General features: G+C 47.9%; 3 protein-coding genes and 4 long non-coding RNA genes across 11 annotated transcripts; 3 read left to right on the forward strand and 4 right to left on the reverse strand.

Annotated features, from left to right (window-relative positions):
- The first annotated feature begins 31,564 nt into the window (after positions 1 to 31,564).
- Positions 31,565 to 57,777, forward strand: LOC122238004. The gene is made up of 5 exons (XR_006216919.1): positions 31,565 to 31,635; positions 45,593 to 45,667; positions 46,899 to 47,052; positions 57,090 to 57,168; positions 57,656 to 57,777. It is a non-coding gene; the product is annotated as an uncharacterized LOC122238004 (long non-coding RNA).
- Positions 57,778 to 69,853: 12,076 nt separating this feature from the next.
- Positions 69,854 to 149,144, reverse strand: LOC102960233 (core histone macro-H2A.1). 4 transcript variants are annotated; one of them, XM_042984339.1, is made up of 9 exons: positions 149,008 to 149,144; positions 138,638 to 138,842; positions 117,489 to 117,595; positions 116,864 to 117,061; positions 95,533 to 95,643; positions 85,657 to 85,747; positions 80,729 to 80,818; positions 78,081 to 78,255; positions 69,854 to 70,610 (listed from the first exon to the last, which is right to left on the reverse strand). In XM_042984339.1, exons 2-9 carry the CDS (start codon positions 138,807 to 138,809, stop codon positions 70,445 to 70,447), a joined length of 1,110 nt encoding a protein of 369 aa, XP_042840273.1. In that variant the 5' UTR covers positions 138,810 to 138,842; positions 149,008 to 149,144; the 3' UTR covers positions 69,854 to 70,444. The 4 variants fall into 4 exon arrangements, with proteins under 4 accessions (XP_042840273.1, XP_042840279.1, XP_042840258.1 ...); XM_042984345.1 differs by having other exon boundaries at positions 95,533 to 95,640; positions 149,008 to 149,142; XM_042984324.1 differs by lacking the exon at positions 85,657 to 85,747 and adding an exon at positions 87,511 to 87,610 and having other exon boundaries at positions 149,008 to 149,142.
- On the forward strand, positions 70,604 to 78,081 carry LOC122238011. The gene is made up of 3 exons (XR_006216934.1): positions 70,604 to 71,590; positions 72,235 to 73,152; positions 77,973 to 78,081. It is a non-coding gene; the product is annotated as an uncharacterized LOC122238011 (long non-coding RNA).
- Positions 149,145 to 166,160: 17,016 nt separating the features above from the next.
- On the reverse strand, positions 166,161 to 174,839 carry LOC122231292. Of its 2 annotated transcripts, none has more exons than XR_006208480.1 (4): positions 174,698 to 174,839; positions 174,287 to 174,440; positions 172,091 to 172,259; positions 166,161 to 166,362 (listed from the first exon to the last, which is right to left on the reverse strand). It is a non-coding gene; the product is annotated as an uncharacterized LOC122231292 (long non-coding RNA). The 2 variants fall into 2 exon arrangements; XR_006208479.1 differs by lacking the exon at positions 166,161 to 166,362 and adding an exon at positions 171,672 to 171,762.
- Positions 174,840 to 191,273: 16,434 nt separating this feature from the next.
- On the reverse strand, positions 191,274 to 195,123 carry TIFAB (TIFA inhibitor). Its single transcript, XM_007077833.3, has 2 exons — positions 195,055 to 195,123; positions 191,274 to 192,432 (listed from the first exon to the last, which is right to left on the reverse strand). Exons 1-2 carry the CDS (start codon positions 195,093 to 195,095, stop codon positions 191,829 to 191,831), a joined length of 645 nt encoding a protein of 214 aa, XP_007077895.1. The 5' UTR covers positions 195,096 to 195,123; the 3' UTR covers positions 191,274 to 191,828.
- Positions 195,124 to 198,126: 3,003 nt separating this feature from the next.
- Positions 198,127 to 259,878, forward strand: LOC122238013. Its single transcript, XR_006216938.1, has 3 exons — positions 198,127 to 198,268; positions 243,715 to 243,864; positions 259,357 to 259,878. It is a non-coding gene; the product is annotated as an uncharacterized LOC122238013 (long non-coding RNA).
- A 7,063-nt stretch (positions 259,879 to 266,941) lies between these two features.
- Positions 266,942 to 267,676, reverse strand: NEUROG1 (neurogenin 1). The gene has a single exon (XM_042958970.1). It carries the CDS (start codon positions 267,674 to 267,676, stop codon positions 266,942 to 266,944), a length of 735 nt encoding a protein of 244 aa, XP_042814904.1.
- Positions 267,677 to 286,862: the final 19,186 nt, after the last annotated feature.

Below are 286,862 nucleotides of genomic sequence, written 5' to 3' on the forward strand. Positions count from 1 at the left end.
GAATTTATCTGTGGACGCAAATGGAAGGAAAGGTGGTTTCCCCCCTGGTTTCTCTGCTCCCTAACGTGAATTGTGGGAAGTTGAAAATCTGGGTTGTTGCTTCCTCTGGTAACATTTCCCATCTCCCTAAATCATGCCACAGATGTGAAGTTTCAGTTTGATTTGGATTCTGGTATTATGCTTACAGAGGTACATGAAGACCCTGGCTTCGTAAATCTTTTTTGTTTTTCCACTTTTATTTTTAAATGTAGTTAGGCCCAAAGTTTATGTCCATTTAGCTGACCTTTTCAATAGTAAGAGCTGTTTTATAAGGCAGCAGAAGTGAAAGTTATCAGCAAGGCTGCTTAATGTAAAGTATTTATGAATGAACGTGCAAAAACCAATCTGGGGGTGTAAAACGTGGGGCTGTAGTCAGGCAGAACTGCTTGCGACTTGAGCCTTCTTTGCAGTCAAGCATAATTCATGCTGCTGTTAGCCCTTAAAACAGGAAATAATATACCCATTTAACTTAATCACAATTTATATTACATGTGCATATTTCTAAACAAATGTTGTAGATGGAGAGTTTGGTAGCAATAATATTTATGAATTACACTTTTAGTTAGCAAAGGAAATGTGTGACCTCTTACATTTGGTTTGACATTTGAATTTGGTGTTCAGTATATTTGACAGGGGTGATGGATTCTCATTAGCTCCACGTATAAACAGGAAATGCTTCCTTGGTGAACAGTTATTAATGTGGGACATCCCTGAATTTGAATGTTTAGTTGCTTTTTCTGCTGGAGACTGTGAAACTTGCTTCAGGTCTCTCTTTAAAAAAACAAAAAACAGAACCCAACAAGTAAAAAGCCAGGTTTTAATTTTGTGTCTTGCAAACCTGCCCAGCATACAAATTTATCCAACATCCAAGCTCTGAGAAATGGGAAATGGTTGACAAACTGGTGGCAAGTGAGGTCACGGAGGTCTGAGAGACAAGGAGCAGCCCCGGCTGCAGACACCCCGCCCCCGCCTTGTGGATTTTGCTCGCCTTAATTTCTAAATAAGATAACCTATAGGAATTAGAACGCGACGTGGGGGCACATTTGAGTAAGCTCGTACTTAACCTTTACTCATACCAGGATTAAAGCAGTTCGTGCAAAACGGGAATCAGAACACGTTTGTGATGTGGCTTAAGGCAGCAATCTCATTGTGAATTTTTAGCACTCACTTGGTATTCTGCCATGATACCAGGAAATGGAAGCTGGAGGAAGGGTGTGGGGAGCTAGGAGAGACCTCTCATCTCGGACGGGAATGAGGGGAAACCAGGCCAGTGGGTTGGTGTCTGCCGTGGGCTGGGGGGGAGAGGGGGGCCCTGCGCTCAGCCCCCTCTGAGGAATGCTTAGAATCTAATTAGAAGTTAGTGAGAAACCCGGAAAGTGAAGCTGGCAGGCCCTTAATCTGAATTTCAGGTCTTCAGAAGGAGAAAGTAGCGTTTTTATTGTTGGAGGTCAGAGTTTAAATTTAGTTTATATCAGATTACCAAAATACGCTTTTGGTAAGGTTAGATTCTCATGCTCGGAGAGTCGGAGTGTAATGAAAGCAAACAGGGCCAGAGATAATCCCATTACAGATGAACTCTTCACTCAGCCATTTGGGAACCATAATAACACCATCTCAGCAAGAAGATAAAGGCCAAGAGCGGGCAGGGCTGCGAAGGAACCTCGCTGACCATCCTGTTTAACATATCCCTTTCCCCTCCTGGCACGCTCTGCCCTTGAGTTGGTTAGTTTTTCTTCTGCTTCCCCTACTAAAATTTAAGACCCCCGAGGGTAGAGATTTTTGTCTATTTTATTCACTGCTCTGTACTCACCATGTAGACCACAGCCTGCCTCATACGAAGCACTCACCAAATATTTGATGCATGAATGCGTGAAGAAACCTCGTTTCCTTTGAGCAGAAAGCGAAGGTTTTTAAAATCGAAGATTTTTAAACTAAGGTAGGGGGCCAGCCTATCTTTGGATTTTAGGAGTAGCAGTGACTGCCCCGGAAGGAGGAAGGTGTCATCATTCCTATGGGTTCTGGAAGGGAAGCTCCAAGTCGTAGACTGGGGGCCGGGTGGGGGGGTTGCTGCCCGCTCTGAGGCCATGAGGTCAGGAGTCATACCTGCCCTGGTGCCTAATGCCTTGCACCTAGCTATGGATGCTCCGTAGCTATGCTCCATGGCTGAGTGTCGAGCTGGATACAATTAATGAGGAGTTCTGTTGGAAGAGCACTCAGTTGCCTGTCTGGAAGGTACTGTCTCCCCCCTCAGGACCATGAATCAGTATAGGCCGAGCCGGACCAAGTGAACGCCTCCAGGGGCCGACTGGAAATGGGCGGGGGGCATGATTCTCCTGCGCATTCCCAGGATGTGCACCTAGCAGGTCCATGTCGTCCAGGTTGGGGTGAACCATCTGAGAGAAGGGGCTGGCTGGCAGGAAGGGACACATCTCTCCTCAGAGCCGGCTTTGCTGTTCCTGAGCAGTGTTCCTGAGGCAGAAGCCTCACCCAGACATTCCAGGATTTGAAATAAAAAGTGTCACTGTTTTTGACTAAGGATGTGCCTGTGGGAAACCTCCCCTCCTTATCTTGATTCCTCCTTTACCAATCATGGGAAGTAGACCAAACTGCTTATGCCTCTAATGAAAATAATTCGCAGACGAGCCTTTTTCCTCCTTCCCCCACGGAAAATAATCCACAAACTGTCCTCTTGTATTCAAATACTCCCTTAAGAATATTGTTAGGAGCCACTGTTTTCTTTTGGTCTCTCAAAACTAAACATTGTCGATTTGTGTTCCAAGCCCCAGATCCCAACTCTTAGCTCCCAGCCCCTTGGTGGTATTATAGCTCTGCCAGACACTACGGCAGGAAGGCAGAGGCTTCTGCAGCAAAGACCAATTCCTTGAACTGACTCTGATCCTTCACTCACGGCCTGAGCTCCTCTCTCGCGTGGCACCTTGCAGGGAAGCATGAACCTGTCCGGTCTGGTTGTTGCCCTCAGCAGCTTAGATACCAGCCGGCAAGATGGCAGCTGTCTGGGAGCTTCTGAGTGGGGCGGGTCGGCCTGAGGGGAGGGGGGGGGGGGGCTGTGGGAGCAAGCTGGACTGGGCTGGGGGTGGACACAGCTCTGTGACCCCCGAGGTGATCCTCACAGGCCTGCGGTCCCTGGGGGAGGCGCCCATCCTTTGGAGGGCCTGCCTTTGGCTCAGCACTGGGGCTGAGAGCTGTCTGGCTGTGAATCATTCCCCAGAGAACCGATGCAGTGAAGGGAAACCGAAACCACTTCTTTGTGGCGGCTGGGTGCGGACCCACGCGCAGACTCTGGTTTACCTGTGCCACCGAGGCCGGCGGAGCTCAGGAAGCGTTGTTGGGCACCGCAGTGTGCCAGGCCCTCTCCTGGACCCCGGCCTGCCATTATCCGGCTCGTTCACAGCCAGGGCCCTTTTGTTCGGGCTGCTCCAAGCTTGTATTCCCCTAATCCTCCGTTCATCCAAGTCCTTGCGTTCTCAAAGCCAGGGGAGCCTCCGCCATGAAGCCCCCCCAGAATACCCAGATCCTGCCTCTGAATCCGTGTGGATTTTCAATGGTTTCCTAAGGGCTTTGTGTTTCCAAGAGCTCTGTGAGCTCCTTGAGTGCGGGGGCAGTGTCGCTGCGATTAAGTAGTGTCCTCCCCATGTGAAGGCTTAGCTATCTCCTCTCCCTTCCCGCTGGACTTTGTTTTTTGGAATGAGTAAAACATTCCTGCCTAAAAATATTATAAAACTAACGTGTTGATGCTAAAAAGCCGAACAATGTAGAGTATATACAGAAAAAGTTAATAGCTCGTGGGTCTTTCCTTCCAGTCTCATTGCCTGGGGGATACCTGTGTTCACGATACAGCATGTTCACTACGTGTACATCTCTTTCCATACACAGACAAACTTCAGTTAAAATGCATCCACGTATATTGGGATTTTACTTCTTCCTCCTTATTTATGAAGTGGAATGTGGCTCATACTAAACATCTTCACATTGCTTTTCAATGAAGCACCCCATCATGGTATGGCATTAGTCAATTTGCTTTTTTAAAAAAGGCTCTTTTATCAATAAGTGGCATAGGCAAAGTCATCCTTCTGACATGCATGAATAGCTTTTAAAAATAATAAGAAATTGGGGCGCCTGGGTGGCTCAGTTGCTTAAGCGTCTGACTTCGGCTCAGATCATGATCTCACGGTTTGTGGTTCAAGCCCATGCGTCGGGCTCTGTGCTGACAGCTCAGAGCCTGGAGCCTGCTTCAAATTCTGTGTCTCCCTCTCTCTCTGCCCCTCCCCACTCATGCTCTGTCTCTCTCAAAAATGAAATAAACATTTAAAAAAATATTAAGAAAATAAAAGGAAAATAAAAAGTAGTAGACTCAGTAATAAAAATGAACGATGTTAAAGGATGATGCATTATTATACGTGGGTAATTAATAATGAAAAAAAAACCATCCTGACTTCTTTCTGGTAAGTTGTCATTTATTCTATTTCCCCTACTACCTACATCATTTATCTTGAGTGGTATCACACATAACACAATTTACTTCACCTGAGGGATTGATTTTAGTTTTTTGCCCTAACAAACAATGCCACAATAAACATTCTTGTAGGTATGGCCTATTGGACATAACTCCTAAAAGTGAGGATTTGGGCATTTTAAATTTTCGTAGATGCTTCTAGACACTCTGGCAGTGAATGAGTGCTCCTGCTTCTCTACACCCTCCCCAGCTCTAGCCTAGTTTGCTTTCATTTTGTCAATCTGATGGGTTACATTTGTTATTTAAAAAAATTTTTTAATGTTTATTAGTTTTGAGGGGGAGGGAGAGAGAGGGAGAGACAGACAGTGCGAGCAGGGGAAGGGCAGAGAGAGTGGGAGACACAGAATCCGAAGCAGGCTCCAGGCTCTGAGAGGTCAGCACAGAGCCCAATGTGGGACTCAAATCCATGAACCGTGAGATCATGACCTGAAGCGAAGTCGGACGCTTAACCGACTGAATCACCCGTGTGCCCCTATACTTTTTTTTTTTTTTTAATTTAGAACATTAATTTGCTGGGAAGCCATCTATGTATAGACATGCAGAGGCATCTAGTTTTATGTAATAGTTGCTATTGGACTGAGTATCCACAGGGGGAAAAAACTGAAACAAAATATCCTTTCCCACTGACTACACCTGTGTCATATATGGAGTTCCTCTACCCTTGTGATATATTAGGTTCCCAGGCCTTACTTTGAAAACCTTACCTTTGGGGTAGAAGACAGCACCCATTGTCCACGTAACATACAAGGCATCCACATGAGCACCAGGTAAATCTCTCTTGGCTTGACATTTAGCTGTCAGCAGAGAAAGGGGTGGGTTTGGATCACTTACTCTCAAACTCAGTCCTATGCAAAGCTCTCAAAGCAGCAAACATCACTTCTTTTGGCTTGGAAAAAAAAAAAAAAAAACACCAAATTTTGAATTATGGCAACCCCAAGCGGTGCCCTAAATCACCAGGCTTCTTACGTGCTGGTGACAACAGAGCCCGGGTGTAAGAGGTCCTGGTCAGAGGCACCCTTGTCCTCGGGAGGTTTGGGGGCGGTGTCTGTCTGGCTTTCTTTTCAGTATCTACTCCAGGGCTGAGATTTTCTTTAGGCCAAGTTTCAGCCTGGAGCAAATTTTTTATGGCTGTGAGCTAATCCCCTAGCAAACCCTGGTTTATATAGAAACGCTGACACAGTGCTAGTTCTGGTGATTCAACTGGGGCGGCTGGGCTATTTATGGTTCCCTGATGCCAATCAGGGATAATTCTCATTAAATAGAATCAGTTTCTGTTGGGACAGGGATCCCACTTTTTCTCCCCATTGGGGTGGTGGAACTTCTTGCCCCGAGACCTGAGCAAGTGGGCGGCTGCCTGTTGGGAGGCCTGCCTGAAAGGCGGCTCGAGCTGCAGTAAGTTACAACCAAGGTGGGCTTTTCATCCTGGGATTGCAAGAGCCTTAGAAACAAATAAATATTTTCATCTCCTATTTTGTCTCTGGGCACTGGGCCTAAAACGCGTCTTGATTCTTCTCCGTGAAACTAGGGGGAGAAGCTGAGGATGACTTAATTCCCTTTTCCTCTTCCCCTTTCGGCACTTCTGTCTTTGTTCTGAGGATTTGGAGCAGGGGTCCTGAGCAGCCACTGTTTGCGGGCATGAGCCAATGGAGCTGGATCCGGGGGGGTGACGCAGTGTGCATCCTGGACGCCTCCGGCCTGTGCCCAGTGTGGGCAGCCTCCGGGTGGGGCTGATGGGGACACGATGTGGATTTGGGACTAACAGGAGGGGCTGGTCCTTGGGGTGGGCTTCTTTTCCATCATCAGCAGATAAGAATCTTCAGTTTTAGTTTGAGCCTTTGGAAGAGCTAGGAAGCACATTGTTTCCATTCTTTGATTGTCTCTTTTTACCTAAGGGCCAAACTTAAAAAAAAAAAAATTGTGGTAAACTAGTCATAACATACAGTTTAAACATTTGGAGGTATACAGTTCAGTGGCATTAGGTAAATTTACACTTTTGTTCAACCTTGACCACCATCCATCTCCAGAGTTCTGCCTCTGCCCCAACTGATGCTCGGTCCCCGTTAAACACTAACTCCCCACTGCCTGGGGGACAGGTTTTTGTCACTACAGGATGAGGGCATTGGAGCCCTGAGCTCTGATGGGTCTGAGGTATGTAGAGGGGGGAATTGACCTTGTGGATGCCATGTGGCCTGGGTCCTTTTTATACTCCTTTTTCCCCAGGGCTAACTGCCAAGTTCAGTTGTCACTGCTACCCAGGGTCCTATTAGGATGGCTCTCAGGGGCCCCAAGAAGCAGCCATCTCCCTATGGAAGGGGACCCTCTTCACCTTGTCAAACCTGTCCCAGGAACATTCATGGGATTAGACAGGCCTGCAAATGTCATTATCCCCTTTTGTCAGGGGAGATGCTGAGAACAACAAGGCAAGCGATGTGCCCAGTTACCAAGTGGCCAAGCTGGGGCTTGAACTGGGGCCACTTCCCTCCAGAGTCTGTGCCCTAACCAATTCTGGGTATTTATCGACAGATGCTGGGCTCTCAGAATGGTCCCCAGGCCAACAGGGTCATCCCAGGAACACCCAGCTTTTCCTTTAGCTCATTGAGGCCTCTAGAGTGGCCCCAGCTCATTCATGGCCTTTGAAGTGAGCCATGTCAGAAGTGGGGCAGCCTTGTATTTCACCAGCTTTTATGGGGCCTGTCAGGGGATGGAAGCACTTAGAGACGGCAGGCAGATAAAGGATGGGCCGGGCCTGCCTTGATAAGGTGGCCCAAGATGGGGGAAAGTAAGAGGGAGGGGAGTTGGACACTGAAGCCGCCAGGGCTGTGGTTTCTGCATGGGAGTGTGATTTCTGCCAGAGCCGGAGAAGCTGTGAAGACAGGCTGGCGGCCACAGGATTTAGTGGTTTAGCTTTGTTGAAATCCTCAACTTCAAGGACTTCCTCTGGTGACTGAGTTTTGTTAGGCTAATTAAGAGCAAGCCCCGAAGAGTGACTGGCCAGCTGAGGAGGAGGGACAAAAAGGGTGGGTGAGGGATGCCCGGTTGGCTGGGGAGGAAGGAGCTGGTATCCCTCCTGATGGGCAAGGGCCCGTTCATGACCCCCAAGACAGATGGTGAGGAAGATCCTGGGGTGAGGACCTGTTCCACCTTTTACGGCTGCTCTTCCTTCCAAGGACTCTTCTTCTCAAAGCCCTGCCAGGCCTGGGAACCCATCTGGGGCTGGGACCAGTGGGGGCCTGGACCCTGGTGGTGCTTGTGCATCCTTGAATTCAGGGTCATCATCTTGCTCCCACAGATGAGCCTGGCTGGAGACTACAACTTGGGACATGTCTTGTGAGGGGTCATGGGCTTGGGATGAGGAGAGGAGGCTGAGCATGGGGCGGGGGAGGGGGGCAGGCAGGGGCAGAGGGCACTCTTGGATGAAGGGCTCCTCAGGGCTTTTCCGGGTTCAGAAAATAGGAAGGGTCTTGTTAACTAGTCTAATCCTCCCCTGAACCCCTGTGATGTGAGATGGGTATTATTATCATCCCTATTTTACAACTCGGAGAGTTTGAATAATTCATCGAGTGGCACAGAGAGTGTATTTGAACCCACGTCTGATTCCAGAGCCTCTTAAGTGCAGGTTATACCACTGGCAGAAATGCTTGTTTTGGCCGTCTGCCCTCAGACAGATGGGAAGAGTCAGGCGTGGGATAGGGTCTAGCTCACCTATGGCCTGACTTCAGTTCCCTCAGCTTAAGAGGCTTCCTGGGTGCAGTCTGTCAGAAGCCAAGCTTGTGACAGGTAAGGGTGAACTTGGAAGTGCCCACTGGGCCCTCTGGGGGATAGCTGTCCCCTAGCCTGGAGGGCTGTGCCTACTACACAGTGCTGGGAACAGGACGGAGGAAGCCTTGGAAGGCAGGGCCATGTGGGAAGTCCCTGCTCACACCCCAAGAAGCCGAATAACAAGCCAGGCACTTCCTGCCATGGAGAATGGAGGAGGAGGCAAGGCAGAGGAGCCAGCTGAGGCACAAGAGGTAAGGGAGGAGGTCTGGGAGCTGGGAGCTCTTGCCTAGGGTGGAGAGCAGGAAGCTGGGTCTGGTAGGATGAGCAGGAGTTGGAGGGTAGCCCCAAGTCAGGGAGAGCATTGCTCCTAGGCAGAAGAGCCTAGTGGTCTTTGGGAGTTAAAATCCTGGCTCTGCTCTTTGTGGCCTTGAACAGCATGACCTCTCTGTGCCTTCCCTTATCCCTGGGGATAATGATAGTACATGTGGTGTGTGGTTGTTTTGAAGATCAGAAAAATTAACGCAGATAGAAAGCTAGGTCTGTACCCAGTAAGCTGTGGGGTGACTGGGCTGTGGGCTGCTATTACTTTCCCAGCTGAGAAACATGAGTAGCCACAACGTTGGGGCGAAGGTAGAGGAAGGGGGCCGGCTTCTTGGCCTGGGAGTGGGTAGGCCACCCTTGTCTTCCTGGCCTGGCTTCCTGGCCACCTTCTCTCTTACATGGGTCTTCCCAGTACGTCATGTCCATGCTGCCGGAGAACATTTCCTGGGACTGGTAGTGTTGCTCCAACCTGATTAAGAATTGAAGCTTGTAGAGAACACAGTCCCAGACAGTGGAGAGCCTTGCACACTTTTTGTTTTAAGAGAAAGAGCATGTAAGTGGGGGAGAGCCGCAGAAGGAAAGAGAGAGAGAGAGAGAATGTCAAGCAGGCCCCATGCTCATCACAGAGCCTTAATCCCACGACCCTAGGATCATGACCTGAGCCGAAATGAAGAGTTGGACGCTCAACCAACTGAGCCACCCAGGCACCCCTGCATCATTTGTTGATTGGTCTTCATCTTCCCCATGAAAGGCCCTGGGAGGACGAACCAGCCCTTGGTTTTGACCTCAAAGAGCTCATAGTCAAGACAGCAGACATTCATTCATTCCTGAATTCACTCAGCTACCACTTCCTTAGCACCTACTTTGTGCCAGGGACCTTTCTAGACACTGAGAACCCTGTAGGAAACAGGACAGTCAGCTCCTGCCTACATGCCAGACTGGTGGCTTGCATTTCCAGAGTGGCCTCAAGATGCATGGGATCTGCAGTGGCCAACCTGATTCTTAGTCCCTACTCTGGGGCAGGCACTGGGAGTCAAATAGTAGATGATATGGCTGAGTGGTTAGCACCTGGGTCTCCGGGGTCAGAGAGCCTGGGTTTATATCTGAGCTCTGCCATTTCCTGCTTTGAGACACTACACAATGGACTTGACCTCTTTGTACCTATTCTTTGTCTGTAAAATGAGGATACTAACGAAACCTTCCTCAAAAGGTTATGAAAAATGAGATGGTGTATGAGAAGTGCTCAGCCTTCAGCACCCTAGCAGTACTTACAGAATGCCCACCTGTCAGGACCACTGTCGTTCTTGCCCTCTCCTTGCCTGTAGGTGCTCAGAGCAGACCCTGGAAGGACTCTCCTCTCCTTCTAGTTTATTACAGGATTTGACATCAAGTAGTATTCAAAAAATAAGGTGCATAATTCTGGTTCCAAGTTAACTGAGTTGGTCAGAAAAAAACGCAGATAACTGAATGGAAAGATAGTTGAAGACTTGAGCAAGCAGCCCATGGAAAAGAAAATAGGTACAGCTTTGAAGCAAATGGGTAGAAGCCCAGCCTTAGCTATATTTTTTAAAATGTCTATTAACACAGCCAGATGCATTTTTCACTTTGCAGACTGGTGAAGGCTTGCACATTTTCTGGTATCTTTTGTTGCACAGGGTGTGGCCAAGAGGCATAGTCCCACATGGTGGAGAGTAGGAGCTAGTGTTAAGACCTGTGGAGGAAAGTTTGGCAATGGTGTTAAAAATGTACCATCCTCAGGGCGCCTGGGTGGCTCAGTCGGTTAAGCGTCTGACTCTTGGTTTCAGCTCAGGTCATGATCTCACAGTTCATGGGTTTAAGTCCATGCTCAGCACAGGGCCTGCTTGGAATTCTTTCTCTCCTCCCCCCCCCCCCCGCTCTGCCCCTCCGCTGCTTTCTTTTTTTCTCTCTCTCTCTCTCAAAATAAATAAGTATTTAAAGAATGCACCATTTCTCTGATTTAGCAATCCCACATGCAAGATTTTGTCTTATGGGTATGTCCATAAGTAAATGCAGTGGTATGCATTTGAGGACATTTGTTACATCCCTGTTTATCCCAGAGAAAAAACAGAGCTAGAAACATCCCCCGATAAAAGACTGGTTAAAGTACATCTGTGTAATGGAATACCCACAGCTGTTTAGAGGGCCTATTCTGTATTTTGGAGATCATCATACATCGCCAAGAGGCACATTAAGTAAGTTAACAGAACAAGGAAAGTTCCTAGCAATATGCACAGAGTGCTCTCATTTGGGTAAAATAAATAGAAGGTATGTGGCAATAAGTATGTTTATGTGTATAGAAGCATACCCTAAGAAATGCCTAACAAACTTCTCACAGTGACTTGATTTTCTTTAGATATAGGTCCCTAGGAGTTTGAGAAGAGAGGGAGACTGTTTATCCTACCTTTTCTTTTATTATGTTTATTTATTTATTTTAAGAGAGAGAGAGAGAGAGAGCGCGTGTGCGAGCGCATGTGCAAGAGAGGGAGAGATTCTCAACCAGGCTCCATCCCCAGCAGAGAGACCTACATGGGGCTCTATCCTGTGAAACTCAACGTCATGACCTGAGCCAAAATCAAGAGCCAGACACTTAAGTCACGGAGCCACCCAGGCACCCTCACGTACCTTTTCATACTGTCAGAATTTTTAAATTATTTGCATGAGTTACTTTTATAATTTTAAAGAGAAAAAAACCATTGAAGCTTCTCATTTGTAGTTAAAAGATGAAACCTTGTTTCAAGTTGTGTGTGTGTGTGTGTGTGTGTGTGTGTGTGTGTGTGTGTGTGTTGGGACTGATAAAATGTTTTCCTTTGAAATCCTCCTAACTGTCCAAGAAGTTGCTTTCCAGCATAGTCACCCTTGTAAATGGTTCAAGCATAAACCAGGGTCCTGCTTTGCTTTGATTAAAGTGAACTGAAAGCTTGGAGATTAGATCAAATTTAGGTGGGCTGGGAGACCTTTCCTGCCCAAGCGCTTTAAGAATTGGTAATCCAGTCCCGTGTCCTTGTCTCCTCTGTAGAAACAGAATACAGAAGCCCACAGGGCAAGTCCTGGGATTCTCAGGGCTCCCTTGGAGCCAACCTTACCGTGTGCTGATTTGCAGATGTTCTTCAGGAGAGTACACAGGCAGGTGGTCCTGGGTGGCTATGACTCAAGTGATCCTCTATTGAGTTAGCAAGCCTGTGCATTTCCTGCGAAGGCCATCAGGGCAGCTTTTATGTGTGTGGAATTTGGGGCATAATCTCTGCTCTCTCTGTCCCTGGATCCTTGGTAGCTCCTATCATGAAGGAGTCAGACAGGTGGGGGCCTTTGGAAGAAGCGGCAGGCACAGCCCACAGGTGGTCTCTATAATAACCCTTCAGGAGTCACAACACCCCTATCTTTTTCTTCCTCTTCCTCCTCCTTTTTTTCCATTTAGAACCTTTTATTAGTTTTTGTTTTAAGTTTAATTTTATTTTAAAGAAATATTCATTTATTTTGAGAGAGAGAATGCACATGCATGAGGGTGCCAGTGGGGGAGGGGCAGAGAGAGAGTGAGAGAGAGAATCCCAAGCAGGCCCCATGCTGTCAGTGCAGAGCCCAACACAGGGCTCAGTCGCACAAACTCTGAGATCCTGACCTGAGCTGAAATCAAGTGTCGGATCTTCAAGCAGCTGAGCCACCCAGGTGCCCCTTAAATTTAATTTTAAAATAAATGTTGCATTTGCCCGTAGTTTAGGGAGTCAAGTAGTTCTAGAAAGAAGGCTTGTTGCAAGCGTATGCACACACACACCCATCTTGAACTTTTCCTTCTCCTGCCTTTTCTACTTCCCAGAGGCAACTACCTCTCATAATTTAGCTGATTCTTTTGATATTTACCTCTATATTTGTAAATAATATGTTTATATTTATGCTCCTGGGATTTTTCAGTTTTGGGATTGTCTATTGACTTCTCATTATGGAAGATGAGGATTCTATTCTTTTTCATCACTACCCACGTCTTATCTCCTATCATTACAAAATAGCTGTAGCATAATTTTATTAGATCAGTATTCAGTGATTAAAATATTTTGACCCTGAAAACAGAATTCATGGCTGAACTGTGCTGCCTCGTACTTTCTTGATGAACATTTCCTCTCTGGAGTTGATTATCTTTTTTTCTTCTCTGTCCAGTGTTTTATTATCTGTCACTAATTCAACAGCATACTGTCCTCCAGTTGAATAAAATTAGTCTCAAAGTTGTTTTCACAATGCCTGTTCTATTAATTTCCTTTTCTTGAGGAAAGATCTCCCAGAACCTTCTGAGCTGGGTTGGGAGCTTTCTAGATCTCTCTGCAGCTCTTGTTTGGGGTTTCTTCACTCTGATCTTGGTGATCCCGCTAGTGTTCTTTTCTGTTGGATCTTCTGTTTCCTGGATCCTGGATCCTCCTCTTTGCTCATTTTGGTGGAGCACATTTTTTCTCCATTTACTACAAAGAAGTGAAGAGTCATTTTGGTGTGACCTTAAACGTCTGAAAATGCCTTTATTCTCTCCTCATACTTAATTGATGGTTTGGCTAAGTATAGAATTCTAGGTTAGAAATAATTTTCTCTAAGAACTTTGATCGTCTTAATGCCACTATCTACAAATGTCCATTGTTGCTAAGAAGACCATTATATGAAATCAATCTTTCTCTCCCTCCCTTCTCCAGGCACTTTCTTTTGTTCTTCTTGTTTAGAAATTTCACTATGCAGCTCCTTGGTGTGGATATATTTTTACTCATTGTGTAGATTGCTTAGTGAATTTTCTTTGTTTTGAAATTCATATCTTTCAATTCTGGTTATTATTTGTAATCCCCCCCCCCTTTTTATGTTCTATCTCACCAACCCCTCCTCAGAACAAGTATTGTTTAGATATTGGACCCCCTGAACTCTTTCCCCAATATTCTTATTTTTCCTCCTTTTTTCTGTCTTTTTGTCTTCTTTGTCGTTTCTTGAACTTTGTCTTTAAAGGGTTTTTTTTTGCATTTTTTTTCTGCCGTCATTTTTAAAAAAATTGCCAAAGGTTCTTTTTCATTGTTTTCTAAACACTCCATTTTAAGAAAACATCTTGTTCTTGATTCACAGATGTAATATCTTCTCTGAGAATATTATAGTTACTGAAAGTTTTCTCCTTGTTCCATATGTGGTTTGGCCTCTGTATTTCATATTATCATTTCTATACATTTCCTGGTGATTCTTGATTGCTTATATTTACAAGTAGAGGTAACTAAAAAGCTGATTTGAAAGTTCTAGATGCTTAAGTAGGGCTATTTAAACTATGAATTTAGTGTAGCAGAAATCTACCTGTGCTGTTTTCATAAGAAATTGTCACTGTTGGCATCTTTTGGACTTTTCTCTTGCATTAATCTGATTACTTAAAGAAATTGTCCTCAGTCTCCTGACTGGAGGATATATTTCTAGCTACCAGCATTCTGTGAGCTTAGGGGGAGAAGCAAGCTGTTTCTCGTTCACTATATGTATCACTAGTCTGCTCAGGCTATCATAAGAAAACACCACAGACTGGGTGGCTTACACAGCAGAAATTACTTTTCTTACAGTTGTGGAAGCTGAAGATCCAAGGTCAAGGTACCAGGAGGGCTGGTTTATGGTGAGTCCTCTCTCTTAGTCTTTCAGAAGACCACCTTCTTCTTCTCCTTACCCAGTCTTCCTTGTGTATATGGAGAAAGTGGATACTCCGGTGTTTCCTCTTCCTCTCTTGGGAACACCAGACCTGTTGGATTAAGGACCCACCTTATGACCTCATTTATTCTTAATTACCTGCCTATGGCCCTGTCTCTAAATACAGTCACCTTAGGGGTCGGGGCTTCAACATGTAAATTTGAGGGGGACACAATTCACTTCATAACGTTTTGCAGAATCTCAATATTTCTGTTTTCATTCTGATACTGTCGCCTTCAGCTATGCTTTGTGATCTTGAGACTGTTTCACCCTTTTTTGAAGGATTCTTTTTCTTTAAATGATCTGCTGGAGTGGTGATGAGGCTGTCACCTGGCTACCTAAAATGAAGATGGGCATCTGAAAGCTTGGAAGGTTCTTAAACAGATTATAAACCAGTCCCCCTTTTTAAAATTGTACATTCGTCCTCACTTCTAGAAATAATGTGATTTTTGGTTTTCATTACTGTTGACTTAGGACTATGTTTTTTGGATCTGCTGAATTGGTTAACCCCTTATCCAGATTTCAAAATATTCTCTCCTGTTTTCTTTGTCCTTGAGGATTATAACATAAAACATCTTTTTGTTGTCAATTAGTGGTGTTTCTGGAGACAGTAGAGGTAAGTGTATGTTTGCTTAATTCTCTGTCTTTAACTGCACACCATATGTCTCCTTTCCTCAGGTGGATGCCCATCTGATGAGTTAGACTCATTCCATCTCTCCCTCCAATCCAGCGTTTCCATAGAAAATCTCCATTGTGTCCACATACGTTTGATTTTGATGCATTAATTGATTCTTGAGGACTGATAGTCTGACATCACTTGACTGAAACATAGGGTCTGCCTTCTGGGCTTATCACAAATACACAAATCTTTTTAATAAACTTAGAAAATGATTTGTGCTTTGAATTGAACAAAACCTCCACATTTTCCTGAGCACCATTTCCTTACATTTTAAAACTTGATATATTTTCAGGGGAATCCAATCCATATGTGGTTGGGTTTTTTGTTTTGTGTTCTTTTTCTTTTAATATATCATAATATTTCTTCATAAAGCTCTGCTTAAGTCAACATTCTTTATTAGCTTTTTTCTTAAGCCTTTTTCATTAGCTTTTATTTAGAGCCATTTTTTTTTTTCAAAATTTCCCAACCACAACTGAACTCCCAAAGATCTGAGTCTCATTTGAAATGTTGACTTTTGTTGTGTTCTAATTAGGACAGACCAGTGTTTTCTAAAATCTTCTAGGCTTTGTCTGTGTTGCCCAGATGAGCAAATCTACATCCAGAACCCATTCCACAAAGCATCTTACTACACGTTACTGTAGCCCAGAAGAAAGCACCTACCTGCAGCATACCTCTTGCTGTGGTCATCTGCTCTGCCATTGCGTAGACGAGAGTAGAAGGAGATATGCCCCTGCCTTGGGGAGCTCACATCTAGTTGGAAAGACTAGGAAAGAAGGAGAGGCTGTATCATTTCTTCATACCCACTATGTGCCCAGTAATGGACTAGGCACTTTGCCATTATTGTCTTATCTAACCTAAGGATAGAGACATGTATTTCATCAAAGCCTTCATAGTAAGCCTTCAGGGTAGATATAATTGTTATCCCCATTTACAGAATAAAGGTACCAAGACTCAAAAGTTACTTAATTTGACCAAGATGGCACAACTAATAAGCGGTTGAGAGCCTGGTTTACAGTGTAGGCAGGATTCCACCATATGGACAGCAGGGAAAGGATTAGGTACGTGGCCTAGAGTGAGTATTCACTAATGATGTGGAATTGATGTAATGGAGCCAACGATACCTTGGCTGATACAGAGGGACAGCGTGTAAGATGGAGAGAAGATATGTGAAGGCTGCCACCATCAGGGAAGATGTGCTAGGGGGACTGTTATCCCGTATCTGTCTCCGTGTGCACTTCTGCCATGTCCATCCAAGTCACTGACGTCTGTTTCCCGGATACCATTAGGGCCTGCCAGCTGCTCTCTGCACTTTCCTTCTTGCTCTGTTACTGTCCGTTCTCCACACGGCAGCCAGAACGATCCTTTTTTAATTCAAGGTAAGATTTACCTACGGTGAAATGCACATAATTCAAGTGTGTAAACCGATGACATTTTGACAAATGTATACTCTTGCGTAACCAACACCACAGTCAAAACATAGAGTATTTTCATCACCCCAGAAAGTTCCCTTATGTCCCCTTGGGGTCATTCCGACCTCCGATAGGCAACTATTCTTATTACTACAACCATAGATTAGTGTTGCATGTTCTTGAGTTTCATATAAATGAAATCACACAGTGTATACTCATTTGTGTCTGGTTTCTTTCACTCAGCGTAATGTTTTATGATTTACCCAAGCTGCCGTGTGCATTAGTAGTTCACTTTTTAAATTGTTGAATAGCATTTCCATTGTATAAAAATAGCATGGTTTATTTATTAATTTTCTTGTTGAAGGAGCTGTTGGGTTGTTAGAGTTTGGGGCTAGTATAAATGAAACCATTACAAACATTCTTATACAAGAGATTTTGTGGACATACATTTTTATTCTTTTGGGTGAGCAAAAAGAGTGCCACTGGTCATAGATAAATATATTTTTAACATTTTAAGAAAATGTCAAAACTTTTCAAAGTTGTTTCACCATTTTACACTGCCACCAGCAACATATGTGGGTTCTGTCTGTGTCTTTCCCACTGGACGTTAGAACAGGTGAAGACGAGGAAGGCTGACAACATCTAACATTGGAGGGGCAAGGGAGCTGGGATAATTGGATATTGATATGGGGGAATACAAAGCTTGACCCTATTATCTATTTCAAATTAATATTTGGAAATAAGGTGTGAGGTAGGAGTCAAGATTCATTTTCCTACCTACTGTTATCGAGTTGTTCTAGCTTTATTTTTATTATTATTATTATTATTATTATTATTATTAATCATCATCTGGTACTATTTGAAGAAAGACTTTCCTTTTTCACTTGAACTGCCTTGACTCTTTTGTCAAAAGTCATCTATGTGAGAGTGTATTTCTGGGTTATCCATTCTGTTCCATTGGTATATTTGATGATCTTTATGCCACTGCTATGCTATCTTAATCTTTAAAAATTGTTATTGAAGTGTAATTGACATAATATTATATTAGTTTCAGGTATACAAACAGTGATCTGACATTTGTATGTATTGCAAAATGATCACAATAAGTCCGGTTATGTTAACTCATCACTGTACTTAGTTACCATTTCCTTTTCTCATGGTGGGACCTTTCAAGATCCACTCTCCCAGTTACTTAGAAATAGGCAGTACAGGATTAGGAGCTGTAGTCACCATGCTGTCCATTATATCCCCATGACTTACTCATTTTCTAACTAGAAATTTGTACCTTCTGGCCACCTTCACCCATTTCACCCTCCCGACTCCCTTAACCTCAGGCAACCACCAGTTTGTTCTATCAGGTTTTTCTTTGTTTTGTTTTTTTGTTTGTTTGCTTTGTGTTTTTGTTTTGGATTCTACATATAAGTGAGATCATATGGTAGTTGTCTTTCTTAGTCTGACTTATTTTTTATTTAAGACTTCTTTAATTTCTCTCCTATCTTGTAGTCTTCAGTGTAGAGGTCTTACTTATCTTTTATTAAATTTATTCCTAAGTATTTTGTGTTTTATGATGCAACCGTAAATGGTATTGTGTTTTATTTGTTTATTTATTTATTTATTTATTTATTTATTTATTATTTATTTATGGCACAAGTGAGAGAGGGGCAGAGAGGAGAGAGGAAGAGAGAGAGAGACAGAGAGAGAAGTAGGGCTCAAGCTCACCCAAAATGGGGCTTGAGCTCACCCGGAGTGGGACCCATGCTCATCAGGGAATGAGCTCACCCAATGGGGGGCTCGAGCTCTCCTGATGTGGCACTTGAACTCTCAAACCGTGAGATCAGGACCTGAGCAAGGTCAGATGCTTAACCGACTGAGCTGCCCAGGCACCCTAGTATTGTGTTGTAATTGTTTTGCATTTTGACTTTTATTCTGTGACTTTGCAAAATTCCCCTACTAGTTCTAGTAGTGTGGTTTTGGGGGTGAGGGGTATATATTTTTTTTATAATTTGCCACATAGACAATTCTATATCAGAAGAGAGACTGTTCTATTTTTTTTTCTGACGGATCTCTATGGCCTATTTGTTGGTTTAGTTATTTCTTTAGCTTCATGCCTTGAAAAGCTCTCCAGTACAGTGCTGAATGGAGCTAGTAAGAGTGTATATCCTTTGCTTGTTCTCTATCTTAGGGAAGAAAGCTTTCAATAGTTCACTATTAAATGTAATATTTTTTTTGCTGTCATTTTTCCATAGGTGCCTTTGTAGTTGACAGGCTCTAAGATGGCCTCCAAAGACTCCCACCTCCTTTTATTTACACCCTTGTGCAGTCTCCATTCCTCGAGTATGCACTGGGCTTATTGACTTGTTCTAATGAATAGACAGTGCAGAAGTGAGGAGATGTCACTTTAAAGTTTAGGTCTTAAAAAAAACTGCTTTTCTTCTTGGGGTTCATTCTCTCTTGCTAGTTTGCCCTGAGGGAAGCCACATGCCATGCTGTGAGCTGCCCAGTGGAGAGGCCCATATGGAAAAGGACCGAGGGCTCTCTCCAGCCAGCAGTTACTGAAGAAATGAGGTCTTGTTTCCAACAGCCCGTGAGGAATTGAATCCTCTCAGCAGCCATGTGAGTGCCCTTGAAAGTCTATTCTCTTCCAGCAGCATCTTATGGCATTTTCAGAGCAGACTGAAGCCCAACTGGCAGAGGGACAGAGGCTACTCTTCCGAGAGCTCTTGAGGTGCTCTATTAAGCCACACCCAGATTCCTGACCCCAGAAACTGTGAAATAATAAATGTTTTTTTTTCCCTCTCATTCCTGATTTACTAAGAATTTTCATTGTGGATTGGCACTGAATACTGTCAAATTCTTTTTTGCACCTGTTGAGGTTGTTATATAGTTTTTATCCTTTTTTTCTGGTAAGGTGGTGAATTACATTGCTTTTCAAAGAAGCCCCACGTGGTTGTAATGTATTATCCTTATTATATATTATTGGATTCAATTTGCTAATATTTTCTTTAGGATTTTTGTATCTATGTGGGATATACTGGTCTGTGGTTTTGTCTTTCTTTTTGAAATAAAATTCACAATTTTAAAGTTAATGTACAATTCGGCAGGTTTTAGTAATTTCACAGGATGTGTATACATCACTACTGTCTAATTTCGTAATGTTTTTATCACCCCAGAAAGAACCCCTGAACCCATTAGCACATACTCCCCCTTCAGCCCTTCTCCAAGCCCCTTGCAACCACGAATCAACTTCTGTCTCTGTGAGTCTGCCTATTCTGGACATTGCTTATAAATGAAATCATACCGTACGTGGCCCTTTGTGTCTGACTTCTTTTATTTAGCATGGCATCATTAAGATTCATACATGTTGCAGCCTGTGAGAGTACTTCATTCCTTTTTATGGCTGAATAACATTTTCCAGTTTGGGCTGTTAGGAATAATGCCGCTTTGAACATGTGTACACGTTTTGATGTGGACATATATTTTCAGTGCTCCTGGAGATACACCTGAGAGTAGAATTTCCGGGTCATCTGGTTAAGTCTGTGTTTAAGTTTTTGAAGAACTGCCAAGCCCTTTCCCACAGTTTCCCACCATTTTAAATTCCCACCAGAAATGTATTCCAGTTTTTCCACAGCCTCACCAACACTTCTTATTCTCGTCTTGTTGATTATAGCCATCTTCGTGTGCATATCGTGCCACCTCATTGTGGTTTTGATTTGCATTTCTCCAACGGATAATGATGTTGAACAACTTTTCATGTGCTTATTGCCATTTGATGATCTTCTCTGGAGAACTGTCCACTCAGCTCCTTTGTCCATTTTTTGAAAAATGGGGTTGTCTTTTTATTATTAGGGTGTAATGGTTCTTTACAGGTTGTAGATACAAGTCCCTTATCAGATACATTAGTTGTGAAAATTTCCTCACATTCTTGTGGGTTGTCTTTCTACTTTCTTGCTGGTGTCCTTTGGAGAATAGACCTTTTGTTTTGTTTATTTTTAAGACAGAGACAGAGCATGAGTGGGGATGGGGCAGAGAGAGAGGGAGACACAGAATCTGAAGCAGGCTCCAGGCTCTGAGCTGTGAGGGGCCCTAAACTCACAAACTGTGAGATCATGACCTGAGCCGAAGTCGGATGCTTAACCAACTGAGCCACCCAGATGCCCCTAGAGAATAGACCTTCTTAATTTTGATGCCTAATTTATTTTTTTCATGTGTTTCTGTTAAGTCATATCTGCAAAACCATTGCCTTATACAGGGTCATGAAGATTTATGTCTAAGTTTTCTTCTAAAGACTTTACAGTTTTTGCTCTTCCATTTAGGTCTTTGAACGATTTAAAGTTTGTTTGTTTATTTATTTATTTATTAAAGTTATGTTGAGAGAGAAATAGACAACAAGTGGGGGAGGGGCACGGAGAGAGGGCGACAGAATCCCAAGCAGCACTCTGTACTGTCAGTGCAGAGCCCCATGTGGGGCTCGATCCCACCAACCCTGTGAGATCATGACCTGAGCCAAAGTCAGGAGTCAGACTCTTAACTGACTGAGCCACCCAGGTGCCCCTCTTTGATCCATTTCAAGTTAATTTTTATATATAATCTAAAATAAGGATCGACAGTCATTCTTTTGCCTGTAGATCTCCTATTTTCCCAGCATCATTTGTTGAAAAGACTGCTCTTTCTTCCGTTGACTTGTCTTACCACCTCTTGTCAAAAATCAGTTGGCCATAGATGTTTGGGTTTTGTTTTTATGGAATCTCGGTTCCATTTCATTGGTATGTATGTTTATCCCCCAGGCCGGCACCACAGTTTCTTGATTACTGTAGCTTTGTAGTAAGTTTTAAAAATGGGAAGTGGGAGTCTTCCAACTTTGTTATTCTTGTTCCAGTTTGTTTTGGCTGTTTTTAGTTTCTTGAGTTTTTATATGAATTTTAAGATTAACTTATCAATTTCCACAAAAAGGCATCTGGAAGTTTTATAGGGATATGTTCAATCTGTAGATTAATTTAGGGAGTGTTGCCATTTTAACAGTCTTAAGTCTTCTGACTCATAAATATAAGACGACTTTCCATTTATTTAGCTCTTCTTTAATTTCTTTCAACAATGTTTTGTAGTTTGTAATTTTCCTGTATTGGCCTGTTTTTTGTATGAGGGTAATGCTGACTTCAGAGTGTTAGTTGGAAACCATTCCCTCCTTTTCTGATTTCTGAAAGACTAGTGTAGCGTTTCCTTATGTGTTTCTTTTAACTCACCTTTAGAGCCATCCAGTCCTGAAATCTTGAGAATATTTTAAATTACGAATTCATTGTTTTTAAAGGATAAAAGGAACTATGTACCAAAATAGTCAATTTTACTGTGTACTGTTAGAAAAGAAAAGAGAGCTTTCAGATTTTTTATTTCTTTTTGAGGCAGTCCTGGAAATTAGCATCTTTCAAGAAACTTCTCCGTTTCTTTTTAATTGACAAATGTATTTGCCCGTTTATTATAAAGTTCTCATTATCGTTTTAGTGTCTGTAGAATCTGTAGTGAGACTCTCTGCCCTTTAAATGTACTGTTTAGAATTAAATTTTTATTTTGTAATTAAATGTAATCATAGATACGATTGGATTTGGTTTAAGTGTACTGTCATGCAATATTTATTTTTCTGTTTGTTTCTGCTGTTTTAATACATTTTAAAAAAGCATTTTCCCCTGTTTTTCTAGAGTAACTGAGTTTCTTGATGATTGCATTTTAACTCCACTAATGGCTTATTAGGTTCACCTTCATTTTACTGTGTTTTTTTACTTTTATTTTTAGTGGTTGCTTTACGTTTTAACATCTTTAACTTGTCACAGTCTTTAAGTAATTTTATGCCACTTGATTTACAATGTGAGAACTTTACAATAGCATAGTTGTATTTACCCCGCCATATCCCTTGTGCTATTTTATTTATTTATAAATTTTTTTAAACGTTTATTTATTTTTGAGAGAGAGCAAGAGAGAGAGAGAGAGCGCGCGCACAGGCAAGTGAGAGTGCACAAGCAGGGGAGGGAGGCAGAAAGAGGGAGACAGAGGATCCAAAGAAGGCTCCACACTGACAGCACAGAGCCTGAGGTGGGTCTCAAACCCACGAACACAGAATCATGACCTGAGCTGAAGTCAGTCACTCATCCGACTGAGCCACCAGGCACCCCACCTTGTGCTGTTTTAAAATTAAATCTTGGATCCTGAGAAACTCAACAGAAACCCATGGAGGAGGGGAAGGAAAAAAAAAAAAAAGAGGTTAGAGTGGGAGAGAGCCAAAGCATAAGAGACTCTTAAAAACTGAGAACAAACTGAGGGTTGATGGGGGTGGGAGGGAGGGGAGGGTGGGTGATGGGTATTGAGGAGGGCACCTTTTGGGATGAGCACTGGGTGTTGTATGGAAACCAATTTGACAATAAATTTCATATATTGAAAAAAAATAAAATTAAATTAAATCTTACTTCTACATAAGCCATAATGCCATGTATGTATGTATATTCATTTGCATAACAAAATATCTCTTAAAGGAAATTTTGAAACTTTTTATTTTGTAATAACTTGAGACTTAAATAAAAGTTAAGAAATTCACAGAGTTCATATATACCCTTCACCTGGCTTACCCTAATGTTAACTAGCATCTTGTATAGCCCTGGTACAGTTACTAAAAGTAAGGAATTAGTACTGATACAAACTGTTAACTAGACTTCATTCAGATTTCACCAGTATTTCTACAAATGTCATTTTTCTGTTCCAGGAGCCAATCCAAATTCCTTCATTGTACCTAATTATCACCCTCTCCTTAATCTCTACCAATCTGTGGCAGTTTCTTATCTTTATTTATCTTTGATATTCTTGATACTTTTGAAGTTATTTCATGGAATGTCCCTCAATCTGGACCTCATGTTTTTTCATGATTAGGTTGAGGTTGTGCATTTTTGGCAATGATGTTATCAGGGGGCATATGATGTCGATACATCTGATTACTGGTAGGGTTAACATTGATCGCCTAGTTCAGGCAGTGTCTGCCAGGACTCGCTACTGACAGGTACTTTTTTTCTTAACAAATATCTTGGAAGAAATACTCTGAGACGAGGGGCGCCTGGGTGGCTCAGTCGGTTAAGAATCTGACTTCAGCTCAGGACATGATCTCACGGTTTGTGGGTTTAGGCCCCACCTCGGGCTCTGTGCTGGCAGCTCAGAGCCTGGAGCCTGCTTCAGATTCTGTCTCCCACTCTCTCGCTCTGTCCCTCGCCACTCACACTCTGTCTCTCTCTCAAAAATAAACATCAGAAAATTTTTTAGATATTAAAAAAAATACTCTGAGACTCTACTAATATCCCATCTCTTCTCAAACTTTCTCTCACTAATTTTAGCACCCATGAGTGGATCTTATCTGCAGCACAATTACTGTGATGTTCTAATGGTGATTTTCTATTTCCCTTATTCCTTCTGTCTGTATTAATTGGAATCCTTCTGTAAGGAAGAGCTATTCCTTCCACCTCCCTCTCCCTCTCCCGACCCTCATTATTTCTCTTTCTCTTTTTCTTTCTCTCAGTGTTGACCCACATATATTAATTTTATGCTATAGGTTACTCTCTCACATGGCGTCTTGGGACTCAAATTGCCCCAGCGTCGCCATTGGGAACTCTTAGAGGTTGATTCATGAACCCTTTTCACATGTCCTCATCCTTTTTTGAGCTCTTCACTTTCTGGCACCCACGGGGCTCCACGCCTCCTCTTGCGTTTCCTCTGCCCCAGCTTTGGCTTTAACCTGTGTACCCAAGGAGGCCCGGTGGTGGCGGTGGGGGTGGTTTTGTTTCGTTTTTGTTTTCTAATGGGAGAATAGGATTTAGAAGCTGAGATCTGGGCAGTAAATATAGTCGTTGCTACTGGGATGTCATTGTTTCTATTAGTTCTAGTACCCCAGCTTAGATGTGTGTATACTAATATTAATAATACTAATCCATGGATATACTCATTCACATTTACTTTTATCCCTGTCTCAATATATTTTAAAAACCATTACTTCAGGGGCGTCTGGGTGTCTCAGAAGGTTAAACATTGGACTCTTGATGTCGGCTCGGGTCATGATCCCATGGTTTGTGAGTTCAAGCCCCACCTCAGGCTCTGTGCTGACAGCCTGGAGCCTGCTTGGGATTCTGTCTCTCCCTTTCTCTGTCCTTCCCCCACTCCCTCTCACAAAATAAATAAATGAACCTAAAAAAAAACCCCACTATTAGTTCATATTGATATTTCTGGTATTGATCCTCGTATCTGCCCCAGAACCACTGTTCCTTCTGACCCTCCTCATTTACTTATTTGTAACTACCTTTTCAGATTGTTAGAAACCTGGTTTTTATTATTTGCAATATATCTATTTATTTATTCAACTCTAGCATACATGTAAAGTTGCTTGAAAATTCCTAACCCATATCTCTGTGAGAAGCAAGTTTACTAACTACACCATCATATTTGACTGCATTTTTTTTCTCTTTAACTGTAGAGTCTCTCTCAAAATAGAGTTTTTGACAGTTACTTAGGTTAGTTCTTTTCTTCCCTACCCTGAAGGGTGTGCTTATACTGTTCTTTGTAATACACTTAGGATACATTTGTGTTCCATCTGGGGTTCTTAACACATCCCTGTTGATTTTATTTTATATAAATTTACATGCAGTGAATTTGCTCTTGGTCATGTATAGTTCTAAGAATTCTGACAGATGCATAGTCATGACTGCATCACCAGAGTCCTGAAGCAAAATGGCTCTGTAACCCCCCAAATTCTCTTGTGCTTCCCTTTTCATCAGCCTTTCCCCACCTTCTGTTCTTGGCAACCACTGATTTATTGTTTCTTTGTCTTTCTCAAAATGTCGTAAAAATGGAATCAGAAAGGGGCGCCTGGGTGGCTCAGTTGGTCAAGCGTCCAACTTCGGCTCAGGTCATGATCTCACAGTCCGTGGGTTCGAGCCCCACGTCGGGCTCTGTGCTGACAGCCCAACGCCTGCTTCAGATTCTGTGTCTCCCTCTCTCTGGTCATCCTCTTCCCACTTTCTCATAAGTAAATAAAACGCTTTAAAAAAATGGAATCAGACAATATGTAGCTTTTTAGGTCTGACTTCTTTCATTTAGCCAAATGTAGTTAAGATTCAACCAAGTCGTATGAATCATTAGTTCCTTTTTATTACTGAAGAGTATTCCCTGGTATAGTTGTCCCACTGCAGTGGCATTTATCCATTCACTGGTTAAAAAGCATCTGGGTTGTTTCCAGATTTAGGTGATTAGGAGTAAAGATGTTATATAAATGTACAGGGTTTTTGTGTGAACGTAAGTTCTTATTTCTCCTGGGTAATTAAGTAGGACTGAGAATTTTTGGTCATACAGTAGTTCTGTGTTGAAATCTATAAAAACCTGACAGATTGTTTTTGGCGGGAGCTATATCACTTTGCATTTCCACCAGGAAGGTATATGAGTTCCAGTTGTTTTGCACCCTTGTCAGCAGTTGGTATTGTAATTTTAAAACATGTTGCACACTGGAGTAAGTATGTAATGATCTCATTGTGGTTTTAACTTGTATTTGCCTAATGACTAATAACATGGAACATCTTTTCGTATGCTTATTTGCCCTCTGTATATTTTTGATGAAGTGTCTGTTTGGATTTTTTGCCCATTTTTAATTAGATTGCTTGTTTTTTTTTTCTTGTTGAGTTTTGAGGGTACTTTGCATATTATGGAAACAAGCCCCTTATTAAATACATCTTTTCTTCTGTTGCATAGCTCATCTATTGCTTCTTGTATCAGTGTATTTCATGGAGCAAACATTTTTCACTTTGAAATTGAATTCATCGCTTTTCCTTTTATGGATTATACTTTTGGTGCAGCTAGACCATTTTGGGGAGAGTTAACATTTGAATAGTATTGAGTCTTCCAATCCATAAACACAGTGTATTTTTCCATTTACTTATCTTTGATTTCTTTCATCAGGGTTTATAGTTTCATCTACAGATCCTGTATATACTATGCTATATTTACACTTAATTATTTCAGTTTTTGGTGATACTTGAAATAATACAACTTTATTAATGTTGAATTCCAATTGTTCATTGCTAACATAGAGCAGTACAATTGATTTTTGTATATTGACCATGTACCTTATGACCTTGTTAAACTAGTCGTAGGAGCGATTTTAAAGGTGTTTTTTAAAACTTGTCTATGTGGACAGCAATGCCATCTGCTAATAGAAACAGTTTCATTTCTTACTTTTCAATATGCATGCCCTTTATCTCTTTTTCTTGATGTACTGCACCTGCTAGGACTTTGAGTACGATGTTGAATAGAAGGGGTGAGACAAGATATCCTTGGCTTATTCCCAGTGTTAAAGAGGAAAATGTTCCATCTTTCACTGTGAAGTGGTTTATTAGTGGTTTGTTCTGTAGATGGCTTTTATTAGGTTAAGGAAATTTGCTGCTGTTACTCGTTAGATGAGCTTTTATTATGAGTGGATTTTGCACTTCGCCACGTCTTGGTTTTTGTTCTTTCATCAGCTCACACAGTGTATTACATTGCTTGACTTTCAGATGTGGATCCAGCCTCGCATTCCAGGGATAACCCCACTGGGTTGTGATGTATTATTCTTTTTATGCATTGCTGGATTTGACTTGATGGTATTCTGTTGAGGATTTTTGCATTTGTGGTCATCAGGGATATTGTTCTGTAGTTTCTTTCCTTATGATACGTTTCTCTGGTTTGGGTATTAGGGTTATGCTAGCCTCATAAAATAAGCTAATATTTTATCCTTTTCTCTTGTCTGTCAGACAATAACTTAGTTCAATTAACTGAATTTAATTTTAGTTTAACTTTGTTTTGGTCAGAAAACAAATTTTGTTTGATTTCGGTTTTCAAAAACAAATGAAGGCTTATTCTGTGGCTCATTAATATGCTCCATCTTGGTGAAATATTATGTGTACTTGGAAAGAATTTTTATTGTAATATTTTTGAGAGGCATGTTCTCTGCATGCCAGTCTGGAGCTCTGTCATTAGGTGCAAAGACAGTTGGGATCACTATGTTTTCCTGACGAGCTGAGCCTTTTATCATTACATAGTCTTCCTCTTTATCCTTCGTACGTTTCCTTGTTCTAGAGTCTGCTTTGTGTGATATTAATATATCATTCCAGTTTTATTTGATTAGTGTTTATATATGTCTTTTTCATCCTTTTACTTTTAGCCTATGCATGTCTTTGCATTTAAAGTAGATTTCTTGAATGCAGCATACAGTGGGACTATTTTTTAAAGGTACAGTGTCACAATCTGTCTTTTTAAAACATTTTTTAATGTTTATTTATTTTTGAGACAGAGAGAGACAGACAGACTGAGTACGAGCAGGGGAGGGGCAGAGAGAGAAGAAGACCCAGAATCTGAAGCCGGCTCCAGGCTCTGAGCTGTCAGCACAGAGTTCATCAAGGTGGTTGAACCCATGAACTGTGAGATCATGACCTGAGTCAAAGTCAGACGCTTAGCTGACTGAGCCACCCAGGCACCCCTACAATCTGTCTTTTAATTGATGTTTTTGGACCATTTCATTCAATATAATTATTAATATTTACATTCAGGTAAACCATTTTATTGTTTTTCTATTTGTCTCCTCTCTCTTGGTTTTTGTTACCTTGTTTCATGCCTTTTTTGGATTAACTGATTATTTTTTTAGTATCCCATTTTCATTTATCTGTTGGCTTTTTGATGATATCTTTTTAGATGTGTTTTTTTGTGGTTGCTCTAGAGGTTATACACCACAAACCCAACTTTTCAGTCTACTTAGAGTTAATGTTTTACTATTTCAAGTAAAATGTGGAAGATGACTTACAGCCATGCAGATTCTCCACAACCCTTCTCTTTATGCTACAGCTGTTACGGGCATACATTCATTGGGCCTTTCTTTCAGGGTTCCGTCGATGGCCACATTTTCTTTCAACAACCACGTGTGTTTTTAAAAACCTAAAAGGAAAAAAATAGCCTATTTTACTTACCCATCCCGTTTCTCTTCTTTCACTCTTGAAGATCCAAGGGTCCTAACAGGATCATTGTCATTTAGGGTGGAACACTTTCTTGAGCATTTATTTTAGCACCATTCTGCTGGTGACAAATTCTCTTGGGTTCCTTCGTATGAGAATATCACTATTGTGCTTTCATTTCTGAAGGATATTTTCACTAGATAGAGAACTCTAGGTTGGTATTTCTTTTGTTTCAGCGTTTGTGTGGTGTTGTTTCACTCTCTTCTGACCCCCATGGTTGTGATACAATTTCAGTGATATTTCAACTAGTTGTTCCCTTGTATATAATGTGTTGTGTTCTCTAGCCGCTTTCAAGAGTTTTGCTTTATCTTTGGTGGTTTTGCAGTTTGATTTTATTGCGCCAGGTGTGTTCCTTGCTTTTCCTATGCTTAGGCCTCCTGGCACACCTTGTTTTATTGTATTTTGCTGCACTGCATGTCGCAGATACTGCATTTTTCACAAGTGGGAGGTTTGTGGCAAACCTGCACTGAGCAAGTCTATGGGTGCCATTTTTGCAACAGCATTTGCTCACGCTGGGTCTCTGTGTCACATTTTGGTAATTCTCACAGTGTTTTAGACTTTTTCAGTATGAAATTTTTAGGGTTATTTGTGATCACTGATCTTTGATATCACTATTTTAATTGTTTCGGGGCTTCCTGAACTGAGCTCATAATAGACAATGAGCTTAACTGGTAAGTGTGTGTGTTCTGACTGCTCCAGCAACTGGCCATTACTCTGTCTCTCTGTTCTTGGGAGCACAGGCTGTGTATGAGAGTGTTCATCATACTAGCTGGTTGACACCTGGGTAGTGTTATGCTGGGCATGTTGACTTGGCTGATTCATTGGTGTCATTCAGAAGCATGACATACTCACGTGGCTGTTCTGACACGGGGACGCTTTGACATGGTCTAAAGAAAAACATTTTAAAATGTATTAAAATTAGAGCTTATATTGTTTGTTTTATTGTCTAATGATGTGAGAAGTAGATATCCCTGACTTAACCCCCATCCCCAAAATACGACGGTCTAGAATGGAGGAGGCTCTGGGTTGTGGTTGGGGTGAGGAAGATGTGATAAATTTTTTTTAAACTTTTAATTTCTTCTCGATAGGCAGACATTAAGACTAGGATGATTTCTTTTTGGATGATGCATGAAAATACTCTACATCTTTCTGAGAGGCCATTCTTCACTGGGCATCCAAGGGGCAGGCCTGGGAGTCCAAGCACCAGTGGGAACCAAGGCCAGGGTGGTCCCTGACCCATCAGAATGGAGGCTCCACACTCTCAGAGCACTTGCTGTATCCCCGTTGCCCCAAAACACTTTGATTCCCATCTCCCTTGTGCCACCATGTCTGCAGCCTTTCCCCTTGTGGGCTTATCCAGAAGATCGCTTGGGTGTGGTGTATGAACTCAGACTCCGTGCTTTTTCTTGAAACTGCTTTTTTGATATCTCATGGTTTTGATTGCTCACTTTTGGCTTTCCTTGGAGCATATGCTGCCTTAGTAGAAACAGGAGCTCAAATCAGAAGGCTGTCTCAAATCCAAGCTTTACTAGTGGGAGAGGTTGTCTATGGAAAACATGAGCTTTCAGGTCACGTGGACAGGGGTTCAGCCTGGCTCTTACCACCTAATTGAGCAGGTCAACTTCTCTGAATCTCGGTGCTATGGACTAAATTGTGTCCCCTCAAACTCATATGTTTGAGCCCTAACCTCCATTGTGATTATATTTGAAGATGGGGCCTTAGAGAAGTAACTCGGTTTGGATGAGATGAGGGTGGGGCCCTCATGGTGGGATCAGTGCTCTTGTATGAAAAGACACCAGAGAGCTTGCTCACGTGCTTGGTCACCACCCCCTCCCCTCCGCCCTGCCGAGAACATGGTGGTAAGGTAGTTTGCAAACCAGAGACAGGGTGCCACCACCCTGATCTTGGACTTTTCACAGCCTCTAGAACTGTGAGAAATTCAGCTGGTTGCTTAATACCATCAGGCTTTGGCATTTTGCTATGGCATCCTGAGCGGACTAAAATGCTTGGTTTCCTGTCCTGTAAAACAGAGGTTATGATACTTTCTTTATAGACTTTAAAGAATTTGAACTAATTGTATATCCGTGAGTAGTAGCCTTCATATACCAGGCATTTCTTTCATTAATAGTACCACGGATATCAATATGCTAATTAGAAATAACAATAGTTTTCATTTTAGGGAATGGGATGTTCCTCTGGAATGAATGATGAGGATCAATACAAGTTTGCTTTCTTAGGCAACAAATTCTAAAACAAAATATGTTTCTGAACCAAATAACATCTATCACATACTTTCCTGCCTTCTTAAATGATATCCTAAAGATAATACCTCATTGGTAAGGATCTGGTTTTCTCAAATCTGTTGCATGTATTTGTGTTTGGAATATTGGGCATTTTTCATGTGCTTATTTTCCATCTCTATAGCTTCTGTGATGAGCTTTCCAGATCTTTTACACATTTTAAAAATTGGGTGGTTTTCTAAAAAAAAAAAAAAAAAAAAAAAAAATTGGGTGGTTTTCTTATTGTTGAGGTTTTTAAAAAAATTTTTTTTTAAGTTTGCTTATTTATTTTGAGAGAGAGGCATCATGAGATGGGGTTGGGGGGTGGTGGGGAGAGATAGAATCCCAAGCAGGCTCTTGCACTGTCAGCTCAGAGCCTGATGTGGGGTGTGAACACATGAAACTGTGAGATCATGACCCGAGCCAAAATTGAGAGTCGGATGCTTAACCGACTGAGCCATGCAGGTGCCCCTTTTATTGTTGAGTTTTAAGAGTTAACCCAGTATGTGGGCTTTCTTTTTATTCTCTTAACTGTGTTTTTGGCAGACCATAAGTTTTAAAGTTTATTAAATTTCACCCTATCACATTATCTTTACATGGACGTGCTTTTGGTGTTGCATCTAAAGACTCATTGCCAAATCCGAACAGCTCTATACCTATAAAAGTAATTGAGTTTGCTTTTTAAAAACCTATACACAAGGAAAACTCCAGGCCCAGGTGGTTCCACTGGTGAATTCTATCAAACATTTAGGGAATACCTAATAGGAATTTTATACTGACTCCTTCAGAAAATACAGGAAGAAGAAATACTGCCCAGTTTGTTGATCAGGACAGCATGACCCTCATAACAGAACCTGACAAAAGAGTAAGTAAACTCTGGATCAATATCTTTCTCGAACGTGAGAACACATGAGACACATTAAGGAGACAAAAATCCTTCATGTAACTGTATCAAAACAAATCCAGCAATATGAAAAAGGATAATACATCATGACCAAGCTGTGTTTATTCTAGGAATGCAAAGTTGATTTAATATTTGAAAATCAATCAATATAAGCCACATAAACAGAGTAAAGGAGGAAAGCAGTGATTATCTTAAAGGCATAGAAAGCGCATTTGAGAAAATTTATCAGCCATCATTAGAATAAAAATGCAGCCAATTAGAAAGAGAAGGGAATTCTTCAACCCATTAAAAGGCGTTTATAGAAAATCTACAATTTACTTCACGTCTGTTGCTGAAATAGGAAGCACTTTTCTCCCAAGATTAAAAATAAGATAGTGTTGTCCACTCTGGTCACTTCTATTCAGCGTTGACCTGGAGATCCTAGCTAATGCCAAACGTCAAGTAAAAGAAGTGAGGTATATGGATAGGGATGGAGGAATTAAAATTGTCCTCATTTGGGGGTAATATGATCAGATATGTAGAAAAATCCTAGGGAATCTATGAAAAAGTAACTAGAACTGAAAAGTGAATTTAGCAAATTCAGAGGCTACATGGTCACTTTTGTAAAGGGATTGTAATCTGTTTTGTCTATATACTCGGAGCAAACAATTAGAAAATAAACTTCAAGAGAGAATTCCACTTGTAGTAGTTATTAAAAAAACCCCATAAAATATGTAAGGGGAAATGTAATGGAACGTGTATAGAGCTCTACGCTGAAAACCACAAAACATTACTGAGGATATTTGAGGAGACTTAAATAAATTGAGAGAGGTGCCATGTTCATGGATTGGAACATTCAGTATAGTTAAGATGTCCATCCTCCCCAACTAATGCAATTCATATCTGTCACGGTGAATTTTTTTGTAGAAATTAATAACTTGATTCTAAAATACATATGGAAATGCAAAGGTCCTACAACATCCAAAGTAATCTTGAACAAGAAAAACAATTCGGAGGGGCACCGGGTGGCTCATTCAGTTAAGCGTCAGCAGAAATTCAGATTTCTGCTTAGGTCATGATCTCATGGTTCATGCGTTCGAGCCTGTGTTGGGCTTCTCTCTCTCTCTCTCTCTCTCTCTCTCTCTCTCTCTCTCTCTGCAGCTGTCTCTGTCTCTCTTTCTCAAAATAAATAAATAAACAAACAAACATTAAAAAATGGAAAAAAAAAATTTGGAGAATTTAAACTGCCTGATTTTATTTAATTATTATTAATTTTTTTAATGTTTATTTATTTTTGAGTGAGAGACAGTGTGAACCGGAGAGGGGTAGAGAGAGAGGGAGTCACAGAATCCAAAGCAGGCTCCAGCCTCTGAGCTGTCAGCACAGAGCCTGACTTGGGATTTGAACTCATGAACTTCAAGTTCATGACCTAAGCTGAAGTTGGGTGCTTAACCGACTGAACCACCCAAGTGCCTCTAAACTAACTGATTTTAAAGCCTGCTCTAAAATTACAGCAATCTCTAGTATGAAGATCAGAAGACAAAAGTAGCAAAATCAATGATATCTATAAAAATTAAGTGGTACACAAAATTAAAAATGTGAAATATGATATTTTCATAAAACGCAGAGGTGGAGTTAAAATGTAGTGCTTTCAGATGTATTTGAATGTAAGCAACCATTAACTTAATGTAGACTGCTATTTACATAGGATGTTATGTATGAACCTCATGGTAACTACAAACCTATAACAGACACACAAAAAATAGAAAGGAACCCACACATAACACTACAGAAATTCATCAAATCATGAGGGAAGAGACCAAGAAAAGAAGAAAGGAACAGGGAACAGGGAAGAACTACAGAAACAACAAGAAAACAGTGAACAAAATGGCAATGAGTAAATACTTATCAATAGTTACTTTAAATGTAAATGGACTAAATGCTCCAATCATAAGACAGGGTGACCTAAGGAATGAAAACAGAACAGACCCATTTTTTTTTTTTTTTTTTGCTATCTGTGAAAGACTCATTTCAGACCTAAAGACATAGACTGAGAATGAAGGGATGGAAAGAGATAATCCAAGCAAATGGAAACAAAAGAAAAGCTGGGTTAGCAGTCCTTGTGTCAGACAGACAGACTTTAAAACAAAGACTAACAAGAGACGAGGAGGGCATTACATAATGATAAAAGAAGGGATCAATCCAACAAGAGAATACAACAGTTGTAAATATCTGTGCACCCAACATAGAAGCACCTGAATACATAAAGCAAATATTAACAGATGTAAAGGGAGAAGTTGACAGTAATACAATAATGGGCACTTTAACACCCCACTTATATCAGTGGATAGACCATCCAGGCAGAAAACCAAGAAGGAAACAGTGTCTTTGATTGACACATTAAATCAGATGGACTTAACAAACATATACAAAACATTCCACCCAAATATAGCCAAATACATATTTTTTCCAAGCACACATGCAGCATGTCCAGGATAGATCACATGATAGGGCACAGAACAAGTCTCAGTAAATTTAAGAAGATTGAAATCATGAAGCATCTTTTCCAATCACAGCAGTATGAAACTAGAAATGAATTACAAGGAGAAAATGGGAAAAAACACAAACACATAGAGGCTAAAAAACATGCCACTAAATAACCAGGGGGTTATCAAAGAAATCAAAGAGGAAATAAAAAAATAGCTGGAGGCCAATGAAAACAGAAACATAATGGTTTAAAATCTTTGGTATACAGCAAAAACAATCCTAAGAGGGAAGTTTGTAACAACACAGGCCTACCTCAAGAAACAAGAAAAATCTCAAACAATCTAACCTTATACCCTTTAGATGTAGAAAAAAAGAACAAAGGTGAGAGCTAGTAGAAGGAAGGAAATAAATTAGAGACTTAAAAAATAATGGAAAAGATCAATGAAATTAGAGCTGATCCTACACTTACCATGGTGAGCACTGAGTAATGTAGAGAATTGTCAGATCACTATGTTGTACACCTGAAACCAATAAAACATTACATGTTAATTATGATTCAGTTTAAAAAAGAAGAAGATGCTATAGTTAAGAATTCTTCAAATATCACTTTCTTGTCCCTGAGGAATGCAGTGACATGTTCTTGTGTTCAAGTCAATGTGCAATATCTAGAAAAGATTATCATAGATTTTGCAGTCATTCTCAGACTAAAATATCCCAAGCATTGCATTAATATTTTGAGGAGACACAAGATGAACCATAACTGATTGACCATAAAACAAAGAAAAGAGCTCATTCTTCATAAATAGAAACAAAATTGAAAAACCTTTTGCCACCCTCATCAAGAAAAAGAGCATACATACATACATACATACATACATACATACATACATAAATAAAATCAGAAATGAAAGAGGATATGTTACAACCAATACTACAGAAATACAAAAGATTGTAAGTGACTATTCCGAAAAAGTAGACACCAAGAAATTGGACAACTTAGAAGAAACGGATAAATTCCTGGAAACATGCAATCTTTCAAAACTGAATCAGGAAGAAATAGAAGGTCTCAACAGACCAGTTGCTAGTGATGAAATTGAATCACTGATCAAAAATCTCCCAGCAAACAAAAGTCCAGGACAGGATGGCTTCAGGTGAATTCTACCAAATATTTAAAGAAAATCTAATCCTCGTCTTTCTCACACTGTTGCAAATAATGGAAGAGTAAGGAATCCAGATCAGTGACAGCTGAGTATTAAGGTTCAGGGCAGGGGATCCCACTGTACTGGGGCTCAGTGAGGGATAGAAATTTTGGGATAGACATGTTCTGTGTCTTTTTTTTTTATGTTTTTTTTTTTTTTTAATTTACATCCAAGTTAGTTAGCATATAGTGCAACAATGATTTCAGGGGTAGATTCCTTAATGCCCCTTACCCATTTAGCCCATCCCCCCTCCCACAACCCCTCCAGTAACCCTCTGTTTGTTCTCCATATTTAAGAGTTCCTTCTGTTTTGTGCCCCCCCCCTTGTTTTTATATTATTTTTGCTTCCCTTCCCTTGTGTTCATTTGTTCTGTTTGACTTCTGGAATTTTTTTTTAACTTTTTTTTTTTTTTTTTTTAGAATTTATATTCAGGTTAGTTAGCATATAGTGCAACAATGATTTCAGGAGTAGATTCCTTAATGTCCCTTACCCCTTTAGCCCATCCCCTGTCCCACAACCCCTCCAGTAACCCTCTGTTTGTTCTCCATATTTAAGAGTCTCTTATGTTTTTGTCCCCCTCCCTGTTTTTATATTATGTTTGCTTCCCTTCCCTTACGTTCATCTGTTTTGTATCTTAAAGTCCTCATATGAGTGAAGTCATATGATATTTGTCTTTCTCTGACTAATTTCACTTAGTGTAATACCCTCTAGTTCCATCCACGTAGTTGCAAATAGCAAGATGTCATTCTTTTTGATTGCCGAGTAATACTCCATTGTGTGTGTATGTGTATCTATATCTATATATCTATATCTGTATCTTGATTGTGGTTGTGATTACATGACTATATATAATTACCAGAGTGAATCAAACTGTATCCTTAACATAGGTGAGTGTTACTGACTGTACATTATACCTCGGTAAATCTGTAGATTAGGAAAATATTTTAAATATAAAAAAGCTGACACTTCCAAGTGCTAGTGAGGATATGGAGTAACTGTAACTGTCATATCCTGCTGAAGTGTTTAGCATTGTACAGTCTCTCTGGGAAATGGCTTGGCAGTTTCTTTTATTTAAATTTTTTTTTAATGTTTATTTTTGAGACAGAGGGAGACAGAGCGTGAGTGGGGGAGGGGCAGAGAGAGAGAGGGAGGCACAGAATCCGAAGCAGGCTCCAGGCTCCGAGCTGTCAGCACAGAGCCTGACCGGGGCTCGAACCCACCAACTGTGGGATCATGACCTGAGCCGAAGTCGGATGCTTAACTGACTGAGCCACCCAGGTGCCCCAATGTTTATTTTTGAGAGCACGAGCAGGGGAGGGGCAAAGAGAGAGGGAGACACAGAATCCAAAGCAGACTCCACTCTCTGAGCTGTCAGCACAGAGCCGTATGTGGGGCTCGAATCCACGAATCGTGAGATCATGACCTGAGCCGAAGTCAGATGCTCAGCTGACTGAGCCACCCAGGCACCCCGGCAGTTTCTTTTAAATTCACATTCCCACTTAACTGTCTTCCATTTCTAGGTATTTATGCAAGAGAAATGGGAAGATATGTCCACCTCAAGACTGGTAGTAGCAGTTTCATTCATAAGACAAGGAAGGCCTTACATAATGATAAAGGAGGGGATCAATCCAACAAGAGAATACAACAGTTATAAATATCTGTGCACCCAGCATAGGAGCACGTAAATACATAAAGCACATATTACTAGCCATAAAGGGAGAAACTGAAAGAAACTAGAAAGAACCCAAATACTCATCAGTAAGTGAATGGATAAACAAATTATGGTACATTCGTACAATGATACAGTGAAATACTGCTTCAAAAGAAGAAACAACAAGTTGCTCACATACACGATATCGGAGTCTCAAACCCATTCTGCTAGAGCGACACAGAAGTACATCATATGTGATTCCATTTGTGTGAAGTTTTAGAACAAGCAAAACGATAGTGATTGAAGTCCCATTCATCATTGGCTGGGGTGAGGGTAATAGAGTGCCGAAGGGTACGGGGGGGTTTGTACCGTGCTGGTTACGTGTGTATGTGTGTGTCTATGTGTCAACGAGCAGCCACATACACAAAAGGGATGCATTTATTTCATGTAAATTATGTTTTAACAAAGTTAGAAAAAAAGATATCTACCAAGACCCTCAGTTGACCAGAAGTTTTACCAGGTTCCTAAAATCATTGCCTAATTTGGATATTCTCATTAAGATCCTGCAGCCTGACTGGAGGCATTCTTAGTTTAAAAAAAAAAAAAAAAAAAAAAAAGGAGGAGGAGGAGGAGGAGGAGGAGAAGAAGGAGGAGGAGGAGGAGGAGGAGGAGGAGGAGGAGAAAAGGAAGGAAGGAAGGAAAGAAAGAAAGAAAGAAAGAAAGAAAGAAATGTAAAAGCTCCTTCTTTAAAAAGGTCTAGTTGGAAGGTAAGGTCACACTCGTGAGGATTTTTCCTTATCACCATTTGACATGAATTTTGTGCCTCTCCAGAGATGCTCTTTAACTTGTTTCTCAGCCCGGAGCAATTCTTGTAGGACAGGGAATTGCATTTTTAGTTCTAAGGACTCAGCATGCTTTCTGCAAAGACGAAGCTGTCCTTCTGATTTCTGGAAATATGACCAGGGGCTGGCTTTTCCAAGAGGGCCACTAAGTCCCTTGTTTATCTGTTCATATCTATTGCACACATAAGGAACTTGAGGCTATTTAGATAATTTCCATGGGAAAAAAACCCTTGTTATTTCAATTACCTAGTGATGGTCATTTAAAAACTGTATTTTATCTAGGTGATTGATCCACTGGCCCCCTCCGGGGGTGACATAGATCTGCTGTATTGGGAAGTGGACTCTGTTATTGGGGGCAGGGATACACTGGGCACAGGGTCAGTGCTTCACACACATCACCTTGTTTAATTTCACCCTCACGACAGGCTCAGGGACCTGCCATCATCTCCACCCTTCACCTGTGGCTCAGGGTCACCGTGGGTGAGCGGTGCTGCTTGTCAATTGGGGAACAGGATTCAAGCCTGGGACCTTACCCCCAAGACCCCGATCCTTCTGCAACACCTCACTACAGAAAATAATTTATGATCCAAAGATGGTCAGGGAAACAGTCCCACTTTTATTTTCTCTGAAATGCCTTTTTGCTTCACGCTGCCCGCTATGAGTCGCTGGCATGTTCCGCATGTCAGTGGCTGAGGACCATGGCAAGGGACAGTCCACTGCCACATCACCATCCCGCAGCCGCCAGCACGGACCTGTCTCTGAAGTCCCTGGGAGCCTGACCCAAGCTGGTTCCCCCCTATTTCTGCAGAATGTGTGCCTCCCCACCTCTCAGCCCACCTGGAAGATCCCACAATTTTCTTGTGAAAAGACCAACCAAAAGTTCTCAGGGTTTCGAGAGCTTGTGTTACCCCCTCCTCTACCAAGCGCATTTTACACTGGATTGAATTTCTCCTCTTTATGCAGGAATTCAGCCCTGTGCACACGAATATCACCAGAGTCATAAATATTAAGAACGGATTTTTTCTTTCATTTTTCTCCTTCTGCCCCAGCGGCGATACAGGCGGCAGAACCAGGCAGGTCTGTAATTCTGCATGGGCCGTATGGGTTCTGTGGGCTCCCTGGGGGGCGGGGTGCGCCGGGCCGGGTGGTGCTGGCGTTACCAAGACAGGAGCAATGCTTTTGTGCGTGTTTGGAGGCTGGGGGAAGGTTCATGGCCAGGTCACTGCGCCAGCATTCTTTCCTCGGCCACGGTGGGCCCCAACGGGAGAAGCCCAGGCAGGGGGGCACAGGTCTCGGGAAGCCGAGCTACAGCTGCTGTGTTTGGTTTCCCTTTGGTCCCAGGGATTTAGATAAAAGGCCTGCTTTTATTGATTGGGGAGAATGGGGGAGGGAGGAGGCTGTAGAAGCCAGCCTTTGGCTTTTTGTTTTTCTAAGCAAACATTTATTGAGCATTTACTGTGTGCCAGGCATCATGCTAAATGCTTTTCATGCGTTATCGGTTTGAATCCATGTGACACCCTGCCGCTGGAGTCTCCTTTTGACTGAGGCGGAGACTGTAGCTCAGAAAGGTTAAGTCATCTGCCCAAGGTCACACAGCTTATAAATGGGGCAGAATGTGGGCCCAGGAGCCTTCTGTCAACGCACTATTACTGTGGTCCCCTCGCTGCTCTCCCCACCCCCACCATTGCCACCAGAGCGGTCTTTCTGGGACTCAGCCCTGCTCTGCAGTCATACTGGCTTCCCTTTTCCCCTGTGCAAATTCACACTGTGATTTGAGCTCCCCTTCTTCCGCCCTGGAGTCCCACTGAGCCAGGGCCTCTCACCCTGTGCTTCTGTCCCTTACACCTTGCAGTCCTTCACAATACCTGAGCCCAGGCCTCCTGCCATGCTCTCAGAAGCCCCTCCTGTAGGGATCCACTCCCTCCCTGCCAATCACATCTCCTGTCTCAGTGCCTTTGGGCCCCTGGCGTGCATGGTCTTGGTAAGATGGGGTTCTAGAGGTTAGGAGGTATATGTTTCTTTCTGCCCGACTGCCTGCATGGGGACCGGCACATGGTGGGTATTCTGCTAATGCTTGTGATACTAACTTGCATGGGAAAACTTAATTTTTGCCTCTCTCTCCTTAGCACCCAAGGTGTTTGATGGTCTTAGGACTCTTTCAGGCTCCTGCCCCAAGTGGCATGGCCCCCATCCCTAAGGCCTCAGTGGCCATTCCCTGCATAGGAATAAATGTACAGGAAGAAATTGACCAGTTTTGGAGATGAAGGCACTGCCTCTGGGTGCACAGGTGGGTTGAGGCGGGTAGAGAAAGATGACGACCCAAGGGCCCAACATCTGGAAGGCAGATTGGGGACCAGTCCACGGCTGAGGGTCTGGCTGGCTCTGGACAGACATGGGAGATGCTGGGGTTAGACATGGGGCTGGCCAGGGGTAGACCTGAGACGCACACAGGGGCGCAGTGAGAGGGCAGGTGAGGGGACTCTGAAAGCGCAGGTGTTACCTGGCTAACAGGAAACCAGAGGGGCAGGGATTATCCAATTTAAGATCACAGAGACAGATGCCATTTGCTGAAATGAGTTAGGATCCTGGCTGGGTATTTGCGTTGAAAAAAAAAAAAAAAACAAAAAACCCTCACCAAGGTATTACTGGGGGATCAGTGTTACCCACTCTAGTTAATGAGCTGATAATGCTTCCATGGGAACCTTTTCACAGAGCCCTCAGGGGAAGTCTCCTGGACCTCAGTTTCCTCCTCGGTGGTATGAAGGCCTGGCACAGCAGCCCTCCTGTCATGCAGGTGGTGGTGCCCAGGAGAGACTGTCCCAGCCTGTGCTGCAGACAGTGATAAAGGGACTGCTCTAGGAGGTAGCACTCCTGAGCCCTCGCTCTGCAGGAAGGGATAGGACGTGACTATGCTGCTTCCGGCCTTTCTCGTGTAACAGTTCATTAAGTTTCCATCGATTCTGAGTCATCATGAGAGTTTCTAGGTTGGGGGGCAAGTCTCTTGCCATGCCTAGCCTAACATGTAGGGTATCGACCAGTTCGTTTTGATCCTGACACCCCTTAAAGCTGGGCGGGGGTGGGGGGTTGAAATTCTCATTTGTGAAATGGAGCTGATAAGGCTCCGACAGGGCAGGTCACTGTCCCAAGGTCACACAGGTGAGTGGTGGAGGTAGGGGTGAGTCAGGTTTGGCTTACTTGAGGACTCTTACCCGGGGTGAGTCTGTGGCCTTGATCTGGCCAACTCAGCCGTCTGTCCTCTCTCCCGGGCTCTCCCAAAGCACACGGATCACAGGGTGTTCCAACCACGTTTCTCTGCATCCTCCCCTTGGTGAGGCCCGGTAGATTGTGGCTGGCACAGCCCTTCTCTTCCTGAGCTGGTGGGCCTTGTGTGCCCGGTGGCCTTGCCCTCTGTTCGACACTTACTCTGGAAGGCTCTTGGTGGAGGCAGCTTGGGGCAGCATTGCTTTGTTTATAGTTAGTTCCCAAGCTTGGTGGTTCAGATGAAAACAAAAGAGAATGACAGTTTGGGTGACCACACTGGCTTGCAGGTGTCTGTTGCTGCTCACAGAGCACTTCCGCACCCATGGTTATGTTGGAGAGGCCCAGAGGCTGACTTCGTCGCCGAAGGACATTGGAAGGTTGTCCGGAACAATGACCAGGGCCTGTGGCTTGCTGACTGCTGCTATGTGAGTGCCGAGGGGCAGGGCCAGACTGTGGGTGAGGGCTCGTGGCCTCTGATTCTGCTGCTTTTCTGGTGTGTGAGCCGGAGGGTGTCGCTTAGTCTCCATGCCCCCACTCGTGAAACAGGGATGATCAGGAGGAGGAAGAGGAGATTGGTGATGACAATAGGTGCTCCCCATGTGGGGTGCGTGAGTCCTAGCAGGGACCTGATCATGGAAGGCAGCCCCTAAGCGGTAGAACTGGTGTGGGTTGCTGTGATGGCCCTGGGAGAGGTGAGTCCTCCCAGCCCCCTCCTCCTGCAGGCTGCAAGGAGGCCGACTGGCCTGTTGACCCCGCAGGACAGGTTCCTCTGCACTGTGGGCCCTGCGCCTGCCCAGAGCCCCTTCTGCACAGGAGACACATGGAGATCCTGTTAAAGCCCTGGCGTCCATTGTTCAATCAATCAGGCTAATCTGCCTGGCCCTCGATAAGGGCGGGGATCAGGTTTCAGGGAGATTTTCCCGGGATTACTTCTAGTAGCCGCTCAGTCTAGACGGGCCTCTCAGTTACAGGCGCACAGACAAAGGCGAGGACCGGGAGTGCCCGGCCGCGAGGCTGCCGGGAGCCCTGCCTTGAGCTTCTCCCTCCCTCCCAGCCCCTGCTATCTTCCTGGCAGGGCGCCGGGGCTGGGGAGAAACGGGCTCACACCCCAGGGCCCTGGTTGGTGGAAGTGAGGGTCCTGAGCCCCTGCAGTGTGCCCAGCAGGGCCCCACGGCGCCATTGCGATATGAGGATATGAGCGGCTGCTGTCTCTGATGTACTCCCTCTGTGCCCGGTGCCGTGAAGGACACAGCTCACCTTGATCCCCTTCAGTGACCTTATGGTGTTGTCACTCTTGTGCCCATTTTAAAGATGAGGCCAGTTGTGCACGAGAAGGTGTGGTCTCCACTAGACAGTGGTGGAACTAGGATATGAATGGAGGCCTGTCGCCGAGGTTACTCTGGGAACTCGGGGCAGGGATTAGTTATTGGGAGAAGGCTGTCCAGTGCTGCAGGGAGAGGCAGTGAGGTCTACCTGCATGCCCCCCTTCTGGGTTCTCAACCTGATTTTGCTGTGTGCTCTGGGACCTGGGCAAGTTACTTTTGGATACCCATTTGCTCATCTGTAAAATGGGCCTGATCTCTACTGTGCCAGACAAGGACATTGTGTGGGTCGGCCAAGAGAACGTGTATGAAATGGTTTTGGAAATTGTGGAGTGCTGCATTACTGCCAGTCACCGGCTCCTAGTTTGCTGTCTGGCCATGAATGAATGGATGGATGGATGAATGATTCTGAGTAACCTGCCTTGTAAGGTAGAATCAGTGAATCTTGTCTACTCCCTGTCTCTACTTCCACCACTCCCACTGATTCCTGGAAATGTAGGGAGCAGCCCTGGAGGCCAGGTGCTCCTAGTGGAAACGTGGGGAGAAGCTCAAGACCACAGGGGACAGGGAACTGCAGGTAGGACCTCTCTCTCCAGTTTTCCTGGAAGATGAGCGGGAGGCATGTTTGGCCTTCACCTTTCTGGGGTCACACCTGTGTCTCCCTCTCAGATACTGCTGTGTCCAGGCGGAATGTGCCTGATCTTCTTGGGCTTTTGGAATAGCCCAGAGGGGAAACTTAAGGAAATGTCCTTTGGGGGCTAGACTGTCAACTTTGGTCATGTATGTGTATGATCAAGGTGGAAGGAGACAGACAGACAGGAGGCATATATGGCTCTTCATCTGAGGACTCCTCTCCCTTGAGTTTGCAAGGTTCTATATTACTTTCTGGTTCACATCTTGCCCCCATGCCCTCCAACAAAGTTAAACACTTAAGAGAACAAAGCATCACTGGTGTAATGGATTAGCTTTTCCCAGAGCAGCAAAAACAAAAGTCAAAACAATAAAAAACAATTATAGCAAAGTTTACAAGTTCGATGAGACCCTCAGGCATTGTTCTTCTATGTAAATAACTTCTAACTCCAGCGTTTTTTGTTTTAAAGGCGTCACATCAGAAACTGACCTTGTATGTGAATGTTGGAGGGCAGAGGTTACACAGAGATAGCCTTGGATGAGCTGACATGCACACCCCTTCCCCAGGATTGTATAGCTATCCAACCTATACACTGTGTTCTTCAGATCGGAGTATATAATGATCAAGGGAGCTTAGTGAGGAGGGAAGAGGAGGTCTGTGTGCAAGGGATACTGGAAAGAAGCATCCCGAGCTCATGGAATTTTGAGTCTCAGTGACCTGAGTTCGAAGCCTGGATTCACCATGTTACCAGCTGTGTGACTCAGGAAAGTCACTTAACCTCTCTGAACCTCTGCTTTCTCATCTGCGAAATGAGGAGAATGATAGGACTTAGGTCAGGTTGTTGTTGTGAAGATGGGTCCAAGATGGACAGGCAGGACAGGGCTGTGTGAGGAGGAGAAGGCTTTGCCCTTGGGAGGATGAGTGTGGGGAACTGTTGGCACAGCCACGAATCAATAGACTGGGCCTTCGTTGTGGGTTCTGGGGGTGTTTAACTTGCCCTTTGTAATCGGCCTTGGGTGCCTCGACTCATTTCCATTTTCACAAATGCATCAAAAATGCCACTGGGCTCAGAACAAATGCCAATTTAACTCTGTAATGGAGTCTTAAATTTCCACCGAGCCATGCATGGCTGCTCCCAGCAAGATGAGCAGAATTACAATGAAATCAGCATGTGTTCATGGACGTTGACTGTGTTATTAGCATCTCTGGATGTGATGAACCTTGATCTTTTCCATGGTCCATGAGCAAATGATATCAGTGAAAAAGAGGTGGGAAAGGTACCCTTGGGTGCAAACCAGAGACATGCACTGCAGAAAAGGAAAAATGGCGGCATTTCTGCCACCTTCTCTCTGTAGAGTCTTGAATGAATCACTTGGCAGCTGTGGACCTCAGTTCCCTTAATCTGTCAGATGTGATCGTTCCTGTTTGGTCTACCCAGTGGGCTTTTTGGATGACCACGTGAAAAGACGTACCAAAAAGATGTTTAAAAACAGAATTTTGTACAGATGTGTAGAGTTGTTATGGGTGGATGAGCATGGTTCATGGATAACCACTGGCAACAGACGACTTGTCGGATTTTGTAGTTACGTTTTCACTTGCTGAGATCTATGAGCAACTTGGAAACTAGGCCAACCAGGCAAGGGTTTACATTTCTAGGAACCCACATTTTGTGTGTTTTTTGTAATTACATATACTTCCATTTCTAGAAACCCACACTTTGTGTTTTGTTTGTTTGTTTTTTGATTAATTACATATTCTTCCAATAGAGCAGCTTGGAGGCTGAGCGTTGCCTATGTGCCTTACCCATGTTATCTTATTAAGTCCTCCTCACAAACATAGGACACGTGTCCTATTATTTTTTCTGATTATTATTTATTGTGGTGATGATACTGAGGCTCAGACAAGTGAGACAACATGCCCCAAATCATACAGTTAATAAGAATTGGTGTTGGGCCAACTGGGTGGCTCAGTCAGTTGAGTGTCTGACTTTGGCTCATGTCATGATGTCACGGCTCTTGAGTTCGAGCCCCACGTCAGACTCTGTGTTGACAGCTCAGAGCCTGGAGTCTGCTTTGGATTCTGTGTCCCTCTCTCTCTCTGTCCTTCCCTCGCTCATGCTCTGTCTCTCTCTCTCTTTCAAGAATAAATAAAACACTTAAAAACTTTTTTTAAAAGAAGTGGGGTAGTGTGTGAGGCCCTGAAATCCACTGTCCTCTAGTCTTGCCAATAAGCCCATTACAAATATTTGATCTTTCCTCTGTTTCCCTTTTTCCTCCTTTCTCTCTTCTTCAGTAAGGCAGTCAAAAACTCATTGGGTGTTGGTATGGTGGAGTGAGAAAAGAAACTTGGCGAATCCTCTCCACCCCAAAACAGTGATAAAACTAGACAAAAGTGTCCAAAGCAACCATTTAAGAGTTCTAGAAACTCACCGAAATCATACATTTCTGATAAGAATGTAAAATGATACAGCCACCTTGAAAACCTATGTGGTAGTTTCTTAAAAAGTTAAACATAAACTTATCATCCAATCCAATATCCAATTTTAGGTATCTCCCTGTACGACCTTCTTTGACTTACGGCAAGTTTATATCCCGATAATCCCATCATAAGTTGGCGATAACGTAAGTGGCAAATGCATTTAATACACCTAACCTACTAACAACCTAGCTTAGCCAAGCAGACCATACATGTGCTCAGAACACTCACATTAGCTTATAGTTGAGCAAAATTGTGTAACACAAAGTGTTGAACATGTCATGTCATGTATTGAATATATAGTACTGAAAGTGAAAAACAGAAGGTTTGTATGGGGTCAGGGTGTCTGTAAGTTACTGGTGGCTTATCTTCAAGGTTGCGTGGCTGGCTGGGAGCTGTGGCTCCCTACCCCTGCCCAGCAGTGAGAGAGAGTATTGTAACTGCCTATCGCTAGCCCAGAAAAAGAGTAAAGTACAAAATTTGAAGTGTGGTTTCTAGTGACTGTGTATGGCTTTTGTTCCATCATGAAGTCAAAAAATGATAACTTGAACCATTTTCACTCGGGGACCCTCTGTCTTGGTTTTCTCTTATTGTCGTAACAAATAACCACAAGCTGGGTCACTGAAAATGACACAAATGTATTATCTTACTGCTTTGGAGGCTAGAGGTCCAACAGGGTCTCACGGGGCTAAAATCAGGGAGTCAGCAGGGCTACCTTCCTTCCTGGAGGCTCTCAAGGACAAACTTTGCAGCTTCTACAGGCTGCAGAGGATCCCTTGGTTCATGGCCTCCTTCCTCCATCTTTAAAGCTAGCAGCAGTGGGCAGAGTCCTTCTTACAGAGCATTACTCTGACTTCCTCTTCTCCTTTGAAAGGACCCTTGTGTGTACGCTGGGCCCACCTAGGGAGTCCATGGTAATCTTGCTTTCTTAACACCAGCTGATTAGCAACCTTAATTCCCCTTTGCTGTGTAACATAACATAGTTACAGGCTCTGGGGATTAGGTCATAGACTTCATATAAAAGAATCCAGGATAATCTTGGTTTCTCAAAGTTAGTTGATTAGTAAGTTGGGCATCTTTGGGAGCCATTATTCTGCCTTCCATACTACCCACAGTAAAAGAAAGTATGTGTCCACACAAAGACCTGTACATGAGTATTCATAGCAGCCCTGTATGTAGTAACCCCAAACTGGTAACAATTCCGTTGTCTGTCAACTGGTTAATGGATGAACAAAATATGACATGTCTATAAAGTGGAATACGATGTAACAATAAAAAGGAAGTGCTGATGCATGTTACATCATGCATGATGAACTTCAAAAACCTGATGCTAAGTGAAGTAAACCAGGTGTAAAAGATACATTTTTATCTTTACAGGGAAATTCCAGAAGAAGGAAATCCGTGGAGACATAAGGAGGTCATTGGGTGCCTGGAGCTGAGGAATGGGGTCAGTCTGAAATGGACACTGGCAAGTTTGTTGGAACGATGGAAGTGTTATAGAACCAAATGGTGGTGATGGTTATAGAGTTGTGTAAGTTGACTAGAAAATCTTTGAGTTGTATACTTAAGCTGGGTTAATTTTATGGTAATTTCTAATTCACTAAAGCTACTTGAAAAAGGAAAGCATTTGTGCCGGCCCAACAGGCAACGTGACCTAGCGGAGGTTGAAGGCCACAGGAGGAAGGTGGCTGAGTGTGGTGGCAGCTTAGTGGATTTGAGAAGTTGGTCACACACACAGGGATTGAGCAGATAAGTAAATACACTGAGGGTTAAGGAGGCTGGTTTTCCAGGTGTTAGAGGAGGGAGTCGCTGAAGAGGAAAGAGGGAAGTGAGAACGAACATAGTTATGTTAGACTGGTATTGGAGGTATCTGTGTAAACTCGTGGTTTTCAGTATAGATAAATGTAGAAGGTAGCATATAGGTAAATATTGCATATACATATGTATATGTATCTGCATTTGCAAATGTTGGTGAGCTCTTTCCACTAGAAGGCCTAGCAACCAGGACAAATGGCACACCTGATTGCTCAGGTAATGGTTTCTAATAGCATTTTCCACTAAAGGAGACTAGGAATCCTTGGAGAAATGGCCGATTCCAGGGCTGGGATAGGAAAAGTACACTGTGCTGGAAATCTTTTCTGCCAGAAAGCAAGGAGACGATTAACAAATGAAGTGGGCATGTTGAGAGGACACGGAAGCCATCTTGAAGGGGCTCCCATTGGCACAATCTGGGACATTTGAGCATCAAAATATATAATGATGGTAATGGTTTAACACCCACAAAACTGCATCCCATGAGCCCACACTGGTGTAAATGAGGAAGTGTGGAATAAGAGAAAGCTCCACTTCACTGTAGAACGCCAACCGATCCCTGTGGAAGGAGTCATGGGGTTAGATAAATGTGCATTCAGGGGCGCCTGGATGGCTCAGTCGGTCGAGCATCTGATGATTCTTGATTTCAGCTCACGTCATGATCCCAGGGTTGTAGGATTGAGCCCCGTCAGGCTCTGTGCTGAGAGTGGAGCCTGCTTGGGATTCTCTCTTTCCCTCACTCTCTCCCTCTGCCCCTCCCCCTTGCTCATGTGTTCTATCAAAAAAATTAATTTGGGAAAAAATAATTATTTAAACTTGTTTCACATTTTTAAAAAAGTTTTAAATTTTTAAAATTTTAATTCTTTTAATGTTTATTTTTGAGAGAGAGAGAGACAGCACAAGCAGGGGGGGAGCTGAGAGAGAGGGAGACACAGAATCCTAAATAGTCTGCAGGCTCTGAGCTGTCAGCACAGAGCCCATCACAGGAGCTCGAACTCATGAATCGCGAGATCGTGACCTGAGTCAAAGTTGGACGCTTGACCAACTGAGCCACCCAGGAGCCCCTACACAATTTTTAAAATACATTTGCATGTGATAATGTGCCAGGCCTCATTCTTCTCTATAATTTGGAACTTACTCAGGTGTGAAGCACTCTTTGCTCCTGAATGGTCACAGGCTACTGTCTCTTCAAGTTTCTTTTCATCTGGACAGTTCTGCGTTCTTTCTCTCTGTGTCCTTGCTGGCGGTTTGCAGCTGTCCCTGTCTGCTGTTGCCAGTGTGCCACCTACAGGTGCGCCTGCCTGTCATATGCTGTCTGCCCTGGCTGGAATGCCACAGGAACAAGCTCATTGGGGGCCGCGTCCCTGGCTCGGAGGGACTTGCTGTGTGAGGAAGGGGCCTGAGCTTTCTTGCGTGGATGTTGTGACCACTCTTGTCTGCCCAGATTCCTTGCAGTCTATTCTTTAGCTCCGAAAATGTTCTAAAGAGGGGAGATTGCCTGAGGATTGGGTATTGGTCGTGACCACCTTTGGTTTGGGGAGATGTCTGGTTTCTTTTCTTGTAGGAGGGTTGCTTGACAGACCACCGTGAGAATGAGGGGTCACCCTGCTGCTCAGAGGTTGCCAGATGTCAATAGATTAGCCAGTGCCACCTGCACAGTACGATAACCATCGACAGCCTCTTGTGAGGGTGACTTCTGGGGTGCCATCCAGGGAAATACCAGCTGATGATTCTGTATTATGAGCTGAGTAATGGCCTGCCACACCTCCACACTCAAATCATTTTGCCATTTCTTCCCTTGCCAGCCCGCATTTTCCGTGAGCCTCTGCATTTCTTTGTTGGCTGGACCCCTCAGCCCCAAAGCTGTGTCTGTCCTTCCTTCTTGGGGCCTGTGCGGGGAGTCGTTGTGAGGGCAGATCTCTAAGACGAACTGTCATCTTTGGAGACCACACTGCCAGTGGCACCTTTGAGCTTGGGGATCTGGGCAGGACGGATGGCCCTGGGCTCTGGGAAGCCGTCCCAGGAAGTTTGGTTTACCACACGCAAATAGATGGTCATCATCCTGGAGCTGGAAATTTGGTTTCTGGACTCATTTTTGTATGCTGTTTATGTTGGCCACTGTCCTTGGAACAACCTTGGCCAGCTGAGGGTTGAGGGAAATCATGCCTTGTCCACTTGGAGAGGGTCATTCAAAAAGGTATGGGTTGTCTGGCCAGGAACTTTTCTGATAGGGTCGGCATGCCCCTGCCTGGCACAGCTTGGTTTTGATTTGGCCTGAGTGCCCTCTTGGGAATGGTAATAGGGGGTATGCCATGCCAGGAGAGGCCCCAGCAGCCAGCTTGCATCATGTGGAAGGCACTTTTTTCCCAAGGCACAACCATCATGAGCCAAGGAGGGTCTGTGTATGTGGCCTATGCATGAGAGCCTTTAAAATGTAGTTGGTTGTATTGTATTTTTAATATTTTATTAAGTTCCTTTTTTTTTAAATTTTTTTTTTGACGTTTATTTATTTTTGAGACAGAGACAGAGCATGAACGGGGGAGGGGCAGAGAGAGAGGGAGACACAGAATCGGAAACAGGCTCCAGGCTCCGAGCCATCAGCCCAGAGCCTGACGCGGGGCTCGAACTCACAGACCGCGAGATCGTGACTTGAGCTGAAGTCGGACGCTCAACCGACTGAGCCACCCAGGTGCCCCTATTAAGTTCCTTTTAAAGTGTTTTGGAGCCCCAGCTGCTTATGCCAAAAGCCAGACCCACAATTCTTTTGAGGTCTACCCCTCCCTCCCTCTCCTTCTCTTCTTCCCCTGCCCTCTGTCTTTGTCTCTCTTTCTATCCCCTCAGTTATAGATGTTTTGATGTAATCAGGTTTCCATGAGAGGAAAGCCTGATTTTGCCCTTCACCTCCCAGGAATGACCTTCATCCATTTGGGTTTTAGCAAAGGGTGTGTCTGGCTTCATCTGTGATTTGATCTCTCTTCTGAGCATGTCTTAAAGGCCATGGCCTTCAATGGGTTTTTGACCAAATCTGCATCTTCGTGGCCACATCCTCAATTTGGTGAGGAGACCGCTCCGTGTCACAACTCTGGAAACCCAGGGACATCAGGACCCCTCACTTCTGCTTGTGAACTGGTTGGTCTTTGTCTGAGTTCACTTCTTTCTTGTAGTACCCTTTGAAGTACAGGCAGTCATATCAGTTCACACAAGGGATCATCTTTCCTGATGCTTCTCTGCCAGGAGCCACAAATAGATGAGGTGTCTATATTCAGTTTTCCACATCTCGTGGGCAGCATTTTTCTGCCATGTAACCCAGGTGCCATGTTTCTATCCCTTTTTATGTTCCCTTACCACTAGCTATCCAGTGCCAAAGCCACTGTGCCAAAGTTTGGGTTGGCATAGCACTCCACCTCTAGGTGCCGATTTCTGTTTTACTTTGTGCAGCACAAATACCTCCCAATAGGTCCAGTGGCTTATGACAAAAATATTTTTTATTACTCAGGGTTCTGTATGTCTGTTCTCAGGGTTCTGTTTTGCTCCACGCTGTGAGTCAGGTTCAGGTCGTTGTACTTTTTGGGCCCCAGGTTGAATGGTACCTGCTGTCTAAGGCACTCTCTCCTCATGGCATGTTCCAGGGGGTGAGCCCCAGCTTATAATTCTTTTTTTTTATTAAAAAAATTTTTTTTGGCTTAGTCAGTTAGGCGTCCGACTTCGGCTCAAATCATGATCTCACGGTCCGTGAGTTTGAGCCCTGCGTCGGGCTCTGTGCTGACAGCTCGGAGCCTGGAGTGTGCTTTAGATTCTGTGTCTCCCTCTTTCTCTGCCTCTCCCCACCCCTCCCCCCAAATAATTAAACGTTAAAAAAAAATTTAATGTTTATTTTTGAGAGACCAAAAGAGACAGATCACAAATGGGGGAGGAGCAGAGAGAGACACACACACACAGAATCCAAAGTAGGTTCTAGGCTCTGAGCTGTCAGCACAGAGCCCGATGTGGGGCTTGAACCCACAAACTGTGAGATCATGACCTGAGCTGAAGTTAGACCTTTAACCCACTAAGCCATCCAGGTACCCCTATAATTCTTAAAGTGTTTCTTTCATGTCCCCACCCCTGTCCCATTCTCTGCCACTTTCTGAGTTGTTTCTTTACATCTTTTCCAGTTAATTGTCGCATCAGCTATATTTATTCATTGGGCTTCTGGTTTCATTTTTCATTTCTAGGAGTTCTAGGTGATCCTTTCTTAATCAGATACACCGGATCAATTTTAAAATGTTCTTCTCCCATTGTGTTTAAGCTTATAGGCCTTATTTCATATCTGTACCCTGGCCCTTGGGGGTCAGTTTTGCTGCCCTTCCTGCTGACTCTTACTCATAGTGGTTTCTTTCCTTGGGTGTTTGGTAATTTTTCATGGTGAGCTCATATTTAACCGGTTATAATCTGCAAGATCCTGGAGAGCCTGGGTTGAGCTTGCGTTTTTTCGGAGAGATTTTGTGAATGGTTCTTCTTGGTGTCCAGTGATGTCACCTACCTGAAGACACTTGAATTCTACCTATCTACTTGGTGTTTCCTTGACTGAGGAAATGCAAATTCACCCAGGTGAGAGCAGGCTTGGGCCACGAACTCCATGGGACACTCCCTGAGTATTTCTCCCTCCGAGCCAAGGCTGGAGATGGCCAGGTCTCCTGGTTGTCTCCTTTTCCAGTGAGTGGATTGCTAGAGGTATAACTTTGAGAGTCCTAGGTCCAGGCAGAGGTCCTAGTTTAGGCCTCCTTCTTTTGTAGGTCAGAGGTTTTTTTTCTGCTTCTGGGATTGGCTGATGACCTTACGGCAGCCCTGGTTTCCGTACTTACATGGCTTGGGCATCTTAATTCAGCTAGAGCTCTTAGCATTGTAGATTTCCCACACCTGTTTGTTCCCTCCCTCCCTCCCTCCCTCCCTTCCTTCCTTCCTTCCTTCCTTCCTTCCTTCCTTCCTTCCTTCCTTCCCCTTCGCACTTACATTTATGCTTACTGTGTCTTACCCAGCATTTCTGGATGATTATGGTGGGTGGGTGACCCAGCACATTGGCAGGATCTGGAGGCCTCCCTCTATAGTACACTTATCTCAGTCCTCCCTGGGCACACAGAAGGTCCTGTTTCTTAAGAGGCCTCAGGGGCTCGGCGCAGGGGCACCCAGGGGAAGGAAAAGACCCAATTTCTCTGTATGGGCTTCTTGTCCGAGAGAGGATAGGGCATACAGACACAAGGAGGTTGAAGAGGAAGGGACCCCCATGCATTTATTGAGCACCTATCGGGCATGTGCAAGATCCTGTGTCTGTACCACGCCTGTCTACTCCTATCATCTTACTCTATCCTCACAACAACTTTTGAAAGACTCAGAAATGTCAAGCAATGTACCCAGGGTCTCACATCAAGCCGGTGGGCTGAGCTGAGAAGCCACGTCTACCCCTTCTCCCAGTCCAGTGCTTCTTCAGAAGACGAGGTGCAGGCAGGCCTGCCTGCCCAGAGCAGGTGCGTGGGAGGCTGCATGACCTTTCATGGACGACTCCGCTTGCCTGAGTCTCTGAGCTTGTGTGTGCAACGTGGCGGTGGGCACCAGTGAGTAGGGGCTTTGGGCAAATTTCCCCCCCTCCCCTTTTCATGATGGTTGTAGAAGTTCCAAAGGAACAGAGAAGTAAACGTCTTGAATGGGGTGCCGGGATACTGTACTGCATGTGAGGGCAGGGGGCTGTGGTATGGTTGGGGCTAGAGGGGCCACATCTGGAGCCACTGGTGAGCGGGGCATGGACGCTTTGGGAAGAGAGACAGGTGTGTGTGTGTGTATGGATGGGGGCTTGGCCAGGAGACCATGTTTCAGACTCTGTATGAGTCTAGCTGCTGTGCTTTTTGGGTCATTGCCAAACACTTAGCGGCCGTGACTCCCCGGGCCCCGGACCCTTGGGTATTTGTTTTTTTAATGACGATTCATTCCCAAGGATGGCAACAGCTTTAGCCCACAAGTCTGAACTTAGATCTTGTCTCCCAACCCAGTGGTGTTTGCTTACGCCTTTTCCGTTGAGAAAGTCCCATTCCGTGTCTTCTCCCTGGCACTGCCCCCACCCCCGGGCAGTCATGACATGTCAGGCTCCAGCATATGGTCGTGGCAGAACAGAAAGAGACTGCTCCTCAGGGTGCACGGGGCCCCTGGGCTGCATCCCCACCACTGTCCCAGTCAGCAGGGGCAGGAGGCTGTCACGTACAGGAGTGCTCGGGGACAGCTCAGCTGCCCCAAGCAACGCCTGGAGCTGGCCGTAGGTTCACAAAGGCTTCCTGGCCCAGCAACCTGCAAGCTGGGACCTCTGGGTGGGGTTCTGTGATGGGAAGGGAAACCCCAGGGCCGGGTGGGAAACAGAGTGGTTAAGAAAGCGGACGCTGGAGTCGGACAGAGCCGGATTTGGGTCCTGGCTCTGTCACTTGGTTTGTGACTTCAGGCAAGTTCTTTAACTTCTCAGAGCCTCAGTTTCCCTGCCTCTGAGAACAGGAGTAACAATTGTACGTGGCCCTGTGTGGCTGCTGAGGGCCTTCCACACAGGACCCGACATGTGGTAAGCAAGCAGTAAATGCCACCTGTTGTTGTCATCGCCGTCCATGTTGAAGGGACCCTGGAGCCCATGGTGCCCGATTGTGTTGGCTCTGGTCTGAGCAACAAGAGGAAAGCCCAGACGAAAAAGCCCAGTAACTTAGAACTTGGGTGTAGAAATTGAGTGGTCAGTGTTGGTGCAATTGTGGCCCTTTAGCTGTGGGAGGAGGCTGTCTAAAGGCCCAGAGGGGTGACCCGGTGGTCACAGGGGATGGCCACTCCCCACAGCATTCTGCAGAAGCCTGGCAAGTAAAACTGCTGCTCCCCCCTCCGATCGGCTGGCTAGAGGCCAAGGAGGCTGCAGTGATGCACCCGTGCCTCAACCTGACTTGGGCTTCCAAGGGCCTTTCTTTTTTTAGAAAAAAAAATTAATGTTTATTTATTTTTGAGAGGAAGGGTACAGGAGAGGGGCTGAGAGAGAGGGAGACACAGAATCGGAAGCAGGCTCCAGGTTCTGAGCGGTCAGCACAGAGCCCAATGCGGGGCTTGAACTCTCGAACCACGAGATCATGACCTGAGCTGAAGAGACGGTCACTCAACTGACTGAGCCACCCAGGGGCCCCTGCAAGGGCCTTTCTTAACCTGAAGTGGCCTGGGTTCCTGGGGATGGGAATCCAGAGAGAAAACAGACACGTGAGGACCCCAGAAAGAATTAGGAGAAAGCCACCAAGCCTGTTGTTTGGGAAAGGATAGCTGGTCATTCTCTAGCCTGCAGGGTGCTTGCGACTGTGGTTGTATCGGGCCCTGTAGGCTCAGTCATCTGCAAAAGTAGGCATTCATCCTGGGTATCTGGGCTCTGGAGCCCGCTCTGGAGCTGGATGTTCTCAGCTGTAGTGTACCTGTGTGCCTGGGGGCTGTCCAGAGCCTGCTCCCTGGGCCCTCTGTGGCCCTGCACTGCCCACTTTTCACAGTCTGCTAAGATTTTGCAGGATGGGGGCGCCTGGGTGGCTCACTTGGTTAAGTGTCCAACTTTCACTCAGGTCATGATCTCCTGGTCGTGATCTCTTGCAGTTCGTGAGTTCAAGCCCTGTGTCAGGCTCTGTGCTGACAGCTCAGAGCCTGGATCCTGCTTTGGATTCTGTGTCTCCCTCTCTCTCTGCCCCTCTCCTGCGTGTGCGTGTGCTCTCTCTCTCTCTCAAAAATACATAAACATTAAAAAAAAAGGTATTCGCAGCATAGAAAATGGACTCAAAAATCAAGTGGCAGGAGTCTTGCATTTGAAGCTTCTCGGGTGGTACTATGAAAGGTCTGTGTGGGATGCAGTCTGGTGGGGAATAGCTGAGGGCATCATGGACCCTGGGACCCACCCAGCCATGGGAAAGGGACTTTGTGTCTCCTGGACCAGAAGGTACTCTCACAGTCACATTCGTCAGGTGACACTAGGAGCTCAAGAGCTTTGTAGGGAAAGCTGTACATCACTGAATGGATTTCCTTCCCTTGGTGACAGATTCTGTTAATCCTTTCCTGATAATGACAGCTTACCTTTCTGTTTTTGTTGATACGAGAAGCAATTATGTCCTGAGGGTCTATGAAGACCCTCTAGTCGATAGAGTCCTGCCCCCCAAAGATATCCACATCCTAATCCTCAGACCCTGTGAACGTGTGTGTTCCCTTGCATGGCACAGGTGACCTTCCAAGTGTGATTAAGTTAAGGGTTTTGGGATGGGGGGCTTACCCTGGATTCTCCTGTTGGGCCCAGTGTTTTCACACGAGCCCTTGTCAGTGAGTGAGGGAGGCGGAGTGTCAGAGTCAGAAAAGGAGAAGAGATTATGGAAGCACAGGTCAAAGAGAGGCAGAGAGAAGTTAGAAGATGCTTCTGGAATGGCTTTATAGAGGGAGGAGAGGCACAAGCCCAAGGATGCAGGGAGCCTTGGGAAGCTGCAAAAAGGCAAGGAAAAAAATTCTCCCCTTGAGCCTCAAGAAGGAACACAGCTTGGTGACGCCTTGATTTTTTGTGTAGTGAGACACAGGTGGGACTTGTGACCCCTAGAACCATAAGATAACTTGTGTTGTTTCAAGTTACTAAGTTCACGGTAATTTGTTACAGCAGCAGTGGGAAACTAATACAGACACTAAGACCTGAGGTTCGGTGCAGGAGACGGTGAGTGCAGTGCGTGCCCTAGACCCACCCCAGAGATCTGTCTCCTGCTTCACCCTCGTGGGCTCCAGAGCAGGGCTCCAGACCGCCCCTCTTCAGCAGAGCTTCATGGGTGGGTGTGTCCTTAGCCCGTGTGTCCTCATGAGCATGTGTTTCCTTCAGGGTTAAGTCTAACAGCACATTAGGAGCAAAGAGAAGGGAGGGTAATCACGCGTGACATGGAACCACCGTTCCATGCACCTTCTTTCCTATGGAGTCAGGACTGTGGACTTTTTGACAACACTTTGTTTCCCTTTGGTTGCTTTCTTCCATAATTTTTGGCTCTGGGTCTGTGCTCCAGAGTACAGAAGGTCCCAGGAAGGTGAGCGCCAGCCAAGAGTTGGGTTTCAAGTGCAGTCAGGGAACCACAGGGAGCCCACTCCACGTTCATAGCTGTAGAGAAAGCCAACATGGCCATGGGATCTGTGAGCTTTTTTTCAGAAATACCTTTGGCTTTGGTGTATCCGAGAGCAAGCGCTAAACCACTCTCTTCACCATGGCTTAAAGAAGTGAGCCTACAACTGGCAGCGGGCTTTGTTGAGAGGAACTGTTGGGTTGCGGGGATGGACAAGCGGGGTTCGGGGCGGGGGAGGTGAGGATGGAGGCAAACAGCCTTGGGGTTTTGCTTTATTTAAGGCCTCAGGAATCTTCCCTGAACAGGCCAGCCTTTGCCCATGGAGGGCTTCCTCCCAGAACTGGATTGGTTTGCATATCCCTGGACCTTTTAACAACTTAGAAAAACACATCAGTTCTTTGGATAAAGAGGAATTTAGCACAGACAATTACCACGGGCTTTAGGCATTTCAAGGTTGTTATAAAGGAAGCTGGGGCAAAAACAAAAAGGCAGAAGGACCGAGACAGTGCTGCTTAATTTCCAGCACTGATAGAAGACTGGTCCCTGGATCTTGAGCAGACCCTCTGTACCTGGTTCTTAGTTTCCCTGTCTCCTACGTACACATTCCCCATGGGTCCATCCACTTCTGACTTGTACCCTTCATTGATTCCAGGCTTGAACGTTGCTGCAGGTTTGCAAGACTTCACACCGAGGAGTCCTTGATCCATTCAGAAACAAAGAGAAACTGTTTTGTGAGTTATTAAAAAAAAAATTCCCTTAGAAAGTAAGAATTCCACAAAGGTAGTTAGCAGACAATCCTCAGAATTTGCAGAGAGATACCAATTGTCCCAATAATTCCAGAGCAGGATGTGGCAGAGAGCTAGATGCCAGCCTGCCGTCCCTCCCTGCCCCACCCCTCCCTGAGGGCAACCAGAGGGGCTCCCATCAGCCTGGCCTCCGCTGGCTGGGATGCTGCAGGGACCGGCTTCTCAGGAGCCACAATTAGCAACTGCCTGTGGAGTGAGGGTTTGATCTCCGACAGCAGATAATAAATTGTTCCCATGCACTAAACCAATTCCCCTGAGCACTGGAAACATGATAATTCCACCCTCTCTCTGCCGTCACTAACTCACGCCAAGAAACCACACTAAACCATGATGCTGAAATTAAAATAATGCCTTTGTAGATTTGCTGATTACAAAATTCTAGGTGGGTTTCTTGACACTAAGTTTTTCTCAGTGATTCAGGGGCTTGCTGTCCTCCCATGCCTGGGGTACTTTGCATTACAGCCTTTATGGTTGTGGCCCTGGAGCCTTGAAGAGCTGGGATTGAATCCAGTCCTGTCCCCGTTTCCTATGTGACCTTAGGTAAGTTATTTAACCTTTTCTGTTCCCTTGTTCTCAGGGGAGAATGGGATATTCCTCACAGAGCTACCGTTTATTGAGTGCTTGCTGTGTGCTGGGGCACATGTACCCTGCCATTTAGCATTCGCAGTGACTTCATGGTGGGGGTGTCCAGGGGGGTAGTATTGTTCCTATTTTATAGATAAGTTGTAGACCCCAAGAAGCCAAGTGACTCACCCAAGTCCACAGCTGGTGAGCAGCACAGCTGGGACTCGAATCTGGAAGTGGACTCAAATGTCCTCCCTCTCTCTCTCTCTCTTTTTAAATGTTTATTTATTTATTTTTGAGAGTGAGCAGGGGAGCAGCAGAGAGAGAGAGAGGGAGACAGAGAATCTGAAGCAGGCTCCACACTGTCAGCACGGAGCCCCATATGGGGCTCAAACTCACAAGCTATGAGATCATGGCCTGAGCTGAAGTTGGACGTTTAACTGACTGAGCCACCCAGGGGCCCGCAGTCATATGTCCTCTTTCTCAACCACTGAGACAATGCTTGCCCTTGGAAGGGCTTGCGTGCAGTAGGTACGCAGTACAAATGAACGGACAAAGAGAAGAGAGCTGAGTGCGTTGTCTGCAAACCTGATCCCAAGGAGTGTGTCAGGTCTCATGCATGTAACCTGGATTCCCAGGATCTCAGCATGATGGCAGGCAGGCAGATGGCCTCCTTGGGGATTGTTCCAGGGCACGGCCGGGCAGCAGGAAGGCCCTCTGGAGTGCCTGAGCAGTCTTCTTCCCTCCCTCTGGGGCAAGCAGGGACGTCTAGAGTTCGAGCCCAGATCCTAGATCCTGGAGGCAGGCACAGCGTTGCTTAGATTTAAGGAGTAAGTTCAAAGCAGAAAGGAAGCTCTCTTAAAAATGAAGGGCAGTATGGGTGTCAGGGCCAAGGGAGGATGGTTGAGAATTCCCAGTAAAACTTTATAGCTTCCGCACTTCTGCTCCTCTCAATCTTCCCATGAAAACCACGCGTCTGGGGGAGTGTCTCGGCTGAGTGAGGCCAGGAGCCACCCATTAGCCCCGCCAGGCAAGGCTTTCCGGCTTCATTAGTGCCCGAGCACGGCCCTGGTGGACGGCAGCTGGCTAATTGGGGGCCAGACGGTAGGCCCGCAGGGAGGAGAAGTGACCACCAGTGCCCGTGGGGGCCGGGATGGCCCCGATGCTGCCCGCCCACCCTGCTGGCCTGCGTCTGGGCAGAGGACACTCTGCTCTTGTCCCTTTTATGCGTATTGACTTAGCGGAGTGCAAACATGTTAAAAGTTCACTTTCTCCTTTATAGGAGTCTATAAAAAGCCTCTTAAACTGGAGTCCTAGGGCTTGAGCGAGACAAATGTAGGATCAGGCCTTAGGGATGGTGTAGTCCGTCCCCCCGCCTTCACAGAGGTGTGAGCCCATTTCGGATGTTGCTTCAGCTTGAAGCCTGGAAACCCCAGCTTGGCTCATACAACCACAGCAGACCCATGCCAGCGGGCAGAGGGGTCCGGATGTGGGGGCTGCCTGTGCATTCTATCTCTGGTGTGTCCCTGGTGAAAGCTGGCTGGCCTGCCTGGCTCTCTGGGGTGTAACAGCAGGAGAGTCGGCCTTGCCCAGGGCCAGTGGGGGGTGCCTGAGATCCTGGGGTCTCTAAGCAACTACAGGAGAGGAAGTGTCCCACATGCCCAGCATCTGGCTAAGTGAGCTTCCTGATCATCGGCCCTGGTGACTTAAAGCCTAGGATGGCCTGCTGGGGTGCTGGAGAGGGTGGGGGTGCAGGATGGACTTGCACCTCTGGGGTCCTTGTGTGGCCACAAGAACCACAGAGCGCACGGCATGTCCTGTCCATGTAAAATGCTCCCTTTAAAGAGTGACTTGGTAATCAAGTGATGAGCCCTGTAGTCAAGACTTGTGGGTTGGGGGGAGGGGGCAGTTTGCAGGCTTTGGGAAATTGCTTTTGTTCCTCAGCCCTCAGTTTCTACGTTTGTCAAGCTGGGGGCCCTCCCTGCCCTGCCTGCCTGCCTCTCAGGGTTTTGCAAGGCTACAGTGGGAGAGAGGCATTTGGGAATGGTGGGTGGGACAAAGGTGCTTTATGGCCCAGGGGGACCTGATCTGCAGAAGGTGACCCTGGCACTCCTTTGTTCAGCAGACAGCTAATGGAGGGGTGAGCGAATGAATGTGCTGGGGCTCACTCCCAGGGCCTGGCCAGTCACTGTGTCCTCCTCGCTGTGTCTCAGTGTATTCTATTCTGTAGGTAGGGCTTTGGGCAGGAACACAGGATCTGGTCCCACTCACAGGCACACACCCTGGGGCGTCTCCCTGATACTGGCTGTCCCTTTTGGCTCTGCTGATCTGCCCCTCGCATTGGGCCATGCTGTCCAAAGAGGTGTGGCAGCGCAGCGGGGGCCTCCATCTGTGGTCTCCCCACATGGCGCCTGGGCCCAGTAAGCAGGTCCCTCTGGGCACCAGGGGTGGTTGATGGGGCCAGAGCAGCCCCAGTGGTCAGCAGCAGCCTTCACAGGCCTGTACAGCCCAAGGTATTCCTCCCGGCAACCAAGGGAGAGCATGAGCCTTGGCCTAGGCTCAAACAGGTATGAGCTTTCCTGAGAGCAGGAAGTATTCAAAGCTAAGAGAAAGGCAGGAAGGGGATAGAAACCTTTTGGAAAGAACACTTACCCTCCGAGTGTAAATCTGGTCAAAGCACAGAAGAAGGTTAGCGTGGGTTCTGTACCTGATGGGCAGGCTGGCTTTCAAGTCCAAATTGGCCTTGCCTCTCTACCTTGCTTGAATTTTTTACTCTCTCTGAGTCCATTTTGTCACAAGTAAGGTGGTGATAGGTCACAAACTGTAGAGTATTTGAGGAGAGGGGGAGTTTAATGCAATGAGTGTGAGGCACCCAGCGCAGTGCCTGGAACACAGAAATGTTCACTACATGGATATTATTATTTCTACCACCATGATTTTCACTATCGGTAGCATAGAACCATTGGCGGATGGAAATGCCCTGGCCATGGTTTTTGCTCCATACGCTAAGTTAAATGGTATGAAAAGCTTGGAGTGTCACCCTGAAGAGCTCCACCAACTCAGGTTCTAGAACAGTATTGCCCAATACAATAGCCACTAGCCACATGTGCCCACCCACTGAGGACTTAAAATGTGGTAAGTAAAAATGAGAAACTGAATTTGAAATTGTACTTAATTTTAATTTAAATAGTCTCATGTGGTTCATGTGTACCATATTGGTCCTGAAGGTTCTAGAAGGTTCCCTCCAAACTGGACATGGCCTAGGTCTTTTCTGAGCTGTGTTAGCACCGGATGGAGAAGGGTTTACTAATAACTCCAGCACTTCCAGCTACAAATAATAAGGTTGGGGTTACGCATGGTATTGGTAACCACCTGGCCAGATTCCTTTAAACTTGGCCCACATGAAGATGAACTGGCTACTGTCAAACACTGACCATAGCCAGAGTTTGGATTCTGGCCATGGCAGGTGCCTGGCTTCTAACCTTTATGGGAATCAGAGCAATAGTAAGAAATAGACGACATTTATGGAAGTATTTGGCCCCGACACTGTGTTGGCAACTCTATTTCACAGATGAGACCACACCCCCAAGAGGTGGGGTGACTTAACTCGCTCCTCCTCCCTTCTCAGACCACAAAAATAGAGGCCCAGCCGGTCTCGTACTATCGGAATGCCAAAGTATGGCTCAAGGTCATGGGCTGCAGAGCAGTGTTTCCCCAGCCAGAGCAGGGAGTAGCTTCCTATTTTATAGCTGTGAGAGTGAAGGCTCAGAGGGTCCAGAGGACCGCCCCAGAGGTCACAGGGAGTTGGTCATTCCACGAGGAGGCAGGACGGTACTCAGGGCCCGCTGGTCCCTGAAGATCACTTCTGTCACCCAAGTCCTCCCTGCCCTGCTTCGACTTCCTGTGGCCACTGTCAGGGTGGACAGGCCACACCGCAGGGCACGTCCACACGAACTGGAGCGAGAGCAGGGCCCCGAGTGGGGTGGTCCTGCCTCAGCGGGGCTGGGTGCACTGGTGGGGGACTGACAGCTGACGGCCTTAATGGGCACATTGTCCCCTTGCTGCCGAGAGCACCGCCCGGCCACTTCCTCACACGCCGCGCGCTGGATGAGCTCATGTCTGAGGCTGCGGGCGGCATGGGGCAGCCGAGCTTGGCTGCAAGGAGGCCCGGGGCCCGCGAAGCCCGAGCAGGCTGGGGCCGGCGGAGTTGTGAAGCAGAACGTTGTAATGAGCGACGCTGGCTGGATTTATGGGGCTGCGCACGTGCGCCTGGCCTTCCTGCGAGGGCCTCCGCACGGGAACAAAAACAATTCCTGGCCCGAGAACGGCGCGACTGGGTCTTAACAAGAGCCCACTAATTACTGGAAGGCCCCGGCCAGGTCCCCAGCCTGTGGAGGAGCAGAGCGTGGGGCTGGTTCCTGTGTCAGCTTAGGCTTTGCTGGAGTCTTCGGTCTCTACTCAGGAGGCCCAGAGGGAGGCACGAGACATGCCACTTGCTACCTGTGGCATTGCAGAAGCCGCTGACCTCCTCCTCACTTTTCCTCATCTGTAAAATGGCGCGATGTGCCTTCTGAGGCCAGGGGGTGACAGCATACCAGAGTGAACAAGGGTGGACCTCACAGATGGCCCGTTTCTGGTTCTGAGTCTTGGTTATATGCCTCGTTCTGCTGTGTGGCTTGCCGAGAAACTTCACCTCTCTGAGCCAGGCTCCCTCACCTAGAAAGTGGGGATAACGGTGTTCAGTTTGCAGGGTGATGAGGAGGATTTAACGAGAGAACGCACGTGGACTCCTTAGTGTACCAGGTACTCAAACCGCTGCCACCTCTGCACGCGGTCATGGCTGGCTGTGTTACTGTCATCTTCCTACACAAGCATGCGAGTGGCAGATGGGTTCTTGAAGGCCCTGTGTCAGTGTGATTCTGCAGCTGTGCTGTGGTATCTGGGCTTCAGAGGGTCAGACCTATACCCTGTCAGGGGCACGTCGGAGACTCATAGGGGCCGACACGTCCCTTGTCCTCTTTCCACTGGTAGAATCTGGGCCTTCGACTGAGAGCGGGGCTTGTCCTGGGGCTGGGTCTGTGAGCAGGAGATCCCTGACTCGGGCTTGTGTGTTGGGCCATCAGGAAGTGGTGCTAGTCTCCCCCCAAGGACACCTGCCCTGTGGCCAGTACCCTTGCCTGGAAAGTTTGTGCACCAGGCCCCCTGGCACGCAGGCAAGAAGCTCTTGGCTGCGATAACTCAGAGGTCTCTCCTGCAAACATATTCTACTGTTTTCCCTGTTTATGGATATCGTGGCTTTAGCATCTGGCCAGAAAGTTCGCATGACCACTCCCTTTTCAAATTGAGAGCCAAAGAAAGCAGAAGCACCAGATGCCACAAGATCTGGGCTGTGGTTAGCAGTGTGGTGAGAGGGTGCCGTGCCGGGGCCTGGGGCCAACATCACACTTCACTCTGAAGCCACCGTGTGCCCGCATGAAGCGAGAGATCCATCAGGGTGGTGCCCCTGGCTGACTTGCACAGGGATGGATTTTCGGGAACGACCATGTTCTCCCCAATCTTCTCACTGCCTTGTCTGACTCAGGCGGTCTGCCTGGTGACTAGCCTCTGAGGTCCTGGTGGAGTCTGCTCACGCAGTGATTCCCATCTGGGTCCTTGGGGTAAGACACCGAGGGTGCCCCACAGGGCAAAGGCCCCTCTCCCCAGCCTCACGGAGGGCAGGGTTTCTTTTGCTTGTCCACTGCTGCACGCCTAGGGCCTCACATACTGATGGGTCCAGAGGGCTCAGGGGATGTGTGTGAGTGAGTGATCCTCGCTATGTGATGGAGACAGCTGTGTGAACACATGACAGCCAGCCAGGAGGCACAGTGTTGTGGCTGCTGAGTGTGCCTGGTGCACCGAGACAGGGCACCTGGCCTAGACAGAGAGGGGATCGGGAAGGCTTCCTGAAGGAGGAGGAATGGAGGTCTGAGAGCAGAGACCTGAGGGTTGAGCAGGATGACGAAGAAAAGGTGGCCGTGGTGTGTTCCAGACTGAGGCACTGGCATACACGGTGGCCTGAAAGCGATGTAAGAGAGGCGTGCAACAGTCTGTACTGGTGGAAAGAGGGGCGGAGGCGGGGAGGTGAGGCGGGGGGAGGCTGGGCAGCCTTCCTCGGGACCCAGGCCCATGTCCCCTTCAGGAGGCAGCTTCTGAACTTCCATGGGTCCCTCTTCCCTTGACCGTTCTGCAAACGGAAATGCTGTGCCATCATCCCAGCCTGTTGTGAGGCCTGAGTCAGCCGTGTGCGTGCACGTGTCTTGTGTGCTGTAAAGGGCTGCGTGGCTGATGGCTCTGGGTGCTGCCCTGTAGAGGCCCTGGAGTGACTGGGGCCACTTGAGGTCCAGAGGTCCAGGAGGGTTCAGGTGAGGGCCCCCTGCCTAGCGAGGTTGTTTAGGGGAAGTTGTGAACGTCCCCTTGGTCATTTGGATTTGCCCAGAATTAAGGCCGTGAGTAAGCGAGAGTTCCTCACCGTTGGCCTATCCGTGAGGTGGCGTTTCCCTAACCGGGATGTGCCACAGGGCCAGGTGACCTCTCTCCGGGCCTTTAGGGGCTGCCTCCAGGTGGGACGCCACGGGCATGACCTCCGTGGGACGTAATGAGGAGCTGCCGGGGTTCAATTAGGCGCCGAATCTGGCACTGCACCGTGTGACTGACAGCTCATTACCCCACTGCCATTTTGGGCGGTGGAATTTAATCTCCCAGATGGCAAGCAAATCAATTTGTCCATCCACTGCAGCTGAGCCTGCTCGAAGCCTACTCTAATTTATTCTCTTAAGCTTCAGAAGCCTTGCCATTTCAACGTACAGCAATACCGGCTTCCCTAGCCAGCCTGGGCATGGGGTGTACAGGCGGGCATGTGGAGAAGGTTGAGTGGGCAGCCTGATCGGGCGGCTAGAGTGCTCAGCAGGGGCCATGCCATCAGCCAGGGTCCTAGTCCAGGAGGCTGGGCTCACAGGTGGGAAGGTTGTATGTGGGAATAGGAGTGGTAGGACATCTGAGTCCCTGAGACCAAAGTTGCCTGCCCCAGGGCTAAGGCCAGAAGGCACTTTGGCCAGCATGGCACAGGTGATCTGCTTCCATGCATTCTAGGGCTGGGTTTCCCCATGCTGTGGTCTTGGGGCTGCTAGAAGATTTGGAGGCTGTAATTCTGGGACTCTGAACTGTCTGCCCTCAGTAAAGTATGGTCACAAGCCCACAGCTGTGGCAGGGACCTTCACCTTGCGACGCTGGGACAGTGTTCAGGGAAATCCGAGGCCTCTTCCTCCACGATTATAGTGCCTGTGGCATGTGCTCCAGGGCGCATGATGCCCCTGCTCGACTTTGGGTGCAGGGCCCCAGCAGACTCTGGAAGGCAGTCTGGGTGACCCCTCTAAGCATACTCAAGGGGGCTGTTAGCAAAGGTCTGCATTTACGGGGCAAAAACAGCCTCTCCGAGGGGAAATTTCAGCTGCTTTGTGTCCTGGGTGATCCTGTTCAAGGTGGGTATTTTTCTGCGTATCCCTCAGTTCTGCACTCTGCTGACATGGGGCTCTGGAGTCTCCTTAGGCGTGTGAGCATGGGGGGCGTGGGAGGGGTGAGTGTCGCTTTGGTGGTAGAGGGATTTGAGGAAGACAGTACCTTCTGTGGAGAGAGCATTTGTGAAACACTTTCTGGAGTTTGACAAAGCAGCCCGGCTGAGTTGGTTTTTAGGGGTCAGGGAAAGGCCAATCTATTTACACACCTTTGCTAAGGAGCATGGCGGGGCAGTGATGGCGGCCGGGATTAATGAGCAGTTTTATTGCCTCGCCTGTCAGGAGGGTCATGGGATATTATTTTGATATCAGGGGGCCCCCAGAAGCAAACACATCGGGTTAAGTTATAAACAGAAGAAATGCCAAAGGAAAGGTGGCCTCACCCCTGGCCATTGAGCGTTTCCTTTTCTTCTCAGCCAGGGATGGGCCCAGGACCCTCCTCCCACCCCGGTGCTTTCAGGGGGATCCCTCTGAGGCCGCACCAAAGCCAGCTCCCAAGATAACATTGGCCGGTGGCGCCGGGCCAGGAAAATTAAACATCACGGTTGCTAACGAAAGGAAACGTCCGGGCCATCCCCCAGCCTCCGCTGCCTCTGACAGAGGGAGTGCTGGCCCACTCAGGGTGAATGATGACACAGCCCGAGTGACATGTTGAGGAAACTGCCTGAGGACTGCCTGCACCCGGCCCTGACCGGCCCAGTTGGGTCTTCCACCCCTCCGGCCTCGAGATGGGGACCAGGATTGGGACTGCGTGGCTGGACGAGAGACAGAAGTGACTGCTCATCTCTTGTTTTCTTCTCTTGTCTTCTTGCCTTCTTGCCTTTTCTCTGTCAGGGCAGACTGTAGCTGTGACCAGACACAGCCGCCTGACCCTGAACGGGCAGGAGGAATTCTGCCAGATAAACACAGGCACAGATGGACAGCTCCACATGCCGGGGCCAGAGCCAAGGAGCAGGGGCCATGGCGGATGTGGCTGGCCTGGCTGCACGTGGGGTGCAGGTCTGGGCTTCTTGGCCCCCGGCAGACCCGTAGCTCCCCTGGCTGGCACCACCAGGCCTGTGTGCTGTGTGGCCACTTACCATGTATCACCCTGACCTATGAAGTCCTGTCTATGTCTTCTGCTGCACAACCCCCACCCCCACCCCCTGCAACACTGAGCTAGTGCGCACAGCTCCCTCCCGAGTCCCTGCCCATTTAGCACGCATGTTTCTGGGTCTCCCACTTGGCTGGACAGAGGCAGGGTCTCACCTGCCTTTGCCCGTTTGAGGCTCTTTTCATAGTAAGTACCTAGTAAATCCCGTTGGCCCCTAGATGGCTTTAACATACATTTCTATTCATCTGTCCTCTAACACGTTCTGTTCATGCTGCCAGGGCTGGCCACACACGACCTGTCTGGAATAGGCAAGAAGGCCTGCCTAACTGCAGCAGAACTTGGGAGTACATACCAAAGGAGAGGCCACCTTGGAGGTTCAGAGAACATACAATGGGGAGCACTTTGTTTAGTTAGACAACTGGGCTCATGTCCCAGCTCTAGCACTGAGAGCTGTGTGACCTTGGGGAATATGCCTCACCTCTCTGTGTTGTAGTTTTCTCGTCTGTAAAATAGGGATAGTATTACCAACATCACAGGGTTGCCATCCAGCTGAAGTGGATGTAGAGGACTGGGATATGGGTGTGCATACACACACACACACACACACACACACACACACACACACACTAGTTTTTACTGTCATATTAGTCCCAGTGGGAGCTATGGTGCTGTGTTAGATCTCAGATGCAGGAGGCGGAGGAAATTGTCTGGATTATTGAGGGCAGAGCCCAGCTGCCGAGGGCAAGGGCTGCTCCTCAGGAACAGGGAGTGGGGGTGGCTGTTGTCTATCTAGTGCCACCACCAGATTGCAGGGCTGCACAGCCCCTAGCTTACAGAATAATTTCATTTTTGGTAAATTTCACTAACTGCAACGGCTCTTTTGAATGGAGGCATGTGTGCATTTCAAGTTTTCCTTGCAGTTACACCAAGTTTTCTTTCAAGTAATGAGCTGTTTTCTTTTTCCCCTGTAAACATGAGGCTGACATCAGAGAACAATTTTTGATCCTGGTTTTAAAAACTAACTGGGTGGTTTAGACATGATGGGAATCCCAGGCAGTTGGCTGGCTCTCTTTTCTGTTTCACTGAAAAGCATTTCTTCAATGAGCCCACATCTCAGGGGCGAGACGCACTTTGGATTAGTGAAAGTTTAGAAACATTTAGGTGATTATGGTAAATAATTCACGCAAATCCCGACAACTGCAACTTATTCTTTTGTGTGTGCTGTAGGAAGAGCCTAAGCTGGCTCCCTTTCCTGCATTTGCTTCCCAGTCCTCTTAGCGCCATCTAGTGGAGGCCCCTTGCTAAATAATAGGATTTGCTCCTGTGGTCCTTCTCCAAAGTTGAGGAAATGCAATTCACCTAGAGGCCTTTTAACCCTCGGTTCCTTTTGTGTTTCAGTCTCCAAGTTAGAAATACCACCACGGTGGGGGTACCTGGGTGCCTCAGTTGGTTAAACGTCTCTGCTGTCAGCACAGAGCCCACTTGGGAGCCTCCGTCTTCCTCCTCTCTCTCTGCCCTTCTCCAGCTTGCTCGCTTTCTCTCTCTCTCTCTCTCTCTCAAAAATAAGCATTAAAAAAAAATACCACCATGGTTAACTGGATTTCCTTTTGTTGCTGATAAGAGTGAGCCATTAGGGGCCCTGTACTGTAGTTGTCAGCATCTCTGTATCTGAGTCTGGTGGTGACTTACTAGTCGTGTGATCACTAGGAAGTTACTTAACTTCTCCCAGCCTCAAGGTTCTCAGCTGCAAAATGGCTCTGAAAACAGGAAGTGCCCATCGAATTATCCCTGAGGCACAATGAAATTATGCCCCTGAGGGGCTCAAGACAGTGACTGGCACACAGCGAATGATCACCATCCCCAGCTAATAATAGCAAGGTTTGTTGCTCGTTATCCTGCATGCTGAGGATTCTACCTATAGACACAATGCTTTTGGGTGAATGACTGCACCGTGTGGTTTGTCCGAGCAAACACTTTGAAGATACTACTTTTGACCTGATAACATTTTAAGATGCGTCTTGAAAAGACCACAATAAAGTTTTTCTTTCTTTCTTTTTTTTTTTTTTTTTTTTTTTATCAAATTCTAATCAAGAAGTAGGAAGTGTAGACTCAGAGATCTTGGGGAAGAAAAGTAAAAGTATTAACAACACCTTACCTTTATGAGAAACTTGGAAAAAACTGTCTTTCAGGTTTGAGTTAGAAGCAGTTGCCTTTTCATTGAAAAGCACGGTTGTGTGATGGCTTAGGACTTCTATTTTGATTTCATTAGGCACAGTTGGGAAAGGAAAACTGATCCTTTATGTTCATCTCTGATATGTGTGTGCTGCATATTTTCTCCTGGTTAAAGTCTGTTCTAGAAGCAGGCCTATTTCTTTTTAGAGAGAAACGGTCTTCTGTGCATTTTAGGCAAATGTACCTTCTGAAGCAAAGAGTGTCTTTGTTTTGCTGAATTTAGGTAACACAAGGTTTAGCCACTGTCGTCCAGCTGGGATCTCCGTAAATACAGCTGACCCTTGAACAAGATGTGTTTGAACTGCACAGGTCCACTTATGCGAGGATTTTTTTTTGATAAATGCAGTATAACATGGTGTATGTATTTTGTCTTCCTTACGTTTTTCTTAACAACATTTTCTTTTCTCCAGCTTTCTTTATTGTAGCAATACAGCCTATAATGCACGTAACATACAAAATAGGTTAATCGGCTGTTATTAGCAAGGCTTCCAGTCAGCAGTAGGCTATTGGTAGGTAAGTGTTGGGGGAGTCAAAATTAGACTTGGACTTTCAACTGTGCGTGAGTTGGTGCCCCGAACCCCCACCTCATTCAAGGGTCAGCTGTAATCTGCATCACTAAACACCCACAGCTGTGAGAAAGCATGTCAAAGCTGGAAGCACATCTCGGGGACCTTGGGAGTGGCACCTTGCCCTTGGAAAGTTTTTGGCCGCAGGGACCCTGTCCTACAGGAACAAGAGGCCCGACCCAGCTCCGGCAGAAGTCTCCAGGCTTCTCCAGCTCCGTGTGGCAAGCGGCCCAGAGACACTGGGCCCGTCCATGAACCAGAGAGACTGTCAGGAGGGGGCAGACGGGAGGAGAGAGCTGGGCTCAGATTCTGAAGATCTGGGCTCAAGTACCAGTCTGCCACTTACCACCCACATGGCTTTCAGTATACCTGCTTCGTCACCTGTGAAATGGGGAGAACGCCCTTGCCCAAGTGTCACAAGGATGAAGGAGAGACTTTAAATGAGCTCCCCCTACCAGTCATTAGGGCCTGAAGATGCTCCTGTGTCCAGGCAGCAGTGGCCCTGTGGTGGTTCTGGGGGCAGCCGCTCTCATCCCCCATCCTATGACAGGAGAAGTCCACCTAGGGCTCAAGGGCACAGTAACTTGAAACAAGCCAGTCACCACAGCAATTTAACATTTTACTAAATCAATTCACACAAATTCCAAATCGCAAATATAATTAAGGACAACAGATTCTGTTCTGCCTTTTAAATCTTTCATTTTCAAATCCATCATTAAGACAAAAAGTAAACAAAAATGAAGTCTGCTGCAAATTCATGATCTTTCTTCTTGAGGAAAAAAAAGGAACATTATAGTAAAAAGAACGCCACTGGGTGTACAATAAAGCACCACGACACACGGTTACAAAACAGGCTTCCTGGATTCGGCCACACGTAGAAGACACTGCTCTCCCCGCTGTTCTGCGTCAAGCAGGATTTCATTAAAATAAAACTATAAAATCTCCTAGGTTACACTAAAGTCAGACACGGTCTGGAACACAGTGCTTAACAACAGTAATGCCAACTATCAGTGCTAACGTAAAAACATTTTAGAAGGTCAAAAACAATTAAACTGGAAACCAAAACCTTATCTTCCCTAGATGAGCAAAACTGGAAATGAAAGGGTTCCGCCTCCCAACAGGCGTGAAGGGGATTTTTCTTTCTTTCTTTCAGATCGGAGGCAGGGGCGCGGCGCAGGCTGCTTCTGTACTTCAGCCTAGTTGGCGTCCAGCTTGGCCATTTCCTGTACGTAGATGCCTATACTCTCGCTGTCAAAAAGCACGAAATACACCGTTTTGATGGAAGAGGACATCGTTGACACGAAGTAACTGGAGATGGCCTTCAGAATCAGCTGAGCTGCCGTCTGCTTTGGAAAGCCATTCCTACAGGAGAGAAGGGGGCTCAGCAACCAGGGGCCACCGTGGCCATGGGCCTGCCGCCCTCCCTCCCGGAGGCCCCCAGGGCTGGGTGCTGTGCTTCGCCTCGAGGGGCCTCAGTGCCTGTGAGGGCTGCTCACACACAGAGGAAGGGCCAAGCAACAAGCACATACGCACGACTTGTGTCTCCTGCGTGGAGTCTCCCAAGGGTAGTGTGAGTTCCCACATTTCTGTTCCCAGTGTTACTGTGACTAGGACGGGGCTTGACGCCACCCCTCCCCCATGGGACAGCTGGAGGCTGGAGCTTCTACAGGAGGGGACTGTTGTTCACACACATAGGGGCGTTAAAGCCTTCATGTGGGCCTTAGACTTGACAGGTGCTGGGGCTGCTGGCCTGGAGTGCATCCCAGGACCCACCAGCTTGCTATCACCCATAGGCCAGGGCATGGGGGGCTGGGAATGCAGGGGACGACTCCTGGCCGAGGGGGCTCTTTATCTCAAGAAATGGCATTCAAATTTCCCCGCCAGATGGCTGTGAATTCACATATGTCCACTTAAGGTAAAAGTCAGGTGGGAATTTTGGAGGTAGGGCTCAGAACTCTGGCAGAATCTGAAATGAGGTCTAGAGAGACTGGAGTCTCTTGCTCTACATGTGCCTGGGGCTGTTCCTGGTCAACACCGCAGGTGCAGGACCCAGGGAACCCGGGACAGTGGCAGGAACATAGCGGCTTACCTAGGCTGGCAGAAAGGATATGGGTTTTGAGCCAGTGGTCTGGATTCAGATCCCTTACTGACCCCCTGGGTACACTTAAGGATCCTCAGGTGAGAGTCTGAGGCCAGGTTTCATGGGGAATTCTTTTTTCATTGGCAGATCTGCAGTCTTCCAGAGGCCCCCCCCCCTGCCTGTGGGCCATTGTATCCAAAGTGCTGGGCCAGCCTGCCGGCTTAGGCCACACCCCTCCTTCAGATGGGGTGCCTGCTGCCAGGTGAGAGGTTTTCAAATGCATAAGGTGGAGGCTTTCTTAGAACATTCTGAGCCTTGCTTGCTAAGTGCCTCTGAGTTTTGAACTACCTTAGCTTATTCCTCTGGAGAGCCACACTTACTCTCCAGTTGTCAGTACTAAGCACATCTCAGGGCCACAGGGCAAAACCATTCTAGTGACTTGGTTTTCATCAAACAGGGCTTCGCCCAGCTGGAAGATGGATCCCTAGTAGTTTGTAGATGCTTTGGAAGTGAAGCTCATTCTTAGCAGACAAGGGGTGTCACCCGGGGCATGTTCCCAGCCTGTGCCGAGGGGCCTCTGGGCAACAGTGGGGTGTGAGGCTCGTCCTCAGCCACACGGCGCCCACAAGGCAGCCAGCCAGCACAGGACTGCCCGGGAGGAGCGGGATTCAGAGGCCGAAGGAAGAGCTGCACAAGTGTAGCAGCTGCAGGAAGGGGGTGTCAGGCCCAGACTCCCCTGGAGCAGATCCTGGGCGCCCTGTCTACCAGCAGCGCAGGAAGGGTGCCCAGCAGGTGGGGCAGGACGGAGGGTGGTGGGGACCATGCTGAATAAAAGGTTTCGCTGGAAGGGGGGAGAATGTGGGACCCACAAAGCAAGCTATTCCCCTTCCCCCCATCCACTCTCAGATCTGCAAGCTCATTCTGGGAAGAAGCTGTTCTCATCACCCCTGACAGAGTTGCCCTGACCATTTTCACAGGATAGGTTGTCTGGGAAAAGGCACTTGTTGGCAAGTATTCGAAGACATGAACTCGACTTCCCATTTTAGGGCACGTTCCTAGGGGCACGTGTATACATGAGTGTTGTGGGGGTCCACCTCACACCGGCTCTGGGTGCCTGAGCATGTACAGGCTGCCCTTCACCCAGCCCCAGTCCTGAGGGTGAGACCAGGGCCAGCTTTGGGGGAGGGCTATGCCGTTACAGGGTCACGGGGGTCACTGGAATAAGGGACCCTTTAAAGTGTCTCACAAAGAGCCAATACTTATTTTCCCACTGTAAACTCAGATTACGGCCTGTAACTTAATCCCTGGCGAGAAAAGCCAGTGGCCAGATCTGCAGGAGTTCCAGAAGTGCCTGGAAGCCGAGGCAGGACGGGGAGCCTGGCCCACCCTCCCGAGCAGCCTGTGTCAAGATCAGGGAGGGCTTATTCAGATGCAGGTTGCTGGGCTCTGTCCAGGGAATCGGACTGGGCAGGTCGAGGGCACACCCTTTGAGAACCACTGTTCTGCATGGAGCCAGCAAGGAGGTTTTAGTCTGAGCTCACAGGGTGGGCCCCAAGGTTAAGAACCTAGAAGTGAGGGAGAAAAGGTGGGGATCGAAGGCTCTAGGCCCGTAGTATCAGTATCTGTCAGCCCTACTGTTAATGGAGCACGGGCTGGTCTCTTTCAAGGTTGGTGGGTGCAAGTGAATTTGATTTATTTCCAGGAGAACCTCTTATTAACAAACCCATCCCTCTGTCCTAGGCAACCACAGCCTAAAGAAAAAAATGCAGCCAAGGGACTGTAGCTGTTCTGCACCACGCAGGCCGCCAGGAAGGAGTGGGGAAGGTGATTCCTTTCTTTATGCTTTCAGGGCTCCAGAATGTTTTCTCGTGGCCATAGTGAGCGGCGCTTGTAGCAAAATGGAGCATAGCAGCAGCTGTTCTCATGGCAGTGCTTTACACACCACACCCGGAGCCCTCAAGTCAGGGGCAGCTGTGTTGCTGCAGAGGCCCAGATGGCCTCCCATCCTCAGGAGGGCCGAGCAGCAGGGCAGTTAGAGGTTCAGGCCGTGGAGCCACACAGGATTTGAGTCCAGGCCCTGCCTCTGTGTCTTGTCTGTCATCCGGGGAAATGGGGTAGGTAAGCAAGGCACCTGTTATCCCTGGGGGGTATGAGTATTGAACAAGACAACATGCAGAACATCCTCAATTGGTAGTGGCGTCTATAGAACAGGCAGTCTGGCAGCATCTTTCTAGAGGCTCACGTGGTACAAAACTGTCTTCCTCCCAGGCCCCATGATCGCTGTCACCACTGCGCTTTCCCTGGGCCGACAATGTCGGCCTCAGGCCCCCAGAAGGCCATCGGGGTCTGTGATGCCAAGTCAGCGATGACTACTGGCACGCATGGTATGGCAGGGTGACGCAGGGTCACTGGTGCTGTGTGGGCCTGCTTCAGAAGCATCACTGGTCTGTGGGGTCTCTCTCATCTGCCAGCTTCCTGGCTGGTTGGGGTCCCTGCTGGTTGCTTCCCTGCAGCCGTCCCCAGTGGCCATCCCTGCTTGGCCAAGTCTTTGGGCCCACCTCCCCGAGCAACAGTCACTCTGTCCACCTTCTGGAGAAGACCAGATGCCCCTCCCCCAACGCACAGTAGAGTAAGGGGAATGGGGCTTCCCTTGTAGTGTTAGATTTGGGTTTGAAGCCCAGCTGCCCTGGGGCAGGGGCCTTAACCTCTCCAAGCATTAGTCTCCTTGATGTGGATACACTGGATGCTGATGCCAAGAGGCAGGTGTCCCTCATATTCCCATTTAGGTCCCATGGGGCCTGCCAGGGGCCATGGTTAAGGCATGTGCCTTAAGGTACTCTGCAGGCAAGTTGTCCTAGATTCCAGCCTTTTGGTCTTGGGCCAACTAAGGAGCTTCCCCTGAAGTCATTTCAGTTGTCTTCAGCCTCAGTTTCTCTAGACTAGTGAAAGGGGACCACATGAGCTGTCGTACCCTTTGGGTCGGCCTGCTCAGTGATGGCTGGAGCTACATATTGGTTGTCTGTTCTTGCATTCCACCTGGACCGCAGGGGTTCTGGGTTCACAAGGGCCATGTCCCATAAGAGACTGTCATGCCTCCAGCCCTGCTGGGCCCCCACCTTCCATGGGGCATCACTAAGTGTCTCTGTTATCAGTGAGCTCACCTGCAGGGCTGGCCACAGCAGGCACACAGGACTCTAAGCCAAGAGCTGTGTTGCACAGCCTGATCAGGGACCCTGGAAGCTCCTGTGGGGAGAGGCTATGTCTCAGGGGTTGGAGGAGTCCAGGCAGATTCTTCTGGAGGAGACAGACTGGCAGCTTGCCTTTGAAGGCAGAGCAGGATTAAAGGTGGATTCTAGACGGACTCTGATTTTTGTATGGGACTGGTCCACCTAATTGTCTTGGTGGTTTGCAAGAGGGTAGGGCTGGATGTCACAAAAGGTTGAGTGACTTTAGGAAAGTGTGTCCCTGTGTGGTCATTTTTTCTGGTAGGATTAGGTTTCCCTTTCACGGTGCTCCTGCGCCTTTCCATTTTCCATGTTTTATGTAGCTTTGAGCAAGTGCCTTTGTCAAGTTGGGCTGCCTGAAGGCCACTCCCTCCAGAGGCAGAGACCAGGGCAGCAGCTGAGAGCAGTGGGCTCCACTTCCAAAGGGCATGGTGGGGGGGATGGGCTGGGGAGCACAGCCCCCATATGGCCTGTAGCCTTCTTTCCAGATGTTCTTGTCTTAGGCTAGTAGGTAAGTTTCTTCCTATCTCTTCTAAGGCCAATTCTCAAGGTGGAGGGAGGCTGATGGCTGGGCCCAGGGAAGTCAGGGACTTCCCCAGTGGGGTTTCTGAGCTTCCCTAAAACCTCCTCCTGTACAGCACCCTCAAGCAGTGGGGCGATCCTCTGGTGGAGAGCAACCGGGGTCTGGAAGGGGCTCCATGCCTCTCATCTTGGCCAAGGACTTGCCCTAAAATTCGGGCTATCCCCAGTCTAAGTCGTGTCACCTCAGGGGAGCGAGTTAACCCCTCTCAGCTTCCTTTTTATTTTTTCTTTTAGTGGAATTAATGACAGTGCTCACCCTGTAAGGGTGTTATGAGATAATGCAGATCAAGGGTTTAGCACAGTACGTGAGACTCAATGAATACCCATAAATGGTAACTTGAAAAAAAATGAACTGGCCTTGAAGCTCATAAATCTACAGAGAGTTTAATCAAAGTTCCAAACTACCCATTCCCTATATCCTACCCCTCCAGAGAGGGGGTCGCCCCCTAATGTCACACAGAGCTGAGAGAGTGGGGATATCCATGAATGTTGTGACCATAGTACCCAAGGACAGTCTCCCTGAGGTCAGGGTCTGGCCTCTGGGGGGCTACAGGGAGAGGGCATAAGGGTGGGATGGCCCTCCACATGCTGGGCCTTGGCTGAGAGAAAGTGACCCCTCTGCTCCTTGCCAACATGTTTGCATTTCTATTATTTTCATTCCAACCCGACTTTTAGGCCGGAGACACTGGATGCCACAAACAAGCTTTTTATTTCCCCTCCTAAAACCCACTGTGATTTACAGGCCGGCTCTGGTGTAATCCTAATCTTTACTCATGAAAGAGAGGGCAGCTGTTTACATGGCTCTGTGGGGCAAGGTCTGCCTGACAGATGTGGGGCCGCTGGCATTGCACATGTGCTTGCCTTTGGCATTCTGCCCTCTTAAAAGCTTTCAATGGATTGTTTTTAAAAACTTCTTACTCCATGAAAAATGTAGAGAATTACTTTTATGCTTCAATTAAAAGTTTCCCAATAGCTATATGAAAGAATATGAAATTATTACCTCCAATAAAGGCTCCTGTTGCTTCTTTCTTCGGAAGCACCTTTCATCAGAGTAGATCAAAGTGCATCCAAAGCACTAATTGAGCCTCAGGACCATCTGTGAGGGAGGGCCATCCCCAAAGCGGTGCTCACTGATAAGGGAGGCCATGGACAGAGAGGCTAACTCGTTTAGCAAAGGTCACACAGCAGCACTGTGCCAAAGAACAGACCGTCTACAGGATGTGGAAGAAGCAGGAAGCTGGCTACTTAAACTCTGATTCAGAAGCACTTTGTCAAAAAAAGGTTCGGAATCGACTCTGGGACCCATTACACATCTCCCTAGTTCTGGGGAAATTTCAAGCTATGGGTCGGGCGGGGGGTGGGGGGGGTTGGGGGGAGGGTGCTGACGACCTTAGAATGGTGGCTTTTGTCTTTGCCACCGGCTGTGACAACCAACTGACGGCAGCCTGACAGCAAATGGCTTCCAATGGTCCCTCTCCTTTAGCTTTTCTTTTAAGAGACCCTTAAATGGTGTTGCAAAGTGATGTTCAACATAGGCTCTTGGCAAAAGAGAACAGGATTTAAAAGCACAGACCGGAAGTGTGGACGGCACCCAAACCCACACGTGTCATCACATACCTCTGGATGTCCCTCACTTTGGCAGTAAAGTGGCACTCAGCGTACAGGGTAGGGAGACTGTGGGCATGCATGAGGGTGGGGCGCTGGCATGAGCTATCACTGTCCCCTGAGGGCCCCTCTTCCCCCCCACATACTGTGGGAACAGGGCAGCTTGGGCAGACCTCCCGGTGCCACGTGATAGGAAGCCTGCCCAGGGCTAGCTCTGTCACTTGAGGTGTGGAACCCCAGTGGCAGCAGTGTTCAGAGAGGCATCATTACAAAGCCTGCCCAAGATGGAGCTCGCAAACTCTACTCTTTGCTCCTCGTGGGTTTGGAGGGGAAGTGCCTTGAAAAGAAGCGCTTTCTCTAAACATGAGGAAGGGGGTTGAGGATGGTCACCCTGTGCGGCCTGCAGTGTCAAAGGAAGCCGGTATATGGCCGCCACACAGCCCTGCCTGGGCACCGGGAGGGTCCGATGGCAGAGACCCAAGTGGGCGTACAGTCTGGATCGGATGCCCCAGGTGCAGCCACGGCCAATACATAGCCCTGGGTTATGGCCCTCTTGGGCCCAGGATGTCCACAGCTGCAGCCTCTGGTGCCAAATCCAGAGTGTGAGGCATGAGGCACAGACCTGGACAGGGAGGACCCCATGATGTGATGGGAAGTGGGGCACCGCCCCTGCATCATGGCATGGAGTTCCCAAAGCACTCTCCCTTCTCAGAGCTCTAATTTCTTTTAGTGCACACCCAGAGTTACTGGGGGCTACTTCAGCGCTGGAAGCCAGGGCAGACCCAGCCCTATGTCACTGTCAGAGAAGTGTCCATTCATGTCCGCCTTGCAAGAGCCAGACAGCAGGACACATGGAGACAGAGCTGGCAGGTTGGGGTGGGGGGGGAGGGGCGAGTGAAGGATGCCAGAGATACAAAGGTAAGGGGCAGAGGCATGCTGTGGCTGGGAGGGTGCTCCTGGAACGAAGGTCCTGGCTTTCACACCTCCCCTGTCCTCTCCACTTCCCTCATATCTGAGTCTTCGTGTCCTGGCAGGTTCACTCTCTAAACCGCCATCTCTGATGGTCCCACTACACCCTGAAGTCACTTTCTATGCTGACATCTGCTGTCACAAAGGAAATTTGATACGTTCCTCAGTCTTCCTGTCTCACTCCGTCTCTTCAATTGCTGTTCACCATTGCTTTTGTTTGTATTCTTTCCCCTCCTGTGCTTTGGGTCTTCTCAACAAAAGCAGATGGCTCAAAAACAGCCTTAGCTGACCGTGCACAAGTCAGAGCTCCACGATTATGGGCTAAGTATGCAGCTAAGTATAATGACCTCACAAGCCACGATGTGCCCTTACCTGCCGCTGCCAATGGACGGGAACGCGATGGACTTGAGCTTCTTATCGTCTGCCAGGGCCAGACAGTTCTTCACCGTCTTTTCCAGAAGTTCCTCACACTTGTCTGCACCCCAGACCGGACTGTTACAGTGGATCACAAACTTGGCAGGCAGGCCGTGACCTGCGCTGACAGCAGCTGGAGGAGACAAGACAGGAACAGTGAGTTCTGTCCCTCACACGCCCAACACAGCGCCCTCCAGCTGCAGCGTGCCCCCAGGCTCCCCTGTGACCTGCATCCAGGGAGGGCTGCAGCTGCCTGCCATCTTGTGCTTCTGATGTCCCCCTAGAAACTGCTCACCAGCGAGTCTTCTCGGGAAACACCAGGCCAAGAGCCACCCTTGGAAAGCTGGCATTGAGATGCACCGCCACTAAGAATTTTAGCCAAGGTTACAGCCAGCCCTCTCTGTACATCCTCCCAGAGGCGGACCCTGAACCACCTAACTTGACTGACTCTGTCAGAATGTTTGCTGCCTCAAATTTGCCTCTGGGGATCTCTAAGCCCCCTTCCTCCTGTGAACTCCTGTACACATAATTATGATGTGTCTATAAATCTCCCCGGCAGAGTTCAGGATAAACCTATTAGGAAAGCAACTCCATTTAATGAGCCACTAAGCAACATGACTGGCAGCTCTGGTGCCCTCTTCTCCTCCTGAACTGATCTTCGTTTTTGACAGAATTAAATTGTTCTTTCACGCTGGAACTGGTTTCTGTTCCGGGGAGAGCTGCCTTTTCCCCACTACACATCTCTACACCCCACCCAGCTCCCTCCCTCAGGCTTTGCCTTCTCATCAGAACTAAAGGCACTGGCTTCGGGCGTGCTATCCCTTAGGAAGTGTTCCAAGTCAGCGCCGGGTCTCCCAGAGCATGTTCTGGGACTCCTGTTCCCAAAGGTGCAATGCACAGGTGGTGGTTCTAGATACTGGGTTTGCTGAGTGCCTCCTGCGCCATTTCTGTACAGGAACACACGGAGGCCTCACATCGCTGCTATGGTCTGATTGTTGCCTGAGCCCACTTGGGGTGACCGTCCTCATGGGTAGGACTGTCAGGTCTGCTGTGGCACTAGTAGGTACTGGGGAAGAGTGATCGGTGGGTAGTGCCTCATGGTGCAGAGAAACAGCTCTGAACTAAGAGGTCTCAGTTTGACTCTTGACTCTGGGCTCAAGTGCTGACCTATGGCAACATGAGATTTGGGGGGGTTACGCACTGGTCTGTCCTCCGGAGAAGTCACTGCTGAAGGATGCGTGGGAAAAGACTGGAAAGAAACATTGGTAACTGTGATCATCATCCGTTAGTGGAGCCAGGGCTAAGGTTTTACACCACCTTTATATGTTCTAAAACTTTTTCTAAAATTGATCTTAATATCAAGGACAAAATGAGTTATTAAAACAGGCAACCATATCCTCAGCCATGCTAAATGTAATGGGTTTGCATCAGCGGTGGCCCAGGTGTCACCTGCTGAGTTTGTGGTATGGAAGCACCAGGCTGACCTCTCATCACACCTCCATCTGAGGGCCACCCATGGGAAGCACCTCCAGGCTGGCACAGAGAGGTTCTGGGAAGGGATTGAAGAAAGGTCAGGAGCCCCTGGCTGGGTAGTTAATACTACATCAGTTCTCCCTTGTTCAATATGGGACTTTGGTGGAAATACCTATAAGGACTTGGAAATGTACCCTACCTGATACCACACTCATTGCCAGCAAAAGAAAATGGGCAAGGCAGAGGTCCAAGGCAGAGCGAAGGCTACCCTCTTATCCACACCAGGCTCCGTGCCTAGCCCAGGATGACTGGTCAAAGAGGGTCACTGGTGTACCCTCTGAAAGAGGGCTTGTGTAGAAGTCACACAGTAACTGTTGACACCTGTATTCAATTAAGAGTCATTTTTAAAGCAGCAGGAGGATTTGCAAGACAGCTTGGACGCTGGGGACCATCCAGTATGAAGAGGAACCAGAGCCCAAAGGAAGGGAATGGCTTGTCCTCACATCACTGGTGGAGTGAACCGGGCCTCACCCCACTGTTTGGACCCCTAGGTCCTCAGGAGGCCCTCTGTCCTTCACCTCCTACTGGCCACCTCCAATTCCAAAATCCAGGCCAGTAGCAGGAAGAAGGCTCTAGCACTAGCTCCTAGCAATCATTCTCCACACATCCGGTTCCAAGTTATTTTCTTACCCTTGGTATCAGGAAAGGTGTGACTGGCAAATGAAAAATGTCTATTTCTATTTTGCCCATTAAACACACAGATGGCTGAATGAAAATGATTAATTTGCACTTCTCGCCAGCACTTTTGCAGATGGCTCGGTATCACTGCCTACAATTCTCAGCTCTCAGCTTTGCCAAACTCGAATGCTGTAATTCCTTAAAATCAGAGTCTAGACACCAAACATTTAAAAGCTATTTTGAGCAATAAAGAAAAAAACTGGAAAGGTAGTTTTCACAACCCTTACACTCCCCCCGACAATTTGCATGTGTCTTAAGTCCAAATTGTAAGGCTAACCGGCTCGGAGACAGGTTTGCGTGGCCACGCACTCCTGAATTCCAAGATGCCTCATAATCAGGCTTTCCTAATGCTGCACGGGCCACGCCCAAATAAGCAAGGCACTGCCCCAGCTCACCTCCAGCTACTTCCAAGGGCCCGTTCTTTTTTCGGAGTTCCAGAACAGCTTCCACAAACTCCTTGCCGCCTTTCTTCTCCAGCGTGTTTCCTAGACAAGGACAGGGTGAGGTCAGACTGTCATTCTTGCATCTCAGGGCACACACAGACACTTAGCATGTCAGGTGATTACATACTTCAAATGATCTGACCAGCTAAATTTCCATACAGCTGCAAAACAGGAAACTAAGACTTGGTTAAGTCATGAAAGTGAAATTTAGAAAAGATTCACCAATCGGCCAATTACCACTGAGCTGGCTTTGCTATCCGACATTTGGGGGTGACTCAGGGTAATCCTGGATATGCCAGAGATACGAGAAACATGGGACACGCCTGTTCCCTGCAAGCGTGCCTGTCCTGCATTTCTCACCATGAGAAATCAGATGGTGTTGGCTTCTGAGGCTCATGCCCCCCCCCCTAGATTTTCTTCTCTCTGAGGAGAACCCCCAAATATGAAGGCTTTAGGGGAAGCATACCAAGTTCCCATCAGGGAGCCAGCTCTCCCCTTGGCAGTGTGCCCAGAAGAAAGCATTCAGATTTGGTCACCTCTGGACCACCATTATGACCATACTTCTTTCCTATTTTGCAGCTCTGGTGTCAAAGGTGAATACAAAAAAAAAAAAAAAAAAAAAAGGAAAGGAAAAAGATAAAAAAAAAAAAAGAAAAGAAAAAAATGGCCTCAGTATTTCCTTCATCACACTAATGACTCAGAATCACTTTAGGTAAAGGAAGGCAACATCAGAAGCAGAGCTTAAAGGGAAGCTTGTACCACATGAAAGTTTGTAAAAGAAGATGACTGTTCACCAGATTTTGAAGGTTAAACCCAGTGGAGGTAGGCAGCACCTTTTCTGGAATTCGGGTTCTTGCTAAGTACCCAATTCCTGCCAGGAAAACCGGGTTCCCACACAAGGTTACCAACACCTGTGAGGCCTGTTGGTCAAATGCCTCGTGTGGCACAACAGGCGGCATTGAAAACGTGTGACAACATCGTCCTTTAAAGTTTGGCCAGAATGGGGTCTCTCTTCCTTAAGCTCTGATTCATCAGTTTTGCACATTTTAAAGTACTTTTCCTCACAAGAGGATAAAATACTCCCCTTAAGATTCACCATTTATCTTGGAAAATTCGGAGTTGCACTCGGCACACTGTAGTAGGTGTCAGTCAGGGCGCATCAGAGTGCACCAGCCCAAATTCTCTTTGGATTCACCCTGTCGGGACTAGGTCTTTCTCTCTTAGAAAAACCTGCCTCACTGGCGTGCTTGCTCTGCAGGAGTGAACTAACCCCAAGAAGTATCTGGAGGGAAGAGCACATCGTCTGGGCACTGTCACAAAAGAGACGGCACCGGGGCTGATGGCAGGCACTGGCCCGCACGCCGGCCCACTGCAGGAAGTCTGGGGTTGTGTGCATGAACGTGACCGGCAGGCCGGCACCCCCAGGGAGCTCTAGGATGGCGAAGAGCAGGCCCTGCTTTTAAAGAGCAATTAGCACGGGATGCTTAGGGTAGGATCCAGCATCCCTTATTAGCCCAGACTGTCCTCACGCCTCCGCCTGTCTTGGAAAGCAGTCACACACACTTAAAATAGCAGAGGTGTCAGGAGGGAAAACACATCCACTCCAGAGACTTCTAACTGCTGTGACAGCCGCTGTCTATTTCTGACAAAGACCAGCGTCACAAACGGTGGCCGGATAGGCATGAGGGAGCAGGGTCAGACCTCACAGCCACCTCCACCTGGCAGGAAGGGGAGACTCTGAGGATACAACCCAGAGGAGTGAGGCCCAATTATGGGTTCACTCAAAATATCATGCAGCCGAGAAAAACGCCTCTGAATTCTGAATCTGCTGGGTCCCAAACACTGCTGCCCGCAACACCTGGTCGGGCCTTCCCTCCTGACCCATTCTCAAGTTTGCAGGAGGGAAACAAATACGCTCTACGTGCAACTATTTTAGGTGTGCATCCTCTACCCCTATATGCTCTTTGGGGAGAACTGAGAAATTTGGGAGGCAAAATAAGATCAGCACTGGAGGAATACCACCAGCTCCTCTCTAAAGCAAAAACGATTAAGAAAATGGGCTTATTTGTAATTAAAGGTGTTTGATCTTAGGAAGAGTGTTTACTTTAAAATTTTTTTACTTATAATTAAATCTCGCTTTAATTAGAAGTGAAATTTGCAAGTTAAAATACACTCAATGCATTTCCCAAACTTAAAAATTGAACCCTAGGTTGCAGGCAATCACCCGGTCAGGACTGGACTCCTACACACACATATGTACGCACATGTTCATGTAGACACACGTGTACTTTGTAACAAGAAACAGGCCCATTTCGACTGTATTGTCAACACTAGTAATGTAAGACTCTTGTTTTTTAGGCTTCACTTCAGGGTTAATCATAAAGCAATTGGCTTCTTTGCCCCCAAGCATAAACACGTGTTACTCCCATGAGAACAAGAACATTATTTCATGCTTAGAAAGCAGGCATAAGTATTGGTGTTCAAAACAGCCTAAGCGAAAATTTAGGCTTGGGCATATGTCAGGCTAAGCCTGTGGTCTATTTCACTGTTAGAAAGAACTGTGATGGGTAAGAGTTAATCACGGGGCTAAGCATTCCTGCACTGGCATTCCTTCTTCCAGCAGTCTTGGGTCTCAGGAATTCACACCCAATGGGAGAAATAGAGTGATCGTGTCCTAGCTTCCTCTTTTCCCCTCTCACACATCAAAGTGGGAGCTGGAACCAATTGAGGCCATGCATGAATCTGGTTTTTCATTGTTTTGGCATTGTAAAAGATAGGTGGGTTCAGTACTAGTCTGGACTGGTTCACTGAGAAAAGGCACTGAGGTGGGCTTTGGAAGACCTGGGTTCTGGCACAGTCATTTAGGGTTCCTGCCGGCCAGTGAAGCCATCCGGACCTGTGGAGGTTCTTTTCCAGCTGTGACAGTGTCCGTGAGTGATGGGCCGCGTGACCTCGGGCAAGCTCATGGACCCAGGGTACTTAGAAGTCACTGAGGCTCAGCATGCCTCCCCTGTGCACCTCAGTGGGGGGAGGGCAAGCACATCACAGGGGAAAGGATTAGCACCAGTTCTGATCACGGTTTAGGAAGGACTAGGTTCTTTCCCTGCTATCACCTGGCTGGTTCCTAACTCCATCTCAAAGCCTCCAGCTCTATGTCCCAGCACAACTAATCCTGCTGAACGCACCCCTTCCACAGCCACAGCAAAGAAAGTCAGCTTTCTCTTCTCCTTGGGCCTGGGGGAGACCCCTTTGCGCCGGAAGGGTGCTAATTTCCATTTTACCCAAAGTCCTGGATGGCAGGATGAACCCAGGCCTCAGTCACTCCTGGTGGAAAGATAAGCCCTTAGCTGTTCTGTTTATTTCCCTCCCATCAAGTTTTCATTTGGTCAAGAAATAAAGAGAAAGAATATCTTTCTCTTAAGCTGTCTGACTTAGGAGCTCTTAAACTCCTCCAAAATCTTGTGAAAGTGGAGTTTATTTTAATTGCCTACAGCCTGATTTCATTTTGGCCTGGACGACTTGGCGAATCCCAACTTCCCGTCCAGTGTGTCTTTTCCATCCACGTCCGAGATCCAAAATGCCCAGGAGAGCAATCAGCCCAAATCCCAGTGGCTAGGGTGGGCTGTGAACAGCGGGCTTTGCTCATGACACTAAACAGAGCTGGACAGCCTCGGATTGCTAAGCTGTTGGACTTCCACTGTCTGGGACGCTCATGAAAATCCCCATAGCCTCAGCCTTCAACATGACTTCACTTCTGCCCGTAGCAAGGGCACCACTTTAGAAAGTGGTGTTCAAATCTACACCTAGGGCACCACTCTCAGGACTAGCACATCGATGGTAAAAATCATTAGATACACGTGAGAGTAAGGCTATACGGTAAGCACCAATCAGGAGGCAGACACAAAACAAGGTGCTTTGCTTAAGTTATCCTCTCACTATTATCACTCTTGCGATAGGACAGAGAAACCGAGGCACTGGGGAGTTAAGTAACTGGCCCAGCTCTAATGACCTACAGATAGCAAGGTTGGGATTTGCGCTCCTTCTACCTAGCTCCAAAGCGGTGCCTTTTTGCCATCCATCCGGATGCCCCCTCATCACGTAAGCAGCACAGCATACTCTTAGAGCAGGGCACTACCTGACTTTCATGCAGCAGGCCAGCGGCCCCAGGGCTCGGCACCCAGCCTTCCCTCTCTCTCCCTCACCCCACCCTCAGATGTTGAGTGCCAGAAGCCAAATGACTATGGGTGTCAGCTGCCAGGGAACAGGAAGGAGCTTTCTGGGTCTAGCAGAGTTTCTCAAGTGGTCTAGGCACCCCACACCAGAATGAGGTAACTTTCATGCAATAAAGGTCTGAGAACCTCAGTGTGGGAGAGTGTTCTCAAAATGCCCGAGTGCACCTGAGGCCTTGAGGCCATCTTCAGGAAAGCGTGCTTCCAATGCCAAAGTGGGGGGAGCGGTGCTGACACCTGTGCCTAGGTATTGCTATGTGTCTGGTCCACAGCGGTCACATCAGTGGTCTTGGAGGCCACTCAGCCGACCTGGCTGCATCCCCTTCGCAGCTGAAATCACGGGTGAACCCAGTCTCCGACAAAGCTGTGCCTCGTGAAGCAAATGCAGAAATGATGCTGCCGAACCAGTTTCCAAACCAGAAGCGCGCCCATCTGTGAGCTGCATGATGCACCCTGGCTGCCAACTAGCTGTACCTCTCGTGTCTGCAGCCCGGGGACTGGAGACCTTAGCAAGGTCGACCTTGGGGAGGCCGGGGACAGCTGGAAGTGTGAAATGAATGCAGCCCTGCATAGCTGTCAAAGGATCAAGCTGTCTGCGGCGGCCGACTGACCATGCACACACACACTCGGCAGCACCCGGCTAGGCATTACCTACTTCACCACCGGTGTAGAAGTCAGTGTTTGTCGGGTGAACGACAGCATCACTGTCGATCGAGGCAATGTCAGCCTGTACAACTTGCAACTATAACAGGTAAACAAATGTATATCAACTGTGTTGGACCGAGACCCACGCACAGGCACATTTACTAATGCCCCAATGGCGGGGCTGGCCTACCTGGTCGATTCCAACATGTGAGCCCAAGGGGCAATCAGTCCACGAAGTGTGCGCACATGTGGATGGGGGTGAGGAGGAGGAGGAGGAAAAGGAGGAGGAGGAGGAGGAGGAGGAATATCAAATGTGACATGTTTAAATTAAACATTTGAATGACATGTCCAAAAAAAGAGAAACACACACATGAGATCATTTCCAAAGATTAAAAGAAATAACAAAACAACGAATGCCCCGTTTCACTTCGCAAAAGCCTATAAAACTGGCACCCCACTGAGAAGGCTACTAAAACATGGCATCTGTTTTAAAAAAAATGTGGACTATCAGGCCAACCACAACAACGAGTTTCTCCATTTTGTTGGCAGCCGTCAACGTTCAGAGCTGGAGTTTTGGTCTTACGACATTCAACGTTTGGTCTGCCTTCAAGGGACAGCTCTTGAAAACCAAGAAAACAGTATGTGTGCATAGAGAACTGCCTTTATTTTTTCCCGCTCAATGTGTACAAATGTTTTTCCAGGTCTACCATTTACTCTAGTCACTCTTTATTTTCATGTATTTTACACATAAAACACACTTTGGATAGATAGGATCCCTGCTTTTTCTAGCCTGTGGCTTTTTTTTTTTTTTTTTTTTTTTAAGAAAATATCCATATGAGGAGAGTATGTGGTTGGAAAACAAGGCCGGGCAGGGCATTCTTGAGTCCCAGTTCCTATGTTTCCGGCCCACTGTTACACCCAATTGGTGTGGGGTCGGGCCTGGGCTCTGGAATGAGCATCTGTGCCAGTAAACGAATCTGCCACCTTACAAAGGTAGCCAAAGGTCGGGGGTAAAGGTTTATAAAACAAACCTGGGTCAGCATCAGGCCTGAAGCTACCTTGGTGGGCCTCTGCTAGTCTGCTGCCCCTGTCAAGGCTCAAGGCTGAGAGGTCAGGAGCCTTCATTGAGCCCCTGCGCTGACAGTTCTCTGGGCAAAGATCAAGCCACAGAATGGGATACTGAGGGATCCCTCTCAGCTTGCCCCCAACCAGGGAGACACCGTGGCTCTGAGGCAGAGTTGTCCTCTGTAGGAGCTCACCCAGAAAGAGATGTTGCCCTTCTGTTTAATACCATCCCCTAATCAAATAATTCATGAAGCTGGCATGCAGTCATATACTGTTTTCAGTTGTAGAAAAAATTGAGGAAGTGACAGTAAGTGGTAAATTTAGGGGAAACCAATTTACTGGTGAATTAAAGACAACTTAATGATATACTGATGCAGTTTAATTTTCTCCCTTTTCAAGTGCTTTTAAGCTTTGTCGTTTCTAATTAGGGCTTAAATGGAGAAACTATCATTTTGTAGTAACCTGAGATTTTTCAGTTCTAAAAAAAAACAAACACATTTTTAAAAAATCCCTCCCAAGTAACCAGCAGTCAGTATGATCATTATGGAAGAGAATTTAGATAGCAATACATTTACAATCAAGGGGAAAATAGCCAATTGCACTCAATGAAACATTATCGGATCATTTCCATTTGAAATGGCTTGGAGTAAACATTGAGGATTTCCTTCAAATGTTCAACTGGGATTTGGAAATTTGGCTTGACCATCTGAAGTTTGAGACGATGAAGAGCCTAAATTCTGGGTTCCATAACTTTTCATCTGACAGCTGGCGGTGCCAAACCCCATCCCCAATTACCTAGGTCATCTTTAAGGTCAATGTCAGCATTGGTAGGATTGATTATGGCCTCCACCTCAAAGCCGGCTAAATTACTGATTTCACTGTGAATAAGGTTCAGCTGAAAAGAAAAGCATGAGGTGGGAAATAACAGGACAGCCGGGAAGTCACAGAGAAGTGAGCCTTGGGATACAGATGAAGGGCAGTGCACACTCCAGGGGCACTGGGCGCACGGGGTGGGGTGGGGAGGCGGGACAGGGAGTCGCTGGCTAAAATGAATCCAGTTCAAACAAGGCTCCAGGGCTGCTCGGGATGCTGAAAGGAAGCAAGCTAGGCTGAGGCTCCAGAACCTGCTGGGTGATGCTTGGGGCCAAAGGGAGGCATAAGCCATGTGGACTGATGGATCCACTTCCCTTTGAAGGAAAAAAGTACAGCAGCTATCAGGACCCAGCATCGGGGTACTCATTGCCGAGGTGGGAACGGTGTATGTGACCTCTTCTTTGAGCCCTGGGATGGTACAGAAGTCCCAGCTGGTGTGGGAAAGCCCTAGTAGCTCTGCCATTCTCCTCTAACTGGCCATGGGTCTTTAAAGTTGTCCCCATCACCCTGACTACTGGCTGGCTGGCTCCCCTGCCCTGCTCGGAGGTAGCAAGGAGCAAGATGGTCTGTTGCTTAGAAACCTCTAATCCTGAAGTTCTGGTGAAAGGCAGGAAGAGAACCAGCAGTTCTCTGGCAAGACCGTGTGTCTCTTAAAATGTTTCACCTTGTGGAGGCCCACTGGGTTGAGGATTTTCCTCGAGTTTCATGAGCATGGAAACAAACTGGCTCTCTTTGAAGAGCCAATGAATGTCCTCCCTTCCCACAGGTATTCCATTGCTATAGCAAGCATCAGGATGAGAGAAGCCCTGAGTTCTAGATATGCCTGTCAGAAGGACAAGTGGAATTAGCTGGCCCAGGACTACTGTCCTGGGTCCTACCCTTTCCCCTCCTGTTCTTAGGTCCAAGTGCCTGCAGCAAAGTGCTAGCTCACTAAGACGCTTATCCTTCAGTGACATGAATTCCTAACAGCTGCAGCCAAGAGCAATGCCTAAGCAGCCCTCAGAGGAGCTGGTGCCTGGGACCCACTGTGATCCATGCTGGAAGAGCTGCCCGCAGCCGCAGGGCCCAGCAGGACAGGAGCCTTTGTCCAGGCACGCACTTGGAGGACAGGGCCGTGTGCAGCCACTTGGCAGGGAGGCTCTTGGCAACTAAGCTCCAATGCACTGAATTTCTGAGGCCAAGTGTTTTGTTGAAAACAAAACCAAACAAAAAACCTGACACCCTATAAGCACCAGAAATATAAACCCGCATTTCTGATTCCCAGAAGTAGACAGGAGATTCTCAAAAAAGACCCGCTGAAACTAAGTCATTCTTTGTGAGAAAGCACTTCTGGAAAGAAATCTGGTCCTAGGACTGGGGAAAGGCTCAGCAGGGTCCCACTTCTAGTTAGGGCTGGAAGGTGGAAGAGGAACAAGTTTTCTGCACCAGGACTTCCTGGGATATGGTTTCCAGCACTGCAGGTGGTTCAGGGGCCACCAACATCCCCGAACCTGGAAGAAGCCCACAGGGGGGTGGGGGGTGGGGGGTGGGGGGGTGACCTCACACAGCAGAGCACTCAGCACTGCAGAACAGAGGCATACAAGAGACCAGTACCGGGGCGAGGGTGCTAAATGCTGTGCTGAGGGAGAAGGGGTGTGCATGGGCAAGACTAGGGGGGCTCGAGGAAGGCAAGTGAGGAGTCGGGATTCAGGACAAGGTGAAGGGTTTGATTATCATATAAGTATTGCATCTCACTTCAAGCAAACAGTGTTTATAGCAACTCAAATTAAGTGAATCTTCCCTGCTCTTCCTCCTAAAACAAACACCCCAAGACCCTATGCTGTAAAGTAGTAGCAGGTTATTGAGGGAAGAAGGGAAAGGAGAAAACCGGGAAAGCAACACTACTTGGTGTGGTATAGATAAGTACACTTTTAGGATACCTAGGAGTTTCCTTTCTTGTTGTTTTAAAAAAAGACATGTTCAGATCCCTAAAATTCACGCTATTTTTTTTCCAATGGTGTAGATGCTTCTGAACTTATACTTGGAGATGCCTCATTGGAAAATCAGCTGTTTTCCATGGGCTTTGATTTGGCTAGCAGAGAAGACCCCAGAACATGGTCTCTGACTCTGCCTGGGGAGAAGCCCCCTTTTGCCTGTGGGATGGGCTCTCTGGACAAACTGTGTGTGGGGGGTGGGTTCCGGGGGCTTCATGGCAGTGCTGAAGCGAGGGAATGGTCGCAGACAGTGCAAATTCCTTGGAGAACTCCCTATTCACTCTCTGCACCTTCCTTTCTGACAGAGGAAGCCTGCTTTCTGAAGCACCGCACCGAGCCGCGGCCCCTGCAACAGAGAATTCCCAGCCAACCAAGTACTCTCACTCTCCCTTACATGTGAGCCTTGCTTTTCCGACTATATTCTGCGGTGTACCAGGCTTAGTACAAATCTTCAGGGTGAGGGGCTGAGCCGCAGAACCATTCTGCTATTAAATATATAGAGGTACTTTAAAAAACCACCTCTGGACTATATAGCATGTGTTTGGGGTGGGGGGAGCCTTGTGTGTGTCTGGGAGAGACATGGGTGCGAGGGGAGAGGCCACATGGCTAGAGGCACTTTGGAAAGACACCTGGGTAACCAGATTGGCTTGGGCAGGCAGGCCAGTAGACAGAAGCCAACAGTGAAATGATCAAGAACAAAGGCCAAAGCTCCCCTGAACAGGAGGAGAAAGCCCATGAGCATGGGATACAAACAGGCCACGTGTGCAAATGTCTTGCAAGGATCCTGTTGTCCAGTGTGTACATACAAATAGGCCTGGTGGGGCCGGGAAAGATGGCCAGTCCTGCCAAGTCCCAACCCCCTTCCCCCAGGAGCCACATGGCTCTATGAAATACAGGGCAGAGCAGGGGGACCTGTGGGCTGGGAAATAAGATTTCTGGGTAACTGCGAAAATTCTCATATTTAGTTTGATTCTCTGGGAGGCGGGACTAAGGATTTCGAAATTTGAATAAGGTCTCTACTTCTTTGTCTTATCATTGGGAATGATGGGAAAATAAGTTTTGGGGGCACCTGGGTGGCTCTGTCAGAGCCTCAGACTTTGGCTCAGGTCATGATCTTGCAGTTCATGAGTTTGAGCCCCATGTTGAGCTCTGTGCTGACACCACAGAGTCTATAGCCTGCTTCAGATTCTGTGTCTCCTTCTTTCTCTGCCCCTTCCCTGCTCATGCTTTCTCTCTCTCTCAAAAATAAACATTAAAAAAATACATAAATAAAAGTCTTAAAAAAACAAGAAAAAAGGAAAAATAAGTTCTGAATGACAGCACGGGGAGTTTAAAACATCTGAAGATTGCTGGCCACCGTAGAGAGTGACGAAAGGGCACTGCCAGTTAGAGAGCAGAAGGGGGTCCTACTTGGCTGTGGAGGTGGAAGAAGGGGACCTAGCTAAGTGTCCCGTGAGACCCTTCCATCTCTGGGCCCTGACTACCCTAATCTTAGCTGGGTTTACCACATCCGGTCTCTCGGTCTGTAGTACCCCCATATTCCCTCCAGTGGTTATGTCCACATTAGTCCTTGTTCTCTACTCACAAGTGAACTCATTAGGAGAAGCTCCCAGAAGGCAGAGACTGGGTTGTCTCTTAACCCTGAGTGCTACAAGAGGCCCAAGACAGTGCTCAGGCTGCTACAGGCACACAAACAGAGCTGGAATTGAATGTCAAACATCCTGACAACTCTGAGGTGAAATGCACATCTCTCTTCTCTTAAAGCAGGGCTAATGGAAATGCCAGAGCTCAGAAACCAGGCCCTTGGTCTGCAATGGACCTCAAGTGGCTCAGGGCCAACCTGGCCTTTCTGGAAGGCAGGCTGTGGCCCCCACCACTTAGGGCAGGTCAGAAGGAGGCCTGCCAATGATAGGGAAGGAGCCAGTGGCTTGGAACTACTAGACAGATATGTGGACTGTGCCTTGACATGACCTATTTGGCTAGAGGAATCCTATTTTTTTTTTTTTTTTTTTTTTTTTTTTTTTTTACTTATCAAAAATTCCATTTTAGGAAACAAAAGTAATTGATAAACAGTATCTGAAGGACATGTTTAATCTAGCCTGGAATTATTAAATTTTGACATCTCTTTGACAATGCCTTCACAATGGACAAGGAAGGGAAAAGACTGACCAGTCTTATTTCCTTGTGCTGGCCATATACAATGCAACTCTCTTCCTGTCACCAAAGTCCACTTCAACCAAGGCCAGGGGAGAGGGCACTGTTTCTAAGCCCCTCATGGAGAACTGTGTCTTCTCTGTGGCCCCATCCTGCCCTGCCTCTGGGATCAAGGGGTTTTCTTTAACGGTGCTCTGATGCCCTGCCTGCACACATCCCCAGATCTCCAGCTTTAATTCTCCTTAAGATCTCAGGTCTGGTGGTATCATCTGGCAGGTTTCAGGCTAGACCTGCCACACAAAGGACACATGTGAGCACCACTGGAGGCCTAGAAGCCCGGAGCCAGCACCCTTCATGGCCTGTGAGAGAGGCCCATTGTCAGCTGTAGGGGTAGAAAGACAGCATCAGCCCTTTTCTCCTCACTGCTGTCTCAACTGCCCCCTCTCCTTATAGTATTCCAGCCTCTGGGAACCGGGTGTCTCTGTGAGGCAGAAAACCCAAAGTACCCTGCCCCATGCCTTTAGTGGCCTACGGGGCTGCGGCTCCGATCCTGACAGTTGGGAGGCTTGGAGACTCACTCACACTCTCCTTACGCTGCCTTCCCTACTGCTGACCAAGGAAGCCCCAATCAGTTACTACCACTGACACAGATTTATAGAAATACACATTGGAAGAATTTTTTGGAAATAAAAAAAACCCATCAGGTTTTTCAATCTCTGGAAAGAAGCTGTGAATCTCTGTTGAAGCACAAAGCAAAAACATTCGGTAGATTCAGATTCACAGCACTGTCTTCTTTTTGAAAACAATTCAACAGTGAACGCTGGATAAAAGCAGAGTAATGAGGACGATCACTCCTGAGACTTGAGAACCTGAAATACACCATCGTCAATGATAATTAGACCCCAGGCTCCTGAGCCCTGGGCCAGCTTCTGTGAGTAGCTTAGCAACCAGGCCTTGCAGGGCTGTGCAGGGCGCAGTATTACCTTTCTCTACCTTCTCCTGCTTGCAGCATTCAAGCATGGCTTTCATGGTCAAAGATGGGAAAACAGGACTCGTGGGACAAAGGGTACGATACGGTCTTCATCTTCAGGTACCCTTCTTAGGACACTGCCTAAAATCCAACTCACAACTAACGTCCGTAGACTCTTGAATACAGAGAACTGAGGGCTGTTGGAAGGGAAGGGGTGGGTGGGGGAATGGGCTAAATGGGTGATGGGCATGAAGGAGGGGACATTTCAGGATGAGCACTGGGTGTCGTATGGAAGAGATGAATCACTGGGTTCTACTCCAGGAGCCAGGACTATACTCTATGTTAATTAGCTTGAATAAAAAAACAAAAACGAACTAAGGTCGGTAGTAACATTTTAAAATGCGCTTTGTGTGAAAATTCTCATCAGTTTTAGGACTCTTGCCCCTCTTGCATTATTAAGCCATGACTTTCACCCCACAGTAATAGCCAATAAAGGACCAGAAAGTACTGCTTGCAAAATAACGCTCCCGACCATAAATACGTGCTCTACCTCACACCTCAGGGCCCAGCGTTCCAGAAAGGGTTGCTGGCACACTAGTTTCCGATGCTGGCACCCAGGCTGACTTGAGGTGTTCCCTTATTCTGTGATGCCACAGTTGGGGAGATCGAGTTTACCCTGCTAAAGGGCATGTGTGGTGCTGGATTTGGGGGTACCTCGCCCTGGATGTGTGAGTTTTGGGTCATTAACCTGGAAGCACATTTGACGCGGAGGGCAGCCTCGCGGTAGCTCGGTGTTTGTTCTCCCCACTGACACTTAACTGTGGGATGTGGGAAAGAAGGTGGGTGGTCTGTCTGGGTCTGCATGCAGCCGCCTCTCTGACAGCTGACCGCTTTACACGGGGTTCAGCTCAACCAAACAGAAGTCAAGACCTCAGACAGGCATATTAGTTTCTTTGCCAAGTCTACTTCTCCCATTTTCCTCTGTTTCTTAAACAACATTAGATGACACATCTGTAGGTTATTATGGAGTGTCAGTACTTCCCTATAGCTTTTTGGTCTCCCCTCTTCCCAATCCTGAATGGGGTACAGTGTTTGCCGATTTGTACTCTCTTGTACTGTTAGGCCTGTGGCACCTGGTCCTGAGACTCCACATGGTGGGGAAGAAGGCACTGCGTGGCTGCAGAGGAACTAGCAAGGTGTCTGCGGCCTTTGCCAGCTCCCTTCCAGGGCTCACATGCAGCAGAACCCAGACAAGACCCTGACCCCGAGATCTAGAAGGGCATCCATTTGTACATGGACACCTGTGTGGCTGAGTGCGGCTATTCTGAGGGTACTGGAGTTCGTCCAGTAAGGGGGTGTGAGGCTGGCTGTGGGGTAGTCAGCAGGAGACAGCAAGACCACCACAGGGAAGGGAGAGGCCAGGGGCAGGGCACCCAAGGGTGGGATGGGAGAAAGCGTGAGAGACGGTGGGGGACAGCAGGAGGGCCTGAACTGTTCTACCTGCGGAATCGGCTTCCAGGCCTGGCTGACGGTCTGCAACAGGGACCTAAAGACACTGGAGCTACCCCTCAAGAGCAGGGTGTTCACACTCGAGTTCAAACCAAAGCAAGTGGGAAGGCGCTTCACGTTAACGTTCCACGTATTACCCAGAGGACATGTTAAAGGGTGTGAAAGTAGACCCAGGTGGTTGCCTTCACTGCTGAGTTGAAACTTTTAAACAAATAAAAACAAAAATCTTTTAAACGAAAACTCTGAAAGCCCCAGACCTTAAGATGACAAGCGCTGCTTATTTTTCCCTTTGAAAAATGCGTACAAAATACAGATAATGGTTATAAAATGTCAGCTGCAATGGTTATTTGCTGGAACACAAGGTCCACCACAGGAATTGCATCATGAGAGCCTGAGTGCAATTAGTGACAGGAAGGGGGGAAGAGGGGAAGGAGCGCTTGCAATGCAGGAGCAGGAGGGCTGTGTCACTGAGATGCAAAAGAAAATTGACAGTGAGGTTGTAAAAATGATGCAGCTTCAGAACCAAGTTGTTAGCCACAACGCAGTTTACATGAAGGTCAAATTCTTTCATGCCTTTAATTGTTTCTCACGTAGGACTGAAACATTAAGAGAAGCGTAATTCCCTCTCTCTCCACCCCCCGTTTGTTTTTTTTGTTTTGTTTTTTGTTTTGTTTTGTTTGTTTTTGGTGTTAATAGAGCATTATTAATTAACTCTCACTCTCAGGTCTTAAAAGCCTTTGCATCATTTTTATTTTCAACAAAAGTGAATCATCTTTTACAAAACCATGGCGTCCTGGCAAAGCTGCATCACTGGGATGGCTGAAAATACATTGCCCACGATTAAAACAAACAAAAGATTGGCTTGAGGAGTCCAGAGGTGGCTCAGTGCACCCATTACCCAAGGATGTCTAAAAACGATCCCGCCCCCGGAGCAGAGGCTCTGACTTCAGTGCCCACCCAAGCCTGTGCGCTGCCTACTAGACCTTTCCTTTTCTAAGACCCAGCTTTGACTTGGGGCAGTTTTGCTGGCCGGGGGCTACATGATGACCAGTGTATCCCACATTAGTAGCTTCTTCTGCAGACTAACCCCGGGGTTGTCCCGAGCCCCCCACCACCACGGGAGCGGCTTTCCCGCTTCTTTACCACTACCTCTTCTTCCCACCTGCCACTCTCCCCCACTGCTCCTGCCGCAGCCCCCCGTGAGGCTACCCACTCCTCCTTCCACACCCACACGGCCAGGAGTGGCCTCCGGGAATCCCCAGGCCTTCCTGCAACAGAGGTGGCCTCCACCCGTCTGTCCCAGGGCCGCGAGCAGACCGAGGCCGCACATCTGCCTACCTTCTGGCCGAGGAAGAGGCTCTTGGTGGAGAGTACTGTGAAGCCATCGGCCGGCGTTCCCTCGGTGGTGCTGTCGGCGCTGGCTGCCTTGCTGACTTCGCCCTGCTTCTTCTTGCACAAATACAAGAGTCATTATGAGGCCCATACAGGCAGAGACCAAAGGAATCTGGGCTTTTCTAATGGGGAGGAAGCTCACAGGCCCTCCCCTTAATACTGCAGAAAACAGGAAACTAAAACACAACCAGTTTGGGGCCTGTCTCAGCTTGGGAGCTGCAGGCTCACTGTGAAGTCTGGGAGTTCTATAAGGACAGTTAGCTGTATTTGCATCACTTTGTCATGTAAACACACAGCTACTTAAAGGCAAAACTCTACTGTAGAATGATAATCGAGAACAACTATTTTTATAAGTGTCGGCCAATTAAGTATCTCTTACTTAAGGGTCTTTGCTTTCTCGATGTCTGCACACTATTCAAGTTGGAAGGGAAAAAGCAATCTGTTCCTGGTCACTAGTTCTCAAAGAGCAAAAATCAGACCAAGAACCATAATCCTGCAACCTCTTCCAGCCCGGTAGGTAAGACACTCCCAACTGTCCTTCATGAAAACCAGCCTTGGAGAAGGATCCCTATGGTGGCTGTTGCTGAGTCCCGCTGCCCCTGGGGACTCCCCATCCTCATAGAGGGCATGGATATCAGCATCTCATGGGCCTCCTTCCAGACCCAACCCGACTCAGATATGTATACCCTGGGGTTCCTAAGGGCCTTGCAAGGTCTGTTGTCCAGAGAGGTTTAATTCATTTCCAGATCCTCAACTTTCTCATGTACTTTTTCCTGAAAGTGATCTACCCTAAGTGATCTGCACAAGTGATAGAGGTCTCATGTCAGAACTCCCTGCACCACCACCCTTGTCCTGCTTCCCACAGTGACTAGTAGCCTGGCACACCCCCAGGGAGGGAAAAGGGATACAGGACTTTACCAGTCTTTCATGCATTTCTGTTAAGCATGAGGATTATAAGAGAAATGGGTATTCTGGCTCATTTGGGGATGTTCTGCATTCACATGTATCATACACTGAGGATAGCGGGAACAATGTCAATTTGTGTTTAGATACTTCACCTTTTCCCTTCCCAAGTACGATCAAAAAGGACATCACTCTTGAGAGATGCTCCAGTGTGAGGAAACCAAGAAAACAGGGGATGAAAGGTATCCCAGATGACCATGCATTTATGAAGGAAGGCTCTGGACCACAGACCCTGTCCACATGCCAACTCAGGGATTCAAATTCATTAACATATTAACATTTTTGCTTGCATTGAAAAAATAAGGGCTAGTTTTACTCAACACTTTAACAAGAAGGAATGCTTTGACATTTAAGTTCTATGGCCAACCTCGAACATTTTCCATAAACGAAATGACCTAAATCCGAAGCTCCAAGGTTTTGATATAAATAAGAGAAGAATTATTTTATCAAGAAACAGGGTATTAGCAAAGATATGATAAAATGATCACTATTATGGCTTTCCTAATTCTTCCAGTACGCCAGACTGGACAAATGATAGACCAACAGTGAAAAAGGTATAACCCACAGTTACGTGGTAAGTCTTAGTAAGCCTATTTTTAATACACTTTCCAGGAAACAAGAAAGGGAAAGGCTGGGTGACAAATCCTTTCACTACTCAGATGTTTCTAATTCTGTGCTTTCAACAAAACGGGAGAAATACCAAAATGACTTAACAGATGAGAGATCATTAAAGAACAGACTGATGGAGTTAACAGTGCCAGTTTCTTAGTTGGGACAAATGTACCGGGGTTATGGAAGATGTTACAATGGGGAAACTGGTGAGGGGCATTCAGGAACACTCTGGACTTTCTCTGTAACTTTTCTGTCCATCTAAAACAATTGTGAAGTAAAACATACTAAAAGAAATTGATGACAGATTACTATGTGACTGCTGCCACATAACTCAAGAGTTTGGAGGATCAAGTGATATTGCTGTACCCCGAAATGCTTTCCATTCCCATTCAACTACTTTCTGTGCGTAAGACATTCCAAGTACTTACACCTATAAATATCCAAATATAGGATGCTGAACCCTGTTTCATTTTATAAGTAACTGTCCTAGGAACCTGAGTGAATTATAAAAATGATCTCCATCTATCCCATTATAAGACACGGTTACGGGGAAAAAAAAAAAGATACAGTTGAGGGAATATTTTCCTTAATATTTATTAAATTTGCACAGTATTGGTGTGATCAACTGTGTGTTAATAAATGTGACAATGATCCAATCCTGTAGAATCCACAGCATTTAGTGGATTTATGATCACAAGAAGTTTTTTCCAAGTAAATTTAAATGTATACACATTATTTTTGTTCTGAACATCAAGAAAATACCAGCAGCATAAAATGTTTGACATTAGGATAAAATATTGTGGGACAAGTGAAAGGGAAATACGGGTTCAAGGAGAAAATTAATGTAAATTTGCTGCCTGTTAAAAAAGAGCTTGTCTGTATGTTTTTAAATGATGGTACTCCAAATCAACGTTGTATTTCAATTTCTTTGGATACATGTAAATGAGTGATGAAACAGTGTTTTGCATACCAAAAATTATACACTTCACAGATATTTAAATTTATTATGAAAAGTTTAGCTGTCAAAATTTAAATGTGTGAGATACAAAGATCTTCAAAATTGTTTTAGAATGTAGACAAGCAAAAACCTTTGAGAACCACTGCTCTACCCAGAGAGCGCAGTGTACGCAGGGGGTCCTCAGTAAACACTTGGGAATGGGGTACAGTTGATAAGTAGATAAGGATTTAGTGCTTATGCCCCCAAATACTTGGACTTTTAGAGGTGAGAAAGCCTTAACTTTCAGAATTTCAGGTATCCAAGAAAGGGAGCTGGTTTTACTAGAAGGGGCTGTGACGGCTTCTCTGGGACCCGGGTATAAGTCAGCAGCTGCCTATGAAGCCAAATTGTGAGGCTTAGCCTGTGATAATTAATCCTGGTGGCTTTCAGCAATGATTCATTTGCTCAGGGCCTCCACCATGAAGGCTGTTGCCCATGCTGTACACTGGGACAACCACTAGGGGAAAACGATAGGAAGCTTCCTCAAAAAATTACAAGTAGAACTACCATATGATCCAGCAATTCCACTTCTGGGAATAAAACCAAAGGAAACAAAAATCCTGTGTCAAAGAGAGAACCATACCCCCTGATCACAGCAGCATCATTTATAACGGGCAACACACAGACACAATCTAAGTGTCCACAGAGAGACAAATGGGTAAAGAACTGTGGTATATATATACTGAAATATTCAGCCATAAAAAAAGAAGAAAATCCTGACAGGAAGCCCACAGAGCTCCAAAAACTATGAACCCAAAGAGACCCACACCAAGACACATTATAATTAAAATGTCACAAGTTAAAGATTTTTGACAAGGAGAGAATCTTCTAAGTGGCAAGAGAAAAACAACTTGTTGTTTTCATACAAGGGAACCCCCATCCGACTATCAGATTTTCAGCAGAAATTTGTAGGCCAGAAGGGAGAAGCACAATATATTCCAAGTACTGAAAATTAAAACAACTTCCAACCAAGAATACTCTACCTGGCCAAGGTGTCCTTTGAAATAGAGAAATAAGTCTCCAGACAAGCAAAAGCTAAAGGAGTTCATCACCACTAAACTAGCCTTATAAGAAATGTTTTTAAAAGGACTTCTTTAAGCTGAAAAGAAAGGAGTGCTATTAGTAATAGGAAAATAAATGAGAGCAGAACTCTCACTAGTAAAGGTAAATCTATACTAAAGGTAGAGAATTAACTGCTTAGAAAGCTAATATGAATGTTAAGACACAAGAGTAGTAAAAATAACTGCGATAATTAGTTAAGGGATGCACAAGATTAAAACACATAAAGTGTGACATCAATAACATAAAATGTTGAGAGGGTAAAAATGTAGAGTTTGAGAATGTGTTCAAACTTATGTTATTAGCTTAAAATAAACTGTTATAGGTTGTTCTATAAACCTGTGTGTCCATGATAAACACAAAACACTACAGTAAATGCACAAAAGATAAATCTATACCACTAAAAGCAATCATCAAATCACAAAGGCAGAGAGCAAGAGAGGTAGAAAGGAACAGAAGAACTACAAAATAGCCAGAAAACAACATAATGGCAACAAGTACATACCTGTCAATAATTTCTTTTGAACTAAACTTTCCAACCAAAAGACAGGGAGGCTAAATGGATAAACACAAGACTGATCAGGGCACCTGGGTTGCTCAGTCCGTTGAACGTCCTACTTAAGCATAGGTCATGATCTCGCGGTTTGTGGGTTCCAGCCCCACATCGGGCTCTGTGCTGACAGCTCAGAGCCTGGAGCCTGCTTCAGATTCTGTGTGTCTCCCTCTGTCTGCCCCTTCCCTGCTCACACTCTCTCTCTCTCCCTCAAAAATAAACAAACATAAAAAAAAAAAAAAAAAACCCACAAGACTCATCTATATGGTGCCTCCAAGAGGCTTACTTCACAAGGACAAGACAGACTGAAAGTGAAATGATGGAAAAATATTTTTCATGTAACTAGAAACCAAAAGGAGGCTGGGGTACCTGTACATGTATCAGGTAAAATATTCTTTAAAAAAAAGACTACAATAACAGATAATGAAGGCTATTACATGATAAATGTGTCAATCCCACCAGAAGATATTTGTATATATTTCATAAATTCCGTAAACATTTATGCACCCAATCCAAGAGCACATAAATATATCAAGCAAACACTAAGAAACCTAAAGTCAGAAGTAGAAAGCAATACAATAATAATAGGGGACATTATACCTCCATTTTCATCAATAGATAGATCAACCAGACAGAAAAATCAATGACACATTAGACCAGGTGGACTTAATAGATATATTCAGAACATTCCGCCCAAAAGTAACAGAATACACATTCCTCTCAAATGCACATAGAACATTCTGTGGTAAAGATCATATTTTAGGACACAAAACACATCTTAATAGATTTGAGAAGACTGAAATTGTATCAATCATCTTTTCTGATCACAGTGCCAAGAAACTAGAAGTCAATTACAAATAAAAAAAAAATGAAAGATTCAAATATGTGGAGATTAAACTACACACTACTCAACAACCAGCGGGTCAAGAAGAAATCAAAAGAGAAATAAAAAGATACCTTGAGACAAAGGGAAACGGAAATACAACATGCCAAAACTTACGAGATGCAACAAAAGCAGTTCTAAGAGGAAAAGTGTATAGCAACACAGGCTGCTTCAAACAAACAAGAGAGGGGCGCCCGGGTGGCTCAGTCGGTAAAGCGTCTGACTTTGGCTCAGGTCATGATCTCGCGGTTTGTTGAGTTCGAGCCCTGCGTCGGGCTCTGTGCTGACAGCTTGGACCCCAGAGCCTGCTTCACATTATGTGTCTCCCTCTCTCTCTGCCCCTTCCCTGCTCATGCTCTGTCTCTCTCTGTCTCAAAAATAAATAAACAATAAAGTTTAAAAAAAAAAAACAAAAAACAAGAGAAAGCTCAAACAATATAATCTTACACCAAAGGAAACCAGAAAAAAGAAAAAGGAACAAATGAAGCCCCAAATTAGTAGAAAGAAGGAAATAATACAGATCAGCGCAGCAACACATAGACAAAAATAGAAAAGATAAATTAACCTAAGAGCTAGTCCTCTGAAAAGATAAACAAAACTGACAAACCTTTGGCTAGACTAAGAAAAAACCCAGAGGAGTCAAATAAATAAATCAGAAATAAAAGAGATGTTACAACTGATACCACATAAATACAAAGGATTTTAAGAGATGACTATGAACAATTATATGCCAAAAAATTGGACAACCTAGAAGAAATGGACCAATTCCTAGAAACACACAGACTACCAACAATGAATCATGAAGAAATAAAAATCTCAACAGTCCGATTACTAGTAAAGGTATACAGCATCAGTCAACGAAAACCTCACAACCAACCAACTGAAGTCCAGGACCAGGTTTCAATGGTTAATTCTAATAAACATTTAAAGAAGAATGAATATCAATCCTTCTAAAACTTCCAAAATATAAGAGGACATTTCCAAACTCATTTTATAAGGCCAGCACTACCCCGATACCAAAACCAGACAAAGATGCCATAAGAAAAGTAAATTACAAGCCAATATCCCTGATGAACACAGATGCAAGCCACTCAACAAAATACTAACAAATGAATTTGACAATGCGTTAAAAGGATCATATACCACGATCAAGTGGGATTTATTGTGGGGGATATAAGGGTGGTTCAATATCCCACAAATCCATCAAAGTGATACACCACATTAACAAATGAAGGGTAAAAAAACCCCCACAAACCTATGATCACCTAAACAAATGCAGAACAAGCCTTTGACAAAATTCAACATCCATTTATGATAAAAAATCTCAACAAACTGGGTATAGAAGGAACATACCTCAACATATCAAAAGCCATAAATGTCAAGCCCACAGCTAACTTCATATTCATTAGTGAAAAGCTGAAAGCTTTTCCTCTAAGATCAGGAACAAGATAACAATACCCATTGTTGCCACTTTTATTCTAATATATATTAGAATATATATAAATATATACATATACACACACACATACTATATATGTGTATGTGTATATATATATACTATACATATAGTGTATATGTGTATATATATACACAGTATGTATGTGTGTGTGTGTATATATATATATATATATATATATATATATATAATACATATATATGTATTTTATTCTAATACTATATTAGAAGTCCTAGCCAGAGCAATTAGGCAAGGAAAAGAAAAGGCATCCAATTCAGAAAGAAGTAAAACTGTCTCTGTCTGCAAATAGCATGATATTATATATAGAAAACCCAAAAGACTCCATCAAAAACCTGTTAGAATAGAGGCACCTGGGTGGCTCAGTCAGTTAAGCATCTGACTTCGGCTCAGGTCATGATCTCACGGGTCGTGAGTTCGAGCCCCGCATCAGGTTCTGTGCTGACAGCTCAGAGCACAGAGCCTGCTTGAGATTCTGTGTGTGTGTCTCTCTCTCTTTGCCTCTCCCCTGCTCACATTCTATCTCTCTCAAAAATAAGTATACATTTAAAAACTTAGAATAAATGGATTCAATAAAGTTTCATGACACCAGATTAATATACAGAAATCTGTTGCATCTGTATATGCTAATAACAATTATCATAAACAGAAATTAAGAAAATAATCCCATTTACAGTTGCATCAAAAAATAAAATATTTACAAATAAATTTAACCAAAAAGGCAAAAAACTATATCCTCAAAACTCTAGTACATTAATTAAAGAAATTGAACCAGACACAAATAAATGGAAAGATATTCTGTGCTCATGGATTGAAAGGATTAATATTGTTAAAATGTTAATACTACCCAAAGCAATCTACAGATTCAATGCAATCTGTATCAAAATTCCAATGGCATTTCTTATGGAAACAGAACAAACAATATTAAGATTTACATGAAATCACAAAAGACTCCAAAAGCCAAAGCCATCTTGACAAAGGAGAACAAAACAGAAGTCATCATGCTCCCTGACTTCAAATTATATTACAAAGCTATGAGATACAAGTGTAATCAAAACAGTATGGTATCAACACAAAAACAGACACACAGACCAGTGAAACAGAATGGAGAGCCCAGAAATAAACCCACATATACATTATGAATTCATGACATAAGAGCCAAGACTATACAACGGGGAAAGGGCAGTCACTGCAATTAAACAATGTTGGGAAAATAGGATAGCCATGTGCAAAAGGATGAAACTGTACCGCCATTTTACATAATACACAAAAATTAACTCAAAATGGATTAAAGACTAGAATGCAAGTCCAGAAACCAAGAAACTCCTAGAAAACAGATGGTAAGCTCGTTGTTAATGCTCTTGGCAATGATGTTTAGTATATGATATCATAAGCAAAGGCAATGAAAGCAAAATAAAAAATGGGACTACACCAAACTAAAAAGATTCTGCAGAGCAAAGGAACCATCAACAAAATGAAAAGGCCACCTTCAGAGAAATTATTTGCAAATCATATACAGACAGGCCCTGACTTTGAATTTTTCTGCTTTCCAATGGTGCAAAAGCTATATGCATTCAGTAGAAAGTATACTTTTAATTTTAAATTTTGATATTTTTCCCCAGGATAGCAATGTGCAGTACTATACTCTCTCATGATGTTGGACATCAACATGTAGCCACAGCACCCAGTCAGTCACACAGTCATGATGGTAAGTGATTGACAGACTTACGCAAACATTCTGTACCCATAGAACCATTCTGTTTTTCACTTTCAGTACAGTATTCAATAAGTTACATGAAATATTCAACACTTTATTATAAAATAGGCTTTGGGTTAAATGATTTTGTCCAACTGTCGGCTAATAAGTGTTCTGAGCACGTTTACAGTAGGCTGGGCTAAAGCTATGAAGTATGGTAATTATGTGTATTAAATGCACTTTCAACCTAATGATATTTTCAACTTACAATAGTTTTATCATGACACAACCCCATCATAAGTCAAGGAAAATCTGTATCTGATAAGGGGTTAATATCCAAAATATATAAAGAACTCATACAATTTAATAGCAAAAGAAAAAGAATTTTTTTATTAAAAAGTGGTCAGAGACCTAACTGTGAGACCTGAAACCATAAAGAGCCTCGAAGAGAACAGAGGCAGTAACTTCTTTGACATCAGCTGCAGCAACTTCTTTCCAGCTATGTCTCCTGAGGCAAGGGAAAGAAAAGCAAAAATAAACTGCTGGGACTGCAGCAAAACAAAAAGCTTCTGTGCTGGGAAGGGAACAATCAACAAAACTAAAAGACAATCTACAGAATGGGATATTTGCAAACGTCCTATCTCAAAAAGGATTAGTATCCAAAATATATAAAGAACTTACAAAACTCAACACCCCAAAATGAAAAATCCAATTAAAAACTAGGCAGAAGACATGAATAGACATTTTTCCAAATAAAATATCCAGATGGCCAAAAGACACATGAAAAGCTGCTCATGATCACTCATCATCAGGGAAACGCAAATCAAAACTACAATGACATATAACCTTGCACCTGTCAGAATAGCTAAAATCAACAACACAAGAAACAACAGGTGTTGGTGAGGGTGTGGAGAAAGGGAACCCTCTTGCTATGTTGACTGGAATGCAAACTGGTGCAGCCACTGTGGAAAACAGTTTGGGGGTTCCTCAAAAAGTTAAAAATGGAACTACCCTATTATCCAAAAAACACAAAAATACTAATTTAAAGGGACACATGCACTCCGATATTTATAGCAGCATTATCTACAATAACCAAATTATGGAAACAGCCCAAGTATCCAGTGACAAACGGATGAAGAAGATGTGGTATATGTTCACAGTGGAATGTTACTCAACCATCAAAAACAATGAAATCTTGCCATTTGCAATGATGTGGAGGGAGCTAGAGAATGTTATGCTAAGCAAAATAAGTCAGAGAAAGACAGATACCGTATGATTTCACTCATCTGTGGAATTTAAGAAACTAAACAAATGAGCAAAGGGAAAAAAACAGACAGGCAAACCAAGAGATAGTCTATTAACTGTAGAGAACAAATTGATGGTTACCAGAGGGGGAATGGTGTGGGGGGGGGGATGGGCTAAATGGGTGATGGGGAATAAGGAGTGCTCATGTCATGATGAGCACTGGGTATTGTATGGAAGTGTTAAATTACTAATTGTTCCCCTGAAACTGATATTATTACACTGTATGTTAAATAACTGGAATTTAAGTAAAAACTTAAAAAAAAAAGTGGTCAGAGAATCTGAATACACACTCTTCCAAAGAAGACATACAGACAGCCAACAAGTATGTGAAAAGGTGCTCAATATAACTCACACCAGATACATGCAAATCCAATCCACAGTGAGGTATCTATCGCCTCACACGTGTTAGGCTATTATCAAAATATAAGAAATAGTTAAGTGCTGGTAAGGACATGGAGAAAGGGGAGTTCCTTGTGCACTGTGGTTTGAAATGTAAATTGGTGCAGCCACCATGGGAAACATTATGGAGGTTCCTCAGAAAATTAAATAGAACTACCATATGATCCAACAATTTTTACTTCTAAAGAAAAAACACCAACTCAAGAATATATGTGCACCTGCAGGGTTACTGCAGCATTATGTATAATAGCCAAGTAATGAAAATAACCTGAGTATCCATCAATGAAAACATGGCTAAAGACAATGTGAAAATTTGATAAAGATACTTATATATTATATATACTAACATATTTTATATCCTGATATATATGTCCTTACATATAGTACGTCCTATTAGATATGTTATGTATCCTATTATACATTATCTCCTCATGTATTTTATATATACACACATATACAAAATAGAGTGTTATCACTGAAAAAGAAGGATGTGACCTGGAGGGCATTATACTAAGCGAAATAAATCAAGACAGAGAAAGACAAGTAACTCTATGTTCTCACTTATGTGTGGAATCGCAAAAAAGAAAAAAAATCCGAGTTTACAAATACAGAGAACAGACCTATGGTTGACAGAGGTGGGGGGGGGGGATGAAATGGGTGAAGCTTGTCAAGAGGTACAGACTTCCAGTGATAAAAAAACCAAAGTCACGGGGATGTAATACACCGCACGGTGGCTATAGTTTTTAATACCGTACTGCATATTTGGAAGTTGCTAACAAAGCCGACTTGAGAAGCTCTCCTAAGAAAAAAAACTTGATAATTACATATGGTGACAGATGTTAACTGGACTTACTGTAGTGATCATTTGCAATATATACAAATATCAAATCATCATGTTGTACACCTGATATTAATATGATATTAAATGCCAATTATATCTCAATAAAAAAAGAATTCATATCCATAATAAATATGTACTGTAAGGCATTTAAAAGAGATAGATAATCCACATTTTTCAAACTGCCTAAAACACTAGCACAAAAGGAACTATCCAAAGGGCCAAAATTTGTTTCAGCATATGCGAAAGCTAAATGGTCATGAAGACAATGCACAGCCATCAGACTGGCTAAAATTTAACTCTCAAAACAGCCTGCCTTGGCAAGAATGTAGAACTGGAATCCCCATTTGCTGCAATGGGAATGCTCACTTTCACCACCACTCGGGAAAACTATTTGGCACTCTCTACTAAAGCTGAACATATGAATACCCTATGATACCACAATTCCACTTAAAAGTATACTCCCAAGACAATACAACATGCGTGCACCAAAAGGCATGTACTTTCATAGCAGGAATATTGGTAGGAGCCTCAAATTGCAAACAACTTAAATCTCTCAAGAGCAGAATGGATAACCACGTGGTGGTAAATTCCAACCATGCAACACACAGACTCGGTGCTATATGCTACATACAATAACCTAAATGAATCAAACACAATGTTAAGACAAAAATAAAGAGGGCGCCTGGGTGGCGCAGTCGGTTAAGCGTCCGACTTCAGCCAGGTCACGATCTCGCGGTCCGTGAGTTCGAGCCCCACATCAGGCTCTGGGCTGATGGCTCGGAGCCTGGAGCCTGTTTCCAATTCTGTGTCTCCCTCTCTCTCTGCCCCTCCCCCGTTCATGCTCTGTCTCTCTCTCTGTCCCCCAAAAAAAAAAAAATAATAAAATAAAATAAAAAAAATTAAAAAAAAAAGACAAAAATAAAGAAAAAAACTACACCCTAATGGAGTTAAATGTACTATGGAGATTAAAAAGGTCCCTTACCTCGCTCAGATTCCACCTAAGTGTCTGTACCTAATTTTTTATTTATAGTTATATATTTGTGGGAGAACTGGATGTCAGTGGTCAAAAGGCTCAAACTTTCAACTAGAGTTCCAGTCCAAAAGTATGACGTGGGAAGACCCTGACCCTCACCTCCGCCATAGACACACCCAACCTCCAGCTACTGATAGAGCAATTCCTTCTGAAGAATTGAAGGCTGACTGAACAGCTTTCGTACAACAAAGATAAAGAGACCACACAGAAAATAACAGAAGGAAAGAGACACAGTGATGAAGGGAACCCCCCACCCGCTGCTGCGAAGTGCAGTAGGGAAGGAGATACTGAGGGACTGGGAGCAAATTTGTTAGCCTTAGGCACAGGAAAAAAAGCCTCGATTTAAAACAGCAGCTAGTAGGGGTGCTTGGATGGCTCAGTTGGTTAAGAGTCCAACTTCGGCTCAAGTCATGATCTCATGGCTCATGACTCCGAGCCCTGCGTCAGGCTCTATGCATTGACAGTGTGGAGTCTGCTTGGGATTGTCTCTCTTCTCTCTCTGCCCCTCGCCCTCTGGTTCGTTCGTTCTCTCTCTCTCTCTCTCTCTCTCTGTCTCTCTGTGTATTAACTTTATATCCTGCAACTGTACTGAATTCATCGATTACTTCTAGTAGCTTTTTGATGGAGTCTTTAGGGTTTTCTATGTATGGTATCACTTCATCTGCATAGAGTGACCCTTTAACTTCTTTACCAATTTGCATCCCTTTTATTTTTGTTTTTCTTTTTTGATTGCTGGGGCTAGGACTTCCAGTACTATGTTGAATAAAAATGGTGAGAGTGGGCATCCTTGTCTTGTTCCTGATAGATAAAATCTCTCAAAATAAATAAATAAACTTAAAAAAAAAGAGTGGCTAGTATATAAAAGATCTAGATCCTGTGGCCCTCTTCTGCTCGTGCACATTCTTTCTCTCTCTCTCTCTCTCTCAAAAATAAATAAATATTGTAAAAAGAGCAGCTAGTATATAAAAGATCCAGCACTATAACTCCACCAAGTGACAGGAAAGCTGCTGGAACTCTTTTCACGTCAGAGGGGCTGATGAGTGCCATGGTTTACATTTCCCCTATACCTTGGTAGCATGGGTGGATGAGAGCAGGGTCCCAGGGCTCCAGATCCAATACCCTTGATGAACACAGATGAAAAATCCTCAACAAAGTATTAGCAAACTGCATTCAATGCAAGAATACATTAAAAGGATCATTCACCATAATCAAGTGGGATTTTTAGTCTAAGGATGCAGGATGGTTCGGTATTAGCAAATTAATCAACATGACGTACCACCATCAACACAATAAAAGATAAAAATCACATGATCATCTCAACAGATACAGAAAAAGCATGTGACACAATTCAACATCCCTTCATGATAAAAACTCAATAAAGTAGGTTTAGAGGGAATATACTTCAACATAATAAAGGCCATATATGAAAAACAGCAAACATCATACACTCACTGGTGAAAAAGTGAGAGCTTTTCCTCTATCAGGAACAAGACAAGGATGCCCACTCTCACCATTTTTATTCAACATAGTACTGGAAGTCCTAGCCCCAGCAATCAAAAAAGAAAAACAAAAATAAAAGGGATGCAAATTGGTAAAGAAGTTAAAGGGTCACTCTATGCAGATGAAGTGATACCATACATAGAAAACCCTAAAGACTCCATCAAAAAGCTACTAGAAGTAATCGATGAATTCAGTACAGTTGCAGGATATAAAGTTAATACACAGTAATTGGTGTGTATACACTAAAAATGAAAGAGCAGAAAGAGAAATTAAGAAAACAATCCCATTTACAATTGCACAAAAAAGAATAAAATACCTAGGAATACACTTAACCCAGGCAGTCAAAAACCAGTGCCCTGAAAACTATCAAGAAATTGAAGACAACACAAACAAATGAAAAGATATTCCACCAGCACGGAATGGAATAATATTGTTAATATGTCCATACTACCCAAAGCAATCTACAGACTCAACACAATCCCTAACACATTTTCCACAGAAGTAGAACAAGTAAAACCAACATTTGTATAGAACCACAAAAGACCCCAAACAGCCAAAGCAATCTTGAGAAAGAAGAACAAAACTGGAGATATCACAGTCACAGATTTCAAGATACACTCCAAAAGCTGTAGCAATCAAAACAGTACGGTACTGACACAAAAACAGACACACAGATCAACAGAACAGAATCGAGAAATAAACCCATGCTTATATGGTCAATTAATCTACAACAAAGGCAAGAATATACAATGGGAAAAGACAGTCTCTTCAACAAAGGGTAGGGGGAAACTGGACAGCTACATGCAGAAGAAAAATACTGGACCACTTTCTCATACCACACACAAAAATAAGCTCAAAAGGGATTAAAGACCCAAATGTGAGACAATAAGCCATAAAAACAGAAGAAAACATAGGCAGTAATTTCTCTGATATTGACCTTAGCAACATTTATGTAGATATGTCTCCCCACACAAGGGAAACAAAAGCAAAAATAAACTATTGGGACTACATCAAACTAAAAAGCTTCCGCACAGCTAAGGAAACCTTCAAGAAAATGAAAACGGTGGTGGCGAGGGGGGTGCTCCTGGGTGGCTCAGTCAGTTAAGCATCCTACTTCAGCTCAGGTCATGATCTCACAGTTTCTTGGAGCTGGAGCCGGCTTCGGATTCTGTCTCTCTCTCTGTCTCTCTCTGCCCCTCCCCTGCTCGTGCTTTGTCTCTCTGTCTCTCTCTCTCAAAAATAAATATTAAAAAAATAAGAAAATGAAAAGGCAGACTACTAAATAGCAAATGACATTTGCCATGATATACCTAATAAGGTATTAATATCTAAAATATATAAAGAACTTATACAACTCAACACCAAAATAATAATCCAATAAAAAACAGGCAGAGAGAGGCACCTGGGTGGCTCAGTCAGTTAAGCATCCAATTTCGACTCAGGTCATGATCTCACGGTTTCTGAGTTCGAGCCCCATATCGGGCTCTGTGCTGACGGCTCAGAGCCTGGAGCCTGTTTCAGATTCTGTGTCTCCCTCTCTCTCTGCCCCTCCCCCACTCACGCTCTGTCTTTCCCTCTGAAATTAAAACATTAAAAAAAAAAAAAAGGCTGAGAACATGAATAGACATTTTTCCAAAGAGGACATACAGATGGCTAACAGATACATAAAAAGATGCTCAACATCATTAATCGTCAGGGAAAACACAAAGCAAAACCACAATGAGGTATCACTTCACACCTATGAAAATAGCTAAAATCAAAAGGACAAGAAATAACAACTGTGGGTGAAGATATGGAGAAAAAAGAAGCCCTGGTGGGATTACAGAATGGTGCAGCCACTATGCAAAACAAGAAAATACAGTTGCCATGTGATCCAACAATTCCACTACTGGCTATTGACCCAAAGAAAACGAAAACACTAATTTGACAAGAGACACGCACCCCTATGTTTACTGCAGTATTATTCGCAATAATGAGTAGAGAGAAGCAGCCCAAGTGAGTATCAATAGATGAATGGATAAAGAAGTGGCACATACACATTTAATACACATTCACATACAAAAGAATATTAGTCATATCAAAGAATGAGATCTTGCCATTCGCAACAATACAGACGGACCTAGAGAGCGTTATGCTAAGTGAGATAAGTCAGAGAAAGATAAATACCAAGATTTCGCTTACTTGTGCAATCTAAAAAGCAAAAGAGATAAGTAAACAAAAAGCAGAAACAGAATCATAAATACAGAGAACTCATGGTTGCCAGAGGGGAGGGGGTTGGATGGGAAGGGCAAATGGGTGAAGGGCAGTAGTAGGTGCAGGCTTCCAGTTATGGAGGGAAGAAGTCACACGGGTAAAAGGTCCAGCACGGAGGATAAAATCAACGCTACCGTAACGATGCTGCACAGGGACAGATGACAGCTACACATGCGGTGAAAGCAGTAAAAACATACAGAGAAGACCCATCACTGTGTTAAGGGCCCGAAACTAATTTCACATTGTAGGGCAACTACACTGCTTTTTTAAAATACTCCCCCAAAAGGTACAGACTTCCAGTGAGGAGATAAGTACAGGGGATGTAAGGTGCGGCCGGACAACTAGTTAACACTGCTGTATGGCATATGTGAAAGTTGTTGACAGTCAGTCCTAAGGGTTCTCATCATAAAGAAAAACACTTTTTTTTGTATCTCTATGAGATAAGGGAGGTCATCTAAACTTAGTGTGATAATCACTTCATGATGTATTTAAGCGAGGTCCTTATGCTGTATACCTTGAATACGTGTAGTGCTGCACGCCAAGCACAGCTCAATAAAACTGGAAAACAGTGCAATAGAGAACGAGAGGGGGAAATTGTAAGCAGGGTATATATTGCAAAGGCACAAATATATTCACGATGAGCCCAGAATGTGGTATTAAAAAAACTTTTTAAGCTGTTGCCCCACTCACCTACAACAGAAGGCGTTCAGCCCTCCACCAACAGAACAGAGGGGCTTTTGCCAAGGAAAAGTAAGTGGTCCACGGTCAAAGGTCATACAAATGACACTATGTTTGGGCTCTGAAATTCTGCATTTCATTTCTGGTTCTACTAGTGATGTAACCTTGAGAAAACTGCTGGACTTCCCTCTGCCTTCAATTCCTTGTGGGGAAAAGGAGTCTAAGGTGAGAGAACTCCTGATAAGCCACTGGCCTTGAGAGAAGGCTGCCAAACCCTGTCTGTACAGGACGGGCCTTTCCTCCCCGGTTCTCTCCAGCCTCTATACCTGGCAAATGGCTGTCTCTTCCGCGCAAGGTTCCCAACCCAATACAGGGTAGTCGCACTCAGGTGCCCCTCGTGAGATATCACTACATTCAAATCATTAGTAATTGTTTCATGAACTTTTACATAAAGCCTGTAGTCAGGGACTATTTCCCTTCCCAGCCTCTCGGATTAAAATGCCATTTTCTTTTAAGAAATGGTGATAGTGGTAGATTCTTTTCAGATCCTGGCCCGAAGCGGAAACGCTAGCAAGCAATACTCTTTGTCAATCTCTGAAATGTTGATTTTGGAGAAGTTTGTATTGTTCTACAAATCTCAAAGCCCCCATGTATTGTACCTGCACCCTGTTTTGTTCTGAACGGCACAAATCCTCATCAGTCAGAGTCAGTGGCCTTTTTAAGAACACATAGGACTGAGGTCCAAAATGCCTTATGTGAAATCCTCAATCCAGGATTCCCTGTGCACACTCTCTTTCACCCTGATGTCTGACCTGCTAGAAAGCTCATTAAAAGGCCAGCAAAATTGGCCTCTTAATTGCAAGGATGGCGGCTTCTCGAAAGAACCAATCTCTTTCTTTGGCATCCCTAACCCGAACATTCACCACTCAATTTTCAGTTTCAATATTTATTTCTCAAAAAAGAAACAGGTGCTCTCCCAAAATCACCTTGGGCTTTCTGCCAGGCAGCGAGGAGCAAGCCTATCTTCATGATCCAGAGGGTGATTTCCACACGGGGGTGGAGTTCAGTTAGGGTGGTAGTGTGGATTTAGGTTTAAATAATCCTACGTGAGACTGAATCACTGTATTGTGCAGCTGAAACTAATATGACGCTGTAGGTTAACTAACTGGAATTTGAATAAAAACTTAAGGAAAAAATAAGAAAAATCCTAGATGAGAGCATTTTTTTATACAGATTTTTGGCAACAACTATCTATCTTCTTGGAGATCTCGTAAAGACTATCCTATGGCTCTCGGTAAACATTCTGACAAGGGGTGTTAACCTGGAAGCTTTAAGCATAAACGGTTTCCTTTGAATCTTCAGCAATTTATGCCCTTGAAACCTTATCTTGGGAAGGATTCCTAGGCTTCTCCAACTGCCAAAGGTGTGCATGTTATGGAAATGTTGGAACCTCACATGCCAAGTCCTGTTGAGTTCTCCCTGGGAGGGGGACAGGCGCACTTACTTGCTGGTCGTCTGCCAGTCACCTCTCCTACCAGTCACCTGAGGGCCCAGACACCTTACCCTCTCAGGTCTCTGTTCAAGGGTCACCTTACCAAAGAAGCCTCACCTGTGTGAAGTAACACCGCTCGTGCTGTCACTCTGCTGTATTTTTGTCACCGCACCCGCATGTACCCACAGCCCTTCTGGAATGACTCTGCCTCTCCTTGCTAGACCAGAGCAGAGCTCACCGAGCACCAGGGGAGGGCAAGGGCCTTTGTTCACTGCTGTGCCCTCACTCCCAAGAGTAATAATGGGCACGTGCAGGCTGGGTGAATACTGATCGAATGAATGCATCTTCTTTCGACAACTTTGGCACTGAATGTTAAAAGAACAAGGCAGATTTTGGAATTTCTTAATGGCACAAAATGTTCTCGATGTGACCAAGAGCCATTGGAAAACAGTCTGCTTCAGCAAGTTCACACTGGGGACTTTATCCTACGGGTGCGTGGGCACACACACCCATCAACCATCATGGTCACTGTAGCACTGTCTGTCGGAACGCTCGGGACAGCTGTAAGCTCATCCACAGAGACGTGGTTAACACGGTACTGCACACTGTAGAGGCCACTTGCACCACATCATGAAATAGAAAGAACCAGCCGTATAGTCAGAGCTGTAGAACAAGTCAGTAACAGCAGCACCCAACCCGTGTGCTGCACACCCTTCCCATCCTTCTCCACAAAGCCAGTGAGCAGGCGCCCTTAAGCACTGCCCCACCCTGCGAAAGCATTGGGTAACAGGACTTATTTATATCCAAAGGCAGGTATGACGAGGAGGACTGTATGGGCCTATACGCTTTTCCATGCGTAGACTTTCTGAAAGGCCCATAAAAATTCACTGCAGAGACTGCTCTGGGGAGGAGTGAGGGGCCGTGGCGAGAGGGGGACTTCTTACAGCACTCTCTTTCATGCCATCCCAACTCTGACACCTATTACCTCGTCAGAAACATGATGCAAATAGGCACAGTCATTGAAGCATAAGGCTGGATTGCACCCCTTCCTTTCATGGGAGGGGGTAAACTGAGGCACAGACTTGGCTGAGGCCACCCAAGTAGGAAGGAGGAGCCCTAAGGCACCACCAGGGCCCCGGACTCCTGGCTGCGGTGGGTTTTGGCACCTTTCTCCAACCGCTTCCACAATAGCTGACTCAGCTGTCACAACTGGAGACTCTCAAAACCTTCCAATTACATAGAACTGGGGGGAAAATTATGATTTGGAATTCACGTGTTGACACTTGAAAAATACCAACTCCCTTTTACTCCAAGTGCTTTAGCATGTTAGGAAGGCTTTCTCTGCATGTCTCTGGAAAGGTTATTTTCAGAACATTCCACTTAAACCTGGAGACGCAGGTTTTCTGCTGTTTCTGGGAGCTGACACCACAATTTACATTAAACAAATGTTTTGAAAATTAGCTGTTCACGGTTCCAATTTCAGCTTCCCCCAGGGTTTAATGTTAGCCAAATACTGGTACAGTAAGCAGACAATGTGTTTTATTGTGTGGAAGAAAAACAGACCACCATAACAGACTTCCTGCTTTTGTAATCAAGGGAAAAGCTGAATGTTCGAGTGATTATTGGCATATGGTTATTAGAAACACTGAGTTCCAAATATAGCTACTAGGAGCTGAACACACACACACACACACACCCTTCATTTGAAGTCCAAAAAGAAAGACACAGCATTCTTAGTGTTCGCTTAAGTGGGAAGGCAGAAAGTCATCAGGCAGGAACTAATAGGGGAAGTAGTGGGGTGACGGGAGCGGGGTTCAGCCCAGGGTTGCCCGAGACACAGAATCAGAGAGGCTGCTCAGACGCCAACCAGCAGTGGGCCTGCATTAACAAGGGCCATGGCTAGGGCCACAGCCAGAAGAAGGCTCAGCCAAGCATTAAGGGCACCAGCTCCCTGAGGCCCATGTTCAAGAGATGATGGACCTGGCATCTTGATCCTCAAACATTTAGAAAGGCTTGCCCATGCACCTTTCCCCTGCCTTCCCTGCCCCACTATTCCCAGCAAATGCAAATGCTAGAACGGTTCAATATGCTAATTTTACAGTTGGTGAGCATGAGTAAGATAGCATTCTGCAACATCCTCGCCTGGTCCTGAGCCTCCCCCGGGACTAGGTGGAGCACAAGCGCCTGGCAAGAACCTACAGGACACTCCTCAGGAACAGGTTTCTCTCTCACAGAGCTGGGAGTGATTCTCAGTCAGGTGGGGTGGGGTAGGGCAGGGTGGTGGCCTGGTGGCAAGAGGAATTCAGATTTTGTTTTCAGGGAATCATGTGTCTGCGCCCAGAAGGGTGTACAAGAACTTCAACCACCAAAGGCCAGCGAACAGCATAGACACAAACTTGGGAGCCTGGGGCCTGCTCTGTGGACTGGCTCAGGAGTGCCGGGAGTGTGGCCCCGAGCCTAGCCCCGGGTCAGTGCTGCTGCAGCCTGTCCTGGGAAGGTGTCCTCACCACCTCATCAGGTAAGAGGCTTGGGTTTTGCTCGGAAGAACGTGCTGACACTGCATCTGACCCACAAGGCATTTCCACCAGCTACTACTGAGGGTCTCACAAAACAGCCAGGTCGCCTTCTGCCAGGGGTGAATTCCTCCTCGTCTGGCTGGAGACCAGAAGGATCACACCTGAGGGGGGGGCCCAGGGCAGGGCAGCTTACATTCCATTTTACTGATGATGAGCTTTCACTGCACTGTCCCTCGTTTGTTGGCCCCGGAGGTTCTGACAACAGCTCAAAGGTAGGGACGGGTGAGGGAGGAACATGGAGCACGTGTTCCAGTTGCTTCCAGTTGCGCCTGCCCTTGATCCTGCTGATACTCAGACAGGTAAGAGCAACCACCTGCAGGCCCAGACCTCCCGAGGGTGGGCTGCTGTGCTCCATGCAGTGAGGAGCAAACATGGGGATCAGCTGGCCTGCCCCACCCAAGAAAACATTAGGTCACACTAATGAGAGGGCTTCACTCACCACAAAAAGACCAGCACCTAGGACCTGCTCGGTGTAGGCTGGGTCTGGTAGGGGCACCTGAATAACACATCTATTTTTCTCCTTAACAAGGCAACCATCCTACAGAGCCAACTGTCTGAACCATCCTACTGGAAGATGCACAGTGGAGGACACGCAGGCACAGTAACACAGTGACAGTTCCGAGAGGCAGCCAGTACCTGTGGGTAGGACCCCATGGCAGCCACCCCTAGCACAGGAAAGCTCCTGCACATTCAGGTCCCTTCCCAGAGGTGGAAGCATCTCCCTGGCAGGCCAGGAATGGGCTCTTCCAGCCTGGGGCTATCTTCCTCAGACCCTCCTCACACCCCCTTGCCTACCGGGATCCGGTCCCCCAATTCTGCCCACCTGAGCTGAACTAGCCTCTCCGCAAGCAGCTCCCATATGTTCCTCCTTAGTCCTCGGATAAGTCTCAGCATAAAGGAGCCACTCATGACCTCACCTGCTTGCACCTGCCCCAACCTGCCCACTCCTGCCAAATCACATACCTTGGATTTCCGAGCCCCTTTCTTGCCTCCTGCTTTCTTAGACACGGGCTTCTTCTGGGATGGAGACTTGGCCTTTTTGGCTGGGGGTGGTGTGATGATGGCTTCCAACTTCCCTTTGGATCCTCGTTTCTTTGCTAGCAACTCCGGATGGATGTTTGGTAACACTCCCCCACTGGCTATGGTGACTCCTTTTAGCAGCTTGCAGGAAAATCAAAGTAGCAGATGGTGAGCCAGCCCATCCTGTCTCTGACCTTCAAGAAGCCGGCCCTGCCCATTCACATTCTTGCTTTGGGTTGGGAGGAAGAGCTCCTTCATCCACGGGATCTACAAGGATGCTGATGAGACCCAGGCTCACTATACAGGGAATAAGTCCTCAGGGTCCCTCACTCTGGTGAAATTTCACTATCTTTCCTCCAGGGAGAGCCAAATACCTTGTTTCATTCCCTACTGCTCCCAAATAAAGCCTGGAGGAAGAACTGCCATGGGGGCGGAGAAGCTGCTAACGGTCCAAAATGCAGCCCAAACCTCTGAGAGCCAGCCAAACACCAACCTCCCTCCGTCTCTCGGCCACTGTGACTGCCTGCACAAGCATCTGGTGTGCGGGACGTGGAGGAGAGCCCCATACCTGATTTAGCTCTTCGTCGTTGGCCACGGCCAGCAGGATGTGCCGGGGGGTAACCCGCCCCTTCTTGTTGTCTCTTGCTGCGTTGCCAGCCAGCTCCAGAATCTCAGCTGTGGGGAGCAGAGGGGTAGAGCAGCTAGTCATGTTAGAGCATCAGGGGGTCCCGGGCATCCTCCTGATCCCCCCCACAGTTCATGGTGCTGTGAATGGGCACAGGCAGCAGCCTCATCAAACAGCTGCCCTGAGGTATGAAGCTGCAGGGGTCCTGCCTGGCCACACTTTGAGCGAAGCCACAGAGGTACCGAACGGAGCCAGGAGGCCCCCGGTCCATCTCCTTTGTTTTGGAGATGCGAACACGGAGGCTTAGAGAGAAGGGAGGAGCTGAGGGTCTCTTGGTGATAAATGGTGGAGCTGACATGTGAACCTGTTTCCCAGAATGGATTGCCCGCAGTCGGCACTCCACACGTCACCAGGACCGACCCTGCAGAGCCAGAGTGTGGCCCTGAGAGGCAACCGAGCACCATAAGCAACGGCTCATGCATGTGTCCACGGGATGGTGGGGGGAGGTAGCTGAGCAAATCTGTTGACCGAAGCAATGTCCAACACTGCACATTCACACTCAAAGCCAAGGAAAAAAAAAAGTTGTAATAGTCATTCTAGAGAAAAAATGAGATCTGGATGTCAACTGGATATTAGATACTAAAGGATTATTAATTTTCTGGGGTGTGGCCATAGCATCAGTACCCTGTAGAGAACACTGTTCGTAGGAGATACCTGCCCAAGTACTTGGGAGTGAACTATCTTGATGTCTGCAATTTAGTCTCTCAAACAATTCTGACAGACACCATGGAGTAAAACTAACGTGGGGATACGCTACTTGCTGTTAAATCTAGGTGTGTGACACAAGCGTCCCTCCTTCAGCATTCTGTACGCTTGACACTGAAAAAAAAAATGTTACCAGCTAGAAAGCTAGAAGTTCGGTCCCTGGTTGGTGGTTAGTCAAAGTCCCCTGACCAGTCCTTCAGGGCAGGCTCTCACTGGACAGGGTGACAGCTCTGCCACAGCACCCAACCTGGGGGACAGCAAGTGCCCTTTGGCAAGAGGGTTTTTCTCCCTGGCAGCACAATGCTCTGGCTGTCAACATCATCACTGTGTCCTCATTTCCTTAACCCAGACTATCTCAAAATGTATCTTACTTCCCTCCCCATGTCTGCAATTCTGCCCATGCCGTGGTCCTCTGGGCCCGGCTCAAGCCTGACCTCTTCCTGGTACTAAAGATTTCCTAGTATTCCAGGTCACGGTGTCAACACTGGATGTCTCCAGCAAAGGCAAAACTGAGACTCATTACAAAGTAAGTAGGGCAAACCTTCTAGCTACATGAAAGTCCTGTCTTTAAAGTTTACAATATTCCATGGTACGTATCCACAAGTGCCAAGTGCTGAATCGAATGCAGTAACTATGGTGTGTGTAGAATGCTGAAAAATTGCTTGGCTACTCACACAAACTCTCATATTGGTAGAAGTGAAAAACCAGTCACACCTGGGACAGGTTTCCACTCTGAACCCAAGGCAGGACTTCATTTACTCCATAATCCCGTCAGTGAGCACACACGAACACTGGAGGCACCACAAGGCCCCTGGCCACCTGATGCTCCCAGGCCAGTGTCCCTCATGTTGAATTTCACAGTTGAGAGTCACCAGAGTGAGGCCCGGGGAGGGCCCAGGACAGGAGGAGAACCAGCCCACTTCCCACCCTGACTCGTTAGTCTCAGCAGGACTGTTTCCCAGCGCCCCGAGTGCAGATGCAGGGAGAGACAGCCCCTCCAGCCATTTCACTGAAGCCTCCCTGTAAGTGATCATGGTGGAGTGTCCCTATGCCTAGCACAGATGGGCCTATCTTGGCCAATGCAGAAGAGAAGAGGGAGCTTGGGATGCCTCAGTGGCCTCAGGCCCCAGAGGCCATGAATGCAGAAATGAGCCCACCTCAGGCTTCTTCCTGCTGTGTTCACCGAGGAGGCAGCACACCTGTAACACTACTGTCCTGCCCATGGCTGGTGAGGAGCTGAAGTGGGAGCCTCACCTGGTGTGAGCACAGGCTCTAGGAGTGAGGGCAGAGGGAAGACAGTGAACTGTGGCCATCTCTGGCCGGAGACCAAGTGGCAAGAAGGCCAGAGAGGAGCAGGTGGCACCACAGAACTGAAGGCCATCTGGCATTCTTCCTGGCCTCAGCCATCCCCTCAGCTCCTTGCCACCCCTCCCCCCCCTCCCCCCCCCCCCCCCACTTTCTGACACCACAGGGAAACACGGGGCCATCCATATCCGCAGAGCCAGAATGCACACAAGGAGGCTGTTGGATTACAACCTTTTCCCAATAAGGTGCTAAGAATGCTTTACCTGGCCTCCAGTAGAGACCCACAACAGAGCCGGAAGTCCTCCGGCATAATGGATTGAAAGGATGGCTTCTCAGGCACGTGGACGTGGCCAGTTTCCTCTTCCTGCCCCCAGAGTTTAAGTGGAAGGCTCTCTCTCCCATGAGAAGGCACCATGGCCACTGTGGGCAAGGGCTGTGGTCTTAGGTTAGGCAGCGCTGCTTTAACATTTCCTGTGTGCAGTGAAGATGGTGAGGACAGATGCAAAGACTCAGAAGGTGGGTTTGAGCCGCTAATTTGGGTAGGAGACAGGCAGCATGTACAAGCATTTAAAGTACAGGAAGGACTGTGAGTAGCACCCGTGGCACAGCAATCTGGAGATGAATTCTCTAGGAATTTCCCCCTCGCTTCCAGCAGCGTTTGTGCCCCCGCCCGCTGCGCTCTTGCTTTGTGGCTAAAGGTTCTAATGGCCTGAGCTTCCACACTTGGGCCATCCATCGCAAGGCCTGCACTCACTTACTGCTAAGTCAGCACGGATCCACGTGGAAGCGACACTGAGGGATAGGTGTGTTGAGTGGGATGAGGAGCAGTGTAGCTCCTTGGAAAGAGCCAGGCTGTCACTCCTCTGCCTCCTTCACCAAGGAGCAGGAAAATCCCCAACTCTTTTCTGGCTGCAAACCCCATCCAGCATTCAATCTGCGAGTGCCAAGAGGACTGGCCCTCCTGCCCTCTAGCCCTCTACTGCCAAAGGGCAGGCCCTCAGCTCAGCCTGTGGGGAGGGAGAGGAGGTGTGGCAGGTGGGGAGAACAAAGAGGGGCACATATTCACACTCTAGCTAGTTGAGCAAGAGCCGTACTTGCAGTTGACTCCTGCATGTTTTCCAGAGGGTAGTTACCATAGCAACTCCTTTGTCAAGGGACACACAAGACAGAGCACCTCTGAGACACACCTTTTATGAGAAGCCTGTTCCACGCCCGACCGTGCCGTGCACCGCAGCAGGCAGAGAGCCGGGGCAGTTCACAGCAGCCAAGAAAGACGGAGGCCGAATCTGACAGCTAACAAAGGCGGGAGCCCAGAGCACGAACTCAGCCCTGGCCAAGTCTCCATAAATGCCCCCCCTGTAGTCCTCAGGCCAGTTTCAGAAATAGCAATCACAAGGGGCTTTCCTGGCCAGGAGACGGCTGCCCGCCGCAGGCGGAGAGGAGAGGGCTGCAATGCCAGCTGCTCGGCCCTATGCAACAGTCCCCATCTGCTCTGCAGAGGGAGTGGGTGCTGGCTGCTGGGGAACTGGGGCAGGGCACATGCCACCAAAGGAGACTTCCTCGTTCAGTTTCCTTCCTAGTAATTGATCCCGTCTTTGCAAATGACAGCAAGGGCAGGGTCACGGAAGCCTTAGGCTCAGAGCTGTTATGTAGGTTCCTGCCACGACCCCACCACATACACAGTGGGAAGGGCTCATGCCCCCACAAACAAGGGGGAGGGGTAGTCCCGGGCCAGCTTCAGCTCTGTCTTAACCTGAATGGAAACCATGCCTTCCTGCAAGAGATGGTTTCCTACACTTGATTCATCTTGTATTTTGGAAGGTTTTGTCCATCTCTAAAAAATTTTTTTCCCCTGCCTACATTAAGAGAAAAGGATTCTGGGAAAGACAATCCAGAAAGCACCAGATCTACAGACACAAGTCCTTTTCTCTATGGTGTCCAGAGCTTCATGGTTGGATCCTCCTTTGGAGGCTGCTTTTAGGAGCTACAACCCTGTGGGCAGTAACCAATACAAATGGAATCTGCAAGAAACCACAGGAGGAAACTGGGCAAGAGCAGTTAGGAAGAGAAAAAACAGACCCCTTACCAGGTTCTCCACCCCCTCAAGCCATGTCTTCCTGGCCAGTGATGGGAAAAATTTTGTTACCAATGACCAACAATGAACTGGTTTGGGCCCAAAGGGTCAACTGGTTTGGGGTCAGCCTTGGAAAGGACTCTAAGTGTGGTAAGGTTCCCAGTGATAAATGCTGTAAAGGGTAAAGGGGACATGTTGAATGACAAGTAACACTGGCCAGCTTCTGAGCTATTTTTTTTGTTTTGAGATCTTTTTGTTTGTTTTAAGATCTAACTCACAAAACACCCAAGCATCTCTGGCTCCCACTCCTGGCCAGGGCCAGTCTCTGGCAAGTAGTGAGGCACTGGATCCATCATTTGTAGTGGCCCAGACCAGTAATGAGACCTTATTCTCTACTCAGAGCAGCAAGCACTGCAGACACCCCTGGGCCCCCCAGCCCCCAGCCTCATGGAACGTGATCTCTTTAAGGCCACTTGACAAAATTCCCACAGCCGTGAATAATGGCATTATTTGGCAGCCTTTTCAGCTATAGACCAGCTGTCTGAACGTGAATACCTCTGACAGGTCTACTTTCCAAGTTCACCCAGAGACCAAAGGCTTAGTCTTTCCCCACCCTGCCCCCCACCACCCCCCCACACACACATCTTGAACTGAACCCTATCTGTTGTATTGAAGCATTCCGTCTATCTTCCTTTAGGGAGATGAAGTCATGGCTTGCAGAATTAGACTCCTAACAGCTAACAGGTGACGTGTGGAGGCTGAGCCAAACTCTAAACACAAACCTTGCGAAGACTCAGGGGCTTCTCCAGAGCTGTTTGAAGCATCTCCGTTAACAAAAGAAATATTGAAAATAACAACCAGAAATCAAAGGAAAGCAAATGCTCACGTAATCCCAAGGAGAAAACAGATATTTGCTACAAGGCCAACAACATGACGAGCAATCTGTTTATTGTATTTCTTTCAATTCATCGGGCCTCCCTCAGCAGTTCACGGAGTTCAGAACTGTTTTACACCATTCTGGAAAGCTTTAACCCAATCAACTCCAATTGGAGAGGAAATGCTAAGAGTTTCCTGCATCCCGACTGCACCACGAGTTCCTCCAATTCGCCTGGGGGCCCAGAATCCACCGGCCTGCACCTCACCTTTTCAGGAGATGAGCGGCAGAGTCTGAAGCCTGCTAAGCTGTCAACCCAGAGCTCCAGGGCCTCACTTACAGGCCACAGCAAAGCTCTCCAGTCTGCCTGTCCCGGGGCCTCAAAGGAACTGGGGATTCCACAGAGAAAATAAAACCGACAGCAGTAACAGAAGGTAGCATTTTCTGTGCAAGATGCAAGGTATTTTGTAACAATGAGCCATTCTGCTGCTTTTCTGCAGATGTTCCAAGTCTGACACATACTGTCCCTTGCTGTTAAGCCCACGTTACAGACCCCTCCTAAAAACCCATGAGCATTTGGTCTAGTCTCCCACCTTCCCCACGTCTCCCAGTAAGACAGAAATACAGCTTAATTTGGGAGTTTCTAAAGTAAGCTGGTTCTTAGACTTCCAAGTAAAAAGTAGGTCATTCTACATGATACAGATTAAGAAAAAGGAGATCTCAATCTTGACAAACATGACCTTCCTCTAACCCTGCAACCCAGCCCAGTGCCTGAGTACCTTCCCTTTCTGGAACATCTTCCTGTATCTTCCCCCAAGTCTCCAGCACTTCTGTATAAGCTTACCTCCTCGGTCTGTCTTGAACGGAGTGCAAGAGCCACAAAGGGCAGCGTGCTAGAGCTAGGGTCTGCTGTCAGACAGCCTGGGTATGAATCCCAGCTCCCACACCTTGCTGTGAATGGCCAACGCACACCCAAGGCAGGCTTTCCCTCTCTATAGAAAGGGGATGAAAATTAGGTCACTCCAGGGCTGGTGAGGATTAATGAGTTACCAAGTTCCATGGTTAGAGCGGTGGATAAATGTAAACTGCAGTTATTGGGGCTACAACCACACACTTCATCTTTTAAAAAATGTAGCAGGCTGGTTTTCCAGGAGAAGAAAACTAAACTTCCTATTCCTCAGTTTCCTCCTATCACACTAACGGCCTAGCTAAACGGATAGATGCACGTGCATGAGAGTTGGAAGGAGGAGGAGGAGAAAAGCAATATAGAAAACCTGGTGTTTCCTTGCCCGATAGTTTACTCTTTGCTGTTACACTTAACAGTTTACATATGTTTGAAAAACGCACTTGAACCTGATTAACCTTGGGGCTGCCAGACTTACCTTGATAGAATGCAGCACCCAGGGCGGCCCCACAGGCAGTCTCTGCCTAGGGATGGGGTCTGGGGCTATTGTCTGACCCCCACAGAGTGCGCCACAGCAGGGGCAGAACCAAAACCGTTTGCTGAGACAGCACAAGTCAAGGCCCAGGAAGGTAGGTGGAAGGATGAGGTGCCGGGGGGCGGGCCCAGGAAAGCCTGCTCTAACTCTCCCCACCCCTGGCTGACAGCTGGGCCAGGCCCTCTGCCCTCCCACTCACTCCCTTTCAAGGACGCCAAGTTAATCTTCAAGGAAGCGGTTAATATGTGTGTTTGTTTTGATATGGAAAATCACAGCCATTTGTTCTTAATTCATCTCGGGAAGGGGCGAACAATCAGATGTCTGCTGAAATGAAAAGATTTGAAGGGGGTAACGTAAAGAGGAAACTCACTGCAACAGCCCTGACGTGGTGACACTTCCCTCACAGAGAGACGTTTAAGGAGGAGAACAAGAAGTGCGCGTGGGGCGGGCTGCCCTCGTGCGGGGGGCGGAGGCGATGCCTGTCCTCCGCCCTTAGGCGCGCATGCGCGTTCACGGACCTGTGGCGCAGACATGCCTACTCTCAGTGGAACTCCGTCGGGGGGACAGCATTTTGCTCTACCCTCTTTGGTGCTGTTTCCCTTATGCACAGTTTATCTTTTCAAAATGTCAGAAATGAAATGAAAACTCAGCGTAAATGAACAGAGGTTAACTATGGTATGTGCACCGCCCCCCCTCCCCACCGCACCCCCAGCTTTCGCAACTCTGCGTCACAGGCGCCCCCCAGGCCCTGACAGCTGTCCCAGCCTGCTCAATCCTGCTTCTCACAAGAGTTATGAGCATTTGGACTTTTTAGGTTCTTTGCATCACCAACTCTCTTTAGAGCAGTATGAGGGCACTGACTTCCTCTCTCCTAGGGCTCTTTCGCTCCTCTTTCCCCCAGCACCCCACTTGTCCTGCAGCTGTTACAGCCAGCACCTCCGACAGTGACCTGACCGCCCCTTCTCTATAGCCCAGCACAGGTCATGCCAACGGCCACGGCCCTTCTTGTGTTCAAACCCATCTCCTTCCTGTCAGTGACTCCTCGCCCCTCCAGACCCCCCATCCTGCAGGACCCCTGTCCCCTCTGCCCACTCCAGGCCACAGGACCCTGCAACTGCTCAGGGCCTGCCCCTCTTGGGAGGCCTTGTCTGCCTCCTTCACCAGGCTGTGGCTCCACCCAGGACCAGGCCAGCCTTGGAGGACTGGGTGCATACCATCCTCCTGTGACGTCCACTGGAGACAACGGAGATGCACAGTATACTGAGGGACCCTGAGACCCCCATGCTTTCCTGGTAACTGCTAAGGTCTGAGCTCCTGAAGAGAACCTACAGGAGACGCTCTTCTAGAGACGGGTCACTATGCTGAGTGGCCTCGCAGAGGTTACTTACACTCTAAGCCCCAATTTCCTTCTAAGCAGAATAGGCTTAGAAGGATTCTGTGAACTACCAAATGTGAAGCACTTAGCCAGTGCCTGGCACATAGCAAGTGCTCACTATAAGGCAGATGTTTCATTCCTTAATCGCTCTGCCTTTGCCTAGCACTGAAAGCACCAGCCTCCATGCCCCCAAAACTAACATTACTACAAGCCACTCTCAATCTGGAATGGGGACCTGCCAGGGCCTGGGGAGGAGGCCAGAGGGCAAGGAAACCAATGCTCCTCCAGGTAAAAGCCCTCATTTTCTGATACTGACTTTCGGCAGCCAATAGCCAGATTTACAGAAGCAGCAGATAAATGTTAACCAAAGACTACCTTGGTTACCAGTTACCACAAGGAGCATCCATCAGGACAGACATGGCAAGGGAAGCCTACGATTAGCCTTTTACAGAGGCCCTGGATTCCCACATGGCTCCCACAGTCCTGCAGGCAAGAAATGTGGGCTCTGGCAGAGCAAGAGCCTCCTTGTAATGAGGACGACATTTATAAATGTCTTCTGTAAAGGCCACTCTACAAATGTCTCCCTGTGTACGCGGGCATGACAGTAATCCCGTGAGAGGACACCTCAGCATCAGGCGCCGTCACAGGCCTCTGAAGTACCAGGGAACACGCTCTTCTGGCTACCACACAGAAGGCACTTGCCTAAAAAGGAAGGTGGGACATAAAATGAAGGAGGGAAGACATAAAGGAAAGGAAGGTGGGAGCCAGGGTCAGAGCTGCAGGCAGGCTGAGCAGCCTGGCAAATGCAAGGAGAGTCCCTGTTATCCTCTTGGCAGCTGGAACTGGAGGCGGCTGGGGGGTGGGGTAGGGGGGACGGGAGAGACAGGGAGATGGAGGGAGGTGCACTGTCCCGAATACCCTTTGGGTCTGTCTTCTTGCTACAACGTATTTATAGCTCTGAGGAGTGGCTTTTCACTTTCACCATATTTTATTCTAGGTTGACTAGACATAGAGGCCCTCAGGCAGGGAAAGAAAGCAAGAGGACTATAAATATGTTTTATTAGTTGCTGATATTTTAACGGGAAGATATCAAGAGAGAAGATATTTGTAGAATTCTTATCACTTCCTTCTCCTCTTAGTAAGTAGTTCTTTAAAGCCATTCTTGGTGGTCATCCACAGAGAGACCCTGGGGTACTCCTAGCAAGGCTCCTGGGATGCTGCTATTTAAGTCAGTGGAGTGGCTCCTCACTTCCTCCGCTTTTCAAGGTACAGACATCCTCAGTGGCTTTTGTGTCAGAAGTGAGAGATCAGCTCTTGATAAACTTCCCACGCCTTCCCATTTGCCACCAACAGCTGCCTGACACTTGCTGTTGCTCAGCTCGGTCTGGCCCCCATGCCCTGGTGTCATTAGCATAACCCTAATTATGCCACATTTAAAAATCCAGGGGTCTAGTTCAGCTCCCATCTCATCAATTTCCTGGCAGCCTGTGACCTTACCCACATTCCCTCCTCCTGAAATTCATCCCTGTAGCTGGTCTTCTTACCTTCAGTAAAAAACTATTTACTAAGCGGCTGCAGAATGTAAGCCCTCATGCTGGCAGCTGAGCACACAGTGATGGGGGAGGGGTGGGGAAGGCACAGTTCCAGCCCCGGGGTCACAAATACGACCTCCGATATGTCTGACCCATCACAGACACTCAGTACAAATCTTCTGAAATGAACACAGATTCTTTCAACTTTCAGCACCCAGCCTGGCACCTTGCACCTGGTTAGAGCTTGGTAACTCCTTCACCAATAGGTCATTAAGGATGGATCACTAAACAAGTACACTAAGCACTTGCACCACTGAGACCGTGATTAAGGATGGAAGTACAGGGACATTCTCCAAGGCACTGACCTGGTTTCATGTATTAGAGCCAACACTCAGGATCCATGGCAGGCAGTATGAACTGAACTATAAAGCAGTCATCCAAGAGGAAAGTCATCCCAGCCCCCTGATGGTCCAAGATCCAGGCAGGCCTCACCTCACAGTCTCAAGTGAGGTCTCAGGGTTGGCTCAGGGGCCTGGGGGGTACTGGGGAGATCAACAATCCTCAGATTCTCCCAGCCAAGATTCTGGCTCAAATATCAGTGTCAGTCTGTGCATATCACATGTACCCATTATCCTGATTGATTATTTCTTGGCATTTCATATTTTAGATTTTGAAATGAAAATGGAGAAGAAAAATATCTTTAGAAAGATAGATAACATACATATAACTAATAATACTGTCTCCTGGGAGGAGAACTGGGTAGGAAAAAGAGCAGGAAGGGAAATGAATGTCTCACCATATGTCCAGGGGAACATGGAAATTTTACCATTGGTAAACATCACTTAGTAAAGAAAACAATCAAAGACAATAAAAGACCTACCAGATATGAGAAACATAAAGTATGTAACTAGACAGACCAATGAAACAGAAAATAAAGCCCAGAAATAACCCTAAATATATCTAGAAATTTCACATATGGTAAAGGTAGCATCTCAGATTACCAGGGAAAAGATGAGATACTCAATTAATTGTGTTGAGAAAACTGGGTAACCATCTGAAATAAAATTAAGTCGATCCTTATCTCACACTATGTATCAGGATAAATGGATCAAAGTAAAAATGTAAAAAATTAAAACATAAAAATACCAAGCAAAAGCACAGGGGGAATTCCTTTGTAACCTTGAAGAGAGGTAGACTTTATGAACAACAAAATCTGGCAGAAATAGATTTATGAAGACTTCCATTATTAGGATTATTCAGATAAACTTGACAATCATTCCACAATATGTATGGATATCAAATCATCACATTATATGCTTTAGATATATACAGTCATATTTGTCATTTTCCTTGATGAAATTGAAAAAATGAGCTATTCAAATAAATACACAATGACTTTAGTTAGAGAAATAATTTTTAGAGAAAACTTTGAAAATGAAGAGAAAATAAGAAATTATAAAGAACAACCAAGCCGATTCAAAAGAAAACCAGACAGGACTTCTAGAAATAAGTTTCAAAGCTGATATTGAAAATTCAGTGACTGAATTAAATAGCAGATAAGACACAGCTGAAGAGAGAATTATTAAACTGGGAGACAGTTCCAGAAGATAGATCAGAAATAATTATCCACAAATAAGACCTGCAAGACAGAAATGAAAAATAAGAATGAGATGAACAGATATGGAAGAATGAAACACTAACATATATTTGATTTGTGTTTTATAAGGAGAAAGATCCCAGAATAGAGACACTAAAGAAGTAACAGCTAACGACTTTATGGATGTGACAGAAGCGTGTTCAAAAACAGCCTGAGAAAGCTTATCACTAAAAGACCTCATGAAATGAAATCCTAAAGGATGTACCTCAGTCACAATTAAGTGATCCCAGATGGCAGATCTGAGAGGAAAGAGGCACACTTAGTGTTGGGCACACCTTTTTCCTTGCCTGAATCCAAAAACAGGTTTTGTCTTGCTGTGTGCTTTTCCACTAGCCCCAGCAAAAACCCAGCCCTTGATAGGGAACTTGTCGATGCATTTGCAGACCCCAATGGCAGAAATGAAAGTGGCATGTCACCGTTCCCAGGGAAATCATGACGCAACAGTGAGATTCCTTGACCACTGAGCATTCCCAGGCAATGCAGCTTATCTTGGAGAAAACAGAGAGGTTGTCAACAAATGGCGCTAGCGCTGTAAATCCACGTCCCAAGAAGTGAATCTAGACACAGACCTTATACCCCTTGTAAAAATTAACTCAAAATGGATCATAGCCCTAAACATAAAACACTATAAAACTCCTGGAAGATAACATAGGAGAAAATCTGCATGACCTTGGGTTGGCGAGGACTTTTTAGAGACAACACCAAAGGCATAATAGATGAAAAAAGAATTAAGATGCCAGACTTCATTAAAATCACACACTTCAGCTCTGTGAAAGACACTGCTAAGAGAGTAAGAAGACCAGCCACACCCTGGGAGAAAAGAAAGCAATGAGGCCGTTCCTTTCTGATCCCAGTGACACAGTCCAGCCCCCAGCCCCGAGATGGGAGGGTAGCAGGGCCATTGTTTCATGAAGTGGGCCCCAGTCACACTTACACTCTCATGGACCACCTTATGGACCCTTTGGAAGGACTGGGTGGTGGACTGGATAGAAACTCAGTGTTTGAGCTCCATGGCAGATTCACGTGCTTGTGGGAGAAGGGTGCTGTCAAGCCGGGCTTCTACCTCCACATCTTGCCTGGGGTAGCGAAGCTCCAGGCATTGCACCCTGTGGCGGTTTCCAGGCTCTCTCCTCAAGCCCTGAGGCCTGCCCACCCTGGATCTGCTAACAGGCGAGCAGGCCGACAGCTCACGACGAAGAAAATGTCAAAGGCACCTTGTGATAAACTGCTTTCCCAAGCACTCCTCGGATGTCTACCCACCATGGAATCATCTACTCCCCTGGGAGGGTGAGGGAGAACTAACAGTGCAGCATAGGTGGGAGCACCTCCTAAATTAACTCATGATTGGCTCTGCAAGATTATGTATAATGATGATTTTCTGTGATGGGCTATCAGTGGAGATCGTTAATCGCAGATATTAATACAAACAAATATTGAAGCTAAAATCTAACTTCCTTTCATGCGTGTGTGCATACACACAAGAGGCATACAGGCCCAGCAGCTATCTCTGGGCAATGGCATTATGGATGAGCTTTAGCTTCTTACATTTAAAAAATATGTATTTTGTAATGTTTATTTATTTTTGAGAAAGAGAGAGACAGAGTGCAATTGGGGGAGGGGCAGAGAGAAAGGGAGACACAGAATCCAAAGTAGGCTCCAGGCTCCGAGCTGTCAGCACAGAGCCCAACGCGGGGCTTGAACCCACGAACCGCGAGATCATGACCTCAATGGAAGTCGGATGCTTAACTGACTGGGCCACCCAGGTGCCCCTATATTCTTACATTTTTAAACACAAACTGCTCATATCACCCAAAATGGGAATATGAATTTAACTATGGTCTGCACACAATGGGTGTCCAGTGCACTAGTCTCAACTCCAGTGTTTCCAGCTTCATTCTAGTTGCAGCCCTCTGGCTCATTAAATCTCTTCCCTTTCGTGTGTGTGTGTGTGTGTGTGTGTGTGTGTGTGTGTGTGTTCAGGAGAATAAAACTGGCAAAGGGCTTTGCAGAAGAATGAGCACTGTGGGGTGGTGAGAGCCTGAGGGCAGCATGAATGCCCAAGAAGGTGCCAGCAGGAGTTAGCTGGGTCCTGGCCTGAAGTGTTAGTCTAAGGTAGGAGTGGTCAGGCAGACAAGCAAGAGACTCAGCAGAAATTTGGGGGGGCCTCAGAGTATCAAGGAGCCAGCCTGACTGTCCTCTTGTTCCTGCCCTATTTTTAGCTGCAGGAGTAACAGGACACACTCGGGTGTCCTGGATAGGAAAGTGGTAAAGAGGCCAGGTAAGTGATGGAGCCAAGGGCAGCCTCTGCCTACCTCAATCTGCCAAGCTTGTCAGATCCTTTCTTTCCTAGGCCAGAAGCACCAAGTCCGATAGGTGTAACAGGACGGGCTGCTGAAAGGGAGGGTTCCCCCTCCAGCACTGAGAGGAGACAGGGCGGGGACGGAGTGCAACCCAGCCCCTAACACAGGAGAGATATGCAGCATCTGACCCAGTTACAGATCAGAAATGAAGCAAGCTGAAACTTGGGATAAGGATGATCATTTCGTCAGCCAAACCAGACAGCAAGGTATATTCGCAAGAGTCACCCCTTTCCCTTAGGGTTTTATTGTAGGATGTGGTCAGGCACAAGGGCTGAGACTCATCTAGTCTGCAAAGTGGCCATAAGGTCACCCAGGGGACCCTGCTTGTTCCCCAGGTCAGGAGCTGGCCCTGTAAACTTCACCACGGCAGCTTCTGACTGGAGCATCTATGGGGAGAAGATTCCAGGTACTGATTAGAAGACAGGGAGGCTCTGGTCCGCAACAAGAGACAGGAGAGGGAAGACCAAGGCTGAAACATGGGCACTGAGAGGGGCAGGGCTTGGGAAAATGGCAGGAGTGGGGTTTAGAAATATAAAACTCCAGAGGTCATCATTTTGTAGTTTAGATCCAAAGAAGACAGGAAAAAAAAAAATTCTAGCTATAGCCTTACCTTGTGAGAGGTGGAAATGCAGTCCTATGGTGCTGGGTTTTTATTTTTTTATTTTATTAAAAAAATTTTTTTTTTAGTGTTTATTTATTTTTGAGACAGAGAGAGACAGAGCATGAATGGGGGAGGGTCAGAGAGAGAGGGAGAGATAGAATCTGAAGAAGGCTCCAGGCTCTGAGCCGTCAGCACAGAGCCCGACGCGGGGCTCGAACTCCCAGACAGTGAGATCATGACCTGAGCCGAAGTCGGATGCTTAACCTGACTGAGCCACACAGGCGCCCCTGGTGCTGGGTTTTTAAATGGACCACAATTTAGGGACCCATACCAGCAGGCTGCTCCCATAGCCACCTTGGGAGAGTCTATACCTATCACAAGGTGTCAGCATTCAGTCTTGAGAGCTGGCTGCCAGGGCTTGACATCTTTCTCAGAGAAACCCTCTGGGAGTGCACTGAATTTCTGCAAACAAGCTTAAGTACTAGGAGGGAAGTTGGTAGAGTAAGGTTTGTGCTCAGGCCATGTGACAGGGTTTCTGCCCCCCACCCCCCAAAAAAGGAAAAGATGTCATCGCACATCTTTTTGGATTTGATGAACAGGAACCGGGCCTGTTCTTTGCTCAAGGGTTGGATAAAATGGCTCCAAAGGCACTTCCCTTCCAGGAAGTAAGTTCCTTGGGCAGAGACTTTTGTCTTGGACCTCAGTGTCCGGCACAGAGCCTGGGGTATGATAGGCCATCTCCGAGTCAATATCTGAGCAACTCAGCAAAGTAAGTGCTAAGGGCTTCCCAAGATACCACCTCACCTAGCAAATGTTCAGGCACCTTCTATGGGTTGGGCCCTGTATGGAAGAGGAAGACCCAAGGTCTCCTTATCTATCAGCCAAGCTTCCTGCCTCAATGCCACAACAAACCAAAGCTGGTTCTTCATGACAGCTTTCAATTTTGTTTCCTCACTGAGCCTTCCTCATAGTGCCATCTGTCATGGGCTAAAGCCACACCAGTGTTCCCTACACTGTACTGTGCAAGGTGTTTAAAGGTGTTCCTTAAAGACTTTTGTGATAAAAGTTTGGGAACCACTATGTAGCACAGCTCCTTCCCATGGGGATTCACAGTGACACCAACATGTTAAAGGCTCTAAAGAGTCTTGCCATAAAGAAAGCTATTTCTTGCTGGTTCCCAAACTAAAACAAATTCCTTTACTGAGAAAATTGTCGAGGTTATTCATAAATCCACCTCAAAAGAGAGGATGTGAATCTAGCCATCTTCTGACCTCAGTCATACGGCTGTGTTTTTTTGGTGGAATACCTCTCGAATTTCACCAGATACATAGGTTCTGCTGAGCACTGTTTGAGCAATGCTGACCCACAGGACCTTGACCCATGACTCAAGACCATCAAATCATAAGGGTGCTTGCTCTTTGCTCTACCACACACTGTTCATTTCCCACCACCCTCCACCCCCAACTGTGGGACTCAAGTACCTTTAACTTATCCCCCTCACCCCGTTTGCCCTATTCCCTTATTGGTCTCTGGGCTTGGGGATCCCCATCATCAATGGAAAGGTCACTGGGACAAAAGCCACGCCATATATTTCTCATTTCACATCTCCTATGCCTTCCAGTAGTGCTATGCTGGGCACAGAGGATAGATTCCAGAAGCTTCTGAACTGATTAAAGTCAGGTTCCCTTTTGCCTTACATGTCATTTAAGGGAGAAGTACCACAGTACCATGGGGGCAAAGACAATGACTGGACTGGGGCTGCCCTGACTGCCTCAGTTTCCATGCAGTAACACTTACTTCCATCTACCATGTATTGAGTGGTTACTAAGAAAGCTGGCTAAACACTTTAGATGCAGTGTCAATCCTCACAGAGCCCCAAGAGCAATACAGGCTGCTATACTCCCCTGGTGGAGAATGGAGGGAGGCCCAGATAGTCCTCCACACTGAGAAGACAAGTGGACAGTGTCACACTGCTTGGGGAGAACTCCAGAAAGAGTCCAGCAGGGAAGCTGGATTTGGGGAAGGACCTATCTGGTTGCCACGACCAAGCTGGTTCCAAGTGTTGCCTTTTTCCTTTTAAGTGCAGCAGATGATTGGGCTCTGGACCCAAGAGGACAAAGAGAGGCCTGCTTCACTTTTCAGAGCAAGATACAAAGCTACAACCTCCTCCCACATCTACCCCGGCCGGGAGCAGACTGTACGAAGGAGAACCTATGTGGTCCCTCACCACTGAAAACACGCTCTGCATGGCGGGGGTGGGAGGGTGGTGGTGGGGTGTCACTGGGCTCTGATGGTCCCCTGTCTGAAGGGCTGCTGGTGGTTCAGACACTTTTTTTTTAAACATGTATTCATTTTTGGGAGGGAGGGAGGGAGGGAGAGAGAGAGAGAGAGAGAGAGAGAGAGAGAGAATAAGCAGAGGAGGGGCAGAGACAGAGGGAGACAGAGAACCTGAAGCAGGCTCCAGGCCCTGAGCTGTCAGCACAGAGCATAACGCAGGGTTCAAATTCACGGGCTGCAAGATCATGACTTGGCTCAACCCAAGGCACCCTGGTTCAGGCTCTCTTAACGGTGGTCTGGCCTCAGCTCTGGCATGCTCAGCTCCTGGCTAACTAAGAAATCTTCCAAGAAGATTTCCATGCATGTGCCAGATGCTCAGTCAGAAGTGGCCTCCAACATCAGACAGAAGAGTTCGGTAACAGGACATGTTGGTGGTGAGGCCAGTACAGGCTTCAGGAGGAGGAGTCAAGTGCCACTTGAAACAGAGCAGGGAGAGTAGGGCCTGAAGCTGCCAGGGCATTCTGCGGGCGTCTGGTGAGGCCCGGTGGCTTCTGGCGAGTTGAAGGATAACACGCATGAGCGGGCGGCGACAGCCCCCATCACCAGCCCTAAGGAAAGTCACCTCAGCAGCCAGAGCAGGAGTACCAGGGACTTCCTCCTCTCTCAAATGCTAATGTGAGATTTGGGCACTTACACCGTGAGGGCGTGGGAAGAGCACTTCCCCTGCATCCTCTCACTGCAGCTTCTAGAACTCTGGGAGACACTCCCCACAACACCATTGTACAGATAACCAAACCACAGCTCAGAAATGTGAGCGACTTGTCTGAGGCCACAGAAATGAAAGGGCGGCTCTGGCACCTGGGTCCACATCTTATCCATCCAGTTCCACTGCCTCTTCCTGATGTCTACTGAACACTGTGGCGTCCCACATGGTCCCCAGGGCCGGCCACCAAGGAGACGTCAGCTCCCTGCTCCACAGCCACCTAGTCCCACCAGGGCCCTGTAGCTCAGCAGTCCTCTTAGCAAGCCCTCTCAGACCCCTCATCTCTCCACTGAGGCCTGCTGAAGGCAGGAGGCCTAGCCCAGCCATGTCCAAGGGTACCATGGGGCACTCCGCCATCACCGTGCCTGCAACTGTGTGCACCACCTGTAAGAGTCTGGGTCTAGCAGAGAACATAATCCTTCCACAAGGCTCTTCAGGTGACGACTGGACAGGCAGGGAAGCTTTGGTTACCGGGTTAACAAGCATCCTCTGGCCTGACACCTACCAGCAGCACGTACAGTTCTGCAGCATCACCGCCTTTTTCTTGCCTGGGCCGGACTCGAACAGACAGCTCTGAGGGGTGAGGAAAGGTCTTGCTCTGGATTTGATCCCTGGGCCAGATGCATGTTCGGTGAGGACCTGCTGAGTGAGTGGTACTCGCTTCACATGCCTGGTGTTAGAGCATGATGTCTGCGCCGCAGCCTTGTCTAGGCCCTGAGCTGTTAGACGGCTGCTGCTCGGGCTTCCCGCTCTTTCCCTGTCTTCCTCAAGGTCTGGGATGAGCCTGGCACCCGGCAGGCACACGGAGTACAGGTGAGTGAGTGGCACTGCGCCTCTCCCAGCTCTCACAGGGCCGGCTGGCCGCACAGCTTTCTCCAAGTCTCAGCTGAGATCTCCTCAGAGAAGCCTTCCCAAGCCAGTTCATCTCCAGGCCCCCAGTTACCCCGGCCCCACTTTGGCCTATTTACGCTCTCTGTGGAATCTATCACAGGCAGTAACCATCTGGTGTGGTTGGTTCTTTCTCCCAGACTAGACCATGAGCCCCACAGAACAGGCCCCAGTCATTCCTGTGTTCTCAAACAGGGCCTAGCATGGTGACTGGTACATAGCAGGTGCTCAGTAAGTGTGTGGAACAAACCAGAAAGTGTCTTCAGGGAAATAAAATCAAAGAGTGGGACAGAAAGCGGGCTTGTCCCACCTTCCCTTCTCACTCATGGATCAAAACCAAAGCTGTGAGTGGGCAGACACTCAGAACTTCCAAATACCCGCATGCTCACACATCCCAGCCCAGGGAGCTTAGGGCTGGTCAGTCAGTGTGGGCATGCAGCACTGTTCTGAGGGGCAGAACGGAGCAGCGTTTTCACTGGATAGGACCCCAGAGCTCAGCTACTCTCCCATCAGGGAACAGGACTCAAGTAACCACAAAAGTGACTGATGGCTCAGGATGTCTCCCGAGGTGTCTGTCACATAGGCCAGGCACCGTGCTGGGGGCAGGCATAAGGCAACGGTCAAGCCAATGACTCAGCAGTATGTGAGGGCAGCAAAAAGTGGCTCAGATTCAGCTAACTGTAGCTCTCCTGGGAGGACTTGGTAAAACTTAAAAATGTGTATGATGTTTAATACACAGGGGTTAACAAGGCTGCTGCCTGAGTAAAGATTTGCCTTGAGCTACTTTCTAGCCCTAGTGATGGGCTGCCCTGACCATTCCCACACCCCTCTGTGACCACTCCCACACACCCACGAGAGAGGGGGCGGGAAAGGCATAATGCTGTGGGTGCAAACAGAGTCAGGGTCTCTGGCCCCATGAGAATGGACCCACTGGCCTCAAACTCATAAGCACTGTGCTCAGTTCCAGAGCCAGCCAGGCAACCAAAGACGACTAGATTTTCTGCGTGGCACACATAGTAACTGCCTCAGATATGCCGGAGCAATGGTCTCCCCCCCAGCAAACTAAATGGTAGAAGCTTGACGGAAGACACGAAACTGATGTTGTACTTGACCTACCGGTAGTGTCTGTGGACATCCCCGTGACAGGGACATCATGGCATTCGGGCACCAGGAACCGTGGCCTAGCTGGGTATGCCCAGCACATGAGCTTTCCCGTTGTGCTCAAACAAAGACCTGCGGCTGTCACAGCAGCCTGGAGCTGGTGGGACATGGGCTGTTAACAACATTTTGAGTTGTAAAGGAACTGGGGTCCACACAGGTTAAGTGAATCACTCTAGGTCACAGAGCATATACAACCGCCAAGCCAGAATTAGAAATGTCCTCTGCTTCCTGTCTAGTAACTTTGGCCCTGACTGCCAACGTCATACATGGTTTTCCTGCCTGCGTCACAAGCTCCGGTCCTCTGTTTCCTCATCTACAGAAGAGAAGAATCACGACTAGCGCATGCTGCCAGGCATGCCACCTAAAACAGTCTCTGAGGAGCCAAGGGTTAAATGTCCCAGAAGTACAGATGCCTCCCAACTGTAATACACCCATGTCTTTTCCTGCCTAGATGCTCTCAAAAGAACAAAGACACTATATCCCTCAGGACCATGTTCTTTATGGAAGAACCCTCACTCTTGCCTTAATGAGAGACCAGGGAGAGCAAGAGGTAACCCAGCTCTTCTGCTTCCTCTTACCACTTCGGAAGAGGAAACCTTGTCTTGCTGAGTCTCCTCGTCTGGCTGGAGGAGGGCTGGCTGCAAGAATCAAGGGTGCCCCTCCTGCCAGCTACCCTGACTGTGTATGGAACAGTAAGTGGTAAAAGCATTACAACAGGCCAGCAGGATCTGCGTCCCATCCCAACTCCTCAGTGGCTATATGCGACCCTATGCAAGTTCTCTTATGCTTTGAGGCTGGTTTTGTCATCACTAAAAATGGGGGTGATATCCCTGCCCAACCGGCTTCCCACAATTGCCATGGAGCCACCAGTAAGACCAGTAAGATTATTTCTGGGAAAAGGACCACCCCTTCTATCCCTCCCCCCCCCCCCCGCCCCCTGCCGCCAGAGAGAGAGCTGATTCCAAGACTGGTGCTGGGAAAATTCAGGGTGAGTCTAGAACATCGCATTGTGTGAAAAGGCAAGAAGATGTGTAAGAATGGAAGAGGCCGCTGCAAAGCACAGCAGAACCAGCTTGAAGGTCATATGTGGGACAAGGTGAGCACCATACAGAGCAATGAAAGGATAGTGTATTACCCACTAAACCAACGAAGTCCATGAAGCAACACTGAGAGTACAAGAAATAGAGAGGAAGGGCAGAAGGAAAGTAAGTTCTTTACTGAAGAGTGCCAACTGATAAATGTAACAGAAATGACAGAAATAGAAAAATCACTCTTTTATAACCACTACAGTTATAACGGATTCAGGGAAGATCATCAAGTGATGCCAAAGCCATCGGGTGAAGACTGTGACTCAGGAGGTACAGAAGTCCATTAGACACCACCTTAACCAAATGACCAAACGGAATCACCAATGGCAGGATGAATCCACATCAGGCGCCTCCTGGCGTGATACCAGGCAAGGCCTCAATGCCACTTAGGCAATCCCCCTACCAAAATGTTTAACTCAAATCCAAGCCTGAGACCAGCCCAGGCTGAAGGACATTCTGCAACACAGCTGGCCTGCACTCTTCAAAAATGTCCATGTCACGAAAACTGGGGAACGGTTTCAGCTTCAATAGGACGAAAGAAACCCAACAACCAAAGGAAATGTGTGATCTTGAAATGGATCCTGGGTCAGGAAAGACAACCAGACAAAATTATAGAGGACATTTTGGGGACAATTAAGGAAATTTCCACATGGACTGTGTAACAGCCAAAAATCAAGGTACAAACGTGTGCACACATGCATGTTCACATACACACACAAGGTGGGGGGGAGAAAAGGCAAAGGGGCCAAAATGTTAACAACCGGGACACCTAGGTGAAAATGTTCATTGTACTACCCTTACGAGTCTTCCGTGGGTTTGAAAAGTTCCAAAATAAAAGGAAGCAGATAGGTCCCATCAGTCCTGGGCAAGTGTTGGAACAGCCACTCTGTGAGCACAGCAGAGCCCTTCCTTGGTGGACCCGGGCACACTCACCTGTCAGATACTCCAGGACGGCAGCCATGTACACGGGTGCCCCCACTCCAATCCTGTACTTGGGGTGGCCTTTCTTGATGTACCGCAGCATCCGCCCCACGGGGAAGATGACTCCCGCCTTGGCAGACCGGGAGGTCTTGGTGGATTTCTTCTTCCCACCCCGGCTCGACATGGCAGTGGCCCTGGAGGTGAGTCAGTAAACACACTGTGGAGGCAAGAGGCACAGCCGTCAGGATCATGGGGGCAGTTCACCCCTCTTCCCCACACTCTCCGACCCCTACAAGAAAGGCCACTCCTCGCGGCCACTGAGTCCTCCGGGCCCAGTCCGTGCACTTGGTTGGCGCACTCTGGCCCCTAAGAAGAGATTGGCTACGCTTTTCACATTTTATACCACGACATCAATTTTATCGGCCACTTACATTTAAACGTTACTCTGACAATGAGTGCTCTTAAGTGCCCTGCCTTTATGCCACGTGGTATAAAAGAAAATGGGATTTCTTGGCTACGTCCAATATGCTTGTTTAATAATTACATTTTCATACACTTGAGACCGGGGCTGATCAATTTGCTGAAGTCTTCATGGAAAAAAAGCAAACGATGTCACCTTCCCCTGGAATAAAGACGTAAAGCCTGACACCTAGGTCGCCTGATGGAAGCAGGATCTCTACCTCGTGACCCTTTCCCCGTGAGGGGCAATGGCAGCTCACAGGAGTTCAGCAGATAGTCAGGCTGCAATCACAGGCCCTCAGAACACGCCCAGTCTGCTAGCTGGGCCTGTCCTTAGAGAAGAGGGAGAAGGGCTTTTCTTACCCTGATCCTCCTCCTAATCCATATCCAAAATGCCACGCAGTCCAGAGGATGCCCCCTTTTCAACACCTCATGGAGGGTCCTCTCCTCTCCACCCCAACTGTGACTGGATCCAGGTCATCTCTAACCAAATGATCGCAAATATGTCCTGAAGAGATCTCCCCACTACTCGCCCTACTCTCCAATCCACTGGCCCTCTGAGGGTGGTGCATAGGAATCTGAGTACTCGACGGCCCCGGTGTTAAAGCTTTCTCTGGCTGCCACAGTTCCTAAGGTCAAATCAAGATCCTGGGCCTGTCATGCGATGCCCTAGAAATCTAGGCCTGGCACATCCATCCAGCTTCACCCCATACCTCCTGGGGTCCAAACTCGGACACAGGGCAGGGGTGGGGGTCACACATAGTTCAAGTGCCCTCCCCTGCAGTGGCTGTGCCCTTTCGCCAAGACCTCCTCTATTCCTCACACTTGGTTCCTGCTCTCTGCCATCCCTACCCTGAGTGCTCGGGTACAGCCCCTCCATCCACTGGGCTCCCTTGCACTTCACACCACGGCGGTGATGTGCATACAGCCCGGCTTTCAGAGAGCTGCCCCTGGCTGGGCCCCTAGCACAGTACCACTGAGGCCTGCATGTTTGCTAAGAGCACTCAAGGTCTCAGATGTTTGCTAAAAGCATTCCGGTCATTCATGCATCCACTTTAGGAATGATGCTGGAAAACGGAGACGGTAGTACACAAGGCAGATGAGGTCGCTGTCCTCCCAGAGTTGGTGGGGAAGAGGGGAAGAGAAAGAGGAAACAACCCTACAGTCATTTAAATGATCATCATGAAAGGCAGTGAGGGTGCTGGGAGAGGAGCTGTGAACAGGCCTCTCAGCCTGTTCTCCGGCACGAGGCAAGCATGTCTTAGAGGACATTTATGCTCAATCATTCAACCAAATGGGCAGGTCTCCCATCTACTGGTAAACTGAGATCAGGCTGCGTGCTGTGTGGGTGCCTCCAGCTCCAACAGGCCAGGCCTCTATGCCAGTGGAGGCGACAGTCAGGAATCCTTGTTACTCTGATGCCCAACCCTGTATTCGGAACATGCTTGTGGTTCATACCTAACATTAGTGTGACCCCTAAGATATCTCAAGTCATGTGCCTGACAGCCATGGCCAAAACAACAGAGAGCAGAATTTGGGGGCACTCTGACAGAATGAAGGTGGCTCAAGCCCCAGCTCTGAATAGATGTTTGGAGGGTTGTGGCAGGGGGTGGGGCACTAAAGACGACTATGATAATCCCTTGTATTTCTCATCAAGGGGTACCAAGTGTTAATGGATCACTGAGTGTTAAAAATAGAGTCCCAGAAGGGTCTGCGCTTCTCTGAAACAATGAGATGGCTCCATTTCTTGCTGTGATGAGCTCCATCTTGAGACATTCCCTGCAAACAGGTGCACATGCTCACTCTGAGCAGGAAATGGTATATGTACACGTGTGCATGTGTGTGTTCGCAGGGAAAACTGCCGCTGGGTTTCCTAGCAGTCGTTTGCTTTACCACAAATGTGTTTCACAGACCAACCCAATGCCTCTGGACCCAGAGTTTTCAGATCTGAACATTTCCCCTCTTTCAGCAGGAGAGGCCTGCAGTCAGTGATGATGAATGCAGCTCAGTCCCATTCTTACTGGAGCACAGGCTTCAGCCCTATCTCCAGGCAGACCTGTCTGGGTAGGTTTGGGGCTGCCTCTGTGGGAATCAGTAACATCCTGCCCCAGGGAAGAGCCATTAGCATTCAGAGACCTGATGGGCCCTAGACATGCTCATTCTTTAAAAGTGATGCTCCTGGTGCCTTCCTTCCACTCCAGCCAAGAGTCTTGACGTGGACATGGACATGGACAGGACGGTGACTCCCAGGTCGCTAGTCCAGTGCACACCTGGCTACAGAGCCCCAGAGCTCTGTTCTGACTGCCTGTGGCTAGGACCCACATGACAATCCCATGGGCACCTTGAATCCCTTCCTGTTCCAAATCCTGTGGAATTTTCAGCTCCAGCAGTCACAACCTCGTGCATGAAGCCCCTAAGCGGGAGTCAACATGGGCCCATTCTCTCTGCCCACTTTCCCAGCACCCAGCCATTAGCCAAGCTCTGTTGAACCCACCTCGTAATTGCCGAAGCCTCTTCCCTCCTCTTCAGCCTCCCTGCCTCGGTTCAGCTCTCTCTACTCCTCATCTACCCTCCCCAGCACTAGTCTCTCTCCATGGATGCCAGGGGATCTCTGCTCCCTTGCTGGTTCCTCACCACCCTGAGCCAGCCACAAACAGCATCCTTCAACTACTTCCGCAGCATCACTTCCTGCCACCCCTCACCCTGGGGGTGATGCTCCAGGCCACCACTGGTTTCCTGCCCTCGGATGCAGTGTCCAGAATGTCTTTACACAGGCTGTCTCTCCTGCCTGTGACACCCTCTGTCCTTGTGCCAATCTGCTGCACTGGCACTCGTGAGATCCCTGTCCTAGGACCCAGCCGTGGACTGGAATCGCTCAATGCTTCACGCTCCCAGAGAACATATCCTGGCATGTATCTGTGTGCCTGCCTGCCCAGCTCAGCCGAACCGCAAGCTACTTGATGCCAGGCACTGTGGTCAGCTCATCCCTAAGTCCCGGGGTCCCAGGCAGGGCCTTAAACGTCATGGATCCTCAAGGGGTATCATGCTGAGAGGAAACCATCTTCACATCTAGTTTTCAGTCAGGCTCCTGATAAAGCAGCCCCGTCTTCACCCCTCCCCTGGGGGCGGTCCTGCAGCTCCTGCTCCTCACCCTTCCCTGCGTTCTTCCTGCACTTTTTTTATTTTAGAGAGAGTGCGTGCACATGCAAGTGAGCGGGGAAGAGGGGCAGAGGGAGAGAGAGAATCTTATGCAGGCTCCACGCTCAGCACGAAGCCCACGTGGGGCTCAGTCCCACGACCCTGGGACCGTGACCCAAGCTGAAATCGAGTCGGATGCTCAACCGACTGAGCCACCCAGGCACCCCTTTTTTATTCCCTGCACTTCTAACTAGGTCCCCAATGTGCAGCCACAGCTTGGAAAGACGTCTGAGTCAGCCATGCAGCTTCGTGACATCCAGTCATGTGTACGGACTTTAAAAACATCTTGGAGAAAATCATCTTGTGTCTGGGCAGTCTCCAGATGAACCTGTGAATGTGCCAGCTCCATACTACTCTTCAGGGGTCTATGGAGGTGTGGGCACCCACGTTGGGGACAGAGCGGCCGTGATAGAAGTGGCTGTTGAGCACTAGGCCGCGTAACTCAAATTCCAAAGTCAGACTGACCTCATTCAAGTTGGCTCTGCCACTTACCACCCATGCATCCTTGGGCACGTGATATGATGTTACCCTCTGAGCTTATTTTATCATCAGTCAAGTGGGGATGAAGTTAGAATCGACTTCAAACATTTGGTGGGAAAACTGAACAAAACATGCATATACGGGGCCTGCCAAGAACTCACTGAATGGGTGCTCAGGTAAGTCAATAAAAACAACAACAATGAACAAAGGCCGCCTCCTCGAAAACCAATGTTGGGTATTTGAACTGGCAAGGACAGTACCAGTTGCTGTAACAAACAAGCCCCCATAGCTTATTTCTCTCTCGTGGAAAGTCCAAAGTAGGTTTCCATGATTGGTTGGTGCTTCTCCACATGATTCAGGGACCCAGACCCTGCCCCCCATCCTTCAATGCACAATTCCCAATGTCACCACAGAAGGAAAGAGGTCGTGGATGCTAACACATGGAGGCCTTCGGGGGCCACACCCAGAGGCGGAGCATACCACTAGTGACCATGATTCATCGACTAGAACTTGGTCATGTGGCCACACATGATTGCAAGAGAGGTTGAGAAACGCCCTTTTGCTATTTGCTCAGAAAACAGCCAGTCTCTGTCCTATAACAAACCAACTTGAAAGCTGACCCTGAAGCCAGGGTGGGAGCAACCAGCCAAAGCCTGTTGGGCCCTGTTTGACCCATGCCCTGCATCCAGCCTCTTCTGAGAGATGGACAGTCCTACGTCACAGAAAAAAGTGGCCTCTTGCACACTCGGCTTCTCTTCAAGGCATGGACATTGCTCAGGAAAGAAACAGCTGTACTATCTTGTCAGACTGACAAAGCGATGTCCTTCCTTCCCGGGCTAATCATCCAGGAGAGCCCCCCTTCAATAAACCAGAAGTCCTCACCCCTAGGGAGGACCCCAAGTGCTTTGAAGACAGTGACACGGCCTCAGGCAACCTCACTACACAAGAGCGTAGCTGCTTTTTTGACTGTTATCGGGCCAGGAAATGAAGACTCTGTGGTTGATCCCAAAGGGATCTCTGTGGTCTTTACCTCTGCAACTCCTCCAACTATAAATCAATCACAGTAGACATGAACCTTGCTTGCAGAAACCCAAGGCTTACCCAGAGACAAGCTAGGCTTGAGTGATGGGCAGGTCTCTGACCACCGGCTCCTCAACAACTGAGCTGTGACCGGGGCACCTGATCTGTCCTCTTGGCACAGGACTAGCGAGAGGCCTGGCTGTGAGGATCCCACGAGTAAGATGGACATGAGAATGACAAGCCCTCTACTACCACAAGGGCCACAGAGGAAAGAGGGTCAAAGGGCTGTCCTACCTACTACCACACTGTTGCACCCTTCCCCAACAGGGCACCGTAACAGGCTCCACACTGCCCTGTAAACCACTTTCGTCACTTCGGCACATAACACCCTCTCAGTCTATAGCACTCTCTCCAGCCCTGTGTCTGTTCCTGCTGTGGCGGTGCCTTGTGCCCGCCAGTCACAGTCTAGTTTGGGCCAGCCCTATGCCCAGACTCCAGCCTTGCGCACAAGGCCCCACTGACCTCCCGCCCATCTCTCCCTATTTCCAGCAACGAGGGCTCCACCAGGCCGAACGGCTCCCGGAGTCCTTAGTGGACATTCCTGCGTGTGGCCCGAGCCCAGCTACAAATCCCTCGTGACGTTCCTCACCCTGACACCATTCTTTAATATGTTCAATTGCTTTTCTCAGTCTTATATAAAGTGCTCTGCAAATGCAGTTCCCAGCCCTTTCTTCCAACTGGATTGCTACTCAACATCCAATTTATATAAATATCCTGAAGCCAACCTCCCCAACCTTAGCAGCTGCTATACGGTATCATCACGGCCAATTTCCTTGTCTGTCTTGGTGGGACGTACCAGTCTGCTCCCCAGTGTACCTCCAGGAACCCACTGCCCTGCCTGGTACCTGGTAGGCCCTCAAATGCTGGCTGGATGGTGACTAATTAGTTGGATGCAATTACAGTTCTCTGGACAAAGATGAGGGCAGCATTTCCAAAGGCCACAAGACTCAGAAATGTGGCAAGTGGGACAGCAGTCAGGGACCTTCATTGAAACCGTTCACGGACACATACCTGGCCGATCCCTGTGGGAGCTGAGACCCTTGAAGTTCAGGGAGCTTGTGGGGCCATCTTAGAGATTCCCAGGGAGGAAACACCACAACGGCCCTGACGGCTGAGGTGGGAGCCCCACAGAGGCCTTCCCACTCCCTAATAATTCTGTGGCTCCAGCCACCTCTCCTCTTGCCAGGCAACTAGCCAGTAAGAGACTGGAGGGAAATACTTCCCTTTCTCACACCTGTAAGTGACTGACCTCCACTAAGGCTACAGCACAGAAAACTCTTAATCAGGGCACTTAGAAAACCACCTGAGCTGGAGATTGTGAAGTCCTCTGTTACCTAAGCAATGAATTTGTGCATATTGATACCGAATGAAATGTCGACCAGAATTGCTGCGGAGCTGGCAGTCACACGGCCCCCATCCCAAGCACCCGAGGACAGGGAACCTGAGCGATCAGCGCTTACAGTTGCTGTCGCCGAGGGAGGACTGCACCATCCACTCCCTGCAGCTGGATGAATGCCCACATGTCCACATGCATTTGTCAGCTTCCCATCAAGTCCAATCATGACAGCAAACCTGAGACACTTAATTCTGAAGCACAGGACACTAATCCTGTTTACAGCATTCTCTTCCATTTGCTCCTATCATACCAGATGATTAACGGTGTCACTGCTGTCAGGTCTCCAGAGGCAGGAGGATCTACTACACAAGTATCGCTCACAGAGCTGGGGTTCAGAAACAGCGTTCTGATTGGCCGAGAACAGAGACTTGTACTGGTGCTCGAGCCAATCGGGGAAAACCTCTCTCTCCATTCATAAAACACTAGATCATAAAGGGAGCCGGAGGATTAAAGAACTTACAGTCTGCCCTCAGTGAACCAAGGGATTACAAACAAGGAGAAAAGGACAAATTGAGATAATAAATAAATCCTAAATGGCACTTTTTGTTCCAGCACACGTGTCTTCCTCGTGTGTTAGGTTTTTAGTGGTGGGGAACAAACAGAAACCCGAACCAAGTGTTATTCAGCAAAGAGTTTACAAGAGGCTAGGGGAGTCAGCACGACATTTCAATAGCAAAGCACTGTCTTCCTGCCTCACAAGGAAACTTTAATTCACACTCCTCTCTCTTTTAAAAGTTGTGTCAAACATTAAGATAATAATTTCAGTGGAAGGTTATCAAAGGAAAACTTTAAATGTGAGCTTCAATAGGGCAGGACCCTGGCTGGCTGGGCTTGCCATCCAGAAGCCATTCAGTATTTGTGGAATACATGAAGTATTCACAATAACAATAAAAAACATCTGGCCATGATTCTTTCCTGCTCAGAACCTTCAACGGCTTCTTCTAGCTTCACCTGAGTTCCCTCCACGATCCAGCCATCTTGAGCCTCTGGCAGTTCCCCCATATGACCTCTATCCTCACTGTTCTAAGACTCGACACATGGGGTTCCCCAGGCCTCAAACACTTGTCTCCATCTGCCCTCCGTTGCCCAGCCAACTCCTACTTGGTCTTTCTGTACAGTAAGGGCTTGCTTCCGCTTATGTCACCTTTCTGGGGGTTACTATGGGAGCTCCTGTGGCCTTCTGCACCAAACTCGCAATAGCCCCTTGCCTGTCTTCTCCTTGAGTCAGTTTCCCAAAGACAAGGACTGAGCACTTCTTGATCATGCTTTTGTCCCCAGTGCCTGACTCAGAGTTGATTCTCAGGAAATATTTATTGGAAGACTTTAAGACACCAGTCCAGAAAACAAGCTATACAACTCTTTGGAACCCATCTGGGCTCCCTCGTAAGAGATGGGGTGGGACCTAATGTACTTCTAAAACTGTAGAACGTGGGGAGGACTCACAGGATAGGTGCGGGGTCCCTCTCGTCCCTGCTCCTTCCCAGCATATGTGCCAAGAATGGGGCTCTGAAAAACCCAACACAAATCCAAAGGCACAATCAAACCAAAAACTAGAAGCTGCTGCAATTCTGATCAATACCACATATAGGCTCTTATTGGACTTCATCAGCTTGGACTTTGCACTTTTGTTTATTTAAATAAATCTCCTTTAAATGACTGGGGGCAGCATTAGCTCTGAAGGTATTGGAGGCAGATCCCAGAAAACATGTACTCCAAGCCTTCCTGTGGGGAAAGGATGAGGACTCTTGGAATTCTGTTGTCACCAGGACCGGAAGAAATGGCAGAATGAGATGTACCACTCCCTGTGTCTGGGCTCTTTGGTATAGACCACGTTAGTGACTTAGGACAATGTATTAGACTGTCACATGTGATGTTCCAGACTACTCTTCATTCTAAAGGACCTACTTACCTCAAATAATTTTCACTTAAACCCTTCCCACCTCCCCAATGCCTTTAGGGATCAGCATTAACAATGGTGACAGGTTAAAACGAAATACGAGAATGAAGAGATTTCCCACCCTCCACCTAAAACTATAGGGGGCAAGAATTTAAAGACTGAGGGTTTTTGGTTTGTTTTGTTAAGAAAAAAAAAAAAAGGTTTATGGGACACCTGGGTGGCTCAGTCAGTTCAGCAACCTACTTTGGCTCAGGTAATGATCTCACCGTTCATGAGTTCAAGCCCCACATCAGGCTCTGTGCTGGCAGCTTAGAGACTGGAGCCTGCTTCGGATTCTGTGTCTCCCTCTCTCTCAAAAATAAATAAACATTTAAAAAAACTTTTAAAAAAGGAAAAAAATATAAGGTTTAAAAGCATATTTATCTTCACTGGAGAGCCTCTTGTGCAAGACAGAGATGCGCCTACCCAACTTCAGCTAGTTGTTGTACGATGGGTATTAATTCCAGTTGCAGGCAGGGAGTGGCCATTTCAGAGCCGGTAACCCCCCCCTGAAGGCACTAAAGGCGCCCCTGCAATAGGCGGATTCCACCAAACTTACAACTAGAGTCTCCCATTCAAACCTAAAGCTGCTTGAAATTCCCCTAGTCTGTGGGGCAGGAAGCCTTGGAACAAAGCACCTTGCCCCCTCTTTAACGGTAAAACCTCAAATCACAAAGGTGGAAGAAAAAGAGAAGCTAGCAGGAGTGCCCCTCTTAATTGTCTATTTTTATATGCTGTTTATTGGGTCGTTAAAATCTTACAAGGATTTCACGGTAATTGTAATTGTTGAATTCCAGGTTTGTCTTAGCTGATTGTAGGGACATTTCTCACTTTCAAACTCAGCAATATTTTTCCTAATATCTTGTCTAAAAGAACCTTCCAGCCTGCCGACCAGATCCTTGAGTGATCCGTGGTCCCTGCAGGAGTGGAGGCGGGGCGCGCCACCCCGCACACCTGTTGTCAGGTGACACCGCCTGCAGCATCCAGCGCACTCACCTCTCCACTCCACCCCACCCCCAGCGAGTCCCTTCCCTCCCGGCCTTCTCCACCGGGAAGCCTACAGCCTTCTGGAGTTACCTTAAAAAGGAAAGAAAGAAAGAAAAAAAGAAAGGAAGAAAACACAAAAACCTCCCAACCACAAAGCAAACAAAAGGCCGATCAGAAGATGAGCGAGGGCAGCGGGGGTTCCCGCGTCCCCTCTCCAGCCAGTCCCTGGACAACCCCCTCCCCGGCCCTGCCTGGCTCCAATCCCACAAGTATCCCCCAGCCGCCAACCCTCCCCTCCCCGCAGACAGCGAGCCAGACGCCTGCACCACGGCCACCTGGCTCTCGGGCCCGACTTATTGTGCTGGGGCCGGCAACTCGCGGGCCCGCGGGGCCCTCACCAAGTACAACTCCGAGCACCGCAGCTCCCGGTCGCCCGGGCCCACGCTGGCCGGCCAGCGCCGCGGGGCCTCCCCGGGCCTCTAGCTTAGCCCGCCCGCCGGCCCCGGGAAGGGTCGCCGGGGGAGGGGCCAGCACTGTCGCCTTCCCACAAAAGCGCCCAGGCGCGGGCAGGAGGACGCGGTTTGGAGAGAAGTTGGCTTCCGGGTTCGCTGTTTGAACAAAACCAAAGAGAATCCCGCGCGGCCGGGCGGGGAGGGCCTGGGAGGGCGCCGTGCGCGCGCGAGGCCCCGCGTGGGCCACGCCGAGCGCGGCGACCCGAGCCCGGCCGAGCGCCGCCCGTGCGCGCCAGGCCCGGCCGCTCCCAGGCCCCCGCGGCCGGAAGCGCGCGGTGGCCGGACCCGGCGGCGGGGACCGGGCGCGGGGCGAGGGGGCCCGCGCGGCACTTACGGGGCGGCTCGGCGGCGGCGGCGGCGGCGGCAGCAGCTAGGTGTCCGGCCCGTGCCCTCTCGGCCGCTCGCGCCTTTTCTCTCCGCGCTCGTCGCTGGCCCGCCCGCCCGCCTCCTCGCTTCCCGCCCGCGCGCCGCGCGCTCGCCCCCTCCGCCCGGCTCCGCTGCCGAGTGAACTGGAACCAGTCGCCGCGGCCCCGGGATTCCCACAATGCACAGCGCGCCGCTCGTCACATCCCATGCCGTCCCCGCGCGTCCGGCCACCCCTCCCGCGCCACCCGGGCGCCCCGGCCTTGACCCCAGCCCCGCGGCTGCGCGCGCCGCGGCCTCCGCGCTCCGCCGCCGGGACGTCTGTCCGTCTGTCCGTCTGTCCGCGGGCCGCCCCGAGGCCCTGCCCGCGGGCACCCTGCCCCGAGGCTGGGCGCCCGACGCAGGGAGGGCCCCGCGAGCCGGGGCGCGCCCTGAGCTAAGTCCTCAGAAGGGGTCTGGTCCCTCGCAAAGGCGCTTCTCTGGCGCGCGTCGCAGCCTGTGGGTCTCAAGCGACACTTCTTGAGTGCCTGCTGTGTGCCTGGCATGGAGCATGGGACTGTAGCTGACTCAGCCCTAAAAGTCTTCTCGTTAAGCCAGGGAGGGGGAGGCACAATTACTGTTACCAGCAAGCACTTTTCCCTCCACCACCAATGCAAACCTCCCGCGCACCTGAGAACGTTCGCCGTGTTTCCGTTCGAGCCCCATCAAACTCTTTCCTGCCCCATGACCAGCCACTGCACATCATGCTCACCTGGGGTTCTTTATAGTGACCCCCGGAAGTCTGGACCTGCTTTGTGCATGGAAGCGGTTAGCTACTTTGATTCAGCCAACGTTCACTATTGGACTCAAACTGGGATTTACAACATCAGAAGTGATTATCACACACACTTTTTTTCAAACTGCAGACAAGCAGAAAGAGAAGGAACCACTGCAAAGCCTATCTGTATATTCCTAAATTGGTTCCTTGCTCTAGAGCGTTAGTGCCCCATCCAGGTTGCCTAAATAGGGACCTTCTCTCTGCGTCCTTCCCTCTCCTGGCCAAACTGTGAAGGGGGAAGCCACCTCAGCACCCAGGTGTGGACCAAATTTAAATAACAATACACGCCCAGCAGAAGTTTCCTGTGCTCTTGCTGGAGGTGATGGGAAGAGATTATGGAATTAACCCAAAACCGCTCCTCCCAACTCTCAGGCCACCCCTATAGCCGCGGTGGTGACCTCCTCCCCTCACTATGCTGCTTTCACACTTCAAAAGTTTGCAAAGCAGTGTCCAATACAGGCCATTCATGCATTCATTAATCCGGTTAACTACTACGGTCATACTTTGTACCATGCTCCAATTTGGGTGATGGAGATGAAGCAGTGAACGAACAGGCAAAAATCCCAGCGTTGGAGTTTGAACCCCATAGGGAAATAGGCAATAGGAAAAAGGAGAACCAGTCTCCTTAACAGGAGAGAACCTCTGGGCTGAAGGGAAGACCAAACCTGTCGGGGGAGACTCATAAAGCCTGTTGGTGCCCTGGCAGCAGACAGATGTGAAGCTTCTTCTTCGACAGGTCCTCAGTGATGGCCAAGGCCAGACACAGAGGATGACCGTCCGATAGATCCCAATCTGCAACCTTAGGAGGCCAAGAAGTAACTCATTCACCACCACCCCAGTATTGGCTCTGACTCAGTGAAGGTCACATATACCCTATAATTTCACCCTCATGACAGGCAGGCTAGTTCTGTACGTTTCTACTTCCATTTTACAGCTGAGGACGCTATAGTTCCAGGAAGCCAAGAAATCTGCCTGAGATCACACCGAGTTTCAAACTCAGGTTTGTCCAGGACCTGAGTTTTCATGATTCAGGCCTGAAGGGAGCCCTTCTGGAGGTTCGGTTTTCTCTATGTGCACAGTCCAGTCTTCCATGTCCCCCAATGCAGAGTGGGTCTTTTTGTTCCCACCCAGTCCCACACCACCATCCGTGGGTTAGAGTCTGTACCCTTCCAGAGGTGATCTTAGTGCCACCCCACCCCCAACACCCCTCTCCAGCACACTGTTCTCATAGAACTCACTAGGAGTATCATCCCCCAGAGCTGTTCAGGCAGAGGCCCTGTGTCCATTTCTCTTTAGAAGGCTCTGCCTTTTCCCTCCTTTGTCTCTCCTCCTTATTTTGTATGCCTTTGGTGACCTGTCCCCTCACCTACTCTGGCTCAGAGAGGTTCACAAGCTGTTTCCCCTCCACTTGCAAAATAAAATGCATGTTCACCGTGTGGAACTTGAAAAATAAAATTGCACAAAATATAGAGATCACTCTTAGTACACCACTAGGAGAGAACCACTATTCCTCTTTCAGCTTTTGTATCCATATCTACTTAATATTAAATATATTTGGGTTTCTACTGCATTTAGTACTTGTCACCTGCTTTTTTAAAAATATGTTTCAACATTTATTTATTTTTGAGAGAGAGTGTGAGCGGGGGAGGGGCACAGAGAGAGGGAGACACAGAATCTGAAACAGGTTCCAGGCTCTGAGCTGTCAGCCCAGAGCCCGACGCGGGGCTTGAACCCACAAACCATGAGATCATGACCTGAGCTGAAGTCAGACGCCCAACTGACTGAGCCACCCAGGCGCCCCTGTCACCTGCCTTTTAAGCTTAATGGACCTTTATATACATTTTACCAGGCCATTATTCTAACACAGCAGTTCTCAAACTATTTGGATTCAAAAACCTTTGTCCTCTTAAAAATTAACGAAGACTCCAAAGCACTTTTGGTTATGCAGGTTATATCTATCAAGATTTTCTCTATTATAAATGAAAACAAAAATTTTCAATATTTATTAATATATTCACTTTAAAATGTATAATATATATAAATAATGTATTTGTATGAAAAGCAGTCTCTAAGCAAAAAAAATGTAAAAAGAAAAGTGGCATTGTTTTTGCCATTGTGCACATTTCTTTAACGTCTGACTTAATCGACGATAGCTAGATCCTGATGTTGTTTTATTTGAAGTATACAAAGAAAATCCCATCACACACAGAAAATTATTTCTATGTATATAAATCCTCTATTAAAATGGAGAATTTTTTTTTAAGTTTATTTATTTTTCAGACAGAGAGAGACAGAGCATGAACGGGAGAGGGTCAGAGAGAAGGAGACACAGAATCTGAAACAGGCTCCAGGCTCCAAGCTGTCAGCACAGAGCCCGACGCAGGGCTCGAACTCATGGACCGCGAGATCATGACCTAAGCTGAAGTCGGCCGCTCAACCGACTGAGCCACCCAGGCGCCCCCAAAATGGAGAATTTTAATAGCCTGCTTAGATTATTATGCCTGTTCTTCTTTAATATTATACCAAAATTCAAGAAGTAGTAGTTTCATAAAGGTTCATTGCAATGTAGAATCTGAAACTGATTAATAAATTTTGTGAACCAACACAAAAGTTCATGAATCTGTCTTGTATCGTCAATGGATCTTTTAGCCATGCATGATTTGGTAAAATCATACATTGGTCATTTGGAAAATGTTTTTTTTTCAAATGAGTCATATAGATCTTCCAGTCTTCCAAATATGAACACCTTTCATTGTACAGTATCAGAAAATCACATTTTTTAGTATCAGCATTGATATCATCAAAAGATTTTTAAGTATTGGTAAGTTGTAAAGCTTATGGCAGCAAAATGCAAGTGTCCCAAAACTGTATTTAAAAAAAATTTTTTTTAGTGTTTATTTTTGAGACAGAGAGAGACAGAGCACGAGTGGCAGAGGAGAAGAGAGAGAGAGAGAGACACAGAATCTGAAGCAGGTGCCAGGCTCTGAGCTGTCAGCACAGAGCCTGACGCAGGGCTCCAACTCACCAGCTGCGAGATCATGACCTAAGCGAAGTCAGACACTTAACCGACTGAGCCACCCAGGCTCCCCCAAAACTGTAATTTTTGCTTGAAAGTTCAAATTTATCATTGGCAACATAATTTTGGTCATTTTCCTTGAAGTGACAGGTTTGTTTCCTGCATTTTCAAGAAACTGTTTATCACATACACAGGACTGCATTATGACTTCTGCAGGCCTTAGGCATTTTCCCTTCATGGGTCCCTTCCTCCATTAAAACAAAAACAAAACCCAAAAAACCCTGCATTGTTATAAAGACAAATATATTAACATTAGATATTAAAATTGTGCCTTACAGAGAATTCAGCCCTGCACATTCCAGGTCTAAACAACCATAGTTTGTCAGTCACTCGGCCAACTTCTCCATTGCTGAGGCTCACAAGACTTTATAGGCCCACAGAAACATTTTCTTTTAAAATCAGAAAAAGAAGGGGCGCCTGGGTGGCTCAGTCGGTTAAGCGTCCAACTTCGGCTCAGGTCAGCATCTTGCAGTTTGTGGGTTCAAGCCCCGCATCGGGCTCTGTGTTAATAGCTTGGACCCTGGAGCCTGCTTCGGATTCTGTGTCTCTCTCTCTCTCTGCCCCTCCCCTGCTTGTGCTCCGTCTCTCTGTCTCTCAAAAATAAATACACGTTGAAAAGAAATGAAAAAAATCAGAAAGAGAAAATGAAAGTTAATTCTTTTAGATAGAAGAAAATATCTTAATAAAAATATTAAAATATTTGTCTTTCTACCATTGCAATCATAAAATATAATTTTTGTATCTTTTTATGGAGAAAAGGGTCCACAGAGGCAAAAATGCTCAGGGCCTGTGACAGTACTAATGAAGTCCTGCAGTTATTGTTTCAAGAAAAAATGGTGTTCATTGTAAAAAACAGCTAGGTTAGCGCGCAACTCAATCACACAAAAGTTTTTCCTCAAGGCGACCGTCTTTGTGATATGGTGAAGTGCTTTCTCCATGATTCTCATGTGGTCACATAGAATGTTTAGAAATGTATCCTGAAGGATCAAGATTCAATAAAATTAATACTTTTTATTGCTTAGTCACGGACATTCCTAAATGAAACTTTTTTTTTTCCTGCAAGTGTTTGGCAAAGAAGAAAATGAATATCAGTGCAGTGTGGTGTCCTTGCTGATCTGTACTAAGTCACCAGCAGTATTACTCACTTCTGTGTTTGCATCCTTGGTGCAAAGATGAAGACAGTGAAATGTCTCAACAATGTCTTAGTCTTGTCATAAGAAGTTCTGACTCGTGGACTCCTGGAAAGGGTCTCAGGGACCTTCAGGGCTCTGCAGACCCCATTTTGTGAACCACTGTCCCAAACATCCTGGGGCTGTACCATCATACTTTGTTTCCTTCATGTTATTCTTTTTTCTTTTAGACTGTTTCCAACTCTATTACAAAGACACAATGAATACCCTAAGAGATACATCTTTGTGCACATCCGATTGCTGATCAAAGAGCCACTGCATGAAGCTTTAACACAGGGAGCCAAATGGCCCTACAGAGAAGGCAGGACAGCGTGCCTCGGTGGGCAGCCTGAACATTCCTGCATTCCCCAGCACCTCTCTGCCCCACACTGAGTGTTCTCCAAGACCTGTGATGATCTGAGAGTCTGTTTAGTCGGGTGTCACCTCTTTCCCAACGACCCTTTACCTTGATCTTGATTGTGGAAGGGCAGCGAGGGGGGGTCCAGTTAATTCCCAAGCTTTTGATCAATACAAATCACACCAAGAAGAATGTGTGTGCACTTGAGGGAGTGGGGGGAATCCCAGGAAACAAAGCCTCTGGTACACATCTCCCCCACCACCCTCTGCCCCCACAAACAGACAGATGTGTTCTTTTCCACGGAACAGGTGCATTTGTCATCTCTACTGGATGGGGACTTTCTTCCTTACTTGATTACTTCAGAGATTAGTTTTTCTTTGATCTGCAATTGGCGGCAACATCTGACACTTTCCTTTGTTTTCAACAACCCATACCCCATCTCGTCTTTGTTAAGCAGTTAATGCCCTTCTCCAAGAGGAGCACACGTACATATTTACCCTTAGTAAGGTGTAACAAGGGGCTGAGGAAAACCATCCTAGGATGGGTGTGGGAAGGAAGAGGGGCTGTATTACCTCTTTCCAGGCAACTCTAAATTTAAATATCTTTTCCCTAGTGAAGTTAGTGCTGGATTGAAAAATATAGTGTGAAGGATTTAGACTACCTGTAGAGCAGTGGTCTTCAAAGTGTGGCCCACGGACCATGGTGGGGTGCCTGAGACACTTTAATAGGGTCTGTGCATCAAAAGTACTTTCATAATAATGTTAAGGCCTTACTTGCCTCTTTCACTATGTTGACATTTGCACTGATGATAGAGAAACACGGGTGGGTAGACCGTTGGTGCCACAGTATGAATCAAGGCAGTGGTTTCAAACTGCTAGCAGTCATGGGATTCTTCAACACACACACACACACACACACACACACACACACACACACACACACAGCTAGTTTCATTTAATTTAAAATGTCCTTAATGAAACAGATTTAAAAATTTTTGTATCTGCCACCATGACTTGACAGCTTCCCAATACTTAAAATTTTTCTGGGGCACCTGGGTGGCTCAGTCGGTTGAGTGTCCAACTCGTGATTTTGGCTCAGGTCATGATCTCATGGTCATAAGATCAAGCCCCAAGTTGAGCCCTGAATTGGGCTGAGCTATGTGTGGAGGCTGCTTAGGATTCTTTTTCTCCCTCTCCCTCTGCCTCCCTCCTGCTTGCACTCTGTCTCTCTCTCTCTCTCTCTCAAAAAAAAAAAAACTATAAAAAAGAACATTCTGATGAGACGTGATGGTATTAACAGACATTTAAAAAAATTTTTTTGATGTTGTATAATAAAATCCATCAACATTTGGAAAGATCTTATATATCTTAGTGATTTATGACAGTACAAACTAGTGAACTAGTATTTTCCAAACGACTAATGTATGAGGCTACAGCATCATGAGTACGTTTAAAAAATCCAAACTGCAAGATAAAGCAATGGACTTAATATCTCAGAGTATGAAGAGCTCAGTGATATGTTTTAATAATCGACATAATGCTAAGAAGGTATTTTAAGAAACTACCACTTGTCAAGTTTGGGTGTAGAATCAGAGAACAATATCTACAATTATTTGAAAAATTATTATAATATTCCTCCCTTGACTACATAAAAATCAAAATAAAACTTTTGCATGGAAAATAATCCAACATAAAAAAGTCAAAAGACAAATGACAAACTGGAAGAAAATACTGGAAAAATATAACACAGATAAAAAGGATTGTCCCGGTCTTAAATCTGCTTAGGCTGTTGTAAGAAAATACCATAGACTGAGTGGCTTAAAAAAAAAGAATTTTCTCCAGGTGCCTGGGTGGCTCAGTCAGTCTTCAGCTCAAGTCATGATCTTGTGGTTCATGAGTTTGAGTCCTGTGTAAGATTCTGGGCTGACAGCTCAGAGCCTGGAGGCTGCTTCAGATTCTGTGTCTCTCTCTCTGCCCCTTCCCCATTGGTTCTCTCTGTCTCTGTCTCTGTCTCTGTCTCTGTCTCTCTCAAAAAAATAAAAATATTTTAAAAATTTTAAAGTAAGAATTTTCTCACACTTCTAGAGGCTGTAAAATCCAAGATTAAGGTTCTGATTCAATTCAGTTTCTCTTCCAAAGCAAAGCCACTTGTCCTCACATGACCTTTCCTCTGTACGTGTGTGTATGGGGCCAGGGGTGGGGTGAGGGGGAGGGAGGGAGGGCTCTCTATTGGATTAATGTCCCATCCTTATGATCTCATTTAATGTCAATTACCTCCCAAAGAATCTATCTCCAAATACAGTCAGATTGAGGGTTAAGACTTCAATATGAACTGTGAGTGGCCATAATTCAGTCCATAGCAGTTATATATATATATATATATATATATATATATATATATATATAGTGAAAATCACCGAGGGTAATTAAAACCATTGAAAGACTGCTCAAAAACTGTGAACAATTAACAAACAGAGATTAAAATAGTGCTTACAGTATGAAAAGATGTTCAACTTCACTCATAAGTGCTAAAAAAATCACACCTCGCTATCATTTCTACTTACCAGGCTGGTAAAGTTAGAAACCGTTAGCACAGGAAACCGGCTCTCATGTATAACTGGTAGAACTACAAGCTGCTATGGCCCTACAGAGGGGCTTTCACAGCGTTTAATAAAGTGTCCCTAACCAAGGAATTCTGCTTATAGAATTTACTCTGAAAATGCACCCCAGTGATATGAAAATACAAACCCACAAGATTGCTCATTGCTTCATTATTTGTCATTGCAAAATATTTATTGCAAACACTGAAATATCCAGGCATGGGAGATTGGTTGAATAAACTATGATAGGTACACACTAAGAACTATACACTGTAAAAACAAATGATGATCCCTGTGAACTGATGACGGAGTGATTTCCAGGAGATATTGTTGTGAAAAACGCAGACGGCAGGCGAGCATATATATAGGATGCTACATTTCGTGTAAGAAAGTAGGGAAAATAAGAACACATGCATATTATCTGTACAAATGGCAATGCAGGGGGATAAACGAAAACCCTAAAGACAGTTACCTATCTGTGAGGGGTGAGGGACAGAAAGAAAGGGACACAGTGACATTTCTCTGAGTATATTGTTTTGCATACTTTTGGCTTTTGGAATAATGTTAGTGCTCTGCATACTCAAAAACTAGCATTTCATCTATAATAATAGACAGGAAGAAAATTCCTAAAACTGAAATCAAACTAAAACCCAAGTGTATCTCAAGTGAATGTCATAATCCTCCTGAAGGCAGGGAGAAAGAAGTAATCCACTTTATTTATGAACACAGTATTTGATACTTTTGGTCTGTGGTGAGAAAGCGCATCAGGGAAGAATTACAAACAAATCCTGGACCACTTTTACTGACTTGGTTTTTTCGCAGTGACATGGGAAAATCAATTCTAAGGCAACTTTGGATCTACCATAGGTTTTAGTAAATGAGTACATGTGTTGATGCTGTTGGGAGTTAGGGATCTCAGAGTAGGAGAAGCGACATCCAAGTATGGAATGAGGGAAGTCAAGAAGGAGCCCTGTGAGGATGAATTGGGACTGGAGGTATTGGTGTGAACTCACTTCTAAAATATACATACATATGTATGTGCTTGTATATGTGCACACATGTATATATGCATGCATACGTACGTATGTTTGTACACATGCATGTTTCCTAGCTCTGTCCACAAGCAAGGACACCCCTTTGCAATAAGCACATCTAGCACTCATCTTGGTTTCTAATACTACTACCTACTAAAAGAAGCCAGGGCTCCTTTGAGAAATGGCTGATTCCATGGCTGGAGCAGGAAGTATGCAAGATAAGCCTGTGATATCTTGTTATGCCAGAAAAATAGGGAAATACACACACACACACACGCACACAATGGGGGCATGTCACAAGAGCAAAGTGGCCAGTTTGAGGGGGCACCCCATGGGCTCAATTTGGGACAGTATGAGGGATTCTTAAGTCCATACTGAGAATAAAAAGATCTCATACACATATGATCACGTATACTTATTATATATATATATATGTGTGTGTGTGTGTGTGTGTGTGTGTGTGTGTGTATGTATATATATATATATATATATACACACACACACACATATATACATTTTAAATATGCATTTATAAAGGTGAGGGGAAGAAGTTCTCTTACTTTAGTAGAATATTGAAATAACTGGTAAATGTTGAGGGAAGGGTGAAGTTAGAAGAACATCAGCCTTTCACAATGATGCTGATAAAGACTAGTTTGGGCAAAAGTCCTCAGGGGATACTGCGTTAGTTTCTGATTCCCGTTACAACAAATTGCCACACATATTGCAAGATGTGCCCTCGACATTTTACCAAGAAATTGTTTTTTCTACCTTTCCAATGATTACAAGACCCCAGAATATTTAACCGAGGATATTTTAACTCTTTCAACGTTTCATTATTCTCATGAATCTTCTACATCTGCTTTAAATTCAGCTACATCACTAGGATTATTTTGTGCAGTTCTACTCATTTATATTTACCCTTTTTGGTGTTCTTCATTCTCCTTTGCACCACCTATGCTGTCATGCGGATCATTTTTATTTTTCTTGAAAAAAAACTACCATTAGTGCTGGCAACTAATTCTCTGTTTTTCCTTCTTTAAAGAAGTCTCAAAACTTCTTTACTTCACCTTCATTCACAAGAAATTCTGTTATGGAAAAATTAAGACATTTACAAAGTAAAGAGGAGAGTGTAACGCATTCCCATGGATTCATCACCTAGTTGTGACAATTACCGAATTCGGCCATTCTCGCATCTTCTCCCAACCGCACCCCAACTTGATGGTAACGCTGCTGCTGCTGATGATTTTTTTAAATGAGGAATGTTGCACAATGGTCTTTAATTTTTTTTCTTTAAAAATGGGAAAAGAGAAGGAAATGCAAGGCATTTCAGTGTATCAATTGCATTATAAAATCTGATACAGATATAGATAGATGTATGCATGTATCAAAAGATAAAAGGAAAAAATAAGATACTGTGGCTGTAGAGAAAACAGTGTTAGAGAAAATACAAAGGAAGGAAAATTTTGATAAATCATGGAAAGCACCAGCCTGACAGCTTTACTTTGTCAGTGTTTCTCAGAAGATAGACTATGAGCCAGAATGATTTTTTTTGTTTAGATCGGTTGTAAAAGTGGGCAAAAGAAATCTGACACTTCAGAATCTGTCTCACAAAATCAAATATGGAGGAAACAAAACCTTAAAATTTTAGTATCTGAATATGTAGAAAGGCAAGTGTTTTGACAAGTAAAACAGGTTTTATGTTGGTGAAATCAGTTATTTTGTTCTAAGCTGCTTCTTTATGGTGTAGACTAATCCAATTGTTTTATTTTTTTAATTCTTTCTGATGTTCATTCATTTTTGAGAGACAGAGACGGAGCATGAGCAGGGAGGGGTAGAGAGAGGGAGACACAGAATCTAAAGCAGGCTACAGACCAGAGTCAGCGCAGAGCCCTATGTGGGACTCGAACTCATGGATCCTGAGATCATGACCTGAGCTGAAGTCGGGCACTTAACTGACTGAGCCACCCAGGCACCCCTAATCCAATTGTTTTCTGAGGAAGGAAGTTAGGAACTACAATTGCAACAGTGGTGAAAAATACTCAACTATGCCCTGATATTGTAATCTAACAACTCATAACTTGTGAATTGAAGTTTTGGTAGGTTTAGGTAACCTGTTGCAAATGACTTTTAGAAGATGGGCAGTGGGGTATGGCCTGACCAATAAAAACAATGATGATGATGATTTTTAATAGCTCTTTTATTTTTAACGTAAAATGTGCATCATGGAGGTACACACATTTTAGTTGTGTGATTTTGACAAACAATACCCTACTTTAATTGCCTCCTTTCTCACAATCAGAACATTTTCATCATGTTAAAAAGTTCCCTTGAGTCCCTTCCCAGTGAATCTCTACCCCCAGAGGCAACCATTGATTTGATGTGTTTCACCTCACATTGGTTTTGCCTGTTTTAGAACCTCATAAAAATGGCATAATACAGTTTATCTCTTTCATGTTCCATTGTTCTTGTTTGAGGGATCGATGCATTTTGTTGTGTGAATGAATACTGCATAAGTTTTTATTGTTGAATAGCATTGCATTGTATGAATATATCATGATTTGTTTATTCATTCTCCTCTTGATGGACCTTTTACGTTCCTACCGGCAGTAGAAGAGTTTGGATTGTTCTACATCCTTGCCCCTTTCCATTCAAATATCTTCCTTTGTGAAATGTCCCAGAAAAAGTAAGATTGTTTGTTCTTTTAACCATTAAGTTGCAGGTGTATTTTTATGTCCGGGACACTAATTACTTCTTAGTTATATATCTTGCAAATATTTTCTTTTGGTCTGTGGCTTGCCTGTTTATTTTCTTTGTGATGTCTTTTGATGAACAGGTGTTTTTACTTTTGACAAACTCCATTTTGTCAATGATTTCTTTTACAGTTTTGTCAAAATCTTTGGCCCCTGATTGTGAAGATATTTTCCTTCAGAGCTTTATACTTTCAGCTTTCACATTTAGGTCTACCTTCTATGGCACATCAAATCTTGTGTGTAGTGTGAGACAGGGAAATCAAGCTTTGTTTTGTCTCCTTTGGGTCCTCAGTTGTTATGGCATCAGTTGATGAAAACATTTCTTTTGGTTTGCTTTGGCATATTTCTTGAAAATGAATTGACCATATATACACATCTTTCAAAAGGAATTTGGTATTCTGCAGTCATTTGGTGAGAGGTCTTCCCTCGTGAAATCTTATGTCCTTCAATCTCCATTGCCTCCAGAATTCTCTGATGCTTTAGAATATATGATTTTTATGGGTTGCCTGGGTGGCTCAGTTGGTTGAGCGTCTGACTTCAGCTAAGTTCATGATCTCATGGTTTGTGGGCTTGAGTCCCGTGTCTGGCTCTGCTCTGAGCACAGAGCCCACTTCAGATCCTTTGTCTCCCTCTCTCTCTGTCCTTCCCTGTCTCACACTCTTTTTAATATATATATATATATATATATATATATATATTTTTTTTTTTTTTTTTAAATGTTGTCTGCTGTTTCTAGGTCTTGTCAGTGGGAGCATTGCCTTGCCACAAGCTTCATCAACCAGGAAGTGGAACCCTGTGTCGAATTTGCTGTCGTTATCTTAACTTACCAGAGACAGATGCTCTTTCCTCTTTTCTCTTACATGAGCTCCAGGGGATAAATTTCCCTCTAAGCCCAGGTTTACTGTATCCCACAATGTCTCAGCCAGCTCAGATGGCTCTAACAAAATTCCATACATGTGTGTGGCTTAAACAGCAAACATTTATTTGTCATTGTTCTGAAAGCTGGAAATTCCAAGATCAAGGTGCTGGGTGAGGACCCTTTTCCTGGTCTGCACATAGCCACCATCTTGCTGTGTCCTCACATGGTAGAAAGATGGGGAGGAATCTGGTCTCTTTCTCATCTTACGAGGGCACTATTTTCATTACGGGTGTTCTGTCAGTGTCACCTGAACTAAACCTAATGACCTCCTAGAGGCCCAGTCTCTGAATGCCATCGCACTGGGGATTGGTGTTTCAACATACGAGTTTTGGGGAGACATAAGCACCCCATTCCATAGTACACAAGTTTTAGTATGCTGTCTTCATTGCTATTCAATAGGATTCTCCTTTCTATTGAGATGTCTTCTTTGATCCATGACTTACTTAAAAGTATATCACTTAACTTCTAAACTTTTAAGAATTTGGGGGGTAATTTTATTTTATTTTATTTACTGATTTCTAACTTCATTCCACCGTGTTTAGAGAATATCTTCTGTATGGTTTCAATTCTTTGAAATGTGTTGAAATTTGCCTTATGGCTCAACATGTGTTCAATTTTGGCCAATGGTCATGTGCTTGCAAAAATAATGTAAATTCATTCTTTTGCTGTTGGGAGGTAGTAGTCTATATATGTTAGTTAGGCCAACATTTTTTATTGTATACTCAAATTCTTTTCAATCCTTACTGATTTTTTTTCCTTGTTATGTCATCAAGAAAAATGTATTGAAGTTTGTCCCTTTCCCTTTTAGTTCTTGCAAGTTTTGTGTTTTATATTTTGAGCCCCTGTTTTGAAGCACATACAAATTTGGAATTGTTATATATTTCTGGTAGATTGACCCTTTTAATATGCATTATCCTTCTTTATCTCTAGGAAACACTTTGTTTTAAATTCCACTGAGCAAACCAGCTTCCTTTTAGTGACTGTTTGAATTGAATGTCTCTTGCATCCCATTAATTTTTTTAAGATTTTTATTTTATCATTATTTTTTTATTTTTAGTAGGCTCCACACACAATGTGGGGCTTGAACTCACAACCCAAGATCAAGAATCACATACTCTAGTAACTGAGCCAGCCAAGTGCCCCCATCCCATTACTTTTTTTTAAGTTTATTTATTTATTTTGAGAGAGAGAGAGAGCATGAGCATGAGTGGAGGAGGGGCAGAGAGAGAGGGAGAGAGAATCCCACCCTTGTGGTGTGGGATTGATGCCACCAACTGTGAGATCATGACCTGAGCTGAAATCAAGAGTAGGACACTTAACCGATTGAGGCACCCAGGCACCCCCAACCTACTAATTTCTAATAATTCTGTATCCTTATAAAGTATGTATTTAAAGAAGCATTTGGTAAATGTTGTCATTATTTCTAAATCTACTCTAACTTAGACTTTTAATTGGAGCATTTCCATCATTTATACGTGATGTTAGAGCTGATATTTGGGGCTAAGCATTGCAATTTACTATTTATTTTCTATTTATTCCACCTCTTTTATGTTCCATTCCCCTTCTTACTCTCTTTTCTATTATGCACTTTTATTATTCTATTTTTTCTCTATTAGTTGTGAGTTACACATTTAGTATTATTTTGTTAGCGATAAGCCGAGATTACAGTGTGCATTTTTGATTTATTAAAATCTAATATAAATGAATAGTTTTACAATTTTCTGCATAATACAAGGATTTTGGAACGTCTTCACTTACCTCCCTCCTGCATTTTCTGTTACTGTTGGATGTTTTAATTATGTACATAATATAATTGTGTGTTTATTAATATGTAATATGTGTATGATTTAATTACAAGTAATGCTAAATATATACTTTTGCAATCCCACATGACATTATTATGGATGTTTTCAAAATGAAAATTCATTTGGTTTAAACTACTTGTTTACTTTCTTTAAAATAAAAATTTTATCGGGGCGCCTGGGTGGCTCAGTCGATTAAGCGTCTGACTTTGGCTCAGGTCATGATCTCGCGGTTCATGAGTTCGAGCCCCGCATCAGGCTCTGGGCTGACACCTCAGAGCCTGGAGCCTGTTTCGGATTCTGTGTCTCCCTCTCTCTCTGGCCCTTCCTCTCTCTCTCTCTCTCTCTCAAAAGTAAATAAACATTAAAAAAAATTTTTTAAACAATGAAATAAAAATTTTATCTTTGTTTTAGGTTTGCAGAAAAGTTGCAAAGATAGCGAAGCAAGTTGCACACACCTTGTACCCACTGTTCCCTGTCACTAATGTCACTAATGCACTAAGTGGTGCATTTACAACATAAGGAGCCAACGCTGGTACATGATCATTCCCTAAGCTCCATACTTTATTTGGATTTCCTTAGTTTTTCCCGAACATACTGTTTCTGTTCCAGGATACCACTTCATGTTTGGTCACCACGTCTCCTCCTGCTCTGGTCTGTTACAGGATCCAATTTTCCTTGACGTTAATGAGAGTGCCAAAGAGTCCTGGTGTTGTGTCAAGCTCACAGTGCCCTCCCTCGCACCCATGTTCCTCCTGCTCTTCCCCACTTCCCTTTTGTCCTCTCTCCAGCCCCCATTGCAAGTGCATTTCTTAGAAAAGTGTCAGCATGCAAGCTTTTGCTTCTGGCTCTTTCTTCTAGGAAATCGGCAGTAAGACTCTCTCATTCTAGGCTCTGGATCTTTGGGGTCCCGACCAAAAGCCTGAGTGGCCCTCCTGATTGGCAGATCTAGAACTCCAGCTCTTGCTCCTGCTGAGAGGCTGCCAAAAGTTGTACTCGGCTTCTCAGCCACCACTTTCTGATCACCTTTTCCACCAAAAAGTCCCAATTGGCCAATATCTCAAGGGGAAAAAGAGTGCCAAATATCAGGCTCAGCTTCCTGGGCTCCCCTTCTCTCCGAGATCTTGCTTCTAGAAATCCTGCATTGCTCTTTCTTGCTATCAAACCATTTAAAGATATATATTTCTGCCTTTTTTTTTCTTTCCCTAGTTATTTTTAGCTAGAAGCTTGGTTCAGAAAAAAAGCTAGTTCTCCATTTCAGGAAGCAGAACTCACAACCCTGGGTTTTCATAGGAAACCACAGGGTACCGCTAGAAAAACTGCTGTTTCCTTACAGACTCTGGCAGGCCCCAGGCCCGGCAGAGAACAGAATAGGGCTCTGCCCCTCACGCACCTTTTTATTTCTGTTGTTTCTCACTGCCTTTGTTTTCTAACAGCTTTCCATGTTTGAGTGTGTTGGTGGAAGGTAGCTTTAGTATAATTTCCCTTGCTATATACAGTTGGATCTCTCAGCTGGAGAATTTTTTTTCTAACATATATTTTCCTAGAAAATGGTCAAGGTTTTGAAAAATGTTGATGTAAGATCATACTTAACATTTACCTATAATTTTATTTTTTGTTAAATTTAAAAATGTTTAATTCCAGTGGAGGTGGCATACAGCATTATATTTGTTTCGGGTGTATAGGGATTCAGCACTTCCATACCTCACCCTGTGCTCATCACGGCAAGTGTAGTCCTTAATCCCCATCATCCATTCAACCCAAACCCCCACTTACCTCCCCTCTGGTAACCATCAGCGTGATCTCTAGATAAGAGTCTGTTTCTTGGGGTGCCTGGGTGGCTCAGTCAGTTGAACGTCTGTTTGACTCTTGATTTCAGCTTAGGTCATGATCTCAGGGCTGTGGAATCAAGCTCACATGGGGCTCCACGCTGCTTAAAACTCTTTCTCTCTCTCTCTCTCTCTCTCTCTATGTCTCTCTCGGGGCACCTGGGTGGCTCATTCGGTTGAGCGTCTGGCTTTGGCTCAGGTCATGATCTCACGGTTTGTGAGTTCGAGCCCTGCAGCAGGCTCTGTGCTGACAGCTCAGAGCCTGAAGCCTGCTTCAGATTCTGGCTACTTAATGAGAGTTTACCATGTGCTAAGTCCTCAGAGCACCTGAATGGGTCAGTCGGTTGAGTGTCCAACTTCAGCTCAGGTCATGATCTCATGAGTTCTTCCAGCCCCACGTTGGGTTCTCTGCTGTCATTGTGGAGCCTGCTTGGGATCCTCGGTCTCCCTCTCTGCCCCTCCCCCGTTCTCTCTCCAAAATAAATAAAATAAACTTTGTTTTTAAAGATTCTTTCTCTTCTTCTCCTTTCCCCTCTCCCATGATCACGTGCTCTCTTTCGCTCTAAAAAAAAAAAAAATTAAAGAGTCTTCTTGACTTTTCTCTTTTTTTCTTCGCTTTCTTCATATGTTTCTTAAATTCCGCATATGAGTGAAAGCATATGGTAGACTAAAGAACTTTCTATGTGAAGGAAAAATGCAGAGTTAGTCTTTGGAACAATTGCAAGGGAGATAGAGGTGGGGAGCGTGCATCTCAAAGATGCTTACCTCACTGTCCCCCGTTCCATCACCCAGGGAACTTTCCACAATTCTGGTATCTGCCTCCTGTCCCTTTCCATAAATGTTGACTCCAATTTTCCTTTTCATGATGATTGTGTTACCATCATGTGCACCAGCTATTATATAGTATTGCCCTCTGGTGGATGGAACTGTTGGTCCCTTATGGAATGGGCCCAGAATGCTGCCATTTTGAACCCTGTCAACAAAGGAGGAGACAGAACAATTAAAAGAGAAAAAGGACTGCCAACTCTCACATCTTATTACAAGGAGTCTTTTCCCCCTGGATCTCTTGCCCTAACTCACCAGGGACTGATGAATTGTACCTGTGATAACTGTTTCTGAATTAAGAATCAATAAGTAACAAGCAGGACTACACTTTGGCCTCTCGGTTTTAAAAAATACCCTGGGGCTGGCTCTAGGTTGAGAAGGTAGGCGTGATTTGGGGAGAAGAGGATTTGCCGAATTTCAAAACTGCTCTTGTATTTTCCAGGGTAGGCTAACTGCTGTAACACATAAGCTACACATTTCACTACGTTACACAGGAAAGTTTATTTCTTCTGCCTCGGGCTTTCCTACACAGCAGAGCAACTCCCTTGCTGTGATGTATTGAGAGTCAGCCCTCAGTAGAAGGGTTTGTTAAAAAAAAAAAAAGTTGTTTTCTTGCTTGTGCAGTGTCCCACCATAGATTTTCCTGGTCAGGTGACTCTCCTGTATGGCTCTCCTCCACCTGATGTCACAGGAACTCAGGCTGTTTCTGTTTGATGTCTCTGCCCTCTTCTAGGGCCTCAGAGAACTCTCCAATTAGCCAGTAGCAAGGAAAAGGTAGTCAAGGCTTGCACACAGGGAAGTTTATGAGCCAGACTTGGAATTATACCCACTTTGGGCATTTCATTGGCCACCATCCAGTCAAATGGCCGCACCCACCTGAGAAAGAGGCTAGGAAGTATAGCTTAGTGGTGGCCCAGGAGGAATAGGTAAATGGTTTGTGAACAGCTATCAAGTCCCTACCACAGGTCTTGTGTCTGTGTCTGTGTGTGTGTTTCTGCCTTCCAAAGAAAAAGTAAGAAGAATGTCTCAGGTGTCGCAAAAAGCCTCCAAACCTTCTTAGTCATTGATGTTCTCAGTCTACTCAAATCCTGAGATGATGGCAACACGGGATATGATTTTGTCAGCCACTTAAGACTAGAAGGAAGAGGCTTTTCAGTTAAAACGCAGAATATTTTCCTGGTCCTGGGATAGATCTAATTGGCCAATATTATTTTAAGTAAGCTCCTTATTGAAGTTTGACATAATATAGAAAAATGCAGAAAAACCACCGACCCATAAGGAAATAGTTCAGTGAATTTTCACAAGGTCAATACAGCCATGTGACTATCACCATCAAGAATGAAAACATTACCCCATCTTAGAAATTGACAAGTAAGGGTGGACAGGAGGGTTCTTGGTGATGTGAGAGGGTATTCTAGGGGCGCTGAATTGTAGTACATTGCTTGGGTTCTCCTTTAAATGTTAGCTCCAGGGGCTCCTGGGCAGCTCAGTCAGTTAAACGTCCTACTCTTGATTTCGGCTTAGGTCATGATCTCACAGTTTCATGAGTTAGAGGCCCACATTGGGCTCTGTGCATTGACTCCATGGAGCCTGTTTGGGTTTCTCACTGTCTGCCTCTCTCTGCCCCTCCCCTGCTTGCATTCTCTCTCTCTCTCTCTCTCTCTCTCTTTCTCTCTGTCTCTCTCCCTCAAAATAAAAAAAAATAAACTTAAAAAAAAAAGGGCTAGCCCCAAAGTTGAGGAAATGCTAAAGTGCCCTGAGGCTTGCCCTCCCCTTGATTCCAGACATCTGAATTACCTCTGACAGGTAAGTTCCTCTTTTAGAACCTCTGTTTTCCCATGTGTACTATGGGAGGTTTGGACTGACAAACCACTAAGCTTTCTCACCTTGGGACAGCTCGGTTTTAGGACTTGCTCCAAATCCTACAGGATGGGTGTGACGGGGGAAATGCATGATAGGCCTGGACTGCATCGTTTGTGCAGACAGATGCCGTAGCCCCAGCTTGTGCCCAGGCCCAGGCCGTCTTCACTGAGTTCTCCAGACTGTGGTCCGGGCAGTCATTCTCCAGTGCTGTGCCATGAGCCATGCTCACCCCGCTGGTGTTCGTTTGTTTTGGCTTCATCGAGTCTGTGTGTGCCGTGTGGGCTGCCGGACCTCGTAGAGTTGTTGGTGCACAGTCATAGCCAGGAGCTGAGGATGTAGAATATGGACTTGGGCAGACTCGAGTGCCAACTCTGACTTTATCATAAGCTGGTTGTGTGACCTTGGGTGAGTCATTTAACCTCTCTGAGACAGGCTCCTTATCTCTGAAGTTCTGAGGAGACAGTCACCTACCTCCTAAGTTGTTGTGTGGAGGAACTGAGCTAATCCTTGGTGCCTGGCCTCTAAGTGCCGGGGAATAGTTGTGAGCATTGCCCTTTCACGCTAACCCTTCAACAGCGGTGCCGCACAGCTCCCCAGGCTGCCCTCGGCAGGGGACCCAGCACCCGTAGCCTGGAACGGGGACCTGAGGGAAACTAGATTTGGCCTGCAGTGAAGTCCAGACTAGCCGCCCACCATTTATTTTCCTTCACACACCCCTTCTTCATCCCGTCTCCCCTGAAACCGGAACGGTTCATTCCTCACAGTTGCTGGGGTCGTTATCTTTGTACAATTCAGAGTAATCTCCTGGCCAGTTAATCTGAGATCTCATATTAGCCACCAACGTAGTTACAATTAATAGGAAAGCCCAGAACCCGTGGAGGGCTTTGTCTCCTAAATTGCTCAGAAATCAGTGGGTAAGAACAGACTCCACAGTCCTGCAAAGTTGGGCTCAGGTAATGGCTGTGCGACCCCGTAATGAGGGACTTGGCCTCTCTGCACGGGACTGCAAAGTGGGGGTGTGAGGCATTGTTATTCTCAATCCCACCCTCTCCTCCTTCGGGGCACCTGGCGAACTCCCCAGACTCAACTTGCAGTGAGGGTACTGGATGGCAAGTGAGTTCAACTAGCAGACGGTTCTCATGGGGAGGCTGGAGTGTGGGGCTGAGGAAAGACCTTCCCTCTGCTGAGGTCGCTGGCAAGCCTGGTTGTGGAGAGTTTAGGAGCAGACCGGAAAGGCAGTCACCAGGTCCTTGTGACAGCAGCTGTGGTGGAAGCTCTAGCAGCTTCCCGAAGTCTCAGTCATGCGATGGATCCTTATATTCGACAGCCGGCTGCCACTCCTTTGTGTATGATCCTCCAGCCCTTACCATAGCCTCCTAAGCATTTGGCTCCTGGCACAAAAGCCCTCTTTTGCTAGAAACACCTAGAACAACTTCCGTTCCTTGCACTGAACCCAACTGGCACAGGATGGTGGTACTGCTAACACTTACACAATCACGGGCTGAGGCAAGCTCTCCGAAGAAGCACTCCATCAATGGTACTCAGTAATGGTTGCCATAAGACTACCTGGTTAGCTGTTCGAAAGTGGGGAAAACCAGTTCTGTAAATGGCAGCTTGCCGCCCGCCAGTGCTAGCAGGATTTTTTCTTCCTCCCACTTTGGTTTTTCCAAGCAGTCAGCAGGCATCTCTAACAAGAGGAAAATGATCCTTGGCTAATGTTGCTTTCCCCCTTGTGTTCTCGCCAACAATTCATGTTGCCTTAAGAGATTAGGCCTTTTTATTGCTTGCCTCATTGCCCTGCTGTCTGCACCAAAGTTATGTCTTGGCTGGCTGGGCGTGTCCTTCTGATGGAGTCCAGGCCTGCTGCACAGAGAGCAAGGGGGTTATTTGATCTCTTGACTGTGGCTCTTATAAGCCCCACTGAGGGTGCGCTTACCCACAGAGCTCTGCTATGCTAATTGGCCCTGGGTAGCCGAAGAAGCGAAATCCCACCTAAAGCAGTGAGTGTTTCTTCTGGCAGGATTTGACGTTTGGGAGAAGGCAGCCTCTACGGGGGCTCAGGGGTCAGCTCTGGATCCCACTCGACCCTACCCAGATTCAGCTAATGGGCAGCCATTTCTTGATCAGGGTGATGGAGGGTCATAAGGGGCATCTCCTGCCTCCGGAGAGATTTTCACTCGGCCTGGACTTAAATCCTGGAATGTGAGAAAACCCCTCTGATTGTTTGTCTGTCAAGATGAACCCAAAGCCTGATATCTTGCCCACCAAGAGCTGTTGCACAGACACTGCTGGTGAGAAGGTAGAGAAGTTAGCCTCTCCACTCCTGACTCACTTTTTTTTATTATTATTATTAAAAGCTGCATGGCACTTTTCCCGCTCTGAATTCTCATTGCAGCTCTTCCTAAAAGGCAGAGTGATCCCACAAAGCCCACAGATAAAATCATTAGACCCTGGAGAGAGGTTCAGACTCAATCCCTTTCACTGGCAAAAGCTTAATGAGAGTGGATCCCCAGCATTGAGTGGCTCTCCCCCAGCTTGGTCATTTTCACCTGCCCTGGTCTTCCCAGAATTGCCCCTGCCCTGGGAACCCCCAAACCCTTCACATTCTCTTCACTGCTGTGATGTGCTCTTGATGGACACTGAACTCAGCACTAGGAAACTGTTTGTCTATGGAAGAAGAAGAAGAAAATTCACTCTTTGAAAAGTAACCCAAATCCCCTTTTCTTTACTGTGAGTCCCTCTCTCCCTCTAACGAATGTCCTGTCTCCTTTGTATACAGCAGAGTTCTCCAGACGTAGTGTGCTTGAGAATTACCTGAAGCAAAAGCACAGATACCATGTCACTCCTACTAGGATGGTTCTAATCAAAACCATGGAAAATAACAAGTGTTGGTGGAACCCTTGTGTGTTCATTGCTGGTGGGAACGGCAAGTGGTGCGGCTGCTGTGGAAAAAATTTTGGGGTCCCTCGAAAAGTTAAACATAGAATTATCATGTGACCCAGCATTTCCACTCGTGGGTATATTCACCCAAAAAATGGAAAACGGGGGCTTGAGCTGATACCTGTATACTGATGCACACATAATGTACTCACGATGTACTCACGATAGCCAAAAGTAGAAGAACCCCAAGCGTCAATCAACGGAAGAATGGGGGCACCTGAGTGGTTCAGTGAGTTAAGTGTCCGACTCTTGATTTTAGCTCAGGTAATGATCTCATGGTTGTGAGATCGAGCCCTGAGTCAGGCTCAGCACAGAGAGAAGAGTCTGCTTGGAATTCTCTCTCTCCTTTCTCTCTGCCCCTACCCCACTTGTATGCTCTGTCTCTTTCTCTCTCTCAAAATAAATAAGTAAACCTAAAAAAAAAAAATAAGGATGGGTACACAAAATGTGGTATAGCCATACACTGGAATAGTATTCAGCCATAAGAAGGAATAGAGTTCTTTTTTTTTTAAATTATTTTTTAACGTCCATTTATTTTTGACAGACAGAGAGACAGAGCATGAGTGGGGGAGGAACAGAGAGAGGGGGAGACACAGAATCTGAAGCAGGCTCCAGGCTCCGAGCTGTCAGCACAGAGCCCGATGAGGGATCATGAGTTGAGCCAAAGTCGGATGCTTAACCAACTGAGCCACTCAGAAGCCCCAGAAGGAATGGAGTTCTAATACACACGACAACATGGATGAACCTGGAAAATATTTATGCTAAGTGAAATAAGCCATACACAAAAGGACACGCATGGTACATTTCCACTTACACACACTCTCTAGAATAGGCAAATTCATAGAACTAGACAGTGGATTAGGGATGCCCAGACCCTTGGGGTAAATGGGGAGTTACTACTTAATGGGTACAGCTTCTGTTTGGGGTGATGAAAAAGTTTGGGAAACCGTGGTAAAGATTGTACAACAGTGTCGATGTGATTAATGCCTGCCACTGAATTGAACATTTAAACATGGTTAAAATGGCATATCTCATGTGGTATTTATTTTACCATAATTAAAAAAAAAAGTTACCACAAGAGCTTGCTGAAATGCGCCTTCCCAGGACGCTCCCAAGCTTGTTGAATCAGTATGACCAGGGTGGGGCTCCATCATGACTTGTCAAGTGTCTCTGATGTGGGTGATCCAGGGGATTCTTTTAGGATGCAGATATGCATAAGGATAGGTCAGGCCACCTGCCTTCCTTGGGAAACATAAAGAAACAAAAGAGGAGGGCGGGCCAAGCTTTCCTGAGGCAGGACACGCCCACTTCACACACCCTGATGAGGAGAAGTAGGCCATGCCACGCCCTGGACTGGTGAGGACGGGCACACCGGTCTGCTACACAGGCTGCATCTGAAGGGAGGGCCAGGGACCTTGCGACCAACACCATGACTCTGAGGTCCAGGGTCTTGTGATGGCGCCTACCGGTCTCCATGCCAGTCCTCGGAGCCCTGTCCCTTGTCCTTCTCCAGCCTGCACCTGCCCAGCCATTCTTCCCTCCCGACTCCAGCAAAGGCCAGAGGCAGGAGCTGACTTGGGGTTCTGGCCGCTTCTGGAGTTGGTCATGTTGTCTTCTTTCTCCCTAGTTCTCCCAGTGCCAGGGTCAAGTTTGCTGTTCTTTCCTCGGTGGTACATGATCTCCATTCCGGTATTCCCCTCCCCATGACTAATGCACTGTACTGTATTTATTGACTATGTCTTTTCTTGCATGCAAGTAATCATATTACTAGCAAAGAGAACGACCCAACAATGACACAACCTCGCTGGGCTGATATTTGAGAGTTTTGTGCTTATGTTCTTTTGTTGCCTGGCAACTCAAATATTCTTTGAGATCGGTTTACACTTCTACTCTGAGTTCCTAAGACTCATTTTCAGAAACTATTCTGATAATGCCCCATCCAGAGAAAAGCTGAGGGAAAAAAAAAAAAAAAAAAAAAAAAGGCTGAACCTGGAAACTCAAATCTAAGTCTTGTTCGTCTTCAGGAGGGAAAGACGAAGAAGGGAAGAGGCTCGCTCGTTCACTCCCCTGCTTTCTACCGAATCCTGACCCGGGGCTGGGTCTGCACCTTGGGAAGTGAGAGTGGACAGGACACAGCTCTCGCCTTTGGGGAGCTCAGTCCCAGGAGGGGTGAGGGTGGGGGTGGGGAGCACATGTCAACCGGCCACCATAAAATAGTTGACTGGTGGGCAAGGCAGGGGTGCGGAAGGAGGGCCAGAGGCTTGGCCTGATGGGTCATAGATTGGAGGATTCAGGGAAGATCAAAAATGAGAGGACACTTTGAGGAGACTCTTGAGAAATGGGTATGGTTTTTTAGGCAGACAGGATGTGGTTGGGACCCGAGCTCTCCAAGCCATGAAAAAGATCACCAGTCAATATGGGGCCAGATGAGGGGAGGGGAGGCTGCAGGATGCAAAGTGGCCTGATCCCTTGCACTGGAATGACACCCTTACAAGTCCAGACTGGATCCTGTAGGCAGTAGAGAATACCAGAATATTCTGAGCAGGAGAGTGCTGTGGTCAGATTTGCAGGGTTATTGAATGTATGGAAAATTCCATTAGAAGAAAAGAAGAGTGTGATGAACCAGGAGCCCATACTTAAACTGAACAATTATGAATGCTTCTCCAAATTTTCTTATGTATTTCTTTGCTAAAATATTTTAAGGCAAATCAAGCCATCTTCTCTAGAAACTTCAGTGTGCCTCCTTTACAAATTCAGATTTTCTTTTTACTTGCTATCACACCTCGCACACTTAACAGTAATTTCTTAACATGTCATCCCAAGTTCACAACCAAATTTCCCACATTGTCCCCAAACGTTTTTGTTTCAAGTTTGCTTTGTCTGAATCAGGTTTCAAAGGCAGTGTGCACACTCCAGTTACAGTTTTTGTTTTAGAAAGCTCACCCAGGGAAGGGTGGACTCTGGAAGGTTCAAACCTTCTAGCCCCGGGAAGAGGCCAAGTTACATTGTTTCAGTCGGAAACATGGGTCTGCAGTTCAGGAGAGCAGGCCGGGGGGGGGGGGGGGGGGGGGGGGGGGGGGGGGGGGGGGGGGGGGGGGGGGGGGGGGGGGGGGGGGGGGGGGGGGGGGGGGGGGGGGAAGTTGCTCTGCTCCTGGGCGAGAAAGGCTGGTGTCACTCAGAGCCCTGGGAGGATGGACCCTGAGGGGTGGCGGGCTTGGGGCTTGGGCGTCTTTTGCAATTTTTAAGAGAGATGGGGGATGGGAGCTTACCAGCGGCAGGTGAGCGTTGAAAATCTACCTTGATGTCATAGAACTCTGGAGGCAGTCGCAGGGGAACAGTGAGGGTCAGAGCCTTCTGTGGTGCCCCGAGCGGTGGACACGAACAAGGTGAGGGGATAGGGATGCGGACAGCCTTTACAGGAATCTTTCAGAGAAAGCGGATGGGCCATAGTCAGAAAGGACGGGCGGGCGAAGAGGAACATCCCCAGGTATGGCAGGTCTGTGACACTCTAAAGGCTAAAAGGCTCTAGTTTGTCACTCCAGAAGTAGAGAAAAGGTCAGGTGGTGAGTGTCAACTGAGGCCACGTTCTGGAAGATAGCCCAGCTCTTTCAAGTGGCCTTAGCATCGAGCGTGCCCACAGAAGCTGATGGCAAGGAGGTGGACATGTGCAGGAGGTTTACCTAGCAGGTGTGTTGTTGCTTCATTCGTGACAGGAAAAGCTGAAAGTAGCCTATAGGTGTAACGATGATATAGAGAGACACGTTTTCTCAGCCTCAGCTGTCAGTGTTTGAGGTCAGGTAAGTCTTTGTTGTGGAAGCTGTCCTGGGCATTGTAGGGTGTTTAAAAGCATCTACCCACTAGATGCCAGTAGCCACCCCCACCCCACCCTGCATTGTGACAACCAAAAATGTCTCCAGACATTTCAAAATGCCCCCTGAGGGAGGGGCGAAATCCACTGCAGTTGGGAAATACTTAGGTGAACGCGTGATGTGCCCTTACGGTGACATATTACAGCATCCTAAAGATGTCTTTTAGGGGGCCCCTGGGTGGCTCAATCAGTGAAGCACCCGACTTCAGCTCAAGTCAAGATCTCCCATTTCATGGGTTCAAGTCTGTGTCGGGCTCTGTGCTGACAGCTCAGAGCCTGGAGCCTGTTTCAGATTCTGTGTCTCCTTCTCTCTCTGCTCCTCCCCCACTCATGGTCTGTCTCTCTCTCAAAAATAAATAAAAGTAAAAAAAAAAAGAAAAAGATGGCTTTTAGGAGTGATTTAGGATGTGTGCCAGAATCCTTACAATATAATAATAAGAAGAAAAAAGTTGCACATATAATTTTTTATACAAGAATAATACTAAAGGTACAAGTAAGCACACATCATACCTGGGAAGAGGTGGGAAGGAAAAATACTAACATATGAAAGGAAATTAATTCTGGATGATAAATGACCTCTTTCCAAGTTTTTTCTTTTCAGGAATAAGGAAACCACCACATTTTCTACACGGATCCTGGGTGTTTCATATTTATCTATTTGTACACACAGCGTGGCCATGGACCCACTCATTTATTTTAAGGAAGTTTATTACTGATCTAACGTATGTCCAAAAAGAGTTTGTAGGCATATAGGTCAGTGGATTTTCACCCAGTGAATATACTTGTGTAAACCGGGGCTCAGATCAAGAAACAATATCAGCAGCCCTCTCAGAAGCCCCGTGTGTCGTCTTTCAGTCATTCCCTCCCCCAGGATGACCCAGGTCCTGATTTAAATACCATAGGTTTCCTTTACATACTTTACAGCTTTATATTCTTTATATAGATGCGATTGTGCATGCAGTGTGAACTATTTTGTATCTGGCTTCTTGGGCTCAATGCTGTTGGTACGATTCATTTATGTTGTGGTGTGTGGTTGTAGTATTTTATAACGAGCGTATATTATTTTTTTAAAATCATAAAGCTATTTTACAAAGACGGCAGATGGCAGCTATTAAAAACCTGGGATGGTTTCCACTTCCCGATGAATGTTCTACAGTTCTCTGCTGGGGAGCTGGTCATGGCCTCCAGCCCTTGGTCCTCTGCCTCCTGCCTTGTTCTTCCCAGTTGGCTCTCCGAGTCTAGGGAGGATGTAGGCTGATCTCACCATCCCCTGGCTCACCTGCTGTCACCGGTGATGCACATTCGTGTTTGAACCCCCTCCCCCCACCCCCGATGAGGAGACAGATCAGACAAGATAGGGAGAGGGGCATGTGCGGCTTGCACAAGGCTGAACAGGAAGGGGGCCTGGGGTGTCCCAAATGGGGCTGGCACTCCTGAAAAGAGGGTCTTCACTTCTGTTCCCATGGTGACTGTCACTGGCATGCCACGGGTAGAGACACAGACATCATTTGCCTCATCTGGTCCCCTGGCTTGTCACATTCGTCAGGGTGAAGCAACCTCCTGGACACTCCTTTGTTCCCCAACATCTTACAGAGGAGGGACTGTCATGATTTCCCAGTTCAGGCACCAAGAGTCCGATGCCGAAAGAAGTATCTTGTTAAGGCCCCGAGCTGGGCCACAAGCATTGCCTCTCAAGGCCACTGTCTTGCCCTCTCCCGTCCCTGGCTGAGATGGGGACAGGGGGCAGACTCATCCGCGGTGATGTTCTCTGTCTGCTGACCTGGTCACAACCAGCTGTGTGGTCATGCAAGTCATTATCTCAGACACCGCTTCAGTTGGTTTGGCCATAAAACGGGCAGCTCAGTACCTCCCTTCTTCATGCCCCAAGCCCTGCCTCCTCTCGCCAACAGGAATCCCTGGAAAAATGTTCTGGAAAAACGGAGGCATTTTTACGACTCTCTCCTCACCTAAACCTGCTGGGCCAGGGACAGAGCGCAGACCCTCGGGCCCTGACCGTTATCCTACACTTTGGACCCCGGCGCCTCCGGCTTTGATGTCGTCTTGGTAAATGTCCCTGAGTCACCAGTGGGCTCTGATCTCCCCAGCACCTAATAATTCAAACAGCCTGGGCAGTGAGCAGCTAATCAGCTGGGCAGCCTCTGCAGCTGCACAGTGAGGTCGAGAGAGAAGGGGTCCCTTTCATTCTTAGGGTCTCATTCCACAACCCGAGGGCCAGGGCAGACGCCACCATCTCCTGGCCCAGGGGGGGAGGTTAATTCCTGCAAGGACCCGAGCGGGCATCTGCCTGGCCAAGGCGGCCAGTTGCACGGTTTGAATCATGGCTGTGGCGGCCAGGCCATCGGGTGGGAATTAAAATTTAATTTAGAAAGTCCCGTCTCTGCGGCCCTGGTGGCCGTCGTCTGGGTGATTGACTGGCTGGTTTCTTTCACCTTTGCACGCCTTGGGTTTTTACTGGCGGAGGAAATGAAGGCTGAACTGGGGCAGGAAATTCCATGTACACAGGTGTTTCTGGTTAGCCCCGTGCACCTCGCCCAGGGGCACGTTTGGGGGGCCAGGGATGCCTGTGAGCCCGGGGCTTCTGTGACCCAGCAGCTGCTGTGGCTCTGACCGTGGGGAAGGCTGGACAGGGCACTCGGGCCCCTGCAGGGCAGACAGGGGTGCCAACGAATGGTCCCACGGATGGTCCCGGGGCCCCCGTGCCTGCCCACCGCTGACACAAGATCACGCAGGCGACTTGGCTAGAGGCGCCCCAGAGTGGCGCCTGGTGGCACCAGGGCCTGACCTGGAAGATTAGCGGCGCCCTGAGGCGGTGTTTACACGTTGTAGCCAGCTCTTCACGTGGCTGACCTGCCCCCATTTTTCACATCTTCTGAAGGGCTTAAAGAGCCACAAAGCATGCCCTCCCTTGCTTAAAGGGGCTCTGGAAGGGCTGGGGAGGCCGCCTTGGGCTCGGTCTGAGACAGCCATCTGGGGGCTTGTTCCAGAGGCCAAAGTAGGAGCTTTCCTCGTCCTATGGCTTCCCCATGCTGCTGTAGGGGCATCTCCACCAGCAACCGTTCACTGTGCGAGTGAAGGCACCTGGGGCTCCCCGTCCATCCAGAGCGCGCCGGGAGGGAGCAGGCCTCCTGAGAAATGGCACGGGAAGGTACACTGGCTAGCTCTGGGCAGAGGCTCACCCCCACCCACCCACCTCAGTTTTTTAATGGGCATCCTAGGAATGAAGTCTGCTGTGTTGGCCGATTGAGGAGATACCCTCGGTCTGTGAGGAGCACACAATCTTCGCGCGGCTCTCAACTGACCATCCAGCTCCCGGGAACGTTCCCAAGGGCAGTGCTCAAAAGGAAAATCATTTTATGAGTAGAGTATTACTTTAGACACAGCACAACAACAACAAAAAATGTAACCAATGAAAATGCCCTTCAGTTGGTTGCAGACTGAGGTATGTCATTGACGTAATACCGAATAGCGAACAGATCACTGTGTTGAGTGTGAAATCATGTAAAAGGCCCAGGAAACGACTGAAGACAAATCTATGCCCCCCGATTACGATGTGTGGAAAATGTGTACCTCAAGGAAGACTGGAGGAAGATGCAAGTAATTGTTTATGTAAATATATTTGTCATTCAATATTTAAATGCATAATTTAAAATGAAAATTAAGTAAGAACAGAGATTGATATGAATATGTGTAAGTTATCGAGTTCCCGCTAGGATGAGACCCCATGTCGTCTGTCCAGGACAGGATGTATGGGATCTCAAAGGCTGGGGAAAAGTCTGTGACTGGAGCTTGGCCACAGTGGGGGGACATAAAAGCGGGGTCATCAAAGTGAGTGTGGCCACCCACGTGAGGTTGTGGTTAGGGTGTTCTGGGCATCCTGGGGGAAATGGGGCTAAGCCTCTGGCACAGTTCAGGACCCCGCATAATCCCCTGGTCTCTGAAGAGGGGTGGGAGGGTCCACAGGCCTCTGACCAGCACACAGCTGCCCTAGCTGTAGGGTGCGAGAAATGGGTTTTCACTGCAGTGAGGAGTTCTAAGGCTGGGTTACCTAAGCAGCACTGTAGAAGGGACATCATATTTGTTTGTTTTTTAAATTTATTTATTTATTTTTAGAGAGAAAAGAGAGAGCATTGCGGGACGGGCAGAGAGCAAGAATCCCAAGCAGGCTCTGCACTGTTAGCGCGGGGCTTGAATTCACAAACCATGAGATCGTGACCTGAGCTGAAATCGAGTCGGATGCTCAACCCACTGAGCCACCCAGGCGCCCTGGGACCTCTTGTTCTTAGTGAAGCACAAATGAATGGCTGCCACAAGTGACTGTGTAGGTTGAGGTACGGAGGGGGCTAAAACTGAGCCCCCTGAGCCCCTACCCCTACCTCTACCTTGGCCTCGGACCCCTGCCAGGTATGCTGCAAGGCACCTAGGGTGGGCATTTCTCTTGCTCAACATACTTCCCATATTTCAAGGCGTAGCTCCATCCTCCTGCTCCCAGGAACCTCTTCTGAGCAGCTCAGCTCTTGCCAGCCTGTGCTCAGAGTGCTTCTAGAATCTGGATGTGGTGCTGAGTCTGAGGAGAGCAGGGGCCAGGCCTCACCCTCTCTGGACAGCACCTCCTTCCCCACCCTGGGGCTTTCAGAGCGGATCTCCGTGCCTTCTCCGTGCCACAGATGCAGAATAGCAGTTGGAGTAGTAGCAATGATTTGTGAATTTCAATTCCTCTTCTAAAACCGCTTGCAGATATTTCTGCTGCTTTCCTCCACTCCCCCATCCCACTTCTTCCTTCGCCGCAGACAGGACTTAGGAAACAGTAACTCACACGCCCCCCTCTGCTGCTCCTGCTCCTCCTGTGGGTATCACTATGGCTTACTTCGGGACAAGCCTGATTCTGATCCACCTCTGAGCACCCTAGAACCATCAGACAGGGTGCTGTTCACCTTTGGGCGGGGGGAACAGCAAAGAAAGAGAGCTTCCCAACACTGACTGCTCACTGAAAGCCAAACACTGCACTCAGCAACCCGTAGGCATCATCTGGTTTCATTCCCCCAAACACCCCACGAGGACAGGCAGTGCTCCTGCTTATAGATGGGAGACCCTGAGGCTGGAGGAGATTGGTCTCTTGCCCAAGGTCACGGAGCTAGTAAGAGGTAGAGCCAGGCTCTCCAGACTTTGACTGTCTGATTCCAAAGTCTAGGCTTTTTCCTTTGCTCTAAATCCCTCCACTCAACCTTCTCTTTTGTCTGCGGAATTCTAGGAAGTGTTGGTTCTGTTTCTCATCAGCAGGGCCTCGTGCTCCCCGCAGAGCAGGGTCTCTGGGCATTTGCACATCATCCCTACAGGCAAATGTTGGGTGTGCAGAGCCTCATCTCCAAGTCCAGGGTGTCCAGAACCAGCTGGAATCAGAGGCATTCTGGCCCTTTTCCCTGCCACATGGAAATGTCATTTGCAATCAGCCGGCTGTAGTTGGAGAGCTGCCTTTTAGGTGCAGCGACTAAAAGGAGCACATGGAAACACTCAGTGCCTGAGCCAGCATCGGAGAGGCCCTGGCTCTTAGCCATGAATGGCGGCAGGTCCAATAATGTTGAGCTCCAGGCATGCATGTTGCCAAGAAGCCAGAGGGGTTTGGAGATTGACCAGCTCCTGCAGCACGTGAAGATGCCTTGCACAGTGCTGGGCGTATGGATGCTTGAGACTGTAGATCCCTGTTTGGTGACAGAGGGGCCGTGGTCCTGTGGGCTAAAGTGCCCGGGGATGAAATGTTCTGTGCCATGGCTGCCTTGGGGGTGGGGCGCGGTCTAAATCAGGGGACCATGGGCTTCTGAGGTTGTATGTGAGTGTCATGCATGCTCCTGTACCCAATGGGCGGCCATAGCTTTCTCTGGGCTTTCAGAGCTATCCCAGACCCAAGATCCTGCTATCCAAGAGGCTGCAGGTAGGGACCAAGAGATTAAGCCATTCAGCATGTTCTAAAGATACGCTCACCCTGGGACGGCTGGCAGGGGGAGATGTGCCAGACTGATGAGAGTGTGAGGAGGGGGAACAGGTACCCAGGTCAGGCTGCCTCTCTGAGCAGAATGGAGCTCCTGCTGACTCCCCTCCTACTCTGACCACACAGGCTGCAGAGAGAGCAGACCCTCCGGCCCTTGGGGGAAGATGGCCTCCCCCACCATCATCTGTGAACCTCATCTCCAAGTTTAGAGCTTCCTCCCCAGGTGGGGTTGCCCCCTCTCTGAGCTCCAATTTCCCCATCGGCCTGTGGCCGTATATCTTCTCCCTTCTTTTTTCCCTCCTGGCTGCTTTATAGCTTGCTGGGAAACACCTTCCTCTTAACACTTCGAAATGTATCACTTGAAAGCATCTTAAACGTTAACCAATGCGATTCTTTTTTAATTTGAAGGGGCTTATTTCTCTGAAATGGCTTTCCTGATCATATAGGAGGGCATGCTCCCTATATATAAACTTTTTCTTTAAAAAGAGCAAAAAATGACTCACATCTGTTTGATATTTAATTCAAATTGAATGGCAGGACAGGAACAGAATTACACTGCAAACGGCCATAAAGAGCCAAGCATACGGAACCTACATGCCAGAAGAATTGAAATGACAAAGGATTGAGGGGGATGTGGCCTGGGCAATGGGGCATGTCCTACCCAGAAAGCCAGAGCTGTAGTAGGAAAGCCAGGAGAAGGTGGAAAGTGAGAGAGGGGCTCCCTTTTGCACTGGAGGATTTTGTAGGGACTGGTATCTAGATGCATGTAAGTTTGGGGTCTGGATCCAAGCCTCCAACAAGCGTCCTGATCCCATCTGGAATCCAATGCTCGTCGCTCTACATTGGGGTGGTGACCTGTCTGGGCTCCCCAAAGGGCTGTCGGGTAATGCTCGCACACAGCCTGGGTGACCAACCAGTCCACTCCCCTGATCTCGGGGTCCTGGAGGCTTTGGGTTGGGCTACAGTTCGGAGATTGAGCTCAAAGTCTCCCTGCTCCCTGCTGATCAGTTCACCAGAAACTCCAACATCCAGCGTCTAAGAGGGCAGGGAGATGAGGTGGGGCCTAGAGAGCTGTGTTTTCCTCCCTTCTCAGAAAGAAGGTGACTTCTAAAATGCCAGGCGACCTGTACTTCCTTGAGCTCTGAGAGTGAGATCTCAGGAAAGAAATGAGCACAGCCTCTTAGCTAATACCTGTGGGCACATTTGAAGTCAGGGGACTGATTACAGGGTCCAGGCACAGCACTTTAATTGTGAACCATGTCTCGTGGCATCTGCTAGGTGGGCATCGACATGTGGGTTCTACAACCCAAGCTCAGCCAGAGCTTGTGGGCTTCCTCTCACCAGGTGTGCACGGATGGCGGGGGTGAGGAGAAGGGCAAGAGTCCCCCACTTACCAGCTGAGTGCATTTGGGAGCCTTTCCCCTCCCTGCGCTTTTGTTTCTTCATCTGTAGCATGGGACGGTTTAAAATCCTCATAAGGTTATTTGAAACATCTAACATTATAAATACAAATGACTTCACTTTTAAAATGGCCAAACACCATACTGTTTTCTTAGAATGGTTACCCTGACCTCTCCGGCACTTCTGTGTAGGCACCATATGCATCTCAAGGCATTTTCACACGTTTGTTTGTTTGTTTGTTTGTTTATTTGTTTGTTTGTTTCTCTGGCCCACCATTCTCAGATGCTGGAACTTTCTCCACATGGTGGTGTGCTAAGAGGGTCCCACACTGTCTTATAAGAGCCGATTGTTAAACAATCCACCAGTGAAAATTAAAGCACAAAGGGGTGCCTGGGTGGCTTAGTTGGTTAAGCATCTGACTTCAGCTCAGGTCATGATCTCCCAGTTCGTGAGTTCGAGCCCTGCGTCGGGCTCTGTGCTGACAGCTCAGAACCTGGAGCCTTCTTTGGATTCTGTGTCTCCCTCTTTCTTTGCCCCTCCCCCACTCACCCTCTGTCTCTGCCTCTCAAAAATAAACATTGAAAAAAAAGAAAAATGAAAGCACATGAACTTAGTGTTGAATAAGTTACATTAAATACAAAGTTAAATAATAAAAACTCACAGTTTCCTAATTATTTTACTATATTTGGCTATATCTGTGCTCTTGGGTATTTGCATCCAGTCTATCTGTGTGTGTTTACTGCACATCTCTTTCCAACTCCAGGTTCAGTGGTGTCACCCTGATACCTTGAAACTGACGATGGTGGGAGAATTTCCATCACGGAAATCAGAAATCGGCAAACACTGCACAGTCAGAGGTCTCCCACCACCCAGAGAGCTGGTGGTTAACCATCTGCCAGCCCCTGACTGACTGTAGAGATTGGCAGAGTGAAGTCTCTAGAGCCTTTGGTGACTTTCTCGGTATGCCGCGTCGTTCTCTCAACCTGCTGCTTTGTCCATCAGACTTCGATCTTCCAGCATTCCCAGGCCCTCAGGTGCAGGGTATATGGCATTGCTTTATTCAGCACACTCTGAATTTGGCCTCCTCCGAATGCCTCCTACCATTCCTGTAATGAGGTCTCTCCTTGGCTTCTGGTTTTTTCCCTGAGCTCAGCCAAAATATTCACCCTGGTTTTGTGAAGCATGCTGAGAGTCTCAAGTGGAGGTATTTTCTCTTTAACAGAGAAGCAAAACTCACAGCTCATAATGACCCTGGGGATTTCTAACCAACACTTTACCCGGGGTGCTAGACAGAGCCCAGAGTGAGAGTGTGTGAGTGTGTGTGTGTGTGTGTGTGTGCGCGCGCAAGATGGGGAGTGGCATGGAGAAGGAGAAGTCAAACCACATGAGGCTTTCCTGACATTTCAAATTGAAATCTGCACAGCAACCGCAGCCCCAGGGGAAGAGGAATGTAAAAGTGAAAGATGGAGCCCCCTGATTATTAGCTTCCCTCCTGGGCCTCCAACAAGTGTCTACAGGGGACCATGTGTTCCTCAGTAATGAGGGCCAGGATGATTCTGGAAACCTCTGACATCAAGCATGCAGCCTGCTTGCTTCCAGTGTTCCCCGGGGCAGAGGTCCAAGTTTGGGAGCTCCGCACCTCGTACGTGTGTTTCTGGGTGGTGGGGGGCTGGGCACTTGTGTTGAACCATAGACATAGGACTCATCTGGAAACGGGGAAAACCTATTGGCAGAGAGTGGAAGAATCAGGGGTGTGAGCCCTGCAGGGCCTTGCTGGATTTGTCCTTGCCTCCCGGGCTTAGGGTCCTATAGAGAAGATGAGGGCACTCATGGAACAAACCACTTACCCTGGCCTCTTCTCATTCTGAGTAATTCATTGTTTAAAGTCCGTTTTAACCTGTTAAACCAGCAGCTTTGTTGTGACATGAGGTTCTTCTCAAAGCTCATTCCCGAAGACCTGCTTTCACCCCACGCAAATTCTTTGTCCCAGCTCACTTTCTTGGCAGTCAATAGACCCCTGCTGAGGAGCCAGGTGGCTGTCCCATCCATACGCAGACTCGCTGAGTTGGTCTCTGCCTTGCCCGGGGCCATGTTGGCGGGGCAGAGCACACAGCAACTACACGTATTCCCAGCTGAGGAGATACCATGTGGTTGATACCATGGATCACTGCCTGGAAACCCCTCTGAGTGTCCCACAACAGGCTTGGAGCTTGGGAGGAGACCATTCCTTTCTGGAAAAAGTCAGGAAAGCTTTCTGGAGGGAGAAACGTTTGGGGATGGGTGGTGGCAGTTCACACTCACGGCCGGCAGTCATTGAGCGTTTCCAAGGCGTGCATGCTAAGTTCCATTACACGTATGTGTGCATTTCCGTCTGCACAGAGGGGGCACGGGTACTGACAGCATTCCCGTTTTGTACTTGGGCGTCGGCGGCTTGGGAGATGAGGCAAGTTTTAGGGTCAGTAAGTGGACAGCGGTGGGGATTTGGACCCTCCTCTGCTGCCCTGCCTCTGAGGTGGGGGGAGAGGGGTTTTCAAAGCAGGCGCCCAGGCTGGATTGCGTGACCCAGGCCAGGATGGCCCCACCTGGTTCTTCTCTGGACCTCACTGTCAGTACCTGTCCTCTTGTGCCCTCCTCTTTCCTTTCTTACAGAGGCCAAAGGATATGTGGTTGGGGGTGACGTGTGGGAGAGGGGGTCTGTGCTCGCCTGTTGCCTCCAGGAGGCCCCCAGGCAGGGGAGCCCTCTAGGCCATGCCCCCTTTCCTCTCCCTTTCTGGTGGCCCAGGCCCCCTTCTCCCTTTTTGCCCTCAGACCCTCCTTCTTTCTTCTCTCCTCTGCTTACCGGGCAGGGGAGGGGGGGGGCAGTCCACCCTGCAGACTGCATTCCCCAGGTTTGCTCACCAGCTGCCTTCTGCCTGCCTTCGGCCAATAAGAACCACAAGGGTGGGTGAGGGGAGCAGCCGGGATATGTCACCCTCTCTTTCAGCACCTCACGCTGGGGAGAGAGTCTGGAGCGGTAGGTGTTATCTCCTCTTTGGCTCCAGCCTACCCCCCTCCCCCAGATGGCCTCTGACCCTAAGGTCCCAGCTTCTGCAGGGACAAGGCACATTCGTTCTAGCTCTGTGCCTGGCAATGCCTGCTCTGGTTGACTCTGCAGCCCCAGAGGTGGGAGCAACTTCTGCTCTTGCTGATTTCTGAGGTGCGTGGCCTGTTATGTTTTTGCAATGCTTACAGTGGTTTTTGTTTTCTTGACTGGATCCTGCTATGCACCCTCTCCTACCTCCCCCACCCCCTCCACCCCCCGCCGCTCCCTCCCCCCAGGCAAGGTGACCTAATAGGACCCATCGTGCAGAAAACTGCATATGAACGGAGGAATGATATCATGGTGTCCTGATCCCTCAGAGAAGAAATTACGGAAAGGAAACCCGTGGCTGGCTGCCTGACTGAGCTCTCCCTGGGAACCGCCCCCCCCCCCCCCCCCCCCCCCCCCCCCCCCCCCCCCCCCCCCCGTCTCTGCTTTATTCTGAAGAGTCCCCACCCCCTACCCCTGCCTCTGTGTCTTTAAAGGAAAGCAAGGCAGATGTCTCAGCTGGGGCTCCTTCCAGCAGTTTGAATGCTTGGCTCAGAGCCTGGACGTCGTGATGGTTTTGCTCCGGTACCTGCTCTGTGTAATTTCTCTGTTAGGTAACACAGAGGATCGGAGAAATAACAGAGTGGGGAAGAAAGCCCCCCTTCAGAACTCCAGACCCCATGGGTCCTTTCCCTCCTTCCAGGACTGTGATTTGAATTTTATTCAAATCTGCCCCTTCTCAGACTCCTTCCTGGTTCCCAAAGGTCTGGAGCTGGGCACTGTAGCTGCCAGTGCCCCTTAAAAAGGTAGGCACTGTGGGGGAAATGGAGGCTATGTTCCCCTGGAAAGAAGAGGCAGAGACAGTAACAGTTCAGGGAAGGCTGGCATTATTGGGGGAGGGCACATTTTTGCGGAGCAAGCCCCATACCAAAAGACACTTTAAAGCCTTTTCAACTCACGTCCTTAAAGAAGAAAATAATTAAACTCTTCTGCTGGGGATCACCTGGCTTCCCACATCCCTTCACTTAGGATGTTTTGTTCCCACTGGAGCGTGTGATTGGAAAACAAAGGTAAATGAGAGCAATTTATTCCCGGATCATTTCTTCCCCCGGCGGGCTTAAAGCTGCCTCAGCCATAAAGAGTTTACAAACTCTAAAGAAAGATAATAACTTCCCTTCTCACGGCCCGGTCATAGGGAGGTAATGTATGTTTCCAATCAGCTGAGAATGTAATTCAAATGGTAGGTTTTATTTCACTTTAATCCGCCTGTGAGTTCACATTCAAGGTAAGAGGGATCACAGCCCTGCAATGTGAATAGAGTTCATTAACTTGGCATCTCCACTTAGAGGCGGAGGAGCTGGGTCTGTCTACTCCTCTCCCAGAGCCTTGCACAGGCTTGGGCCTCGTGTGCCGGCCAGCGACCAGAGCGCGCCGGAATGTGGGCAGGGCGGCCACAGCGACAGGAAGCTGGAGGGTCCAGTTTGGGGACCAGCTAACCCTATGGCAGCATCAGCATCACCAGGTGCCATGGGGTAGAAGCTGAGGAGGAGGAAATGAGCTCACACAGTAGATAGAGTAGATAGTCTCCCCTCCGCAGCCCAGTTTGGGGGTGGGGGAAGGTCCTGGAGGTGATGATGAACTGTCCACACTGCCTGTGGTTTACTTGCTTCTACACACATCTTTGCTGACAGCAGCCTAGCTACTCAGTGGGCTGTTAGGCAAAGAATCCATTCTTAGCTCTGTTGGAATCCTGTCTCAGCTCTATTTAGTCACAGGGAGACCTTGAACCAGCCACTTGACTATGTCTTGCTTTATACATTTATGAAGTGACTATCCATTTGAGGGGAAAGGGACATGTTTTCTTCATTGGCCTACTGTGAAGCTTTTTTTTAAAGTTTATTTATTTGTTTTGAGAGAGAGTGAGAGAGCACAAGCAGGGTAGGGGCAGAGAGGGACAGAGACAGAATCCCAAGCAGACTCCACGCTGTCAGCACAGAACCCGTTGCGGGGCTAGAACTCACGAACCATGAAATCATGACCCAAGCAGGAATCAAGAGTCAGACACTTAACCATCTGAGCCACTCAGGCGCCCCTGGCCTACAATGAAACGTTTAATGCCGCTCATTCTACAATGAAACTCACTCCTGCAGGGTAAGCGTTACCCTCTCCAGCCCTTTCTTTGGAAATACCGATGCCTTCAGCAGTGTGATGTCTTAGCTTCTTCCCAAGCCACAGGGAATCCCTTGAAGGAACAGTTCTGGTCTGTGCAGGTGGGGTGTCGGTTTAGGGAGGCAGCATGTTCCTAGCGAGTGTCTGGGGGAGGAGGTTCTGTGGAGGGTAGCCTCCATCATATGGGCGTGGAGCAGAGGTATCAAACCAGATCCAAGGAGATGTGGGGGGCAGGGGGCCCACACTCCATCCTGCCGGTCCAACTCAAGACTCCTAGTGATTGGAGCCCCTCCTAGGGTCTCCTGGAGGTACCTATGTGCCTCTAGGAAGTGCTGAGAGCTGTCTCTCAGTCACATGGGGACCTGTCACATCTGTCGACCTTCCCCAGCAGTCATCTCACAGAATCTCAAAAATGCAGCATCCTGGCTGGCTTGGGCTGCAAAGGTTCAAGCCCCAGAGAGAAGCACAAGCTGTGTTCTGCCCCAGCTGGAGGATCTGGGCTCTCCTCACTGAGGCCTAGAGCTGGAAGAGACTTACTGTCTGCCCACGGCTTCCAGGCCCTGCTGCCCCAGTTGGCCGACCCATCTCTCCTCCTGCCACTACAAGCCTTGGCCATGCCCTCACCTGCCTCGCTCACGCCTTAACAACTCACCTTGCCCATCTGTCTGTCCATCCATTCTCTGACCAGCTCCCTAACGGCCCCCTGGAACACAACAGCAAACCACCCGTGGTCCTCATCTGTGTGGAGCCTAAGTCTCACAGGGAGACAGACACAGAAACTACGGCGACAGCATTGGGGTGTCCGGTGCCCTTCCTTGCCCCCGGCCACAGCCACGGTTGTGCTGTCCTGCCATCACATCTTCACCCTGCTTGCTCACGCCTCAGAGCCCTGCACATTTATGTGGAGTTCTCAGGTCTCCCTGGAAATGGGGCTCGGGAGGTTACGGTGTCCCACTTACAGACAGGTTGGGGAGAGTCCCATTCTTGGAAGAGCAGAGGAATGTGAAGGTTAAAATGTCTTAAAGGGCACAAGGGGTGATTTCTAGATTTCCGGACATGCCTTCAGAGAATCGTAGTGCTCTGGGGGTAACTGTTGTAGCCCTTTGTAGCAGACGTACGCATGTGTGTATACGCTGAGTGTGTGTGTCAACCACATTCAATTCATTCCACCGAATTGGACAGTGAAAGCTTACTCTACTGAGTACCTACTATGCGCCAAGCACCACACTAGGTGCTTTATATGCACTGCTTCATTTTACCACCACCGCTGGCTGTCACTTTTCCCATTTTCCAGAAGAAGAAACAGAGGCACAGGGACATTCATTCACTTGTCCAAGGTCACAGAGCTAGTAACGGTGGAGTAGGAATTCCAACCCAGACAGCACCCGATTGCAGAGCCCCGGCTTGGAGCCGCCCCAGCGGGTGGGCGTAGCCCGTGTCCGCGCGTGCACGTGCACCCCCTCGCCTCCGTGCACTGCCCTGTGTGTGGGAGCTGAGAGAATGCAGAGGAGGTTTCTGGGAGGGTCTTTCCAACCTGCTCAGGCTGCCTGTGCAGGCCAAGTGTGCAAATGCGGGTGGGTGCAGGGACCCGGTGATTTAAATGGTTCTCTGGTCAAGAAAGATGGAATCTAGCACGGAGCAGAGCTTTGCTGCCCTGCAACCTGGTAGGAGGCAAGCGGTGAGTTTTCCAAGGAGAGTTTGTGAATCAGCAGAGTCCGAAACAACGAGCCGGACGTGTCTGGGCTCCCTCCTGCCTGGTGTCTGGCAGGCATCCTTCAGTCTGCTGCACACTTCATCCCCGGGCCCGGAGGGACTCCCAGACACTTCCCTCTGAATCTCCCACTCCTCATGGGGGAGGTAACTCGGTTCCTCTCATAGACCCCCCGCGACTAGGGTTTACTTTCTTCCGGGGGGGAGGGGACCCCTTGAGTGGTAGAGTTTCGTGCTGGAGCAGGGGAGCTGCTCCCTGGGACTCTGGGGTAGCGTGCCACCAGCCAGCTTCCTCTTTTCTGCCTTTGAAATTCAGGTGTGGTCTCCAGGTTGTGGCTTCCCTGCTCTGTATGTTCTGTATCTGCTCCCTTATACACAGTTTGGCGAACGTTTTGGTCTCCGGAGGGATCATCGCTGCATTTTGAACCCGTGCGTGAAATACAAAGGCAGCTCCAAAACAGTGGGCTTCATCAGACGGCCCAGCACACGGCTTCTGCTTGCCAGCCCCGACCGTGTGTCTCCCATCCAACAAACTCTAAATATCGGGCCTTCTGGTGCAAGGAACAGGTTCAAGCCCCCTCCTGACTGCCCACCAGGCCTGCGGCAAAGGCAAAATCCTTTATCAGGAAATCACAGACTGCAGGTGAGCCCTTGGGTACGGACCCATCACGTTCCCTCTGTCAGGTTTCATGATGGTGTCTAACCCTTCCTGAGTGCCTACTATGTGACAGATGCTTCACTATGAGCTCCTAAGACCGTCATAACATCACCAGTGAATGGTGACTGTTATCTTACCCACTTGCCAGAGGGAGAAATGGAGACCAAGAGCAGGCTAAGTCCCTGGCCCAACATCACACAGCCAGTAAGTGGCATGATATTGGGCAAGATACCTTTTCTAAGCCTCAATTTCCCCAGGTGTACAATGTGTTAACACCACTGTCCCTCTGAGTGTTTTGAGGATTCAGCTGGGCAAGGCACATAGCTCCTAGCAGAGGGCTAAGCACACGTAAGCACTCACCAGACACGGCCACTTAATGGTAGAACTAATGTTAACACCAGCCCGAAGAGAGAGAAAACACAATGTTTACAGCACCAAGAACAGGGGTGATCAAATAATTCAGTGATTAGTTCCTCAACAGGTGTCTTTCATGAGCCCAGGTAAACTCTCTGGGGGCAGGGACTTTGTCACCCTAGTTCACTGCGGGTTCCTGGGGCTTTGCATAGCATCTGGTGAAAGTTTGTTGAATAACTGAGTGAAGGACTGTTTGGGGGGCCCCCACATGCCATTCAAGCATTGGACAGCCCCTTCTTCTTACAGCCCTTGCCCTCCTCTGCCTTTTGCTGTAATCTGAGTGTACTTGTCCTATTCTCCATTAGAAGGGAAGCTTCCCAAGCCAGGACAGGCCTGGTTCCTGCCCACTGCTATCTTCTCCATGGAGAGGATGCTCAGGGAGTGCCTGGCAGACCAGCTGAATCTTCTTGCCAGGCTCAGTGTCTCCAATATCCTAGAGCATGGTCTAAGATGATGATGGCCATCTGAGTTTGTAGGTCCCTCCCTTCACCGCACGGGTGAACATTGTTTCTCAATGATGCTTGCAAGCCCCCCCCTGGGGAGTTGGAATGGAGATGATGTGGAGAGTAGGTACTTGTGTTCAGCCCCTCTGTTCACTGAGAAGTTGTCCCACCCTTAACCTGCATGGCTTACTAACTAGTCCCTTATATTGGAAAGACCACCCCACCCCCATTGGTATATGACCCACTTTGAGTAAAATTACCGTTGAGCTGAATTTTACCACAACCTCTTCCCCCCACCCTCACGGACTTAGTCCTGAAAGATTTCTCTGCTCTGGGAAGCCACCTTTCCCTGGAGATCTTGCCCTCCCATCAGCCAAGGCTTTGATCCAGAAATAACAGAGGGAGGGAGTGTGAGGATGACCGTGTGACAGTGACTTTCCCGGCAGGCCCAGCCCCCAGCTCCCCGCCCCCAGGAAACCCTGAGCTCTGCCCACATCCTTTCCAGAAATGTGAGCCCCCACCTTTCCAATTTCCTCTTACACCTCTTCTGTATTTCCCGCCCCTGCCTCTGCGTGACAACGTGGCGTGCACGCACCCCGTCTGGCGATCAGGGAATCCTACTGGGCATGCCAGCTTAATGAAATACTTACAGTTTATTAAACACAGGCTTCCCTAAGCCCTGAGTGCCTGTGGGTATTAGAAAGCCCAAGGTAACCCCGAGCTACCACGAACGTAATTGGTACATGTGTCCATGCATTCCTCGTGCAACCTCAGACTCCAGCTCTTAAGCGGCTCACGAAATTAGCCACATAAAGTAACTCCTAGGCAGACAGGCCGGGGGAAATGTGGGGAAAGGCTGAGAGAGGCTCTCAGAAGCCCTCAGGGCCTCTAACGTATGCGAAGTTCCCGTTCCTTTACGTAGCTGTAACCATGGAGGGTGCTCCCCCAGCCCAGGCTGTTCGCGTTTGCAGAAATCTGTTCATTATTACCAGGCCCGTCTTGCTTGTCAGCCTCACATGATGTAGCTACAACAGTTCAAGTTCTATTTCAGGTAAGCCTTGCTCTGGGCCGCTGGGGCTAGCAGAGCATACTTTCTGAGGGCTCCTCCTGGAGCTGTGTTTCTGTTCCTCCTCCAGGGCTTGGATGGGAAGGGCCGTGGAGAAGCCCCGGGTGATCTGGAGCTCGCTGCCCCGAACTTGGGGGCGGCTGCTCCTGGGGTTTGCTTTCCCATTCATCAGTCTCCTCAGCCTGGGGCCTGTGAATCAGGGGCGAGGAGCTGAGATGGAAGCAGCAGACAAAGGCCTCCAGGGAGGTGCCTCGCTCTATGCGGACCACCATCTGGATGCCGGAGAAGGCAACCCTGTTGACCACGCTCAGTGGAACCTGCTCCAGGAACCTCAGAGTCAGCCCGTTGACCCACACACAGCCTTTGCGGCTCAGGGCCTTCAGGCAGAAGGCCAGGGGAGTGCCACCCTTCTCCCGGTAGGGCTCCAGCGACAGGTGTCTGCGGGAGAGGCACGGGAGCCGCAGCTGGAGGTGGGCGTCCGGGCCCCGCCCCACCAGCAGCGGGTTGGTGTCATGCTGCAGCTTCGGTGGGACGTTGGCAAAGGTGTCTGGGTCCTGCGTGGGGTGGTACAGGCTCACATGCAGGACCGTGAGAGGCTTCTCCGTGGATGGGAGCCTGGGAAGGATGGAACACAGACAGAGAAGTGTGGTTGGAGCCTGACACCTCTGTGACTCCCTGAACCTAGACATGCTTGCCCAGCTCAGGGGCCCTGGACCCCCTCCAGCCCAACAGAGCGGAGCACGGAGTGTGGACATGGTCATCCTGCTCAAGCCAGGATAACACCGAGGCTCAAGCTGGTGTGGAAGTTCAGCCCCAATGGTTCTTTTTTTTTTTTAATTTTTTTTAACGTTTATTCATTTTTGAGAGACAGAGACAGAGTGCGAGTGGGGGAGGGGCAGAGAGAGGGGGAGACACAGAATCCCAAGCAGGCTCCAGGCTCTGAGCTGTCAGCACAGACCCCGACATGGGGCTCGAACCCGTGCATCATGAGATCGTGACCTGAGCTGAAGTCGGACGCTTAACCGACTGAGCCACCCAGGCGCCCCTCAGCCCCACTGGTTCTAATCTCAGTGTCACCTTGATCATATTCTGTGAGTGGGCCTTACCACCCATCCACTCTGAGCTTTAGTTTTCTTTTCTGTACTGTCAGTATGCCCCTCCTTGTTTTTGTAAGGTATATGGGATACCAGCTTCTGCGGTGTGGTTATGGTGGTGGCCTACTGACATCTGGAGACAATCTGGCCCTGTTTTGAGGGGAGGGAAGAACAGACAGACAGGATACACCTTCCTCGTATTCAACCGTCACACAAAAATACCCTTGCTGGGCCCTTGTTTGAGTCAGGCACTGAGCAGCTGCTGGCAATGAGCACAGGCAATAGGAGAACAAGAACTTGATTTCCAGAACACCCAGCTGGGGGAGGAGACAGGTGCCTCTAGCATCAGGAATTATGGAGAGAGACAGAACAGGGAAGCCCAGCTGGCTCCTGGGGGAACCAGAAAGGCTCCCTGGAGACCCAGAGGATGAAGAAAAACAGCTAGCATGTTCCAAGTTGCTTCTATGGGCCTGGCCCCATGCCAAGTGTATTTTGGGCATGAATGTCTCATTATATGGGCAGAGGACAGATCCTGATGGAGAAGGTGGAGAGCCATGAGAGATGTCACTCAAGAACCAACAGGGGCTCACGGCGTCTGGATGGCTCAGTTGGTTGAGCACCTGACTTCGGCTCAGGTCACAACCTCACAGTTTGTGAGTTCGAGCCCCGTATCAGGCTCGCTCTGCTGCTCTCAGCACAGAGCCCTCTTCAGATGCTCTGCCTCCCCTCCCCCTCCCCAAGTCATGCACGCTCTCTCTCTCTCTCTCTCTCTCTCTCAAAAATTAAAAAAAAAAAAAGAACTGACAGGGGCTGTGTGGAGGCCAAGTAACAAGGCGGCCACAGTGTGAATTGCACACATCCTTTGTTCCAGCAACTCCATCTCTGATCATTTGTCCTTTAGAATGTCACTGGCACATGCAGTAAGGCTACTTACAATAGTCGGCTTTGCTCCTGCATGCATTTGAGGAATATAAACTCTCTGGCACATCCCCCAACCCCATATGGCCCAGAACCTGCCAGAGCCTTCACTGGGAACCAGGGGATGAGTGGGTTTGAATAACTAATTGTACACTTTCTCGGCACCAGACTTTGCTTACAGGTTTTTCTCTGCTAAGAATGTATCCTCCATCCCAAACCCTGACCAAATACCGCTCCTCTTTAAAGCCCCGGTTCCAATGTGGCGTCTTCTAATGTAGCTCTTTTCCTGTCTCTGCCCTCTGACCCTTTCCGGACACCACCATTCAGTCCATCTTCTCATTACACGTCAGAATTATGTGGGTCCTCGTCCTGTCTTCCCTGAGCCCTCCTGCTCTGTCTCTGAGACTTCCCAGGGGCAGGCTGTGGTCTGAGCTGCCCTGTTGCCCAGTGTCCCATTGCCCTGTACAAACAGGGCCTGGCCACATGTGTCTGGGGGCACATTTGACAAATGGCTCAATGAAGAGACGCGCACACATGAAAATCATGTGAAACCAAGTTTAGGTACGCGGCAAATGTGAGCCTAGAGCTCAAGGGCTGTGTTGGGGGGGGGGTGGGCTGGAATCCTGTCACAGGTGGTCTGAATCTGGGGCCCTCCACCCCTTCTGCATTTTGGGTGAAGTAGGTTCATGGTGAAGACCTTCCCCTCTGGCCCCTCAGGCCCCTCCCTTTTCCCTAAAGCACAGATATACACATGTCTCCATCCACAACCCCCTCTGGCCCCAGCCTGCAGGAGACCTCCTGACTACAAAAGACAAGCTGGGCCCAGAATGGCCAAGCGGGGTATCCAAGTCCTCAGGCCAGGCCAGAAACTCAGAGTTCACTTCTAGGACCCGATCTCACATCCCAGGGACCCTGAGAAAATCCCTCAGAAATGAGGGTTCACCGCTGCTCGTGAGACATTACTCTCTGCTCCACTGCGCGCTCCAGAGCCGACAGAAATCCCCCAGCAGCACAGAGCCCCAGAAGAGGGGCTCACATCTCCAGGACCCTCCAGTTGTTCTGGGGAAGCAGAACCCAGCCCTACCAATGCCGTCTCTGGGAGGAGACAGCAGAAAGACACTGACATACGTGCCTGGTGAGTAGCCAGCAGGGGCTCTGCTCCCCACCTCCCCCCGCCGCCCTGGGCCATCTCCCCTGGCTGTACGTCAAGTCCCCCTCCACCTACCTTACCGCCAGGGGCACCTCTGGCTGTGACTCGGCAGCCATAAGCTCTCAGGAGCAAATGGGTCCCTGCCAGGGCAGGTCTGGCTTGGCACTTAAGGCTGCGGTTTGGGGATGTGATACGTCAGAGCATTCATCAGTTTTGCTGCTTTCTTCCTTTTTCCCGTTAGGAAGGAAAATGTATGTGTGATTTCCCATTGCAGAAGTGCAACCCTAGCGCTGAGTGGTTGAGAAACCGCAGCCTGGGATCCTTGCTAGCCCTGGCCCCTGGGGGGTGGGGTTCCCCACTGGGCTTCAGTACACTGCCTGGGTCTGCAGCCTGTCCCCAGGCACCCCGGGAGCTGTGTCCAGGGCACCCGTCACTGGTGCTGCTACTCTTCTCTGCTGCCAACCGCGGGGGTGTGTGGGTGTGTGGGGTGAAGGCCTCCCGGGCTTGTTAGAAAGGAGAGGCTTTTTGAACAGAGAGCCAATGAGGGGAGCCCCCACTTATGTGGGAGAGTGCGAGGAGAGCGTTACAGATGGGCCGGCGGTGGCCAAGAGGGCTGTGGGTGACAGAGCAGTCCACTCAATATCTCAGGAGGGGCAGGGCCTCAGCGGATGGGGGTGAGGGCTGCTCATGGCGGGTGGCCTGTCTCACAGGACAGCAGAAAGGCCATCTTCTATGCTCACCCCTCCTGGGGTCTGCTGGCCTTCCAGAGCAGCATGGAAGAGACTGAGATAGATGCTTGCCCAGCACTGGGAGCCCCAGCCATCCTGGAAGTGACCCAGTGTCCACTGGTGTATTCATACTGCCTTCACTGTACCCACCAAGCTGGCAAGAGACAGGTACCCATGGTATACAGGGGGTAACGGGGGCCCTAAGAGAGGCAGTGCCTGGCCCAAGGCCCCAGAATAGGTCAGCATATAATCCTTTCTCTTTTTCCCATCAAACCTGGGCTATCCTGGGGATTCTTGGGGGGTATCCAGGTGGGTGGTACAGCCCGCTGGTCTCCCGATCTGCCTCACTGTCCCCAACCCACAGCTTACTCTCCCCTCGAGAATGACCCTTGTAGCCCCTGAGAACTCAGCAGGCCACACTGTGGGGGCCAAGCCCCTCTGGGCACTATTCAGTGCTTCGTCTGCTTTATCTCTCCTGAGCATTTAGACTCTAGTTGGTTGCTTAGTAACTAAGAAGGAAAATAGGAAAATCTCGAAACGGTCATCTGTCCCCATGTGTCCCAGCCAGTGTGACACAAGCATGAGGGCTCCCCCAGGAAACCAGGTCCTCTGGAGATGGGAACTGCCCCTGGGGGGGGGGGGGGAACCAACCGTTAACTCCAGGCTGCCTCCCTGGAGGCATCTTCTTCACTAGCTCTCTAAGCTCCAGCATGCACAGAGCTGGGCCGGGTGTGTGTGTGGGAGGCCTGTCCCCATGGGGATCCGCACAGAATATCAGCATTCCTGTCAGGAACCCAGGGCGGTGGGCAATAGGCAGAATCCGGGCAGGGGCTTTGCTAACTCTTGCTCTGTGACCTTGGGCAAGTCCTATCCCCTCTCTGGGTCTTAGTTTTCCTTCCTTGGGGATGGGACACCGCCTTCCCGTTGTACCCTGCGACCATGTCTCCGTGAGAGAAGGGCTCTGTCCACACTTCTAGCCCTGGCATGGGAGAGTAGGTAAGCAGAAGAGATGTGTTCATGGCCCCCTGTGCCCTCAGGACCTTGGTTCAGAGCATTCCCTAGCAAGAGAACTGAAACAGCCAGGAAATCCATCAGTACGAGGAAGTCTTGCCTGTGCTGTGTCTTCTGAAGGAGAATAGGAAGTCCTGTTCGTCACTGGCTGGCAGTCTCCTGAGGGGACAGCGAGAGCAGGGGGAGAGCAAGTGCTGGCTTCTCTCTACTTGGCCCCCTTGGCCAGGATGGCCTTCTCTAGTTGGTGTTGGGACCCCGAGGAGTGTACCTCAGTGAGCAAATGTCTCTGTCGTGTGCTCCTGGGAAAACTCAGGGACAGAACAACAGTTTCCAGGGCTTTCTACAGTGGTGGGCAGGTGAGAGTTCTGGGGTCACACAGGCTCTGGTGTGAGGCTTGGTTCCTTCTTATAGCAGGTGTGTGTGTGACCCCAGACAAGTTACTTGGCCTCTCTGAACCTGATTTCTGCTCGGTGAAATAAGGACAGTGTGTTGTGTGAGGGCTAAATGAGATAGGCGCCAAGTGCCCAAGACATGGTTCAAAGCTGGTACGTGAGGGCTGCTCGTGGTAGAAGCCTTAACAGCAGAAGACCGCGAAGATGCACCTTGTGAGAGACGCTGGAGGGGCAGACTAACAGCCTGCACAAACCCCAAATTCTTAGAAGGCCAGGTTTTGCTTTAAAATTTCTTTTTTGATGTTTATTTATTTTTGAGGCCGAGAGAGACAGAGCATGAACGAGGGAGGGTCAGAGAGAGGGAGACACAGAATTGGAAGCAGGCTCCAGGTTCAGAGCTGCCAGCACAGAGCCCGACGCGGGGCTCGAACTCATGGACCGCGAGATCGTGGCCTGAGTCGAAGTCGGACGCTTGACCGTCTGAGCCACCCAGGCGCCCCGACCCAGGTTTTGCTTTAAAGGAACATAATTTTGGAGTGCAATACCTAATTTGCACGCATTTAACATAAATTCCATTTTCAATGATAATGAAGTTAAAAGGGCATGCTCCAGGAAGACTCTCCAAGTTATGGCCTGGGGCATGTGGCCCTAACACAGGAGGACAAGGTTACGTATTTGACAGATGAGGCAGCTGAAGCCCACAGCAATTAGTCAACTAGCCCCAGGGTCTCATATCTGAGAAGCGGCAGAACCAGGACTTGGACCCATTCCATGGCACTCTTGGGCCTGATCGTGAAGCTGCTGGGCCTCCAAGGTGGTATTCTCTGGAGTCCAGCTGTCCTGCCTTCTGCAAATGTGCTCCTGCCGCCTGGCTGGCAGTGCGCTCGGGAGAGAGGGGCCGGCTTCCAGCGGCCGGCCAAACTGTGCAGAGGCCACTCTAGTGATGTCCCGGTGGCCTGTGGCCACTAGGTGGCAGCACCCACAAACCTAGTGGCCTGCTGAGGGGGAAGGAGAGAATGGGCAAAGCATGGGGAGTCATTCACCAGAGGACCTCAAAACTCATTGTGCGTGCGTGGAGATAAAGCAGGAAGCCAGCGCAGGAGGCCACGTGGAGCAGTGGTCACAAGCACGGGTGCTGGGCCAGACAGGCTCAGAAGGGTAAGTAAACTGCCCACGGACACGGACTTAGTGCACAGCAAGGATGGGTGAGAAGCCGGGTCGGCTCCGGTAAAATGGAGTACCACGGGTGCCCTCCAGGGAGGGGGGACAGCAGGAGAGGAAATACATGCAATGCGCAGAGCCTAGGCCAGGACCTCATGCAGGGGAAGTGGACTATGGCCGCAGTTACCATGTCTGTTATGATTGTTACCATGTACCTACTGTTACTCTGATCTTGCCTGATTGCTCCCTGCCCCCACTGAGCTCTCCCGTAAGACAAAGAGCACCTGTAACTCATAGAGATAGGTGCTGGGGGGGGGGGGGGTGGGCACAGAACCACTAACCTCGAGGAGGAGCATCTAACCTGCCAGGGGTGGGGGACACCTGGGAAGGCCTCCTGGAGGAGGACACGCTTGTGCTGACTCTGTAGGGTGGGATGTGGGACGGTGCCTGGTGGAGGAAGGTGGGAGACCATACCCAGTTTCCAGAGATGCGTCTGCCTCCCCCTGCCCCATGCTCTTGGTTAATAAGAAGGCTAACCACCAGGTGATGGTTGGTTAATGAGAGGGCTCACTGAATGAGTGACCAGGGTTTGTCCAGCGCTACCGGTCTCTTGGCCTGAGCCCCGGTGGGAAGCAGATGGCTATTGGGGTTGCCCTGATTGCTCGTTCCCTCTGTGTTCACTCCCAGAGTGCCGGCTGGGCCCCTTGCAGAGGCTGGGCGGGCAGCAGACCTGGGTGGCCTCCTCCTGCCGAGAGCCAGAGACAGCTGGAAGGCCCTCGGGAACTGCCACCATTGCCACCCAGACCCTCCCCCCCCATTCCAGGGGCCACTACCAAGCCTGATTTTACTGATTTCACGATTGTGCTAAATGCTTAATATGTATCCATTTTACTTACTGTTAAATCCCATAATAAGGAGTTACCTAAGAGCTAAATCCTGGAGCCCTGACCAGTGCCCGGAACAGGCCTGGGGATGGGGTGCCTGGGATTTCTGAGGCCTTCTTGGCTCTTACCTTGGGGTGGGGTGTTCAGGACACATGGAGCTGGTGCCTGTAGGCCCACCAGTTACCTTACAGTTTGACCTATTTTTTCCCCACGGAACTAAGAGCCAGCCCTTAGGTTGCCTGGGGAGCAAGGGCTCAGGGAAGGAGGAGGCATCCTGGCTCTTAGCCAGCATGCACTCCCTCCACCTCCACCCACTGGATCCAAAGCAACAAGGGTCCAAAAGGCAGAGAGAGAGAGCCAGCCTTGGCTTTCCTGTGGACATAATTTGGGGCAAGTCGCTTTTCCTTTCTGGGCCTCAGTGTCCTCATCTGTAGAATGGGGATCATCATGCCTGCTCTATAGCCACCGTCTTCATTTAACACTTTATGAGGGGTCAGCTTTCACTTGGTTGAAAGGACTTGCCTATGGCTGCTTTTCTGTTTCCATCAAGAACCCATATTGAAGAAATACAGCTTGGTCTTATTTAGAGGATGCATCTGGCTAGGAAAGATGGCCTCAAACACAGCATAACACACATCAAACATGGCCTTTTTGTTTTTAATTAAGTGAGGTAAAAGCCTAGCATAAATACTTTTAACTAAAGTTTAGGAATAAAGTGTATTTTGAAATTAGCGTGTCTTCAAAGGCAGACTTTTAACATACCATGGGGGAAAAAAACTGTGGGAATTTAGGTGGTTTCTGGCGCCTAGAAACACTCCATGCAGATCTGATAGCAACCCAGGAGGGAGAAGAAAAAGAAAACTCTCCCTCTGCAAACAGTTACCTGCCTTTACATTGTGGTGAAGTGTACAATATATAAAAGTTACCACCTCAACCATTTTAAATGTGCAATTCACAGTGGTACGTGTATTCATATTGCTGTGTACCCAATCTTAGAACCTTTTCATCTTGCAGAACTGCAACTCTAAACTCGTTACAAAACTACCCCTCTTTCCAGCCCCTGGCAACTGCCATTGGGTTTCTTTCCATGACTACTCTAGAGACCTCATATAAGTGGGATTGTACAGTAATTGTCCGTTTGTCACTGGTTTATTTTGCGTAACACGATGTCTTTAAGGTTCATCTGTTGCATCCACGCAACTCCTAAAACAGAATGCTATGGGCACCAGTGACAGTTGCAACAAAGTTTATTACAATGAGAGGCAAGGCCGACCGATCGGGACCAACACTCTTGATAAGAGTGTGGCCTCGAACAGCCGGGGTACAGAGTTTTTAAAGCCGATCACATCGTTTTATCATTATCTGGGAACAGAACAGAAAAACAGTTCCCAGATGAGTTAGAAACAGTTGCCAGATGAGTCAGAAACAGTTATTGAATGAGGTGATTATTTTAGACTTTCTGCCGCTAAGTTGCAACCAGTGGATCTCCTTGCCCTTGTCTCTGATGCTCTTTTTTGAGGTTTTGTTTCCTTCATTGGTAAAGCCTGATTCACAAGAGTATGAAGTATGATTTACAAGAGTAAAAGCAAGGTTGTTATCTTTTGACCTTCAGTGTCAGAACAAAGTTGTTATCTTTCAAGCTAAGCGTTAGCCCTACAGTACAATTTAACCCTTACACATCCATGTTGTAGCCTGTGTCAGAATTGCATCGCTTTTTAAGGCTGAATGATACTCCATTGTATCACTCCACCGAATACACCACATTTTGTTTATCCATCCATTTGTCAATGGATACTTGGGTTTCTCCCACCTTTTGGCTATTGTGAATAATGCAACTCTGCACATGGTGTGCAAATACCTGTTTGATTCCTTGCTTTCAATTCTTTTGGAAATATACTCGGAAGTGGAACTCCTGGATCATCCGGTGATTTTGTTTAATGTTTTGAGCAACGACCATGGCGGCCATAGTGGCTGCACCAGTTTACGTTCCCCCCAACAATGCACAAGGATTTCGACTCCTCCGTATCGTTGCCAACATTTGTTATTTTCTGTTTTGTAAAAAATAGTAGCCATCCCAATGAATGTGAGGTGATAGCTCATTGAGGTTTTGATGTGCGTTTCCCTAATGATTACTGATATTGAGTATCTTTTCATGTGCTGTTGGTCATTTGAAGTGAACATCTTCTTTAAAGAAATGTCTACTGGGGCGCCTGGGTGGCTCAGTCGGTTAAGCGTCTGACTTCAACTCAGGTCACGATCTCGAGGTCCGTGAGTTCCAGCCCTGCATCGGGCTCTGGGCTGATGGCTCAGAGCCTGGAGCCTGCTTCCAATTCTGTGTCTCCCTCTCTCTCTGCCCCTCCCCCGTTCATGCTCTGTCTCTCTCTGTCTCAAAAATAAATAAAACGTTAAAAAAATTTTTAAAAAAATAAAGAAATGTCTACTTAGGTCTTTTGCCCATTTTTAAATTGAGTTATTTTTTCCTATTATTGTAGGCATTGTTTTCTTTCTTTCTTTTTTTGAGAGAGAGAGAAAGAGAGAGAGCGCGCGCAAGCAGGGGAAAGTGGCAGAGGGAGAGACAGAGGGAGAATCCTAAGCAGGCTTCACTCTCAGTGTAGAGCCTGACGTGGAGCTCGATCCCACAACCCTGGGATTATGACCTGAGCCAAATTCAAGAGTCAGACGCTCACCGGACTGTACCACCCAGACTCCCCCTGTACACTTTCTTTATATATTCTGGATATTAACCCTTATCAGATATAGGATTTACAAATACTCTCTCCCATCCCATAGGTTACCATTTCTCTCTGTTGATTGATCCTTTGATGCAGAGTTTTAAATTTTTATATAGTCCAGTGTATCTATTTTTACTTTTTGCCTGTGGTTTTTACTATCATATCTAAGTCATCATTGCCAAATCCAGCGTCATAAAGATTTTCCTCCAAGAGCTGTGGGGTTTTAGCTCTAACGTTTAAATTTTTAATCCATTTTGAAACAATTTTTGTATACCACCTAAGGTCAAGGTCCAAATACATGTGGATGTGCAGCTTTCCTACAAAGAGTTATTTTTTTGTTGGAGGCGAGAGGGGCGGAGAGAGAGGGAGCGAGAGAATCCCAAGCGGGTTCCACACCCAGCACAGAGCCTGATGTGGGGCTCAACCGTGAGATCATGACCTGAACAGAAATCAAGAGTCGGACGCTTAACCGACTGAGCCACCCAGGCACCCCTACAAAGAGTTATTTTCAGATAAGATTTATGACTGATGGTGACAATGTACCGTATTTGACCATATGAGGCAACATAAAATATTTTACATACCTTGGTAACAATGTAAAACAAAGTGCCTCCAAATTTACCTTGTAGTTTTTGTTAATTTTATGTTCCCATCTTTATGGCTGAACAGAAATACTCTTCATTTGGAATAAATAACATGCCACACTGTCAGCAGTACAGATTATTTTCTGACGATATAAGTCTCATGGAGGTGTGAGTGGGAAAATCGGTGATGGCTGTGAGCTGCCAGGCTCCCGAGCCCACCATTTCCTGCCTGTAAACTGGGTCCCATGCCCTTGCTCTCTGCCCTTGCCTGATGCTCCTGGCGTCACAGATTTTAAGGGCAAGGGTTAGTGTTAGTGCTGTGTTTTTGTTACCACGGGCTTCTGCACAAAGCCATAGCCAGACAGCCTCCACTGTGTACCAGTTTTCATGGGTTTGGGTCCCAGACTCAGGGCCCATGAGGAGAATTCTGAGCCCCCAGTACGGTAGATTCACAAACCCCAGAGGTTCAAAGCATTTCAAAATTTTTGAGTTTGCTCATAATTTAAAACTCTTCCTAGAAAGTTGGTTGTCTAAACCGTTGGCTAATTCCCACAAGGAAAACTGGTCCCCACTGTGGGGACTGCCGCCAGGAGAGGAAGTTTGAGGGGACTGTGCTGCCCACAAGTGGGGGTCCACTCACGTCTACCACCTCTGTCTACCCCCCCCTCAGGCCCCCGCCTGCACGTGGAATAGTTATCATGAGCTGGAGGAGGACCCAAGTTTCCTGGGGAAAGCCGCTAAATCATGGAGGTTTCTGATGCCAAGAAAAATAGGCTTGGCCCAGCTCTGAGGCCGTGAACCTCAGATGCTACCTCAAGAGGCTGCCATCACCGTGGGCAGTACCATCTGGCTTCATTTTGCCAAAACAAAGGCAAGGCCCTCCAGCAATTTCTGTGGATTTGTTTTGCAAAATTAAATTGTCTGCTTTTAATTCTCCTTTACCAGTTTAATACCTATTGGAATTTCAAACCCAGTGACATTCAGAAAACCCACTTTGGAGTTAGGTGTCAGATCCCACATGACCTGCATTTCAGCCTGGGACCAAAAAAAAAAAAAAAAAAAAAAAAAAAAAGAGAGAGAGAGACACTATGGAAACTTCCAGGGAGCAGGGGCCTTGGCAGAGTGGGATCTCTAGGCTTTGCAGCTCCTGAACCACCCCCACGTGTAGACATGCTCTGAGTCCATAGGGACTATTAGCTGTCTCTCCACACCCAGAAACAGAACCAGGCTTCCCCGCTTTGGGACCCTACCCCATCATGGCTCCAGAACCAAGTTCCAGCTCATGCTTTCTTTTTTTTTTTTATTACTATTATTTTTAATGTTTATTTATTTTTGAGACAGAGAAACACAGAGCATGAGCAGGGGAGGGGTAGAGGGAGGGGGAGACACAGAATCCGAAGCAGGCTCCAGGCTCTGAGCTGTCAGCCCAGAGCCTGATGAGGGGCTTGAACTCAAGGACCGTGAGATCATGACCTGAGCCAAAGTCGGACGCTTAACCGACTGGTGCCCCCAGACACCAGCTCGTGCTTTCAAGTGGGCCTCCTGGACCTCTTCCTAAGAGGTCCGGGCCCGGGGGGGAATTGGCCTCCTCTGCACCCAGCCCTGCATGGGCTCTGTACTGGCCGAGCAAAGAGACAAACTCTACTTCGTGGGGATCCAGGCCAGTGCACAAGACAGACTCTTGGACACATACCAGCCGGAGGGACCAAGAAGAGCATCATGAGTCCAAGGGAGTTTCAACAAGGTCCAAGACCAGCCTGGGGGCATAAGGAGAGCTTCCTCGAGCAGGTGATGCCAAGGCTCGGTCTCGAAGAAACAGTATGTGTTGGCTAAGTTAAGAAGGAGGAGCGGGTGTCCCAAGAGGAGGTCTTGCACAAGCAAAGTCTCCCTTGGAAAGTTCGAGAGAGCCGATGTCAGGAGAACCACAGAAGGAGTGGGCTACTTCCTCTGCCTCGGAAGAAACACCTGGGGCTCTGCTACCATCACTGCTCGTAGCTACTCCTGCTCTTCCCCTCCAATCTCTCCCTTGACCCTGTCAAAGCCCCCAAGGCTGGTTGATGCAGCATATTGGCCTTCATCGCTTAGCTCGTTGTCCTGTCTCTGCTGTGCTGTTGAATGTCCTGTTTATTAGGGTGCAGCCACAGCCCCTCATAAAGAACATGCAGTCACTGCCCCCCGGGACCAGGGGGGAGAGAGGCTGCAGCGTCCAGCTGGGAAGTCTGGATGGCTCCATGCCCAGGGGACGTGCTCAAGTTCATGGCTCGAGGGAGAAAGTTTCGTTTCTGAGATTATTTTCTCCAGTCTAGATATGCAACATTTCCCTGAACGTTCTAGGTCCGTTCTGAGATGCAGGCTCACAGAGTGAAAGGCTTTGTGTTTGTCTTGTTTTTATGCAACGTTTTGAAAAAGTAATAGACTCACATAATTCACAACCCTTGAAAAGATTAAAAGAAGCCGAGCGAAAAGTCTCTGTCACCCTTCCCATCGGGTAACTGCCTGTGTCCTGTGCATCCTTTCAGATATTCTTGTTTTTTTTAATGTTTATTAATTTTTTGAGAGAGAGGGAGAAACAGAGCACAAGCAAGGGAGGGGGCAGAAAGAGAGGGGGACACAGAATCTGAAGCAGGCCCCAGGCTCTGAGCTGTCAGCACAGAGCCCGACGTGGGGCTCGAACCCGCGAACTGTGAGATCATGACCTGAGCCAAGACAGACACTCAGCTGACTGAGCCCCCCAGGCGCCCCTTTCCAGATATTCTTTATGCAGTTCCAAGCATGTATGAGTATACAGTCTGGCCATGCCCTCCTCTTTCCTAAACACTGCCTGGTGCCTTGCATTGTGAAGGTGTCCTTAAGACCAGCAGCTCACGTTCTCCCCAGCGGTTTCTCACTCTTAAAATTATTCTCCCTGTCCTATGATATTTCACACAACTAGCCCCAGCCACAACAACAAATATTTCATGCCCTTCATGCATGACATTTTTCACATATGCTTTACAAATGTGCGTCTTCATTCCGAACCGAATGTCGTGGGAAATATGTCTTTTCCACATGGCCGCTACTATAATATAAAAAGCATTTTCCCCTTTCCCTCGGCCCCAGGGGGGCACTATATCATGAAAATGGAGGAGTGAGGAGAAAATGAGAAATCCTGCCTCCAGAGCTCTCTCTCCAAGTGGTTTGCCAGAGGCTCCCTGGGACCATGTCACCTCCCGAAGCGTAAATCACCAACGAGGCCTCCGCTCAAGTTGTCACCCGGTGGCCTAGCGCGTGGCTATTTCTGTTTGGCGGCCATCGACTCAGAGCGTCCACGCTGTGTAAGTGTTGCCCTCTGCGTGTCTGCCTCCATGCCGGCTGCCAGCGGACCTGTTCCTAAGATGGGCATATGCTCCCCTCTGGGTTTCTACTTGAGGCCCAGGACCACTGTGGTTCAATCCTTCAAGGCAAACCCTGCTGCTGACAGGCTTGCTGCAGACCACGGGATGCCTCCAACACCTTTAAATAAAGCCCAGGGGCTTCTCTGCTCCACCTCCGCGGGCCTTTGAGAACCTCTAGTACAAACCAGTATCTGGCCTGCCTGGAAACCCGGGAACCTGGCTAACAACCAGGGCCAGGGCTTGGCAAACGCCAGCCTCAGCCTGCCTTTCTTTCCCTCCCTTTCCTGTCCCTCTAACCCCCAACATGCGCGGGTTATGGATGAGTGTGGCTCAAAGAAGCAAGATTTCCCCCAGTCTCTTGCTCTGGGATACTTAATCTGGAAGCCCGATGCTAAGAACGTTTACAGTTTGTGAGTGCTAGGAGGCACTGTTGGGCAAGTTTCGTGTGCTCCAAAAAGGGTCTTGCTTGTGTGTGTGTGTGTGTGTGTGTGTGTGTGTGTGTGTGTTTTTTTTATGGACTTAAATTTTTAGAGTAGTTTTAGGTTCGTGGCAAAATTAAGCAGAAAGTACAGACAGTTCCCACATATCCCTCGCCATGCCTCGACATACAGCCCCCTCCACTGTCAACATCCTGCACCAGGATGATATGTGTGTTGTAATCTCTGAATGAACCCCGACATGTCATCATCACTCAAAGCCCGTAGCTTACATAGGGTTCACTCCTGGGTTTGGAAAAATGTATAATGACGGGTAACACCATTACAGTCTGCTACAAAACAGTTTCACGGCCCTAAAAAATCTCTGTGCTTGGGGCACCTGGGTGGCTCAGTTGGTTAAGCGTCCGACTCTTGATTTCTGTTCAGGTCATGATCTCACGATGTGTGACTTTGAGCCCTGCATTGAGTGAGCTCTGCGCTGACAGCACGGAACCTGCCAGGGATTCTCTCTGTCTCCCTCTCTCTCTCCGCCCCTCCCCTGCTCCCTCTCTCTCTCTCTCTCTCTCTCAAAAATAAATAAATAAATAAATAAATAAATAAATAAATAAATAAATGAATAAATAAATAAATAAGCCTTCTTAAACAATCTCTGTGCTCTGCCAACTTACACCTCCCTCCCCTGTAAACTTTGGCAACCACGGATCTTTTTACTGTCTCTGTAGTTTTGCCTTTTCCAGAATGTCATATAGTTGGCATCAGGCAGTACATAGCCTTTTCAGACCAGCTTCTTTCACTGAGTAATACATATTTAAGATTCCTCTAGGCTTTTTCACGGCTTGATAACTCATGTCCTTTCTGTGCTGAATAACGCTCCATTGCTGGAATGTACCATCATTTACTCATCCACTCACCCACTGAGGGGTGTCTTGGGTGCTTCCGATTTGGGGCAATTATGAGTAAAGCTGCTAGAGACCTCCCTGAGCAGGTTTTTGTGTGGACTTGAGTTTTCAACTCATCTCAGTATGCAGCAAGGAGCATGCCTGCCGGATCCCTGGCTGTATATTTGGAGGACAGGACGCTCAGTGGGGCAGGCTGTCCCATACTCAGTCAGCTCACTGGGGCCCTAGCAGAGTCTCTCCTCTGTCAGGGCCAGAGCTCCCCCTACCTCACTTCTTCAGAGTCCACTTCCTGTCCCTCTGGGTGGCATCAGCCCAGTGCCTCTTAGCGTGGGTGGAGAGGCGCCGGGGAGATGTGAGTGAGCAGGACTGCATCTTTCCCCCTCCCTCCCTGTACTCCACAAGTTCAAGGGCCCGCGGGATGTTTTGGTATGAACTGAATTCCCCCCGCCCCCCAAACCAGCATTAAAAAAATCCAGAACACAACATTTCATTCATTTTTGGTATTTTCTGTCATTATTGGAATGACTGTCATGACTCTAGTTAGTTAGTTAGTTAGTTAGTTAGTTAAATATTTATTTTGAGAGAGACAGAGCACGAGCTGGGGAGGGGCAGAGAAAGAGGGAGACAGAGAATCCGAAGCAGGTTCCAGGTTCTGAGCTCTCAGCACAGAGCCCAACGCGGGGCTCGAACCTGTGAACCGGGAAATCATGACCTGAGCCAAAGTCAGACGCTTAACTGAGGCACCCAGGCACCCGTGTCATGACTCTTATTTAAGTGTTGCAAACACAGAGCCACATCAGCATTCAAATTGGTTATGGTGATTTACCTCAGGAGAATCACAGTCCCCCATGGAGCCCTAGGGAAGTTCTACCTTTCAGGTACCCCAGATGAGCCGAGCAACTAGGACTTTGCCCCTTCGGTCTCAGGGATTCTCTGTCAAAGAAAAAACTGGCGACTATCGTTGGCCTGCAGAGTGTGGTATTTTAAACATTCTAGGTTGTCAACGGTTGAAAACTAGGGACCTGGAAGTATAAACCTTGCTTGTAGCTTCTCTTGAAAAGTCATAAAATGAGGCCCCTGGGGCTGCTGTTCACCCTCGGGGTGAGCTGGGACTCGTCTCCATTTGCCCAGCCACTCCTCCCCCCCCCCCCCCCCCCCCCGTGTGTCACTTACCTATTTTCCGTTCTAGGCTCCTGTTGCCTTGAGTTTGCAGCTCTTAGGTGAGGTGTATTCACTAAGATGTGATTTTTCTTCAGCAGTGAATCCAGTGAATCCCCCAAAGGACCAAATGACAGAAATCACTGCAAAGTAGCAAAGCCTGACAAGTGAGTGGGTGGCCTTTCTAGACTGGGGTGCTTTGGGGGTCCCTAGCTGTGCTAGTGTGTGACAGCAATGCTGTGAGCACTTTCCACACATTGACCAATTGGATTTCTTCAATAGGCCTATAAAGCCAGGGCCGTTCTTGCCTTCATTCTACCAACGGGGAAAACTGAGGCAGAGGAGTTAAGTCTCTCACCCAAGATCACACAGGTGATAAACATGATGTCTTCAAAGTCTTGTGACCTTAACCACCCCACACACTGCCTCCTGATAAAGATACTGTGAGGGCTAAATGGGCCCCCTCAGGAAAGCGGGACCTAGCCCTTGGGAGTGCAGGGGAAGCCCTGTAGGGTCTCCCAGGTCCCATGCAGGAAGTGGGGGGCTCCTCAGGACTCAGGTCAGCCGCCTCTCAGGGAAATGATGGGAGGGCAGCTGGCTGGTGCCTGGACAAGACCTTCAAGCCCCCACTCCCCTCTTTGCCCTCAAAGCAGGCGGACCCACCTTTCCACTTGCCTGTGTATGTCATCCCAGTCTCAAGTGCTATGAAGGGCTGTTATGCACTGAGTGTTACCACACATTAAGTACTCTGCAGTCATTGTCTTCTTTAACCCTCTTGATGACCATATAATGTCAGTCTGTTGCCCCCATTTTATGGAGGAGTAAACTGAGGTTTAGAGAGTTTCCCTCACTTGCCTGAGGTCACAGAGCTCGTCAGTGATAGAGCAGGCCGTGAACACCATCATAGACTGAGTGCTCAGTCCGCACCACTTCTCTCTCCAAAGCTGGCCCTTTGCCCCCACCTTCCGCTCCCCCTCCTTGGTTGTGATTTCTGGCCCAGCTTCATCTCCAGCTCCCAGGTGGCCCCACAGCCCCACCTCCCCTCTCTGAAACGTGGCCTGCCTTTACACTTTCGTCTCCGTTCATTCACCGACAGGCTCCAGCTTCTCATTGTCATGGTCAACTCTACCATCTTACTCATTTTCCATTTGATCCATCCATTTTTTTAAATGTTTATTTATTGATTTTCGTGGGGCGGGGGGAGGAGCAGTGAGAGAGAGAGGAACGATTCCAAGCAGACTCCACGCTGTCAGCACAGAGCCTGATGGGGGGCTTGATCCTGTAAACCATGAGATCATGACCTGAGCTGAAATCAAGAGTCAGACGCTTAACCAACTGAGATCTGCATCAATTTTCAGAGGAACAATGCAATTGCCTACTATGATTATGTTCTCATCTCTATCACCTTTTAATCCTTTTCATTTAGTCGAATTTTGCTTTATCTGTATCGAGACCAAGCTGTTAGGCACCCACACACTCCCCATTGATGCCCCGTTGCCTTACTATCTACTCCGCTCATAATGTAGCAGCTCCGTATCTCCCTGTTTTCTACCTCTTAGAATGCATGTTCTCTTAGAACCTGCAGCCGTATTTCGTTGTTTTCTACCCCATCTATTTTTCTGATAGTTTGGTTTAGGCGTAGTTTCTTTCATTCAATAACTTAATACATACATATCGAGGACCTGCTGTGTGCCGGGCACTGGTCTGGCCCGGGGGGTTCAGCAGTGAGCTGCTGGGTTGGCACGTTCACTTCTTGTAGCTGTTGTAACAAACTAACACAGACTCTAAGCCCATGCTGTTCTGGAAGCCAGAAGTCTGGAATCACTATCATTGGGCTGAAAGGTGTCAGCAAAGCCATATTCCCTCCTTTTCCTCCTCTGTAAAGGAGAGACACAACAGTGACCGTCTTTCAGCATTGTTGTGAAGATGCAAAGAGCTAAAACAGGCAAAGGGCCTATAGCAGGGTGTTAGACTAGGAGATTAGAAATGTTAATTGTTGTTGTTTGAGCTTTAGTTTCTGTAGGAAACGACTATGAGAATAAGCCATTGCTTTGTTTTTCTGAAAAGGGGAAAAAATAACTAATAGGAAATTTGGTTTTATATAGAAAAAGCCATGATGCTGTCTTGGGATGGAGAGCTTCCAGCCCACCAAATAAAAATACCTGAGAGTTTTGTTTTGTAGAATCACACGAAAGGTGGCCTTTGTTCAGGGGAGAACTGGGTCTCTGGCCAGTTTGCTTGCAGAAATATGAGGGAAGCAATTTTCCTCTCAGGGACTCAGAAAGCTGGATGCTTCTGGAACTGAGGGAGGGACTGGACTCACCCTTCTGGAGGAGATGCTAGTCTAGGACCCCAGAGAGACAGAGTCAAGAGTAACCTGGGGCCAGGCTGGCTTTAGGACTTTGAGCCTGGCCACCCCCAGGAGCTACTTACGGGTTTCCCAGCATGCTCTGTGGCTCCTGTCATTCTTTCAGGCAAGTCTGGTCCTTTTGAGTTTTGGGGTATTTGGGGGGCATCCCTGACCACGTTTGGGATGAGGAGGTCTGGGCATCAGTGGAACCTGGGAAATCTTGTTATGAGGTGGCAAGAGTTCACTGGAGAAAAGGAGAGTGGGGAGCCAGGGTCAGGAGGTGTAACAAAATAGGAGCTGCAGCCAGGATGTGACAGAAGGGCAAATTTAACCTGCAGACCCCCAGAAACACTGGGGAGGGAACCTGATCAAAGCTGGCCGTACAATGAGCAGATAGGGTGAAGGCTGGGTCTCTTGTGCTATTTGGGCCCGAGAGAGAAGCCTGACCCTTGGGAGCAGTGGGTTCTGGGTTACAGATATGATTTCCATCTTCACAGCAACCCTCTAATCACGGAGCTTGTGTTTCAGGTGGGGACACAGACGCACAGAGAAAGCAGCATGCCCTTAGTCACACAGCGAGCCAGCAGCAGAGTTGGGTCTGTGTGACCCCAAAGCCTGCTGGTCTCCCAGGGAGGAGGCCCTTACCTCAGCTCTGCAGTACCTGCGGTCGTTGCATCCTGCCCAAAGCCTTCTACGCAGGAGAGTTTCTTGGTAGTTCCTGCCCTAGACAAGCTGGTGGAAGAGAAGCCCTTCCTGCATATTCTCAACACCATCCAGACTTCGACTCACTCCCGGGCCTTCCTCTTCTTTTCTCAATGAGGCGACCACGTTTTCTGGTGATTGCGAGGCAGCGTGCAGAGCGTCGACTCCGGAGAAGCATTGCAAATCGCGGTTGACATCACAGCGGTAGGGGCGGTAGGGAGGCGCCCTGGATCTCTCGGCTTCATCAGCCCTTTCCTGCCAGTCTGCAACGCTGCCTGTAGATGGCGCTCGGACCCCGCTCCCTGCCGCTCTCCGTGCCGGAGATCCCAGTGTCAGCCTGCCCGACCCAGAGTCGGTGGGAGGCGCCAGACGTTCAGAGGGCGAGCTGTCTCTTCACTGCTCTTCCTTTAGCAGAAACTGTGTCACACCTGCTGAGTATCAGGACCCGTGCTGTGTTCTCGGTGTTCAGTGTTCACAGTCCAATGAGAAGGACAAATAAGGCCATGGCAATTCAGCGTGACCTCGTCTAGGACACTTGGGTCCTGGGCAGGAACTCGAGAATTGGGGAAACACCAGGCTTGGTGGCCTTGCACCGTCTAGGGTGAAGGCTGGAGTTCATGTTCTCATAGGCTGTGCCTGAGGGAATATTCGGGACCAGGCACCGCCAGGCACACTGTTGGGGCTCGAGAAATGAAGGAGAGCAGATGAGGGCATGCTGGGGGCATGGCAGTGGCACCAGCAGCACCGATAACAGCAGTGTGATCATTTCCTGGGGACTCCTGGGCTCCTTAGGGTCTCACTGTGGCACTCTGGGCACCTTCTCTGAAGCTGTTGTCTCCTTAGGACTCAGAGCTGCACCTGGCCTTGAAGAGACATCGAACCACAGGGCAGCTGGTGCAGTAGCCCGAAGAGGGAAGCAGAGCAGAAGGGAGTAAGTGGAGGCATTGGGTTGACAGAAAGAGAAAAGAGTATCCTACAAACACCTCTCTTGTGGCCAGCACCATGCTAGGCACTGTATCCCACATTTTCCTCACGACAAGCCCTTCTGGAGACCTTCTCTTTTTGCTTAGGCAGAGAGGATCACAGTGGTTCAGGAGAGCGACAGCCTCAAGTCCTGGTGTACTTGGGGTGAGTGGCAGATGAGAAGCTGTGCTGTTGTCACAGGGAGTGGGGGACCTGGCAGACACTAGGGCCAGGACCCCTTTGCTGGTGAAGGAGTGGGGGCTTGTTAGTGAGCATATATGTGCAGAGCTGGGGAGTGCCTCTTCCTGAGTCAGGCCAGCTCCTGACCACACGCCCAGACCAGCTCTGCTTGTCCCCTGGGTGCTTGGCTCCAGGGTCAGACTGCCTCTGAGGGCCGCAGGGTACAGAGTACAGAGGGTAGGTAGGGGAGGGTAGGTGGGGGAGGGCATGTCCTATTAGAACCTACAGCCGCTTCTGTCCCCGTACAGAGGCTGGGTCACCTGGCCCACCTTGGGGGGTTCCGGGTTTTCACTCTCCCGGCCCTGGGTCCTGGGCAAAGTTCTGCTTACAGCCTGTTTCTGAGCCCAAGTCGACCAATAATGCCCACAACCCACGCTGTCTCTAACCCCGGCTCTCAAGCGACTTCTCAAAACCAGCCTCTTGAATACTCTCCCAGCCGTGCTTGATCCTCGCTCTCTCGCTTTTTTCTTCCTTCAAATAGTTCATTATTTTGCACGGAGATTTTGCTTTTCTTTGACTTTTTTTCCCCCCTTCATATATAGCCCGATAAAAGAGCTCCCGTTATTTCAGAATATATTCTGGGACCTATTTTGTGCTCAATTACACACCATCTATAGTTGATTTTCATGAAATTTAAATAACAAAGGCGGATGCTTATGTCATTTCTTCCTTATAAAAATACACCCTTGAAATCCTCTCTCATTGGCAAGCTGCAGCGTGTCCACAGTTTAACAGCTTGTGTGTGTGTGTGTGTGTGTGTGTGTGTGTGCGTGCCTGTGTGCTGCCTCATTAGAAGTGCACACAGAGTGACGTATGTCCTGGTCACAGGAGGTAAATTTGCACTCACTGTCCCCAAGTGGAAACAGACTGCCCGGAACGCTAGCACTCGATGGCATCTGCTACTCTCGGCAACAGGGTCAGGCCGGGGCGACCCGACCGGGAGGTCAGACATTCTGTCCCAGGGGCTAGAGATCCAAGACGAGCGTGCGTTGGTAGGGGCTTCGGGACTGCAAGTGGACCGGGCAGGATCTCTGGGGCACAAGACATTCAATACCCACCCTGGACTTAGGGAGCCTCATGAGCCCCAAGTGGCAGTGGACAGCTCTGGAATCTGCATGCCTCATAGCCCAGGCCAAGTAAGGGTTTGTATCCTAGAAAACTTGACCGAAGTCCTGGAACTGAAGGGGGTGGCTAAGAAACAAGAGGGTTTGATGGGACCCTGGTGATGGGACTATTCTGTTCAGCCATGAGATAATGACATTTGACATGTGATTTTGCTTTTCCCCCTTCTGGATGGGATTCCCCATGTAGGGCCCAGCAGAGAGGAACAAGGGGAGTGAGTCCCTGGATGGGAGGCTGCCTAGGGCTGGTGATCGCAGAAGTATCTAGACTTGGAGGAGAGGGGCTTCTGTCCCAGATCTAAGGCCGCTGCCTGTGCCCCTCTAGGAGGGACTCTTCACAGAGAAAACAAGGTGCTTTGCTCTAGATCGTGATCCCAGGGTTTTCTGCTGGGGGCCTGCTTCCCACAGGCTCCACGTGGTAGGAAGACTTGGTTCAATGTGCACTGAACCTGACTCAAGGTCTCCCCTTAAAGAAGCTGAAGCAGAGGCAGAACGGCACCCGCAGCAACAGGAGCCATTCTGGGTAACGGTTGGCAATCTGGAGATGACCTCCCTTGGGCCCAGTCTGCCATTCTGACAGCTTGGAGGGCCACGCCTTCACCTGGGCCTTAAATGGCCTGATGCCTGAGAGAGCAGATAGGGGATGTCTGCATGAAGGGACAGCACAACAAAGGCCCGAAGTGGGGAAGGTACAACTCAGGTTTGGAAGGAGAGAAGAGCATTCGTGGCTGCTAAGTTTGTAAAAGATAGTGGGAAAGCGTCCCAGAAATGTAAATCAGGATGAAAATAGGTATTGTTGTGGGGCTAAGAAAAACCATAGAACTAGGTCCAAAAGCCCCACACTACCCAACTTATTCAGGACCCACGCCTGAATAAGAATTGCAACAGTAGTTAGTAGTTAAGGATCCAGGCCCCATTAAATCAACAATGATGGAGGAGGAAACCCTAAAAATAGAAACAGATGAACCTACTTGGTGTTTCCAGTGAATAACATAACCATACTGAAGGAAGAAACAGAAAAGTAACCCGAGTAACTTTTGAACACAATACTTTGACTATATACCCTCAGGTTAAGGCAAAAAGAACCCCAAATATTAAACTCTACTTGTAATGTGTTTTTCACAGTTATACGAGTATAGCAATTTTCTGTGGTATTGTGGGATTAAGCAAATGAGTAAATACATAATGTTGAGAGTCAGATTCTCACTGTTGGAGAAGGGAATACAAAACAGAGGATAGAGGAAGCCTAGAAAGAATTCTGTGAGGCACCTGGGTGACTCGGCTGAGCATCCAACTTCTGCTCAGGTCGTGATCTCATGGTTTGTGAGTGCAAGCCCCAGATGGGGCTCACTGCTGTCAGTGCAGAATGTACATCGGATCCTCTGTTCCCCTCTCTCTCTGCCTCTCCTTGCTTCTCTCTCTCAAAAATAAATAAACATTTAGAAAGAAAGAAAGAAAGAAAGAAAGAAAGAAAGAAAGAAAGAAAGAAAGAAAGAAAGAATCAATTCAGGGGTGCCTGGGTGGCTTAGTCAGTTAAGCGTCCAGCTTCAGCTCAGGTCATGATCTCACGGTTTGTGGGTTCGAGCCCTGCGTCAGGCTCTGTGCGACAGCTCAGAACCTGGAGCCTGTTTTGGGTTCTGTGTCTCCCTCTCTCTCTGCCCCTCTCCTGATTGTGCTCTGCCTCTCTCTCTCTCTCTGTCTCTCTCTCTCTCTGAGAAATAAACATTAAAAAAAAAGAAAGAAAGAAAGAACTCTGTGAGTTGGATTCGAACTGTAAGATTGAAGGTATCAGTACATACAGAATACGTAATATATACATACATAAACAAATATGCATATATACATACGTACATTTTCTACCTTTGTACAATGAAACGTCCTGAAGCAAAAGCACCTTAGTTACAATGAGCACATTTAATATCTAAATCTTGGTTTCTAACTGCCATTCCTTACTAAAAAGGAACAAGGGTTTGTTGGAGGATGGCTGGGGCAGGGAAAGCATAAGATGAGTGTAAGACATCTGTTTATGTCAGAAAGAATGACAGGGACAAATTAAAAAGTCTCAGAAGTCAGCTGGAAGTGGCTCCCACAAGTCATATCTGGAAAATTATAAACATCAAAAAACAAATAATGACAGTGAAAGATGATAACCCATTGAATAAAAATAAAATTCCATGAATCCAAATGGTATAAATGTACACATGAATGAATGAATCGATAGGTGAATGAATAAATGGGGGGAAAGAGAAACTTTTCCTTACAGTATAATGCCAACTAATGAATGGAGAAGGAATGGCGGAGTTAGAAAATTGTCATTTTGCAAACATTAAGTAATAATTGTTATAGGCAAAAATGGACAATGGATGCTAAAACTGTGGGTGAAAACTCTATGTGAATAGGAATATTTAGAGTCCCAAGGAATCTTCCTGTAATAAGCTTACTAATGATAAGAATAGTAACTTTACAGTGGAGAGTCCTGGAACACATCACCTTAATCAAGTGCTTAAAGTTAACATTAACAATATTGGGACAATTCAGTAAATACCAAGTGCTTCCTCGTCTGACGAACTGAGAATCACTTCTCACTTCTCACACATCACTTCTGTAGTATTCCTGCCAAAATGTAAAACTTGAATCTGATGATGAGGAAAGATCAGAAAAGTCTATATTGAGGGACATTATACAAAATAATTGGCCTAGAGACGCCTGGGTGGCTCAGTCGGTTGAGTGTCTGACTCTTGATTTCGGCTCAGGTCAGGATCTCACAGTTTGTGAACGGCTCTGCACTAACAGCATAGGGATTCTCTCTCTTTCTCTCTCTCTCTCTCTCTCTCTCTCTCTCTCTCTCTCTCTGCCCCTCCCTTGCTGATGTGTGCATGTACACACATATTCTCTCTCTCCCTCTCTCTCAAAAATGAACTCTTAAAAATACATACATAAAATAAAATAATTGGCCTATACTTCTCCAAAATGTCTAGGTCACAAAAAATAAAGAAAGGCTGAAAAAACCATTCTAGATTAAAAAAGATTGAGGAGACATGACAACCAAAAGCAGTATATGATTCTAGATGGGATCCTGGCCTAGGGGGGAAATACTTAAAGAGGACATTATTGGGACAACTGGAGGAATTTGAATACAGATTGGATATTAGATATTGGCATATGTCAATATTAAATTTCCTGATATTGATAATTGTCCTGAGATTACGTTTTTAAATATTCTTTTCTGGGGTGCCTGGGTGGCTCAGTCAGTTAAGCATCCAACTTCAGCTCAGGTCACAATCTCGCGGTCCGTGGGTTCGAGCCCCGCGTCGGGCTCTGTGCTGACGGCTCAGAGCCTGGAGCCTGCTTCCGATTCTGTGTCTCCCTCTCTCTCTGCCCCTCCCCGTTCATGCTCTGTCTCTCTCTGTCTCAAAAATAAATAAAAACGTTAAAAAAATTAAAAAAAATATTCTTTTCTTAGGAAACACACTGAAGTAGGACTAGTGGGCATGCTCTAGCCCAATGGTTCTCAAAGTATGTTCCAAGGACCCTGGTGGGGGGAGGGGGGATCCCTGAGACCCTCACATGGAGTCTGTAAGGTCTTTGTCTTCCAGCTACATATTTATGTGAAAAAGCATTTTCATATAGTTCAAAACCACATCAGACCAGCTTGAATGCAGAAGTAGATACGTGAATCTAGTTGTCTTCTATTAAGCCAGATATTAAAGAGATTTGCAAACATGTAAATGTCACCTTTCTCGCTAGTTACTGTTTCAAAAAACAAAGCTCTTTTTCATTAAAAATGTCATAGGTTAACATGAAATGAGATTGTTACTTCATTTAATTTCAGCTTTATTGAAGTACAACTGACAAATCAAATTGTAATATATTTAAAGTGTACAGTGTGCAGATTTGACATATGTATACATTGTGAAAGACTTCCCACCATCAAGTTTATTAACATATCCTTCACTGCCCATATTTACTTTTTTTTTTCTTTTTCTTTGTATTCTTTTGGGTAAGAACAATCAATTTCTACTCTCTTGGTAAATTTTGATTGTACAATACGATATTATCAACTCTAACGTATAATGTTATACATTAGATCCCTAGGCATTATTCACCTTACAACACAAAGCTTGTACCCTTTTAGCAGCCTCTTTGTAGTTTCTTATCCCTCCGTCCCTGGCAACCACCATTCTACCATTCTACTCTGTTTCTATGAGTTCAACTTCCTTTTTTCTTTATTTTAGATTTCGCAGGTAAGTGATACGGTGCAGTATTGACCTTTCTTCCTCTGGCTTATTTCCCTTAGCATAGTGCCCTCTGGGTTCATTCATATTGTCATAAACAGCAACATTTCCTTTTTTTTTGAGGCTAAATAATATTCCAGTGTGTGTGTGTGTGTGTGTGTGTGTGTGTGCGTGTAACATTTTCCTTATTCATGCATTTGTTGATGGACACTTAGGTTGTTTTCTATTTCTACCTTTGCTATTGTGAATAATGTTGCAGTGAACACGGGAGTATAGATACCTCTGCGAGACAGTGATTTATCTTCCTTGGCATATATACCCAAAAGTGGGATTGCTGGATCATATGGTAGTTCTATTTTTAATTTCTTGAGGAAACTCCATATGTTTTTCATAGCGGCTGCACCAATGTACGTTCCCACCAACTGTGCACACGGGTTCCCTTTTCTCCACATTCTTGCTGGCATTTGTTATCTCTTGCCTTTTTGAGAATAGACATCCTAACAGGTATGAAATGACATCTCATTGTGGTTTCTATTTGCATTTCCCTGATTCGTGGTATTGAGAGTCTTTGCATGTACCTCTTGGCCATGTGTATGCCTTGTTTGGAAAAATCTATTTGGGTTCTTTGCCCATTTTTAAGTTGGGTTATTTGGTTTTTTTGTTTTTGTTTTTGTTTTTGTTTTTTGCTCTTGAGTTGTATGAGTACCTTGTATGCTCTGGATATTAACCTCTTATCAGATACGTGGTTTGCAAATATTGTCTCATTCCACAGGTTGCCTTTTCATTTGTTGATGATTCCCTTTGCTGTGCAGAAGCTTTTCAGTTTGATGTAGTCCCTCTGGTTTTTGTTCGTTTTGGTTTATTATTATTTTTGTTGCTTTTGTTATCTTTGCTCTTGGTGTTAAATCCAAAAAATCATTGCCAAGACTGATGTTAAGGAGCCTACCCCATATGATGTCTTCTAGGAGTTTTATGGTTTTAGGTCTTATGTTCAAGGTCATTTCTTCAAGACCAAAATGTTTAATCCCTTTATTTAGGTTTTTTTTATGTTTTTATTTATTTTTGAGAGAGAGGGAGAGAGAGGGAGAGAGAGAGAGAGAGAGAATGAGTCGGGGAGGGGCAGAGAGAGAGGGAGACAGAAAATCCAAAGCAGGATCCATGCTATCAGTACAGAGCCAGATATGGGGCTGGAACCCACAAGCCTGGAGATCATGACACGAGCTGAAGGTGCTCATCCAACTGAGCCACCCAGATGCCCCCATTTAATCCATTTTTAATGTTTATTTACTTATTTGAGAGAGAGAGAGAGAGAAAGGGAGGGAGGGACAGAGAGAGAGGGTGAGAGAGAACCCCAGGCAGGCTCTGTACTCGGGGACTGATACCAATAACCGTGAGATCATGATCTGAGCTGATATCAGGAATCAGACGCTTAACTAGATGAGCCACCCAGGTACCCCTGTGTTTAACCCATTTTGAATTTTTGTGTATGGTGTAGGATAGCAGTCCATTTTCATTATTTTGTATGTGGCTGTCCAGTTTTCCCAACACCACTTATTGAAGAGACTAACATTTCCCCATTGTATATTCTTGGCTCCTCTGTTGAAACTTAATTGACCACATATGCATGGGTTTGTTTCTGGGCTTTCTTTTTGGTTCTACTGATCTATGTGTTTGTTTTTATGCCCATACTATACTGTTTTGATTACTATAGATTTGTAATATAGTTTGAAATCAGAACATTGATGTCTCCAGCTTTGTTCTTCCTTTTCAAGACTCCTTTGACTATAATGGGGTCTTTGTGATTGTCCAAGCAGCTTACTCTGTTCTTAGTGGATCCCAGTAATTGAGGGTATGCCAAGACCAATCAGTGTCCCAAAGGGGAGAATCACAGCCCATGGGTGCAGGCTGATTAGAAGCTAGGCCCACAGACAGTGGCTTGTAAATATGCAAACTTCTGTCAGGGAAAGACTCACAGATGAGTGATTTTGCCCATTTCCAGGACAGGAGGGAGAGCCTGCATGATGAAACACTGGGATTTCTGGATTATGAAGGTTCAAGGAAATGACATGTGGAGCACAGTACTTGAACTCAGGGTCATCCTGAGTAGAAGGGGGTCAGGGCACCTGAAAAATCAGGGATGAGTGGTCACCAACTTTTTCAAACTAATCCTATGCCCACCACATTTCAGTTCCCGCTGCCTTGAGTAACCAGATAGCATCAGGTGATGACAATTAGGAAATCCCTGAATCTTAGAACATTTGGTTAGGGAAGCTTATAAAAATTAAGTCTAAGCATCCATTGTTTTGTCTAAGCACACATGAGAATAATTGTAAACACAACAACAAAAACCTCCTGACAGCTGGCTCACTGTCACTGACCTGGGAAGAGAAAGGGCCTGGCAGGAGCAAGCCTTGATGGAGATCAGAGCCAAATGCAACGGGAGCCCAAACCAGCTCCAGGAACCAGCTAACCCCGGGGGCTTATATCACACACAGTCTAACTCAGGGCAAACTAAAGCACCTGGTCCCCGAATTCAACGTGAATCCAAGCATCAGTTGCCTAAAGCTGTCAGAAGTAATCATCAACATGGTCTTTAAATTGCATCTTCCTGGGACTGAACTGATATTTCATTCACGTGAAGCTTCCAGACTAGGAGTAAAAAAGGAAAACACAAAAACAAAATTAAACACAGAATCGCCATTCGATGTACTGTTTCCATTTCTGGGTGGAACATGCCCAGTATAGTTGAAAGCAGGGATTCGGGAGGCTAGTTGTACACCCATGCATAGCCACATTATTCATAGGAGCCAAAGGTCAAAGCAACCTTAGGATCCACTGACAGATGAATGGAGAAATGAAATGTGGTCTATACAGACGATGGAATATTATTCAGCTTTAAAAAAGGAAGGAAGTTCTGACACATGGTACAATATGGATGAATCTTGAAGATATGTTAACTGAAGTAAGCTAATCAAAAAGGACAAATACGTATGCTTTCGTTTCTATGAGGTACCTAGAAAAGGCAAACTCATAGAGACAGAAAGTAGAAAGGTGGTTGCCAGGGGCTGGAAGGGGGAGAAATGGAGAGTTATTATTTAATGCGTATAGGACTTCATCTGGGGATGATGAAGAATTTCTGGAGATGGATAGCGGTGATGGTTGCACAACAATGTAAATATACTCAATACCACTGGACTGTACACTTAAAATGGTAAATTTCATGTTATTTGTATTTTACTACAATAAAACGAACAATAGGAACACGCCCCCTCTGCTCTCAGTCTGTACAGGTTCTTGGTGAAGGCGGAACTCAGCCTCTAAGTGCATGTCCCAGAGGGGTCCCTGTGATCCAGGTTCAGGAGCTTTCTGGGCTGTTCCAAGGCTCCGATGAGGCATGGGCAGCAGAAACACAAGAAGAGGTCTCCAGAACTTGGGCTTTCTTTCACCTCCTTGGTCAGAGCCACCACCTCCTGGATCAGATGCCAAAGAACCGAGGGGAGCAAAAGCCAGGAGGGTATCTTAAAGGTGCCCTGACCCCCTTGTACCCTCCCGGAGTCAGGGCACACCGTTGTACTGGGCTTTCCCCCTTTTTCTACCGAGTACCACTGATCAGAAATATGCATAGATAAAGGAGGCTCCGGCCCTGTCCCAGTTCTGCATTTGGGCTCCCCGACACTGGGGAAAGGGCAGGTCGTCCTCCAAGTCCAGCAGAACTCGTGTGTCCAGCTGCGCAAGACAACTGGCTGAACCTCACCGCAGCCATTGTAATCACCACGTGCAGAAGGGGTCTTATCACATAACAACTTTCTCACCCCTCAGGGGGCAGGAGGTGGGGCCCACCGGCAACCACGGGGACTGTGCCTCCGTTCATTATTTTCCAAACAAGTCAGTAGAAAATTGAGGTTTCTGAGCCATTTGCAGATTAGTGAGGACTCAAGATGTGGGTCCACATAGCCTGGCTAAGCCCAGGACTAAGACACTCCCCTCTCCCCTCCTCTTTAAGGCAAACCTACCCTACCGTAGATACATAGACAAGAAAAAAAGGGAAAAGCAGAGACGTAAGTAACCTTTCCAGCTCTCCTTGTGGCCCCACCGCGCAGCAACTCCTGGATTAATCTTTCTTTCTTTCTTTTCTTTTCTTTTTTCCTTTTTCTGCTCAATGGATTGTGGTCAAGGCCATTGTAACGTGAGCAGTGCCTCGGAGGGGATTGGCCGAGGGGGCTGCGAGGGGCCCCTTTCACAGAGGGCTAATTGCGTTTCAGACCACCAGTATTCGGGAGCTACAGATGTCTTCCTTCATTTGCCTAGGCAGCACAATTGGACCCATCTGTTGCATTTATTCCGCGGGCTCCCCTGCCCGCCCCCGCCCGCCCCCACCCCCTCACCCCCATCCCCTCCCTTCCCTTGTCTGCTGGGCCTAAATTGAAAACTCATCAAAATGTAATCCAAGAGCAGTTTGGCCGCGGAGCCGCTGAGAAGGGGCTCGGTGGGAATAAAGGCCCCCCGCCACTTTACACACGGGCCAGAGCCTGGGGAGCCGGGTCACAGGCAGCCTTAGGGGGGAAAGTGAGAAGTTAGCCGGCAGATGGGCTGCTCCACGCGGCCCTATAACCTGATGCCTCCGAAGAGGGGCCCTAGCAACGGGCTGGCCCAGGCGCGAGGAGGCCGCTGCCCTGGAGGTAGCGACCCCACCTCACAGGCCTTGCCCCTGGCCCAGGATGCTTCGATTTCAAACGGGGCTGGGGCCAGGGCTCATCACTCTCTGACCCCCATCTGCCCTCTGGAGCTCAAAGGGATTTCCAAGGCAGAGAGGGCAGGGACTGTGTGGCCTCCCAAGGGCTGGGGAATGTGGCACTCCAGAGGGCAGCCTGTTTGCCAGCCCCACCCTCCTGCGCGGCCAGTGCTTCCCTTCATCCACTCCTCCCTCTGCTCTGCCTCCCTGTGATGTCTTCAGGCTCTTCCCTGCACTGCTTCTCTTCCTCCCAAGAGGCACTGGGCTCTGGAAGGTGTGGAGGTGGCTGCTAATGCCTTTGTGCTGCCCAGGGCTCACAGGCTGGCTGGGAGGCTGGCCTGGGAACTCGGGGCTTGACATAGCTACAAACCCCAGCTCTGGTCTCTTTTGGGGTCCCCTTTCCAATACCCCACCTATCCTGGGCCAGAAATAGGGCCATTACCCTGAGGAGCAGCTGGCGGCTACACCCTCCCACCTGTCTGCTGCTGACCCCTGGGGGAGGGCAGGCTGCTAGCGGGCGTGATGTTTTCCCATCAGTAGGCTTGGAGGGACAGCTATGGTAATGTTTCACTGCTGGGCACATCTATGAGCTGTGTGCCTAGAGCCTCTCTTTGTTGCTGAAGAGTGGGTATGGGGTTTTCTAAACTTTCTTTTTACTGAGGCCCATAGTAATATATATGCATATATATATGCATATATATATGCATATATATACATGCACATATATATATATACACACATAGATGTATAGCTAAAGCAAATATACACATAGATGTATACACACATAGATGTATAGCTAAAGCAAAAGTTTCACAAAATAATCCTTACCTGAGTCTAGGCAACGCCCTCTGATATTTCCTATTCTAACATTCTGTTCCATTGTTTACAATGCTGATCCACCACACTGCTTTTACAACCTACCAGAGCAGTAGTTCTCAAATGTTCATGGCCATGAAACCCCTCCTGCCGCCCCTAACCTGGCATGTATAAAAATACAGGCCCCTGGGCCCATCTCTGAGAGGTGGTTCAGAAGCACTGGGATAGGGTCCGTGAATGGATGTTTTTGACAAAGCGCTCTCCCTCCCCTGTAAAGGGAATTCTGTTGCACCTCGACAAACCCTGCTGCTTCCAGTGTGCTCTGTGGTCTCAATCTCATGGTCTGAGCTGGAAACAATAGAGTGACCAAGATGGGCAGCTCAAGGTGAGGCCTTCCGAGGTCGCCACCTCCCCACCATGTCTTAATTAAATCCTCAGCCAGTGAGAGTGTGGATGTCAGGTCTGGCTTGGCTGGCTTTTAATTGAAGTGTTAATTTGTAGCTGCAAGAGCGAGGGCCCTGCAGTTCTGGAGCCTTCATTTGCCGCCATCCTAAGCTGATTAGCTGTGCTGGGGCGAGAGAGGGGCACAAGCCATCAGCAGGGGAGCTAGCTGGGCCAGAATCAGGCCTTGGAGCTGCCTTTGCGGAGAGGGGGGCAGGCCAGGGCCAAAGCCTTCTGCACCTGTCTCGTCTGCCCACCAGCCGCCAGGCAAACACCTGCCCCAACGGGCCTCCCAGGCATTGACCTGGTTTCTGCTCCCCCGATCCCCAGGTCCATCTCTATGATAAAGAGTCATCTTTATCCTGTGGGTCTTGCACTCACACACCATTGTCTACAGGGTAAACAATCAGCTCTTCAGCCTGATGCCCAAGGCCTCCCAGAAACTGGCCCAAGAGCATCTCCCAATGTCCCCCTCTCCTGCCACTCCCCCCCCCCCCCCCCCCCCCCCCCCCCCCCGCCTTCATACTTGCTGAGTCGGGCTGCTCTCAATCCCCACCCGGGCTGGGAAGTTCCATTCCAGCCTCCAGCCCTTTGATCTGATGTGCCTCTGCCTGGAATGCCCTTGCTGATTCTCGTCCATCCTTCAAGGCTCAGCATCACTGATACCTCCTCTGAGAAGACTTCTGTTCTGTCAGGTTGTCAGGAACAGGACTTACTGCAGAATGAGATGGGCTTGGGGAGAGAAGAAACTGAAAGGAGACACGTGCCCAGGCACACAGGACAGCTGGATCATCAAGCCTTGGGAAGGCCAGGACAGGCAGCTCTGGGGTGGGCCCGGTCCTTGTGTCCCCTGCTCCTTTCCCTCTTGGGCTCTCTGCCTGTCCCTGGATATCTGCCCTTGTTGCTGGTGTGAATCTGGCTCAGTGGTTGTTGGCTCTGGAAGGAAATAGTCTGGGCTCACAGCCTGCCCTGGCTACTTACCAGCTAAGTGACTCTGAATAAGTGACTTCACCTTCCTGGCCTGTTTCCTTGTTTGCAAAATAGCAACAGCCCCTGTCCTACCTGCCCCTGAATTGAGGCCTGTGTGAGTTGCTTCCTTCATCGGAGGCACTCTTCCCCAACCACAGGGTCTTTGCACATGCCATTCCTACCGAGCAGAACATCTTTTGTGCTCTCTTCCCAACTGAGCTCCCATACATCCTTCCTCTTAGTAGCCATCCCCTTGACCCAGTCAGAGTCCCCCACCCGCAGCAGTCTTTGAGCTGGTACCTTTACTCTGTGACCCTTGTACCAGTAAGACATTCACAGAAAAATCCACATGAACAGTTTGTTAAAACTCTGTCTCCCCACCAGACTCTAAGCTCCATGGAAGTAGGGCCTGTGTTGCTCTTGCTCACTTCTCTATCACTGCTTTATCTCCAGGTCCTAGTACAGTGCCTGGCACCCAATTAATCTTTAATGAACGAATGCATGCAGACTGATCAAGCTAGGATTTGAACCCAAACCTGGGTTCTCAGCCTGACCACACTGGGCTTCCTAGGAAGGCATGTAATGGAATCAGCAGGTTGGGGCTTCCAGGTGTTCAGGAGTCACATCAAGTTGGGGCTGCAGGTGGCCTGGGGTGGGGCAGTAAACGTTGCCACTGAGGGAGAGGGATGGAAGCATCTGGGGGTGGAGGGGGGCAGCTCAGGCTAATCCTGCACTGAAAGGGTTAATGGAGGTCTGTGGAAGACTTCCCACCCGGTGGTAACCACCCGAGCCCTCACAGGGCTGATCATCCACACCGCACACAGTAGAGCTCTGGGCTCAGAGTGAATCCCAAGACCAGCCTGGCTCACAGCACCCAGCAAGGCAGCCTGGGGTCCAAATGCAACATGAACAGAGCCGGCCACTCCCTGCAAGGCCAGGTCTTCCTTCTGGAGCCACGAGGTCACTGCAGCACTGTAGTGGCCTCCAGGGAGCCTTTCATCCCTCAACAAAGAGCATAGCCTTGGGGGTGAGGCCTGGGGGTTAAGGAGCCTGTTTGGAAGATACACTGCTGGACATCTGAGGCCATGTCATTCATAGGACTGGTGGTGCTGCCTTACTCTCAGCTGAGCCTCAGATGCCCTCTAACTCCTGGGACCTGGGGACTGGAGACCTCTTGGAGGGTGGGTGATGGTCAGCAGGCTCCACCCACTTGGACAGGGGGACAGTGGGCAGCCCATGAGGTCAGGCCTAGCACAGACAGCTTCAAGGTCCAAGGGGGACCCTCAGGTTCCCGTCTGAGTCACAGAGGTTTCCTGCAGCCAAGCCACCTTGTTCTAAGTGCTCCGGCCGGTGCACCATGCAGAGGGACTCCCCAAAGTCCTTTCCAAGCTCTTCTTCCATTATTTTGCCCTGCACATATGTGACTTTTGGGACCAAACAAGTAGTGTGGAAGGGAAGAGTGTAAAAAGGTGAAGGGCCTGTTCTGACCTGTATGCCCACCGCCTAGAGGTAACCAGCACTCTGAGCCAGTTAAAGGCCACTTACTATCTCTTTAACTTTGGTCTATGTGCAAATCTCTGTGTGCCTCAGTTTCCCCAGCTATAAAATAGGACGAATTACAGTACCAATCCCACTGGAGTGTTGTGAGAATAAAATGAGATAAAACACATGGAGCTCTCAGAATAATGCATTTACTGAACACACTCCAAATGCACATACATAAAAGGTAGGTTTAGCAACAAAGTGTTGTGCGTGCGACTTCCAGAAAATTTTATGTAAATTCAAACAAATGTGCGTGTAAATGTAACTGTACTTGCATATGCGTGTGCCTCCTTTAAAAAATCACAAACTTATGGGGCGCCTGGGTGGCTCAGTCAGTTAGGTGCCCAACTTCAGCTCAGGTCATGATCTCACAGTTGGTGGGTTTGAGCCCCACGTCGGGCTCTGTGCTGACAGCTCAGAGCCTGGAGCCTGCTTTGGATTCTGTGTCTCCCTCTCTCTCTCTGCCCCTCCTCCCCTGCTCCCATTCTGTCTTTCAAAAATAAGTAAATGTTGAAAAATAAAAATAAAAATCACACACTTATTGGGAAATACCATGTACACTATTCTACACCTCATCTTTTTCACTTAATAATATAGCATGCGTGTCTTTCCATGTGGGCAAAGATAAGGTCCTTTGTGATGGCTACATAGTTCCATTATGAACAAATAGTTCCATTTACTTAAGTATTGCGATGAGTATTTAGATAGTGCCACATTTTTGCTATTAAAACAACACTGCCATATCCTCATTTACTGTAGTGATGAGTGCATTTTCATCTGCAAATGTTAGAAACCTAATGTAAACTGGCTTCATTGAAGAATAATTCATTGGTTCGTGTGGCATAAGTCTGGCTACAACTTCCATGTCCGTGCAATCCTGATGCTCATATGATGGCTTTAGCACTCTCTCTCTCTCTCTCTCTCTCTCTCTCTCTCTCTCTCTCTCATTTATTGGCTTTGCTCCTCTCTGTCTGGCTTTGTTCTCAGTCTCTCCACATGCAAAGGCAAGATCTACTCCAGGCTCATATCCTCCCAGTTAAGCCAAAAGGAGGGTGTTAATTTCTTGTTAACTCTGGCAAAGTCCTGGAAAGGAGTCTAACTGGCCTGACTTGAGTCACTTACACTTTCAACTTTGTAGTTGAAACTTTTCAACTGTACACATGACAGTAGACCTAGAACATATTTTATTAGAAGTGCAATGGTGGGTCAAAGGGAAGGCTCATTTGCAGCATATAGAATCTTCTCTGCCAATATTTGAGCATCACGGAAGCCCTTGGGTTCATGGCAGGGGAGGAGGTAAGGGAAGCTTTTGACCAGTTTGTGGCAGGGAAAATGCAGGTATCTACCCAATGATAGCTCTCACAGTTCTCATGGTGCCCAAGTGGCTTCAAGAAGAAGACTCCTGGCCTGGCATTCGATCTTTCCTGGGCATCCCATCCACCACCAGCTGACTTCACCAGTCATGTCATATCACTCCCTGCTTTCTGACCACACCAGATCCCTCACTGTCCCCTGAACATGATACCCTTGGGTCTTCTTTAACAAAATAGAGCACAAAATTCAAGTGGTAACATTTTATTGGGAATTCAATCCCAGGGAAGCAGGAATAAGGGGAAAGGGAATGAGAGAGGCAAGGAGAGAAACAAATATAAGGGAGAGCTGGCCATTGTGTGGCTTCCAGCATAGCGGATTGCTGTCTGTGGACATCTTCAGAGGCTGTATGAGGTGACTGTAACTCCAAGCAGTCCAGAGGAGGCAGAGAGGAAACTTGATTGGCTTCTGTCTCTCGTTGGCCAAAGTTCACCTCCACAGGGTGCCGATTCCCCTGCCCTTCTAGGCTGTGCCACCTAGCCCTCCAGCAGTCACAGAGAAACCAGGTTCTGAGACAGCAGTGTTGGCCTCCAAGTGTGCCCCAGCATGTCCACCCACCTGTATAGCCTTCAGCTTCACAGGCCTGGGGGAATGAGCTGGTTGGTGTGCCTGTGTGGGAAGTCCTTTGGCAAACGGGATGGTCATGCTGTAAGTGACAGGAGGGACCAGAAACAGCCATTGGAACAATGCAAACTAGCAAGCAAGGCCAGTGTGCAGATCTGAGCTAGTACATAATTGAGTCTGGGACAATTTGTGCATGCTACCACACTTAACACTTATCCTCCCCAGGCAAGTCTTTCATTCCAAATCTTTGTGTCTACTCAGCAAGCAACCATTTGTTTCTCCATTGACTACTGAGTGCCTACAGTGCTCCCAGATGGAGGGAGCAGTGTTGAGTTAGATACACCCCTAGCCTCAGGCAGCTCACTCTCTAGGGGGCAGATCCACAAAAAGTGACTGTATCACAATAGGATGTTCTCAATACACCTGCCGTTTAGAGAGGGCACCATGGAAAGATGCTCTTTGGAGTGACCCAAAGCAAGAGTTGCTTATACAACTTAAAGGTTTATTTTTCTCTCTGGATTTTCTGTCCATGCCTAACATGACAGCTCTATTTCATGAAACCCTCATGAATCAGGTCCCTTCCATTCCTAGCCTGGGACCTACATCTCATCATCCAAGATGATGGCAGTATTGCGGGGGGCAAGATGGAGGAAGAGATGAAGAGGCAAAGGGCACAACTTCAGCTCTGTCCTAGAAAAGGTCCCTGATGGCTGCCACATGCCACTTTTGCTTATATTCCATTGGCCAGAACTTAGCCGCATGACCACATCTAGCTGTAATGGAGGCTGGGAAGTGTAGTTTTTCTCTTGACCATTTACCATGGGAGAAGAAAAGACAATCAGCCATCTCTCTGTCACAGACACAGGTGGTGGTAGCAGTAGGAATTAGGGGAGGTTTCTTGGAGGAGGTGGCCCTTAAGTATCTTAAAAGATGAACTGGAGCAGGCTATTTGCAGAAGAGGGGAAGGACATTCCAGACAGAGGGGACCGTGTGAGCAGAGCATAGGGTTGACATATGGCAGCATGCCAATGTTATGTGTGCACAGGGGTGTGTGTGTGCATAAATACATGTACCCGTGTTGACAGGGGTCAGCGTCCAGGGCTGATGCTGGAAAGACAGGCAAGCCTTAGGTGTGTGCCCTGTGCACCTCAAAAGGGGATTTGGCTTTATCTCCAAGTGTAGTGTATAGTCTAAACTATAGAACTGAACTGTAGGTCAGTTTCTAAACTGAAATATTCCAGAAGTCAAATCTGTAAGAGAAGATGAAGCAGGAGAGGAAGTACGAGTAAAGGAGAGAGACTCTTAGGCCTCTGAGCTGGGTGACCGGTGGATGAAGGAAGGCCAAGCTGTAGTAGGAAAGAGAAGAGGGGTTCTCTTTCTTGAGTTTGAGGAAGTTGGCCAGGAGTGAGGAGAGCAGGTGGGGTGGAGGAGTGTCCAAGGAACAGAGGGTCTAAAAGCTGGATAGAGAGAAGGCCGGAGACTGAGTTAAGGGTTGTAGTGATGTGTGTGTGTGTGTGTGTGTGTGTGTGTGTGTGTAGTTGCAGAAGGGGAAGGAGTAGTGGTGAAAGACAATCACATGTAGAGTGTGGCTATGAGAGGAGCAAAACTCAAGTGTCAAGAGGTGAAGGTGGCTGGTGGGCCTGGAGCTATGAGCAGCTCTTTGGGGGTGAGGGCTGATTGTCCCACCAGGTGTCAGGGTCTCCAGAGGGAAGGCCACGTGGAAAAGAGGATGGAGCCTGGAAAATCACACTGCTCAAGAACTAGCCTCTCTCTTACGGTGACTATTATCATGGTTGACATCCTTGTCGGTCAGCTGGGGTGAGGGATGTGTGTGTGGTATCCGGGGGCGTGGAGAGCTATTGCTTCTTGTGTTCATTCTCCTGGGTGGGGAAACACATCCCCGGGCCGATCGAGGAGAGGAGCCAGGCCCTCGCTAGGCCACAGTCAAGAACTGTGGGTCAAGGTGCCAGCGCCTGCGGTCCGGTGGGGTATGGGTCGCTAGGAAACCAGGCAGGCCTCTGCCCGGCGGAAAGCTCCCTGTGTGGAGGGCCCAGCACTGGGGCCTGTTCTCCCAGTGCCCCAGGGATAATAAGGACTTCAGAAAGGACAGCCCTGACTCAGGGCTGAAAGAGGCTTTAGTTCCTTGTTTGGCGGCTTAAAAAAGGCAAACAGAAGCTTTTCTCCTTTGGGGATCAATGTGAATCCCAGAAAATCCCATTATTTCCCTTTGAGATCAGTGGCCTGCTCTTGAGGGCTTTCTCTTCCCCAAGGCAACAGCCCTCTCCTCGCTCTGTGTGAGCATCCTGCCCCTGCATGGCCCCAGAATGGGTTGAGGTAAGGGATGGGGGTGGGGGATGAGGCACAGGTGAGCCCCACATTACAGCTGTTTCCTCCTGCGGACTACTTAAACCTTATTCCAGCCTGATCCCTCCCTGCCCCTAAGAGCAGGGGATGGGGGTGGGCCAACAAAGCCACTAGCAACATGTGTTTCAATATTCTCCTCTTCCAGGAAGCCATTTTTGACCCCAGGAGAGGCCTGAGAGATCTTGCTTTTCTAGACTGCTATGTCATTCAGGGTCTGCATCTGGACTGTCACCTCCTATCATGGTTGTAGGGGGTGAGCTGCATATCATCATGGAAGGATGACCATGATATCGATCGACGCCATTTATTGAGCCTTTACTCTGATGCATGGCCCTGGGCTAAGCTCCCTTAATATGTCTGACAACCCCATGAGGAAGGTATTATTATTATCCCCATTTACAGATAAGGAGACTAAGGTAGGAAGAGGCAGAGTACATTAGTCAACTCAGGCTGCCGTAACGAAATACCACGGATGGGAGAAGTTAAACAATAGAAGTTTGGGAAGCTGGAGACCCAGGATCAGGGCTGTCATGGTCAGCTTCTGGCGAGAGCTCCCTTGCTGGCTTACAGATGGCCACCTTCTCAGTGTGTCACCCATCATGTCGCAGAGGGAGAGAGAGGTCCCTTTCTGTTCTTCTTTTTCTAAGGCTACCAATCCTGTCGGATTAGCTTCCCACTCTTATGACCTCCTTTAACCTTAATTACCTCCGAAAAGCCCTATCTCCAAATACAGCCACCTTGGAAGTTAGCGCTTTAACATATGAATGGGGAGGGGCGTTCAGTCCAGAGCACCCACAGGCCCATATGGTAAGGAGCAGACCCCTGGCTGATTCTGACAGAAGTGAGGATCTATCCTGCACCTTTACGTTTTCTGGGAAGTTACTCCTATTCAGTCTTCTGTTCAGATGAAAACCTCCAGTCAAGCTTTTCTGAAAAGGCAATCTATGAAGCATGCCTGAGCTCTTACCCAACTTGGTCACCGAGTGCCAGCCACACATCCAGGACTTACCCAGGAGCCTCCTTTCCAAAGTTTTCATCCAAACCTGCCTGTCCTGGGTTCTTACTAAGCGCCGAGTGCTGAGCCAAGGAACAGAGCAAGACTCACCACGTGGAGACGACACCCTGAGGGTTTGCCTGCTTGCTGTGTGCAGGCCCTGTGCCAAATGCTTTCCAAAGCTCCTGGCCTTGAGGAGAATCCTCACCATTTGACAGACACTGTCAGTCTCAGAAGGGGGTTCGGGAACCTGCCTTTGAGTGCAGAGCCAAGACGGGAATCAGGGACTCACCACTGTGATCCACTGAGGTCCTGGGCACAGCTAGGTGACATCTCCTGTGCAGCCTGGACATTTTTTTTCCCTGGCTGGCTGCCCAAAGCTCAGTGGTGCTCCGGGAAGGGGTAGGTCCCTTTGAAGTGATTTCTAAATAGGTGAGATGTTGGTGACATGTCCTTTCCAGTCACATCACACGCTGGCGGGGTGTACAGTGAAGCCCCAGGCCTTTTCTGGAACCTGTGTTTGACTCAGACACTTGCACACAAAGGCACACAGACACACAGTAGCTAGAAGGAGGTCTTTTGGAGATGTGCTCCAGTGAACAGGGAAGAAGGATCTTTCATTAGCATAACAAGAGTTTGCAAAGAAGTAGGTGCTCCAGAGAGCCCTTGAAAGCTATTTGTTCTTTGAAGTAGGCTAACATCCTCCTCTGGCCTCAAGCTTTCCTGCAGGAGCCTGCTCTAGATTGGGCTGTGGGGTTTTCAACCCTGGATGCTTCCCCCAAGTCCCGAGAGCATTTGCACATCCCAGGCATGGTATTCGGTCAGGGGAATGTGGACAGAGGGGCCCTTGTGGGAGCCAGGAGCTGGGCCTAGCCCAGCTCTTCCCTCCTGCAGCAATTATCCTGCCAGGCGGCAACCCTGCTCCCTCCAGGGTTCCCTTCGCTGAGGAAAGGCTGATCCGCTTAAAGGGGCTCTGTGCTTGCCAGGCCTTTTGGCCTCACTGTCCCCCCAGGTGGCCTCTACACAGACTGATGCTGGATTTGTACTCATTCAGCCTGGGAGATGGAGTTGGGGCCAAGAGGGGACTGATGGCCAGAGATCAAAGGTTAAGAGGGGTTAAGCTTTCACCCCTGAAGGTCACCCATCAGCCATGAGACAAGTACCTCCAGGTATTTTCCTAAACCCTAGAGCAGAGGTAGGCTTGCAGGGAATGTCGATTCATTTACTAAGGAAATACACCATCTTCCTGGCTTGGACGCTCTCTTCCCCCAGTTTCTAATTACTGAACTGGTTCTGATAAGGGAAAGTCACTGTCTCTCTGGGTCTCTCTGTTTCCCCATCTTTCTTTCCAGTTAGGACCTTGGATTTGATTGGTTACCAAAGGCAGATGGCTCATTGTCTTGGTCCATTTGAGCTCTGAAATATATTTCTGCTCTTGGGCAGTGAGAGGAGGTTAGGCTAGACACGGTGGTTAACATGGAAGATGGCCAGCAAGCTGCAAGGTGTTTTTTCTGGAAACGTTGGGGATGAGGGCAGGCCCTGCTGGTCTATAATGGAGCAGTGAGGGGGGGATGAACCCCAAGCTGTGCATCAGCCTCTCGCATCTGCCCATCTAGATGGCTCTGATTCACAGGGGCTGGAGTCCAGCAGGCCCCACCAGTGGGGTGAGATCAAGGCTTGAGGGGGTTGATTTGTCCTGCCAACACAGCAGGGTCCTTCCAGAAGGGGCGGTGGGATATTCTTCCACCTGCTTGCCTCTGACCAGTCAGGTACAGTGCCAAGGGGAAACTGTCAGGATGGTGGCACCCACGCCCGCTGTGCAGCCCGGGGGTTCAGAGCTCACGTGGAAGAGGCACACTGAGTGTTGTGGGTGGTATGATGGAGAAAGAAAGGGAGGGGAGACAAATTGCTCACCTGGTCCTTCCCCCTCAGGGGGCTTTCTGTTCTCATCACAGGACTCCTCAAACCTCCCCTTCAGGGATCTGGGGCCAAGGCCACAGGCTCCTCCAGGACAGCCCTTTCCTGTCTTGGTGGGTCAGAGAGAGGCAGCTGGTCTAAGGAAAGGACAGCAGATATGGACAGAGGAACAACCAGGGGCCCACTGGGGCTTCATAAGCATGGCCCTGGAGCCAGGAGGTACAAGGATCAATTCAGGCTCCATCACTGGCTGTGAAATCTGGCAGGTCATCAACCTTTCTGTGCTTCTGGGTGGGCTTTCCATCTACAAAGCCAGGTGTTAAGGCAGTGTCACTTATTGAGCGCCATGATGAGTGCTTGATAAATGACAAGGCAGGAACAATAACAAGGAGAAGAAAGGATTGGATACTCTGCTTGATGTTCGAAGTTCTTGGGGGAGTCTCTTTGCAGCCCAGGATGGAGAAGGGATGAAAGTCCCGTTGGTGGATGAGGATCGTTGACGTTTGTGGAGTGGCTGCTCCCACTGCAGATGCCCACCGTTTCTAGTTCTTATGGCATTTTTCCCTATCAGCAGCCCCATGGAGGGGTGCTCCTACTCTCCCCATTTTACAATGAGCCCTATACGGCTTCGGGGTGGAGCTGGTTTTAAGCCCATCTTGGATTCAGAGCCTGGGGTTTTTTCAAATTTATTTTTAAAAAATTTACATCCAAGTTAGTTAGGACATAGTACAGTCATGATTTCAGGAGAGGAATCCAGTGGTTCATCCCCTACATATTAACACCCAGTGCTCATCCCAACAAATGTCCTCCATGATGACCCTTGCCCGTTTAACCCATTCCCCACCCACAACCCTTCCAGCCACCCTCAGTTTGTTCTTGATATTTAAGAGTCTCTTATGTTTTATCCCCTTCTTGTTTTTATATTCTTTTTGCTTCCCTTCCCTTATGTTCATCTGTTTGGTACCTTAAATTCCACATATGAGTGAAGTCACAGGATATTTGTCTTTCTCTGACTGACTTATTTTGCTTAGCATAATACACTATTTCCATCCACGTAGTTGCAAATGGCAAGATGTCATTCTTTTTGATTGCCGAGTAATATTCCATTGTATATATATACCACGTCTTCTTTATCCATTCACCCATTGATGGACATTTGGGCTCTTTCCATACTTCAGCTATTGCCGATAGCGCTGCTGTAAACATTGGGGTGCATGCGTCCCTTCGAAACAGCACACCTGCATACCTTGGATAAATACCTAGTAGTGCAATTGCTGGGTTGTAGGGTAGTTCTATTTTTAATATTTTGAGGAACCTCCATACTGTTTTCCAGAGTGGCTGCACCAGTTTGCATTCCCACCAGCAGTCAGAGTCTGAGTTTTTAAACAAAAGCTCCCCCAACTACTAGATGGGCCCCTACCACCTTCAGCTATTTCAGAAAGTGGTTTGGGGTTGGGTAGAGAAGAAGAAAACAGATGTCCCAGAGTCACCCTGGACTTGTGGGGGAGGGGACAGAGAAGGGAGCCCACTCTGCCTTCCCCCAGAGAAGGGGCATTGAGGCTTCTCTGGTCCTGGGCCTGGGGCAGGAGCCTAGAAGGGGTGTAGCTGCTCCATAGCTAGGCTTACCCTGGCCTTGGCCCCGGGCATGATGCACCAAAAGAGTCAGAAGGCTGTGCCCCTACCACCTTATTGTGTCCTTCTATGAAGAAAGGTAGGAGGGGGTGAGGAAAGCCTGTATCCTCAGGATAGAAAATAGGAGATGTGAAAACAGAAGAGTTTAAAGTCAAAGGAGATGTTGCTCTGATGGCCTGGTTCCTGGCTCCATCGGGCTGAGGACACAGAGAAGTTCCCTGAGACTCAGCAACTCAGCAAGGCCCAGGCACGGACCAGAGACAGTGGATCGAATGGCTGGACGGAGCAGCTTCCCCATTCTTCCCTCTCCCAGGGGGGCTCATCGCCCCCCTCCACAGCAGTGATGGATATGGCAGTGATGGAACAGATGGCCGTCCCCGGAGAGGCAAAAGGGAAGAGAAACCTCTGGCTCATTGAAGGAGGCTTAGGCTGGGAGCAAAGCTCACGGAGAGAGACAGTTCCCTTTCTAGCATTTTTATCATTGGGGACCTTGCCTCAGTGATCCCCCTAGAACAGGCTGGGGACCTTGCCTCAGTGATCCCCTAGAACAGGCTGGGGGCCCTAGTAAGGTGGCTGTGCCAGGACAGACAGGAAAAATGGTGCGGGTAAGAACTGGGGTGGCAAAGCTGTCTCACCCTGGGCGACCTCAGACAAGCCCTCTGTCAGTGTGTGAAATGAAGCTAATGCCACCACCAGGCACCCTCAGGCCCAGGAACATCAAAAGAGCCTCACTCAGGCCAGGGCTGGGACTTTCTTGCCCATGCCTCTGCCCTCAGAGCTTTTCAGGAATCTCTTACTACTATTATGTGGCTCCTGAGGCCCAGAAAAGGGAAGAGATTTTTTTTTTTTTATTTAGACGAGATTTTTCTTACTGTTATTTTTGACCTCGGAAATATCTGAGGGCTCTAGGTGCTAAGTGCGGAGACTTAAGGAAGTGAATCGGGTTGGGTGATATATGTGTGTTGGGGGGGGGGTAGGTGGTCTTTTTCCCTTGGAGGATGTGATAACATAGGAAAGGGGACAAGATGACACTTGGTTTAGGTGAGACTGTAAACTGCGGTAGTCCTAGACTTACAGCGTAAAAAAAAAAAAAAAATCTCCAAGCCGCTCTAGCGAGTTACTGAAAAGCTGTCCCTAGAGGCAGTGCTCCAAGGCCAGTGCCAGTCTCCCTCATCCCTCCAGGAGCCCACTGGTCTTCTCATACTTCAGAGTCAGTCTGTGGGAAGGCCACTTCCCCCTGGAGCCCTGGATCCTGATACCCTGCAAACTAGCCCCTCTGTGCCCCTCTCCCTCCTACTGCCCCATTCTCTTAGTGGACAGACACTCAGAACTAGGAAAGACAGAGCCCCAGACAGAAACCACAGGCCCATCTCTGCGTGGCCTTTGACAGGGTGAGTGACCAGACAGGTCCTTTCTCTGCTTCCCATCTCAGGGTGTCTGGCTCACTGGGGGGCCAGTCACTATGCCTGAGAGGATGAGGGTAAGGGTGAGGTGGGTGCAAGGCAGGGCCAGGAACCCCAATAAAGCAATCACAGAACATATACTAGGCACCTACCTGCTGGCTTTGGATTCTACCTGCCTGGCTCCCAGTTGAAGTTTACAAGGAAAATTTTAAACTTTTAAAAACTTCCTGAGCTGCACCCTACATCATATCAAGATATAAAAATACGGGTGTCTCGGTGGCTCAGTCCGTTGAGCCTCAGACTCTTGATTTTGGCTCAGGTCATGATCTCATGGATGTGGGTTTGAGCTCGGGGTTCAGCTCTCCTCTGGCAGCGTGGAGCCTGCTTGGGATTCTCACCATTATCTCTCTCAAAATAAAAAAAAAAAATAATAATAATAATAAATTTTTTTAAAGTTAAAAAAAGATATAAAAATACTCCCAGATCCCATGTTAAATTTAATTTTTCTATGAGTATACAAGTTAGGTTGATTTACAGTTGACTAATTAATGATGTTATATATACAGACATTTAAATGTTTATTAATTTCAATTTTGCTGGAGTTGGGTTGTTTTGTTTTTCAGAGATAGTAATTTTTTTCAAGTTTCAAGCATTTCCTTAGGCCTGTGATAAAGCCCGAGGCTTTGTGCTTCTGTTTTGTGGGGTTGTGGCTGCAGGGGGATTGTGGGGGGAGATGGCCTGTCCCCCTCCGCCAGCCTCCGCAGGCCCTTAGGGAGGCGCCAGATTGTGTGGGCGGCGTCGCCTGGGGATGGTGGGATGTGGCTCCCACCCGGCTGAGGGCAGGGGAGTCTTACGGGCACGCCGGGGAAACTCGGCCCAAGTGGCCCCCCTCCCCTCCCCCAGGCCGGGGAGGAGGCCGCCGAGAGCTCTCCAATTGGAGAGCCTTTCATCTCTTTGTTTTTACAGTGATTAACCGGTCCGAGCGCGCTCCAAGCGTGGCTCCAGGCAGCGCAGGGGGAGGGGAGCGCAGGGCAGGGCCAGGAAGGGAGGGAGGGGCTCTGGGCTTTGTCGCTTTATGGGTACTGTGCTGCCATAGCAATGGGGCTTTCTATGGCCTGACTTTCATTCGATTCCATTAAAAAGCCTGTCTGCTCAGTCTCGCGAGCGGAGAGGGCGTTCCGTCTTCTCCAGTCTTGCCCTGCGCCCCTCGCCCTTGGGGAGAGTAGGGCGCAGACTGGGCTAGATCGCCGGACCCGCAGGGGTGCGGGGATGGCGAGCCGAGGACTTGATTTTGGGCACACAGCACCCTTTCCCGGGTCGCCAAAGGTGGGAGGCTAGCCTCGCGCTCCGGCGCCCCCGGGAGCCCCTTCCTCTCCAGGGGCGTTGGGGCTGGAGGGAGGCACGCAGTTCAGCCCTAGTCCGGCAGGAGGGAGGCCAGGGCACCTGCCGGTCGCTCCACCTCTGCATGCATTTCACACTTTCTATCCTGTTAGGCGTCCGCACTCCTATGCCTATGCGGACTTTTTCCCCTCTGGTTTTTATGTCATGTGGATTTAATCTAGTTAGACGATTTTCTGCTTAAAATTGCATTGTTAACAGCAATTGTTTAAAAGTGGACCGAGAGCCTAGGCGCCCAATCTTTGAACCGGGCGGGTTTTGCATGCCTCTGCTCGGTGCACGAATCGGCCAGCACGGATCCGAGAGAGGAGGGGGAGGGCGACATAGAACAATCCTCGAGCTTTCTTGCTCTTGAGCCTTCAGGGCCTTTCCCCCAAGCGCAAACAGATGCAAATGTCTCTGCAAACATTTCACAAAGCTATAAAGAGAGAGGCGGCCTCTCCAAGCCTCAATAGCCTTTTAAACTCAGTCCAATTGCCCCTAAGTAGAGGTAAAGGGTCCGCACGCATTTTTTCACTTTGGCTGGAAGCGGGGGTGTAAGAAGAGACGGCCTTGTGGGAGCGGGGGCTAAATAAGGGCTCCTCTGGTGCAATGGTTTGTGCCGTCTACCCCAGCTGCCGCGCACGAAGACAGGCTAGAGGGTGCAGTGGCTCTGGGGACCCCAGCACCTCGGGCCGTCCGGGACCGCGATGCCGAGGAAGCTGGTGCCGCGAGAATGTGCTCCCGGAGGGGGCGCGGGTCCTTTCAGGCCCACAAAGGCCGCGCTAAATCGCGGCGTGCACAATAGCATGAAAGGGCGCGCTCAGGCCCTTCAGCAACAAAGTGGGATCACACCGCTCCAAGGGGACTGATAAGCTTTTAACTAGTAGGCACGACGGCGTCGCCTCGCCCTTTGTGCGTGCAGCGCCGCGATGAGAGCGGGTGTGTACCCTCCTGGCCCCTGGGGGTAACGGGGACTCTGCCTTCCGCGTCCTTCAGAAATCCTGGGACAGCCGGGAGCGCATAGCACCAGGCTTTTCCTTCCCACCTCTCCAGCAGAAGCTCCTGAGGCCTGCGGGTGCAGTCCCTAGCTCGCCCCAAACCCATGCGTCCCGCGCGCCCATGTGGGCCTCGCGGGCTTAAAGGCTTGGGCACTTCTTCATCCCTCCGAAGACCGCATGAAGACTTCGGGATCTTAGACCTGAGGAGGAAGTAGCTCCAGCAAAAGACTCCAGCGTGGGTGCGAACTCAGCTGCTGGTCCCCAGCATGTAGCCAAGTGGCCACCGCCTCCAGTCCAAGGCCTTCCCTCTCATACACCGCTGGCAAAATGTGCCCTGGGCGCGCTGGGCGGCTGAGCCCCTGCAGGCACCCGCCCGGAATGGCCCCTCTCTCCTTCACCTTCTTCCCCGCACTGTGCTGCCTAACATACCATCTATGTTTGTTGAGGCTGGGTGGTGGGTGGTGGGTGGGGGGTGGTTGCGGTGCGTTTGGGGGAATTGTGATCGCCGAACTTCCGGCCTGGTGGTCTCAGTGACAGAAATCAAATTTGGTGTAGTCCCAGAGAGTCACCAACCTTTCATACCTCAGCTGGGGTCGGTTTAATCCAATCGCTGGGGCAGGAAGAAATGATCGCCCTGTGGAAGGACAGGAACTTTCGGGCTTCAGTGGCAAGCCTGGGGGCATTTGAGTCTGTGGGTGTCTCTGAACCGGATCAGTCCCTAAAGTGTACTTTGAGGGCATGGGCCGTATCTCACTCCTCACAGGCAGTGGCCCTTAGGGATGTTCCCTGGGTGTCGGGTGGAACAAATGAATGAGTTGCATGGAAGGGCTCTGGGCAGGAAGTCTCCAACTGTCCAGCAGTGAGAGATTTTGGAGTTTTGAGTGCCAAGGAAGGAGAAGCCCTCCCTTGATGGCACCACCCCTCATCCCCCCACCCTCCACCCCCGCACATTCTCACACACCAGCCTTCTCTGCTCCCAGGCCCCTTTCCCTCTGCCTTGGTGTCACTTTCACTTGTCTGGAAGTAGCGGATCCCAGCCCCAGACCTGATCCAAACATGCCTCTCTTAAAGCTGGTGTTTTGTGTGTGGCCAACAGCGCTTTCCTTCACCTCAAAGGCCTGGGCGGCCTTTGAATGCCCCCCAAAATCGTGGTGGCAGCGGGGGTGCTTACCTAGATCATAGGCTGGCTAATGTTGGCCCCCGTTATTTCCTGAGGCTTTCTTTGGGCAACCTCCTTTAACATCAGTGGTGCCAAGCCCCTGAGCTGGTACCAGTGTTTATCCCCATGGTACAGATGAGAACTTCCAGGCCTAGAGTTGCTGTCGCATGTCAAACAATGACAGAGTCAGGATTTGAACCTTGGCAATTGGTTCCAAAGCCCAGGTTCTATTGCGAGTTTGTTACAAACCGAGCGTCTTTCTCCTCTAACTCCACCCCCACCCGTGGTACTAGAGACCAATTCTCCAGGCTGGGGGACGCAGCCTCCCTCCCAAGAGGCGCGTCCCGGTCGCCCTGGGCAGGTGCAGGGCCCAGGCGGGCGCGTAGGGCGGGGCGGGGGCGTTATCTCCTGACCGATGGCGGCCTGCACATCTGTTTATCTGTGAAGCCGCGCTGGATTGGATTTCTCGATGTTTATCTCCCTCCGAGGAGCAGTGCGCTGGGGCCGCGGAGCGCGCAGCTGCGAACCCGGCCGTGATTGACAGGTCGGGAACCTGGCCTCCCGCCCCTTTCCGTGTGGGTGTGGGAGGCTCCTCGGCCCACTGCTCCCCCTGATCCTGATCAGAGAAAGCGCTGCAGGTGAGCGTGCCGGCAGCCAGGTGCCTCTGGGTTCCCCGGTCTGTCGGTCTCTCCTTCGTTAAGGACCCCTTAGCTGAGCCAGAGGGACAGTGTTGATTTAGCGATGTAGATTGGGGACAGAGGTTGGAGTTGAGGGGCGATGGGCAGTGAATAGATGGAGGAAATCCCAATGAGTGCATTTCCTAACCTGTCAGGTAGGCAGCGTCAGGGAACTGAGGGAAGGTCCTCAGAAGTGCCCTCTACTCCCGATTGCCTGGGGTGAAGAGGGAGGCCCCATGTGGGGAAAGGGGACTGTGAGGCCACAAGTACTTCCAAGTGAGGCCACTTCAGGAGGCTACAAAGGTCAGCGAAGCTGAAGATTTGACCATTTAGCTACCTTTCTTGGCCATACCCCCACCCATTCAGGTCACCTCCCATGGTCTTTTGTTATTGCAGTTTGTAGTTCTATGTACGGATCACCGGTGTGGTCACGTGACTGATGGGGGAGGCTGGGTCAGTGCTGAGGCACCCTGGCTTATTACATGAGTGTCAGCATGTAATTTAAATTGGTGATTTAAATTCCCCTGTCCCAGTGGCTACCTAATAGATGTGATCTGTCCCTCTAAAGTTTATTTCAATTCCCTCACTTCATCTACCACTTAGCTTCCCATTTTCACTGTCCAGCCCCCTTGAGAGGGGGATTACTGAGTACCCCTTGCGCTGCTGATGTTAGGGACAGATTAGCACATCGGTTACAGCCCATACCCATCCCTTGCAGTAGAGGTCTGGGGTCTTGAGCGACAAGAGATAGGACAGTCAGTGTGAGAAGTGCACACTCTACCTGGGTTGCTTGCTAAGGACTCAAAGTCTACAGAGAGCACCGGCTGTTCTTACTGGCTGTGTGGGTGGCCCTGTATGTTCACTGATGACATTCAGACACCTGGATTTATCGTTTCACGCAGACTCTACTGAGCCAGCTAGTGGCAGTAACCCCAAAATAAATTGAAGTGTTGTCATGGGCAAACGGATACTGGGCGACTCCACACGGGACACATGTCCACCTCTCCTGGCAGAATGGGCAGTGATTCTCTGGGCTGGAGGGCCAATGCATTGTTCTAGAGTGCCAAGAAATAGAGATAGGACTGTTGTTAGCAACCTCAATTGCCCTTCTAGCCCTGCACCAGACTGGCTGTCTAATGGCATGAGGCGTGGGACTGGTCCACAAATGCTGTCTTGTTGGTTTCCTCACTGTTTATGCTGCCCTGTGGAAGCAGACGATGGTTCTCATGAACCTTTACTGAATCAGAAACCAGAACATCCATGGAGGCCCACAAGGAACAGAAAACCAGGGTTCATACAGTGAGGGATGAGATGGCCCAAGTCTATGAGTGTTTCTCTACTGAGTGTTAGCCTCTGTTTTCCAGAAGCCACCGGGGACTCAGACCTGGTTCTGTGTAGCCAGAAGCTCTGCTGGGAGATCTGAAGGGCAGAGAAGGCCTCACCTGAGCTCTCTTTCTGGTCACTGAGTCAGGTTCAGGATATTGTAAAACAAAGCCTGTTTTGAGACATGACTGGTTAGGGCTGATTCAGGCTTCAAGACATGGATTCTGTTTTCCTTTTGTGAGTTAGAACAGTCACCATTAAAGTTGTCATCCACCATGACAGAGGCCAAGACAGGCGGAGGGAGGGCCTCATCCTCCCAGTTACTTTGGACAGGTGGAAGTTAATCCATTCTTTCTGAAACAAATCATTATGTCCCTGAAGAGACACTGATGGCCTCTTACCACCACGAGGAGGCTTAAAAGGTTTTCCCTCTAAGAGCCAGGTCATGAACATCTTGAGGTGAAGTCAGGAATGGAAGGAATTTAACCATCCACAGTTGCTGGCCAGCTGCCAGGGGAGAGCCCTGGAGTCTTGTTTGGGAAACAGACTCTATGGGTGGCTTAGCTGAAGAGAAGAGAGCAACAGAGTGGCTGGGAAGAGGGCATTGGGGAAGGACTGAGGAGTGGACGTAGAGCCTTCTCTGCCCCCTGGAGCCTTGAGAATATTTGCTTTTAGAGAAAGAGGCATGGGAATTGTCCTGACCATAACTCCCAGCCCTACGGAGAGCTGAAGGCAGGGCTTAAGGCGCCATGGGCAAAGGCTCCCGAGGGTGTCCTGGAGAATCTGGGCAGAGACTCCCTCGTTCTGGTTGCTGGTGCAGCTCTTCCACACCTCTGGGTCACCTCCATTATTTAGGCCACAGCACTGGTTGGTCAGGCTGCTGCTGCTCCCTCTTCTTCCCTTACTCTCCACCCCCCCTCCCCCCTCCCCCTGCCCATTGTAATAGACCCTCCATCTGACAAACTCCTAACATTTAGAATAAAGAGATAAGGGCTGGACCTTTAAGGAAGAGGCTTCTCTTTTCTAACTATTTAGCCTATCTAACTATTTCTAACTCTTTTCTAACTATTTAGCTGCCCTGATGAATCATTAAGATTCCCTTGGTGTGGGGCTGCACAGACACAAATCCCTCCCCACACTGTACTGTTCTGACGCGACCAGGGGTTCAGGTCTCCCTGCCTCGCCCCTCCAGGACACAGGGCTGGAGCAGCCCTCTGTCCCACACAGAGGCCCCTGGAGGCCTGCCTCAGGTCTGGGGATGGAGGCCTGGAGAAGCAGCAGGCCAATTTCATTGGCTGACCTGAGAGGCTGGGGAGGTCTCCCTGCAGAGGGCCTGGGCGGGCTGGTGGCCTGGGGACCTTGGGAGGTCCCTGACAGTGAAGTCTAATTTCTTTTTTCCTTATGTGGTCAAGGGGTAGTTGAAGATTGAGGTGAAAGTTCTCTAAGCACATGACATGCACTTGGCCTGGTTTTTCCTTTCAGGGTCCTCAGAACTTCTGCTAAGTCTGACACACAGCAGGTGCTGAGAAACAACCAGCAGAATGATGGAGCAGCTATAGGAGTGAGGAATCAGAGAAGAGAGAGACCCCTTCACAGAGTTTTATTACCTGGGGCTCTGACATCTTGTCCTAGGTAGGTTGTAGCCTTTTGTGTTTTTAGAAGACTTTTCTTTCTTTTTTTTAATGTTTATTTATTTTTGAGAGAGAGACAGAGTGTGACTGGGGGAGGAGCAGAGAGAGAGGGAGACACAGAATCTGAAGGAGGCTCCAGGCTCCGAGCTGTCAGCACAGAGCCCGATGCGGGGCTTGAACTCACGAACTGGGAGATTATGACCTGAGCTGAAGTCGGATGCTTACCGACTGAGCCACCCAAGTGCCCCTTTAAAAGACATTTCTAGAAAACTGCACACATCAGATAGTTGTAAATTGGAAACTTGGAGTTGTCCTAGATTTCTAGAAACTTGGTAAGGAGTGTGAGAGTCCTTACCTGAGTGGCCTCTGGGAGATAATTAGGTCATAAAGGTGGAGTGCTCATGAATGGGATTAGTGCCCTTATAAAAGAGACCCCAGAGAGCTCCCTCAACCCCTCTGCGAGATGAGGACATGGTGAGAGGTTGCAACTGAGGAAGAGGGCTCTCACCAGAACCAGATTGTGCTGGCATGCCAATCTCAGACTTTCTGCCTCCAGAGCTGTGAGGAATAAATATCTGTTGTTTATAAGCCACCCAGTCAATGGTTGTTCAAGGAGGTCATCGAAAGGACATGACCACCAGGTGACCACTGAGCTGGGCCCGGACAGTCAGAGGCTCCTTACCTCCTACTCTGGCCTTGGAATGTGCATTCTACACACCCACTGTTCCTGTGCTAGGAGCCACATCAAGGACACAGCCTTGAGAGAGTAATGTATTATTGAGACCACCTTGGACCGAACCCCATTAAAGCCTATATATAAACTCTTCAGATTCTAACAGGAGGGCATTGAGATTTACTGTTCTTGTGGCCACCTGAGATAAGCCTGATATGTAAATTCCCTTGCTTGTTAAAATTGCCATCTACCAATCTTTCCTTGGGCTCTCTTTGCTGCCCTTGTCCAGGGACCAGTTTCAAATTTCACCCGGGGAGTTCTGGAGGTTCCCAAGCGACAGTAGTAGTTGGAGCTGACAGTGACAAGGATGCAGGCAAGATGCCACTTGAAGGGGTGACTGGGGTCAGAGGATGTGCTTTCAGGATGGCTCACTCACAAGGATGGCAGGTTAGTGCAGGCTGTTGGCAAGGGCCTCCGTTTCTCGCCTTGCGGACCTCTTCATTGGGCTGCTTGAGTGTCCTCAAGACAGAGTAGCTGGCGTCCCCAAAGCAAGCGTTTCAAGAGAGACCAAGGAAAACCTGCACTGTCTTTTCCGCCCTCCCCTCGGAAGTCGTATGCCATCACGTCCACGACATCTGGGGGCACTACACAGGGCATGAGTAATGGGAGCTGAGGATGGTCGGGGGCCTGTGGGAGGCTGGCTGTCACACCTTATAATGTAGTCTATACCTTCTTAGGTATCGCCCGCGGAGTTCATGGTTACTCTTTCTCCATTAGCTCTTTGAGACCAGGGATCTTTGTCCTTTTGACTTCGCACGTGTCCACGTGTCCACGTGTCTGCCACATAGAGGCACTCAACAGATAGTTATTAAATTGTAGTTAGCGTGAATGGAATTCTTTTCCCAGGGCCTGAAGGGGGTGAGGGAGGTGGTAGTCGGTGCCTCTGACTTATGTTTGTAAAACAAAAATCCCCTGCCTCTCACTGTCACGTGTTGGGTCTGTGGGCTTTTTGTTGTCGTTGTTGTTAAAGTAAGGCCCACCTGTATTTCAAGGTAGCTAGCGAGAAAGGGTTATGGGCACATGACTCTTCTGCTTCGAGGGAAACAAAATGAAAGGAAGTCTCTTCATCTCTTTATGCTGTAGTTTTCCTCATGGGAGACATGGAATATTGCTGGGTATTTTTAAGGATTAAATGACACAATGAATGCAAAGTACATCTTAAGCAGTAAGCTCTCAAAAATCGTGTTAATATCACTTGAACCTCGGAGGTGGTTGACTCTTAAGACAGGCTGCAGGAGAAGTGGAGAAACTCTCTCAGGTGCTTCAGCGCTGCCTGGATAACGCCTCAGATGTGTGTCCTGGCCAGAAGCACCTGTGCACACCCATGCTGAGATTCCCGGAACCACCCAGGAACGTTCCTGGGCGAGTTGAGGGGGTAATGGGGTCCTTCAGTCACATCCTTCAGTCAGATCCTACTAGTTGCTGGCCCTGGGCTTACACGCAGCACAACCCTTGGCCTCAGGGGACTCACCATCTAGGGGAGGGGCACATAGGTGGGCCAGTAGTCCTGGGACAGTGTGGTCAGTGCAGTGTAGAGACAAGTCCTAGAGGCTGGGGGTACAAAGGGATTCAGAGTCAGCCTTATAGAGGTGGTGAGCTTTGGGGCTGCGTGGGAGTTGGAGGGTCTGAAAGACATGAGGTGGGGGAAGAGAATGTCCCAGCATAGGAAATGGATAAAAGCCGGAAGTCCCAGAAAACAGGGTATGGGGGGCCCATGTGGAGGCATAAAGAGAGATGACACTGGGGAGGTGAAGAGGCGAACGGTCTGGAATTTTATCGTGTAGGGTTTTTATTTTGTGGCCCTAGCGAGACTTAAAGAATGAGGTTGTCAGACCTGTTTGAAAGCCCATGGGTGGGCTTCTGGAGGACAGAATGGGTGAGACCCGAGGCAGGGAGATGGGAGAGGATGCTCGTGCAGGGACCCTGAGGCAAAAGGTAGGAATCCCAGCTTGCAGGACTGCACGGGGCCTGGCCCAGAGACCCTCCAGTCTGATCTGCAGGTCCCTTCCCTGGGGTCTGCCCAGTGACTGCTCATGGAGGAGGCCTTGGGTGACCGCGTCACTACGTGACAGCAGAGAACAAGGGGTGGGGGGCTTTGATCTGCTGCCCTTTCAACTCTGTACTGCTTCCACTGGAAAAGAGGGGACTTGTTTCAAAAGAGCTCCACCAACTCTCTTTCCCCTTTTCTCCCATTGGAAATGTAACGAAAGCCTTGTCAGTAAGTCTTTATGTTCTCCCAGCACTTCTGCTATGCCTGGCTCAGTGTACCCTCGGGGTAAAGACAGTGGTTGCATTTATTTCCCCTGAAGACTAGAGCCTGCCCACCCATCTTTGCTTCCTCAACAACTTGTAGCACAGGGTCTAGCCCTTTTGGTGGAGGCCCAGTAAGCCGATGATGTTGGCAAATGGATTCAAGCATTGTTTTCTTTTTTAATGTGTATTTATTTATTTTTGAGAGAGAGAGAGAGAGAGAGAGAGAGAGAGAAAGAGAGAGGGAGAGAGAGCGCACAAGCTGGGGAGGGGCAGAGAAAGAGGGAGACACAGAATCTGAAGCAGGCTCCAGACTCCAGCGCAGGACCTGACGCGGGGCCCGAACCCATGAACTGCGAGATTATGACCTGGGCCGAAGTCGGTGCTTAACGGACTAAGCCACCCAGGCGCCCCTCAAGCATTGTTTTAAAGCCCTTTCTGCAGAGTCCTTTTTGTGCATGCCCCCACCTCACAGAGCCATCTTCCAGAATGGGATTTGTCAGATCTGTTTCCACCCCATTCCCTCCCCAACCCAGGTTCAAAGCCAGGGAAGCGAAAGATGAGCTGTGTGCTTGCTTGCTTGCTTCCTTGTTTGCTTTTTTTTTTTTTTTTTTTTTTTTGCTAAATGACTGGGATCTCAATTAAAGGGAGCTACATCTGTCATGCCCAGCCTGGGGACTTTGAGGCAGGCTCTGGGGGGCAGCCTGCAAGTGTCTTGAACCAGCCCTCTCCATTTGAGGGTGGTAGGGAACCCTCAAACTGACCCTGGAGGGTCCTCGTGGTCTCTTGTACCTCTTCCCTTCACCCCTGACCCCCACCTGGCCCCATGCCAGGTTCTGGGCTCTCACCTTTGGGGTCGTCAGCTCCCACCCAGTGTGTGAGATGGTGGGGGAGGAGAAGTGTCAGGTTTTTGTAGTGGAGAAAATCTGGCAGTCCTGAATTTATTCCTGAATCAACCATCTGCTGAGTGTGTTTTCCAGGATTATGATACATTTTTTGAGGGAGTCGGGGAGAGAAGAGAGTGAGGAAATGGTGATTCCTTCTTGACTTTTCCCCTGCTATTCTCAGAGCCCTGGGAGGCTTGGTGTCAGACCCAGCATCAGGTCTGACTCTGCCACTTGCTTGATCCTTACCCTTTCTGTCTGTTCCCATCCAGAAATGGAGACAAACACGTTCATGCTCTTTACCTGAGGACCCAATGAGCCATTATCTGCAAAAAGTTTTATAAACTATAGATTGATGTGATCCTGCCTGTTTTTCCCATGTTGGGGAAGGGAAGGGCCTGAATAGCAGGCATTAGATGAGTGTGGGGCACCCTTGGGACTTCGGTCCAAGGTGTCATCATGGCTTTTCCTTCCTAGCTTCCATGGCAGGGGAGTTGGGACACAGCATTGGAAGCTGACCTGTGGTTATCAATTAATTAAAACCCACTGACTGCTGAAGCGGGTGGGGAAGGGAAGGAATGAGTCTAGCACCTGCTCCAACGGAGTGAGCCACCAACCCCAGCATCCTGGCTTGGCTTCAGTCTCTGACAAATGTCTTTCCTCATCGCAAGAAATGAGGAGGGGGCATGGCCTGAAGCTGGTCTCCAGAAGGAAGTGCACAGTTGAATCAGATGACCCAGATTTCCTATGGCTTCTCTTTCCTGCCCTTTGTGAACACTTCAGATCCCAGAAGAAAACCTTTTCCCCCCAGGAAGGGTGATCAGCTGTCCTGGTTTGTCCCAGACTGAGGAGCTTCCCAGGGTGTGGGACTTCCAGTGCTCACACAGTGACTGTCCCAGGCAAACCAGGATAAGTGTCCCCTGAGAGTTTATTCTTCTTGAATCGATCCCTGTTACTACAGAAGTGGCAACATCACCCCCACCCTCCCCCGCTCCCAGGAGGGAGAGGGAGGAAACTTGATTTTATCTTCGCCTTCTGCATTGCCAGCCTTGTGGTTGGTGTGAACTGGTCAAGGAGTGGGTCACGGTTCTTGGAGGAGTCACTGTCTGATTAATGTAACGTTATCTACCCAGGTCATGGTGAGAGTGTTGGAAGATAAGAGGACCATGAAATGCATAATTCATATCAAGAGGGTGAGATCAAACAATGTGTGTCTAGCTCCATCTGAAGAGAAATCTAGAATAGGAGACAAAGGAGGTTTATGTTTACCTTTTTTGTCTAGAGTTCTAAGTGGTAACATTAGGGAGTTGGGGGTTAACATACTTGAGGTAAGCAGAGGTGACCTGAGGTGTTAGGGTGGGAAAGGCAGGGACTTTGCAAGTTGACCTACCCCTGAGTCCTTCTGCTTATTTCCTGTGTTACCTCAAGTATGCACTTGACTCCTCCCCCCTCAGTGTTCTTATCAGCAGAATGAGAAACTTATTTACTACAGGGTTGCTTTGAGAGTCATGTATCACATTGTCTGGAAAGTGCTTAGCATATGATCCCTGGCACATAGTAGGGACTCAATACCTGTGAAATTCCTCAAATCTCTCAGGGATTTTAAATAGGCTTGAGAACTTTTGTTTTGCTTATACATGCTTTTTTGAAGTGTTTTTTTTTTTTCTGACCATGTTTTGTAGTATTTGCTTCATGCAATAGAACACATGTAAGGTATATATAAGTTATGACACAAAATTGAAAAAAGAGCCCCTGGAAACTCATCACTCAACTTAAGATCTAGAGCATCCCTGTGGTGGTTCCCTAGGGCTGCTGCAACAAATCGACACCAGTGAGGTGGCTTAAAACAACAGAAATTTTGGGGCACTTGTGTGGCTCAGTCAGTTAAGTGCCCAACTTCAGCTCAGGTCATGATCTTGCAGTCTGTGAGTTCGAGCCCCCCATCGGGCTCTGTGCTGGCAGCTCAGAGCCTGGAGCCTGCTTCAGATTCTGTGTCTCCCTCTCTCTCTGCCCCTTCCCTGCTTGCTGTCTGTTTCTCTCTCCCAAAAATAAATAAGCTCTGGAGGCTATAAGCTCCAGAATGCAAAGTGTGAGCAGGGCCACGCCCCTGTTGAAGGCTCTAGGGGAGACTTTGTCCTTGCCTCTTCCAGCTTATGGTGGCTCCTGATGTTCCTTGGCTTATGCTAGCATAACTCCAGTCTCTCCATTGTCTTCCCATAGCCTTATTCCCTGGGTCTGTGCTTCAAATCTGCCTCTCACTTCCATTAGAAAGACACAAGTCATTGGATTTAAGACCCACCCTAAATCTGGAGTGATCTCAACCTAAAATCCTTACCTTCATTATAGCTGCAAAAACCCTATTTCTAAATAGGGTCGTATTCACAGATACTAGGGGTTAGGACTTGGACATATTTGGCGGGGGGCACACTGTTCAACCCCCTGCAATCACCGTTACATTTACCCATGTGCCCCTCTTGTATCCCTTTGCCTTGCCCTTGACCACCATCCTGAAGTTGGTATTTTCTTTTTCTTAATAAAAAGGGTATTACATAGCTTACAGTGCCTTTGTGCCCTGCTTTTTTCATTCAATATTATCTTTCTAAGACCCACTCATGTTGACATATGTAGTTGTAATGCATTCATGCTTAATACACTCTACTATGTGCTGGTACCATAGGATATTTATTCCTTTTCCTGAAAATGAATATTCACGTTGTTGTTTCCACTTTGGGGCAATTAAGCGATGTTTCTTTTACCTCTCTGCTGCTGCTCACGTGCAAAAGTTTTCCCAGAATATATGACTGGGAGTTGAATCGCTGGGCTCCAGGTGGATAACGTTTTACAAAATGAAGTCAATTGTTTTCCAGAGTGAATGTACCAATTTGCATTCTCATGAGCCAAGTCCACCATGTTCTCCATTCTCAAAGTGATTTTTTTCGGTCTAGGAAATGCAAAAACCTCAGAATTTATCTCCTCTGTATTGGTATTAGATGATAAGATCTCACCTCCCCCCCCCCCCATGATTTTCCTCCACAAAGATGATTTCTGGTGGGTCTCTGCCCTCGGAGAGAAAGCGCCAGACCCTGCAGCCTCACCTGCTGCTGACTGCGTAGTCTGCCTGCTCTGCAAATCCACCTTAATGGGTCATTAGAGGTGCCTGGAAACTGTAATTATGGTATAGCATTTCATGGGTTTGCAGTTGCAGGCTGTGTTTTCTAGACGCTCGAATCAAGCCTACTGTGGCATGATGCCTCTCGGAAAGTTTGCATATTATATTCTGGATAATGGATAAAAAGAGATGCTCACCTTTAGCTCAAGGCACGACTTAGTCCAAGGTGAGTGACGTAGGCATCCCCTGGTTGAAATAACATATATTAAAACTGGCAGAGTGGAAGGCATGCTGCTGACCCACGAGAGCTAGCGTATAGCAGTATATTCTGGGAAACTTTTTCTACAGGGGAAGGGGGACAAAGCATCATCTGTCCCAGTTAGATCACACAGAGTCCTCACTAGAGGTGACAGAATGTGAGTACAGCAAAGGATCCTAATCAGTCCCCTGACTGGGGAGACTGAAGCCCAGGGAAGAGACATGACAACGCAGGCGTTGGGGCTAGCTGCATCCTTTCCTGGAAGCCTAGTTAATTGCCTAGGTTGCCTTCCCAGAAAGCAGAGCCCGATTCAAGCATTCTTGAACAAGTGGTTTATTGAATGAGTGTTCCCAGGGTGCACAGGGGTGAGGGAAGCAGGACACGGCAGGGGAAGAAGTTAGGCCAAGGTGTGGATTCAGTTGCTGATAGGAGTAAAAAATGGTACAACCACTTTGGAAGGCGGTTTGGCAATTTCTCATAAAGTTAAACATGCCCTTCTTATATGGCTCAGCAACTCCACTCTTAGGTGTTTCCTCCGAGAGACGTGAAAATATATGTCGCCTTAAAGACTTGTGCATGAAACGTGTATAGCGACCATTTTTGTTATAGGCCAAACCCAGAAACAACCCAAATGCCCATCAACAGGTGAAACACACAGGCGTGGGATTATCACTCAGCAAATAGAATAGTTTCTATCACTGATACACATAACAACATGACTAAATCTCAAAGACATAAAACGGTTCATATTATATGATTCCTTCCATTTATGTGGAAACTAATGGCAAAACTCACCTAAAGTGTCAGAAAGTGAATCAGTGGTGGTCTGGGGTCAGGGAAGGAAGACAATTGAATGGAAGGGGACAAAAGGGAATTTTGTGAGGCGATAGACATGTTCTGTATTTTGATTGAGATGGTGGTTAAACCAGTGTATTCTTTTGTCAATACTCGACCTGTACACGTTTACAAGTTGTATGTATGTGCACCTTGCATTGCCTATATATTATAGCTCATAAAGTTGTTTTGATGAGAAGGGAAATGTGGTTATTTTGGGGTGATGGAAGTAAAGATATTTTTCATTTTATTCTTTTTTTAATGTTTGTTTATTTATTTATTTATTTTATTTATTTATTTTTTTTAACGTTTATTTATTTTTGAGACAGAGAGAGACAGAGCACGAACGGGGGAGGGTCAGAGAGAGGGAGACACAGAATCTGAAACAGGTTCCAGGCTCCGAGCTGTCAGCACAGAGCCCAACGCGGGGCTCGAACACACGGACTGCGAGATCATGACCTGAGCCGAAGTTGGCCGCTCAACCGACTGAGCCACCCAGGCGCCCCTAATGTTTATTTATTTTTGAGAGAGAGACACACAGAAGAAGAAGCAGGGGAGGGGCAGAGAGAGAGGGAGACGCAGAATGCCGAGCAGGCTCCAGGTTCCGAGCTGTCAGCACAGAGCCTGACACGGGGCTCGAACTCACGGATTGTGAGATCATGACCTGAGCTGAAGTCAGACGCTTAACTGACTGAGCCACCCAGGCACCCCTAAAGTTTTATTTTATTCTTAATTTTTCTCTGTGCTTCTAAATTTTCTACAGTAATGATCTCATCACTTTCCTTTTCAAAAATACACTGTCACTGTGAAAACATTCTCTCCATCTTTAAAAAAATTTTTTTAATGTTTATTTTTGAGAGAGACAGAGTGCGAGAAGGGGAGGGACGGAGAAAGAGGGAGACAGAGAATCTAAAGCAGGCTCTAGGCTCTGCGCTGTCAGCACAGAGCCCAATGCGGGGCTTGAACTCATGAGCCAAAGTTGGGGACTTAACTGACTGAGCTCCCAGGCACCCCACATTCTCTCCATCTTTGAAGCTTCAGCTCAGATGCTCTCCCCTTTGCGAGCCTTACCCAATGCCTCTGTCAGAGTTAATTGTCCCCTCTTCTCAATCCCCTCTGACTGTGTTGGGACCACTGCCAATCCATTTGCATTCTGTCCTGGGCTACTGTTCCTGCCTCTGTACTCTCTTCCATGCTCTGTGGTTGCCCAGTGGTGGGAGGGTTGTGTTAGCACAGAACCCTGTGCATGGTGGGCAGCTGTACAAAGTTTGTCAAATTCAGCTGGGATTTGTGAGACTGGGGAGAAGTTTCTGGGGGGAAGTTCAGAGCTGGCATCACCTCTATATGCACTCACTGTAAGGGCGGGGGACTGAAGCAGAACCCAGAGCAGCTGAGAACTTCACTTCAAATGGAACCAGTTGCTAGCTGCATAACCTCCTTTGACAAACCCCTTGAACTTCAGGGTTCTTTCTGCAAAGAGGGGGCAAACCTCTCCCTGTTTGTTGTGAAGCCTAAGTGGCACAATGCTTGACACACGGTAAATGTCAGTTCATGCTGGCTGCTATTGCAATTATTGTCATTATAACAAACAATAATAATATAAAGTAAGGGAAAGTACTAAGATATACACAGATAAATGAAGCAAGGGTTTTCTTCCTGGTAAAAGACTTCTGCTTTGACTAGTGGTGTGTAACATCAATCTTTAAAAGCCAATCAAAAATTAATTTTCTTCCACATTAATGGTTTTTGAGAAAATCAAAACCATTTCCCACAGGAGCAGGCATCCCGAAAGGAGTTTGGATTTTGCTGGCTCTGCTCTTCATTCAGGTATCAGGTGGCAACCAAGGCCCAGCCTGGAGGAGGCCGGCTTTCTCCAGAGTGTTTGCTGGAGCCGGCCTGACACAGATCTGATAGAGGTTGTCAGATCTCCGAAGAACAATTGAATTTCTAAGCAGAGCCCCTTCTCGGAGCTGCGTGGTGCTGCGTTACATTTGTGAATGCCAGCGCGCTGCTAAGCACGTCCTGGTGAATAGAAGTGTTTTGATGTTTTGTTTTTGGTCGGAGATTGAAGTCCAGTGTCTTGGGACCCAGTGACTTCAGCTGACCTTCCTGCTACATGGACAGGGCTAAATTTCAACCCCTGGAGGCTTCTGCACACAAAACCTCATGCCTTGCAAGGGCAGGTGCAAGGAAACCCAGCGGAAATCTGAAATCTTCGCTGCTTCAGAGACCCGAGCTCGCTTCTGTCAGAGGAATTAGGTTTCACAAGCCCTTTTTTATGTAGAAAGCATATCATTAAGGGAATCTGGACAGGGCGACTTATTAAAACTGCTGCCTGTAGCTGAGGGAAAGCCGTAAATGCCTAAGGACATTTAAAAGCTAATGGTGTGCATTTTTATTACTATCAAATTTTGTATCTTTGCAAGTGAATCACTTGGCTAAAGTAAGGGGCTTCTAGAAGTTATTTTAGGTCTTGACCATTCTGGAAAACCTGTTTTCTTCAAAACTTGTATTCCAGTTTTGAAATCAGTTTTCATTTATAATTTTTAATTGACTAAGCAGCCTTATAAAATTTGTAAGTTTACTTTCTCACCATTTTTGAGCTTCTGTTGATAGTTCTAACTCCTCCAGTCTTGATTTTCACACATAGCCAGTTTTTGCACCATTTTCATCAATGTGTATGTAAAGTTTGTAATCTATTTCCCTTTACCATCTTATTTACGCTTTATGTGCCTACATAGTGTTAACAGTCATTCTTAGCAGAGAATACTTTTTCCATGGCATGATTCTGCTGTTTCCTGAGTTGTTGCCCTGGGGTTGCGTACGTCGAAGTTTGTATGGTGGTTGCTGTTATCAATGGCTTATTTGCATCTTTGGCCATTGAGGGTTTTCTTTAAAAATTATCTTTAACAGTTACTATTTTTGAGAGAGAGAGAGAGAGAGAGAGAGAGAGAGAGAGGCAGAGAGAGAGAGAGGGAGACAGAGAATCCGAAGCAGGCTCCAGGCTCTGAGCTGTTAGCACAGAGCCCAACGCAGGCCTCGATGTCACGAACCATGAGATCATGACTTGAGCTGAAGTCAGATGCTTAACTGACTGAGCCATCTAGGTGCCCCAAGTGTTTTCTTTTAAAAAATATTTCCTTTATTTTAGAAAAGGTGGCTCTGCGAGGTGCTTTGATATTTGCAAGGGTCCCCAGTTTTCCATCCCCACCCCTTTCCCTTCCTTGAAAAACTCCAGGCTGCTCATGCACCTGCAAGGTGTTCCTCAGCCCCTCCTCTGATGTCTGGCAGTGCCCCCAACATATTGGTGGTCTTGTATAGCCCCAAATCAGGGAGCAGACTATTTTTGTTCTTCAGGCAATCTCCAAGAAAGGGTTTCTGTATGAACCCAGGTTGACTGAGCTCAGCTGGGGTCATAGAAGCTGTATTCTTAAAAAAAAAAAAATCCCATGGTATGTTTAATTTGTTAAATATCCATTTTCTGGATGGGGTACCTGGTTGGCTCAGTCAGTTGAGCATCTGTCTTCAGCTCAAGTCATGAGTTTGTGAGTTTGAGCTCCACATCAGGCTCACTACTGTCAGCATAGAGCCTACCTTGGATCTTCTGTCCCCCTGTTTCTCGGCCCCTCCCCCGCTCACATTTTCTCTCAAAAATAAATAAAACAATAAAAAATCCATTTTCTGGAGATTTATGCTAGCTAAGTTATCCCCTCCCCCCGCCAGCAAGTGGTCACCTTACAGATGACAGAGTTGCTGAGGCAACTTCATGGTCCAGGACTGAGGACCTTCTTCAGCGTGGTGATCCTTGCCATTATGGCTGATGGGTTCTGACTGAACGCGCTTAGTTGCGCACACTGTCATTTTGACAGGAAACATCCTTGGAGCTTCATTAGGACCCACAGGACCTGGCTCCTGTCTCTTTTTATGTTGTAGCCTCCACCACGCCCCCTTTTGGCAGAGCTCCATCCATACTGGTCCTGTCACTGTCCTTAGAGCACAGGGATCTCACTCCCCCTGATCTGAGCAGGGCTGATTCTGATCACTCAGGTGTCAGCTGAGAGGCTGTCTTCCAAGAAACCTCTAGACCATCACTTCTAGAGTGGTTTCCATTCACTCGTTAGCACATTTTCCTCTTTAAATCTTTGCAGAGCTTTTTATCACGATTTGGTGTTTTGTGCATTGACTGTGAAAGCAGGGATCTTGTCTGTCTCATTGTCCCATATCCTAGAACAAAACCAGGCACATAGTAGGCACAAAAAATAAATATTTGTTGAATAGCTGAGTGTCTGCTCAAGGAGCACTTACAAAAAGTTTCTAGGGAGATACTGCGGCATTCAGAAAATGTGAGCCAGGGGGCACCTGGATAGCTCAGTCATTTAAGCGTCCAACTCTTGATGTCCGCTGGGGTCATGATCTCTGGGTTCATGAGGTCGAGCGCCATGTCAGGTTCTGTGCTGACAGTGCAGAGACTGCTTGGGATTCTCTCTGCCCCTCCATGCTCATGATTTCTTTCAAAATAAATTAAAAAAAATTAAAAAGAGAAAGAAAATTGGATCGAGGTACACAGTCGATTCTTAGTAAATACTAGTGTTGATGTGGCTATTTTGCAGATCAGTGGTCAGCTCAGGGAGAAGAGACCCACATTCCTGGCTGTTTCCTTGCAGCATTATCTCTCTGGGAGTGGCAGCCTGTGGCTTCCAAGAAATGCTATTAGAATGTTTGTGACACAGTGGCCTGTATACAAGGAGCGTTCATTACATGCATTCATTCATTTGGCCAGCTCTTGCATTGTACTGTCAAGAACTCTGATCATTTCCTACTTACAAGCTAACAACTTAGCCTGCCCTCGTTTCACATTAGTAGAAGATATGAGGTTTTCGGGTCAGAGGCAAAGGATTGTTTCTTACTCACAGCACTAGCAGTAATCAGAGTATTACCATCTTTGTGATGGTTTCCCAAGCCCCGATTTCCAAAGGTGACACGAAGAGGGCCGGCTGACATACACACACACAGTGAGTTACAGGAGAGGAACCCTGAGCTTCGGGAACCTGATTCTCTTATACTGGATAGTTCCCTTTGCCCACAGGGAGACACTAACTCTGTCTTCCAAGGATGTTTGATATACAAATATCTTTGAGAAGGTAATCTGGAGTGAAGAGTAGCCAGTGCCTCGACGCACAAGATGTATAGAAATGCTTGAGACTCATGGAGCATTGTCTCACAATAAGAAGTATGGTAGGCCCTCAAATTTATTGAGCAAAGGCATGAATGAATAGCGAGTGTTGCACACAGCACTACACAGTCAAGTAAGACATGGTTTCTGTTATTATGGCTTGTGTCTTCGGAAATAAATGGTAAGGCAGTATCCTGGTGAAGCATTTGTGCTCTGGGCTCAGATGCCTGGATTTAAATCCTGCACCCATTGCTCATTAGTCTTGCAGCCCTGCTATCTGATTCCTCATCTCTAAAATGGAGGTAACAGAGCTATTGTGATTAGATAAAACCCCAGTGCAATCATAAAGCACTTGGCTTAGTGCCTAACCTGTGGTAAGTATCCAAGTAAGTGTTAGTTACTATGTTGAACCATATGAAAGCACCATTTCTGTAGTTTAAATTTCGGCAATTTTATGTGGTTCCACCTAATGATATCATCATTATTATTCATCTTTTGCTTGGTTCCAATTCCCGACGTATAAATGGCTGCGAAGCAGAGGTGTGCCCAGGGTCAGGTGAGGCAAGCCTGGAGACGCAGAAAAGTATCTGGGAAAAAGAATTGGGCCTAGAACCAGATGCGACTCTGAGCCCCACCTTCTCCTCTCATTAACCCCGTGACCTTGGGTGAACCACTTAACCTCTGAGCCCCTTGTCTCATCTGTGCAATAGATACAATAATCCCTTCTACCTCACTGGACATCGTGAGGCTAATATCAGATGATGGATGTGAAATTGCTTTGTAAACTGGAAGGCACTGTACTTACACTCAATATGAAGTGTTCTTAAAGGCTGTGAGATTTGTGTCTGGCTTCAACCAGACCATCACTAGGTATAATTTAATATCCCTCCTAAGTCCTCTAATCACAGTTTTACATTTGAAGTATAGAATCGGCCCCTAAACTCAAATTGCTGCATTAGAATCAAGTTACACTAGTCAGGTTTGTATCTAAGGCCTATAGCCTTCAAGCACCATAGGGACCATCTGGTGACCAAAGAAAGAGATCATCTCATTACAAAGGATAATTGGCTTGCAGCTAAATCAGTCGATAGCTAACATTTATCAAGTTCTTTTAATGAGCCAGGCACAGTTTCAGCTGTTTATGTGAATTACTTCTCACTGAAACCTTAAAACATTCTATGATAGAGATTGGTGCTGTCCCTATTCCCCATTTTACAGATGAGGAGACTGAGGTGAAAAGAGGTGAGCAATTAGGAATGGGCAGAACTGGAATGATGAGTTACATTGCTGGGGCACTTTCAAGAATAGTAAGAAGCACCCATTCCCAGTAAGTTGGTCCCATTAAGGGGAGGCTGGAGAGACATCTCTCCTGGGCAGCAACAGTCTTTCAGCTGCCACTGATATACTGCTCTACTGGAAGCCCTGCCTGTCCCACAACCTGTCTGGGCAAGCCAAGTCCTGCTGGGTGCTTGCAGGGTGTTAGAATGGTTCCACATTCCGTCTTTGCTGCCAGCCTGCCTGTGCCCTGCTAAAGAAGTGCTAAAGAGCTAAGAGGAGTTTAGCTCTTACCTCCTCACTTGTGTGGGGACTCTCTGTGGTGTGAAAACTAAGGCCCACCTGTTTGTTTTCCCATATATTTTGAGCCTGTGCTCTCTCCGGAAAGAGCTTGCTTCTAGCTCTTTGTGGGATGAAAGCATTATCTCAGAGTCAGCAGGTAGGATGCCCTTGCGGTGATCCCAGACAGTTAGGAGAGGCCTCGGTTTCTATAACAGAGATGCACAATGATATGGTGGCTTAAGGAACAAAATTTATTTCTCTTTCACCTAACACTCCAAGAGGAGCATTCTAGGTGGCCAGGTGGCTTTACTGCATGCAGTCATTCAGGGCTGCAGGGTCCTCCGACTTGCTCTACCATTCCTTAGGGCTCTATCATTTTCTTCTTTTCTTCTTTCTTTTCTTGTTTTTTGTCTTTCCTTTCCTTTCCATCTTCCTTCCTTCCTTCCTTTTCTCCTTCCTTCCTTCCTTTTACTTTTTCTTAACATTTTCAATCCATTTCATACCAGCATTTTTGTAAAAAAAAAAAAATCAAAAGGTGTTACTGGAACAATGTAGGGGGAAACCTCTCAAAGACATGCGAAGTACAAGCTCAAAGTATTTTATTATTATATATAACAGATTTATATTGGTATAAAATGAAATCTAAAATAATTACTAAATACACCTTTTTCCATTTCTGTCTGTATTTCATCAGGGACTAGTGCTGGAGGACCCTTCGAGTGGCATTGGTCTGGATATTGTTATCATCCTCATGGCTGAAGCTGGGTTGCCTCATGTCCAGGTGACAGTCATGGGAAGGAACTCTACCTCACTCCATGATCATTTCTTTGTATTTTTAAGTCAGTCTTATTGAGATATAATTTACATAAAATAAAATTCACCCTTTGAAGATGTATGAGCATTGGCAAATTGTGTAACTATCATCACAATCATGATACAGAGTATTTCTATCACCCCAAAAAGATCTCTGTTGCTCCATTTCTAATCTTCTCCCCGACTTGCCCCTGGAGATCACTAATCAAATTTCTATTCCTATAGTTTTGCTTTTTCTGAATGCTGTGTAAATGGAATCATACAATATGTAGCCTTTAAGTCTGCCCCTCCCCCCCACCTAGCTTTATGATTTTGAGACTCATTTATGTTCTCCTATAGGTCAATTAACTACTTTCAGTTGAATAAGCAACAGTTTCTTTATCCCTTTTCCTGTGGATGGCCACCTGGGCTCTTTTTAGTTTTTGGAGAGTATAAATAAAGTTAATATAAACATTTGCATAAAGGTCTTTGTATAAACATATGGTTTCATTTCTCTTAAGTCAATACCTATGAGTAGGATTGCTGAGTCCTATAGTAAACGTATGTTTAACTTTAGAAGGAACTGCCAAACTGTTCCAAAGTGGTTTTGCCTGCATTTAACTTTTAGATTTTATTAATATTTTAGCCAATATCTTCTTACCTATCTGTATGGCAGCCACTTCTCTCTCCTATGCTTTGCCCAAGGTGAAACAGTTCACATGCTCTGTCTCTCCTTGGAGGAGCACTCTCTTCCTGTAATTCACTTTATTTAAATGGCTTGTGACCTTCCATCTTTGATTAGCTGCCAAAAAAATCATGATTTTGTAGGTTATATGACTTTTTATTATTTTTTAGACCGGGAGTGATGTTCTTTGCAGCTTTCTATGTTTTATACAAAAGTGCAAATTTCCACCATCATCATAAACTCTTTTTTAATGATTTTTATTTATTTTTGAGAGGCAGAGACAGAGCCGAGAGGGAGAGAGACACAGAATCCAAAGCAGGCTCCAGGCTCTGAGCTGTCCCCACAGAGCCCGATGTGGGGCTCAAACTCACAAACCATGAGATCATGACTTGAGCCGAAATCAGACGCTTCTTAACCGACTGAGCCACCCAGGTGCCCCTCCACCATCATCATAAAAGTGTCATCCTAGAAGTGGCTTGCAACATTTCCACTCATGATCCAGTTCAAAGACCCGGTCATATGGGCGTGCTTAACTGCAAAGAATTCTGGGAAATGTAGGATAGTCATGGGCCCAGGAAGAAGAGGAGAATGGGCTTTGGTGAATAACCAGCAGTTTCTGTCACTAGTCTCCAAACAAGTGAAATCTAAAATAATTCTGGACTGTGCCAGGTGCACAGTAGGTACCCAGGTCGTGTTGAGGGTGAGGTTAATCTAATAGATCCAACCGGAATATTTTTAAGGGATAAGTGCAATTCTTTGGGTAGAGCAAATATCAAATTTGAGGCGACAAAGTAGTAGTGTCTTTTCGTTTGTGACTCAATAACTTGAGACCACCTTGGCATATGCTGGGTGCACATTGTCCTTTCCTATCAAAACTGGAGAAAGGCATGCTGGTCAGAGGCATAGTGGGCTTCACCTGAACCAGAGAATGACTTCAGCAGGCAACCGGGACTGCTGCCAGAAAGGAAGGCAGGTCAGCCACGTGAAACCCTAACCTCCAGTTTTTGCATCCTGCCTCCAGGATGCCTGGCTCCCAGACACCAGCCCGGCGGGCAGCAGGTAAGCACAGTATTCAAGCTAGGTGTTTGTTCTGAGCTAGCCCTAGGAAGTGACAGCTCCAAAAGTTACGTACACCTTGGGCTTTGGCTTATGGGTTATACAGGCCATCGGTGTGACCAGTCTCCTGCCTTCACCATTAGGCTCTTAGGTGTAGAGCTTTAGAGCCTCGATTCCCTGTGTAGCCTAGGTTGGAACAATCCCAGAAATATTTTCTTTCTTTTTTTTTTTAACTTTTTTAAAATTTATTTTTGAGACAGGGAGAGACAGAGCATGAACAGGGTAGGGTCAGAGAGAGGGAGACACAGAATCTGAAACAGGTTCCAGGCTCTGAGCTGTCAGCACAGAGCCCGATGCGGGGCTCAAACTCACAGACCGCGAGATCATGACCTGAGCCGAAGTCGGCCGCTTAACTGACGGAGCCACCCAGGTGCCCCCAGAAATATTTTCTAAAGGAACCGTAGGACTTGGTAAGATGGATGGGGACTTTCTAGCCAGATATAAATAAATGATGAAGAAACTGATTTTTCACACAAGGATGCCACCAGGTTCTGAGCCCTGCTGGTTTTGCAAACTGAAATTAACAGTGACACCCCAGCTGCTTGCCAGAAAGCTCACCCCATACACTCTCCAGGCTCTCTCGGCTTTAGTCAGGAAAAGGCACATTCAGGTGACCATCCTTTCATCTAAGCCAGGCTACTAGATTAGCCCTTACAGATTGTGCCCCGTGCACAGCCCGCACAGGAGGGGGAGGGGGGTCCACGCCCCACTGTGCAGCCTGCCACAGGGGTGGTGTACCTGGTGGAGGGAGAGGAGAGGTGCTATTCCTCATTCCTCCACAGGCCCTGTACAGCAGCTGCAGCCCTCTTGCTTGGTTAAGCTTACCCCTGGATCATTCTGGGCCTTTCCACTTGTGGCCTGCATGCTTCCATTTGCCTTCCTTCTGAGACAGTGTAACAAGCAGCAGGCTTGCTAGAGGATTGCCTAGGTTCAAACCCCAACTTCACGACTGTGTGGTTTCAGGAAAGTTCTTTGATTGCTCTGTACCTCAGTTCCCTCATCTGAAAAATGGAGATAATTGTATTATTGACGTCACGAGTTGTTTAGATTAATATGCATTGTGTCTTCAGAAAGTACCTAGGACCCAGAATAAGTGCTACATAAGCATTAGCTAGGATGGTGATGTCAATGGTGATGATACTGTTGAGGACGTTGCCCAGGACATCCGGAGCCCCCTTCCCCTATCCCATTGTGAATTTTCTCTGGGGCATTTTTCTTGTAGTCCCAAGCCCAGAGCAAGTTATGGTCGTTTTGAGCAGCAATCTATCTTTAATATTATGGACACTGCAACTCACGTTCCCATCTTTGCTTTGGGTGCTAAATGAGCAGTTTCAGCAAAATTACCTGCTTGCAGAGGGCTTTGGGGGGATGGATTCTGTGTGTTCATTGCTCCTGATCTAAGTTGTTGAGGGCATCCTGGATTTCTGTCTTTCTTTCATGACCCCAAACAAATCCTACTCTTGGCTTCTTCACAAGTTGTACTGGTTCTGACAGGTCTTCACCCCTTCTCCCACTGTAAGCCTTTCTTTAGGACGAATACACAGAGGCTTGGTTGGGTCCCTGCTTCTGTCCTGATCTCTGAAGCCTACATCCCTCTGTGTGGCTTTTAAAAATATAAATCAGTTCATTAAAAAAAAAAGTTGGGAGGGAGGAGGGGCACCTGAGTGGCTCTGTCCTTAAGCGTCCAAATCTTGGTTTTAGCTCAGGGCATGGTCTTGCAGTTTGTGAGTTCCAGCGCTGCATTGGGCTCTGCACTGATAGTGTGGAGCCTACTTGGGATTCTCTCTCTCCCTCTCTCTCTCTGCCCCTCCCCCTGCTCATGCTTTCTCTCTCTCTCTCTCTCAAAGTAAATAAACTTATTATATATATATGTCAGTATATATATGTGTATATACATATGTGTGCATATATATGTGTATATATATGTGTATATGTATAATAAACTTATTATATATATAATATATCAGTACATATGTGTATACATATGTATATATATAATAAAAACTTATTACATATAATATACATTATATAATATAAGTTATATAAGTTTATTATTTTATATATATATATATATATATATACACACACATATCAGTTTTCAACTGTTTCATCCTTTCAATTACCTTGAAAAAAAGAATCATGATTTGCACTCCCCCTCATCTGTCTCCATCCTTACCGCCCCCACCCCCCGCCCCCTGCCCACCACGCCCTGTGTGCCTGTCACATCAGCCTCCTTGCTGTCCCTCTGTACACCATGCACGGCCAGGGCTTTCTCCTTGCGGTCTCGTCTCCCTGGGACACCTCCCTCCAGATAATGCCATGGCTTGCTCCTCTCCTCTCTCACCTGAGCCTCCCCTCAGATGTCATCTCATTAAAAGCCCTTCCCTGACCATCTTTTCTAAAAGATCAGCCTCCCTTGAACTCTGGCATTCCATATTCCCCTTGTTTTACTTGATTTCATGTTCTCCCCCTCAGCAACTACCACAGTCTCTCATGAATTTATTTTGTCTTTCCCTGTGAGACTCCAAACTTTCAGTGAGCTCCTTTTGGGGTGTCCTGGTCCCCATGGTGCCTAGAATGGTGCTCAGCACACAGCAGGGGCTTCACAAAGAGTTATTAAAGATAAGGGTGAAATCCTGCATTTCCTGAGCATCCCGGGCTTTCCTGGCCTGGTTTCCTGAAAGCTTGGAAGCAGTGTGTAAAAATACACATCACACCAGGACAGAAGCAAACAGAGAGACAAAGGTAGAGAATAAATAAGCCTGTCTCATTGCCTTCTGATTCCTCAGTGGAAGTTTCTGTTGAAGAAGTGAAACACGGCTGTCAGCAGGAAGTTCTGTGCTCTATCCTTGAGTAGAATATTTTAGTAACCTCTGGTCTGTCTTCACAGATGCCAGTGGATAGATGAGAGTTTGCTGCAGGAACAAAGAGGCCCCTGAGCTGGGGATGAGCATTTTAAATCACCTTCCTTCTTTCCTTCCATTTGAGAGCTCTAAGGGCTGAACATAGATGCTTTCTTCTTTGGAAGGACAACATTAACTGGCAGGGGTGAAGACGCCCCCCCAGCAACTGATGTTGCCGAAGATGTTCCTTTAGATGCAAGGTGCTCTGGGCCCTGCACCTTAAGTTGTGAGCCTGTTTTGGCAACAAAGTTGGGAATATGGTTAGCTCTTCTACAGTCCTGGGGGTAGTGATGTTTCCCATTTTCGGTGCTGACTGTATACAGTTATAGCAGACAAAGGTCCTACTGTAGCTGTGAGCTCCAGGATGCCTGGGGGGTTTCAGGGTGTTTGCTGCTAGTTTTCCCAAGGATTTTGGACAATAATAAACATAAGCAGCTGTTCTCTTCCTCTGGCCCAGCTACGTGCACCTACACCATGGCTGAGCAGGGTCCCCTGCCCGGCTTGCTCTCCCAGCCTGAAAGGGAGTCACTTCCGAACATCCTATGCACAGGAAAGCAGAAAATCTGAGGCAACCCGTTTGTGTCTTTTGCTATAGGAAAATGCAAAGCTAGTAGAGTGAATTAATTCCAGGACAGACAATAGAGTGGGGCCCCGGGCAGGGTCATTCAAGAGACACAACTTCTTCCTTGAAGCTTTCAGCAGAAACAACTCCACTCTGAGCCCTCACAACTTCTGAAGCTTTTCTTGGAGGATTCTTTGTTTGCTCCAAGGGCAGTTAGAGAAGGCATCCAACTTTCCAGAACCTTCTGTAAAGGAGGTTTTTATCTGAAAGAGGGCTCCTTGCCGGTGACTAGGCTTAGCGATGCCTGCTGGAGACCCAGCATATGAGTCGGTGGAACCAACTCATCAGGATGTGTGAGGAGGGTTAACACGTGCACAAGGGGCAAATGCTATTAATGGCTCTCCTTTTGGCCCTCTGCTTCTACTCACCTCCTAAACAGGTACGATTTCTTTTAACATTAGAGCATACTATTTTCCTGAACCCATTTCTACCTCCTGCCTCTAAATAATTCAATTCATGAAAAGGGACAACCCAGTGGGGAAAAAAATTGGTCTTCATGTGTGGTAACTTGTAAGCCGGGGAACAGGCCACAAGGACATTTTAGGAAGTATCTCTTGTAATCATCCACGTTCTGAAATTTACAACAAAACTGCTAGTGGCCAATGCTGTTAGCTGCTTGTCAGACAACAGACAAACTCATTGCAGTCAGAAAAATCCCCACTGGGTTTGGGCGTCTGATTTCTCTGGCAGCAAATGAAAGCTTTGGCTGTTGCCCTTAAAGACAGGCTGAGCAAAACAGGACTGAGCCCACCGAATGTCTCCCTACCCGCCCCCCTCACTGTAGGCACAGCTGGGGAGATATATGTGTGTGTGGGGGGGAGGGTGTGCAGGCACCCTAACTCACAATTTTAGGCAGGTGCACACGCCATCCAGACATACCACACCAGGGTAATTCATCCCACACCTCACAGCCAGGGTGATCCTAGCCTCAATGGACAACAATTTGGAGGCATTGTTTACCAATCAATTTCTCCCTCTAAATAGGCTGTTGTAAGACTGGACCCTTCTGCTTGCCCAGCCTGGGCCCACCTGTCACTGGGACTTCCTAGCCAGTGGTCACACTGTATTGATCTTTTTAATCCCCTCTCTTTGAAACACAGAGCCAGCTGATGTGGAGTTCCTCAAAAGAAAGAGTCTCCCACCGCCCCTACCTCTACAGGTAGCTGCATATCCGGGGCTAATTCCCCACTAAAAAGTCTTAATTGGCTTACGGGGAGCCTGAAAGATCTCCCTTGTGCTTATAAGGTGAAAGGAAATGATGTATCCCAAATGCCCTGGCCCGTCTTTATCCATTTCTTGGTGGAAATCAAGTGCATTGTATATTTTTAAGTGTTTTTGAAAAGGGAGTGGAGAGTTTGGAGGTGGGTGAGGATAGTGTTTCACTTTAGTGGTTGAGCCGCCAGGGGATGGGAAGAAAGCCTCAGAGAGACACCAACATGAGGCGAGAAACTTGGTGACTTATTTTTTTACTTCGTTTTTATTTACACGAAACATCTGCAGTACAAAAATGTAAACTTTGATACTTCATAATAATAGAATAAACTCTTTATGTACAAAAATACATTTTCATATGAAAGAAGCATCTTGAATAAATTAAAGTACTTTCCAGCCCTGTGCCTGAATAGCTACGCAAGTCTGGGTTCTTCCTAGAGCAAGCCTGCAGTGGTGGGGGTCGGGATCCATAATGCATGAAGCCCACTCCTTGTCTCTCCTTTTTAAGCCTTTTCATTGTATTGTCAGCCGGCTCAAACCGAATTTTCATGCTCGTTTTTCTTCATTAGAGTTCTACAAATTGTAAAATTGACTTTTCACCTCGTCTTCAGGGGCTGAGCTGTCCCTTTTCTAAATCACACTGAAGTGGTGGCTGGGGTCAGCTCTGAGCCAGCCACAAAGGAGGTTTTGTGGAGTTCAGAAAGTGCAAAAGGAAAGGCCGTCTAGGGGCGGGCAGGAGGGGCCCAGGGCTGAGGGCTGGAGAAACAGACCAAGGGGCAGCCACGGCGGCGAGGGTGCAGCGACCTAACAAGCGGCTCAGGTATCTCCCACCCCTTTAAAGCTCCCGCTTCCTCCCTCCGCCCAGACTGGGGGTCCTGAGACTGCAGCTGGGGCTCCATCTACTGCCTGTTGCCTTGGGAGGGGGAAGGTAACGGTGTCCCTGAAGGGCCTAGTGGTAAGGGATGAAACAGGGCGTCGTGTGGAGCAAGTCTTTGGGCAGCCCGGGGAAGGAGAAAAGGGGGTCACCGGGGCCGTAGGCTAAGTCTTCCGAGGCAGCGGGGCTACTGGGGTCAGAGAGTGGCGAGGCCGCGGCGGCGCAGGGAGAAGCGGCTGCACCCGAGCCCCAGGACTCTGCGTCGCTGGAGGGGCTCGGGGGCCCGGGCAGGCAGGGGGCGCACTGCGGCGGCAGGAGGCGCTCCCGGGCACCGCTCCCGGGCAGTCCCTGGTCGGCCAGGCGCAGAGTCTCGGCCAGAGCCCAGATGTAGTTATAGGCGAAGCGCAGCGTCTCGATCTTGGTGAGCTTGGTGTCGTCGGGGAAGGAGGGCAGCACGCTGCGCAGCGCGTCCAGAGCCGCGTTCAAATTGTGCATGCGGTTGCGCTCGCGGTCGTTGGCCTTGACACGCCGGCTCCTGCGCAGCGAGTGCAGCAGCGCCTCGGAGCGCACACGCGCTCGGCCCCTGCGCCGCCGCCGCTCCTGCTCGTCGTCTTGCGCCCGGGGAGTATTGGACGCTGCAGGAACCGCGGGAGCGCCCCTGCGCACTGGCACGGGCGTCCCCGAGGCGGAAGCTGGCGGCTGGAGCCCGGCACAGTCCTCCTCGTCGGTGAGGAAGCCAGATAGGTCGCTGCTGCTGCTGCTGCTGGCGCAGTCGAGGTCCGAGAGGCATTTCTCCAGAGGGGCCGGCATCGTTGCGTGGCACAGGACCGACGGGCAGGTAGGAGGGCGCCTGGAGGACAGGAGCCCGGACAGAGGGTAGGGCCGCCGGGGCGCACTTACGTTCCAAATGGCCCAGGCCAACCCTGTGGCCGCTGCGGGCGTGAAGGCCAGGAAAGGTGCTGGGGCGCACCTGGAGCTGGGTTTCACCTCCTCGCCTCGTCTGCTGCAGGGGCCACGCTCCCAGTCGGTCTCCCGAGTGATCTCGCCGGCGAGCAGATCAGCTCGTGTGAGTACCGAGTGTGGCACACGACCGGCCTCAGGACCCCTTAAGTACCCGCCCCAACAATGGGCGCCCCCCTCCCTTGCCACCTCCGCCCCCGCGGCAGCCCCCGTGAATGGAGCGAGGCGGCAGGTCAGCCCCGTGCGGCGCCCGGGTATTTGCATAATTTATGCTCGCGGGGGGCCGCCCCGGCCCCTCCCCCCTCCCGGAGCGTGCCCGTAATTACCGCGGGCCAATCGGCGGCGTCGCGCGCGGCCCCGGGAGCAGTCTCCGGGCTAAGCTGGCGGGGGCGTCTCCAGGCAGCGAAACGGAGGCGGGGGCGCCTGGCGATTAGCGGCCGAGGCACGCTCCTCCGGGGGCGGGCCCGGCGCCCCTCGCTGGGGTGGGATGGGGAGGCGGGGCTCGGGCTGGAAAGTGTGAGCCGCGGAGCAAGTTGCGGAAACCTGGAGCTGGCTGGGAGCCTGGGTTCGTTTCCTCTCTCCCGCTGCTGAATGGCCGCGTGACTTTGGGCAAGTGATTTGACTTCACTTTCCCCGTCTGTAAAATGGGACACACGTCTACCCTGTTGAGGATGTTGTGGAATGATGTTCGGAGGACAGTTGGCGCGGCGCTTTTGTAACGCAGCGCCGGATAAATGGTTGGGAGAGACAGCGCCCTCAGAACCGAGGGAAAACCCTATCCACAGACGGAGAGTGGCCGGGTGTGGATCATAGAGCAGAGGGCAGGCGTAAGCGCTCTCGCTTCTTCCAGGTTGGTGAAGAAATAAGGGAAGGTCTCTGCTGACCGTCGCCCAGGGGCTGGGGACCGGGAGCCAGGAGGTGGAGGAGCAGTTTGGAAAGTAAAAGAATGGATGATTTTTTCGAGTGCAATCTTGGCCAAATACTCCTAACACCAACCTAGTCCCCCAGCCCTCTTATTCCAACACTTTCAGATGACTTTTAAAGTAACAGAATCCCCTCCCCTCAGGGAGCCCTCGTTGCTCCTCTCTGCCCCCCCTACTTTGCTCTGCCTCTCCTGAAGGTGCCTGAAGGTGCTCCTGAAGGCCTCTGAGGCTCCCTGGAATGTGAGCCAGACAGGGGACCTGGCTTTCCTGGCCCAGGAGAAAGGGTAGCAAGCACTCAGTAGCAGTCACTACCCACCTCCCTTGATTCCTTTCTATACCTTAGTGATATAAACGCACCTATTAGAGCAGGTTTTCACTCTGCTGGTCAGCAGTCGCTTTTCCACCAGTGTTCATGTTGGAGCAGTAGATCCCAGGCACCCCCACGTTTGTACTTAGGGGGAAATAGTCACTAAGGAACAGCACCAGATGATGCAGGTGGGAAAGTTAAAAAACGAAATGAACACCTTTCAGCAAAGTTTCATTGTCCTCCCTGTGACATCTGGATGATGGCCTCAGGCCTGGTCTGTGGCCTATTGTCCTCAGAGTTGTCTCTGCCTGCGACACCGTCCCCTTTCTACAGAGGTGTTGTCTGGAGGCAGAGCCTGCCTCCACAAACTGTCCAGTGACAGTCTTCAAGGCTTCGTGGACTCTATCCAGCCCTGCCTTCACCTCTGCTGCGCCTTACATGTACTCCCAACCTGGAGAGAAGGCTGGACATGGTCATGTATAAGAGCTTTAGGTTTGTTAGAAGTCGCAAAAAGTGGATTTGATCAGCTTAAGCAAGAAAAGGGAGATTGTTGGGTGATGTGAGGCATTTCAAGGAACACAAAGCTGCCGGCATTTGTGTGAGCCTACAGGAGCCTAGGTATCCTCAGCCCTGCTTCCAGCCTGTTCCATTCCTGCTTTCCTGAGGCCTTGGTGCATTCCCACTACCTGTGACTTGACATTGCTGGGCCCCTGTATTGTATTCTTGAGACTGGAGTACTAAGTCACCACAAACGAGGCACCTTAAAACAACAGGTATTTATTCTCCAGGAGGCTGGGAGTCTGAAGTCAAGGCATCAGCAGGGTTGGCCCTTTTTGGAGGCTCTGAGCGAGAATGTGTTCCAGGCCTCTCCTAGCTTCTGGTGGCTCCTGATAGTTCTTGGCATTACTTGGCTGGTAGCTGCTCTTTCAATCTTTGCCTTCTCCTTCTCTGTGCTTCTGTGTCTTCTGTTGCTTATAAGGATACTTGTCGTTGGATTTAGGGCCTGCCCTGATCTAGGATGAGGTCATCTTGAAATCCTTATCTGTATTCCAGCTGCAAAGAACCTTACTCCAAATAAGTTCGCGTTCTGAGGTTCTGGATAGACGTGTCTTTTGGCGAGCCGCTATTCAACATGCTACAACTCTTTTTCTGAATCCCTGGAGGAGAGAATCTGTTCAGGGGACTAGGGTCACTGGAGTGGCCATTTGTCATTTCTTGGCTGCCTTGCACCTGAGGAGCCTTCCTGTTGAGGAATCTGAATGCATGAGCACCTCCCTCCCCATTCTTGGCAGTTGGAGTGTGGCTACGTGCCTTAAGTGGGGTCAATTGTATGCCCTGCTTGGAACTTAGGCTCTGAGCCAGTGACAGTTCAGAGTATACATGTGTTGTGCTGACAACCTGGAAGGACCAGTGGCCAGTGGTGGAAGGGTTGGCCAGGAGCAGTGGACATCCTGCCTTAGCTCTTCCTTGGGTCTGCCTGTCCCCCAAGCCCCCCAGATTTCATGCCTGGTTCTCTAGTCTTCTCACTGACTGCACAAGAAACTCCATAGTAGTGCTTTTCCTAGTAGGGCTCTTTTGCTTGAGTTAGCTAGGTTTGATGTCTGTGTGTGCTAAATAAAACACCCAAGTTAAACATTCAGTTGCCAAAGCATGGTGATTGAGGCAACCCATATACCATATTGCTTGCCTGTTCTGGGGCAAGAACTGTGCCAGACACTGGGTTAACAGGGATGAAAACCTGGCTGATGGGGGTCATGGGCTCTGAGCCTCATAAGCCTAGGGTTCACTGCTGGTAGAACTCTTGGAGATTATTCATCCATGCATTGTACCTCATACTTAGGAAGCTGAAGTGGCAGATGGAGGGGTCTTTTCTCCAGGTGACCCCAGGGATCTCTGGTGGTCAAACTAGAGCCGGATTCAGGAGAACTTCCAGCCCCTATTCCATGTTTTTCCATCACAGTTAATCAGTAAGTACATGGTGAGCATTTTCTGCTTTCTGCCCTGTGCCAGATGCTCATATAGAGTCGGGCAGACCTGTAGTCATGGGGCAGGGGAGATGTGGCCACAGAAAAGTGACCTTTCCCTGGCTGAGAGAAGCACTGAGGGCCTACTAAGGGAGCAGACCTGAAGAGCGTCGTGCACCTCCAAAAGGAAAGGAGGTGGTTAGGGAAGCCTTCCTGGCAGAGGGAGGCTTGAGAAGGCCTTGAAGAATGAATGGGACATGAACAGATAATTTAGGTAGAAGGGGGTGTGTGGGGATGACTGTGGCAGCACTGTGGGGGCCAGCGGGAAGAGGGTCGGAAGCAGTTGTGATGGGCCTTGAATGGCCACGGCGGTCTTTCTTCTTCCTCTTTGTCTCCTTCTCATGGTGCTTTCTCTGAGCAGGGCTGTCACAGTTGTTCAGTGGTTTACTGCACAAGGGCATCCATCGCAAGTGGGGAATACATTCCAATCTCTTTACCACGTGCCGAGCCGTGCATCGTGATGTGAGATTGCATCTTTCCAGAGAGGTGTGCTTTTCAAGTGTGCCCAAAGGCACTTTATGAGCTCCCAGTGGCTCTGTGCTCCCTCCTGCCTGTGTCTCCCTCCTCTGCCAGTACCTTCGTGACCTGACTGGGTAGGCATCTTAACCTTGCCCTGCGTGCTCCTGGCTCTTGAGCGGTGCATGGGGCAGCTCCTCCCTGGACATTGGTGCCTGCCCACTTTGCTTTTAGTAAGTACATCTGAGGCTTGGGAGGGGGACCTCTCCTGCAAGTGACCCGCTGAGGGTGGAGCTGAATCCTGGGAGAATGAGAATGAGGTGGTAGCTTAGGCTCAGGTGTGTCCCCTTTGAGGCTCAGGGCTTTCCCTTCTGAAGAAAAAGTTTGAGAAGTTTCTCCTGACCCCCCACATCCCTTGGAGCCTAGTGCAGGGGACGTCTGTGGAAGGGCATGTCTGTCTCAGAACACAATAGGATGCTATCTGGGCACGCAGTAAATCCAGCCACAGCAGGCGCCCAGGTGGCGAGGGCTGCAGTAGGTATTCTGGCTGCCTGATGTGTGAGCTGTCCAGCTGCCCTTCTGCTGGGGGTGGAGGTAAGGTGGGTGGGGCAGATGTTCCAAGGATTTGAGTTAAACCAGAGTTTCTCACACTGTGGTCACCTGAAGCGGTAGGGATGATGGGGGACCCCAGCCCAGATGATGGGGGACCCCAGCCCGTCAGAATCTGGAAGTACAGATCACATGCTAAAGTCGTGATTGACTGACACTTAGAGCCTCTGTTTGCCCCTCATATTGGAATAAAAGCCTTTCTTTAGCATTCACCTTCCTGTCCGTGCTTATCTAAGCCCTTGAGGCAGATCAGACATGTTTCTGTGACAGCTCAGAGGTGTTCTAAGTGATGCCAAGACTGGGGCTTCTGTTGTTCTGCTTGCCTGTGTGACACCCTGGGGTGTCCCTAGGGGAGGATTCCCGGAAGGGATTTAGGGGCTGGAAGGTACAGCCTCTTCTGGGCAGTTCTGGAGGTCTGACTCAAGACCGCTGTGGAACCAGCAGGGAGGTGATTTCAGTCCCTTACTGAGAGGACCATTCTGCTGTCCACACCCTGCTGAAGGAACCAGCCTTCTGGAGAGATGGGAGGAGAGGCTCTCAGGGTTGAGGAGGGCATCTGATGTTTCCAGGGAAATTTGAAATTCTTGGTGTTTTTCTTTTTTTAAGCTGAAGAAAGGCCAAAATAGGAAAAAATAGTGGCATATTATAAATGTTTACCTGTAATAAATTAATATGGTCAGCATGTACATATACAAAGCTGACTGTGTTGTTCACAAGACAATTTCAGAATTTTTAACCAATTTTATTTCTTTTTAAGTAAACTCTACACCCAGTGTGGGGCTCAAATTCACAACCCCGAGATCAAGAGTGGCATGCTCTACTGACTGAGCCAGCCAGGCACCCCAGAAAATTTCAGAATTTTTAAATGAACATCAAATCATCACACATGTAGATATGGAAATGCAAGGATGGAAGCAGATTTAAATTTGTTGTTGCACATCCTCTTCCTCTAGCCTTGTCAGTGACTCAGTGGCCGTGTGTGTGACTTCATTTGGAGTTAGTGCCCACAGCCTTTGAGCCCTTTTGTGGACGTGAGGCTGAGCCAGATGGCCTCCTTGCTGTCCTCCCTTTCAATTATCAGAAACATGTAAGCCTGAGGTTGAACAAACTACCTACCTTTTAGAGATGCTGCTTCGGGAATGAGGCCGAAAGGTTAGTGTCTTATAATTCCAAGTGCTGGCATGAGCATCTGAATGTGTTGGGGCATGGGGAGGACACCATCACACTTCATACCTTTCTCCCAAACTGTTTTAGCTGAAATTTATCATTCCCTATCCACACCAGTTGTTAGAATATCAATTTCAAGAGTGCTGTGGCATCTACATGTAGATCTGAGTTTTGTTATGGGCAGGGTCTGTCCTTTTTTCATCCCTCCCTCCCTCCCTCCCTCCCTCCCTCCCTCCCTCCCTCCCTCCCTCCCTCCCTCCCTCCCTTCCTTCCTTTCCAGTATACATGAACTCTCAGATGCCATTTAGGATAACATAGGTGAAGGTTGTTGGCGTGTTACTCAGCCACTCATCCACCTGGGTCTTGGGCACAGGGCTGGGCAGTGTACTGAGTTTATAAGGCAGATTTTTGCACAAAGTAAAGTATGAGGGCCACCCTTTCCAAACAAGAACGTTAAACTACCATCATAGTTTTCTTTCTGGAGCTACCTGTGGGGAGGGATGGCATTGGTTTGGTGGGTGGCATTTTAGAAAGAAAACACTGTCATCTTTTTTAGAAAAAAAAGAAGAAAAAGGTGCAGTTACTCCAGAGGAAGCGATGAAGGATGATGTTGGACCCAGAGGCACACAGTGTTCCTTTCAGTCTGTTAAATACACCCGCAGATATGCGTTTCCATCTAAGAGAAGCAGGGTAGGGGTGGGGAAAGGAACGGAGAAACAATTCCCTATTTTCTTTACTGATGACCCATGACAGTTGTGGAAGGGGGGGTAAAAGGGAGGGGGGAAACGAGGCAGGAGGGGGGAAACAGAGGGGTCTTTCAGTGACAGAGCAAGGAAAATGGCAAATTATCCATGGTTTCCAGAAATCCGTGGAGGCCCCCTCCGCCCCTGCTCTGCTAAATACAGTGCCGGCTGTATGCATTTCCCACCTCAGAGATGTCTGCTTGAATATTCTGGGGCATTGTATACTGATGTGTTTGGTTATGTACAGTCTGCCTACTTGTGGGATGAATGTTGGCCTCTAGGGGAAGTCCTGGTGCAAATCAACTTTATTCTAGTGCTGTGCAAGATGTGCCTTCCAAAAACACTTTGGGCAGTTCTGCAGCTGGATAAATTCTTTCCAAAAGAAATTTTCAAATTTGATTGGAGTTCTCAAGCCTCATAGCAGGAACAATATGTGCTTGGGCTCGCCCAAGGTTTGAGGTGCGTTTGTGGTTTGGGCCAGTCTTGGGTGAAACAATGTCCTTTTTGTGCCTTAAGTACTGTGGGGGAGGCGAAGGGGGGGTGTGCATGCTTGTGTCGGGAGGGCCCATGGGGTGCAGACCCTGAAATGAAGAGGGAGAGGGCAGAAGCTACCCCCCCTCCCCCCCCCCCCAGGAGTGAGGCTTGGAATCATTTTCACATCAGCTGTTTGAGGCTAGAATCAATCCAGAACCTCCTTCAAAGCCTCTGAGTTTTGCCTTCCTAGATTTCTTGAAGTGAAAACTTTTGGACTCAGATTTAAGAACAGTAGGCCCTGCTGTTGCTGTCACCAGATTCAGCTTCCCACATCCAGGCCGCACCTGCCACGGGATATTGCTAAAGCCAGAGTTCATTTTTGTCTGTTTCATGGTTTTGCATCCTTAAGAACATCTTCCCTGGGGATTAAAAACACACCCCCCCCAAAAAAAGTTTGTGGGTCAAATGTGGGAAAACCGTACGAGGGTGTTTTCTTCTGTGTGTACAAAAGAAGTCACGGTGAAATTTATCCTAATGGAATTGAAACTCTCGTTTTATGGAGACAATTCTGAAATAAACACAGAGAATGGAGATATAGCTGAGGTGTTTTCCTTTTGCTTTTTCTCTACCTTAATGCTCCGTCACATAAATTCATGTTGGGTTGGAACACAAATGCATTTTGTTTGTAGTAATTAAAATGTTTTAATGAGACAACCATAAAATCCACCATTAATTATTTTATTTCAAACACTTCTCCCTTCTTTTGAACCAGGTCTATTTAGAAATAGTTTAGAGAGTAGCCTGCAGTTTTATTCTTTCCTCTGCATTATACACAGGAGTGGAGAAGTCATTTATAAATAATTACACAATGTTTTGGGTCTTTGGGCTTGTATAATATATCAAAGCGATTAGTACACTTATTGTTCCATTGTAAATGCTTTTTTTCTCCTTTCAGTTTCACTTGCCTTGTCTTCTAGCTAAACCTTTTTCTGGAAATCTTTTGTCTTCTTCATTCTTTTTGCTTGTTACAGTCCGGGAGCATTCTTCTTATTCAAACACTCACAGCAGGGGCAAAGAAAGCGACTTCGGCCGCATCTTAAGTTTTACCGTAACTTTCTGGCATTTTCTTTTCTTCCAGTTTTCCCAGACTACCTAGGGGCAATGAAGAATTATAACATACATGAATTATTGGTACTCCCCTCGAGTTAAAGGGGGAAGAAAGTGCCTCATTTTCTATGCCACCCCCCCTTCCCCAGTCCTGAGCGAGCGGGCGGCCGAGAAACAATGTATTTATCACTTTGCACGTCTTCGGGACGCCGGCCGCGCCCGCGCGCCCCCTCCCTCGCCGCCGCCACTCCTTTCACGAGCCCCCAATACAGGCTCCCGGGCGGCGCGGCCGGGGAGAGCGCCCGGGCCAGGGCGCGGCGGGGCGGGCCGCGTGCGGGGATTAGGGCCGCACGAGAGGCGACTGCGCTGCGGCCTCCAGCCACGTGAGGAGGTACCGGGCTTCAAAGGTGCCCCCCCAACTAATCCTTGTTATCCGGCGGGGCTCGCCGCTCCGCGCTGGCTCCCCCGCCCGCTCCCAGAGCCCGCCCGCCTCGGGGGCAGCCCCGGGCCAGCCTGCGGGACGGCGGGGCGGGGCCTGAGACTCCGCTGGCTAGGGTGTCGTCGGGGGTGCTCGGGCATGCGCGGGTGGCCGCGCACGTGGGGAGCTTGCCAGACAAGGAGTTCGCGGGAAGAACGCCCGCGGGAGCCGGCCCGATGCCCCCACCCCCCAGGGGGCGTTTCCGAAGCCGGCGCGCGCTCAGCCCCGCGGTCCCCGCCCCGCCGGCCGCCGCCCCCGCGGCCCGGGCGAGCGCACGTCGCAATCTGTCAAGCCCTCGGCCCCGTTTCCATATGAAGGGCGCGCCGGGCGCCTTGGGAGCGCTGAATGGCCGCTCGCGGTCGGGCGGGCGCTCACGCCCCGCGGCCCGGGCTGGATTTGGCCGCATTTGCATAGCAGGTGCTGATGCTTGTCCATTCTTACTTAAAGAAGTTTTAATATGGGATAAATTACCAGGAATTAGGAGCAGGCGTGGGCGGGAATAAAGGAACCGTGTCGCCCGTCTTCTTATCGCCGCCTGGCGCAGGGAAGGAGAGAAATCTTAAGTGAGATTCGACTTTAGAAGTCGTCCCCTTAACAAGCTACCACTCCCCAACCCAACCAAAAGGAGCCAAGAGAAAACAGGAGACAACTTTAAGCAATTTGATTTTAGAATCTTTTCTGCAGCCAGTAAAGCAATGATCCCAGGGATAGTAATACGATTAGCGATCGAAGATCTTTGAGTCAGAAAGTCCGCTTGAGTTTAAAATGTTAATCCTGGCCCTAATCCGCCCTGTTGGCAGACTGGAGTGCAGTGCTACAGTCGTTTATGCTTCCTTTCCCTAGTCTTACATCAGGTGAGGCCCCTTTCGGCAGCCCATTTCTTGATGACAAGGAGGGCACACTGGTTTGCCCAAGGCGACATCTCCCACCGTCTCTGGACAGGGGTGCTGCGCTTCCCCCGCCCCTGGGAGCCAGGCTCCTGTCGCTGTAATGGCTTCCGAGTTTCATTCCATCTGTTTGGCATCTTGCAAAAGCTTGGAGCAAAGTGGATTTTCGAGGCGATGGGATTTTGAGGAGATAGGGATGGGACAGTATATCCACCCAGCCTTGTCTCCCATCCTCCTTTAAGCCAGACCTCAGGGTGTCCTCTTGAAATGGGTGGCTGGTGTTCAGGTTTTCAGGTTCTTGGGGACTGGGGAAGGGGAATGGCTGCCTCAGACTCCAGCCTGCCAGACAGTGGGTCTGCTTATATTTGTGCAGAAAAGGCCTGAAGTCTGGGACCCTTGAGGGGTCTCCAGATACTTGGGCCGACTAGGAGCTATAGGGAAGAAAGGGTAGACCTAACATGAGCAGTAATACTCCAGTGCTCTCCACACCAAGATGCTGCCACATGTGCTGTCATAGGTCTGGGACAACAGGCTGCCTCTTCTGTGAAGGACAAATGTCAAGGTTCTCTCCTTTGCCTTCTTGCTAAGGCGCTTTTCTCCTCTCTCAGGCCCACACACTGCTTTTTCAGCCCCCTCTGATCTCTGGCAGTTTCTCTCTGTGGGCCCAGAGCGACCCCGCTTTGGGCAGGATTGCACCTGGGATCTTGCAGGCAGGCCTCTGGCTTGTCCCAAGCTCTTCCCAACAAGCCCGCTTTTCCTGGAAGGCAGTGTGAGGTGCCCAAATGGACCATATGGTTTGGAGCGAGAGCCTTGGAGCCCACAGACAATGGGGGAAGTGAGAGGCCCAGGTCAGTGGCGGAGCTCACGCGGCTGCAAACCTCTCTTTCAGCCTAATGAAGCTGTTGTCTGGGGGTAATGATGCAAATGCCCCAGCCCTTTCTCGCCATCGATAGTCTAGAACGTGATTTGTCATACAATCTGAATCTTTGGGAGGACTTTAGACGGAACCTCCCCCAAAGATGGAGATGAGCCATATGTGCACTTTGCATCTGAAGTGGGGGTGGGGGCGGTGGGAGGGAGGACACAGCCCACTCCGACTTCTCAGAAGGACTGCCTTCTGACAGCCAGGAGGACTCAGTCCCCAAGAGCCCAGTGCTGCCTGACCCAGGGGGCTCATGAGAGGGTGCAGTGCCCTATTGTCTGATGACAGATCAGCAGTGTGTGTTGGAAAAAAGATGCAGAGGATCTGGTTATTCTGAGTAGGGTGCTGTGCCGAGTGCCTCAGCTGATGTTAATCGCAGCCAGGATGGACACTTTAGTATTTCTGAAGCAGAAATAGTGAAAGAGAAGTAGGGACCAGGCGAGAGGCATCCTGAGTGTGGAACAGGTGGGGGAAGACACAAACCAGAGTGAGAAAGATGAGCAGGAAAAGTGTGCAAATCAGCTCACACTGTGTGTGTGTATGTGCACACATGTGTACACACGCATGTGAACCACACACAGGCATACGTGAACACCCAGTGCTCACACACAAATCCTCTCTTGTCTAAAGATATCCTTCGGGCGCCAGGCATGCCAGGCCAGGCACTGTGTCTGAGGGCACAGAGAGGGTGTGGCAGAAAAGAGTGGCCTCACCTGTGGGCAGATGTGACTCTGTCACCTTTGCTTCTCCTGTTTCCTTTCTAGGGCAGACTCCGCCTTAGAGACCCTTCTTCTCCCTTCATTATCATTGCTATTATTAGGGCCTCTGGTGCTTCTCTATTGCATCTAGCACACGCTGAGGGACAAAGTAATGATGGCTCCTTACAGGAAAGGAGGCAACTTCTCAGTGCACCTGCCACTGAGGTCCTGTGAGTGCCCGCAGAGTCTGGGCACAGGAATATACTACTCATTAGCAATCTCAGCAAAGCAGACTGCCACGGAATGATCGAATAGCCCTTGTTTACTGAGGTGACAGAGTCACATCTGCCCACAGGTGAGGCCACTCTTTTCTGCCACACCCTCTCTGTGCTCTCAGACACAGTGCCTGGCCTGGCATGCCTGGCGCCCGAAGGATATCTTCGGACAGAGAGGATTTGTGTGTGGGCACTGGGTGTTCACATATGCCTGTGTGTGGTTCACATGCGCGTGTACACATGTGTGCACATATACGCAGCCCTTCCTCGCCTTCAGAGCAGGGAGTTGGGTTGCATCTCTTCTCTGGGATTACCCCACGTCTGTAACCTGAGTGTTGGCCCTCAGGTCGGCACCACAGCCCTAGGCTCTGCTGGGTGCCCAGCCCCCGGCTGCCAGAGGGCTCGCCGGGGGGTATCTGTTCACTCATTCTGTGGTGGTGTAAGTTTAGGAGTTAGAATGGGATGGGCTGGGAAATGGAGGCCCATAATCCGACGAGAGGTCCCTAATTACCCCTGCTGGCTTGTGGGGGCGAGGCAAGGGCAGATTGAAACCTTGGTCACGCCTCCACCGCCAATCACACCCATGGCCACAGGTAAGTTGTAGCCAAGCTCTGCCAAAGCGCCGGCCACATGATACTCTTTCTGCACCCTCAGATGCTCCCAGCCTCCCCTCTGGACACTGAAGGGGGGGGGGGGAGCGATCACAGTGACAACACCAGCTCTCAAAGCTCTGGCCACAAGCTGCTCACCGCAACACCTGTTACCATCGAGAGGTATATCCTGGGGTGGGGGCTGGGAAGCGGCTGTCCTGGAGTCTGGGGTGGGGTAGGGGTAGGGTGCTGGGAAGCCGGTAGGACTAGACTTTCTGCTTATTTGAGGGCTTTGCAGAAAACTTTGGTTAGAAACATGGAGATATTTCTAAAGCATCCCTGTCCTCTTTCCTGCTTTAACAAATACGGCCCAGATACCCCTGGTGAGCATGCGCCCTGGGAGTGCCCAGAGTCGAGATGTTCCATGACAGTCCTCTTTCCTGCTTGACTCCAGCATCCTCCTCATCATCAACATTCATATTCATATAAATACCCTTCTGAACAGTTTTTTTTTTCTTAGAGGGATGTTAAGCTTCACCCTCAGTTTGTGTGATTTTATTAAACTTGCAAGCCTGTGCGTGGTGCATTTTAATCTGCCTCTCAAATGTGAGGCAACTGAGGCTCAGGGAGGTTAAGATACATGACGAAGGTCATGGGGCTGGTAGGCTGTAGAGCCAGAATGGGAGCCCAGGGCTACCTGGCTTCAGCATGCAGGACACTGACCACTGGTCATCTCCCTTTTCTCACTTTATGTGAATATCCACTCTGTGGCCAGCTCCACCCAGGGGCTGGTGGACACGGGATGGAAACCACAGCCCTACTTTGTGGGGAAGGGCAGCTGTTGCAGGTGTGGGTGAGACTCTGTGGAAAGAGGTCTGTTCTTGTCTGTTGGTTGGTCACTCTTGTGGAGAAGGGCTGTGACCCTGGACTACAGGAGACGTTGTTGTTTTGAAGTCAGCTTCTGTTCTCGTTTTCTTGGTGAGAATTGAGCAGTCTGGGTTCTGTGCCCTCCGCAGCCTTGAGAAAATTCTTCTCTCACTCTCTGAATCTCACAGAAGAATGGTGGTGTGGGAGATGGAGGGGGTGTAAGGTGTCCCCAGGGGCTTGCAGTCCAGGGGGAGACATCTAGGCTCCAGTACTGCTGACACCTGAGGTCTTGGGGAGTCACCTGGCCATATGACATCAAATGGTTTCATCTCCTCTCTGGTCTCCCTAACTGCTCGGTGAGCAGAGCTTATGAGGGGCCAGAGAGCTGACCTGTGCTGAAGCCAAAGCCAGCAGCCTCCCTGAGTGGCGAAGGAGGCATTCTGTGTGCTCTCTTTAGTGTGGAGTTCGTGCTTCTGAGTGTGTGGGCTGTCCCAGTCTACTTGTCCCCGTGTCCCTGAAGAACTCAGCATGATCTTAGCACCCAGAAACTCTAAGTTACTCATGTTCTTTGGTTCTGTGGTTGTTCATGCAATTCATTCACTCACTCTTTCATTCATCACCAGGATGTTAAGTCAACTTCTCTTGGGTAGAAGATCATTCAACTTCCCTGCCTAAAACCCTTCACAGTTTTCCCACGGCACTCAGTGTAACGTGCCCCCATCTTTTAATTTGAACTCTAGTTAACAAGGCTCTGTGCTATCTGTCCCCCTCCTGCCGGCTTGGGGGTGTGTTGTGGGGTACCTCAACCTCACAGCCAGTTCCTCTCCCCTTGGCCCTCTGGGTTCCGGCAACACTGGTCTCCGTTTAGTGCTTTTAATGCTCTTTGGGGCCTTGTCCTTGTCATTCTGCTTGAAGCGCTCTCCCCATGTGGCTCCTTCTCAGAGGAGGACCTCCTGACGATCCTGAGCAACCCTTCGTCACAGCGCTGCCCCCACTAGCACACGAATCGGTGGGTGGTCTGCACACTGCATGCTGCTGCTCCTCGTCCGTGTCTCTGACTAAACTGAACGTTCTGTGTGTGGCAGTTCCATCTCTGGCTTATTAACCTCCGTCTCCCCAGTAGCTAGAACAGTGTTTGCTACGTAAGAGGTGCCCAGGACGTTTTGCGGTGGAATGTGGACGTGCATTTGGATGTATTTTAAATGGTGAAATCTGTCCGTCTCTCTATTGTGTGTGTCTCCACCTTCCCAGCTCCAGGAAAATCTGGGCTGAAGAGAGACTGAGTCATGGGCGAGGGATTTAGTTTGACACAGTGGGAAACTGGGTGCTTCTGGGTGGAGTGTGTCCAAGATGAGTGTCTCTCTAGGCACGGGGATGTTTTCTGACTTGGCTGGATGGGGCACATTTCTTACTTGGGTCTGACTCCTGTGGGATGATCTTGTGTCTTCCTGGAATCCACGGGACATCCTGAATCACACTGTTTGTGCCCAGAGGAGACACTGCTGAGGGAGATGTCTCTTCTCTTTATGAAAGAGGTGTGTGGGCATGCCTCTCTAAGCAGTGTGGGAATGCACGGGGCAGGCTTTCCAATCCACAGTGGAGAATGGACCTTCCTAGAATGCTCACAAGGGGCAGGGAAGAGGAAGGAACCCCTCAGAGTAGAGTCGGGACTGAGCAGTTGCTGGGGGCAAGGCTCACCTGCGTAGGTGACCATCAGCAGGAAGCAAGCTGGGACTGGTTCTTAGGAAAGCCATGTGGAGTGGCAGGGGCCAGAGGCGCATCTCTTGTCATTTCCGGGAATCCATGCGTGATGGTATGTTTTGGGTGGAAATGTCAGTGATGCCACCCTCCAGCAAGCCCTCAGCAGCCCTCTCAGTTGCTCCCTTTCGTCCCCCAAATCCTGGCTCTGCCCACTGAGCACTGGCAGGGGCTCTAGCTGAGGGCTGCACGTGGGAGCCATTCCTGCCCTCAAAGAGGTGGTACTCTGGGAATCAGAACACGGGTGTGCAAAGCAGCCAGTGGACAGAGTTCAGAGTCTAGAGTGCTAACCATCACACGATAGAACCCCACGCCAGTGGACAGAGTTCAGACACAACTCTGCCTGTGTGCTCTCATCCACTCAGCCAATCACCCACCAGTCATCTACGGGGTACCTCCCAGGTGGAAGGGTCACTGTGTGCAGTGCTGGAAAACCCAAGAAAACTGGAGCTGCCTAGAATTTACATCCCAACAGGAAGAGACTACAGTCCCAAAGATGAATAAACCCCTAAGATAGCAGGTGGTAACAAGTGGCAAACAAACTGGGTGCCACTAAGGGGCAAAGCGGGAGATACTTACTCTAGCTGAGGTGACAAGGATGATCTCTGAGGAGATGACATGGAAGTTGATACTTAAAGGATGAGAAGGAGTCAGCCATGGGAGGTTCTAGGGGGAGAGCATTCCAGGCGGAGGCCCTAGGAAGTGAGGACTCTGGGGCAGGAACAGGCTTGTGTGTGAAGAATGGATGGAAGACCAGTGTATATTGAGAAAGCCTTCCTAAGCGAGGTGCAGAATTTGGACAGGGGGTGCGTATCTTTGTAACAGGTACCATGTGCCTGGCACAATGCTAGTGTTACACCTGATTTAATCCTCCCACAAACATACTGCTGTGCTCCTGTCCTACGGAGGCAGTGGATGCTCAGACAGGTCAAGCCAGTTGCCAAAGTCCACGCAGCAAGACAAGTGGTGGAATCAAATTTTGAACCTAAGTCTGGTTCAAGAGCCCCAGTTCATAACCACTAGGCGATTTGATCTCCCAGTGTCCAAGGAAACCGTACAAACGGCATGTACTTGTGACATGGAAAAGGACAGAGAAGGGAGAAACCAGAGAAATTGTAGTCATGGCCTTAGGCTGTTGGAAGATCATGGAGAGAGGTGTGTGGATAATCATACGATGGAAAAGTCATCGTTTGCTTCTATCCTCAAGAGTTTCCCTATTCTTTCTGGAGCAGGGCTTCCCGCGGCCGGGGTGGGGGTGGGGCGGGGGGCGGGGGGGGGGGGGGGAGCCTTAGCTGTCTAAAGGTGGAAAGCAGCGCCACCTGTTGGTGAAAGAGAGTGATGATCGTATGACACGAGATCAGGTCGATTCATCATCACCCGTGAAATATTTGCTAGTCATCTACTGGGTACAGCCTGCCCTGGATGGGGTGGGTAAGAGTATGCAGAAGAACCCGGAGACATAGCTCTGCTTCCAGAATGGAAAAGGCTGAATTGGGAGGTGGACCTCCCTACTTTGGTCTTTCCTTATGGGTACCGGGGTATCTCAACAAAATGGATGTGCCAGAAGTGAGGGATCTGGGTGGGCTTGAGGAACTTGGAGAGGTTCTGGCAATGAGGCAAACCTGAGCAAGCAAGTGTTTTTGCATAAGATATTCACGGCAGTGTTGTTTGACGTGTAAAATTTTGGTAAAAACGTGCCATGTGTCCATCAGTAGAGGAGTGGTAAATAAAGTATGTTGCATTCCTATAAAAGCATACTATGTAGCTATAAGAAAACAATAAAAAACCCTCTTTAGGTCCCACAGGGAAAAGTATCCAAGGTGTATTAAGAGAGAAAAACAAGGGTGAAGACTTAACTTTGTATAGTATGCCATGGGATAGAAATATATACAAAGAGAGGGTATAAGAAGGAATATTTTGCTTGCCTAAGCTAAGAAAACTCTGAGGCCTCCTCAGGACACTGTTAACACAGTGGTTGCCAGAGTGAGTGGATGGAGGCAGGAATGGGAGGGATAATGTATCTTTTGATTATTTTTTAATTTTCAAATTAAGTATATTATTCCATATTCAAGTTAGTGGTTTTTTTAAACAGGAAAATTATAAACAAACCAAAAACAAAATGAAATTCTGATCCCACTGGAGCTTGGCCCTGCTTCTCCTCCCCTGGGTCTTTGCTTCCTTGGGTCTTAGAGCTGACCAACTTTTGTGGATCATGCGTGGCCCAGAGTTCTAGAATCTGAGAACTTTTCTGGAGGATTACCCACTGATTTAGAAACCCTATAGACCTCGTATGTGGAAGATATGTTGTTTCTCAAAGGATTCTTGTAAGGCTTTGTTTCTGATTTCTGGATATCAAGATTCACCAAGTTGCATTCATGAGCCTTTTGTACTTAATTGTAATTAATGATGAGTCCAGGTTGGTGATGCATCATTTAGTTGCTGTCCCATATTTACTGAGCACCTACTAGGTTTGGGTACTGCGCTTATTCCTGGGATTGTCCCAAAGAAGCCTTGGTCCCAGGTTCTGCCCTAGGAGGGGCTTACCGCCTGGAAGGAGAGAAGGGAGCACTTGGTGAGCCCCAGTTAGGGAGTCCCTTGAGTCTGCCTGACAGAACTAGGAAGGCTTCAGGGAGATGGAAGTGCTTACGTGGAGACTCAAAGCGTGAGCGGTAAGTGAATGTTCCTCCAACATAGAGGGTCAAAGAGAAATGGCGGTTGGTTTGTTTTTTTTTTTTTTACTGTCAGAGCAGGTGTGTTTTATTTTTCAAGTGCTCTGTGTTCGTTTTAAAAAACAAAGGCATGCCTTCTGTTTCTTTTTCTTAGTTTCCATTAAAATTATTGTAAGAACCACTTCAGCTACACCCTGGTCACAGAGAGGTGGTCACTGCTTCCAGTCTTACGGCGGCAGAGGTCACATGCAGCTGGTAAAGCCTCTGATCTTCCTTCCCTCGCGCTGCCCTGCGGCCCCTGCCTGCGTCTTAGGCCTGACTCTGTCGGCTACAGCAGCTAGGACATATTGCACTGTGGCTGGTGCCAGGGCCTTGGTCATGGGGGTCTTGGCCTGCTCTTGTTACCTCGTATGCCGTGGGGGAGCCTCCTAGGCCTCCTAACTGGGCTGTGTTTCCTTTCTGACCTCAGTTTACCTGTTTGAGAAATAAGAGGGTTGGACCAGGGGACCTGCTAAGGCCTTCTAGAACTCACCCCCTGTGGCCATGATGATGAACACATTGGGAAGCTCACAATATTTCCCAGGAAGTGGGGGTCCAGTGTGTTCAGGTGGGCATGGCCTCTCTCCACCTTTCTGCCATGATTTTAAAGATGATCTTTCTCTGAGCCCCAGTCAGGGTCAGTGTAGCTCCTTGAAGGAACATTGGAGAGGGAGTTGGGGACAGGCCTGGGTCTGGGCTGAGGTCTTTTCCCCTTTCAGGCCTCAGTCTCTTCCCCTGGGTCGCCAAGAGGCCAATGGAGGAGGCATTTTCCAGCTCCAACTTTGCCAGAACCATCCCTGGTCCCTCAATGGCAGGTGTGGAGACCAGGTCCTTTAGGCCAGCCTCTCCCCTTGGTTTCCTGAATGCGCTTCCTGAACATCTAGTGGGAATGAATCAGAGCCCTGTATGTGTGCAAGTGCTGTGTGTGTTCTTGCTTAGCAAGTGTTCCCTAAAGGGGAGCTAGGGGGCAGCTGCAGGAGCAAGGGGGTGAGGAGGAGGGGCCTTGAGTGCCATTTGGCCCCTCCTCCCACTCAGGGAGGGGCTACCATTAACTTTGAATATTATTATTATTTTTTTTTTTTTTTTGAGAGAGGGAGAGGAGAGTAGTGGTGAGGAGGGGCAGAGAGAGAGGGAGAGAATCTCAAACAGGCTCCACGCCCAGCACAGAGCCCGACATGGGGCTCGAGCTCACCACCGTGAGATCATGACCTGAGCTGATATCAACAGTTGGATGGAGGCTCAACTGACTGAGCCGCGCTGACACCCCTAACTTTGAATGTTATTATCTCCAGTGAGTTTATAATTAAAAATGGCAGGCTGGAGAGAAGGCAGGTATCCTCCTACTTTGAATCTGCCTCTATTTCTACATCATACCATAAAAGTCTGCCGGATTACAGACCGCCTGGGTGGCTCAGTCGGTTGAGCGTCCGACTTGGGCTCAGGTCATGATCTCGTGGTTTGTGGGTTTGAGCCCTGCGTCGGGTTCAGTGTCGACAGCTCGGAGCCTGGAGCCTGTTTCGGATTCTGCATCTCCCTCTCTCTCTGCTCCTCCCTGTTCTCTCTCTCTCTCTCTCTCAAAAATAAATAAACATGAAAAAGAAATTTAAAAGTCTGCCAGATTTTAGGGGTCTAGGACAAAATGTCATTTAGTGATTAGCAAAGGTTAAAAGCACCCACTCATTAAATGGAGAACAGAGATGCTACAGCGTTCTGTTTTGGCATTTTGTCCTTTGGAAGGCCTCAGTGGAGCAGTGTGAAGAGGCCCTGAGAGGGGCTTTTCGGAGCTGCCCTACAGCCGTGATCCCGGTGGGACCTGGGCTAGCCTTCACAGGGGCGGCTCTTCCTCTGAAGGCACAGTGTTGACAGGGCGAGAGCAAGGAGGAGGCAAAGGTGTCCGTGAACTTGTGGGTGAACGAAGCGTATTGGGAACGTTTCCCAGCCCCTGCACTCCCTTTGGGACTCCCTTGCCCCCTCCAGGTCGCTGACTGAGCGGCCACCAGGTGGAGCTCGGCACCAAGCCCCGAAAGACATCGGCTCCCTCCG

The sequence above is a fragment of the Panthera tigris genome, chromosome A1 (genome assembly GCF_018350195.1).
Source record: "Panthera tigris isolate Pti1 chromosome A1, P.tigris_Pti1_mat1.1, whole genome shotgun sequence".
In the NCBI taxonomy this organism is placed as follows: Eukaryota; Metazoa; Chordata; class Mammalia; order Carnivora; family Felidae; genus Panthera; species Panthera tigris.

What these genes read in the sequence shown, in the direction of transcription:
- LOC102960233 (XM_042984324.1), bottom strand. Translation starts at nt 138,809, where the DNA reads ATGTCGAGCCGGGGTGGGAAGAAGAAATCCACCAAGACCTCCCGGTCT. An exon ending in ACGACGAAGAGCTAAATCAG is followed by an intron (nt 117,062 to 117,488) that starts GTATGGGGCTCT and finishes TTTTCCTGCAAG; the next exon opens with CTGCTAAAAGGAGTCACCAT. An exon ending in AAGGGGCTCGGAAATCCAAG is followed by an intron (nt 95,644 to 116,863) that starts GTATGTGATTTG and finishes TATTTGTGCAAG; the next exon opens with AAGAAGCAGGGCGAAGTCAG.
- TIFAB (XM_007077833.3), bottom strand. Translation starts at nt 195,095, where the DNA reads ATGGCTGCCGAGTCACAGCCAGAGGTGCCCCTGGCGGTAAG. An exon ending in GAGGTGCCCCTGGCGGTAAG is followed by an intron (nt 192,433 to 195,054) that starts GTAGGTGGAGGG and finishes CATCCTTCCCAG; the next exon opens with GCTCCCATCCACGGAGAAGC.
- NEUROG1 (XM_042958970.1), bottom strand. Translation starts at nt 267,676, where the DNA reads ATGCCGGCCCCTCTGGAGAAATGCCTCTCGGACCTCGACTGCGCCAGC.